The sequence below is a fragment of the Strix aluco genome, chromosome 1, assembly GCF_031877795.1.
Source record: "Strix aluco isolate bStrAlu1 chromosome 1, bStrAlu1.hap1, whole genome shotgun sequence".
Classification (NCBI taxonomy): domain Eukaryota; kingdom Metazoa; phylum Chordata; class Aves; order Strigiformes; family Strigidae; genus Strix; species Strix aluco.
Genome location: NC_133931.1, coordinates 36,815,587 through 37,103,944, shown reverse-complemented (window position 1 = coordinate 37,103,944; position 288,358 = coordinate 36,815,587). Strand labels below are relative to the sequence as shown.

At 39.8% G+C, this 288,358-nt stretch overlaps 2 protein-coding genes across 2 annotated transcripts; one reads left to right on the top strand and one right to left on the bottom strand.

Moving 5' to 3' along the window:
• Window positions 1-130,278: 130,278 nt before the first annotated feature.
• SULF1 (sulfatase 1) lies at window positions 130,279-195,805 on the top strand. The gene is made up of 18 exons (XM_074847227.1): window positions 130,279-130,471; window positions 136,135-136,374; window positions 148,202-148,353; window positions 150,395-150,564; window positions 161,242-161,392; window positions 162,398-162,573; window positions 163,136-163,264; window positions 163,530-163,586; window positions 164,591-164,720; window positions 178,033-178,243; window positions 181,122-181,368; window positions 183,133-183,229; window positions 183,315-183,409; window positions 183,833-183,898; window positions 184,380-184,552; window positions 186,833-186,975; window positions 187,080-187,203; window positions 193,196-195,805. Exons 1-18 carry the CDS (start codon window positions 130,300-130,302, stop codon window positions 194,017-194,019), a joined length of 3,357 nt encoding a protein of 1,118 aa, XP_074703328.1. The 5' UTR covers window positions 130,279-130,299; the 3' UTR covers window positions 194,020-195,805.
• Window positions 195,806-199,688: 3,883 nt separating this feature from the next.
• Window positions 199,689-280,718, bottom strand: SLCO5A1 (solute carrier organic anion transporter family member 5A1). The gene is made up of 9 exons (XM_074817658.1): window positions 279,755-280,718; window positions 249,253-249,385; window positions 242,625-242,851; window positions 234,632-234,796; window positions 229,609-229,807; window positions 216,721-216,880; window positions 212,889-213,130; window positions 209,394-209,458; window positions 199,689-208,168 (listed from the first exon to the last, which is right to left on the bottom strand). The coding sequence occupies exons 1-9, from the start codon at window positions 280,716-280,718 to the stop codon at window positions 207,723-207,725; spliced, it is 2,601 nt and encodes an 866-aa protein (XP_074673759.1). The 3' UTR covers window positions 199,689-207,722.
• Between the last annotated feature and the right edge of the window lie 7,640 nt (window positions 280,719-288,358).

The following is a 288,358-nucleotide window of genomic DNA, read 5'->3' as shown; positions in this document are numbered from 1 at the left end:
ATAAGAAGTGCAGTGCTAGCAATTTTCTTCCACACAAGTGACAGGGACAGCATTCTTTCAGCAAAGAAGAGATGGACATGTTTCACAGCATAGGCAAGATTTTGTGTTTTCCATAATGTCTGCCAAACCATTCAAAACAAAAGGAGGCAGCTGGCAAGACTTCAGAAGGAGTTTTGTGGATGAAGTAACTCAAGCTGCACTACTTTACCTGGATAAGCTCTTGGAGACCAACAAAGATAAAACATATAGCTTTTGGGTCAGCCAGGAACCTCTTTGCAAAACTACAGATGGAAAGTTGCCTGGTCATTGTAATGTAACAAGGTATTCAAAGAACAGTACATTGTCCTTTAATTTTAGATGTGCATTTTTTTTAAGAGACAAATCAAAAATATGCTTTAGATATGAGAAGAAATATCTTAGGACAAAGCAAAAGAATACATACTCTGTATGGATATTTCTTGGTATAAGGGCTTGTTATGTTTCTTGTGCATTTAATCAGCCTAAAGTTATTTTTAAGTATTGAAGTTGCTAGCTTAAAAAAGCAAGTATCTACATAATTGAGAGCAGAACTGGCCAGTTTCTTTTCCTCAATGCAAAAATTTGGCATTTAATTGTGTTCTAAGTTGAACCAAAAAGGCAACTCTGACTATTTTGAGGCAAAGCTTAGGTAGTCATTAATGGACTAAATATGCTCCCAGGGTGGTATGATGATAAAATACTTATCAGATCTGGTGACATTTAACCATATTCTATAGCTATGTAAAAGGAGAAAAATCATTAAAACTTAAAAAAAGAAAAAAAAAAAAGGTGAACTATAAATGTTTATGGCAATTTGTCAACATGGCCTGTTGTTTGTGGCAATGTCTCAGGACAAGGAGGGATTTAAAGGAAGGAACCTAAAGTATATTATTCTAGCTTCAGCAGTGGCATAGGATAGGGCATGGAACAGTTATTGACAGAAGGAACAGGTTCAGATACCAGAGGACAAAAATACTTGGGCTTTCATAAGGGCCACATAAAAAAGACTACTAAAAGCAAGGAGAAACTTACAGCTGATTGACAGGTTGAGAGAACTAATAGAAGAAATCAAAGGAAAATGGTTTGGAGCAGCAAGCAACAGGCAAAGTGATAGTTACTATTAACTTCTGGCTACCTTACAACAGCTTAAGGAAAACTCCAAGGCCAGAGAAGTTATAGTAGCAACGTACAGATGCTTATATATGCACATATGCATAATGCAAGCATACACACACACACATATATCTGCACACACATTGCTTTTTTTCCTTATTGTCACCTGTGGTAATTTCAATTCTGTTGCAGGCCTAATAATGGAAAGCCTCCTGCTACAAAGTCTGGAAACTCAGCCATCTGTAATTGATTTCTACTAGATGATATTTCAGTGGAAGAATGACAAGGTGAAGCTATAAAATCAGTTAATCTTATTTATAAATTCTGCTGTGTCATATCTGTAATCTGCAAAATCGACCCAGAAGAGCATTACAATGAAGTAACAGATCATTTTCCTGTCATAAATTAGTGCAAACTCACCCAGCACCAAATATATTACAAACTTTGTTTCATTCTTATAAAGAATTTTGTCTTTCATTATGTTATAGCTACATACCCTAAACCCACTTGGAAAAAACAGATTCACTATTTCCACCGGCTTTTTCCCTGTCAAATAGTCCCTAATTACAGCTAGAAGTTAGAAATTACTTCAACTCTTTTTAATCCCCTGACCTCATTTTATGACAGACAGGTAGGGAAAGCACGTTGAAGAGCAGCTTCTCGACCATCAGGCTGGGGAAGCATTCACATATTTCCCATGTCTCTGAGGAATAAAATAAGCAGGGATTGTAAAATGCTGTCTTAAACTTGTGTCCATACACAATGTGCTCTGCATAGTCAGCAGATTGCCCACAGCATATAAGTAAATTCTTTAGATTTAGTAAAAAATAGTGATGTTTTTGACTAGTTCCTCTGAAAAAAAAAAAATGGCATGCTGAAAAATAACCATGCAGCACTATTTATTTGATAACCTTGCTTATAGGCTCTTTTAGCACCACATAAATCCAGCAATTGCATAGAATTATTTGGCAGCATGAGTGTGAGAAGATGGCCAGGCTGGTACTGAAAAATAAAGTCTTAAGAAAGGCTTTATACAATTTATGGAAGATTGCCACGAACAGAAAACTCTACATGTCCTTTGACTAGTAGGAGAGGACAAAATGTGTCGACATACTTCGCATCTTTCCCACCAGTCTTGGAAGAGGACCAGCGGGTCTGTTTCTTTCAGTCATTCCTCAGTTCCTCCTTGTGCCCAGCCTGACAGTCTCCAATGACATAATTGGAATCCAAGAAGAGTCAACTGTTGGGGACATTGACTTGGGGGTATTTTACACTCCCTTAAATAGAGATTGAGTGCATGGACTCAATGAAAATGGAAAAATCCGCAGCTCTTACCATTTTATTCAAGCACATTTTTTCCAGGGTTGGGAGAAGCGAGAGGGTTTTAAAAGCAACGTGGCCTTCTGCCAATGCCAGAGATGTGTTTCAGAGTCACGGGATGACCTAGTATGATACTGGGAAGTATTTGGTGAAGCTCACAGGACTGTACTACAGCAGGTGCTATGGTTGGGAGGCAAGAGTGACAGACAAGAGGATTTGCACATGTAAGCCTAATCGGAATTGGAGATTTGCTGTTATTCATCAGCAGCCTGTCAATGTTAAGGTAGGAAAAAAAAAGTCATATGAGCTATTTTCACCCAGCAGTGTGGGATGTCCTCTGGAGTGATCTTGGAACAGGTCAAAATTCATATAAAACTGTCACAATTATCTTATTAACTTCTAGCCAAAAACTTCCACATAAAAAACTAAAGATGAAAGTATACACATCTTCAGAAGAGAAGACTCACAGATCAAGGGCAGATGCTTTGCACACATTAATGTTACTTTATTATGCTTTAATCAGCATTATATTATGTTTACTGGAAAAATCATATAAATATGTCTGAAAGGCTTTCAAAAGATGTTTGCCCTTTAGTTTTAGAAAGTGAAGAAAGTTTAGGACTATTTTCATGAAGGGGGAAAGATTAGAATGTCTAAGGGCGGCTTGGACCCTTTCAAATGGGTGCCTTTTTATCCATGCTGAACTTTTTACAAAGCATTGCTGTGATCACACTTTCCCAATGGGGATGATGGCTCATACTGGATATATTCTAAACATCTCTAGCCTTTTTCTGTATGCTGTCCCCAAAATTAAGGGGTCCACTGAAGTACATCAGTGATGTAGGTAGAAAATCAAGCACCTAGCTGTGTGTGACACTGATAGTCAAGGCAATGTCATGCATAAATATTGTGTTAATGATTGTGTGTGTGTTGTATATGTGAGTAAATGTTCTTCAGAAAGGTTTAGCTTACTGAGGGACAATGTTCCCTCCAAAGTCCTGTAAGTCAGGAAAAAGCTGCAACTCAGCCTCTCTCCCAAGTTATCAGAGGAAAACCATGTCTGTGGTAGCTGGGGCAAGAGAATATTTCTTTGTTTTACAACCAGTGTTTGCTAAAGTATATTGGTTCCCAGTATGGGGAAATTTTTCTGTCTTAATTTTGGACAGCATTACTTTATTTTACTGCTATAAAAGTCCAACCTTCACGAAAAAAATATTGCTCAGTACTTATAGCAACAAGTCTACCAATAAGCCTGATACAGGCAAAAGTTTTCAGTGAGAGAGTGACTATTGTAACTTTGATCTCCACTGGAGACTCTAAAAACAAACTCCTCAGATTTCAAATTTACTGGCAGTCTGGCACATCACTGCCATAAACACTAGGACAAAGAAAAAAGATTTTTTTATATGTCTGTATATAGAAGGATATTAATTAGAAATAATGAGTTGAGACTGCCTGCAGAGCAGCTGTGGTTCTTTAAATGATTATTGTCTTCCAATGGCTGAAATAAAATATCAAGACTGGTGGAGATTTGCAATTGGAAAAGCTATATAAGCTATTAATAAAAGGAAATCAACTGTAAAAACATATTTGCTAAACATTTCTGGATTCTATAGTGCAGCTGTACGCTGAATTTCTTAGTAAAACATCTATCCTCATCACTGGTATAACTTCACAGAAGTAATGTACGTGCAGTTTACTTGGTGAAGATTAGAGTTCTCTCTTCTGAAGCTGGAGAATGTCTTCGTATTTTCTATAAAGCTAAACTAAACAATATCAACCCCTGTAATGTTTTTGAAGAGATTCATTAAGCAGTGGCCGGCCTTGTACTTTACCAAAGGATTTTCCCAAAGGTGATATGAAGGTGACCAGGACAAAATAGCTTTATAAAGTAAATGTGTTTTAATCATTCAAAATTTTGCTTAGACTAAACAAAATCATCTGAAAAGATGTAATTTTGGGCAAGCTATTGTATTTCTACAAAATTTGAGCAAGACCCACAATGGTGCCTTAGAAATAAAAGCATAAACAATGTTAACAGCGTGAGTGCCCAACACTGTGGGTGTGCGGGTGGTGGGCAGGGCAGGTATGGGGAGCACCACTCTGGGCAGGGTGGAAGCCAGGGGAGAGCACAGCCCTGTGGAGGCTTTCCCTGACCCGCCAGGGGATGCCCAGAGCCCTCTCCAGCCCAGTCGTGCTTCTCTGGGAGAAGCTTTCTCCTTGTTTTTGTCTTCCCCATCAGGCCAGACCGCAGGGAGATGAGTCCGCCAGCTCCTTCCTCAGCCTCCCCAGCGGGTTTGAAGAAAGCCTGTGACATGTGGCAGTGTGGGTCCCTGCTGGGGATGTTGTGTGTTTTGTGTGCTGAATTGGGCCTGTTCCAGCATGCAGTTGTTGTATGTTTCTTAAGGAAATTCCCAAGTAAAACACACGAACATAAAAAAAAAGCAATGATGTTAGCTTGTTGCTACTAATTGCCAAACTGAAAATGAGCTTAAAATAATGCTTATTGTGGGGACAAGAGAGTAGATGGGAAGGAGAGGGAGCACTGAGGGAATTTTAAAGAATTGGAGGAATTCATCTTCATTGTGGAGGAAATGAAATGCTTCTCCTTTTTCTTTTTTGTTTGGTTTGTTTGTTTATTCTTTTCCCAGTAAGTCACCAACAGATATTTTATGAAGTCAGCCACAGCTCAACACTCTGTTGGAAAATATTTTCGTTTCAGAGTGGATAAAACATTAGGAGTGCAGTAAACATTTTAAACTTAGAACTGCGACAGATACAGTAAATCACATGTTGTTTGCGTGTTGGAGCAGGAATCCCTGGAGCTGCCCTCTCCACAACAAGTTCACCTTGGGACAGTTCCCCAGAGCATCTTCAGCTTTTGCAAGGCGCCTTTTATGGTTCATTGCATTTTCCCTCTGACACATAGATTGCAGTACTGGCTGATGGGTAAAGCTGGCCAGATTTTAGGCACCTGACTTGTGTCAGAGAGAGGAGGTGAGTAAAAGTGAGGTGCCTGGGTTCTTCGACAGATAGTGGAAACAACAGGCAGATCCAAGTGTGACCCTTTCCCTCCAGGTCAAGTTCTGAAGGTGGTTTTCTCTCTGATGGTTATATGGGGAACCTGTGCCCTAACACAGGCACTGCAGTTTGGTGTCGTCACTCAAGTGACATCTATCCCGGCTTTTGTGACTCAGTGCCCTTTTCCTCTGTGGACAGTGGTTATTATTGTTGGTGCACTGACTATCTCCCAGTCTGACAGCTGTCAGCCAGAGGACACCAGTCAGCTGGAGAGAGCTGTAGCTGTCACATTTCTAGATGGTAAATAGAATTAAAAGAAGTTGAAAACTCCCATTCCTGTCTGTTTATGGTTTGTTTTTTGGAGTGGGCTTTTTTCTTTGTTACTTCTCAGCTGAGTTCATAAACTCAGTTATTGTAGCTATTACAGAAATGTTAGCTGGTTACTGTTGGGAGGGGAGGTGTCCCTCAGTCTGTATGGGAGGGATGTGGTCTCCTTTAAGATGTGGTTCACAGAATGGAAAAGTTTGTGTAAAGGGAGTTGTCTCTATTCTGCTCTTTTTTGAACAGGTGCCCACATTACAAACACCACCACAATTGGCAGTATTAGCAGAGAGGTTAACAAATTGGCTGATCCCAGATTTTCTTTCCAAATATCCTTGTACTCTGAAATGTAGCAGTCCTCATCAGTGAGAATAGCTCAGTAAGATGATGGCCTGCCTGCACTGTCACCTCTTCTCTATGTGAAAGAGTTTTAGTATTTTATACTTTTTATGCTTTATTATGCTTAATTTTCTATATTAGAAGCCTTTATGTAGGTTAAAAGATATCTTCTTCCTTAAATTCTTTTCATATCTTTTTGCATTTTGGCTCATAATAATTAAGACCTGTTTACAGAGGGACATCTCATCACCAAGTTTTAAATGACCTTTCCAAATTCGCCCATAAACTAAGATTGTGTCACACCATGGGGAGAGGGGGAAGAAGGAACAGTTCTGTGACAAAGCCAATTTAATACAGCCATATCTGTGTAAAGCAGAGACTGGCAGGAGTAAGCACCTCAGAGCCTAAGCTTGTTAGTTAATTAAGTTATTAGCAAACTTTTAAAGCAAGCTGTACACTCAGGAAATGAAATGGCTGTAAAAGAATAGCAGGAGAGTGATCTTGTTTCTTTCCACAATTCAAACAAATTACGGGCTCCTTTTACTGATGTGAAACTGGAAGCTTCATTCCGGTTTGCTTTCAGCGTGAAAAGCATTAATTCTAACCTAGAATTGCTGCCTTCATTAAGTTGAGCATAATATTTGTACAATTTGTTTTGAAACTAGTTACTATTTAAATGCATATAAACATACTGGTATGAGGGTGCTATTCAGTAGATCCCTGAGTGGTTTACAGACTGGAAAAAAAGTCTCATCTAACTTTCCTGGATAGTTGATCACAAATATGATAGTATTTTCTGATCATTCAGAGTGCATCCACTGCTAGTGGAACATCTTTATACACACTAATAGCTAGTGCTAATGCCATATGTACCTAATGCAGTATTGCTTTACTTGCTTGCTTGCCAGAGACAGACATGTCAGAACTGTGAAGGCCTTTTGTCTTCACATTTTCCTTACTCCAACTAAATTCTGCTCTAATCTTGTTCTAATTCCACACCTGTTGGTACACATGGAATTCAGTGGTGTTTTGGGGTTGATGGTGTCCTCCTCTGTATTTTTTTCAGCAAGCACAGCCAGTGGTGTCACACAGATGACACTGCAGCTAGAAAGAGATAAGCATGGGGAATGGAAAAGCTGCTGTCTCAGAACCACTGGTATGATGTTTTCTAAAGAGAAATGAACTGTCAGAAATTTGTCAAGTGTCAGCTCTAGCTCCTGTTGTAGGTATTACCTTTCCTGCTCTTCTGGTGGTGTCCAGATCTGTGTTGGACTTTTAGATTCAGTAATAATAAAATGTCTTTCCTGTTCTCCTAAAGGCCAGGCACCACTGCCATTTTCTATACAGAGATGTATTTCTCGTCAAGTTAAATTATTGCAACTCATTCTGTAACAGTTATGGAAGGTAGAGACAAAACAACTAATTACAGAAGATAGAGCTAGTACATGAGCTTAGGGTGAACACTCCCATGGTAGTACTTTGAAGGTTTTCCTTTCTATTGCTTCCTTAAGCAATACTTCCATTGCTTGTATGACATGGTAAATATCTCACAGGCTTTACTGAATTTTATTTTTCAATTTTTAGGAGAATTCAAATAAAATATGTATCCGCTCTTTTAAAAAACCCCACATATAAGAATATATTCAACTATTTTTTTTTAAAGCACAATATATACGGTTCATAAACATTGCCAAGTGTACATGATATTACAGCTCTGTGGTAAATGAAGACAGTATATTAGACATAAACACAGAGGTCACACAGCACCGGAAAGAACTGCCAGACATGGTTCTAGTCAGAGGAAGGAACCAGCTGATACTGGAAACAACTGCTGAAATCAGTATCTATCTATATACATTTCAGGCATGAGTAGCATTCAGAGTCATGTGAAAGCGGTTGATGCGATATTTTGGAGGAAAGGGCATCAAGGACAAATTAAGGTCACTTCAGACAATTTACTATGGTTTTTTTTCTTTTTTTATAAAAAGATTTGTCAGTTAAACTTAGATTACAATAAATCCAAAAATATCTTTGACAGAGTCAGAAGAGATTGGATGAGCTATACTTCCAAAATACAGATCTGGAGTCTAGTAGATGACAACCAGGGAAACAAGAAAACATAAAATTATATAACTGCAGCAAAGGTGCCAACACACCTAGGGAGGTCATAATTTAGCTGTCTGGTTTCCAAGAATACACATTTGAGTAGCACATGGCTTTTCGTTTCAAGACAGGCATCAAAGTAGCAGTTCTGATATATTAGCAGACATGCAGACTGAGGATGACAATAAATGCAGCAGTCTTTCATGAGTTGCATTTCTCAAATGTGGCACGTTGATTAATATGCTAATTAAAAATGAATGTATGGAGCAGTCTTCTCAACCCCACAGCTCCACCATCACTGTAGCTGGCAGAGCACCCCACAGTACATGCTGTTCAAACTGACAGAAGGAGTTTTTCTGGCATAGTTACACCACCTCCCTAAGTGATGTAAGTTGAGCCAATATAAGCTCTCCCCTTCTGGCAAAGCTGCGTCCACACCAGGAGTTCTGCAAACAGCAATATCTTCTGGGGACGTGATTTTTTCACACCGGGAACTGACATAGCTATGTTGGCAAAACATTATAATTTAGAACAGGCCTAGGAAAAAAACACGTTTATCACCCCATCCTCAGCCATTTGTAAGGCATTTAAAAGTCCTAAATCCTTAACTTTCTGATAATGATTATACTTTACAGACAGAAATTCTGATTTCAGTGAGAGTAACAGTGTGTTACCTTGGTTAGAAATGCACTGCTTCCTAATTCTTAGTGATTTCTATGACTAAGGTGTCTAGTAGCTTTGCTGATAGCATCTAGAGTATTTATAAAAGTATGTAAATAACCAAATACAGTTTGACTGCTCTACAGAAGCATAACACATCAAGTGACAGACTGCATCTTCTGTTGGGCTGGAATCCGACTCTCCCACCCTCAGTCGGGTTAGGCTGTAAGGATGGCATGCACAACCATGGTTCCTGGGATGACGCAACCTAACTGTGTGAGTCCTCCTTCTCAGAGTTATGGTCAGCACCTGCAATGAACCAAAAATGGGATTTTTTTCGAAAGAAAGTATTTTTCCTTTAAGTAATGTTATCAAAGTAAGTGAGGTAGCAAATTGTTTTTGCAATACAACCACAGTGACATTTGTGCAAAGCTCAGGTAGGCCTGATTTAATCAGGCACCTTCAGTCTGGAAAAAGTCCAGCCTGTTTCCTTGTAGTCTGTAGGTGTCTCTTATCACCAGTCATTCCCAGTTTCCACAGAACATCAGGATCAGGGAGGCAAATGTGAATGTTTGCATTCTCATTTCCCCTTCTGCTGCATCAAAGGTTACGACCAACTTGCTCGGGGTTACTCTCTCTCCTGCCAGCTAGATGAGATGTGGCTGGGAGGGTTGTCTAGCCCATGTCAGCCAGAAGGAGATGGGTAAGCAATAATTCACTGTTTAAACAGGCTTAACTAAGTTGGCTCATTTTAAACAGCAATTCTAGCAATAGCTCAGCCAGAAAATCAGGAGTGGGAGGGTGTGCATAACCTCTAGGAAGAGGGTGGTGACAAGTAGCTGGCTGAGGGCTGCATATGGAAACCACTTCTAGTGGCACAGCAGCAGCCAGAGAAGAAAGTATGACTACACTCATGGTTAATACTGCTGGCGGCTTGCTACTGGCTTTATCTGGATGGAAATCCTCTAGATCCCTTGCTTGAAAACTGCCTAAAAGTGTAACGATGGTCCAGGGGGTAGAATTTATAATATTCATTGGGTATCTCATATCTTTCACATGAAAAAGAGAAGGCAAGAAACTTTCTTAATCAAAAGGAATAAAGTAAGGGCAAATGTAGGCAGTATATCAAAAGGCATCTCTGCCAGTGAAATCCATCAGCCTTGAAGTAATCTCCTAAGGGAACTGAAGACATTCCCATTGCTTGGGATATTTAAAGCTAGGTTAGACAAAACACTAGGAAGTGTACAATGGGGGACAATTCAGAATCAGCAGGGAGAGGGATTAAATAGTCTTAATAAGCCTTTAACATAGATTCTGTGGTTTCAGGGCCAAGAATTCACATGTCCCCCTTCTTGTTCTCCTCCCTACAGCTGCCATAATGGGAGATTATGAAATCACTGTAAATGTGGGCAATTAACTATTCTAATAGAATTTTATAATGTAATGGTGGTTCATTATTCTTCCTCTTAGTCTCAACTAAGACTTCTCTACAGTAGTTTTAAGTTGGCTTTTAGCAGAACTATTACAGTCTTGCAGTACAGAGACTTAGTAAGATTACTTTGTGTTTCTAATGATTGGCCTGGGTTTCAGACAGTGATTTTGGTTTTAGCTTAACCTATCCTCCCCCCGCCCCCTCCAAATTTCAAAATTCCTCAGTTGTTTATCTAAAACTTCCAGGTTTTAATTCTGTGTTTAATGACTCATTATTATTTCATATCCTTCTAAATCTGTAGTCTTTTGAGAGCATAGAAGAGCCAAGGGGTTCGCTTCAGTAAAACCAGTAGGTAAAAGATGTACTTTGTGGCACAGAGACAAGTTAGTATTTATATCTCTGTTCTGTAAATGTTAGGTCACTGCTGAAGTATTCAGATCAACAATGTATTGTTTATAAACATTGTCCAAGAAGAATTTATTGTTTAACAAATACCACTATTTGCTGTGATCTCTGATAATTTTTCACATTTTCCTGGTGTGTCGATTTGATAATGTGTTCTTAAGTTCAGACGACTGCTTGAATCATGTTCACACTGGAACGGGGGGTACTTTGTTTAGTTTCACTGGGGGAAAAGCCAGAACGCTGTGGTTTAGAGATCCTACCAGTGGAGATAACTCAGTGAAACCATGCTTCATGGTGTAAGTAAAAATTACTTACGATAACTTGCAGTTGACGCCACCTTTGAAATCATTTCAGTTTATGCTCTGATGGAATTCCTATGAAGAATCACTTTCTATATGCACCTCCAAAAAGCCAAAGTCACTTTGCAAAAGAATAAGGTTTCAATAACATGTTTCATTCTGTGGTTTCTATGTGTAATTTTGCATGATAAATATTGTGCCTGTAAGTCACTGCTAGTCAGTTTCAATTGTTTGAATATTTAGCAAAATCTTTAAGTAACACATGACATTCAACTTGGGTGTAAAACGATCTTCAGATAGCTGGGAATTCATAGTTACGATAAGAATCTTATACAGAAAAATGTTGTTAAAGTCAGAAAAATGACAATTTTTAAACGCCTTTCTAGCACAGAGGTGTTTACAGTTCTGTGGAGTTACAGCTGCTAACGTGAATGATAGATGTACCAGTGAGGAAGGAATATAATGATTGAAAAATGGTCTCCATTTTCTTTTTCACAACCACATGGTGCTTACAGAGATAGATGCTGTTCTGTACCACTGTTTTCAGTGGGACTGAGCAGATTGTTACCTGCAAAACCTTTAAATGGTACACACATAAATCTAGAAGAAGCCCTCACCATAATTCCATGATCCAGGTTGAATTTTCAGTATGTAACATCATTAGAAAGAAAACTCTGTGCTTGGTAATTGATTTTTTTAATGTCTTGAGAATTAATTTTCACCAGGAAAGTTTATGGTAGCATTTTTACAGATGAAGTAAACAACTATATTATACTGTAGGAGCTGGATCCTGACATACCTATCCATCTTAAGAAGACTCATTCTTCTTAAAGCTCTTCTAATTTTAACCTAACTTTTTGGATGACAAAGCATTGTTCAAAGGTTGTGAGAAACTTATTTTATATTACTTGCCAATATTTTATTATTATTGATCTGACATACAAATAAAGGTCAGTGAATTTAGAACAAGGATGAATTTAGCATTTAAACCACATCTATAACAATATGATTACCAGCCTATTTTTCCCTTGCACCTTAAAACTCAGTATAAGTTGATATGTTGGCATGTATAGTTACTTTTGTTTTTAACTTTATACATCCTGTTCTGACAAAGAGAAAACAGAACACCTGGCTTAAAGTTATGCTAGTAAATTTAAAAGCACCAGCAAATGCTGTCTGGCACTGAAGAGGCTGGCATGGAACATCCCACATCTACTCAATTACATTATTTTCTGAGCAGTGACCACCTGCAAACTGCCTGTCTCTGCACTGTGTCAGCTCCCAGACTCTGCCTAATAACTGCTGGGAGAATTCAAGCTGGCCCAGGCTGAAAGCAATGCAAGGACTGTTCTTACATTTGTGCATACCACTGTATGCTGGTTTTTTCATGTTCAAAATTAGTTATGAGCTACCATCATGTCTTTAGGATTTGCTTTGACACATTGGATGGGAGATCACAAATACATTTAAAGCTCTTTTTTATTTATTTTGTTCTCCTGCTATTTCAAAAAAACTCTTAAAGATAAAAAAATTAAGCCAAAACACACAGGGGCTCCTTGGCAACACGCTTGATGTACAAAAAACAATTACAAAGAGGCATACAGTGATAACCTCTGCCTTATTCCTGTTCAGGTAAGTGACAACACTGCAGATGAGTTGATAGAAACTTTTTTTTTTTAATATAAATAGGCTGTTCTGTTTCTGTATGTTCTCAGGCATGAGGCAGAGGATTTTTTACTTGTCTTAGTAAAATGGAAGCCGTCTTTCCCCAGATAAAATAATTGCTAGAGAATATACATCAGTGCTCAACACCAATTGGAATTATCCAAATTCTCTTTTCTGAATTCAGTGGATTTAACAAATATTGACACTTGAGAAGATATTTTATGTCTCAGTGGTATGTTTTTGCCTTAAGACCCACTGTCACCCTTGGCACCACTGTAGTCATTCAGATTTCGCGGTATCTAGGAATCCTTCCTCACCAGGAGAGACACTCCTGCCCATAGCCCTTTCCCACACCTACAGCTCACAGCTCTGGAAACAGCCCTCACTAATGTCACTATTACTGTCATGACATTGCAATGGTGTACTAATTCATTTAGAAGACATATGCTTTTGTGGTGCAAGTCAGGATGAGACCTTGAGAAAACATCTCTTCATGTTTAAAAATCTAGTGATGTGAACTTCAATGAGTTTCCAAATACCTTGTTGATTCTTATTTTGAATTAAATATAGTTGAACATTTAACTATTTGATATTGTTGTAGATGTGATAAGAAAGTATTTCTAGCTTAAAATTGTGCTGTCTGGGCTAGAATTTTCCTGAGTTTTAATATTAAAAAATGACAAGAGGAGACATAGCTTGTGTGTCTTCTAGAGAAGAGCCCTAGCATTGGCATAGCTGTATGAATCCTTGGGAATAGCCATAAGTTCAGGTGGCTCCAGGGTACAATGATGAACCTGTCCAGGCACACATAGTTTCAGTTGGATGATTTTGCTTACAAAGCTGGGATCCCAAAATATCCATCTGGAAAGCATACTGCAAGCTTAAGGAAGTATAAACAGCATTCCTGATGATTCTAGGAGAAACTGTGTAAGGAAATTTGGTAAGACTCCAACTCACGTTTGTATTTCTTTAACCCCTTTTGTTTAAAATGCTGACTGTTTGACTGAGCCAGGAAAAGAATCAGCTGGGGTATCCTAAGAAATTTCCTAGCTATTTAATCTGGATCACTCAATCATACAGCAAACCAATGACCTCAGTCAAGGAAATAAGATGATAATAATAAGTGGGTTAAATAACAAAATGAAGAAATTGGGTTTTAATCATGAAAAGCTCTCTGTAAACTTATGAAGCGTGTGGAGAGTAACTAGATGGATCATAGCTATATCTACACATGAAAGATCTTCTAACTGTATGTGCACTTAGAAGTGAGGTAATATAGTGAGGTGATAAAAAATCACCCTCAATTGCAGGGAATCTTCATCTTGAAGAAATCACCTGCAGTACCAAAATGAGTAAGGCTGCTTTGGGCATTGTGTCTTTCCTGTTAATATGACATAGCCAGCTGCTCCTGTACAGGGATTTTTGTATGACAGGACAGATTAGGTCTGCCTTGATGGGAGTATGCAAAGAACAGACCCACTCTGAGGGACTGGAAGGGTGCAGTATGCTGCTCCTACGCTTGCGTCCCTGGCTGACCTCTGGTGCACGGCTGTTCCATTTAAACACAAAGGATATTTTGTCCTGGCAGTCCTGCAAGCCTTGTCTGGGAGCTAAGAATCAACCCACTACATCTCGTGCTCTGTATTCTTATGAGTGATCATTCTGCAGCCCACACTATAATCATACTTTATTTTCAGATCATTACGATCTGCCACACTTGCACAACACAGTTATCCTCAATAAGATTTATCTCTGTAAGAAAGGTGGCCTTCAGGTAGAGTCTTCTTCCAGTGTTAGAGATGTGAGAAGATGCTAAACCTATTGTTTTATTTTATCTGTGCTGACTGTAGAATATGTAATTGAAGAACTAAAAACATTTTTTCCTCCAATTAAAAATATACAGATTTCAATACCTTAAGAACAGAATGATAGTGAGAAAGATGTCATTTTCATGTAATACATTCTTGGAGTAAGAGTCCTCTTCAAGCAAGCTGATTATCAGTTTTATTTTATTTTTGGTAAAAATTCTATGCATACAGGATAGTGTAGGATGCAATTATTATGCTTTTTATAGATTTAACACAATAAGGTATGGTAAAAAATTAATAGAAACATAGTCTGATTATGTCATCCTTTTACTGAAATAAGACTACCTTCAATACAAGTAATGAAAATATTTGTTTCACTGAAATCAGTGGGAAAATTTCTCTGAGATGTGTGTGTGTATGCAGAAACAGGCTCGAAGAGAGTTACCTGTTTGCTTTTTCTGAGAAACATTAAAATGTCAGTGTTAGCCAGCATATGCCACAGAGGTACATCTTCAGTGGCAGCTGTAGCATCATAATACCAGTACCTGAGTAACTTCTGGTAAACAAATGCCAGGCTGACAAGGAATTCTCCTAGCTTAGGTACCATGCTATATTACTAAATTATCTAACAGTCCATTTGTGCCACTCAGGAAAGGCTTCAGGCACAAGGGTGAGGATTTTGCTAGCATCACACCAGTTTGCCTCCACTCTCACTGTAGCTGAGGACAGCATTACCCATGGCTTCAGGAGATCAGGGCTCAGCAGTGCTGCTTGCAGAAATCACATCCTACAATTTGCTCCTTCAACTTATTCCAAAAGGAAAAAATGCCTTGACCTATGCATAACTTTCTTGTGCTTAATTTGCCAGCTGGTGAGTGTTACATGTTTAATTCGGGCAATGTAAATAGCAATCTTTTTAATAGTTAACATTTTCACTGACAACACAGTCACTGAGCTCAGACAGCTGATCGCTGCTGTTGTAAAGCTAAGTCCTTAAATATTATCAAACTAATACCCTTGTATGGTCACACTGGATACAGATTAGTGAAAGCCATAATCCTATTTAATTTAACACAGTCCTAGGGATTTTCCTCGCAAAGAATTTGGTCACATGCATACTGCATAATATTTTGCATAGTTCTTAAATATATGGCCCCTCTCTAGAAGCAGGGCTGTCTGCCAGTTTTAATGGCGCTTATTAAATCCCATTGTACTCCACACCACAGTCCAGATGCAGGTATCTGCTAGAAAAAACTCCATGGTTAGTAAGAATTTCTTGTGGCTCTGAGCTATGCCACAGCTCATTCTGTCAAGTCATCTGTTTCACCCTTTGGGGAGGAGGTTATCCCTCAGCAAAGTTAAGATGGTGGGGGACTACAATTAATTTTACCCACAGTGCATCCCAGCCAAGTCCCTGTCGTCTAAGAACTCAGACATGTAAAAACTGACTGTGCTTGAACTGTCACGGATTCTGGGGTCTGTGGTTAAGCAACTCACTTCTGAGTCATAGGAAAGGCCTCATTTTTATGTGCTGAGCACAGTTAAGTCCATTTGCCTTCAACATTATGTGGTATCTTTGACACAGCAGCAGATTAGACTTGTAGAATTAGGGCTACCCCATGTACAATCTTTTTCTTTTTCCTTTCTTTTTTCCCCCATGTAGAAATATTGTCTGAACGGAAAAAGGACATTTTGGCCCTCCGTCAAAGTCTCTTAGCTAACACCATTGCTTATCACGGACCAGCTGTAGATTGCAAAGACCATACGCCTGGCGTGTCACGGGTACATTGTGGACCTTGCAGGGCACATATGGGTACAGCTCTGTTGGGTGACCCTGGGCAAAGGTATGGGTGTCTAGAGGGAAGGGGATGTGCTGAAAACAGTAAGCTACATAGTCAGCTGTGTGTTCAGACAACAAATATCAAATCCCAACAGGCTGAAACCATGGGATGCTCTGTCACCTAGTCAGAAGCTTGATTTCCAAGCACAGTGTCAGTCCAACTAATCTTGCAGGTCTCTCAGTTCAACTTTATTCCTATTACACAATGTTTGGAGCATTTTATAGGCTTTCAGCATTCATTGCAGAGAAATGATGGTGAAATTTTGATCAACAGACTGCTGGGTGGTAAAGCAGCTCCAGAGAGGGAGAAATCTTCATTTTCCTGACAATTCCCAGGCATGTTGGGACAAATATGTGGCCTGCATGCTTTGCATGTGAGAGTGGCCCTGCTCTCTTTGAGAGTGCTTGGTAGATAAAAGCAGCTCAGGCACAGAAACTTCTCCACCTTCTCTAACACCATGCTGGAGGTAGAAGCCTTCCCCTCCAGGAAACAGAGAAAGTGGTTCAAGTTGATTAGGTTTCCAGGTTATTTTCAATAACTTAGGCACCACCTGAATGGCTGTTGGCTTAATACACAGAGTAATTATTAGTATTATTACTACTATTACTATTAATAATAAAATAGTCCTTCTTCCAAAAGTGCCTAAGGAACAAGCTAAGGTAAGCTTCATCTTGCTAGGTGCTCTGCAATTTTGGGCTGTCATTCAAGAACACAATAAATCCTGCTTCAGGGCTCCCACTACTGGATCAAAAGCACCAAAGCCTCATGAGCCAAAATGCTGATGCTGTATGAAATAATTCTGCAAGTTCAACTGTATTTTTAAATGTTGGTAATTTAACTTTATACTGGTTGGCTGTGTGCCAGCTTCGGTATCATCTTCCCCCCAGCCATCCAATGTTATACCAAACCAATTGCAGCCTGTTTTCTCAGCACTGGCACGGAGTCAGCATAAACCCCAGATCAGGTGCTCCCAAAGCACAGTTGTGTGACCTCTTCTGGGTCAAACCTTTATGCTCACAGATCTGGTGTTTGTTTTCATGGCAACATGGTCTCAGAAGATCTGGTGGTTTTCTCCTGAAGAGCTTGCTACCTACACAAACAAGAGACCTGTCAGAGAAGAGGTTTAATGGAAAAGTGAAGGGGATGGAAAGATGACAGGAAAACTCATTAGTCATTTTTGGAGAGTCAGTGAAGAAGGAGTGAAAGATTGTAAGGATAATACAGAAACGGAAAGGTGAGGGAGGGTGAGAGCACAGAAAAGTGGGGAGAAATAAGAAAAGGGAAGTGGATGGGGAAGCTGTTAAAAGATCTGGCTGAGGAAGAAGAGAGGGAAGAAAGAGGCAATCAGAAGGGAACTGGAAAGCCTGGGCATAACTGTGGAAAGTTGCTGTACTGTGCATACCCCTTGCTTAGGATGATTCTGCTTCTTTCCATGTTTGGCTGTAGCTTTTTGGCTTCTCCTCTCTGGGTTTCCACTGATACCTTGATGGAAGAGGACCCAGAAGGCACTCTTCTTTCTCAATAGGTACCAGAAGTATCTCACTGAGCCTCAGGAACTAACCTCTGCCACATACAAAGCTGTAGTGCCTTCTTTGATTTACTCTTTTTACTGGTGTTTGCTGGTTCTTACAAACTCTAGTCTGTTGGGGATGAGGAAGGCATAAAGGACAGTAGCTGCCTGAAGAGTTTGCTCATCACAAAAGGATGAGCTATTCTGCCTTCTGAAACTGACACCTTAGCAGAAATGCAGACCTTGATGACATTTAGCTCTCGCTAGAAATATTTACACGTACAGTTAAGACGTGTCAAATTTACTGCACTCAGTCATGCATAGCAGAGTTTGGCTTATTTACAATATGTTTTCACATGTCATACATCTTTAATCAGACTGGAGTATGGACTGGTTTAATTTTTTTTCCATTGATGGTTCCTGCATGTAGTTTAGAAGAATTATTATTGCTTTGGCTTCTCTAGTGTCACACCATGAAGAAATTATTGGCGGTAATTATTATTATGGCCTCCAGCTCCTTCAATCTGATTATAAAAGTTTGGATTAGTGACATGTGTTTTGGCTCCTGTGTCAAGATCCAACATTAGTCTTTTTTTTTTTCAATATTTCATGTGAAAACTAGAAGGCAGCGATGCATATGCATCTGTATACTGAAACCTGTTATAATAAGTAAGGTGATTCTAAATGGGTATGGTATCATCTGATATCAAGATTACCCACACTGTCATACAACTCTCTCATCTACAATACCCATCTTCTGCCTGGCTCTGGGCTTCTCTTCCCTTTCTTCTGCCCTTCCCACTTTCTGCCCCAGACTGGGGGTCATGCAGTCCCACCACTGCAGCTCCCCCCAAGGAGCAGAAAGCAGGTCTGAAAATGGACCATGCTCTTCCCTCAGCCTTCTCCTGCGTGCATTGTAGCAAATAAGCTGTCACAAATGTGACGTGTGTGGGTTGCAAAAGCAATATTTGAAGACCACACTAATACCTTGTTTTCTTTGAAGGAAAGCCCTTGTGCTGTTCCTGTTGTGATATTACTTGTGAATATCTGTGTTGGAAAAGATTAAAATGCTAAAGTCTCTATCTACTAGGGGCCACATTTTTCTGCATACTTTTTTTCTCCTGCTGACCTGCTGGTTTTTGTATAACTTCTAACGAGTTCAGGCCTGCTGTCCCTGTTTCACAAGAAAAAGTATTTTCACTTGGCATTTTTTAGTTTGTAAAATGTGTATAACCACAAAAAGTTGAGGTGATACACATCGCACAAGGAAAACGTTTCTCCTGAATCGTCCTGGTAAACTGAGGAAATGGCTTGTGGGAAAAGGGAAGGAAGAAAGAATGGATCTGGCAAACAAATCACTATATATCGACCATCATTGAAATATCTCTGATTTAGTAAAAAGAAGAGAAAGGTAGCAATCTAATTTAGAAAAGCTTCAAGGTCTTTTTGAGTCATTCTAAAAATCTGAGGTAAGTAGATCCAAAACCAAAAATCTTTTAATAAGTAAAGAATAAGTGATTTTTTATGTACGTTACAAAACACACAGAATATTACACTGCAAATAATAGCTTCTGAACTTGTGAACTAATAGTAAAATCACTAGTCATATTCTTTGGGTTTTTTCTGGTTTTGAAAATGCCTCAGTACATAAATGTTTCTCTACAAAAACAAAAGGATCTGTTTTACTGAAAATAGTAACCACAGAATCACAGAATCACAGAATTGTCTAGGTTGGAAGGGACCTTGAAGATCATCTAGTCCAACCGTTAACGTAGCACTGACAGTTCCCAACTACACCATATCCCTAAGTGCTATGTCAACCCGCCTCTTGAACACCTCCAGGGATGGGGCCTCCACCACCTCCCTGGGCAGCCCATTCCAACACCCAACCACCCATTCTGTAAAGAAATGCTCCCTAATATCCAGTCTAAACCTTCCCTGGTGCAACTTGAGGCCATTCCCTCTTGTCCTATCACTTAGTACTTGGTTAAAGAGGCTCATCCCCAGCTTTCTGCAACCTCCAAGTGAAGTATTAGTTACAATTGGTGTGAGCTGAATGCCCCATAATTTTATTTTTTTCTGAACTCTGAAACAACTTATGAAATTATATTCCTTGAAATATATGGGGATTATTTTGTATTATCTAAGTACTAATTTTACAACCCTGCTTATATTGGAAATGAAAGAGAAACTGCAAAAGGTTAAAACTGAAGAGGATCTGCAAGTCAAGAATAAGCTCAGAAGAAACTACTATGATCAGGGTAATTTGTCATTGTGAGATATATATGTATACACATACACAAACATATTCCTGTCTTCAAGATTTACATGGCTTTAGCAAAATTCCTACTGGTTTTTGAGGAACTTTTTTTATGTGATGGCCCTTTGCCTTTCCTCAGTTCCTGTGAGAGTTTTCAAATTGGTGGACCAGAGTTTGCAATTCTGTGGGCTTCCTCCCCTTGCCTCCCTCCTTCCCTCCGGGACCTGCACATTTTCTTCTAGAAAGCCTATTTTATTAAATAAATCAAGCTTAGATTCAACTGTGTATCAAAACGTGCTTGCAAAGCCAGAAGTGCTAATAAAGGAGCCTGCGGGTGTGCGGGGCAGCGATGGTGCTCTCTGGGGGGAGGGCAGGTAACAGGTCAGCCTCATGTACTGCTGTGCTGCACCACCACCACGGAGGGAGAGCACGGGGGGGAAGGAAAAGGGCTCCCTTCAACCTCTTCAGCACGTGCTACAAAGCCTGTAAAAACATCTGCTCTCTACAGATTTGAAAGGGAAAACTTTACTTTTACATAAGAATACAAATTGGGAAACATATTTCTTTACAAGCCCTTGAAAATGACTGTCACCCACCACATACATTATGTCCCTGAACTGAGCTAAATTGAAGCCAGACATATATTTCTCTTTGATGACTTCATCAAGGTATGTTTTAACTCCTCTCCCCAGTCCTTTAGCCTCTCAAAAGATACATGTGTAGATAAGGGAGCAAACCCATGCAAAGTAACAGCAGCCAAACAAGTGGTTTTAAAAAGAAAAATCCAGCTTTGTAGCTCTCTCTTCCTGCAAACAATTTCCTTCCCCAGTTATAAATTTTACCTCCTAAAAAAAAGTTCCCTGGAAGAGACAGAGGAGATGGGGAGATAAACAGAGTTTGAGTAACTCTGTGTATTCTGAAAGTAGAGATTCGAACTCAGATTTTCCAGGCATCTCTCAGATATACAGATGATCACGTAAAGCACCTTTAATTTGCTTGCTTGTGTGTCCTAGTTAGTAAAGACAGTTTTGGAATGTACACATTCTTGTCAAAGATCCAGTGGTGTTCAACTGGCTTGCTCTGTGGAGAGTTTGAGTAGTGTACAGTCGTTTGATAGTATGGTTAGTGGTAATGAGATTACTGTTACTTGGGAAATGCTTCTTATTCTCTATTACCTCTTACTGAGTGTCAAAATCAGCCTACTAGTTTATTTATATTTGGCATATACTGGCAGGTCTAAGAACCAACTTTGAAATGCTGGACCAGGCGAAAATATACCAGATACGCTCATTTGAGGTCAAACTTAGCCCTGCTTTTGCAATTGCTCCCAAAGACATCATCATTTCTTCGGAGAGAGATAAATGGTTATAATGACCCCTTATAAGATCAGGAAGACTGGATGAATCCAGAGAAAATGCACTTCCTCACCAATTCCCATCTCCATAGAAACTCTGTGACTCTGCTCTGTCTTCTGCCTATACAGATTAGGCAGCCCGGTCTTCTGTAACAGACAGTGAAGTCTGATGCCTGCATTGTCTCACAGAAGGGTATCATGAAGAGCAGAATTTAAGTATAAAAAGAGAACTTTGCCAAGTGCTTAATGTTGCCTCCCCCAACTTTCAAATTCTTCCTGTTGCTTTTCAGGTTCCTAAGAAAATTTCTCATGAGAATCATCCGTATTTGCTGCCAGGGTGCCACAAATCTGATGATGCTTTTGTCAACTATTTTTGCTTCAAAGGATGCAGTGTCATTGAAAGGCTAGTGCACACTACCCAGTATCACAATTCATGTCACTTATGCGGAAGACAGAGAATCATGAGGAGAAAACTATGGGATGCTAATTTAAACATAAAGCTTTATTTTCAAATTCATTGAATAGTTTATGCATGAATGGATGTGCTTTTTCAAGAGTTCAGATAAGCAGATAAAGATAGTATTTTTTTAATGAAGTGAAATATATGAGAGAACATATTCATTGATTATTGTCAGAAAAAGAAGACGTTATTAAACTGCAGTAGATAAACATCAGCATGTGAAGTTCTTTTGTTAATAAGAGTAAATTGATAGATTTATAGACTTTAAATTCTGGCGAGATGATCTGATTGTCTCATCAGACCTATAAATCAAAGCCATTAAATCTCACAGTATTACCTCTGAGCTGAATAGAGCTAGGCAAAACATGTTGGTAAAACAGTACATGAAGCAAAAGATGCAAATCAGCTTGACAGAAGCTTTATAGCTTTGGGTCAAATCTACCTTCCTTAAGTTCTAAAAATAAAGAGAACAACTAAAATTGAAGTGCCATTTTCCCAGGTTTTCAGCTTTGGCTAATTGTACTGTATTTTGGTTTAGCTGTGAAAATGGCATGTCTGTTTTCTTTGTTCTAGACTTAGTCAGTAACACACACATGGCAAAATCATATCCCTCAGATAAACACCCAGTTTTGACATGAGGATTTCAAACAACAAAAGTTTCTAAAATTTCTCTTGTTTCCGAAGTTGATCACCCATTCTGTATGAAAACCCAAAGTGCATGATTTATATATAAATATGTCCAGTTTCAGCATTCAACCTTTATCATACCTTCTTGACTGTTAAAGGGCCCTCTATTTTCTTCTCATAAATACTTATGCACTGTAGTCAAGTGACTCTCAATTTTCTATTTAATGGACTAAATCTGTTGAAGTATTTAAGTCTCTCCTAGTAGGGTATTTTCTATGGCTCTTGAACAAGTCTGTGACTCTGCTTTTAAGAGCTCAAATTTTTCCAATATATCTGCCTTTCTAATGAATTCATCTTTGCTATAGAGAAAAATTAAGTCATCACCAATTTTTCCTACATTTATACATTCTCAGATTATATCAGCCCTTTGGCCACAGCACTGTAGTGGAAACTTATGTTCTATTGCTTGCCTACTTTGACCCTAAATCATTTCAGAAAGGTTGCTTTTCAAGATACTACTCTAAATAAATTTCAGAATGCCATTCTAACATATGCCTTAGGCTTATAAGTCTGTAGTAGCCAAAACTCATATTAATTTTGTCTTTCAAAATATTATCTTATCCAGCAGTTGAGATCACTTTGTACATGTGCTCTGTCTTCATTAATATATGCTAACGTTTGTGTTATGTGCAAATTTTGTCTGTGTTTAAATTGTTAATTGAAACAGTAATTGGATTTAGGCTTCATGCTAATGTGACCATTCAGTTAAGATTTTTTATCAGTAGGTGTTTGAGATTTCCACTTCAGGAACAAGAAAGTTACATACTTTGATTTCTTTACACATGTATATTTAACCCCAGTACAACTGCTGCTGCTGCTGCACCTTTTTCCTCAACCCTCCTTGTCCCTCCATGAGATGTGTTCCCTATCCATGCTCTCTGATGCATTTTCTCATGTTACCCTCAGGTTCTTGTCTCCCCTGCAAACTCTTCATCTCAGCTCCATTTTCAACATAAATGCTCTTACTTTTTTCTCTTGATTGTTTTTGGGATACTTTCCCTGACCTATAGTTGAAGGTACAATATACAAATAATATTGCTGGGATGAAAGATGAAAAGTTGAGCACTGATCTCATGCTTCACCTATAAAGAATTTCCCCTCAGTCCGTAGCCCCAGTGTTGGGCAATTTATGCTGTATTGATTCCAAGGAGGAAGAATTACTGTCTGACAGCTATATGATGTCCTTTATTAACATCCAAAGTAGAGTTGGGATTTAGCTAATAAGGCTTAACTGTCTCCTTTTGCAGCTGCTGGAAGAAGTAGTCACTTTGGAGGTGCAATTAATATCAGAACTATGTCCTCTTGTCACACTTAAACACCTGAAGCACATTGTCCATAGAGGATCTGGGCCCTTGCCTGAACACCACGTGAGCAGAGTTGTAATGATTTCTCTGTCTCTGCTCTGTCATTATTTCAGCATAATCAAAATATGGAGACAGATGAGGTTTTTAATTCATTGTTCTTTTTGCATACAGGATTTTTTTCCTAAACTTTCTGTAATACTGAAATAACTAGGCAGCTCTGCAGTGTTATATGTACTAGGCACAAAATAAAGTTTCCTGAGGCAGCCGGCCCCTGACTTGATATGTCCAGTATACCCAAACCAGAGGGCACATGTAGTTGTTTCTACATATGTATGCACATACATTTCTACATATGTATGTAACAGCAGCCATTGGGCTATCCTCTGTGCTTATACATAAGATAAGAGTTTCTCTCTGAGTGACCATATAACACAGGACAATGTGACAAACTTTCTTCCTTTGTGATTTACGAACAGCACATGATAGAAATTATTACAAGGTTAATATGAATTATTAAAATAGCCTGCTTGGCTCCCTTCTCCCTCCTCTTGACTACTTAGACTTTGAACATTACAAAATGGCTCTGGCATGAGCTGTCAGAAAGCAGTACACTGTAGTCACTACTGCACACGAGGCTGTCTGCACACATTAGTAAGGAATTTACCACTACTGTTAGAAATCCTTGTTCTCTCTTTTTATTTCTGCTTAGGGATCTCTGGGGTCACTAGATGTTATCATTTAAACCCACTCATTCATTGCAGCATCCCTCTGTATGCTCAGGGAATTCACGTGAACACCAGCTTTGTTATTTCTCTTGCACAGCCATGGGTCAGCCGTGGCACTCCTTGCAGCCAACAAGAAACATGGGATTCATTACTTCTATATAAAAATACTGAGCTAGATACATAATTGTGAGCCTGCATTAGAATCACAGAATCATCAAGGTTGGAGAAGACCTTGTAGATCATCCAGTCCAACCATCAACCTGACACTGACAGTTCCCAACTACACCATATCCCTAAGAAAGTAGTATTTTCTGAATCAGTCTCATCATAAACTGCAGCTTGGTGTTTGTTGTTCCACTTTCTCCATTCCCTGTTTTGCTCCATCAAGGAATATTTAGTTTTATTTTTTTAAGAAGTACTCACAGTAATCAGGGTACCTTTATCCCTACCATACCTCTACATAGATATCATGTCAGATTATCCCTTAAATCACTGTTTTTTAAACAACAGGGGACAAACCAAAGTGCAAAAGGGAGTTAGAAGGAGCTGTCCTCCTCACAGATCTGGAACACACTCCTTCTTAGAGACAGGGGAAAAAATGGGAGGATTTGAGAGGAGGATATGGGAGTGAGGGGGGACCCTTCTGACTCAGGGTGGTTGAGCAAAATGGACATGTAACCTGAAGTAGCTATTCAAGTGTTAGTTTTATGGGTGTTTTGTTTTTTTTTTTTTCTGGTTCTATTTTCCTCCCATCACCTAACACCAAATAAATGCTAATTTTTCTTTCCTAGGACCACTTTTCCTTTACAAAAAAGGGTAAACCATGGAGGTGACACTAACGAGGGCGCAGTCTATCTCTGGGCTCTAGAGCTTATCTGAGCTAGTTTCTCTTATCGTCCTCCACGAGTAGGCTGAACCATGGTCTCCACTCGCGTCAAAACCACCACCAGAAAGAACATGGCAACCCAGACAGAACTGCAGCGGTCCAGGTTCAGGGCTGCAGTGAGTGTCTGAGACTGTCAGTCCTGTTGGAAGGCACCAGTGATAACACCTGTGTGCGCTGTGATCAGCTGGATGACCTGCTCAGCCTGGTGGCGGAACTCAAAGAAGAGGTTGAGAGATTAAGAAGTATTAGGGAGTGTGAAAGGGAACTTGATTGGTGCAGTAACACCCTAGCACCCCTAAAGCAACAGGAGCAAATGGAGGCTCCAAAGGAGGAAGGTAATCCCTCAACCTCTTGCTACCAGGCAGAAGGAGGGGACCTAAGAGATGGGGGAGGCTGGAAACAGGTCCCTGCTCGGGGAGGCAGGAAAATCCCTCTCCCGACCTCCCTCACCCTCCATGGTGTCCCTTCACAATAGATTCAGGGCCCTGGAACTTTTGAGTGAGGAAGAGAAGGAAGAAGGAAATGAGACAAACAAGGAGGAAGACCAAGGTCCACCAAGGCCGAGTCATTCTAGACCAGGTATTAAAACCAGTTCTAAAAAGAACCCCAGAAGAGTCATTGTAGTGGGTGACTCCATTCTGAGGGATACCGAAGGCCCCATATGCAGACCAGACCCCTTTCATAGGGAAGTCTGCTGCCTCCCTGGGGCCCGCATCAAGGACCTCAAGGCAAAACTCTCCACTCTAGTGAGACCCAAGGACTACTACCCTCTCCTGGTTTTTCAAGTAGGTAGTGACGACATTACTAGGAGAAGTCCTAAAGCAATTAAGAGAGATTTCAGGTCCTTGGGGAAAGTGATTAAGGGGTCAGGGGCACAAACTGTGTTCTCCTCCATCCCTTCAGTTGGGGGGAGGGATGAAAAAGAATACAGGAGAACTCAACAGATGAACTTGTGGTTCCAAGACTGGTGTTACCATCAGGGCTTTGGATTTTTCAATCATGGGTTGGTATACAGGGCACGAGACCTTTTGGCATTAGATGGAATGCACCTGTCCCAGAGGGGGAAGAGGATCTCAGGGCAGGAGTTAGCTGGGCTCATTGACAGAGCTTTAAACTAGATTTGAAGGGGGAAGGGGGGAAAACATCAGCCCATCTGAAATGCATGTATACCAATGCACACAGCATGGGTAACAAACAGGAGGAGCTTGAAACCATGATGAAACAGGAAAATTATGATGTTGTGGCTATTACAGAAACATGGTGAGATGTCTCCCATGACTGGAGTGTGCCTGTTGAGGGCTACAAGCTCTTTAGAAGGGACAGACAAGGAAGGAGAGGTGGTGGGGTGGCGCTGTATGTTAGGGACTGTTATGATTGCTTTGAGTACAAGTGTAGTGAAGACAGGATAGAGTGTCTTTGCGTGAGAATCAGGGGGAAGGTCAACAGGGCAGATGTTGCACTAGGAGTCTACTATAGGCCACCCACCCAGGACAGAGAGGTGGATGAAATATTCTATAGGTATTTAGGAGAAATTTCACGATCACTTGCCCTTGTTCTTGTGGGAGACTTTAACTTCCCAGACATCTGCTGGAAATACAACACAGCAGAGCGAGACCAGTCCCGGAGATTCCTGGAATGTGTGGGAGACAAATTCCTGACACAACTGGTGAGACAACTGACCAGAGAAGGTGCCCTGCTGGATCTCCTCTTTGTGAACAGAGAAGGACTGGTGGATGATGTGGTAGTCGGAGGACGACTAGGGCACAGCGGTCATGAAATAATAGAGTTCACTATTCTTAGAGAGGCCAGGAGAGGGTTAATCAGAACTGACATCCTGGACTTCCAAAGGGCTGACTTTGTCTTGTTTAGGCACCTGCTTGAAAGGATACCCTGGGAGACGATCCTGAAGGGTAAAGGGGTCCAGGAATGCTGGACACTCTTTAAGAAGGAAGTGTTAATGGCTCAGGAACAGGCGGTCCCCAGGTGCTGTAAGAGAAGCCGGCATCAGAGAAGACCACCCTGGCTGAACAGGGAGCTTTTGTTGCAACTCAGGGAGAAAAGGAAAGTTTACAGCCTTTGGAAGAAGGGGCTAGCCACTCACAGTGATTACAAAGAGGCTGTGAGGCTATGCAGGGCAGAAATCAGGAGGTCTAAAGCCCAGCTGGAAATTACCCTGGCTTCAGCAATCAAGGATAACAAGAAATGTTTCTATAAGTATGTGAACAGCAAAAGAAAGACCAGGGAGAGTATCCATCCCCTGCTAGATGCAGGAGGAAACATGGTAATGAGTGACGAGGAGAAGGCTGAGGTACTTAATGCCTTCTTTGCCTCAGTCTTTAATAACAAGACTAGTTGTATTGAGGGAATCCAGCCCCCTCAGCCAGATGATAGAGACTGGGAGAACGACCCCCCCTGCATTCCAGGAGGAGATAGTCAGTGACCTACTGCATCACATAGATACACACAAGTCTATGGGACCAGATGGGATACACCCGAGGGTGCTGAAGGAGCTGGCTGGGGTGCTCGCCAAGCCGCTTTCCATCATTTACCAGCAGTCCTGGCTGACCGGGGAGGTCCCGACAGATTGGAAATTGGCCAATGTGACACCCATCTATAAGAAGTGTCAGAAGGATGATACAGGAAATTACAGGCCTGTCAGCTTGACGTCGGTGCCTGGGAAGCTGATGGAGCAGCTCATCTTGAGTAACATCTCACAACACATGCGGGACAACCAGATGATCAGGCCCAGTCAGCATGGGTTTATGAAAGGCAGGTCCTGCTTGACAAACCTGATCTCCTTCTACGACAGGGTGACCTGCTTATTGGATAAGGGAAAGGCTGTGGATGTAGTTTACCTCGACTTCAGTAAGGCCTTTGACACCGTTTCCCACAGCATTCTCCTGGTGAAACTGGCTGCTCGAGGCTTGGATGATCGCACGCTTTGCTGGGTAAAAAACTGGCTGGATGGCCGGGCCCAAAGAGTTGTGGTGAATGGAGTTAAATCCAGTTGGTGGCCGGTCACGAGTGGTGTCCCCCAGGGCTTGGTTTTGGGGCCACTCCTGTTTAACATCTTTATTGATGATCTAGACGAGGAGATCGAGTGCACCCTCAGTAAGTTTGCAGATGACACCAAGCTGGGTGGGAGTGTTGATCTGCTCGAGGGTAGGGAGGCTCTGCAGAGAGACCTGGACAGGCTGGAGCGATGGGCTAAGGCCAACTGTAGGAGTTTCAATAAGGCCAAATGCCAGGTGCTGCACTTCGGCCACAACAACCCCCAGCAGCGCTACAGGCTTGGGGAGGAGTGGCTGGAGAGCTGCCAGTCAGAGAGGGACCTGGGGGTGTTGACTGACAGCCGGCTGAACATGAGCCAGCAGTGTGCCCAGGTGGCCAAGAAGGCCAATGGCATCCTGGCTTGTATCAGAAATAGCGTGGCCAGCAGGGACAGGGAAGGGATCGTCCCCTTGTACTTGGCACTGGTGAGGCCGCACCTCGATTACTGTGTTCAGTTTTGGGCCCCTCACTACAAAAAGGACATTGAATTACTCGAGCGTGTCCAGAGAAGGGCAACGAAGCTGGTGAAGGGTCTGGAGCACATGTCGTACGAGGAGCGGCTGAGGGAACTGGGGTTGTTTAGTCTGGAGAAGAGGAGGCTGAGGGGAGACCTCATCGCCCTCTACAATTACCTGAAAGGAGGTTGCAGAGAGCTGGGGATGAGTCTCTTTAACCAAGTAATGAGTGATAAGAGAAGAGGGAATGGCCTCAAGTTGCACCAGGGAAGGTTTAGACTAGATATCAGGAAGCATTTCTTTACAGAACGGGTTGTTAGGCATCGGAATGGGCTGCCCAGGGAGGTGGTGGAGTCCCCATCCCCGGAGGTGTTTAAGAGTAGGGTCGACATAGCGCTTAGGGATATGGTGTAGTTGGGAACTGTCAGTGCTAGGTTAACGGTTGGACTAGATGATCTTCAAGGTCCTTTCCAACCTAGATGATTCTGTGATTCTGTGATTCTGTGACATCACTGCTCAAATTTTCAATAAATACAGCTGATTTTTGATGGAAAATTTTGAACTGCTGAGCCTAGACTTCTGTGGGAATGTATGTAGCCATTACCACAGGGGTGGACTAGGACAGAAGGAAGAGCTGGTGATATTCTTATCCAGGTCAAAGCACATCCAAATGCCTGATATTATTCCAAGTCAGATTTAGGGAGCTTCCACTGGCAATTGAAAGTGATAGATTACATCATTTCCACACAAAATAATGTGTTATGAAAGGATTTTATTGCGAACTGCAGCACAACTCTATAAAAACTGCACTCTTCTGTCTTTTTTTTTTTCAGCAACTTGTTCTTTTTCTCCACTTTACTAGTGAAAATTCAAACAGTCTTGCTTTCCAATTTAAGATGTCTTCAAATAGTTTTTAACCTCTAGAGGAGGATCAAACAGCAACCATATATTGGCCTTTCCTCAGCTGATGCCTATCACTGCCCTTTCCTCATATTGTTCTCCAGGACAGCTTTCTAATTTGTACCTAGAGCAGGTGGTTACCAGAAGAATTCCTCTAGGGGAATCTCATCTACAGTAGTTCACCCACTTTGCTAAGAAAGCTTTTCTCAGGTACCTGTTCAAGATACTTAGAAAGAAGAAAGATTTAGTTTGAGATTGCATTTTCCATATTATTTTCAGCTTCTTTCAATTCCTGCTTTGGAGAAAATTGTCATTAAGAGCTCATAGATACATATATGATTATTATTTTTCCCAGAAAACATTTAGCACTGAGTCAGTTATGCCTTTTGAAATGTTTATCTTGAAAATGGTTGCAATGCACAACCAGAACTTTGAATATGTTACAAAAAGAGTTTCTTTTCTTTCCATGGACAATTGAAATGGAAATCCTTCTATTGACTGGTCAAGCATTTATACAATTTGTTAATGATTTTCTTAAAGGACACATTGGTGGTATTGATTTACAGCTGAGGAGAGGAAAAGGTTCATTACTCTTTTTAAATGTGAATGCCAAAAAGTTGATTGTTAAAGGTACCAGAGGCTGGCTAAACACAGCTTCTTCATGACAGGGTTTCTTGTATGTTACTTCTCCCAAAAAGACAAACTAAAAGCTCTATGCCCAATTTCCCATGTGTTTTCATTCACCCTGACAACTAGCTAAATGTGACCTTGACTTGTAAAACCATGTGTTGCCATCTGTAGCAAAAGAGCGAGAAAGGTGAAAAACTCCTTAGCATTTTTTCTCCCAAAGGAAAGGTAGGGGTATTATGTGATTTCCTCTGCCTTTGGACAATGTGGTAGGAAAATTCTATTTAATTAAAAATAAGACAGAAAGAAAAGAGGTGCGTTTGTGTTTAAGGCATGAAAAGTCAAAGTCAATGTTAAGGTATATTTTACTAGGGTAGTTATTGTGATTATTCAAACACTTTCCATTGATACTGTTTTTCTATGGAAAATAGGTTTTTAACAATTTTTTTGTGCCTCTTATAAAATTCTCTCTAACCCTCTTTTTTAAAGATTCTCAAGTTAGAATCCATTTTCCAAATCAGGTTCACTGGAACTGCTGTTCCTCTGCTGTTTCTCTTGTGTCCCATATGAACCAGGTTTGCAGCCAGATGTCACCTCCTGTGAACAATCATAGGGACCCCCAAGATTCAAATTGCCTGGGAAGAGAGGAAAAAGGAAAAGAAAAACCTTTGGGGTTTGAACCAAAGGAAATCCAAAAATGGCTTTTTTTTTTTTTTTGCCTTTTTTTTTTTTTTCCCCTTAACATTTAATTGGGAAAAGCTTTCAAGAAAATGAAAGCCAATGAAGGAGAATTTTAAGAAAGGTAAAGGGTAACTTCCCATTTTTTTCCAGAGAGCCTACTAGTTAGGTCTTTCTTCCAGAACTAGAAAGCTGTAATCAATTTTCTGATCCTCCAGAGGATTTTAACATATATGTCCCATTTTCTAGAGCAATGTCCCAGCCATCACACAGAGATGGGAGGTTCTTCAAGTAAAAGTTTTCTACCTTGCTAAAACAATTATGCTTCTCATACAGATTATTATGAGGTAAACACCCCTATGTTGTCCATATGAAATGATCCCATCCTGTATAACACAAACGAACACGCATTTCTGACTAGGTAGGAGTGACTCAGACTAGCCTTGTGTCAGAAAAGGCCTCTGCTATTCTGTTACCCAAATCTGGCCAATTTTTAAGCCTTTTCAAATTGCAACTCGGACTCTCTCAGTTGAAACTTTGTAAGCTTTTGGCAACTCTGTTTCCAAAGAATATTTTTACATTTCAGTTGGATGTGTAATTGAAATAACTGTTTTGAGCTGTTCAGACTATCAAATCTGTCTAACCATGTCTTTAAGGATTTCATGCCAGGTCCTGGCAACACAGAAAAAGAAGGTGTTGCATTTGAATGAAAAAGAAACAAGGCTTGTACAGCTGAGCAGCAACAGGAAAACTAGAAAGAGATGGCAATAGGAATTAAAGAGGGAAAGTGATTGGTTGGAAAATAATACTGCAAGAGGAATTGGAGTAGGAAGGGGATTTAGACCTAAGATAACTGGGCCTGACTGGGATGCAGGGTAGATAAGATGGTGGGGAATAGACAGAGAGGTCTGTGTATGCCCCAGCACACCTTTCTCTAGAGGACAAAAAAAGATCACAGTGCTTCCAAGCCTCACTTGTCTGCAGGCAGGACACAGCTCTTACACCCCACAACACAACTGCCGATGCTGGTATGCTCCAGCTTGTGCAGATCCCATAGCAGCAAGCAGTTTTCCATACCCACAAGTATCAGAAGTTATTGCGATGGCACTAAGCCTTTCAGCTCTGGGGATGTCTAGCACAGGTTTTGATATGAGAACAGAGGGGAAGCCTTCTATTTTCAATCAAAAGTTTCGTGAGTAAATTCCCAAGGTATTTTCTTTTTTAAATACCAGCTTGGAACAATATAATATTGCAAAGCTAAACAAAGAAAGGTGAAAAATGCCAGAAGGTAGTTTGCTTGCAAAACTTCTTTCTCTTGTGCACCATACCTTGGCACCTTGCCTACACAACCCCATCATCCAGCGATTCAGTGGGCTCATAGGGGCATCCAGGGGCAGTCACACTTACTGCATTAGCCATCCACCCCACTGAGGTGTTCTGAATTGCTCTTTGGAGGCACTTACCTCTCTTGCTTGACTATGCAGGATCTTGGTTCCCAACTGTAACGTAGATGTTTAAGTGTGAAGACATACAGATGATCTTAACTCTGCTGTTATTCCACAGGACATCATCCTCACTATATAGAAAAGCTAGACCTTTTCTGAGAAATAATCAAACCTACCTAACAAAGACACTGCTGTTTGTGAGACTCCTCTGTTTGCTAAGGGCAAATTGGATAGGAATGGCAAGAAGGGGAAAATGAACCTTGTCATTATATTTTGGGTTGCTCTGTGATTTGTGGCCATTCAATGAAGCCAAAATTTTTCAGATGGTCACTTATTTTTGGCATGTCTTTCTGGAGGGATGTGGGTGTATTTGTAGAGAAAAAAATACTCGCTCTTGGAGCTGAAGTAAACAAAGTTATTCATGTTTCGAATAGATTAAGCTCTTCTTAATGTGAAGTACTCTCAAAAATATCAGGTCCTAGTTCTTTAAATTACATGCCCAAAATACTTTTGGCCTTTTGACCTTAAGTTCCCCCTCTATGAAATGATGATAACACTTGCCTCTTGCAATGTGCCCCTGTCCTCAGAAACATGCTGTAAAAATAAATTCATTTTGTTCACAAAGCCCTTAGATACAGTATTGTGAGTAGAGCCATGAAAAAGTTCATGGGGAATTTAATAACTCTGTCTTCAGAGCAGGATATGAATTGTGTATAGTAAATAAGGCCTGCAGGCACAAATATTGTGTAGCTGCTCATTATTTGAACTCTGCCCATCCTGTGCATTGAACGAGTAGAGAGGAATGGAGAAAAAAAGCTGATTTTACTTTTTATATTTGCTTTTACTCAGACAATTTTACTTTTGATACTTCTCAGCTTCTGAAAGCTTGCCTTGCCAGCTTTCATGGACTTTTAAGATATATTTAACATGCAATTTAAAGAGTGTTCTTCAAATCAGCAGGAGGTTTGCTTTGCATGTAGCTCCCAGATTGCTCCTGGCTACATCCATGTTTTGATTCAGATCAGATTCTAGGCAGCTGAAAAGGGTCCATAAATATATCTGTTCCTCAGAGTAGGCCTTTTCACTGCTCCCCTGTCTTGATGTCAGGGAATCTCAGCTGCCGTCAGTAAGAAAACCTGTGCTGATAAGAAAACCTTATTGTACTTTTTGGCACTGAAAGTATACATAATTCCTCATAGCACTGATTGCTTAAATTAATATAAAATAGATTTTTGAAGCACTCTTTTTCATTCCCCATCATTTTTAATTTTAGTATTTAAAATTATTTTATTCACTCTGAAGTTTAATGTAAAGGTTTTTGCTTGGAGTGTTCACTTGTCTCTGAGTTACAGTGACCATTGTCCCAAAAGCAGTGCTATTCATGGTGCATCCTCTCATATGAAATAGATGAGCTATCATTCCTAAAACATAACAAAGAAATATAACAAATATGCAGAATTAATCTTTCAAAAACATAACTATAGCAAGGTGAGATGTTATTTCATGTCATTCTTTTCTACGTTCTATTTAGATAGAAATCTTTTCATTCTCCATATAGCTATAAAAATAGATGCTACTGATAAATGAGCTTGAGTATAGTCTGCTTTCAGTGGTCTTGCTTATTTTTCATCTTTTTTTGAGTAACAATCAAAGATACACTTCTCTTTGGTCCCTGGAAAGGCAGGGAGAAGCCCTCTGCAGAAATAACTAGCTGATATGATCAGGTGAATTGCCTGCCTGCCACAAGGGTGGCCAGAATGACTGGGGGTTAGCCTTGCCTGGGCTGGTGCAGAACCACAAAAGAGTCAGTCAGGTTTTACCTGTTCAAATTTGAAAAGATAGCATCCAGTAGAAGTTCTTATCCAGCTTATTCAAGTCAAGGATTGCAGCCTGGATTTCATGAAACTGTTGCATCATGTCATGCATCATCACACATGCACCTCTCTACTGAAGGCGGAGGAATTTCTGTTAAACCTAAACCCCTGCTTATTATATACCAAGCCTGCTAAAGCTAAAGAATATCTTGCTCCTGAAATCCCTTTTTCCCAGTTAGCCATTTCAGACATCTTCAGAAATAACCATCTGTATTACAGATGCTACAAGTTAAAGATCAAGTGGTAGACTTAATGCTGAATTTCACTTTTATGTTTAGAGTTGTATGACCAGGTCTCATTCTCTAGTGGATTTATATGATTCGATTTTCCTCTTAAAAATATACGAGAGAAATGCTCACAGATGCTTAAATGTAGCAGTATGAGTACACCACTATAATTAATGCCCTGGTCTACTCTCTCTTTTTTTTTATTTTCAGTGTACAAGTCCTGTGGAGTTTGCAGATTGATTCAATTGCAAAGTTAGATTCCCACTGTGATGGCAGTTTTCAAACCACTGGGCCTTTCTGCCTGTCCTGCTAGCCAAGGAACAATGGGTGCTAATTAAAACCCTGCTTAAAAGGTTCCCCTTTACTTCAGCATTTGAGGCTTTCAGGGGGCAGACAGGGGAAGGATGCCTTGTTCTGTTTATGCATATGCAAGCACTTAGTGAGCTGAGCAGCCGACTGTGGGTCGAGAAAACACTACAAAAGCCTGGTGCTTATAGGAAAGGGCTGGATTTCAACCTGATGAGGTTAGTTAACAAACTAGACTGAAGAGGGCCCAGCTGTATTTTCTTTCTAAAATTTGAGGCACATTTCAAAATAGGGCTTGCTTTTTTTATCATTTGCTTCTACTGAAATGTTCAGGTCTCTGTCTTCTTGTATTAGTGACCAGTGTTCTTAAAGTGTGAGAATAAGAACTAATAGAGTTTTCTTTACTTTTACTAATAAGATTAATATTTTAAACAACTGGGTTTGCTAATCAATTGGGCTGCCTGTGTCAAAATGTACATATGGAATGAAACTACTTTCTACACCAAGGGTTTGTTTCTTGAGCCACTAGCTTTTTTTTAAATGGAAAAGATCCCATCAGACATTTCTGTTGCACAGTGGTATAACTGAATTCTAGGAAGTATGTAAACTTCTGCCATTTTCAAGGAGGAAAAATGAGAAATGAACTATACCTTAAATCTTTATTTGCAAATGGATATAAAATTGCTCAGTAGCAGAATACGGCAGATAAAGAATTAGCTTCATTATATCAAGCAAATTCAACATGCTTTGGTCTTCAGCAAGAGCAAAGAACAGAAAACACAGCATTGCAAATAAACTCATCAATAAACCACACAGGTTTTTGTTTGATGTCATTTGTAACTGACAACTTGATCAATCTTACACTGAATAGTCCCTTAGAAATACCAGAGTAATAGGAGCGGAATCTGTCTCATGTCTTTTGTTGAATAGCAGTTCACTTGGTAGCATTCACAAACCTGTCCTAGCCTTCTTCAGCTGTTTTTCTTGTATAAAACTATCTCACCCATTGAGATAACAGAAAATATTTCATGGGACAAATTGCATGTCATTGATAGTGAATGGTAAAAATTAACAATTCACAGATAACCTCATAGTTTGACAGGTATTATTCTAAATCTTTTTTTTCAAACTCTATGAAGAATGAGTGCTTGTGCGGAACTCAGAAGTGCCTTGCAAATAACTCATCCACCAAAAAAGACTACTAATTTATCTTTTCTTCCTGTCTACAAACATTGTCTAAGAGATTAGCTGTATAGCTATTTTAATTAAAGGACAGATAAGATATTTCTCATTTTTATCTTTACAGCCATATGCTGTAATAATTAATACTGCCTAATAGAGCTACTTGCATGCTGAAGACTGCTTAAAAGACTAAAGATGTCTAGGATCAGGGCATATGGCCTTTGTTGTGAGCCACATGCACCAAGGAATAAAAGCAGCAAAGCCCAACCTCCTACTCTTACTCTGTCACTCAGTAGCCGTTCACACTGTGATTCCTGCTGCGGGGAGAAGACAACTGCTTTTTTTCTCCTTCCTTTTTCTCTTTTTTTTTTTTAGATTGTTTTAGTTCTCCATAGAAGTGAAGAGTGAGACTGTTTGGGAGAAACCTGCCTCTGCCCCTGCATTTTACTTCCCCATTTACCAAGCTGAGCAGGCAGAAAGGGAAAATTCGTAGAACAAAGGGAACAGGTCCTGATCCAGCATACCCCCGCAACCACCCTTCTCATGGGCACAGCTAAATCCATATAAATGCAAAATCAAGGTGCTTCTGACAAAACAGCAGCCCCAAGCCCAGACACACATGTTCATAGACTGGCAGGAGCTTTGCTGGTGCAATGCTCTACACAGCTATTTATCTCCGAAGAAGCATGGCTGTTGTGCATCCTCCAAGGTTTGATCCCATACCCCCACATACCACTCTGCCTCACCAGGACAAAGAAACAAGAACCACCTGAGGATCCTCTCTGTATAAGAAATACCTACAGCAGGTTCTAAGGAGCACTTCTGCAGAGATCTCTGAAGACCTCTTGAACAGGCACTTCAGAGGGTGAAGACGATGTTGGAAACACCTCAGCTAGGCTTTTACTTGCTTATTCACTGGAGCTTTTTCAGGGAGGCTGGATTGCTCAACAGTAGGAACTGTAATAACCAATCATAAAGGCTGTTGCCAGACCTCTATTAACAAAGAGTGCCTGGTCACAGGAGAAAGTGGTGATTTCTCAGTTGCTGTGGCTACAGGCAAGAATCCAAAAAAGATTAACAAAACCCTGTTAGTGGATAATCCCTGGAAAGGTACTCTAAAAAAGACTTCTCCCTCTTCTGCCAGCATCACCCAGTCTTACCTAGTGTCCTGCTTTGACAAATTGCTAATTTCAGCTAGACAGCTGGTCCACAGTCATACAAGCTTGCTGTAAAGGAGCTGTACATCTCAACACCAGGTGCTTTCTGATCTCATTGTCTCACCTGCTTATCTTCACATCTGCTGCTGCCCCTGCCACCTCAGGAAAAGGCGATGCCAGCTTAGGGCTTCATTTCTCATCAGATAAATAGATGGTTTAATTTGCCTCAGACTATCTATCTCCATTTTCCTAAAGTATCATACCATCTGTTCCTCAGCTTGATGCTAGCTAGCCAGGAGCACATAAGAAGATTTTCTCTGGAACATGTTACTGATTGCTCCTGGGAAACTAAGTCAGGGATTCCTGGGAGACTTTGACAAACTATGCCTCACTGAGGTAATGTAAAACTGGATACTGCATCTCTTCTGTCCTGTGATCTTCACAAGAATACTGTATGAGATGGTAGCAAGAAGGATTTTCACCATTTTCACAGCTATTTCATGCACAACAGTTGGGGTGTCTTATCTGGTGGGTCCCAGTTGCCAGCAGCATAACTTTATGTGATCTAAAGCTTAACTGACTCTGCACTGTACACTCCTTCACTGCTCTCTGCCAGGTATGGACAAGTCTGGCATGAACCTGAGCAGTCAGCTTCTGGGACAAACTTTCAGTCAGAGTAAAGTGGGAAGGGAGGGGTGGAGTGGAAAATTATTTCTGATTTTAGGGACAGTGTGTGCATGAAGGAATTTCATGATCTGGGATCAGGTGACTAAGCTGATGACCCAGGAAACTGCTTCTAGACAGCTGTAGTGCATAAATTTGTTTGGTGAAGGAAAATGAACCTACCATTAGCCTTGGGTGAATCCAGTCTGGTCTAGAGGATGCTTGAACTTTGCTGCATTATTGGCAGAATATTTTATTAAGATGCTGCACATGGGCTTTAAAATATTGAATTCTCACCTTTTTATGGCATTCTCCCATAAATGATAGTGTGTCTCTGATAAATAAATCTCTGTTGGCTTGAGGACAGTAGATTCAAGGTTAGTCACCAAATTCTTTTCTTCTCAAAAACCTAATTTATATAGCTGCTTAGCTTCAATCTTGAATGAAGTGTATGGGTGACACAATTAACATAGTTATATGCTAATCAATTTCTTCTTATTCCCTGTTCTATCCATTATGACTAAACTTTAATACCACCTGTGAGACTGACAGGGGGATCATGTCAGCTCCGGCACAGAAGTTGTGCTGTGCAGAACTGAGCTGGTCAAGGATCCTGTGGGATCTTTCTTTTGTCCCAGTTATCTCTGGCTTTGTGAATCCGTGTGACTGCTTAGAATGCTTGATGGCAGAAAGGTCAAGAATGCATGAAGACTTCTGGGAGCGAAGGCAGTCCTGCAGCATTTCCTAGCCCACCTCTGACAATGCCGCGCTTTACTATGTGCTCATGCATAAGCCTTGACCTAGACTCTAATGAACTAAAAATTTGTGATTACTGCAGTGCATGTTTTAACCTAGATCTGTCTAATTCAAGCTGGTGGTTAGATAACCTATCATTTAACCCAGCCTTTGCCCTCTGGTGGAACCTAGCCAGGAGTTAGACACACTGGAAGTTATTTGAAGCTGGCTTGAAAATGTCCTGAGTTTAATCCAAGGCAATCTCATTAGCCTTATTCTGGTAAGTGTAGCCCACAAGAGAGATGAGTTGCCCCTGGAGTTTCCATCCTCTCTGTTCTCAGGGAAGGATCTGAAAAAAATTCTTAAGGGTCTATATAATAATAGGAAAGTATTTATCATTATTTCACTCTCTGTTATTAGTTTTTATCTGTTGTTATGGAAGTATTCATAATTCTCAGCAATCAATATTTTGGTGGGTAATGGTGATATGTTGTGATGTGATGTATGTTGTTTATGTTTCTGATAGCCTTTGGAAGCCTGTGCCTGAACATTTTTAAGTACCCAAGAACAATTTTTATTTATTCCATGATTTTCTACAGTAATGAAGAAGAAAAGAGCTTTTGCACCAGAGCAAAACATGACACCATTTTACGGTTTCAAATATGTTTCTCAAAGTATGTGTGGATGAAACTTCCAGCAAGGAGTGACAGTATGTGGGTGGATGTTGATAAAATAGGTGAATAATTGTAATAAATTTACACTTACCACATCAATTATAAGCATCCTTTCAGTATGTTGCGAAGAAATATTTTCAAAAAGTGTGCTACTTAATTTAAATGTGATTTGAATACAGTTAAGTAGATTCAACTGGGTTTGGTAACAAAATGCAGGTGACATGCACAAAAAAGATGTAGTTAAATTGTACAGCTTGCTGACAGTGGAGATTTCACATACCCACATCTTATCCTGAATTTTATTGTTTCCTGCTCTGGGAAGCCTCAGAAAATGTATCAGAGAGTATTTTGATAATCCAAGTGCATTTATACATAATGCTGAGACAAATGCCCATGCCTATAATGTGTCTGTAGAGCTTTGCATAGTGGAAGTTTGTTCAAAAGTGACATCAGTAGAAGTTTTTACTAAAATATTTAAACCTTCTGTCTAAACCTGGTAGCAAGTGCTCAATCTGAAAAAAATCTAACTGAAAAAGAACAAAAAGCTGCTTTCTGTTCCCTGTTAGTGCTGAGGACCTTAACACTGCGCACATAGTATATAAATAAACCACTGTGATCAACACCTGAGAGCTTATAAATGTCTGAAATGTATGGTGACAATTTGCAGAACTTCTGCATTGCTCCCTCATGCCCACTTACAAACTATTTGGATAATCTGGAACCTGTTAGGCAATACCGTATACCATTGTTTGCTGGTCTCCTCTAGGCTTGCACAGTGCAATAATAAACAGCGCAAGGAATGCTTCGTTCATATAGGGGAGCAGCAGACATGCAGTTCTCTTTTGCTTTTTGTGATGCAAGTGAGCCTGATAAAATGAGTCGCAGTTGAACAGCCTTAGCCACCTGGTAAAACCATGCTTACTTTCAGCTACCAGTCTTACATTTTAGTAGTTCACTGTTTTCACCCAGATTTGCAGTATCCTTCATTCCACGTGTCTGGGTGTTTGTATTACTGTAGTTTTGTCACTCAGGGTCTGTTTGCTGCTGGAAACTAGGTCTAGAAAACTGTATACGTTGGGCTCAGTTCACCTTGACTATAACACTATGGATTCAAGCATATTTGGCAGCCAAATTCCCCTGAAGCTGTTTGCGGTGAGCAGATGGAAATTCCGAAGAGGTCTCTGGACCTCGTTCAGAACTGACCTGAATGATTGTTACTCATCAGGTGTAACTGATCATTAAAAGGCTTTTAAGTGTTTCCAAGCTGTTCCCCAATTTATCGCACAGTTTGGATGCAGAAAAAAAAAAAAAGATCGAATTCCAATTGAAGAAAAAGAACAGTAAAAAGAACAGAGAAGGTCCTGTTCACCTTCTCTCTCTGCTCGCTCCTTGCTTCTTTCCTACTCTTTTCCCCTTCTGTGCTGTTCCCCATCCATACGCCCTTCACATATCCCTCCCATCACTAATTCCTACAGTCTAAAATGCTTTTGAGTCCTATTTCAGTTCTGGTGTTCAATAGATGTGAGTCCCATTGATTTATGCCAGGGCTGAATTTTGTCCCCATAGCATACCAAATTGCTTCTGCACACACATGGAATGCCAAATCAGCGTACAGGCATAGTACTTTGTAACTACTTTATTACTCATTTACACTTGGCATGAAATTTATACCCTTATTTATGTCACTGCTGAGTCTGGACTGTTATATACATTTGATCCTGTACAAAGCTGGCTGGTTTAGAGGACTGGCAGTGGATACAACACCTATCCCTTGTAAATTATCGGCTCAAATTCTAATCAAATCGTTAAATCAAACCAACCAAACCTTCTTTCAGTGTGATGGCTGTTGTAAAAATGAGGTTGGTCTCCTCCCGGTTCCCAGTACATGTGTGTCAACACCACAGTTGTCTCTAATTAGCACCCTTGCTGGCTACGAAAGCTCCTGAGCCAAGGATTTAAGGAGGCATGGAGACTGAACTCTTTGTCTTGGCCTCAGGTCACGGCAGGTTGATGAAAAAGCAAGTCCTACTTCTGCATCAGCTATAGCTGCCTTCTATTTCCTGGGACTAGCAGCCTGGCACCTTCCACAAGCATGTTGTTTTCATAAAAAACATTTAACTCCAGTTTCATTGTATAATATAGGTTTTCTTCTCTCATTTTTAGGGAAGTTTTAGAGTTAATAGGACTTTGGTCTGAGTAGGAGTTACAGGATTTTGACCCCTCTGGGATCTTTGCCCTAGATTTCAGCTTTGGCAGGTGGAGTACTCTGTAACCAGTTGACATTTTAGTGGCTAGTTTGTGAGTCAAATATCTTGGTTTATGTTTTCCTTTTTGGTTTGGATGAGTTCATATGGGTTTCTGAAATATTTGGGAAAGTTGCATGAGGTTCATGGTGCCACTATACCTTCCTTGAGCCAAAGAAGTTGCTTTCCTCATTGAGAAATCTCACTTCAAAAGAAGTTGTGATGTTTTTTAAATTACTGTTTCAGATGGCTTTTATTTTCAAATGTCTGCATCACTCAGAAAATCTGAGTTTATCCTGGTTTGTGGTATTTCTGATTTATTTTTCCTATTTAGAAGGCTCTTTTTTTCTACATGTGTCCACTTTCTTCACACACAGACACACACACACACAAAATTGAGTGACCTCTGGTTTTATTTCAGTTTGAGGAAAGAAAATAAGAATGTAAAAAGATTCTGGATCTCAGCCATCACAATGAAAAACATCTGTTGAAGCCTTTGCAAGCATAAATTTATCTTACCATGGGCATGATTATTAATTAAAATTCAAATTCTTTTTTCTAATAAGTTATTTCAGCTTCATAATCTGAAAAGGAACAGGTAGAAACCTGTTGCACTTTGGTGTTGTTGTAAAGCAGAGATGACCAAATTTTATTCTATGCACTACCCGATGGTGGTCCAGAGAGCTGGATGATCACACAATGCTGGCTCCTTTGCTCTTTTTCTCACTGCTAAATTACATAAAATAGTTTTCTGCTGTTGTGTTTCCATGTAAGCAACCAAACAAAGTACTATGGAGGTATGGTAGAGTCCCAAATCAGAGGAGTGGCTTCTATGACTGTGAATGTGGAAGGAGGTTTGAGGCAAATCTGTAAAACTACTATTCATATTTCATCAGATCTATCATATCTGAGGAATGCAATGTCTCCAGAGTTGCAAGGACACCAAATTCCTATGGCCAAGGTTAGTTTTGGCAGTCTGGCTATGAATGCATATTACACAGTCTTGCTGGGATACCGATCTGTTTTGGGATCTGTGTTGGAGTCAGGACTTGCCCTTGCCTGAGTCATAACGGCAGATCCAAAGACTCAGAAGTGGCCAGACCTGGAAGGGTGTCAGCCCCCTTCCTGGGCTGGGTGGGGAGCCCTCAGCTTGCCGCAGAGGTCCCCATGCTCTCTACCCCCAAACACATTTTGGTGAAGAAACAAGAAAACACTCTTTCCCACAACACATGCCATCACACAGCTTTCTTCAGAGTGGAATTTTTGTATAATTGCACTGATGAAACTCCTCCCTGTGATTTATTTTCCAGGACTTCTGCAGGTTTAACAAGGAAAGGGAACTGTGGTGAATGAGTGCTCTGTGTACGTCTGTTCTAACTAAAAATGTATCTTCTACAAAAAATCCCCTCTTCATATCCCTGTGTTGGTTTTTTTTGTTTTAATCCTTCAAATACATATCTAATCTAAAGACATTAATCACCTTCCAAAGTACAGTAAATTCAACGGGTGTATTATGCTGCCTCAAACAATTAGCTAATGAATCTGGTCATGGACTTACTTAGCAATGTTTGATAGAAATTGTAAATGATGCCTGTTTTTATTGGAGTGAAGTAACATTTAAGCATAGGTAATACAGATGATAAACTTGCAACACTAGCAAACTGAAAAACACATGGGACCCGTATGTGTGCCAATTCAAATACAGCTTTATTAAATGCACCTGATTTTAAGCTACCTTTTAGTATTCCATTTAGCAGTTTAATGAGAAACAGTTATAACATAGTTGGGGTTTTTTTCTGTGTTTGGAATTCAGCAAGCCACCCGGCTGACATGCATATCGATTTAGGCAGACAGCATCAGAAAAATCCAATGAAGGCCTTTTGTAAGTAAATATAGGACATCTATGTGACCTTCTAAACCAACACATCATTTACACAGTCTGCTGAGAACATCTGAAGCAGAAGCTATCAGTGTTTCCTTAAGACCTTTCAGCATAAAGACTGTATCATGAATTAAAGAGCTCAAGCTGTTGACTACAAGGACTCTGGAATTACTAGAGAATGGTACCTAGCAGTGTCCATTCTTACTTTAACATCTGCAGCCATTGAAATGGCCACTTGCTCCTGAAGGCAGGGGAGCAGTCTATTATGGACATGTTACAGAGTCCTCTTTCAGCTGCTGTTTTGCTGAAGTGCCAGGTGCAAAAGATGTGCTCAAAAAGAGACTATAGAAGAGGGTAATGGTCACATCGATTACAAACTGATAATTGCTCACTCACTATTTTCTTGGTATTCAGCCAACTAGCTGTTTCAGCAATTATTTTCCTGTTCTTTATTTCTATTAATGGGTGCCCAATATTGGGGACTGTTTCCCTCTTTTATAACTCTAACCCACTATTGAAATCCTGGAAGTGCAGTGTATAACATTAGTTCTAGTGTGTATGATTAATGTAATCACAAGTTTAGCTCTGGAAGGAATCCACCTTGTAGTTTACATTAGCTGTTAGATGACCTAAAATTCTCCCTTCTCCCCCACCCCTGTGCAAAGAACTCATTACAGGTTTTTACTTTTCTTTTTGTTTATTCTTATGATTTTGCTAAGTTTGGTGAAAGAGCTGACTGCCTGCCGTTTTTCACATTCACAGTAACCTTATAGTTCTGAGTTCTGTTTTCAGATGCACAGGGATGATGAGGGTCACAGAGCACCATACGTCTTTGTTAACTTAGCTACTGCATCTGTGGCTGCTAATCTATATAGGTTAGAATACAACCATTCAGAAGGATATTCACAAAAAACCTGCAAGCATCTCTTTTTCTTTTTTTTTAGTGACAATTCTTCATCTTTTTTTTTTTTTTTTCCGGCTGAGATATTATGAGGAGTGACACCCTTTGTGCAAAGTAATCAAGTCATTGCTTTTTAAAGATAGGCAAATTACAATCATGCAATTTCTTTAGTTATCATTTCTTTTCTCAAGTAAGAAATCTTGGCTTACATAAGGAATTAAAGATCAAATGCAAGTTGACTGTATTTTACTTAGATTTTAAAAGATTCTGCTTTAAAAAAAAAAAGTTATAGAGAATTAAATTCCATGGCAGCATATAGCAGTTAGTAAAAGAGGTTAAAAGAAACAAAACCTGAAATTTCCCTTTCTCTGAGAAGGAGAAAGTGAACTATTTGAAGAGGCCAATTATGGAAGCTGAGATCAATATAACATTAAAAATCAGTTAGGATGAAATGCCAGACGATGACAGATTATCATATGAATTAGATATTTGCTAGAAGGAACAATTATCACAGCACCTGTTAGAAGGTTTCTGTTATTATTTCAGTACAGCAAATCTCCTCTTATCAATGAACAAAAACCTCAATAATATTGACTGAAAAAAGATGCTGGCAGATTCCCTACTGTGGTAAAGAAGTTGGGGAGCAGTGTAGCAGATAAAGTGCCCACTAAAATGTGGTAGGTTGCAGGTGGGAAGCTGAAGATGAAAGTGATCAAATTATTTTTAACAGATTTCTCTAGAATATGAGGCTACTCACAGTGTTCCACAAAGCTGGCAACATTCATCAGCCCAGAGCAGTTTTCTTTGTAGCTGCAAGAAAGCTTTGTGACAGTAGCTACATACTACCTTGAAAAGTTTTGAGATAAGGATTAGATTCAGCTAGTATATTAATATACTATACAAATCTCCAACAGCAACTGGAATAGAAAATTAGTCCCTCCCATTCAGATTAAGCAGAAATAAAAGATAGGGGTCTCTATTGTTAGTTTGTTTTTTGGGAGTGGGAATGTTGAAACTCAGGAATACACAGAATCTATGCTCTGACCTCCCTCGCTGCCAATGTATGCTAATTGTTTTATTTCTAACCTCAGAAACTCAAGGCTAGCAAATCTGGGGCAAGCTAATTGTCTAATCATGTGTTTCAATGTCATTCACCCACAAACAAAATTTGCTGTGTGAATCATTTGTCATTTTTCGTAAGCGTTATTAAATCTACTCTGTCTGTATCAGAATAAAGGATGAGTCTACCCCAAACAAAGTAAAAGGAGATCCCTTTTCAACTACAAGAAGTCTCAAATACCTGCTAGCTCTGCAGGCAAGCATCTCCCTGCCTCCCCGATGTGGTTTACTTGTTGTTCGCTGATGGGGTATTACCTGTCGCTTGCATTTTGAAGTGTTGCTTTCTGATGACAGCTCGCAAGCCTGGAAGAAACCAGCGATCATTCCTCATCCTTTCAATATGGTGCTGTACAGAAATCTCAATCTGCACTTCCCTGTGAGGAAAGTGTATACAGAAAATAAATATAAATTTTCTCATGGTTATTGTACCCAAATACGGGGCAGGGAGCACAATCCTTACCTCGGAGCTGCTCGGTGCCGGCGGACCGGGGCTGCAGGAGGGAGCCTGCACTGAGGAGCTGGGCTGCATGGCAATGCCATGGCCTGGCTGCTGCATTGTGTGAATGCCCTAATTGAGAATGCCAGGTCTCATCCATCCAGCAAAGCGTGCTGAAAGCACAGTCGCCTGCCCAGGCTCAGGGCTGTCCTACCCAGCTCCTGGCTGAGAAATGAACTGTAATCACAGCCAGACAGTATAGGGGACTGCTTGCGGTGAGTACTGTATATGACAATACGTGGGAAGGGTTTTAAGCCCCTTGTTGCAGTTACACTGAGTGTATAGGATGTTCTGTGTTCTCTCTCTTTCCTGAACTTTTAACCTCATCCTACCTCTAGCCATGCTCAAAATGACAGCCACCAAAAAGGGGGGGCGTGGGAATGCTTTCTATTCTTTTCTATGTCTAAATATGCAAATATACAAATATGCTTAAGCTGGCCATAAGCCAGCTACTGCTTTCTCTCCGGCTGAGTGACTCCATCCTCCCAGCCAAAGTGGTGGTCCCCATGAGTCAAAGGGAGATTATTTCAAGGTAAGGTACTTTATTGTAAGACAGATGCCAAAAGAAAGCAAGAAAGCACTTAAACAATTTTCATGGACAATGGTTTTACCAATGCTCTTAACTTTGAGCTAACATATGGGGTATTATGAGCTAAGTCATCCAATTGTATGTACTTACATTCTCAATAAAGAAAACCTTTTAAGGAGTATAACCTCTTAATGTTACTGAAGAAGGCTATTCACTTTCCAGTTCACTTCTTGCTGATTTGTGGATATTAAAAATGAAAAGCCAAAAATAGTTCTTAACTTTACCAGTGAGCTCCACATCAATGCATATCTGTCAGTGCTACCCACTTAGCCTGTGGTTCCTCTGCGTAACTCAACAGAGGGTCAGAGCCATTCTGACAGCTCCATAATGGGAGTAAGACGTGGTGACAGGCAGTGTTGAAGAGCCAGAGATGTTGACAGAATCTCCAAAAATCCAGTGGCCTTGAAAACCAGAACTCTGATCTTTAGAAAGACAGTAGGTTTGTCTAATGTAGGGAAGGCAATCTTGCAAGAAATGGATCTTTTAGACAGAATCAGAGTACACCTGGAGATACTGGGGTGTCTAAGCATATATGCATCCTATTTATGGGGTGCAGGACTACCCAAAGAGCACCAAAGTCACTTTGCAGCTGACTATCAAACTTTAGCCCATCATATTTTCACAACTGAGAGTTATTAAGTGGCAATCTTTTTACACTCCTCTAACAAATTCCATTAGAAAAGATTTCTAAATTAATTTTTCTCCATTTGGGATTTTCTCCTAGTAAGCATCTATGGCACTATATGGTGCATTTTAAGTGGAATAAAATTACTTCATTTAGTCCACTACTTTCTTTCCCAGAGTACCTCACAGCTTGCAAGGAAGATAACAAAAAAGATAATTGTTCTTGGTTTATATTTTGCAAGAGCAGGGGTAACTATGGCTTAGGGTTAGGTTTGGAATTTATGAATATATGCATTGTAATCTGGTATCTACAGTTTTGTTGTCTGCACTTGTGCAGTTAAATATATAATTAGGATTTTAGATGACACAGGCTTAGATTTCCTGCTTAACCACAGACTTGGTTGATCACTTAAGTTAACTGTGCACTGGCTTCCCAAATGATGTTCAGAAAAGCAGCTAGAAAGTTTTGGCATGTTGAAGAAATTTAGAAGGGAAGATTGACATAATTGCTCTCAGGTGTGCCCTTAAAAATCTATGATGTTTAGTCTAGATACCGTTATCAATCCATGGAGCCACTGTGAAATACCTAATAACTCTAGAGGGAACACTGAAAAAAACAATTTTTTTTGCTTCCTGAGCACTCAGATGATAGTCTTAGTTAGCAGCTCTTTGTTGAAATTGAGATCTTGTCTTGGTTAATGAATAAGGTATATAAAATCCAGAAGGGACATGATTCCGTCATGGTTGCTGCATCTGATGGAAACAGACCTGAAGGCATGGACTTAAGTGCAAAATTTCTCACCCCTATTAAGGGTAAAGGTCCCACACCCCCTTCACAAATCTCCCTCCTTGCCCACTCTCTGCCACGTTCTCCCACTGCTTCATTTTGGCACCACCCTCCATGAGCCAGCCCAAGTCCCCAAGCTGACAGGAAAGGCAGCAAAAGCATGGGCAATTCTCTTCTGGTTTTGGTGAGTCAAATGTCTCAGCTAATGGGCTCTGCCATAAGGCAAGTGTGGGAGGAAAGCAAGAGACAAAGAAGGAAAGAGGCAAAAAGAGACAGTGGAAAGACCAGGGCAAAGGAGAGCAAGCAGGAGGTGATGCCATCTTAGCATGTGAAACGACAGCAGGAATGTGTGCTGGAGGCAGAGAAGTACCACAACACAATGCTCTGCCCAGCTTCATTGACCTGAAAAAAAGCCTCCTAGAAAATCTGCCACTGTGCTGGGAATGCTTGTACTTTAATAATAACAACTCTTTTTTCAAAAATATGAGTAATCTGGATCTCGGACAAAGCAAAAGGAAATTTTGGTTTCTCCTGCAGACAGGATGTGGGTGTTCATTTAAGTGAGGGATATTTCTGTTTTTTAAGAATTGTATAATATGATTCATCTTGCTATATTATGGACTAAGGCAGCCATTCCTAACTTTTGTTGAAGCTACCATACTCTCCTTTTCACCTTCTGACATAAAGAGGGTCCCTGGAAGAGGCTGCAGGGGAAAACTTATGAAGAGCATACAGAAAAGTTTAAGTGTCCAGCTGACACTCCACAAGTGTGATGCAGATGTTTCACATCATATTTACATTCCACGAATGTGTATTGGATAAACAGCAACTGAAGTGTGAAGTCCCGGACAGAGGGATTATATTGATATCCTTATGGCCTAGTCACCAAATCTTAAAAATACGTATTGGTATTTCAGTTGCTATTAAAAATGCTTTGCTTATGTTCTTATACCATCAGTTATGCACAAAGTAATTCTGTGGTGGTTCTTGCCAGGCCCTGATTTTTAGCTATTAGCAAGATTTACATGCAGAGGTAAAATAGTGTGAGATCTTAAGGGTTAGATTTGACAGTTTTGGGTAAATTAGGCTAATGATCCTTCTCCATAGAGCTAGTGGGTGGAAAATCTGACTGGCTTCCACCATAATCTCCACAGAAAACTTGCTGGATCCCTTTTGCTACAAAGATATTCAGAGAGCAGTAGAGTAGTGCTAAACCACTCTCACGTCCTGCCATTTATATTGTCCATGTTGCAATCAGACATATGTACATATATTAGAGCTAGAGTTAATCTCAAATCCTGATAACAGTGAAGTACTGCTGGCAGCAACCAAAGAGGCAAAGTCCAGGTGCCTCATTGTTTCAGTAAGTACCATCCCCCTCTCATCAGTGATTTTAAACTTATTGGTATTCTGCAGTCAGACTTCTAACTGTAGTGCAGATGTAGCCTCTGATGGGCCTGTTTAAACTCCTGCTCCCACTGCCCTAGTAGCTTTTCCTTGGGGTAGTTTGCACTGCAGTGGTATCCTATCCTAGAACGCCAGCATTTGCCTGGATGCCTTTTGGATGGCACACTGTTGGGAAAGCTGGGTGACACTTCAGAGTCTCTGTAACATCTCAGGCCTAAAAATGGGTGATGAGCAGGTGCAGAGGCAGCCATGAGAAGTCACCTGTTACTCTCTGCAGAGGGAAACAGAAAGGGTACCCTGAGCCTTTTCCCATTCCCCTGAATTTGTCTATCTGGTTTAGCCATAGAAAATAACCTACAGGCAGAAGGAAAGAGGAAACTGAGTAGTTGTTACTTAGACCATGGTAGCTAGCTGATTTAGTGAAGAAAATAACATGATACATTTATTTAAACACAGTGGTAAAACACCATTATGGGACTGTAACATAAGTTGTATCATCAATATGTGAGAAAAAACACAGCTGAGATGCAGCTTTTTGGGGTCAGAGCCAAGAGAAGATTCTACATCAGTTCTCCAGTGGGGCTAGGGTGTTGCGGTGGGAGGTGGCCCTAGCTATGCTTTCCCCATTATTCAACAGCTTCACCCTGGTCAGCTGCGCCCTCTCAGCAGGGCCTGGCACTGCTGTTTGCCCTCTTCTCACACCACTCATGGACCTGTAAAGCAGAAGCTGTTTTATGGAGGTTTCCAGGGTCATAAACTTTGTTCAATAGGGTAAGCATAACTCGGTCCCTGGTACAATTTAAGAAATCTATACTTTGCAAGTTTGGTACTTGCCAAGGCAGAAAAATTCAGCTGCAAGAAAGGGTTAAACTGCAGATCATCACAGACATCTATGGCTCCAGGTCTCATTTGGAAGTGTGCAGGGCTCCCAGTGTTCAATCACATTTCCCTCAGACAAACTACCAGAGGAGGAGGAGAAGTCAGCATTTGCAAAAAATATGACTGCCTGATTTTTCTGGGACATAGGATTCATATGCTCCTTGGTGAGTTTTAAATTAGTTGGAATGTCCAACTGCTTCCTTTCATGAGAAATGTTTTCTGACAAGAGCATTGCTGACCCATCCGTCTGCAGCTAGGAACGCTTTGACTGGATACTGTTATGATGTATAGAATAGCTAATGACTCCTCTGCGTGCAGTGATCTTTTAATGAGCAGCAAGATCCTGGGAAGAATAAAATAATTCCTTCAAACCAAGAACTTAACTCACTTTGAAATTAAATCAGAAACCCCAAATGAATGTACTGACTAATCTGTATGAATGTTCTGTCTAGGATGGATGGCCAGTTGGTCTAAGCATACTTCATTAACTGTATGACAGCAAAACCTACGAAAGCTGGAGTACTTAAAATTTAAAGGGTCCAATATTTCCCAGACATTTTATTTTTTTTCCCCTGAACCTAGGTCCTTACTAATTAAGGAAGTCCAGCTTTATAGGTGGAGCGATACCAAAAAAAGTACCAATAAAATGTTTAAAGCTCTCTAAAACATTTTAATACCTTATTTCATGTGGCATATACAGACTTATGATGGTTTGTAAGGTATAAAGTTTTTTATTAGCACTCCATTGGGAAGACGGCATAACTCAATCATTGCTTTGCAACTCATTTAATGCACATCACCACGGCATTTGACTAGCATACCTATCACAAATTGAAGTCAGTAAAACATTTGACTCAGCAGCCCATTACACACACAAAGAGAGACTTAACTACAAACTAATTTAAGGAATTAGTGGTCAGTTACAAAACACAGCATAAACACACCAACTTTTCTCCAGATTATGCTATACTATTCCCAAAAGCTTCTAGGTTTCACAGTGTTTTCCCCAAAGAATATGAGGTACAAAAACTGTAAAATCAAGTGACTTGTGCTTTAACATCTTTCTATGAAAAAAATGGTAAAACTGATACAGGAGGTATAACATTCATTTTCTCCCTCTCCCTTCACCTCCTTCCTCCCTTTCCCAACATTTAGAGAGGTTCACTTCAAATAAATTAAACAGGACTAGAAAGTTCCCCTGAAAAACCCAGAGGTTGTAAGAGCTCATTTGGCCTGTCCCCAAAGTGCATGGTGATGGTGACACCACACATAATGCAGTCATTTCTCAGGTGATCATTGCTCTTGATTTCCCTCTTACACAGGAGGGTAAATGCAGAGGGAAAAGTGGGCAAATAGTAGAGCATCTATATGTGTCCAAAAGAGAAGAGAGGCTGCTCATTCTCTGTTATTCTGTATGTCATCAGCAGAGAATTGGGAGATTAATCGTGTTGTCAACTGAGAATTTCCTTTGAATTACAAAAGTCTTGCTTAAAAACCTCCTCCTGTTTATCATGGAACAAACACAGATGGCTGTAGTAAAGTGTTTTGTTGTCTTATAGGATACTGATCTTCTATAATGAACTTGGAAGTTTGATGTATGCAGCAGTGGAAAAAAAAATGCTTAACAGGAGCAGATTAAAGCCTCAGATATACAAGTGCTTGTGAAACAAGGATTTTAATTTAGATCTTCAGACATTTAAGGAGTAAAAAATGTTAGTTTCTTCTAGTAAGATGATAATACTTATTTCAAACTATTTCTACTAATATTAGCTTGGAACGGTTGTATTTATAGAAGGCACACTTTTCAAAGCTACATGTGACCGAGAAATAAAAATTTGCTTGGTTGACATTAGAACAAACAAATGAACTCCTGGAATTGTTTTCATGGAAATGTGAGAAAAGCCTGTTGGTTACATCATTTACCTGAAACCTAGAACACCAGAATAAAAATTGCTATGCTGTCCAATTTGAAACAGGGATATGAACAATAGACCAGAGAAATGTGATAACTATTGGGGCTATAAAACCCGTCTTGCTTTGGCTTGGATGTTTAATTATTTATACAAAATAGAATATTCCCAATAAGAGACTAAAAACTTGGCAACAGAGGATAAAAATGTATTATTTCTTGACATCCTTTTGAAAATCTATCTACAACTGGCTGAAGTATATATATTTGAGAACTGCAGAGTTGCAAATTCCAGTGCACTGAACATGCTTCATCCTCATACAGCTCTGATATGTCAGCTGGGTCGATTGTGTACCTTCCCAGAGCTGCGAGAGAGGTACAGGTCTCCCCTGACATTACTTGATATTTACTAGACTGGAAAAAAGATTGTGTATGAATTTAACATATTGTTTGCCATAAAACAGGAGAAGGAGGAAGAAACAACCTAACTAATATAGAAAGCTGCAGATTTTGAAAGAAGCAGGAATAAACATACAAAGCAGACATGTAGATGACTGAGATTTATAGGGGTCAATGGACACTGGCATAGTTTAGAAACGGAAGAGTGATTTTTAAAATGGAATAGTAAGAACATTCCACTCCTGACTAAGAAATAAATAACCGTCAGAGTATGTTTCTCTTCTCCATCCCTTAGTAGCTGGTCTTACTTCATTTTACTCAGGAATCTGGGAACCCAAACATGCTGTAGACTTCTGTTGGGGAACGTCAAAGTGTTGTCAGGTTTGCAATTTTCCTATTTTCAAAAAAATGGGAAAAAAAACAGATAGATGTTACCAAAACAGCTGAAACCATATAAAATCTCCAGCCAATGGCTTCAGCCAAAATGATGATAATCTGGGAAACTTCAGGATTCTCTTGTATATCCCCAGCTATAGTCTTAAACTTGTATGTGACCCATGCCTTACTAAATGACACCTTACTTTGAGAACTTCTAAGTGCTTTGAATACTTGATCATTTAATCTAAATGTTCTTTTAACTTCCTTCTTAAAAAATCATCAAAGTACAAAACATATTTCAAAGAGCAAATCCTTTATCAGCACTTAATAGCTTAGTTCTGCTGTGCATACGGAGGCAAAATCCTCATTGAATTCAGTGTCTAAGTTCAGAGAGTTCCTTTTCACTGGATCACTTTAAAAAAGTATGGAATTTCTGTCCCAGAAAGTATATGGCTCAAATTAAATTGCTACAGCAGTTAGGTTCGGGGGCTACAGCCTGGGGACTGGTAGGATTTATGACTGGGTGGGTCCATCAGAGCCATGCAATCTGGGAAGCTTAAGAATGCCAGGATAGATGTGGAAGAAAACTGGCAGCAAGGAAGGAAACATAGGTGCCATTGTGGTGACTTAGAAGTGATGCAAAGATGGCCCTGGACTTGGACTTCCAGAAAACTTCTCATTGTGCAGAAGGAATTACATGTAGTATACACTCTGTGTTGGGCTGAAGCTGTACAGAAATGCTCGCTGAAAGGTTACTGCAACTCCAGCAAGGCAAGTGTTTCCATTTACTTAGCAAAGAACAATAAGGGACCTCATCCTCCTGCCAGTTTCTGGCCCTGAAGACTGACAGGTTGTCATCCCTCTAACTAAGGGTACCAAGAGGTGCCTGGAAAGTGAAGATGTGCGTAATGTTTTCCCCAGCTGTGCTCCACCATCACGAATGTCTTGTAGGGAAGCTTGATATAGCTAGAATTTGTAATGTTTTTCAGCAGGGAGGATTTAGCTGCAGCCTACTAAGATGCTATCTTATGACTGCCTGTAGCTGCCTACTCTCCATGTCTGCTGGAAATAGCCTCTTCCCTCATTTGCTATTTAGATCTAAGTTTGTTAGAATAATGAATGGGTAATTAGTCCTAATCCAACATATTATGCCAAGCACATGGTGAAAGTGATTCAACATATTAGCCCAAGATCATGATGAAAGTGAGCTTCCCCTCCTACATGGGGCTGTGAGATGGGCAGACAAAACATGGACCCACTGTAGTTTCTCCCTGCAGGCTGCTGCCCAAGGCAGCTGCCTGTGCTGTCAGCTCTCTGCCTTCGCCCCGCAAATTCCTGGGTGGAGGAGGCAGTTTCATCTCTCTTTCAGGGCAGTAACTCCTAGATAGATTCCCCCGCAGGTCTTTGCTTAGACAGTAGCTCTGGGTTTCAAGTGCATTTCACTCAGCCAATTATATTTAACACCATGATATGAAAGCTGTGGTTACAATATGAGGACAGATATTCACCATCATGGTAAACAGTGGAGAGCAATTTATAAAGAGAATCAATTCAATTAACAGGTAAATAAAACTAATCATATGTATAATCTTCTAAGTATTATAATCATTATTAACCTCCTCTTCCTTCTGTATATTATAAAATTTTTCTGAAAATAAATTTGCATGTGATCCTTTGTATTTACTAGAATGTGAGACTAATACAAATGTCTGTCTACATGTTATTGTTCATGTAACATACATGATACGTGTCTTTATTTCTGAAAACTTGTGTTTATTTTATAACTCTTCCCAAATGACTCTATTTGGAAGCACTGCTTTCATAAAGACCACATCTCATTTTTGGTTCTTCTTTAATACCCAAGTTAAAGGACTATTTGGGGAAGACAGTAAAGACTTGCAGTCAGATGGATTAACCAGGATCTTAACGGTAAATTGCCTTTGGAGTTGGCAACATCTTGTGCTCTACAGCAGAAAACTCTGAGGAAGCTTTTCCACAGCAGAAACAATATCAGCTGTGAATTAGTACAACGGGTACTTCCAAAGTTATATAATTATTTTGTGATATGTTTGCCTTTTTGGCTAATGGTTGGAGTCTTTTTGTTTGTTTGCTTGAACTGATCATGGCAGTGCTTTTGTTAAAATTAACTGTGGACTGAGGATTGTGCTGCACAATACGGCTCCTATCTTCATGCATGGTTTCCCGAGTCTGAGCACGTGTTTTCAGGCATGGAACTGGCTGTCCTTACATTATTAAGGCATTGACATGAATATCCCTGGAGGAGCAAGGAAAAGCTTAAACACTGAAATGAGGCTTGGGGCTGAAAGTTCTTGTCTCATTCATTTATTTGCTGGTGGGGTGTGTGTGTGTGGTACAAGGGAAATTTAATAAATACTGCAAGTCAGAGACTGTATGTGAATCTAGGTATTCACACACAGAGAAATCTTTTTATACTTTCAGTATGAGCTTACTGTTGAATCAGAGGTTAGAGATGAACATTATTCATTGGTGGCAAAAGACATCTACCTCTATTTAAGAAAACATATGTATCTACTATCTTGCTTGAAAGCTCAAAGAATTGAATTCTCTGTGTAGGTCACAGGTCACTTCTGTGTCTGCTATAATGCTTCTGGATGTCCTCTCATACCCTATCACAGGCCCTGTTCTGTCCTCAACCCTCACTACTCACATTGCCATAAAACTGTTATAGGAAAACTCTTCACATTCCAATGACCTCTGGGTTAATTAAAAAAAAAAAAAAAAAATTCCCAAGGCCTTTCTAAATTTATATAGTTCAAAATGAACTAACAATCATGTGTATCACGTTCTTCCCAGCTTCCTCTGATCTGAATGCAGTATAAAGCACAGAATAAAGCAGAATCTGAGACTGGCTGAAGCAAGACTCATAGAAAGGGTCACTTGTGTTCTTCGTGACATGAGGAGATGGTATTTCCATGTTAGTGAGTTCCAGTGGAGCATTACTTCAGCTCAGAAAACAGGTATGTAGCACCTTGCCATTTCGTCTCCTGTGTCAGCCTCCAGTGCTGCTCCTGATTCTGCTAGGGAACTGAGAAGCTTTCTTCCTGGTGGATTCCTGATGCAAAATTGACCAGTCCCCTCTTAGTCTTCTGTTGTAATTAACTAAGCAGATAGAGTTCCTTAAGTTTCCCCCTGCAAGCTGTTTTCTCTGATCCTTGATTTACTTGTTCAAATTTTTCTGTATATAAATGTCCTTTGTAAAAAGCTCATCTTCCAGACACTTACCTGAATTTTACTATAATTAGTAATATTCATGAGTGGGTGTTTTAAACTCAGTGGTTTTGAGTATTTCATGCTCTGGGTGCTCAACTTGAGAGGTCAGAAGGGGCCTGGAGCTTATGGAAACACATGCTTCTCCTTTTGAAAGATCTAAAACTTATTTACATACAGATCACTGAAACACGGTTACCTCTGGTACTGACAACAACAAAGAAAAAGTCACATAGACAATGAAAGACTGGGGAAGAAACCAAAGTTTTGGATATATATATATATATGAGGGCAAGTAACAGGTCCTATTAAAAGATCCTATGGTACTTTTCATATTCACTGAGACAAGACCTTATTTTTTTAAGCCTGCATCTGAATGACCCAAACACAGTAATCATGGATGCGTGTAATTTTTTTCCCCTCCTCCTGCTTGATCCCAAATTTAAATCATAATGCTGAACTCATGACGTCACTCTCAATCATTTCCACATGGCTTCACTTGTAGGATCAAAAAAAAGGTGAAGTTCTCTTGTGTCAGCAGAAAGCTGATTTGGGAGATGGCAAGATAATTCAATGAAATTTCTAGTAATGACAGGAAGACTTCAAAGAAGCCTGCAGGTAAAGTACCATTCTTTTTCAGTAAATACTTGTTCTGCCTCAAATTTACCACACTGGTAGATGTTCAGTTTTAAAGGGGACTGTGCCAGTAAGGAGATCTCAAGTCTTCAGATGCTCCAGTTCCTTTAGAAAATCTTACCTGAATTTAAAATTCATAGGCTAATTGCAGAAAATAAACCTCAGTGACAAACAGGGTAAGATAACAGCGCATTGGGTTGCCCAGCTTCATATTTCCATTTTCTCTGGTACGTTAGTTTTCTAAAGATGGCGTTTTAGCTCCGATCGAATGGAAGGGCAAAGGTTACTGAATGTGAGGCTGTGGCTGCTGGAAAAGAGAACAACCGCTACAATGGTGGGGAAAGGCAGGCCACCAGTGCTAAGCACGGAGAGATGTGGGAAACTGGCAAGTAGGAAGAGGATGTCATTTTCTGAGAAATGAGGAAATGAGCTCTGTGTTCAAACATTTCTATTTATGGTATAAGAATTGCAAATATCGCAGGAGATATCTGATATTGAAATGAGGAAATATGTGTCAGGTCTTTTAGTTTTAAGCCTTTGTCTTTGCATGGGCTGCTTTTGTTCAAGGAAGCAACAATGGAAAAGAAGGGATTTGATTAAAAAAAAAAAAAAAAAGGCTCAACATTTCCTAAACTATTTTTCCTGTGCCCCTCTCTCAAGTGAACTCTACCATTCATGACCCTTCTCTCCCTCCCCCTTTCCTCCTCAACTCATCCAGCATCCAGCATTCAGGATTACAGCTGCTCATCTCAGTTTGCAGCCCTGCCAGTATCTCTGGTACCAACACCGCTCCCCCCCCCCCCCCCCCCCCCCCCCCCAAACCCCCGCCCTTCCTTCCCAGAGGATGAGTCCTACTTTGGGAACTGCTGTTTCCACTGGATTTCAGTTCCTGGCAACCTATCTGTAAAATACTTTGACCAAAAGGGAGCTGTTCCCCAGAGACTGCGATGCTAATTCTGCTGTGTGGTGCTGGTGTGAATTCAGAGTAAATCTCCTGGCCGTACACCAGCGTTGTCCTGCTGGGCTTGTCCCTAAATGTGTAAAATGAGAAAACCTCTACAATGCATTTTTCAAGTGCAACACTTCACTCTTCTGCCCCGAGGTTAGCTGCACTGTTTGGTTAGCAAAATGTCTCTGAGCTCATTTTATTCTGCTGCAGCCCAAAAACCTTCTCCCTCTTCTGCTAATAGCCTTTATTAATTCAAATACTTTGCTTTCAAGTTTCATTAGTTCTATGTTTTAAGGAAGAAATCAAACATTACTTGGGGATGAGGGAAACACAGTTTTCATTGCTCTTTCTGGAAATGTACAGGCATAAACTGTGTAACTTCTATGCCGGGGTCTTTCCCAGTGCTAGTTCTCATCTCCGCTTTTCAGTTACACTGGTGGCTCACCAGAGCCACTGATTCACTTGCCTGAGTGGCTGCACATCTCCTGGAAGCCATTTGCTCATCCCTTAAAAAGTGGAGGCAACAGCAATGCTCAGTGCTATTTGTTTATCTAGCCACATATAGTTTTAAAGGCTCATTATAGCCATTTGACTTTGAAACTTCTTGGCACCATAATACCAGATAATTAAAACAAATAGACGATTTCGTGGAATTTCTGCTCTTTTGTTCAAACGTTTCTGAGTTACTCAATCATCTCCTCTCTAAACCAGTGTATCCTTCTCCCAGTGTCTGTTTATTATTTCAAGGCTAAAGCATATGCATCTAAAACAAGGAAAACAATAGTGAGATGCTTTGGGGACAGTATGGAAGTGAAGGGAAACAATAAGAAGTTGTGATCTCAGTGGTAATGCTAGACATAAGGCGCTCACCTGGCCCACGCTCATTGACCCTGAGGGAGGGACACCACCGTGACACAGCACTCTATGTCCAAGACCCATTTATCTTCCCTGCCTTTCACCAAAGTTTGGAGAAATTGCTAGGTGTCACCATGGTCCTAGGGCACCTCACATGTTTCCCCTTTGTGACATTAGGAAAATTTAGATTATATAGGGAGATATTTTTTTTGCCTGAAATGCAAGAGCTGCTGCCAGTCACCAGAGATAATTCTATCATGAACAAAATATGTCGTGGTTCCAGCCCTATGCACACGAGAGGTTTTTCTGCCTCTCTCTCTCCCGCAGTGACATTTGCTGTGGGTAGTGGCTGAAGTCCCTGTGCCCAGCCCACGCTGGCTGCACGCAGGCTGCTGCCCTGCGCCAGAGCCAACCGCTCTGCCCGGCAGAGGATGCAAAGCATCTCCGCAGGGACATCGGAGAGGACGTCCATCACAGTTCCTGTCAGGCCTGCACTTGAGCTTGTGTGAGATGTAGGTGACTGCTAAATTTGTTTCCGAGGCTGCTTGCAATATAAAAAAAGACATGACAGAATTGCACAGAAATACGATCTGATGTAAAACCACAGCAGTTTTCTACTTTTTAGAAGGGTTTTGTAATGTGTTTTAAATGGCCAGCTGGCTTTGTCTGCAATTTCTAATCCTTCAATGTCCTTAACTGGTGTCCTTGATACTCTACATTAGCTAATATTTTTAGAAGATTTTAATTTTTATTTTCGATTATGCAATGGATATGTCACTGGATATTTTTCATGTCAGTATGATTAAAATCTTAATCCCCTCAGAGAAATTTGCAATGATTTAAACCACTGTTAGAATTCAGCTTTAAGATTTAGGAGAGCAAAAAGCCAAATAAATTTAGGAGGCAGCAATTTTTCCAAAAGGTTTTTTCACTCTCATAAAACACTGGGACAGATTCTTTGCAGAGATGCAAGTGCTATACAGATACGGGGGGATGTCTTCTGCATTCATAAAACTGGGGTGCCCTAGGAGTGGGGTTCGAGGCCAGCAGAGGGTTTCTATGACATCAAAGCAGTGGTGTTCCCTGACCTGGAGCTGGGAACAATTGAGACACTGCATGCGTATGTTTAGAAAGAGTCAGAGTGGTCCAGATCTCACCCTGTGGACAAGACCTGAGGCTTAATTTGGCATGGAAAGAACTCTCAGCAGTGACTGCTGCTTTGGCAAAATTATCAGAATTAAACACCAACCAAACAGTCTTCAGAAAACCTGGTATACGAAGGGCCTTGCCTGGGAGGTCTGTAATATCATTCTCCTTGTAGAAACAAAGAACCTCAGAAAATATAATCTCTGTGTAAAAAAGATGAAATTACCTAACCAATAAATTATGTTCATAAAAACATTTTTTCTGTCAAACATTATATCAGCTTTCTCCACATTTTTCAATATATTCCTGACTTTTCACCAATCAATATGCAGTGGAAGTTATATATGTTCATATCTTGTACTAATAACTATTGAGCTGTATTTATTAAACATTTTTAATTTGTCTAGGTGAGGTTCAAATTTAGGCCTATGTTTCTCAAACGCATTCTTGATATCACTTTTTTTAATATGTACTGTATCGTACAATCTGTATCAGAACACTTTCCAGGGAATTTCTATAGTCTAAACAAAGGTCTTTGTGATTATTAATATTCAAAATATAAAAAGATGCTCTGTTCTTTTTGCAGATTTTTTTAATTCTCCTGAGAGAGATTTTGAAATTTCAGAGTCACAAAGGGCTTTCAAGTATATGGAAGCCAGATTTCTCCTTGGAAATGTACAGATAGTTATTTTCAAATCTGACGGGCCTGTGAAGAGTGTTTGGATTGTTAGAATGAATTGTTGTTATACATACAGGTGCTAAGTGTTACTACGTCAAAGCGTAAGTGCAGGAAATGAGATCACCCAAAGGTACCACAGGCACTGCAATATTAAGAACGGAGTACTGCAACCGTATTTATCTCCTGGTTTCAAATCTCCCCCTGTTAAAACCACTCATTAACTATTCTGTTGAATGCTGTGAAGGAGACCAGGCTGGGGTGGAGGGGTACAATGAATTTGGACTGAGTTTTCAATTAAAATCCACAGTCTGTTCTGTTTCTGATAATCTCTAAATTCTTTTGAAGAAATGATCATTATAACTGTGTTTAATCTGTTTTCAAAACAGTCTGTGAAATAGCCATTGTGTATGCACCTTCTGTTTTTATAACTTCTGTGCTTTGATATTGTAATTGATGCAAGTGGGTGCAATTAAATCTTTATTTGGAAACTTGCACCAAAGCAAGTCATTCAGAAAAAAAGCCACCAATGTGCTTTGACTCTAGATTCTCACACATATTTGCACTTACAATCAAAGCTTTTGTTCTGTTAAACTAACAAGGGCTGTTTAGCATAAGAAAGAGTTAACACAAGCTGCCTTACGTTGTGCTAATTTCAGGAATAGCACTCAAATGGGAAAAAATCTGCAGGAAACTATGCTGTCCCAATAAAAATGACTAATTTTTACTTTAATAAGTAACTCACCACAAGTGAAAAGGTTTATTGTCAAAATGACCAATGATATGCCAACAATTAGTGTCATTCAATGATCAAATACTTCTCTCTTGATTTTCTTAAGTGAAAGAAAGATCACAAGAGAGCAGATCAGATCTTTAGCTCAAACTACTTCTAAAATAGTCAACAGACTCCACTACTTTCGCTTGGGCTTTTACACCAGCACATGAGACAGGCAGGGATCAAGAACTGCAATTAGCTCCGACGTGTGGTTTGTTAACATGTCTTTACTATTAGTGCTGTGACACAACTATTGATCAGCTATCACGCTACTACACATGATTCAGGTACTGCTGTCTTAAAACTTAGCCGTGGATTCATTTGCATGAAAGGATATTTTGTAGAAGGATAAGTGCAATTCATTTCAGTGAAACTATCTGTCTGCTCCATCCCACTGCAGGGCCAGGCTGTAAAAGCACAAAGCTTAGTGCAAGCTCTCAGCTCTTTCTGGAAAGACTATAGGTAAAAAGCTTTTTTTTTTTTTTTGCTCAGAGATTCTCAACTACAAGGGCAAAACTTAACATAAAAGATGTTGTGCATATATATATATTTTTAAATATTTATATATATTTATATTATATTATAAAATATAATCTCTTTTTCTTCTCAGAAAGTTCGGGTAGACCATCTTACCACCTATGAAGCAAAGTCATGATAGCACATAATGGGTGTAGTCAGGTTTAAAGACCCTTACAGCAGGTTTAAAAACCTCTATATCCATTTATCCGGAAAATACCATCCTGACCTTCTTGAGACCCAAAGAAGATGACTTCAAAAGGGCACTCTTTGTCAGAATACATCTCCAGCACAAGCCAAGGCTATTTATGGAGTTACCGGGTCAGGTTATCTTCCTGACAGGAAAGTTCAGCCTCCTCATGGGTCTCAAACAATATGGAAGAGACAATAACTTCAGCCTAAGTCTGTCAGTGTGAGGAAATCAAACTCAGCTCTGCTGAAAACTTCTTTATTGTCGATGAGACCGGTTTAAATAGCACCTGGGCTAGTGCCTAAAAAAAGTTCTTGTTTCCTGATGATTGCCTCTTGAGGTAATTCGACATCTCAGGGACAGGTCTCATCTTCTGTAGTAGGACGATTGCCCATTAGTTTTGGTCCCTAGTGCCGTTTGTCAGTAGATGATGGTTGTAAAGCTTCTCCAGTCTGACTCACATGGAGTTTGTGTGAGTTTCAAAATTTAATTTTAAGATCAGCTTAAGCCCATTTAAGATGAGACAGTCTCTGAAAGAAGACATATTTTCTTCTTTCTCTCCTTCGGCTGTATATTTCTGTGCATTTTCTTGTGTCAGTCCTAGCATTTTCATAGCTTTATTGTCTGATTAAACCTGACTGAAAATTAGCCATTTAAAAAAAAAAAAAAAAAAAAAAGTGGTCGCTAATGTTTATGTGAAGGAGTCAACAGGAACAAGAACCAGGAGAAGCAGAGGAAGGGAAAATGATGGATTGTCGCTTCCAGTGGTTTTGCTGGATATGAACCTGCCCTCTGAAGCTGCATCATCTGCAGTTGGAGTGCAGCTCCTAGCTGCCTCTGTAGAGCTGAGTGTTGGACTGCATGTCAGACCACAGCCCTTACCACAATTCTTTTGCAAATTCTGATTTTTCAGTGTAAAAGTGACTCTCTGATAGCATTCTGTTTGAAGAAAATGTTAGAAAGGCCTTGGATTTATTAAAGTGTGAAATGAAAAGAAATTTCAAAACTAGTTGCAAAATGGCATTTCTGTCCTTTTTTTAGAACCGTGTGTACAGCCTTGGGAAGAGAATGAGCCAACTATAAAAAATATTCTGAATTCTTAGGACTGTACAGAAGTAAGAATGGTTCTGCCTTTTATACTAATCTAACTAACCAGGTTCTACCTTCCCAATGATCAATACCAGAATGAAAGAAGAGGGAAAATATTTTTCCCTCCCTTCAACTATATGTGGAATTCAAATAAAAACAAAATGAACCAGCCAGGCAAATATTACAACTTCCTGCTCCAGTCCTTTTAAAATTCAACTTCACTGACAGAAGCTTGGAAAAGATTCAGTGCCCTACATTGCCACTGAGAGTAAATAATAATTATATTTGCCATAAGAGGAGGTTTTCGGTAAGTGTCAGCCTAAGGACAGCAGATGGGACTATCTGTTGGGAGTTTTCCTTTGTTGCTGTAGTAGGTTTTGCTTGGACAGAGAGCAAAGTGAGAGAGGAGAGGAGAGGAGAGGAGAGGAGAGGAGAGGAGAGGAGAGGAGAGGAGAGGAGAGGAGAGGAGAGGAGAGGAGAGGAGAGGAGAGGAGAGGAGAGGAGAGGAGAGGAGAGGAGAGGAGAGGAGAGGAGAGGAGAGGAGAGGAGAGGAGAGGAGAGGAGAGGAGAGGAGAGGAGAGGAGAGGAGAGGAGAGGAGAGGAGAGGAGAGGAGAGGAGAGGAGAGGAGAGGAGAGGAGAGGAGAGGAGAGGAGAGGAGAGGAGAGGAGAGGAGAGGAGAGGAGAGGAGAGGAGAGGAGAGAGACTCAAGCCCACGGTGGCATCAGGAACAGCAAACACTTTTCCAGCCAGACTATTTTGCCGCTTTCAGTCCTACCCTCTCCTCTGTCCCTTCCCCTTTAGCGGTCACTGTCTGGGAAGCGCCTAAGGACTTCCTAAGTAGAGTCAGGAATTGTGACTGCTGTGTTAAAGGGCAGTGGGGAAAGTGGTGAGTACTGAGAGTGAAAGAGGGAAGCCATGAGGGTGAGGAACAAGATCCTCCTGTGCCACAAAAGTTGAAGAGAAAGTGCAAGGAGGGGCAGAAATGACATCTCTCTTCTCTTTATCACTGAAGACTCCCATCAACACCAGTAGAGGATCTGCACCTGTTCCTGGGACTTTTTACACATCCAGAGGGATTGTTCAGACCTGCAAAGTAATCATGATGTCTTCCAGCAACTCTCCACCCCATGTTAACAGTTCCCTCTTGGCTTTTTCAATAATACATTTCAATTTTTACTCTGTCCTCACTTTTCAGTTTTCTCTACAATGAATTCGTTTTAATGACACAAGATATGAGCCATAGATGTTTTCAGGAGACAAACTAGAGGTTTTGATAGTAAAGTGAGGATATTCTGGGCTTTTGGCACCTAGAAAGGGAATGACAAGTGGTTTGGGTTGGTGAAATAAGCATATTAACTTTCTTTTTTTCTTTTTTTTTCTTAAAGTAGCTGGCTACATTTGAATTGTTATCTGAAAGTCATGTTTGAAAACATACTTTTTTATTATGCTTGTATTAGTTTTTCAATCTATGTTGTCCTTAGTTTAGGCCTAGCAACAAGAATTTAGATGTAGAATTACATACATATAATCCTATACATACATATATTTTATATATGCATATGTATTTAATTCTACATATCAACATTATTTATACATGTCTACACATAGTTTTTTAGGGATGGATATTGGCATTTAAGTCATTCCTGTGTGTAGGAGAAGGTACTAGTGGCACCCAAGACAATGCTAGGAAAACTTGGCTCCAGTAGACACATTCTCCCATGCAATGAATACTGCCTTATCATTCTTCTGGTGACTTGGGACTGTGTTATGACTTTAGTATGTTCTTACCTTAGGTGTTACAACTATGTCAAGGTCAAGAGAGCCTTGAGTGAGTCTGCCAGTTATTATGGCTGCATTAGGCTACCCGTCTACTTGTAGGTGCTTACGTTAGGTGCCAATTTCCTTGAGGTTAATTGTCTTAGCAGGTGCAACTCTGAAGTTAATTATATGTGAGGCAAGCTAAGCATATTGGCCTGTTTTCTCAGTGAGAACAGAAGAAGTGAGACTGAAAGGTCCCTGCTATCATATAAAATTTGCTTTACAGAGGTCCTGCAACATGTTTGGTCTTTCTGCTCCCAAATATTCTCATCACTATGTCTGAGATGAGATCGCAAAGGGGTTAAATGAAATATTTTCCTAAAGTGTTATGGGATTTGCTGATGCTTTGTTGTTATAAAAATAAGAGGGCTACAGGGGCTGTTGCTTCCTTGACTCTCTAGGAAAAAATGAATCTGTATGTTAAACTATGTGTATTCCCACGCTCTGTCCAGAACAACATCATGAACATAGTTGTTTTTTTAGGCAAGTAGTACCTTGACTATGTGTAATATTAGAGACATACTCAAAGGGGGAAAGGGTAAGATTGAACCTTCATAATAAAAATTTTGCTGATTTTGATGAGTTTAACCTAGGAGTCATTCAAGTCCTTCATTCTTTATCATTGCAATTTTTTCAGGCTGAAAGTTTTGAGTAAGGGCAAAGATGTGAATTATGTAAGAGGGAGGGACTTAAAGATGACCATTGGTCATTGGTTTACTAATAATTAACATTAAAAGCTATGAGACATTCTGGCTTCTAAATTTTTGGCATTTTTTCAATTTTTGTTAAGTATTGGATGGTTTACCTCAAATTTTTTCAGTAATGAAATTGAAAGCTGTCCAAAAATGCGAAGTCAGCACAAGTTCTGAGAGCATATTGCTCGCTGAGTTCTCACACTTTAAAGCCTTATAGACTCCATATATACTCTCCCCTTAGCGCTTTCCCTACTGCTGAGCATGGGATCACCTATCTTGTACTGACTGGTTAAGTCTGTTGATTTTCCTGCCTTTATTTGCCCCTATTTTCCAACTGTCTGGTGTGTTGAGCTCTGCCCAGACTCACTGATCACTTGTTTACTGTGCTGGAGTTGAAACTCTTGGCCAACTGGCAGCTGAGAAGGGAAGAACCCCAGCTTCTCAGTGCATTAAATCGTCATATTAGGCTCTAGCTTGGAAAAACTTTTGCTGGCTTTGTTATCTTTTTCCCTAAGCATGACATGACAAATACACGGAGTTTTCATTTGTTGTGTTTTTTCTTCTTTTTTATTTTGAAATATTAAAAAAAAAAAAAAAAAAGTTTAGCTATGACAAATCTAACAAGCTCTCCTGCTAGGGTGAGAAATGTCTTTTTGTCATTATTGCAGTGGCCTTGTTTGGTACTGAATTACTATGCAACCACTAATAAGGGAGATATCTTAGAAGAAACAGTAACTGAGGAGAATGAGTATTTTGGGATGTAAGTGAAGCAACATAAATTTGGGACTGACAATCATTGCAACCATTAACCTTATTCTGGGGGCAAGTGATAGTGATGACAACAATCTGACAAATTGTAAAGCCCTGTGATGTCAATTATGTCAGTCAATTATGAACTTTTGTCTGTCTCACCTGCACTCTATCCTCTGTTCTAGTTACCCCTCAGGGGAACTATTTTTAGCATTGCAGACCTGAGATAAATTGTAGTTGTATATAACTTCCATACTATCTGATTCTGTTGCAGGGAAGATGGAAGAGGGTACAAGAGCTTCCTTTAAAAATTGAAAGCTAGATTTTTCCACCCCACAACAGCTATGCGCAGGCAGGCAATCATGAGTCTGGAACTGCACCCTTAATGCATTTCTAAAGCAGTCCTTTTGTACCTAGCATATGCATGGATTCATGCTGAGAGAGTACATGCATATGCCCATATACATTATCCCAGAAAATATGGAAATTGTTCTGGGACACCTGAGATAGCATCCATGCTTCTAGGACACAAAATCCTGAATTTTCCTGTACTTGTGCTGTATGTAACTCACTGAATCTTTCAGTATTTTTTGCACATTAACCTTATCGTATTTTTACACAGAATAATCACTGTTGGAATATTATGTTCAAATGAATGGGTTTGAATAGGCACAGTGAGGAGAAAGCTATTTGGTTGCATGTGCTACAATTTATCTATTTCTTCTTCCTCTGGTCAGGTTTTAGAAGAGCTGATCTTTAACTGTGCCACTCAAATCTCTCTAAGTTTGGTAGGTGCACTCTGAGAGCCCAATGAAGCAATTCAGAGGACTGAAGTGAAGGAATGCCTGACTCCTGAATCTTGCTTGGGCTTGGGAATGGGCTTTCAGCATGGGGGAATGCGCAGAGGTACCAGGGGAACACTTTTAAAAGACCACGTGTCTGTGGAATTTAGGTGACTCCAGGTTAGGAAACAGCTGAACAGAGTTTTGCACAGAATATACTTCAGGATTTAGCACCCAAATTTTACATGAGCCCGTGTCTGACTTTGGAATGCCTACATATGGAGAAAAATAAAATTAACTGCTGACTTCAGTAGCAGCTGCTATATACTCAATACTTTTGATCAGACCATTTTTACTTAGATTCCTGAATACGGATTTATGAGCCAACCTTTAAAAATCTTGGCTAAAGTTCTTGAAAGGAATTCATCTCTCTTATACTACCCATGATGAAGCCCAAAAACTACCAACGGCTAAATTCTTTAAGAAAGAAAGAACATCTGTACCACTCTAAATCATAAGTACACTAGGCTTGGCACCCTCCAGTAGTGGAAAATAGTAGGTGCTTGGGGCAAAGTGTAAGAATAGGACAAGCACAGAATGATACTTGTCCAGGATCTTTTCCAGGCAGTTCAGGGATTCCCCATACCAGAAGATCTGTATTTGTATTCAATTGCTATGAGTAAATATTTTTTTTCCATGAACTTGCCCAAACACTTGAATACATGTAATTTTTTTCATCCACTGCATCCTGCATCAAGGAGTTCCAAGTCTTTACTCTGCTCCTTATGAAGAAGCATATCTTTCTATGCTTCTTTGAACCTGTTATTTGGTTCAATATTAAATCATCAATATATCACCAAGGCTCAACACGAGCCTCTGCATGTATACATTTTAGGCTAGAATTTGACCGTGGACTTGTCTGTGGATTTATGGTTGTGTTATAGAACCTCTCCTGTTCCTATATAAACTCTTCAAAACTAATTGAATCCAGGGTAGACTTATAATAATTCAAGGAAATAAAAAAGCAGATTCTGTTCATATTGGCAGGAGATAGACTGATATTGCTGCAGGAACCATGAAAAATCCCCTTTAATTACTTTTGAGAGCTGAAAATGCCAGAGCTGAGAATTACATGAGGTTCTTGAGCAGAAGTGCACGTGTGTGAATGTGTACATATGTCCACACAGACACAAAAAACTGCCAAGGCCATCTGTGCTGGAGGAAAGGTGATGAGTTTAGTCTAGGCAATGCTGAGTGAAGCTCAGTGCCCTGGCTTAAAGTCGCTGCTGGCTACCATGGAAACTAATTGGAGCTAATAAGTAAGGGACATGTTAACTGTGGGAACAAAACAGGAGTGACTATTTCTCGGTATCACAATTACCTACAATTAATCTTGCATATTAGGATTGTCTTGAGTTACTTGCATAAAGCATTACTCACTTTGTTACAAGACTTATCTGAGTGGGGTCAGTCTGACCTTAGCAGGAGTTCACGGATTTGAGAGTCAACTTGAGAACCTGTTTTATGATGCATTATTTTAACAGTATTTCAGGTACAGCTCTTCCAGTGCAGCTTTCATTTCAGCCTTTAAAACCTAAACTCTTTGCAGATGGCAGCCTGGATAGAGGAGAAGCAGTGGAAAAGTCTGTTATAAACTGTCACAGCAAACTAAATCTGGCTGTAGCCATAAGAGCAGCAGTTAGATCATCCCACAACATCAGCAGTAGCTTTTATGTGAAAACATGATCATGTGCAATGTTTGAGGGCTATTGCTAACACTGGTTTTGGAGATGAAAGTTTGTATTTCAAGTTGTTGAAGAGTCTTTGAAGATAAGTGTGTATGTGCATGTGTCTCTGTGTACAAAACACACAATTAGGGGTCCTTTGTGTCAATTTTACACTATTTTGACTTGACAGTCATCAGCAGAGACATCCCTGACTTATGCAGGCATAAAAAGTAACAGAACTGGGCCTGTACATCATATGAATGCTCAGTATCTTGTTTATGTACATTTATACATGGATATAATACACAGTATTGTGTAAACATACACACAACACAAAATAATTGTACTGCACATAACTGTCATTCATGTTGGTTAGAAGTATCTAGAGGATGAACTTTGCAGAGTTTGCATCTCATCTGACCAATATCAAATACAGCAGTTGTGAACTGAGCTGCAATTTAGACAATGAGTCAGTACACAGGATGATACAGCACATTTTTTTTGGCTTTTTGATATTCCACATCTCTGATCACTATACATTCTTAATGCAGAGTTACTAATACAATAGTTATAGAAGTATAGCTAAAGACAATGCAAATGAGATTAATAATGTCTCCAGGGCTTTCCAAGTGTGTAAGGTTATCCAGCCTGTTTACAGACCACAGTCTGCAAGAATAAAACCAAATCAAATCAAACCCTTGCCCTGAAGACATAATTGGCAATGTTAAGAATGTTACAATCCCCCAGGGACAGTAGTTGCATCCCTACTTCACCACATATTATTGTCAAAAATATTGTTTAGTTATTTACTTATCTGGAATTAGCAGATTAGGATGTAGTGTTTTAGTGAATACCCAACATCTGTGAAAGCAGTTTCATATTAATAGGCTGAAACAGACACTATATCATCACTTTTGGGAAGAATTTGAGCAAATGCAATTGTGACTACAGTATCTTCTTCTTTTTCCTTTCTCCTCCAGGTCAGCTCTGATAACAGCTAAAAGAGCATGAACCACAGCTCCTTAATCTCACTTTTTATTAAGTACTCACTTTGCCACTAGTGATTCAGAAATAGCCTTGCATAAGGTATTAAAGAACAAGTAAGCCAAATCAACATTTCAAGACTCTCATATGGCTTTCATATAGCTGGGTAGAGTGTGTCTTTTTGCAATTGCAAAACTTTCTTCAAGCTGGATGTTAACACTTTCAGAGTGCCAAAACGACGTTCCTCCCTTTCAGTTCAAAGAAAGCACAACATCTGTCATAATGTGAAATGTAGATTTAATGCAAGTGTCAGGTCAGGCACTTGGTAATGAGGTAAAACCCCCTGAGATTTTAAGTTTCTCTTCCACGCTATCCTATTACAGGGAGGGGAAAGGAAAGAACTCTTTCTTTGGCACTTAGCAGCTTTTCTGCGTCCCTTATCTCTCCTTCCCGGACATCTTCTGTAAATTAGTGTATTTTTCCTGGCAGCGTCCCTGAGAGGGAGGAAGGTGTGATAATGCTTGCTTTGTGGCCGAGAGAAACTGAGGTACAGACTAGACACAGTCCAGACCTGCCGAGGCACTGCCCGGAGCCCCCATTTGGAGCGGGGGAGGGGGGGGGGAAGGGGGGGGGAAGGGGGGGGGGCGGGTCCCGAGGGAAAGGACAGCGAGCCTTAAACTCTTGGGTCTTGGGCTGCATCCCACAGGAGGGGCCGGGGGGCCGCGGCGTGGCGGAGGCGGTGGGGAAGGGGGGAAGCAACAGGCTGGTAGCACCCGTTCCCGGGGCGGCGGGGAAGGGGAGGAGGCGGCGCGGGGACTCGGCGCTGAGCCCGGTGCGGGGAGGCCGGTGCAGGGAGGCCGGTGCGGGGCCGGTGCGGGGAGGCCGCTGCGGGCCCGGGGCGCGGCGCGGCGGCCGGAGCTGTCACAACAACCCGGTGGTGGCGGAGTGGCTGCAGCGGCCACGGCGCGGGCGGCGAGCGTGGAGCTGGGCACGCCCGGCCACCGCCACCGAGGCCGGGGAAGCGCAGGCGCCTGGGAAGGACCCGCAGATAGCTGTGCCGAAGCAGAAACATTTGCCCTTCGGAGCTCCCCTCTTCTCCCCGCCTCGCTCCCCGGTCTCCCCGCTGCCTCTCTCCGCCGTTCCCCCAGGAAAGCTGGAGGCAGCCGCGGGGGAATTGCGGCAGGGTAAGGAGTTGGGGATTCGGGACGCAAATGTCACATTGCAGTGCAAACGACTCCCACATCAGCGCTTTATCAGGATCCCAAACTGCATCTTTTAACTATTTTAAGAAAAGCGTCTCTAGGAGGAGATTGCCCTCAATAGACCCGCCATAAAAAAAAAATATTTTAGTGTTGCTCTTGTGCTTCTGTGCATCCCACTGTGAGGGGGTCCCAGTGGTCCCTTGGGAATACAAGGAGTTGTGAGAAGTAACACAACTGGCCACCAGACTAATCCACTCCCTCTACCTTCCCGCTAGTACCTCCCCCTTCTGCTCTTTTTTTCAATAGCAGCCCTTTCGCAAAATCTCAGGTTACTTTGCTAAAGAGTTCTCAGCCCTATAGTTTCTGCCCTTGTCTCTGCCTCCAGCTCCTTAAGAGCCACCCAGCCCCAGCGATTGGATTGGGCAGCCCGTCTTGACACACCACGGTGCTGAGTGCTTGAGGACGTGTTTCAACAGATGGTTGGGGTTAGTGTGTGTCATCACACTCGAGTGGGGATTAGGGGAGAGAGGCAGCCTTGCTGGAGCTGTGTGGTCTTCCCCAAGTGTGAGCTGCAAGCAAAAGAAGAACTACCTAGCTTTGGGGGAGAAGAGGGAGGAATCGTTTCCAGCAGCTCAGAGGGAAAAATAAAACCCCACACTTTGTTCAGGTAAAGTAAAAGGCACCTCATGCCTCTTTTTTTTTTTTTTTTTTCTCCTTCATGGTTTTCCGAGGAATGCTAGCACAGCACACTTGTCAAAGCCAGTTGCTGCTGCCTTATCAATGCTGCTATTGTACGGCTGACAGATAACAGCGAGCGTAGCCTGATGCTTGGCTGTCTTCACGGAGCTAACACTCTTAACGCAGCCAAGGTGACGCTTTTGAAGGTGTGGATGAGAAAACCCCTTCCGGAGCGGTGTCTCTTGGCAGGGCGGGTGCCCCGCTCGCCCTCTCGCAGGCACCGCTCTCCCCTCCCGCACACACGTGCCGCGCCGAGCCCGCCGGTCCCGGGGAAGCGGCCGCCGGATGCCGCTTGTTTCTGTGTAAAAGCCTCCGGGCTCCAATAGATCCGTCGAAACGGCGTGGTCGGGCGCGGGAAGGAACCGCGGCGGACTATTTCCCAGGTTCTGAGGAGGATGCTTGAGCAGCGTGCAGCCTGTCTGGGGCTCAGCTGGGAGGCAAACCAGAGTGGTTTGAAAGTGCAGCTGAGATGTCTGTAAAGTTTGAAGACTCCTTTATAGAGACCTGGCTGGGCTGCTGCTGATCGGTATCGAGATGGTTTGGCTTACACATGGGCTTAGAGTTAAGAGAAAATCAGGAAAGTGGGGAAAGGCAGGGTACAATGTAGTGCTGCTCTTGCAGCTGCAGCAGAGCAGATGGATGTAATTCATTTGCAGATCTGTTTGTGAAAGTTTTACAAGTCATTGAAAACTAAGTAGCATCACTATAATGGATCATTAAAGTCTCGCTTTATTTATAGATTCTAAACTAGCAATCTGAAGTGTTAATTAAAAGTAAGCAAAAATTTATGTTTAGGCAGAAATGTAATTAGAAATTAGTTATGAAAGTAGTCTGCTATCATTTTCATTTAATTCTGCTATTAAGTTTATTGATGTCTCGAGTGTGGCAAGCCCAGCAAATTAACTAAGAAATCAGAAATGTTATCACTAATTACAGTATGTTAGATTATCAGAGGATTAAGATGTTCTCATTGTCTTACTCTAAATGATCCAGTTGAAGAAACTGGAGGATGGGTTATTTTCCTTTTTTTTTAAAAAAAAAAATAAAAGATTTATTGTATATATATATATACACTGTCTTCCTGTGCAGAGTTACAAAACGATTTCTTTCGCACTATAACAGATCTTCACACTAACTCTCACATACCTGTGGTGCTTATGAATTATTGGCCTCCTACTTGTGAAAGAAATCTAACACTGTCCTCACCCTTTACAGGTGAGATATTCTATAAATAATACTGTATATAATGTGTTCTGAAATAAGATCTGTTTAGTAGGCTGAGCAAGGGGATTTATAGCTGGTGCTTTGTGATTTTGGCATTTAACTGTGTAACGATGCCCATAAACCTATGTTTCAGGTTGCACATATATTTTTGCCTCAAAGCAACTTTTTTTGTTAACTTTTTTTTTTTTTTTTTTTTTTTGAGCAGGCTGTTTGGCCCCTTTACAGGTTGTTCTCAACTTGTTTTTTCAAACATACTCTTCAGTAAGAATGTGTCCTCAGAAGTGACCCACAGCAATTTGAAACAGAGAATTAGCTAAATCCCTCATAGCACTGCATGACCAGACTGGGACATATGTGACAAAATTTGCCCATTTTGATTTTTCTCTCAGCCCACTCTTTCTCATTGTAAGAGGTGATGGAAACTTCTACAAGCTTAAAAATGAAAAACAAAACCAAAGGAAACCATCACTATGACTCTATGTTAAAGCCTTGTATATTGGATTTCTCCTCTTCCCTCTTCCCAGTGCGTCTGTGAGAAGCCCAATAAGACAGTTTTGGTGCACAGAGGTCTAGTCTTCCAGCAAAGCTAAGGTGCAGCACTGTGATTTGCAGAGTCTGCTGCTGTCACAGCCTAACTGAAACGCATCCCTCTCTGTGGGCATTGTCAGATCACAGATCAGATGAGCCATAAGAAAACACATTTTTCAAGAAAGTGCATAGCTAACTACACATGCCCAGCTTGTTGTTTTACTAGGAAAAAAACGAGTTTCTCTAGCACTGCCAGAAAATCTTGCTGAGAAACTAGGAACAGCAAATCATGTTTTTCCTTCCTTTATAATGATGGGCCTGTTTAAAAGACAATGCCCACGGGGCAGTCCAGCTTCTTGTCAAAATGTAATCTACTGTTCCAGATGGTAAACATTCAAAGACATATTTATGGTGACTTCTACATACCTTCCTTTGACATTGGCTTTTTTTTCCCTGAGAGCACTTGTACTGGGTACACACATGAAGTTCCCATTAGCATCCCAGCAGCTGTAAAAGTGTTCAGAACTCACAAAGATGTTCCTCACAGTGAGATAAAAATAATCTGAGGAAAAGATCTGAGATCAGTAAATCCACGATACACTCAAGGTGAAAAATTCCAGAGGTACAAAAAGATCCATAAACTGCTGCATGAAAGCTGTAATACATTTTTGTTGCGGCTAATTCATCTTTGCTTGATATGGAATGCTGAACATACCAGGCATGTCTGTACTATCAACTGTGTTTGTGATGTGAGAGAATCTGCGCTGCACAAAAGCTGGTGGGTTTCTTTTTCCCGCAGCTAGTGAAGACTAGGTGGTATAGTGATTGTCTTCATAGAGTTGTTTTCAAAGTGCCACGGTTTTTTTTTCTCCTTGCTGCTCCAAGCAGTGAGACATAGCCCAGGAAAATGTTTTCCAGACAGAATGTATTCTGCCCTGAATTGTCTTAATTATGTGTCAGTTTATTGCTTGTCAGGGGCTTCCTCTTCTTAGCACTTTATAATCGAGGTGGGTGAGCTTGTTCCATCATAATATGTAACTTCAATTTCTGCTGCTTGGCATATCTCCTTGGCCTTTCATTGATTTTTTTCTCCATTTCAGAAGAAAAAAAAATTAATTATGACTGGTGTAATTTCACATTGCAAAAAAACCCCTTGGTGAATTTCCAAATGGCATGTAAATACATCTTTAAAAAGTAGGCTAAATGAGAGGTCATTAGGGAAGAAAAATGCATGCAGGAATCCAGAAGTATCCTAGAGATGGCAAGTATCGGTGTGAAAATTATTGTAACAGCTCTCATTCCAGTCAGGAACTGGACAGTTCTAAAAGCAGTTTATTAAAAATGTTGTGATTCTGGGGACAGTGTTTCCAAATGTGGAAGCCATTATAGAACCCACACTCAGTGGAAGTTAGACAGCTATGGAAAAAGATTTTGGGTAAGATTTGCAAATTCTGTTCTGACTAGATCACTTTATTGCAGACTATTTTGACAGTTTGCAGTTTATTATCTAGCTTTGTTTAAATTACGTACTGCACTCGATGCTATATGTTTGTTCATTCAGGATCAGGAGTTCGAGCCTTGTGTAATGTCAGGACTCATTCTTACCCAGGCGAGCCTGGACACTTGTCGCAGATGTCATGGGAGTCGTGGGTTCCATGATTTCCTTAGCTTTAGAAAGGGCTTTGGGGGATTTGTGTTTGAGTGGGAAGGCAGACTGATGCGATAACAATTGAGAAAGCTCCTTTCTGAGTGCCTTGAGAGCTGCAGTGTTCAACAGAGAACAAGGGTCCCGTGACAACTCTGCGGTGACACAGAAAGAATCCAATTAGTGGCCACTCCTGCTGTTGATACTAGATCTCTCCTAAAAAATTTCCACCATTACCACCCTCATTGTAATCCCATCCACGACACCGATAATGGGATCAAGAGTGTGTTTTTAGAATGCCTGTTTAAATTTTAACTGCTGTCTTAGGAGATTTTGAGGATATTAAATTAGAAGGCACTGAATAGCACAGCTCACAAGAGAGCTACGTGACACACGTGTCACCCAGCAGTTGTCTTTCTCATACCAGATTTTCCTAACATCTCCATCACAGGTAGAGTTGCTGTAAGAGGGGCTGTGTGTACATAGTGATTAATCCATGGAGTTGTGTCTGTCCCTGCACTGCAATTACCTGTAGACCTTGTCCTTACGCAGCTAACGTGTATGGAAAGCAATGGGAGAAGGGAGTGGGAGGTGATACAGTCCCCTTTGCTGTGCCCCAGTAGTGGCAGCAAGTCAGACTGCTTCTCCCTTTAACAGGTCCTAAATCATCATTCTGCCTTCCCAGCTGGACCAGCAACATAATATTCCCTCCCGCCCCCTCTTTTTTTTTTGTCTTTCACTTTTCTTACTCCAACACTAATTCACCATCTCCATGTGATCAGAGCACAGTAACTCTACTGTTGTTCTTACCAAGCAGTGCACGTTCAACGCTGTCGTGTCCTTGTAGAGGACACTCTAAAGTGGAAAGTCTCAGGGCCTTCACCAGTGTCACCTCAGAATGCAACACAGTAATCTATGAATTACCAAACCAGACACTTTTTAGCTGAATTATTTTAGCATATTTCAGATCAGTCAGTAGACTCCTTTTGAGTCCCCCTGTAAAATCTTTGGTTTAGTATTGCTTGTCCATGCTCAAAATTTATTAATTGGTGAGATTAATTAGTTTTTAATTTTTGATGTCTTAAGACTTTTCTGAGAAAACTAATAGCTGTTTCATCTTCTGGTTTATGCATTGCACACAGCAGATTTGGTATCAGTGATTTCCCAGAACTTTAATTCCCACTTTCAGAATCTGCTTAAAAGGTTTGATAAGCCTTTGTTACTGTGTGTGCTCTATTAATCCTGGAACTCTGAGTCTTCCCAGCTTTAACCATCACTGGTGATTTGGTTACAGTGAAACTTTTTTGTAATAGTTGACCTTTTCACCCAAGATTTTCTCATGACTTCCTTAAAATATTGTTTAGATTTATTTTATAGCAAAACTTAACTGACAATTGACTATAATTCTACATTGTAATTTTTATAGCTCCCTGCAAAGTTGATAATATTGCTGGAACTCCAGACAAAAAATACTCCTTTTCATAATTTTTATCACAGGCTAGTGTGACGATACCACCATTATATTCTGGAAGATTTCTGGATGTGGTACCATGCTATTGAAATCCAAACTGTAGATCAGTGCTAGATTATCCACAGAATACTTCATGGAGTTTCTAAATGGAAGCAAAACATGCAAGTCAATCATTTTATGTTCTAAAAAAATCTCTCCTGATGCTGTCTGAGTGTAATTATGGCACTGCATGTTGCCCTTTCTCTATGATGTGACTCTAATCCATTTTAGCAAGCAGAGGAGCTGCTCCACAGCAGCTGTATTTTTGTGCTGCTTCACAGAAGGTGAATTCTGTTTGGAAAGTCCACAGAGAAGATGGGGAAGCCTTTGGCACTAGAGTTCTGGAGAATAAATGTAACAGGGAGCTGAACATAGGGATTGTTTTTCTCAAAAGCATCCATAAAAACAGAACAGTGGTCTGTTCCAGTATTGTAATTGCAATGTGCCAAGATGTTCATTATTCTAGCCTGTGCACTGTTTTGTCTGTTTTCACTTAAAAACAGAAAAATGTGTTACCAAGCCCATAAATGTCTGCAGAACTGCCAACTCTCCTGACTTTTATCAGTAGTCTCATGATATTTAGCCTCCTTTGTAAAGCTTCAAGTGTTAGAGTCAAGATATAACGTGAGAAGTTCAGATCTCTCCCTTCTGTTTTTTAAACTTAATATTGCTGGTTGCTGAGGAAATTACTTGCATGCAGCTCCAGAAACATGAAGGTAACTAACAGAAATCCCAAATCTCACTGTGTAAATGCATGCAGACTTTGTGAATAAGGTGGGTTTGTGTATGTCATACCTGACAATTAAAAAACCAATTTTTTTCTGAGTTTTACCATAATCAACTCCCCCAAAATTTCTGATCATTTATCTGATAACTCCCATTTTGTTAAAGAGGTTTTATTGCAACAGAGGGTGAAGTTTCTTGACTGCTCTCAGCCAGTGGAATAGCTTGCTGCCCTGGAGAACCCCATCCTTGATCCTCCCATCCTCTGCCTCCACCACTGTGTTCCCATCTCCTCCCTCGTGCCAGGTTTGGCTCTTGGCTCACCTCCTGGCATGCTGAATGAGCTCACCAGAGCAGTGGGAAGCTGTGCTGGCTGCCTGCCTAGTGAGGTGGTTCAGCTCAGCAAGTGGACAGAGGGTCCACATGGTGCAAGGGAAGCAGCTGGAGCTGGTGGCTTAGGGTGAGAGGGAGAAACGTCCCACGCCTTTAGGAGAATGTGAGCTCTAAGACCATTCAACTACCTGGTGATGACAGTCACCCTGTGAACACTCTGTGTGTTTACAGGAGAAGGTATGATAACAGACATGTGTGACTGTGCCAGTGTCACCATGAGCAGAAGGCTAAATGTACACTTTTAACAAAAGCCTATCCTTTTTTATGGAGAAGACTGCTGCAGTGTCACTCGGAATATGGAAAGGCCCCGCTTACTGTTTCTGACTTTTTAAATCAACAAATAGGCTTTGGAGAGAGGCGAATAAGAAGTGTGTGGAGAAAAGAGGAAAGAAACACAAGTGCCTGCTGAGTTGCTGCTTTAAAAAGGTGAATGAGATTCTGAGGGTGGGATCCAGTTTTCATAGCCAAGGCACCTGAGGTGCCCCTGGGTCTTAAACATATATACAGCAGCTACCTAAAGGCATGTTCTCTCTGATCAATGAAGAGTCCCTCTGAATGCCTCCAGGCATTGCAGTTAGACAGGCAGGATTTCCTCTTGGAAACCTTCAAAGGCACCTGTGTCTTTCAGTTGCACATGTAGGGATGGAGCTTACCCACTTGCTTCACAAGGATTGCTAAGAAGCTTAAGCTGAAGGCACTTGATATCGTTTTGAGTTTCTTGGTTGGCCCACAGATGAGCAATGCTATGGATAAACACTGTCTGTATTTGAACAGCTGTGATGTAATTCCTACACAGCTCTTTAAGGTGTCTCCTATACTTTTCACAGAAGAAAGCATGAAGCAGGTCTTTCATTTGAACAGCAGGAGCTGTGATTTACTTGAGGAGACTAAGATGCTCATTTTAGATTAAATGTGATTGTGGTACTGGCTGTAGAAATGGAACACTGTACTTCTCCAAAGTGTCATCCGTTTCAGTGCTGGGTTATGTTGACAAGAAAAATGTGTAGCCTTTTCTTTGTCAATTACATAAGTCACAGGAACATGTTTTAAAAATCACCCACTGTTGTTACTTGAAGGAATGTCTCAAAGGCCTGTGGGGCAGATAAAGCTTAGGGGTATCAGAAGTGTTATTGGTGCCTGCAAGCACTAAAAGTATAGTGAGGAATAATGGATGGTCTTACAGGGGTATGATGTTGGACAAAGAATGGAAGAAAGACAGAATTGTAAAAGATTCAGTACTCGTGTTTCTGGATTTAGCTATGCTAAATCTTTTGAGGATTATCTCCCACTGACTTGGCTGCCTCAGGGCATGCCAGTCACAAACTAGAGAACAGTACTGCAATAATAAACTGAACATGTTGTAAAATCAGCACAGGATACCTTTTAGCTATCGCTTTTTCCAGGGACTGCGAGAATACTAATAGGAGATTTTAGAATAATATTTGGGTTATGATATCTTGGTATCAATAAAGAAGTATGCATTAAGCCCACCTTTGTAGTAATTTTTAGCAGAGATTCCCTTGGTGTCATTCCCCATCATTTTATTGAAGAAAATAGCTATAATACCTGAATTCCTGAATGTGTCCCTAGTAAAGAACATGTGAATTTATGTTGTTGTGATCTATTTTACATCTAGAGCCAATTTATGAACTAGGGCTGTAATGCTATCTGCTTGGCCACCATTGTGTAGGATTTAGGGAGACTGTTAGCATAGTTAGGCCAATAAAATGTTTTGAAGTTAACCCAAGTTTATCTGCCAGGCATTCCAGTAGATTCTTTTATCTCTATATTGGTAGAGGGTCAGCATTTCCTATCTCGCTGGAAACTTCAGTCCATTGCTGGTATATAGGCTCACAGAGGAAAGCTTCCTGTGCTCTACTGCTCTGCAACTCAACTTCTAAGTGCAAAAGGTCGCTGAGTTAGTTTCTTGGTTTCCTTTGCTTGGTGTGGAGAACTCCTCTAAAGCATGGATCCTCTGAAGTGAGGAATGGTAAAATGAAGAGACTTTGAGGGTTGCATGGTCAGGGATCACTCAGCTTCTCAAAAAAATAATAGTTCAACATAGAAACATGAGCAGCCGCAAAGAGGTATTGGAACAGGTACATCCCTTTGGGTCTTTTCCATCTTACGCAGCTCACGTTCAATTTTCCGTTTCACTAAATTGCTCTGCAAAGTTTTCTTCTCCACAAATTTTGTACTTTTTTGCACCTCTGCAACTTCTGCAATGTTTGAGATGCAGTACCTCAAGATGCAGTATCTCAAGACTATATCTCAAGAAATAGGTCTGTTTTACAGATATTTGTTGTGGTCTTGGGTACCACAGGTACTTTTAAGATAAAAAAGAAGTCTATCAAATCCTGTGAATCCTTTAGAGTGAAGAATAGTTGCCAGCATGGACTAGAAAAGCCAGGTAAAAGAAGGTCATGGCTAGCTAGAACTGACGTCCATACTGTTTTGGACAAGTGACATTGTGCAACCATATCCTGACCTTGTCCATTTTGAGGAACCCTGTCTACCTTTTGTGTAAGGTGGAGAATTCACTGCTCTTTCTGGCAGCTGGACAGCATGAGCCGTGAGAAGACCATGCGTGCTTTGTTCATTGCTTTTTTTGTGCACCATGTAAGAATCCTTGATTGTTGTCAGAAACCCACAGGGTTATTGGAGAGAATCATGTGCCGAGGAGCTTGAACGCATCCCTGGTGGTGAGCAAGCTCTGTGGTCATACTCAGTCGTATACCTACCATACTGTTGACTTTCTGTTGGTTCTCCCTTTGGGTACTGGTTCAAAGGTGCTTTGAATAAAGCTGTTTTCTACATACACTGCACTGCTTGCTGAGGTCATTGACATGAGCATCAGCAGCTCCAGTTGGAATGAGTGATGCTACTGCTGTGACCTGTCTCCTTCACTCCTCTGTGGCACATTCCAAATGGAGTGCATGCACACACACCAGGACTCCAGTGCAAAATCCAGTCAGAGCAACTTTTTTAATTTGTCACAAGAACATTTGTCCTTCAGTCAGAGACAGTTCAGATAATGAGCAACAGTGATTTAGCCATTCTACATTTGCTGCACTAATACAGCTGTATACTGAACTGTGACACCAGTGCTACCATGACAGTGGAAAAGAGACACAGACATGTGGAGCATCAGTGTGTTGAATCCTGTAGCTATTTGAACTATTCACTGTTTTTTTACTATACAACTACCTATAGCTGCCAGAACTTCCACTTTTCCCCTGTCTGCAATAGAAGAGCATGCTGGGCTTTTCAATTTGGAACTGATCTCAGTAATGCATGTATTCATGGGTCTGGGGTTTTTTTGAAGTCATACCTTACTGTCAAACAACTCATCTTTAGAAAAAGATTGAGAATAGTTTAGGTGAGAGCCTAACACAGGGCAGAGCAGGTCTCAAAGAATGCCTCACCCCTCTCTTCCAGACACCTTGCTGACTCACATCTGGTGTGAAGTGAGGAGTCCGCATCTGAGCCCTTATCTTCAAAGCTCTGTGTGGGCCACCCTCATTGTTTGAAGAAGCTCTTTGCTCCGCTTCATCATGAATCATTGGTGTCTACATTTAATAGGAACAATGTTACTGAACAATGCAGGATGAAAATTCAGGTGAGCAATAAACTGCCATGGTGACACTATAGATACAAGCATCACAAATGAGTCTGAGTCAATAGGCAACTTCTAAAACAGAGTAGCAGTCTGAATCATGGCTGATAGATCTCCTAAGGAATGTAGACTGGATCTGATGACTGAAGGATGGAAAGAAAATACATTCTCTCCATCTCTCAGTGATGTTTCAGTGTGCTTCTTGCATATATCTATTGATCCATCCACATATCAGTCTGCTCAAAGGTATACTTACCTTTTCTTCCAGGAGAAATCCTGAGCATGGTATTGCACAACCAAACATTTCTAGGGCATTTACCATGTATCAAATTCTATTGTCCAATATCTACAGTTGCTGTAATGGACATGGGGAGGTAGCAGTGACAAAGAGGAGTTAATCTGTTTTCTCAGCAGTTTGGAAGTGACATATCTGGAGACATTCATTTCAGTCTTACTCTTTTGTATTGCTGGAAGAAAATTCTTTCTTCCTTAGAAGCCTCATGTAAAACAAAAATTTACTTTGGTAAAGACACATATGCCCTGGGAACTGTTCAGCTTAAAGTACACGTACATGGAAGTACATGGGATGAAAGATTACCTTGCGCACCACGTATTATATAATTTGCAAAGGCTAAAGGTAGTATTTCTCTTTCCCTGTTTCTTATGTGTCCTTCATATTTTCCCCCATTTTGTATACAGCACATGAACTGTTTTCCATTTATGTTTTTATCTTTTGATTTTTGTACTTTAAGATCTTGTGTTCAATGCTGTCAGGAAACTTTTAAATGAAAGTGTGGAATGATGTGGAATAGTTCTAATGAAAGCTGAAAGAATGTGAACTTAATCTTTTTCATAGGAAGTTTTGTTCTGTTCTGTCCTGTGCCCTGCTTAAACACATTGGCCTTTTTTGACCTTTTTCTTGATGAAGGTTAAGCGGGAAATATCTTGACTGCAGCCTTTCCATCTTAACCAGAAACTTTCCATAGTTCATGTTTATTTTTCCTGCTATGGTCATTCATCTTTCATGAATCAAAAATTGTTAAACTGGATTATCAGAGAGAAATTAATAGCTTGTGGCAATGATGATGAAGTGTCAAGCTTTCCTTTCTCATGTCTCCAGCTCTATTTTGCTAGTGATGATTTTGCCAGCCCTCTTGCTAGAGATTAAGTAATCTCAGGGGCAAATCACCGCTTGGTTAATAAGTTTCTCCCAAGCAAGTTCTTTATTGGCATTAAGAACAAATGTAAAGAATTCCTACATTTGCAATTTATGGGCATTGCTTCTGCAAAAACCTAGAAATGTTGTCATGTTTTCCATCTCTATCTGGGCATCTTTTGTGCCTACTGTAACATACACAGAGTGAGATAGAATGCTCTCAGCCTAGTGAGGGGGGCTATTGCCTGTCCTTGCTGTGCTGCCTTCAGAATACTTTGGCAGTCTCCTGTAAAAGAGTTTCAGAGAGAGCAGGATCTATGTCCTCAGGACACTGTTGTTTTTAATGGAAAGGCTGTTGTGTTCTTCAGTTGCCATACTCTTGCGAGGAGAAGAGCTAAGTCTGAACCTCTCTCTTGCCTTCAGTCCCAGCAGTACCCGTTACAGAATTTTGTAGTTTGGGATGTCTCCATTTGTTATGCCACAGCAAATTGTGCTCCATGGAGCTTTGTTATGAGAGACACCACAATGTGCAGAGCAGTATGAAAGCTGATTGTGTAGCACAGGGAAAGAACAAGCCATTCTTTAACCTCAAATTTCATTTTGGTTTAGTTCTCAATTTAATTGAGCCACTTCTTTCCCCACAAAATACAATCACATGACTAGCACTGTGTTCTTCCATAAATAATCTGAATAGGGATGTTCAAGTCAGTTCTTTATCCCCCTGTCAAGAACAAAGAAAGTTACCTTTCCCTGTGAAGAGAAGACACTCTCAACCAGGCTTCTCACAAACAGTAAAAATTTCATATAATCACAGAATGATCACAGGAAAATTCAGGTTGGAAGAAACCTCAGGTCGTCTCAGGTCCTGCTCAAACTAGGCTCAGCTATGAGATTAGATCCAGTTGCTCAGGGCTTTATCTATTTGGATCTTGAAAACCCCAGAAGATGGAGAGTGCAATAGTGTTTTGGGTAACTTGTTTTGCTACTTGACTCTTTCCCTTCACAGGGAAGAAGCTTGCTTTTATTTATATCCAGTCTGACTCTCTTTTTTTTCAGTTTATGCCCATTATCTCTTGCACTTCAGCCATGGACTGCTGTCTCCTGACAGAGCCTGGCTCTGTCTACTTTATAACCTCATTACAGGTACTGGACAGTTGCTGACAGGTCCCCTCAAATCCGACTCATCTCCAAGCTGAGCAAGTCAATTACCACAGGTTTTCACTGCATGGCAGGTGCTCCATCCCTCCATTCCAGCTTGTAATTTGTTCCTGATATATGCAGTTGTTCTTAACTCACCTTTAAATAGCTCTTCCAGTCACAGGGAGCTGCAGGATGAATATTTCTCCAAAATATATTCACGTGGGATGGTCCTCTTTCTGGTTTTGGCCAGGTCTGTCACAATAGACATCTTTAAGAAGATCTCCTTCATAGAATCTCTTTCAAATTCAATGGGTTTCTGAAGCCCAGCTAAACAGGGTGTTGAAGACTACTATCTAAAACATATAAGCTAAAACCATGTAAGACTTTTATTTCGAGTTTAGGCTTTATTTTCAGTTATGGGTTTTTATTGCCTGTTTCAGAAGTTTGAGAGGACTTTGACTGAACTTTGAGTCCTGAAATAGATCCATTTCAAACAACTGCAGCCCATAGTCTGAAGTCCTGAAAACAACGTGTAAAATTTTGCTTCTCTTATCATCAGTAATATTGTTTCCAGTTCCTTACTGCTCTTTAACAGCACTGGAAATGCTGCCTTCCCTCATCTTTATGTTGATTGAAGTTCCTCTTGTAACTTCATTGTCAATTCTCAGTAGTGGTGGTTCTCATGTGTCTCTGTAACTTTAGAACTGCTAATTAAAACAATCTAATTTTAGTTCAACACACATATTTTATTGATGTGTGCATTGTCTTATAAAGTTATTTTAAAATTCTATTTGTTGCCATATAAGAAGTTAACGAACAGAGCTGAAATTTATGAACTTAAAACATAAAAAACCCAAAGGCACCCTTGTTTAGTAATTATTTTGGATAATTTAATTTCCCAGTCAGCCTGTCTGATTTCTACCTGAGTTTGCTCATACCTGCCTTCTTAAAAAGCTCCCTGCAGTCTGAGCTTAAGAACTTTGTGAATGGCACTGAACATTCAATTCATTCAATGCCAAGCATTGAATTTGGAACACATCACTTCTACCAACCTCTGTTAGTATTCTATGAAACATAATTTTAGTTTCTCCTGTTATAGTTTTGGGGCAAAATATCTGAATCACTTTTTTAGTGAGAAGGTTTTTTGGCATGTAAGACAGGAGATCAACTGCTGACTTGTACATTATGCAAGTGATGTGACGACCTGCACCATTCAGAGAGTTCTTGAATATTTAGAATGGAATACATATTTCCTGAAGCTCAGTCCACATCTGAGCTATCTTTGTCAGAGTTTCACAGTGTAAGGAAATAAAGAGAAAGGAACTTTCATGAATTTTTATAGGGTTGCAGTAAAGGGGAAAACTTGTTTCTGATACTTGTTTATAAGGTTTAACATTGAAAATACTCAAAATAACCTAAATTTCAGTAACATTTACTTCTTAAAACCTAGTTAGTGTCCTGCTAGTTTTGATCTTTTCACTGAACTGAGTTGCTAGCAAGCATGGTCTGATTCAGTTTTTATCCAACCTTCTTCACTATCCATTATCTTGTAGCTTCTCATAGGTAGCAAATGTGTGATAGCAGTCATCACCACAAACCTGTAAATATCTCTGAAACTAATGGCTCATCTAGAATGGCATTTATGGACTTTTAAAATCAGTGCAAACTCACTTGTACAGATGCATTGAAACTGGTTCAGCATTTCTCAAATAAATGTAACATTGGACCCGCACCAGCTTTGCAGCTGTGTGGTAAAGGTACTCCTGTAGATCAGACATGTGTGTGACCACTCTCATCTGGAGGATGTTTCTAATTTCTTTGGTAATGCTTTTTCAACCACAAGAAATTTGACCATATAATGGATGAGCATCTCTAGAACCTCCTCAAGAGAATGAGTTGTCTATTCCTGAGCAGGGTAATTTAGACACCCAAGCTCTGAGAATAGAAAGGTTTCCTTCTTGCTAACTAGTTAGGTCTACTCTTTGTTTAACATGGCAATAGGTCTGAAATGCAGTCTTGGACTCCTCACTCGCAGCTTGAAGCCTCAACACAGATCTTTATTCTGCAGTGATCCATGATCTCTGATGCCTTGTAGTGATTTCATAATCACTCCTCACAACTGTTGCTCCATTAATCTCGTGGAGATTAGAGGTCCCATTGCAAATAAAGCTGATTGTACTCCATAGCATCTCCTCACTACTCCAATCCATAGCTCTGCATGTTGATGTAAATTGAAGTAGCCATTTTTAAATGGTAGTTAATATGCCAGGCTATAAACAAGAAGCACTGGGGATCTCTCCCATCAGGACAGACCTCCTATTCTGCTGTCTCTCTTAGAAAGTGAGTTACCTTGGCCAGAGGTGGGGGTATAGAAAATGGAACAGCTGGGGAAGAACTAGCTTCTTAATTTAACTGAGTATGAATTTCCAAAATCATGCATCAGGGCCTTGAGTTTTACTGGTGTCTTGATATTGTGCTATCCTGTATACCGTGGTTTTAAGGGAAGACTGCTGATACCAATTTTCTGGCTTTTACACTTCAGGAAAAGTTAACAATATACAATAAAAAAGCTGAATGAAAGAAAGTAGACCCAAGTTTTTAAAGATTAAAATAGCTTTTATAACTAAGAGCTTTCACAGTCCTTCATATCACCAGAGAAACTCAAAAGATATATGTTTTTAAAAAATCTCCTTGGAGGAGGAGACTTAATGTAGCTGAAGCTTGACTCTAATCTAATTTAGATTTTGTAGTAGGACATGGAAAAAAATTGTGTTAGTAAGAACTAGTTCCACCATCATGTTTTAATAAGGGAAGTGAATGTTTGTTCTGTGTGTTTGTGTGTGTGTGTGCACGGTAGGCACAACAACAGATGTAAATCCCTGTATCCCTAGCGTTAGAATTTTTAACTTAGTTTTCGCTCTTTTGGACATATTTTACTTCGGGAATTGGTCATTTTTCAGTTCGTGATAAGGACTTCCGTTGGTATAACAAATTACACAAGTACAAGAGAAGCAGTGCAAACTATAGCTCCCAGCCAATACGTGAGTTCTTTTCCCTCCTTCTTTAATCTAGCTATACAATATGGTAATATAAGATTTAAACAGAAGAGGGGTTTTTCTCCTGAGAAAAAAAATTTACTAGCATTCTGTATTATATAATGTTCTGAAGATGCAAAATGTCTCTGGTTAGACTGACAAGTCACCTTTCTGACTGATAAAAATAAATTCCAACTGATTACTAAAGCAGAGTTGCTTAAGGATAATGGTGTTATAGATACAAATTCATCTCATAATTCCTTTAACCTCAGTAAACATATTGCAAATGTTTAGTGTCTATTGTGGTAACATAAAGCAGAAGTCTTAATTAGTCTAAACAAAACAAATACATAGGAGAGGTTTTGAGTGTGTTTCTAATTTCAGAAAAATTTCTCATAGATTTGCCTTATTCTTTTTTTTTATTCACATCTTGAATCAGACATGAGCAAATATGTTTGTATGTGTGTGTTTTCCCCAAAGCACAGAGAAGAATGTTGTGTGAGAATTATCTTTTCCATTCACAGTCATGCTGCTATTTGGTCACATTTCAATCCACTGGAAGGAAAAAAGAAGGTAGGGGGAATTGAAAGCACAACAGAACTGCTTAAATGAGTTCAAACTTCAATGGTGCTGCAACCCTTAACAGAAGGCAGAGCTCAGCTGTGTCTGTGGAATGGTTCCACATTTCTCAAAAAAAAAAATTTAAAAAACCAATGACATTAACATGATAACACAAAAGATTTATTACTTAGAATTATTTTAATTTCTTTTTCAAGCAAATTTGTGGTTTCTCGAAATCAGAGAGGCAGTTTCCAGCAAGTAGCCTTCCTTGCCTCCTTCCTTGCATTCACATGTTTCACTTTCCTAAATTGCTCCTTAAACATTTAAATTAAGGTCATCTTGCTTTTTGATTCATTAATTTTAGTGACATTGTTCTTTATGTTCAGAAAGCGATAAGGAGTAGTCAGGTTTCAAGTCACAGTGACTTTGTTATTTTAAGCACTGAAATGTAGGAAAAGCCTTCTTTATTAAACCCCTGAGTTATTTTTTTTCTGAAGCAACCTTGTCTGTAGTTTGTGTTTCTTGCAAAACAAAAGGTTGCTGAAAAAACAAATCTGCCAGAATAGTAAGGCAAAGAGACTTGCTGATATTTTATCAACTAAGAAAGCACACACATAACTGGGAGCTCATTAACCCTCAAGTCACATCTAAAAAATTTCCTGATGCACCTCCCCCTTCATGTATTTTGAGCATCAGTTAACTTTTTTAGTCTATTTTGGGGCTGCTAGAGTCTCCTAAATACCTAAACTGAGATAGATATCCTTTTAAATGCAAATTATTTGTTTTCTTCTTCCACAATCGCATAGCAGAAACACAGGAATACACAGTGAGGATTTAGAACAGTTTGTATAAAAGTCTTTTTTGAGGAATAAGTGCCTGTCAGGTTCAGTCTATTTCAAGAAGATTCTTCCACCTTTTAGCTGTTTCTAATATCAGTCATATTTGCTTCCACTTTCCTCAGTAGTTCCACTGGAACAAAGACAATGGGAATATCTCCCGAGCCTATACATCTATTCAGTATCTGTACACTTACCAAATCAAACCTTTTGGTTAAATCAAAGTAGGAAAAATTGAAAGTTAAATGTAAAGTGGATTGCTATGTCAGAGCTGAATTTAATCTTTTCTCTTATTTTAGAATATTTATTATATTTTTACTGCCTACTACTTTGGCTTTATTGTATTTTCATTTCATTTAATGGTCAAATTATTAATTCAGCTTTCTACTTGTAATTTAGAAAGCAGAATTTGCCCTTTGATCTTTTGAAGTGTAAGAATTGTGTCCAGTTTTGTCACTAGCTAGTTAGCTAAGCAGGCTTGAATCCTATAGCCAGTGCATTTTTACAACATAGCAAAATAGATTGATGTGTCAAGCTAACACATTTTTCCAAATGGAGGATTAAATACTATGCCATTTTTTAGTCATATCCACCAAAACCATGGTGAAAAATTAAATGTGCAGAATCTGTTGTCTCAGGAAAGAAAAGATGTATATAGATTAGTTTAATTTAAGGGTTTTGCTCATGACTGTTAAAAGCAGTATTTCACACTTCAAAAAGGTGATACCAGGAAGTTTTCTTCTACACTGTTTCACAAAGAAATGGGGAGCAGGGGTCATTTTATGACTGGTGCTGAATTGCCCCTTACATGTCCAGTATATTGATGATGGAAGTTCTTTTAGCAAAGAATCTTTAGCAGTAAGTGACAGAAACCCTTTAGAAATTAGTCTACTGAGATAATCCCATTTAGTTATGAATATCTAGAAGCATATGAGATCAGTTTTAACCGTCACTGTTTTGTAAATAGAAATAGATGTTGTATTGATCTGCATAGGTTGATCCATTGGTTTTTTAAACAATAGATGTTTCCATTGTTATGGCAATGCTGCTGAACAAGTGATGAAATCAGTAATGTTCGTAAGTTGCTGGCATTTGCTGCCTTTTTACTACTCTGTCTTCTGAATCTATTATGATCAAGGCTAGACAGCATGATAACAGTGCCAGGCAGTGGGAGAGCTCTGTCTGTTCTGGAGCTCCCTTATGTGTCAATAATGGAGATGCAGTTCTGAGAAATATTAGGATATATCCTTACTCAGAAATACTTCTTACAGTGTCTACTGAAGGCAATGAGAAATACAAGGCCAGAGGAGAATCAAACACTTACCTAAATTGTGGTTGCTCAGACTGCTCTGCAATCATTCCTATAGATCATAGAATTACAGAATGGTTTGGGTTGGAAGGGACCTTAAAGATCACCTAGTTCCAACCCCCTGCCATGGGCAGGGACACCTTCCACTAGACCAGGTTTCTCACAGCCCCGTCCAACCTGGCCTTGAACACTTCCAGGGAGGGGGCAGCCACAACTTCTCTGGGCAACCTGTTCCAGTGTCTCACCACCCTCACAGTAAAGAATTTCTTCTTTATATCTAATCTATATCTACCCTCTTTCAGTTTAAAGCCATTACCCCCTGTCCTATCACTACACTCCCTGATAAAAGTCCCTCCCCACCTTTCCTGTAGGCCCCCTTTAAGCACTGGAAGGCCACTATAAGGTCTCCCTGGAGCCTTCTCTTCTCTAAACTGAACAACCCCAACTCTCTCAACCTGTCCTCATAAGGCAGGTGCTTCAGCCCCTGATCATCTTCGTGGCCTCCTCTGGACCCACTCGAGCAGGTCCATGTCCTTCTTATGTTGGGGACCCCAGAGCTGGACACAGTACTCCAGGTGGGGTCTCACAAGAGCAAAGTAGAGGGGGAGAATCACTTTCCTCGATCTGCTGGCCACACTTCTTTTGATGCAGCCCAGGATATGGTTGGCTTTCTGAGCTGCGAGTGCACATTCCTGGCTCATATTCCGTTTTCCACCCACTAATACTCCCAAGTCCTTCTCCACAGGGTTGCTCTCAATCCACCCATCACCAAGCCTGTATTTGTGCATGGGATTGCCCTAACTGACGTGCAGGACCTTGCACTTGGCCTTGTTGAACTTCATGAGTTTCACACAGGCCCACCTCTCAAGCCTGTCAAGGTCCCTCTGATGGCATCTCTTCCCTCCAGCAAGTCAACTGCACCACACAGCTTGGTGTCATCGACAAACTTTTTGAGGGTGCACTCAATCCCACTGTCCATGTCGCCAACAAAGGTGTTAAACAGTACCAGTCCCAATACCAACCCCTGAAGAATGTAGGTGATACAGACAAAAAATATTGGAGAAGTGGAATTGGATTCTCTTTTTCATTTATTGGCATTTGTGAAGAGATAGCCACCAAAATGTTTTTCACCCTTCTGTTTTCAGTGAGTTACAACTGCAATTATCTTGCATTTGTAACTTGTGTATAGAATGTTTAAACGCTATAAATGCAAAAGCACTTTATACACACAGGAATCACTGAGTTCACCACTGGAATAAAGTTGTTTCTGAGTGAGATGGGAAGCTGCTGCATAAGGACATTCTTTATACAACGTTGCTCTGAGAAAGTAATGAAGATCTCTCTGGCTGAGTATGTAGAAAGATGTGGGTCTATTATTTTCCTGTTTTCTGACAGACCTCCTTTCTGGCATGAAACGGAGTACGTAAATTCAAGACTGACTCAGAGATGGAGTGAATCACACACAACACTCCCCACAGTCCCTTGGGTTTTCCTTAGAGGCTTTGTGACTGTGTTTCTTTTGTGAACTTAAATAAGATTATTGAAGCCCCAGGACATGGTAACAGTCATGTATTACCACTTCTGAAATGATTCAGGAAACTCTATCACCAATATGCCCCCAGTATGGAAAAAGTCCTGCACATAGTAAACCCTCCTATGTTTTATTGGTTATCTGTGTTATAGAGGAAGGATTTCTCTCACTGTCACACATACACCTACAGTCCCTCAAATTCCCAGACAGTACACCATCCAGCAGTATCTAAACACCTGTTATTCAAAGGCAGAACAGTAAATACTAATCTTGCAATACAGCATGCTGTAAGCCTTTCTCATTGTGGGATGCTGTTAGGCCTCCATCTGTACCACAGGTTGGAAATGTGTTGTGGCAAGGTTCCTGACTAAGACTGTATTCAGAGTTTAAGTAGTAAATGGTGCACAGAATCCTGAAGAAGAAAAATGAAAGAAAGAATTAAAATGAAAATGCTCCTGTGTTTTCTTTAAACACAGGAGCATTTGAAAAAAAAAAAAAAAAAAAAAAAGGGTCCTTTTTCCATAGAATAAAATTATGGCATAACATTCTCTAATGTTAAGTCATAATGAACACGTTTGTGCACCTACTGGAAAGTATTGTATTTTCATATGTTCATGAATGTGGAAAACAGGGATCTGGAAACTTTGACAATGGTAGCTACCATCTCCATGTGTCTTTTTCTGCTCTGTAATGCCCACTAAAGTAAATGGAAAGATTCCTTTAGATTCCAGTGCTATTGGATTTATTCTTCTATATATCGTCCAATGGCTTATTTCATCATCACTCTGCTTCATCATCTGATATTTCTACCCTTTCTGATATGTAGATAAAGAGGTTCCTAAAGCCAATGTTTCACTCCAGTCGGTGCTGTGATTCTTGATTTCGCCTTATTGCATGTACTTGAAACTAGCATCTTAAGCGCAGTGGTGAGCAAGAAGGAAGAGGTAAAAAAATCATGGATCTCTTGCAATGAAATAAGGAGATATTTTAAACGGAAAAAAAGAGCTTTTGTTGTACGCATACAGTCAGCTTACTGATCATGAACAGGGATTATTTGAGGATAGTTTTTTAAGGATCTTCCCTGTGTCTGATTTGCTGTTGTAAACATTTTTCTCTTCATTAGCTTTTCATCTTGATAATTTGTTTTCTTTATTTTCTTTGCTTGGCCATTTTGCATTCTTGGCCATTAGAAAACGCTTTCCTTCCAAAAGTTCTTTGCCCAATTTGTTTCCCATAACAACAACAATAATAGGAAAAAAATACTCTTTTTTATAGCAAGTTAGGGGCCAAAATCCATCCTTTGGTACTTCCATGCAGTCACCCTTTCAGTGGGATTTGCACTCATGTAGCTGAAGCTAAAAAGCTGACCTGTACATCACAGCCCACCCCTCAACATAACTACAAGTGACTGTAACAAAATGTAGTAAGACTTCATTTATGTTTCAAAACTGAGGGAATAATTTGACTAATCATCTGAGTTTGCATACATATTCCTTCTTCACATCCTGTGGTACTGTGACTGATAGCTAATCTTTCATTGCATTATGTGCTTGAGACCTGGTCTAGTTGATACAGTAAGTGGAAAAACCATGTCAGCTGTGACTTCTTGGCCTTTCATTATATCACAGATTTTGCTGGGGGGAAAATGGCTGTAACACTACTGTGCATTCAACCAACTCCTGTGGGAAGCAGCCTGGTGCACTTACCCATCCATAGCACTGATCACCTAGGAGTTATTGCACTCAGAAGGTCAGCAGGGTGTTGCTGACTCCTGTGATGTGGTCAAAGCAGGTCTTATGTGGCCATTGGGACAGATAAGTTGTGTTGAGTGTGACTGACTATGAAAGTGCTTTTTTTAATTCCTAGCCTCTTGGCCCAAGCAATATACATGTCCAAGAGTGCTGAGAGTATCCAGAGAGAAAGGCAAGTGTTCATTAGTCCCCCATAACTTTATGTGACATTAATCGTGAGCAAAAATGTTCAATGGTAGCTAGTGAGGATGACAAAGAAACCCTCAGTCTGATTATCCCAGCTATTACAGCACTGCTAAAAAATTGGATATCGATCAACAAAAAATACATTATTAAAATCTGGAGAGACCAATGTCTCAAAGAAAGAGAGTCAAAACCATGTATTAGGTAATACAATAATAGTATTATTTTTCACATCTCCAATTATTTCATATCTATGTATTTTTGTTGTACCTTAAGAGTGTTCAATCTAGATTCTGGACTTAAATTTTCAAGGTGAAATCCCAGAAGACCTATTGGATTTCACAGCCCCTACCAACTTGAAAACCTAACAGCACATTGGTTTGGAAGCAGGCTTAACTGAACTTACTGTATGGAATCTAAATAAGTCTTGCTGGATTTCTGCTTTGCACCTGCAGAAGCAGCGTTAGAGAGCTACTGCCCTCTGTAGATACTGTACATTATCGGTATAACCTTCTCAAGAAAAGAATTAAAGAAGGTAGAGAACTGTTGATAAATGAAGAAAATTGCAGTAGCAATGTACTTTGCTGTAACCCTTCCCTGCAGAAAGTAGAGACGATGGTCCCAGTTAGGTTTAAGGGACAGCTCAAAAAAGCATTACTCTATGCAATGTCTTTCTTATGGTGCTGGGATATTCCTAGAAATAATGTATAGATAAACACAAGTGATTTGGGGGGGGGGGGGGGGGGGTGTTCTTTAAAAATATTTTTAAATTTACTGATTAGAAATTGTTATAACTTTCTATTGGTTTATTTATTGCAGCAAGAAAAAATGAACTGAGGAAGAGTGGAAAAATAATGACAATATTCCTTTCTTGCGTAAGACAGAGGTAAGATATAGAGAACCATAGTATTGCAAGTATTATAGCATAATAATAACTATGAGGTAATTTGTTAAGTTCCCAAATAGTGGAAGCTTTTTATTTAAACTTCTTCAGACCTTCACAGTCTTGGCTGCCTAAAAGCTGGTGATTTAAAAGTCACAATACCTTCTGATTAACTGAGACAATGAGTTCACTGCTAGGCACTGTATATGCCACTGTATTGACCTGTTCTGCATTAGAGAAGCAAAAGTTACACTTCATTTTGTAGCATCATATTAGGGGTATTTCAGGTTCCTTGATTTACACTGTCTCCATTTTGGGATTGTTGAAGGGAAGGTTCATTCTTTCTTTTTTTTTTTTTTTCTCCTCTCACTCCATTCCCTCAAAGCTACATATTCCCCAGTTTTTCCTGGGATTTCTCTTTTTTTTGGTTCCAGGTACCCAGCTGTGCATGAAATAATGCTCCCCATATGTGTTCATTGTTCCCGTTGTTGGTGTCTGTGTAAGTCACCAGTTTTCCTAATAAGGTTGGGTTTGACCTTTCAGAAGTTCTCAAACGAAGAATCTAACGGCCTTCATTATCCTCCAAACAGATAGACTTCCTTGCCACTGCTATAAAACAGCTGTAAGAAACAGTAAAGCGTGCTTGTTCCAAAATCAAAGTCAAGCCCCAGAGCAGTTCAAGAGTGCGTAAGCATTAGGCAGCCAGGCGTTGGCTGGCCCTTCCAGAAGGGTGGTGAGCCAGATGGAGAGAGAAGGGGAGCAGACAGACTGACAGAGAGACCTCACAACAGAAGCCTAAAGCCTGGAGAGAGGCCCTTTTCACTGATGGGCTGGCTCAGGCAGGAAAACCCTATTGGTGGTTTTAGTGCCCCCATGTCCAAGGCAAGTGCCCCCATGATGTACGTGCTAACTGCTGGGGTGGTGGCCCACAGTTCTGCTCCTTTTTTCTGACAGCACTGGCAGTGGTGTGACAACACAGGGAGCCAGATGACAGAGCTGACCCATCTGAAAACTAACCTGCTTGCTGGTTTGCTGGTATGTTTTTGGCTGGCAGGATTAATACTTGCTCAGATTAGTTCTTTCACCTGGCTCCCCTCAACACCAGGAGCATGTGTGCTGACACATGCTGGAGAGATGTACCACCAGGACGAGAGGGGAAAGTCATGTCTCTAGTGTCAGAAGCTTGTGACTAGTTGAGGCTAAGGGAATGTGAAGCTACAGCTCATGTCAACAAAATATTTCCTGTGTTCATGAAAATAAATGAAACAGAGCACTTTTTCTGTCAGTGAAACTTTCTCCTGACTGGAGTCACCTATGAGATCTTTCATCTTAAAAGTAGCTCAGGTCAGAAGAAGAGAAAATAGATATGAACTGATCGGTTCTTGTCAAAGAAATAAGAGGAGTGAGGAATTTAGATTAATATAGCAGATACTGCTAGTTACATTTCAGTTGCATAAAGACAAAATGGACTTGTATGCGTTAATTTATACTTGATTTAATTTCCTCATTTTAGAAAAGAATAAATGCATGAACAGTTATGAAAGCCAAGCCAAGTATCTCCAAAACTGAAAATTCTATTAAAATGTTACAAATATTCTCAGAAAATATCCTGACAAATTACAGAACTTAGTGATGGACATATAGCTATTTGAACCATCCGTTAGAATCTGAGGCTGGAGATGTAAAAATTTTGTTAGCCAAACAGTAAGATTATACTTAACTTGAAGATACACGTTTCTATAAAATCTGATGGAGCTTTCCCACAGGAAATACAAAAGGAAAGCACTTTCATTTGATTTTGACAGCTAAATAAAATATAGTTTATAATTTCTGTACAGTCATTTTACAAGAGCAGAATTTTCTTTTTTTTTTTCTCATGTAGAAGAACATCTGCCATAAGTTTTCTCAGTTGTATTAAGGCACTGAAAAAGGAAGTACACATTGATAGGTACTTTAATAATGAACAAAACACAGGAAGTCAGGATCTTTAAAAATTAATGTATGGTCTGTAACATTTCAATTATTCTAACTATGACTGCTTGCTGACTTGTAAACAAGATAATTAGACATGGATAAACTTTGTTCTACAGACTGAATCAGAAAAGTAAATAGGAATGAATTTTAGTTTTGCAAATTCTAAATCCAGTATTAACACCACTTGTGTTACAACTAAAATGTGTGATTCCTAGCAGTTATAAGTATTAATGTGCTTACCCCTTTTTTGCAGATTTTGCTTATAATAAATTCACTGAGCAAGACATACAGACTTCTGTCCAATGCTATGAAAATTAACCAAGGCATATTAACTGCAGGAAATCTTCAAAGGTACAAAAATAAAATGCTTATTCAGTAATTAATTAAACCAAACAAGCCATCAGCATGTGCTACATAGCCTAAGTATTATGTCAGGTCAATAATTAAGCTGTAGTAAGTCTTCTGGAGGTTCTATTCTGCCAAACTTTAAAGGCTCAAGACTAACCCAAGGACCCTTAACATTCTAGTGAGCCAGTAAATGATTACACAGATAGCTTCTCAATCCAAAATTTGCTAGTATTAACTTTCTATTTTTTAAGACATCCAGAAATTGTATGTTTTGTGGTTGTTGAATAATATCCTGTGAACAAAATGTATGCCTTTCTTGAGCCTATGAAAAGGAACACTTCATAGGCTTGAGTTATGTCAAGATAAAAGTACACTTTTCCTGCAGGGAAAGATATACATTAAGCAAAAAGTAATGGTTTGGAATTTTCCCTTGTTTATGTGTACACGACGATTATGAAAACTTGAAGTTAATCTCACTGTATGCAGCTGGTCACGGTAACGAAAAGCACTATGCAAGCTGTCTTCTGTGATTCTGCCAAAGCAATTCCAAAAGATCTGCACTAGTTATGTGCTTTCAAGGCCTGGCTGACTTTTAGGTGGAATTAGGAGGTCACAGCAAGTTGTGTGGTGACCTTGTGATGTGGGAATTATGGCACTAGGCTGAGTATCAAATCATACATCTCAATTTAACAAATAAAAATATAAAGCCACATGACAGAGAACAGAGCAGGAAGCTTGAAATGATCCGAGATTCATTTTTTCCCTCATCTGTATTATTTTCTGTCACTTCATTTACATAAAATATTTCTGGTTAAACAATTTGCAAATGTATGTGATTTAATAGCAGGTATATGTGTGGCAGAGGTAAATTTGGATTTAAAATTAAGACATTACAAGCACTGAAAGACAGCTGGTATACATCAAGTTTATTTCACATGCAAGTCTTTACATGGAGTTTTGTTTGGAACCAGTTACTATTTGACATGTTAGCTCATAGTTTATTTTAATTACAGAATATTTAAATCACCAGATCTTCAGATAATGTTTTGTAACAATTAGAATTAATGTAAGATTATTCAATCTGTTTTGTTTTCTCTCCAGATGTATGGCTGTATATTGGTCCCATATAAAGCACATATTGTTTCCTTGAATACAGCATATCGGGATATCCAAGCTGTCCTATTCCACTGATCTAGTCATTATCTCCAGTTCCATCTTAACGTTCTCTCCCAACTTTATCTAATTTTTTACAAGGTTTATCTATATTTTTCCTAGGTTTCTCTTAAGGAGATTAACTAGAGTAGGGCCAAGAAAATGCATGCCTTAGATTTCCACAGAAGTGTAAATTATGAAGTAATATGATTTAGATGAGTGATCTTGCTTTTGTTGAAGAGAATGAATTGGATTATTATTTGCAGTACTTTCCTGTTCTATTCAATGAAATGACAAGTGATCATTTTGGTGATGTTACCAGCCTACCAAAGGCAGGAAGAACACATAATCTTATGAGGGACTTCATATTGGAAGATTTCCAAGCAAATTCTGCAGATCCAAAGGTTAATTTTTTTTTTTTTTTTTTTTCAAAAAGCTTGGACATTATCTAACCTGAAACTTTAGAGATTCGCTCTTCATTGACTACATCATCTGCTGTTGTAGAGAGCTTTCACAAGAAAAATTTATAAACATACTTTTTTCTCTACAGATTTAGGGTCATGGTATCTCATACAATGAAACTATAACTGTGAAGTATGCATAAATGTAATTGATATTTGTCAGTATTAGGAATGCCTTCAAAATATTTATTATAAAATAAAGTGTTATCACTTGCACCATGGATAAAATAGTTGGAAAGTTCCAAGAAAAATGAAAACGTGGCTTTTCGACCTGAAGCTTAAAAATCATGTCTCTTATGTATATAATCTATTAATGACACTCCCAGTGCAAAGACTTTCCTGGCACATTATCCACTGACATTCCAAAAGCCAACTTCAGTTAATTAAGTTGAATACAACCTAAACCTTAGGGTCAGGTTTTTTAGAAATGTAGTTTCATTACTGCACACATGTATCCCAATCCCAGTTCCAAACAGGATTTTGGATCCCAGTTTATTTTTGGGAAGTGTAACAGCTGGAAAAAACTTTTAGCTTCATCTGAAATTAGCATGATCTTGAAACAAGAACTGGAGAGGCTTGCATGATGGCATTTCAGGTTACAAGGCTTAGGAGGGTGAATCTGCATGAGGGATTGATAGGCCAGGAGTACTAGGCAGACCAGTGGTATCTCCAAGCAAGAAACCTGGGTGGATGGTCAGATGGGTCTCATAAGAATAACTTGGAAAATTGCAACAGGCAGTAGATTGTTAGGAGAGGCTGGGAAGCTGAGGAACAGAGACATACAGCAAGTGCAAATAACATTTTTTTACAGTTCATTGCATCATTCTTCATTTTACTGTATGCACAATGAGGGCACAGTCACTGGTCTATCAGAAGAGGGTATTGCTGAGGTCCTGCTAGAAGGTGTACAGCAGAACTATGATATTTCTATGGGGTTCCTCCTCTGCGCTGTGATATTTCATTGACAGGATGCAGTCAAATCATGTTGAATCTGTAATCAGACAGCCTTTCTCTAGCCAGGATCTTGTCAAGTGTTTTCATCTCTTTGTCTAGAGGCTTTTTCTTTCTCTCCTGTTAAAAGGTCACAAGGAAATACCTACCAAAACTACGGAAGTCTCATGGGAAAAATCCTCTAACAGAGAGGTACATGTCTGTGTTGCATACGCATACACGTTTCAACAAGCACCAACAGAAAGATTATCTGCTAAGAAGCATGTGCTAAACTATTTGCTTCTGCATCCCTCCCAAGTGATCTCTGGCATCAGTGACCTTAGTTCTATCTCATTAGTATATTCCACTTTTGGAAACACAACTGATTCATTCTCAACTCTTTTTTCCTCTCAAGCTGTCAAGTTTCTCAATTTGGAAAAGAGGATTACGTAGAAGGGGATTATGAGCTGAAAGATAAGGGGTTTTCCCCCTAAATGCATTAGGGTAAATGGCTTTTAACCACAATAGGTATAGTTGATAAAATGAGATATTTCAAGGACACACAACTTTGGCCCTTCATTTCCTCTCTATTTTGTGACTTTCTCGCCCACAGCACATTTCTGATCTGGCCTGGTAAATGAGTGCCCTTTCCATTTGGTTTTCCTTTCCACCACCCTCTCACACATAAACCTTTTCTATGTTTTTCTATATGCACCATTGATTAAGATCCAGAGGGAGTTTTTTACAGCCTGTCAATACAGTAGAAAATCTGTGATCTTGGAGTTTTCCTCTTAGAAACTGTGAAAGTGAAGATTCTGGGATTCACTTTTAGTATATCCATAACACACCACATGTCACTTATACAAAGCAACAGGCACTTGTTTGCCTTTGTGGCTGCTCATCACTATTAAATTAGTTCACACCAGTAGAGCTCCAAAGAGGAATTATGAGGTTTTTCTCCTTCGTTTCCTCCTGTTACTTAGTGGAAGGGGTTCTCAGCTGCGGATTAGGTTTCTTCATTGGTTTTCTTACTGGCATGTTTCTCCACACTGCATGTCTTAATGAGGAACAGCAATTTGGTGGGCAGTATTCTGAGAGTATGCTCAGGAAGAGACAGGCAAGAGAAAAATAGATCCCAAAAACTTCTTTCCCAGCCTGCACCAAACTGAAGGCAGGAACTTTTGTATAAGTGTACTCTTAAGATTTCAAGATCAAGATTTCAAAATGCCAGTCTCTGGAAGTATTTAAGAACTTTTTCCCACATTTAGGTGGTGTTTTTTTCTTGTAAGAGCGAAGTCACTTCCTTCCTATCCAGTATCAGTTATATTACCATGCCTGAGTGGAGAATTAGTGCTATGTAAGGACATCAGAACAAGATACACATAATGTGATAAAAATACTTTCAATATTTCATGTAAGGAATGTTTTTAAAGTGCATTTTGTGAAAGCATTGTATGTGTCATTATTTCCTCTACCCCTTCCAAATATTTCCATTCAGATGGATCTTTAAGAAGAATGGAGATTTTTTTCAGCCACACACTTCTACTGCCAGTAACTTGATCCAGCAGTATCTCACTGTTTTTCTTGCAAAAATGCAAAATGTCTTTATTAGGAAGTACACCTATAGCATCATTAAGATTGTAATGATATAGTCGGGGAATGGAAAAAAACGAATACTAGAAAGAAATCTCTTTTCTGGCTTTATGTATTAAGACTAGAATGACAAAAGAAAACAGCTAAAGCAAAACCATAGAAACAAACAGAACTGCCTAATGTGACATCAGTAGTGAGATACAGTAATATTAAAACTGTTAATGCTTTTTGAGTGAAGTATATGGCTAAGATTAACATTTCTTCACAGAGGACTTTTTTGGTCCTCTAATAAAAAATGACATATCTACAACTGCTTAAATCTACTTACAGTGAGAAAAGCACTTGGACATGTGTTTATATATGTATATGTGCTATTGACATAGCAATGAAGCAGCTTACTTACTCAGGGCCAAGAAACACTAATGGGAAAACTTTCCAGCATTTGTTGTTGCCTTGCAGATTTACAGATCTAAGACAACATTTCTTTGCTCATTGTTGCCTGAAATTGTAATCATTTTCCCCACCGCCTCCTCAATCTGTTCCCAGAAGGAAGAAGAAAATGGACTATTATCTGTGTCACATGAAGGCCTGGTAGGTTTTGGTCTTGACAAGCAACCAGTTTATATACTAGTGAAGTGCGGGCTCTCACCTAAAGAAAGGATGAGTGTGTAGATATTACTTCTAGGGAAGAATTCAACCATGTTTTATACTTTATTCTCCATGTGGAAGAAAAATGCATGGGTTTCCAGCCACTTTTGCAGTTCTTAATATATAGGAATGTGTACAGACAAGAGATGAGGTGTACATGAGAGATTCTCTAAGTAAGTCTTTACCCCTTCTCATCTCCTTTGGTGTTACACTGCAGTGAGAAAGCTGGTGCACCAGTTAGTTGAGTAACCTGGTATTTAGAGGAATTTAGTCTCATGTCCTTGCTCCAGTCAAGACTTTCTGTATGACAGCGCTACAGTCAGTGCCACAGGGAAAACATTGCTTCACCATTTCACAGGAGAGCTGAGGAAATAGACACGCTTAAGATTACAGCGTTCTTGGATAATGCAGTAATGGGATGCTCATAAATGACATAGAGAAATCACAGACTTCATGGCTCAGCAGCTGCGTATCACACAGTGGGCATGTTTATCTCTAGAAACTGATCCTGGAAGCTGCAGGCCATGCTGGTTCCCACTGGAGGTGTTCTCAGACAGACCCCATTGTGATCAGGTCCAGAGCTCCTATGGGATTTTGAAATCCTGTGAGATGTAAATTAAGATGACTAAGGCAATAAAATATAACCACTGATTAACAAAGCAGGTCTTTATAGCCATTAATTATATATATATAAATAGTCAGAGACATGACTGAGTGATGATGTTCAACCATGCAACTAATTGAAAGCAAATAAAGATATGATGACCCAGTAATTGTAACTGAAATGAAAACATTCTTCACCAGCATTTTTAGATTCTTATACACACATTAACTTTTTCTTTCAGGTAGGAGGCCTTCCCCAGAACTTTTCATAGTTTAAATAGTACCAAATTAAACCATCATGTACACTATGTCCCTGAATATTTAAAACTATGCATAACTATTGAAATAATACAGAATACCATAAGGCAACAGAAGAACACAGTTTTTCTATGGAAACTTGGACTTTGAGTTTAGGTTGTGATTTAGATAAATTTGTAAATATCCCAACTAGTGGCTGTTATACCATGGAACTGGTGAACTGTGTTTTCAGGGCCTCATGCTTAGGTTACACTTAATGTTCTAGAGAGATTATATTCTGTGATGCTCAGAACCAATGTAGTGTATGGCCTTTACACCTCAAGGTACTCAGCTGGATCATGATGAATTTTGGGGTGGTGGTGGTGATTTTTATCTTTAATTTCCCTTCTAGTTGCTACCAAGTGCTGTTGTACTTCTGAATGCATGGTCTGATTCTCAGGCACACTGAAATTTTCTGCTGGGTTTCTGCTGAAAGACTTTTCTCCCAGTCTGAATATTGTATCATACACACGGCACAGGCTAGGATAAAAATAGAGGTGATACAGAGGTGAAGGTGAAGCATGATGCTGAAATACAACAGCAACAAAGAGATCTTTAACTGTTAACTCCAAGGATATTAACTGGAATAGATGGCATGGAGATCCTTACAGGTGTTTGTTGGGAAAAAAGGTGATGAGAGAGACCTGAGTGGATCCATCTCATTCCAGGAATATTTCAAAGGTAGAGCTGTTCTATTTGGGCTTTCAGACTTCTGAAAAATTTGTGATGATTTTTATTAATGTGCAACTCTCTCATAAGACAGTATCATGACATTCCCACCTCTTCTGTGGTTCATGGTTACAGTGAATGTATTAAAGTTATACAGCTTCTGCTGTCTAGCAAGCAATTTTACAACCAACTTCTATCTTATAAATCACTAGTACTAAAGGTATATAGGTTACATTAAACATATTCCTTTAGCAAAGATTTGCTGGCTGCAAATTTCTGATGCCCTATATAGAGTTACTTATTAGATTATCACCATTACAACATCTGAACAAGCCATTTACCTCTGGAAGACTTGCCCCACTGTATCTGACAGGAATGTAGTTAACTATTGAGTTAATACACAAGGTGACATAAGGACCTGTTTACTTTTTTAACATTATTAGCCAGAAAGAGATAATAGGGAAAAAAAACCTAAACTTTTCTTTTTTTGCTGTCAGATTAGTTCTGAAGTTTGTTAGTCATTAAGCAAATATTGCTGATTAAGAAGGTGTCATTTTGCAAGCTGAATTTTCAGTACAGGACAACAGTTTTTGTGCATTCTTGATTGGTGCACTGAATAGCAACAAAATACTTCCATAGATCAGAGTTTTAAAATGCAAACTTGAAATGTGTGCGCCTTCTAACAATAGAAAAGATTTCTGGCTCTTATGTTTCACTGACTTTTTTTTGTTTTGTTTTGCAGACTTATGTCTTTTCTATAAGCATAAAGAAAGAAATACATTTTCAAGTAGCACTGTTACTTCACTGTATGAAGAAAATAAGAGGGATCATTACACCCATCATTGAAATGCAGCCATTTCAGGGGTATGGAATATTATTGGTGCTAGCACACTAAACAAGAGTTTAATGAGGAGTAGAATAATATGTGCTGTTAAAACTGCAGAGAAAAAGTAAGCAAGATAGAATGCAGCTACTTGATTAAAATATTTTGTATATGTCTTAGAGATGTTTATTTTAAATAATGGGTATTTTCTTTAGCTGTGTGAACTCAAACGCTGTTTCTATAAAGGGAGATATTTGACCTGCTTCAAGCTGTAAAAGAAGATTTGTGATTCTCCTAAGTCCACATGCCCTAGATTAATGTTAGTGTCAAACTGATTCTATGTTAAGCTCATTTAATGTACCTCTGGGCTATAAGATGTTACCTTGCCAGCAGCAAAGGTCACATGTTTTCAGGTATTGACAGTGCAAGTAATGACAAGTTGTTTCTGTGGTTGAGTGGATCAGAGTCTTTTTAGCATTCATTCAATGAATTTGGCAAACTGTAGCCCCTGCCCAAGAGGGCTATGTGCCTTTGAGCACACAGCAGAGGGAATTATTAAACCTCCAGCTCTGAAATCTATAGCTTCATTTAGTTCAGATCTCCCAAAGGAATTTTTATGCCTTTAGCTAAATAGCAAACAATTTTGAAGCTGACTTTACCTAGGTAGCAAATTTCTTCTTGATCATAAAGCGAAATGGAATCTTTTATATATTTATTGGGTTTTAAGGACATTTTTTGTTTAAATATATTTAGGTGCAGTAGGTCAAACTAGCCTTACAACTGCAGTTATAAAAAACAAAGGCCTCTGTGAAAGTTTGCAACCATTGGTCCTAAGGAAGGAAGACCAATCAAATAGCTGAAACTCAGAAGCAGAGCTGAAGTGCTGTTTTCCTGGCTCTTTCCTGGGTTGTTGAGTGATGAAGCAAGTCATGTAACAATACCAAAATTTACACACGTTGTGAATCATCTTTAATAGGTAATCAGAAAATGCATTAAGCCACTCAGATGGGAGCCTGACAGTTCCCTAACAGTCACAAACTACACATGGCTTCTTCTGTACATCTTACTGGGGAAGAATGCTTAGAGAAAAGTTTTGTTCTCTAAGGAAAAAGGCAATGAAGGGAGTTAAGGTTATGATGCTCTGGGAATAGAATTTGGTAAGCTTATCAGACACCTACTATCTTTGTGGTAGATTTTTTTCTCCTAGACTGGAATCTGAGCAAGGGGAAATTAAAACAGCTTATAGGGGATGGCAAAGGAATGGATACCCTAGATATCTGCGTCTTGCACAAACGCAGAAACCTAGGTCAGGGCTACAGTCAAGCTTCTCTGAGAAGCAGCTACTTGGAGCCTGAAATCATGTCCTCAGCCTCAGTGCTTGCTCCTAGACTGTTTATACATTATCCAAAAATTGTCATTTGATAAAGAGCAGAAAGGTCTCAAGAATGCCAGCAGTCCATCCCCACATCAAGTGATCTAACTGGCAGAACCAAGACCCTCTTCTCCTCCCCAGCATATGGATCTTGCCTGGAGCCACTTTCCTGGGAGAGGTAGACTGAACATTTTGTCACCATTGCCTGGTGACTGAGGAACTGTCCTGTGACTGGAGTTGGAGCCCAGACATCATCAGGATGGCTTGAATCTCAGACTTCCAGTTTCCTGGTGGATCCCCAACATCTCATGAATTTTTCATGGCTAATGTGTGCCTCACAAAATGGGGTCCTTTGGAGACTTATGCCATTTTGCATCTCCCAAAAGGCTTTAGCTAAAAGGCAGGATTTTAGACAGTTAATGCAACAAAGACAGGGTGACAACTGAACAGACCCAGAAGCCTAGCATTAGGTCTCCAAATCTTAAACTGTGCAGCATGATAGGTATGGATTATTTTAATTGCTCTTCTAAAGTTAAGCTCCTAAATTTCTCTGAAAGGGCACTGATGTGATTTGTTGCATGCTTGCTGAAAAGTACATTGGTTCATGCTATAGTAACCCAAGTGTTATTAGAGATGTTTCATTTGTTCACATATGTGTCACAGTTCCCATAGGTGACCATGCAGGGGTTTAACTGATCCTGATTAGCTTAATCAGTACAGACTTGTGCATGAACATGTCTTTCTCACATCTGTGCCATTTGTTTACTGTCTCACTTCTCCCTTTCCTTTTGTCACATTTTTCCTTATCAAAGTTTCCCTAACATTAAACACTTCCCTGAACCTTTTCTTTTTCATTCTCTTCCCAGTTGCCTTTTTATCTTTGTAGAAAGCTGTGGAAGACGTAAAAATGGCAGATGGAAGATGAGACTAAATGATCTGAAAATGCAATATAGTTTGCCCCCAAGCTCTTCACAGAAAAATTTGGGATGTGGACAGCTTCCTTAGCATGCTTAGCACAGCTGAGCAGAGGAAGGAGAACAGGACACTGTTGAGTATGATGGTATATTAGGCTTCAGGAGAAAATAAAAAGGAATTAGAGAGCAAAATTGTGCCAGGCTTTCCCTCACAGTAGCACTGCATACTCAGGCACAGATTTCCTAAAGCATAAGGAAAAGCAGTAAGCGAATATTTTTAGTCTTGCAAGTGAAGTCTTAACGTCAGTGTCACTTTCCAAAGGCAACAGTATTATATTGGCTGATATTGTTAAAATTCAGGATTATAACTGATGCTTCTGAACACATCTATTTTTTTTCCTCCCAGCTGCAGATTATAAAACAGTAATATGCTTTCCCTACCCTTATGAGAAAACAAGTGTACTGAGTTTTAAATGCATGTATAAGGAAAATAATGTGTGTGTGTGCGTATGCTTGTAGGTAGATATAGATCAAGACATAGATATAATCTCTAGTCTTGTTTGTTGTGGTGATCGTTGGCTCCCCAGACACAATCTGGGATATCATGAAAATTTAAGAAACCCTCCCCAGTGTGACTCTTTCATCCTCTTCCTCTTTCTCTGTACTTTTTGTAGTTGTACAATAGTTGTATCATTAAGTACAACTCGAAGGAACATCTCCAGGGATCTTTTAGTCCATGTATATACAGTATGTTGATTATATCCCAAAACTCTTCCAAATTTGTACTTTTTGATGTATTTTCAGTAGAAGGGGTTAGGCAATAACTCAGAAATGACCTAGGTATCTCATCTAATGGGTGGGATTCAGAGACCTAGATGTAGGTGTTAGTGTGTGACTATCTGGTCAATAGCATTTGAGGGGGATCAAGTGCACCCTCAGTAAGTTTGCAGATGACACCAAGTTGGGTGGGAGTGTTGATCTGCTCAAGGGTAGGGAGGGTCTACAGAGGGATCTGGACCGGCTGGAGTGACAGGCTAAGGCCAACTGTAGGAGTTTCAATAAGGCCAAATGCCGGGTGCTGCACTTCGGCCACAACAACCCCCAGCAGTGCTACAGGCTTGGGGAGGAGTGGCTGGAGAGCTGCCAGTCAGAGAGGGACCTGGGGGTGTTGATTGACAGCCGGCTGAACATGAGCCAGCAGTGTGCCCAGGTGGCCAAGAAGGCCAATGGCATCCTGGCTTGTATCAGAAATAGCGTGGCCAGCAGAGACAGGGAAGGGATCTTACCCCTGTACTCGGCACTGGTGAGGCCGCACCTCGATTATTGTGTTCAGTTTTGGGCCCCTCACTACAAAAAGGACATTGAATTACTCAAGCGTGTCCAGAGAAGGGCAACGAAGCTGGTGAAGGGTCTGGAGCACATGTCGTACGAGGAGCGGCTGAGGGAACTGGGGTTGTTTAGTCTGGAGAAGAGGAGGCTGAGGGGAGACCTCATCGCCCTCTACAACTACCTGAAAGGAGGTTTCAGAGAGCTGGGGATGAGTCTCTTTAACCAAGTAATAAGCGATAGAACAAGAGGGAATGGCCTCAAGTTGCACCAGGGAAGGTTTAGACTGGATATTAGGAAGCATTTCTTTACAGAACGGGTTAGGCATTGGAATGGGCTGCCCAGGGAGGTGGTGGAGTCCCCATCCCCAGAGGTGTTTAAGAGTAGGGTCGACATAGCGCTGAGGGATATGGTGTAGTTGGGAACTGTTAATGATGGGTTGATGGTTGGACTGGATGATCTTCAAGGTCTTTTCCAACCTAGATGATTCTGTGATTCTGTGAGTCGATACAGCCAGTGGGGCTTGGAGAGCCGCACCTGGACAGCCGAATAGTTTCCAGGTTCCCCTAACTGTACAGACTGGATTCCCCTCTGACTGTTGTGGGAGTGAAGACACTTACCTCATGTAGTCACACCAACCTTTTGAGAATTAAATCTAGGTGTCTTCAATGTGGAGGTGAATCTCATCCAGTGTAATTATTTAATTAGATGCAGATGTATGTGCAAAGTAAAGACAGTGATTGGATTAAAGCTACTGTGATTTTAACATGAATAAATTCCAGCCTATTCTGTTATGTGGCCCTCAGGGGTAATTAAAATCCAGTGTATGGCTAACCTACTTTTATATGCATTTACCTATCACAAGAGGGATATATATGCCTGTATTCATGAGGCAAGTAACTCTAGAGTATCTTTCTCATGATTAAGATATTCAGGGTCCTCAGTAAGCATTTAGTAATGCTAATTCCTTATAAGCATTACATAAGTCAATTACACTTATTCATTTCCAATGAAAATACTAAAACCAGAAGTTAGAAAGCTAGTCCTGTAGACTCCGAACAATTCCAAGTAATGGTTAGTACTGTAAAGAAAGAGCACTCATCACCTTCAGAAGTTGTTTAGCACTAAGCAGGGTAGAGTCCTCAGGGGCACATTCATACCTCTAGAGAGGCTCAGCCTAAGACCTAAGAAGCACTGACAAGTCATCAAAAATAGACCCAAAGTGATTCATAGATTTTTGTGCTTGATCCTGTGCATGAAGGTGAATCTGGCTATAAGTAATAAAATTCCTTCCTTTAAATAATAAGATTCAGTCCTATTTTTCTGTGCAAAAGAAGTTGCTGACAGCCTAGAAATAAAGAAGGTTTTGAATTTCTTTTAGACTCAGAGCTCTTAAATTCTTCTGTCTCAGCACTGCCTCACTGGATATGTTGGTTGTGCACCTATTCCGAAGCAGGATACAGTTGGAACTTGATTATCCATGTGTTGCAGATTATTCATGCCACAGATATTAGCTGAAGTTCAGAGCCACATGAATGTGGCTACACAGCTTCCAGGAGCATCTCAACTCCATAATCAGTACAACTGCTTTTACATTACACAGAGCTGGAGTTAATAAGACCATATGAATTTTATCTGTCTCCATGGTAAGCCAGTTCCCTGGGAAACACAGAGGTTCTCAATGGTGTCAACCTGTCTCCAGCTGGGTTTTATTAATTTGGGCTCAATGCTGCTCTGCCAAACCCATAGTAGAGCTGGCATTGATGGCAACCCTGAGGCTGGCAGGTGAAAAAGAGTGGGAGGAGTGAAGCAGTTGCTTCTGCACCATGGTCCATTTTTCTAGAAAAGGAGTTTGTGGTTCATTAGTGGAGGAACAGTGCCACAAGATTTTAGATAACTTCTTCAGTTGTGGGTTTTTTTTTTAATTTTAACTAATGTGCCTTTCTGAAGTGTCAGGAGGAGTTGCATTGTCCCGTGTTCAGAGTGGTCCATGTATTCAAAAACCCACCCTGAATATCTATAGATGGAGTGGTTTTTAGTGCTTATTTAGGTTAGATGTTTTTAAGTTGTCAATAAGAGATTGATTTTAAGGATGTGTATTCATCTCTAAACTGTACTTCACATCAGGAGACTCTAATGCATCAATCCTAGACTAACACCAGCACTATGACCTGGGCAGCTCTTGAAAGCCTGTGGCATGAAATAGCACTCCAACATTGATTCTTTCAGTTTCTTCAAATGTTTAACATTCTATGAGCATGTACTTTCTTCACATAACAGTGACACACATAGGTTCTAGAGTAATCTTGAAAGCCTAGCCTCAGATTTATTAAAACCTTAGTGGTTTATGATGGCTGTGAAAGCTGCTGCAGTTTAAGCATGCTGTTTCCATACCTGATTGAGGCACTTCCAAATGAAGCTGTTCTTAGCTGCCCTTGATTTTGCCTTGCCAAAATCAGAGAATTCTGGAAAATAAATTTTTGGGATATTCCCCCAGTTTCTTTATGATTGTATATTAATTTCTTCATTTTTACTTTGCTTTTCAAAAGTCCTATTTCAGGTAGTGGAGCTTCTGAAACTATAAAGTTAGATTGTGTATAAATGAAATTCAGAAACCTCAAACTTGCTGTTAGACAATGGAAAACTGATATCCATAGACAAGACTGAAACATAATTAGGAAAAACTTAACAACAAAAACCTCTTAATTGTCCTGAAGTAAAGGTTTCTACAGGCTGAAAATGTTTTTAATTTCTATAGCAAGTTAAAATCAAGAACTTTCTCAAAAATATTAATTAATTAAGCCTCGCAATTTGAAAGGTAAATATAAGTTATACTGGGATGGTTCTGTTTATCATTAGAATACAGTCTGATCCGTCTGTGATTGATGTTTGACAGCATATACCCCTTTGACCCAGATGATAACAATCACATACAACAAGTATTTCTAGATTGTAATGGTAGACAAGATTCTAACCAAAACTTCCTAAATGCTTAATGTGAACAGTGGCAAAATTAAGACACTGCCTAAGTTGAGAATGACACTAAAGTCAAAGTGACAAAGGTTTTGATAGTGGATTTTTATCCAAGAGGAATAGTGTCACTGTTTTTATAACAGAAAGCCTAAAAAAGCTTTTGTGGTCTCCACTGTTATTTTCACCTTTAAGGACCTAACTTAAGGGCAGTTCAGCATACTTAGATTTCACATGGCAGACCTGTGACGTGTCCCTTGCCTGCTGCCAATGCTCCCCTACCTGGGGAGCTCCCTTCAGTTCACGTTAATGGATTTTCAGTGCACCTGAGTGAAAGTCTTTCAGCTGCTTCTATGGCTGCTTCCTACTGTGCTTGTCAAATCTATCTGAATTGTACCAAAGTTAACAGGGCTAAAACCAGAGCAGTAACTACGAATTAAGAAGCTGATAATATCAGTGTGGCCAAATGTACTAATCACAAAACAAAACAGTAAAATTTCAGTGCTTGAATGGTAGCTTGTTTGATATACTATACCAGTTCTTGTATTTTACATGCTCAGTTGAAGATCGAAGAAATGTCTCTTTTTCATGGGATGATTCAGTTCATTCATACCATAGCCATAGGCAAAATTCTTCAGCACACTGTATTTTGCTGTGAGAATATTAATGTTCTGAACTCAAGCTCAAATGTTTAGTTATTTCAGCTATTTGAACAAACCAATTGCTTAACATTTCAAGTCATTTTTTAACAAAGTCCATTTCTATACAAAAATGTTCCTAGTTAATTCTTTGCTAAGCTTACCACATTGAACTCTTGAACACCCAAGGAGTAGGTGAAGTAACATGAAAGTACGGTAAAAACACATTACTATATTTACCATAAGCAATTTAACTGTATAGGAGGCGTCCAAGGAACTTAAGGCAATTATGTGATGCAAATCTCTAGTAGCAATACCAATGTTCCCAACCTTACCAGCACACAGTAAGAAGACAGCAGGTCTTTCTGTTTTCTGAGAGAAGAAACAACTCTTCTGCCTGTCTCCCTCTTCTCTCCTTCTGCCATATCAAAATGAGTACAAGAACAGGATCTTTATTGTGAGGTAGTGCATGGTGAGGGAAGTCTCTCACGCAGGAGGGACATGCCAGCTCATGTCTTGGTAAGGAGGGCCGCAGAGATGGCAAGGGCTGAAATTTCAGCTTCCTATGGTTCTGTGACGCCTTAGATGGGTCCTCACCCTTACAGAGGTAAGATTAGTTTATTGTCAAGAAGAGAAACATAGAATTACAAACTTGTAATTCTATTGAAATGAAAACTGTGCTTCAGAAACATGTAGCTGGCTTGGCTCAGTACATAGGAGTGTTCTCTCCTACTCTCTATCTTTAAAGGAGACACTGGGGAGCATGGATTAAATTATTTAATTAAATCAATTAACTAATTACATTAAAGCAGTAAATTGGATAAAATTATTCAGTTTTGCTTTACAATATTGTGAAGGTAAATTCCCTGCACAGCTTCACACATAAAGTAGGAAAGAGTCTTACTTAATGGGATTTGGCCACAGGAGTTGTGCAAAGAATCAGAGCCAGAAATAGCAGTCAGAAAGAAATAATACTTCAGACAAAGTGGAGCAGTATTCCCTGACAGTTCTGCCAAATTTGTTGATTTATTTTAATGATTTTTTAAAGCACTGAATGATACTTTGTTTTAGTGGAGGTAACCTGCCCAAGCTAGCAGGCTACATGACACTGAAGTCATGTTTTGATTAACATCAAGATTCCTACATGCCTAAATCAATTCATTGTGCAAAGGTACAAGAGCCAAAAAAAGTAATACTCAGAATTAATGATGTTTGGTCATCCATTCTTAGGTGAGGCTGGAAACACAGATGAGTGTGGTGCCCTTCCCATTGCATGTCATCAGAACTCTGTCTTCCTCAGCCCTGAAGAGAACATATTTTTAACATTGCCAACTCTCTCTGCTTTATCAGACATCTCATTTTTGGCATCGTATGATTCTAGGAAAACTTATCTCTCATTTGGATGAAAAAAAAATATTCTTTAAGACAGGATTGCCAAAAAAACTTTCAAAATGCACAACCACAGAGGCTATGAAGCCAAAAGATAAGTAACACGAACACAGCATTTATTATTTTTTAAAATATCATTATTTTGGAAAGCTTCTTGATTTATCTTGGGGGTTTGACTCGTACCTTTTTTATTTAATGCTTGCTGTTGGCAGGAGTAGAGTCTCTTTATTCTTCAGTGGTTCCCCTGATTTCTGCTGTTCAGTAACTTGAACATCTCTGTCATTTTCGTCTGTACGGATTGCCCTCTTTCTTTAATGCTACTGCTACTATTGAAATAAGTGAGAGTGTTGTCAATAACTTCAGAATGGAGCTTAACAAAAATATCTTTTGGGATATTTAGGCAGAGTCCACCAGACTGTTTCAGACTGGACCTATTGTGCAGCATGGTTAAATCATTGTTATTCTTTTATTCCCTCTGTATAAATATACAGCAGTATAAAAATCTTTTTGATGTCCAGGACAGTGTATGGCATCACAGGAGAACTAAGCAGGTCTTCTAAGCGGATTAAATAAAACCAACAAGAGTCACAGGAGGGAAGGGAGGAGGGAAAACACTTGCTTGCCTGATCTGAGATGTTTGCAAAAGCTGCAGCAATTCTCCACCAGTTAAGGACTGAAGTTTCCCTGGTGGACTGATGACCTTTGATGTGATAATTGCTGGTTTTCCTGAAACTCCGAAAGAGAGCATGTATAGTATGGTTAGAAGAAAAAGGGATAAATATTAATGAAGCATTGGATTTTCATTCAGAAACAGCAGGAGCCAAGCAGTTAAACGCTCCTTTTCATCCCATGAAGCAGGATAGAAACTAAGATCCCTATAATATTTGCCACATAACTTACCTTAATCTCTGAGCAGTTTTACAGAATGTTGTGTATCTCTACGGGCAAGAACTTATTCTGTTGTTGAAAAGAGTATTCATTCTGTTAGGTTTTCCATGTTTTGACATTGTCATATAAAAAAATGTAAATGTTATTTTAAGTATTATGTTTTTACCTCCAATGTAACACATACATACTTGTAAATGTATTAATTTTTAATATGGCAGCCTTAGAAGTTTTATTCTTCAGGTCAGGCTGGGTAAGGTGCTACAGTACAGGAAAAATGAAAGTATTATCCTTCTTCTGTTGTGATCCACATGAAAGCTTCTACCCTTTACCTGAATCCAAGTGGATCCTAAGTTACTACATTTCAGCATCCTCTTGCACATAGTTCACCACAATCTGCAGAGAATAACAAGTAAATGTGCTATAGTTAGCATGCAGTTTGCTTACCCTTTCACAAGCTGAATGAAAAAAAAGTGTTCGCAGAGCAAAACAGGGACAACATAGCCCATTGCTTACTGCAAAGACTTTTTCCTTTTTTTTTGTAATAGAGATGCAAGTGTTTTATTTACCTGGTAAAGTTACTTTCTTCTGGAGTTAGTTGTTGCTTTATTTAGTACGTGAAAAGATACTTAGATTTTGCCAAAAGGCTTACCATCTCCAGTCAGATGTTAATTTGCGTGTCTGTCATGGCTCGGAGAAGATTAAGTATTAGCCTTTCTTCTAGCATGTCAGCTGTATTGTGTTGTTATCTTGAAGTATTTTAAAGCCAAATAAAATTGAGATTTTCAGACTGATTAGCTGGTGTGACTGCAAAGACATTTTTGTATTCAAGAAATGTCTTTGTTATAGCAGCCATCATATCTGACCTGCTCCCTAGGTCAATAAAGATGAAGGGCTCTTGGTCTGTTGCAGAAGGAACTCATTGTGGCCCATGACTGGGCTGGCTTTCATATGCGTACACTTACTGCCAACCTAGCAACATACATGTTCTCTTCAAATATTGCATCAAATGAGACATACTGTTTCTCTGGAAAATATCCTTGTAAAGCTGACTGAAATGGGAGGTTAAATATCAAAGGCCTAACACAAAGAAAGGGAATTATCAAACAACTAGACTATTCTGTGATTTACATGGGTTATTTTGCTGATGATTAAGTAAAGAAAAACCTGCTGAGATGAACAGTAAGCAATTACACATTGAGGAAACTCTCATATTTATTGCCTTATTAGCAGTATTCATAGACTGAGAGACCCTCCACAGGGTCATCACTTGTTAATTCCTTATAGACAACAGCTTTGATGTGCTTACATTCATTTTCTTGGATGAAGGGAAAGGGCAGGAAATATTCACTGAATGAATAACCAGTAGGCATCAGTGAAAAAATGTGGAATTCAGGAAACATTTGTAAATAAAGAAGGCTGCATGCTTATTAATGGCCATATTCCATTTTCAACTGTCAACATCCTTTCCTAGAAGAATTAATAAGGTTAATAAGAATAATATGTTAATCATAACCACTGATTATTGCAAGATACAGAATAATTCCCAAAAGTGAGATACTTCATTGTCAGTACAGCTGACAAGAGGAGTAATAGTTGGCTGTGGAAGTAGAGAAAATTTTGATTACTAGACCTTAAAAGTTTCCTTTTACTGAACTTTCAGTGAGTTACATGTATGGAAAAGACTTGAGAAAATGATACTTAACAAACATTTTTACTAGAATAGTAATTCCTGGTTCCTCTCATCTATAATGTGGCTTCCTTTCTGGTAAGGAACTCCACCTCTAGGCTGACAGTTAATTTAAGCACCTTTCATGCTGCTAGGTCAGGGGAAAGGTGCTTGAGCAAAAATTAGGTTCAGATGTCAATTGGTATTGTTAGATAGATTCAAAAACAATTCTAATAATGGAGGATAGAACAGAACATCTATCTTACCTGTGTCTGTGCCAGTAATGAACCAAAACATCAACGGATGGTGACTACTGTTCAAATGCCAGCAAGTGCTATTCCTTGAGGCACAAGCATGTTGTGAGGACTTTTCTTCTGTGAGAGCACAGAGTGTAGCAACCTGTGAACAAAGTATCAGGATAAACAATAGCCTGACCATGGTTCATCTACTGACACAACTGTGCTAACTTACAGTTCTTCAAGACGTGCTGCACTTGCTGCAATGGATGACATGCCCAGTTAGCAGATGACGCATCTGCCATGATAGTCCATGACACAGCAGCAAGTAAGATGTCATATTTTAGTCCCCACTGGTATTGTCATTACTGAAGTCTAACGCCCTGTAGATTATGCAATTTAAATGCCCTCTGTCTTCAAAGAGAGAGAAAGGCATGGTGTTGAAGAGCATTTTAATGTAAAATGTCTGCAGTTGCATATCTGTATATGGCAGAGAACCGTAACACAAATGAAGACTGTAACATGAATCCATCTGAAAATTTTGTATTAGTAAATAAGTAAATACCAGTAAATCTTATCCAGTTCCCTTACCTAGTTCCTAATGTAACACACAACATATATTACAGAAGAAATACAGTGTGTCTTATATTCCTACAGTATAGAGCAGTACATGAAACCATGACTTTATTTTGAACATTGATCCAAATATGACATTGTTGGCTTATTATTTCTCTTAATAATTTCTGAATAGCATGTGATCAGTTTACAAGTAAAAAGATGAACTAAGTGTAAGACAACTCAAATGCAAAGTTGATGAATGGAAGCAAGTCAGGAATACATCTTCAAGGAGGTTTACCTGGATGATCATTAAAGATCCAAGCTCACAGTCCAGTCTAACTTGACATGTCATCATCCATAATAAATTACAGAATGGTGTTGGCTTTGGAAAGTCGTTCTGGCATAACATCCTCAGTAGTAATATCATCGAGTATTAAGGGAGGCCTTGTACTTAAGACTTGTCATTTAATATTGTAAGGATGTATGATCTGCACTATGTCTTTCATTAAAGGTAGAGCTGGCCAGAGGATGACAGTTTAGCTTTCAAGAATTCAGATTTTTTTCATTTCACACTGCAAGGAAAACAAAAGCCTTCCAGTGTTTTTTGTTCTTTCCACAGCATGAAATTGAATTGATATTTATTTTCAGGTTGAAAAATTAAGGTTTTCCATCTGGGCCTCAAGTCTGGGAGTAAGCGGAAAGCTTAGCCTGGGCTCAGAGTAGTCAAGCTGATCCTTCTCTGTTTTAGTTTCAGTGCTATTTCAGTAATATCAGTGATAACCACTATCTAATTCTTTGCACAGCGAATCAAGGAACTTAGATAAAAGACGTTATGTAAGAAAACATTAAAAAGTACTGGAAGTGTTATTATATCCAACATATAGTTTACAAAGAGAGAATGACACATTAAAAAATTTTCCAGAGGTCCTATTCAACAGGATATTTCCATAACATAAGGAGTAGTTTTTCAGTCATAAGCCTTAGGCAGGTATTAGATGATAACTTGTGACATTCATCACACTGTCTAGGAGATGCATATGATTCACACTAGTCAATCAGCTGCCTTGGTTTTAAGCAATTTCACGCTAAAAAGAAAATGTATTAGCAAAAGCTCTTTGCTATTCAGTTATGGTTATTTGCTTCCTAAAATTGCCTTCCCACTGTGTCCTCACCTGTAAGCTAAAACCTGTATCATTTGGCTGTTAACGGTTGATTTATATTTTGTATAGGCTGCTGAACTGAATGTTAAACCATAGAAGATAAGATAATTTATAAGTAAACCCCTTTTTATCACACTGATAAAGGTGATGATTTGTGACATACTCCATTCTACTGTATTACAATTTTTGTTTGTTTGTTGTTCACACCCTTCCCCACAGAATAGCCAATTCTGTAGATCTTTCCGCAACAATGTCCTGGTGAAATGTACTTGTCCATTGCAACTTTTAGGGCAACTTTTCTGCAGTTATAGATAATGGGTTTTGATTCTCATTCAGCTGGATAGATAACTTTTCAGTCATTTACAACTGATGCTGTTGCTGCCCATGTGTGTCATGGTCATGAGGCACCGCTGGCCCTGCTTGCCCCTGCCCACCCCCTGGGGCCTTCACCTCCCTGCCCATGGCACAGGACCCCATTTCAGCCCCCTGGGCTCCCCCTGGCCCTGCCAGGCCATGGGCCCATGTCTCAGCCCGGCCTGGGCCTGTCCCGGTCCCCAAGGAAGTGCCCAGTGCCTGGAGCTGGGGCTGCCCCGGTGTCCCCGGTGCTCCGCACCTGGCTGGGGGGTGTGACAGGACAAGCTGCCAGACCCTGCCCAGCCACTCCTGGCCACGGCCCGCAGGGCCCATGCTGTGCCCTGAAATTGTGGTTATAGGTGTTACTTGAAACACAGGAGGATTTCATTTGTCGATACATAAAAATTACATTAGCAAACGTAGGAAACACATGCCAATGCTCAGACATTTCGCTATATCTCTTTCCCAGCTCTACTCCATGAAAAGCTGAATATGTAACTCAATATTGTAATAAAGAGAAAATCATGCAAAGAAATGTGTAAGAGTTTTACAAATAGTTGCAATGTTAAGATAAATGCCTGTGACCAGGGGTCAACAGAGTTTTAAATGTAGAAGACAATGGAAACATAATCCAGTGCCATTTGATACTTTAGCATAATGCATTTTTCATTTCAGATCCTTTCTTTCTTTTTATACCCTGAAATGTTTGGTATATTTTTGTCCAAATTTTAACATGTCTATAATTTAAAGATACTTTACCAGCTAGGGAAGAGATAAGTTTCTAGGAGCTTTCAGTAAAATGTAAAAACAAGAAGGTGGGGTAACCTGAGCAGGTAACTCAGCAGTGGATTATGCTATGTGCTAGATGGGTGCTGTGATCCCCATCCTGCAGGTCTGGGGAGGGGATTTAGGGCATATCATCTGCCTGAAACCACTCTGCTTTTAAAGGAGGTACTAAGGACAGTTAGGAATTTTATAGAAGTCCATTACAAAATTGAATAAAAGAACAGAGATAGGAAAATGTTGTGTTTTCAGGGTATTCTCCTTTATGTAGCTTGGAAGTCTTTTGCACTGCCTCTCTGTTTAACATGACCGCCACAGTTAGTATTTTTTCCAAACAGTGTTCATGCTTTTCTTTAAGCACAAGTTACAGTTTCCAGATATGGATCAGGACAGTACACGTGAATAACAGAACATTTTCAGTCTGTAAGTTTTTCTATGTTAACATTCAGTGTTGAGTTCTTCTGCCATAAAGGAAAATGTTTGGGCAAAAAGCAGGGAGAGATTATGCCACGAACCTCCTTGTAGAGTTTTTCAGAATCTTCTGTCCAAGAGACATTTGCTTGTCACTGCAAGGCATGAAAAGCACCTCTCATTTTGGAGGGGAGTTATCTGGAGGCTGGTTTCTTAGACTAACAAACCTGTGACCCTCAGTCTCAAAGAGTATCTATTACTAAAAGCTTATGATCAGAGCTGCCTACACAAGTAACCCTTACTATGGGGAAGATTCTGTGGAACAAATGCAAGTTAGTAACTTCATTCCTACTACAGAAAAACTCTGGGAAATACATTAATCATTGTGATGTTGATAGATCATAATGATATCTTCAAGAATAATCTGGGGTTTTTTTATAGATTTTAAGATATTAAGAAGTAAAAATAATTTGTCAAATTTAAAACATGCAGGGCTGGCTGTGATTAGCTTTTTTTTCCAGAAGACTTTTCCTATAAAACTGTTTTTTTATAGTATAAATCTTCCATTAAAATTCTTAAGTTAATTCTAGAAACAAAGACATTTTGCAAACACAATGCCATTGTAAATAGAGGTTTTGGAAAATTATCATTATTCACCGTCTGCAGCTCTGTGTTTAGAGTTTTGCAGTCTTCTAAGAAATTAATAAGAAGCCTGAATGATATTTTCAGGAACAATTGGAACTTGTTGACAGTGCTAAAAATTTGAAATTCCATATTTTAAAGCAATAACTGTTTCACATAGTGAGACAGAGGATGTAGCATTTAAACTGCCTGCATTTAGACTTTAAAATCAGTCATATGGGACAGAAGGGGTCCCTCTGGAAAAATATTCATTTAACTCCTGATAAATTACTCATTTTTGCTTGTTTATTTAAAGGATAGCATACACAGGAATGTATTCATGGCAGATGAATTAGCTCCTATATTATGAGTGTGCAGTGTGGTTAGTGTGAAACGTTTACACCACCCAGCTCATCAGAAACCAGTCAGATCATTTGTTTCATTCCAGCTGTGCTCTTTACATTTACATGGGGCCTGGGACAGAAGGGATTTCAAATCTCCCTTTTCTCATATATAAAGTTGCACTTCTGTTCCAAATCCTGACTGTTTTAATCACTCAGTTTTATTAACAAAAAAATCCCCAAATGATGTCTAAATCAGTTTTTATTTCTGCTGAAGCAATGACCATTGAAATGGTTGGAAGACTTCTCCCCAGTTCAAAGGACTTTGGTCAGCCTGTAACTATAGCAAAACCAGCTTTTTTAATGACAGTATTCATTTCTGGCCCTCAGAATAACACAAAAAAAATCAGAAATAATCAGAAATAGAAAAAAATGTGTTTTCAGTCAATTCAACTCTGAAAATCTTCACTGATTCATTCACTTTACAAGTGGAACACTGTGAAATTTTTGTTTCACTTAGTTCAGCTCACTTCTTCCTCTTTAAACAAGAACAATACCTCTAAACAAATATTAAAATGTATTTGACTTAGCATCTAACAGCTCTGGGTCCCAAATACGGGAAAGACTTCAGCAAACTGGGATGAGTTCAGCAGATGGCCATCAAGATGTTTAGGGGTTGGAGCTTTTGCCCTGTGTAAGGAGGCAGTGGGAGCTGGGTTGTTCAGCGTGGAGCAGAGACAGTTCAATCTAACAGCAGCCCCCCAGTGCTTACTGGAAGGTCACTGAGAAGATAGAGTCCCATTCCTGACAGTCATGCGTGACAGGAGGACAAGAGCCAATGGACATAAATTCAAATAAAAGAGGTTCAGACTGGATATAAAGAAAAACAGGTTTCACCCTCAGGACAGTCAAGCAGTGGAACAGGGCCCCAGAGAATTTGGGTAGTGTCTATCCTGGGGGTTTTCAAAGTCTGACTTGGTAAAACCCTGAGCAGCCTGGTCTGACCTCACAGCTGAGCCTGCTAAGGATAAAGTGGATTCTCTATATGTTGGTCTAAGCATTCCTGAATTGGGTCATTGATGCAGTTTATGAGACACCTTTCATATAAGAACATCTCATCTGCATTTAGGAAAAAAACATCCAGTAAAGCAAGCATTGATGGTTTCCCCACAATAATCACTGTAAACTGGGATGCCTTTCAAATTCCTATCTGCACAAAATGAAGAAAAGCACTACAGTTCTGTCCTTTACCTTTCTATCTCTTCTCTGTTATCTGTGAGTAATTTCCAATACATCTTGGTCTTCCCATTCCTGATCCATTCTGTATTATTCAGAAGCTTCTACCCAATGATTACCAATTTCCATTTCTGCCTTCCATCTCTGTGCATAGCAGAGTCAGGTGCTGGGACATAAGGTGGACCGTCTGCTCCATCACTGCTAGAGAAAATAATTTAGTATGTGCCTTGTCAGGCATCTTAGTACAATCTTGGGTCATGATCAAGTTTACAGTTAACTCTTTGTAAAGATATATATATATATCATTTATAAATATTATATCCAGTCATGTCTCTTCATTGCTAAATAGGAACTTTTCTAAATAAGAAGTGCATTGGAAATAAAAATATGTGTGCTTGAATATATTCAGCTTTGTCTTCCATGCTTTAAAACTGCTCTCTCATCTACAGAAGCCAGATCTGTGAAATTGAAAGTACCTGTATGTGCGTGTGAAAGATGAAAAAGTCTTTTTGCAGGCACTTTCACTTGAAAAATGAAGGCGCATTTATATGTGCTACCCTTTCAAAAAATGTTTTCTGAGGTAAAGTTATTCACAAAATAATTTCAACAAGTCATCCTTGAGTGTCTTAGATCAGACAGAAGATTATTTTCAAACACCTCTTTGAGAACAGATTTCCAGAATTCGGTCTGAGAGAATTGGTATTCTTTGGACAGATAAGCTGTATATGGTGTATTCTGTCCTTGAACAGGCAAGTGAATCTAATTTCAGGATTTTTTGGTAGGAATACTAATTTTCAGATGAAATTCAGTATCCAGATGCTTCATATATTTTGGACTTTCCTCATGTGCCACTGGTGGTTAGCTTTTTTTCAAAGATTCAGCAAAGATCTTAAAACATCCTTGCACCAGGGATGTATTGAAGAGCCTGCAGGAGGTTTTTTTAAGGAGCTGAGCAGTCCTGTTGAATCCAGCAAACATATTTATTTTGCATAGCAGTACACATGTACCAGGGTCTAAGTGAGGAATTATACACCTGATTTGGCAGTAAAATCCATCAGTGATATTCCTTGTTCATATTTGCTGCCATTCCCATGCAAAACTTTTTCACCTGGTAGGACGTGGCCATGTAGAGATGACTTTCTGAGTTTCCCCATTGTGGGTCAGCTACAGATCACTCTGGGAATTCCCCCCAGGCGTACGCAGGTGTGTGCTAGAGTGGGGACTGTGGGGCAGCAAGGTGATGGGAGACAAGGGGACGGGATGGATTACTGTGATAGCAGACACAAGTGCCTCGCGTTCCTGGGCTGAGACTGTACATTGTGCCCCCCCAGGGAACGCAGTGTGGGGAACACCAGGGGCCTCCTGATTACAAAGGTGATTAAAAAATAGATAGCAGGGGTGATGTGCTTCTCAGCAGTGCCTCAAGTCAGTGCAACTTCCTTGCTGACTAGTCTTTATGGAAAAGGATATGAAGCATCTGGTTTTTGTAACATTGTTTTCTTGGTCTGACTGTATACTATTATTAGTAGGCTGGTTTCTCTATAGTACAGGTTTGTCAGGGAGGAACTTGCTTAAAAACACATTTCTTGGTCTGTCAAGGAGCTTTTACATGTATATCAGTGAAGGTGAAATTTATACTGTGCCAGGAATGGAAAAGCTGCTTGACAAAGAGAAGCAACCTAGTAAAGAAGATCGTGTTTTAAAAATGGTACTCAGGACCTGATCCATTGAGTCTATTTTAGTAGTCCTATTAAATTCAGTTTGAATGTATTGAGAGTAAAACTTATTTTAGTATAATGTGATTACTCAAAAAAAACCCCAAACCCCAACTTGGTCTTCAGACCTGGAAGTGAAAGAGAAAGTCAACAGACACCTTAGGCAGTCTGTAGTGGATCTACATTCATATAAGCACACTCACCATTCATGTAAGTGTACAAAGTACTGATGCTATGAATAAGTTCACTTTCTGCACTGTAGTGTAATAGAGTAAGTTTTTCAAAAGCATTTACAGGAACTGCCTGACTCTCCTGGTTAGCCAGGGGATGGCACTATCTAAATTCCTGTGATGTTTGTGAGAAGTCCATCCTTCTGTGTTATAGCTACAAGTACATCTGAGATCCTCTCCTGGGAGTACAGGCACTCTATCTGTTTACAAACATACGCTTACATAGATTCATACTGTCAATTTCTTATGCTTCAGCCCTTACATAGACTCCTCTGGTCCCCATGAGCTCCTGTCGCTTCCTCCATGCAGTCACAGAGAACAGCTATGCATTAGGCTCAGCTTCCACCCAAGACCACCAACCCACGTGATGGCACAACCTATCTTAACCTCTCCCTGTGATAATGGAGGTGTATACATTACCATGAGAAAAGGGGCATGTTCTCTGTCTTCTCCTATATATGTAGATCCACAGATATTCTGTGCTAAAGATGCTGTATTCATATTCAAGTTAATCAAATCCATTTATTTAGGAAAACAAACTGTTTATCAAATAAAAAATCAAAAATCCCTCTTTCAAAGAGAGTTGCAGACCATTGAGGGGAATAAACATATATAGGAAGGAAGCTTTTTAAACTGAAAGAGTTCTCTATCTAAAGGAAACACGAAAAGCTATGATCTTTCACAGTTTCTGAAGCTGGTGGACTTAAATGGGAACTTAAAGAAATGTGCAAACTGTGTCACTGTTGTTCACCTCTGTGATATGATCTCACAACTCAAGACTACTTACTGGATCACTGAATCATCAGTGTGTTATTGTACAGTATGTTTTCATAATGCCTCACACTGCTGAAGTGAGCAGGGATACAGCAAAGATATGTGGTTTTAAAATGGAATTTTAAAATTGCCTGAAATTCCTTCATACACAGAGTTTACTCTTTGTATTTGAAAAACACTTGGAGTCTTTTAGCAATTATTTTACCCGGTAGCTGGAAAACCACTTTCTTTAAAGATAAAAAAAATCTGATATCAGAAGCCTGTTTGGAGCCTAGTGCACATCTAATTATCTTTCTCAGTCTTAATTATTTAGCAAGTGCTAATAAACTGCACATATCATGACACTCATGTTTAATAAGCATATAAATTTAATTGATTTTTTTTCCCTCTCTTTGAAGACTAACAGACACGGAATTCAATCACAAGGCAATGGCATTATAACTTCCAATATAACATCAGGTTTTAATAAGCCTCCTGTTTGCTGCACACATGTGCTTAAGGCTGCCTGGAAACCAAATCAGTAGAGAAAAGGGATTACTTTAGATTACTTTGAAATGTGCATTGTTTGAAATGGCCTCTGGTGACCAGCTTTCATGAATGGCTGATTTTACTTGTGGGGCACGTCATCTGGCTCAATTATACCAGGCTCCTTTGTATGACAAGTGCACTTCTTGGCTGTGTTGAAATATGAAATTCTAAAACAAAGTAAATCAGATGGTGAGAAATAAATTTAAGTAACTGTATATTATCAGAAGTTTGTAGCTTAGCAGTAGGCACTCTTTTTACTGAAAAATATGCTGGAATTTTCTTTTAAAACTTTCACTGATTTGAAGTTAATATAAAAATATTATTTTTAATCTTCTTTAATGTTTTTTTCAACTATGTTAACAGCATTACAATCAAAGACATATTTTCCTTTTCTCAAAGACAGATCATTTCTTCCACAGTTATGTATTTTTTAAATGTTATTGGAGTTTGTTGGTTTACTCTGACATATGAAGTGTTGGAAACTTTTACCTACTAAGAATATCCTTTAACCTGTACAAAGTTATAAAAGTGGCTTAGCAAGTGTACATTATACTTTCAAGTCACTGCAGGCTTTTTCCTTTCCTGTCTGTAACTGTTTGCAAAATTACAATGTAAAAACGTAATATAAGGTTATGATTCTCCCTGCCTGCAATTACTTGAAATTATAGTTACTTTAAATTAATCTAGCCTGAGGCACTGATGATACATCATTATAATACACAGATTACATTTGGAGGGTGAGCAGATAACTGATTGATTAATAAAGTGTGTTGGAAATCCAGTAGGTAATGATTAGATTAGACCCAGATAGGAACTACATTCTTTGTGTTCACTGTAAATCCTATACTTTACAACTAAGATTAGGGGATTAACCTTTAAGAAGAGATGGTAGGTCTTGCTTTTTCCTCACTTCTGCTGTACTGTAAATGTGTTTCCCATGGCTGCAGTCTTGATATTCCCACAGGAAACTGACCCGCAGATTTATGCAGTCATGCCTGGTAGTCTGAGATTGCAGTGTTTGCCTTTTAAATACAAGATAGAAGTGTAAAATGTGAGGAGAGCATTAACATTACTACACTTAAAACAGTCATCCATCAACTGCTTCTTCCACTTAAGTGCTTCACTGTATTAGTGAAATTGAGAGTCGTTGTTGTTGTAGGGTGTTATAACCCTCTAGTCATCAAGGCAATGTGATTTAAGGAGAGATTTAAGACTTCTGAACCACTAGGTTGCTTTGGTACAGATGAACATCTTGCCTCCCTGACCTTTTATTATTTAACTTAAATCTGTCTGCATAATCTTCATGAAATTACTAATCTCATGAAATTACTAATTTTGTTGGGTGTCTAACCACACACCTGTTATGATTCATAGCTTACACTATGTAAGGCTTTAAGAGGTCTATCCATCCTTTGACATAAACATCAAAGATTCACAGAAACTGTATGCATGTTGCTGAGAAAATCCCTTTCATTCCCTCTCACCCTGGAGTTTCCATGTATGCAAAATATTTTTTAGTACAGCAGCATTGCTAGGTGGACATATTTCGCTTTAAAAGAAAGAACAGAAAATGTTAGGCATAAACTACTAAATCTGACCTTTGCAGGGACACTGGTGGGTGAAGCCACCTCCAGTTAACACAATGCCAATGAATGACAGAGATTTCTGGCACTATAGGCAGACTGGCAGGTTTTTGAAATGCTGCTGACCAGGTGCCCACCAATGTGACCAACCTCCAAGGTCATACTGCAAATTACAAAATGCTGTCAATAGCAGAATCCCTACTCTGCTTTTTATGAATGATGAGAATTCTTCTTGTTGTCCTTTGTCTTTTCACATTTCTTATGGAGAGTCTGATTTTAAGGAAACAGAGAACACTGGAGTCATATTCCTGTAAAAAACAACATCAAGGTTAAAACAGTCAAGTCAGCAAAACATAGATAAAATACATAGCAAGATAATGCTCCTCTGCTTTGGGGTGAGGAAGGAAAGATCATTTTCTTCTGGTGACTGATATCTGAGATTTTGCTTGTTTGAGAGGTTTTATCCATTTGTTTATCAGATAAACCTGTAAGAAGAAATTATCCAAGATGATTTTTTGCATAAAGGAAATGAGGCAATTTATCACTTGTAATGACAAGGACTTCTGCTTCTTTTCCATGCTTTTTATATATTTTTGTGCAAGTTCCTAGCACTTGTCAGCAAATCTCAAAAATGTCCTAAGTAACAAAATGTTTGTTTGTGGACTATAGATTAATTACATACAACTATGTCAATTTTCGGGGACAGGGAAATCTAAGTACAGAGAAATAATCAGTAGGATACTGGATAGTAATGAGGGACAAAGTATTTAACCACAATATTGCTACTGCATTAGGACTCTCTTGATTTGGGATCATTGTGGTGCTTTACCTTCTTAATTCACTGGGCACATTTATTACTAATATCAGGGGAGCAGAAACCGGAATTCTGATTCTCAAGCTCCAAAATCACAGTCCACATTATTATTATTATTATTATTATTATTATTATTATTATTATTATTATTATTATTACTGATGTTTCCTTTATTGGTGAGAGTTAATCCATTTCTATTTCTAAGGAAAGGCCACTAGAAAGCAGGCCTTGACCTATGACTTTGGATGATATGCTGTCATCACTGCTCATGCTCGAAAGAAAACACCAACACTTTGGTGCAGAGAAGACAAAGTTTTTTGCCCTTTGTTATCACTTTGTCATGAATTACTGATCTGGGGCAATGCATAGCCCATAGTATTGGGGATCGACATATGTCCAGTATCCTTACTAGTTATCCTCACATTTGATTTCAGATTTACAAACAAGAAAGACATTTTTTCAGATAAGCCAGATTCCCTAAGCAAGGATATGTGGAAGACACATTTGTAGAATATTAAATATGTAGAAGTCTACACATCTTTAAAGCTTACAATGGAGACTACTAGTAGATAATCAGCGCCCTGTTTCATATACAAAGTGCATGATTCTGGACAGATTTTTATTGGCCAAACATGAAACGGCACTCTAAGTGAACATAGTGGAAAATGTGGACATGAAAACAAAGTGGATTTTTAAAGGGAAAATGCTCTTTTTTTGAAAACTGGCTGTCTTTTGTTGTGTCCCAAATTAAGCACTTTCAGCCAATGCACTGAAAATCTTAAACATTTCTTGGCCAAAATTAATATAAAACCTATGAATGGTTTCAAAAGATACTATTCTACTTTTTGCTTTTTTCCTAGTTACCGAATGATATTCTCATGAGAGACCTACAAATAAAGTCCTCCTAGTTTTTATGCCACATCACATGAAGTGGCACTGTAGCCCTTCTTCACAGTGCCCTGCCAATGTAATTCAAGTTTCACAGGTAATTAATTCTCCATGCCAACGAGTGCTTGAACTGCCTGTTATAATACTAGCAGCATAGAACCAACTAAAGATCCAAGTTTTCAGATGTTATCCCTTGAAGGGTGAGTACAAACTATGAATTTGTGCTCTTGTGGAAAAAAAAAGAATGACTGAAAAAAAAATTATATCCAGATGAGGAAAAATAGTTTCTTTGGCTTTCTCTGGTTTCAGTTATTTACTGACTACATTTCAGTTGTCGTAGGTATGTTCTATAACAAAAATATAATTTAAATTTCCCAAATAGCGTATATAGAAGTTATCATAAGCACTTGTTTACTTGGCTAGAGAGAAGCATTTTATAGTATTGTCTTGATTTCTGAACACTGCACAAAAACTTATTTCCCCAAGTGAATTTGAAAAGGTCCCTTTTAGGATTTCTCCCATTTTCGTCTATTTCTCAAGACAAATTACAGTGTCTGTAGGGGCATTTGTAGACTACCAGCCAGTATCCAACACAAACATTGCAGCCTTGTCTTCCCTATCAAGCCTGTATTTTGACAGTTTTCTTTACTTCTTTTCCTTCTAGGACTGGAAAACAGGCTGTAAAAGGACAAGTTGTCAAAGATCAGCTTTTAATAAAGATTTGTCATATGCAAAACTGAAATAGTTATGAGCAACAAAAGATGGTATTACTGTGTTCTTGTGCAAGAGCCATTCAATGAAACTTGGATAATTAATTTTATATGTGTAGATCAGTCCTGATATTTTCCTTTATCCATCAAGGGGAAAAAATAGAGTTGGAAAAGAAACCCTTTATGCTGTTTTTCCTAGAAAAGACTTGCCTAACGTGGCCCTAACTTGCTAAAGCAAAAGAATTTTTTAAAACTAACTAATATATCCCAGAGAGGATGAAATCAAGAATACTTGTTAACGTTCATTTAGATTAGTGTAAATTTTATTAGCACTGAGGTGTAATTGTCAGGAGCTTGCATTTTCGTGCTGTGGGGGGATTATTCAAACACGTTGATGCCAATGTTTGCTCAGTGCAGTCAGGATGACTGCACTTTCTGGGTCAACATTGTCTGAAAAAGTTTGCTGTACGGTACAACTGAGGTAAGAAACTAAACACTGAGTCTTACTTCATGTAGCCTTTTGTGCTTTGTGAGGTGAGTCAAAGTTTTGCTATTTAAAGATCAGACATTTAGAGAAATTGTATTTCTGCTTTTGCATCAAGACCATGTGGTGTCTGGTGTCTGTAAGAAGGGTGACTTCTCCGGTAACCCTGGCCTTCGGGGCTTTTGTCACCTTTTATGTGACTTAGAACAAATACATGGAAATTGAACTATTTTTAAAATTAAGTCCAGACTAATTATAGACTTCCTGTCTACTTATCTGAATGTTGTGTAATCACCAAAATGGCGTTTAACATTAAATGCCGATCCCCTGTATTGGCTTTTCAGTGTTCTAATGTTAGTCGGAGGCTGGATTGTTTGCTGGTGCAGAGACAATGAAAGACAAGATTTCTCTGCAACAGACACTTAGATTTTCCTTTTAAAGACGTTCACACTCTTCTGGTGTAATTACAGCCTGCCAGAGTGAAGAGCATGAAACTGTTTAGCTTGTGAAGCTTAAAATAAAAGGTGTATGTGAAAACAAGAACACGATCCTTTTTCTAGCAGTCCAGCACCAAGTCCCATCCCCTCCCTCTCCTATGGCTTCTTCCCCTGAAATTTAGAGCACCTTCCTATTAACGCATTTCTAGGTGAGTGATGGGGCCCTTTTTGTCTTCTGTGTTGCTCTCATTAAATTATTTCTGCTTTTTAATCTGTTTGTAGTTAATGTTGCATGTCTCAATATGAAGTCCCAGGTGTGGGTGCACAGACCATCTTGCGAATTATGCTCCAGTCTAATTATATAATGTGCACCCCAGTACCCATATAGGCTTCCCCTTGGGCAGACGTCTTGAATGCTCTTGGGCTTGGGTGGTTTTGTGGGGGTTTTTTATTGACCAATGTCTCCTTGCTTTATCCATAGTCCCAAAATAAAAACAGAAGGAATGTATGTGACAGGTCAATACCCTGGAGGGAGCAGGCACGACTCTGCGGTTTCTTTCCCATCCCCTTCCTTTTTGCCCTCAGAATATCCCCTCCCTTCCCTTGTGTAACAGGATGGTTTTTCAGAGCTTCAGTCAGTAATGCCAAAAATGTTAAAGTGTAAGTGGTTACCCATTCCTCCTCGGGCCAATCAGTCATTTTCAGTCACAGGTTTAAATCTGCTGCAGCAAAGCCAAGCCTCTGTGCTTGCATCAGGTCTTACAAAAGCAAGGCTGTTTGACTGACAGGCACGGAGAAGGGTTCTGATAACGTACTGAGCCAAGTCTGGAGTATCAAGGACAAGGCTGTGCCAGAGGTACTGTGCATTATGGATGAGGCACTCAGGTCCATCGCTGATTGATTGAGGGACAGTTACGCTCTTTCACAATGCTGGGTAAGATCATCTGGACTGTCACTTAATATGAGCTTTCTTGTGGATGGGAAGATGACTTTTCATGTAGTGATCCAATGCAGATTGCAAATGACAGCCATGCTCTCCCCTCTGCTTTGCAAGGGTTTAGTCGCTCATGCAGGTGAGTTAACCTAAAATAGCTTTATCGCTTGCCAGGTGCCATATGCTGGAATTAACTCTTATTCTCAGAACATCAGACTGACTATAAATGCTGGAAAAGCACCTGCATTTGGTGACATGAGATATATGTCCTTTATCTCTAGCAGCCAAAGTGCCAGATAACCACTGTGTAGGTATGGTATTAAATTAAGTAGGGGAGCTGGGGGAAATGCAAAATTTTTCTACTCTTCTTTCAGGACAGAGAAAGAAGCTGTAACGAACAGTTCTGGAGACTTTGAGGCACAGCCACAGTACTGAGGTCTTTGACTGACAAGCCTTCTGCTTTCTTCTTCTTACAGGGCTCCTCCTACAGATGTTCTGAGCAAGTCTGCATCCCAGCAATTTTTTACTGCGCCCAGGTACTGAATGTAAGGAACAAACTGCATAAAAAGAAGCGTGGGGTGTAGGAGAAGCAGCACTGTGAGGAGTATACCAGAAGTCATGCCTATACAAAATGCAGGCAGTGGCATGACTTCAAGCAAAAATTATTTGAGAAAACATAGTTGCAGAATGACCGAGTTTATTCTTAGAAAATGACAGAATAAAGCTCTTACTCAACAATATGACTTATAATCATGTTAAATGGTATGTGTCAGGCTTGACTTCCCTAAGTGTCATCCTTTCACTGTGTAACTGGAAGTTTATTTATTGCTTGAACAGAATTTCTTTTCCTCCCTACAGGTCTTGAAAACTAGAGCTCAGGCACTTCTGGATCAGTCTTTCCATTGAAATACTGGAACTACTATGAAGTCTTCTTGGTTTGCACTCATCTTGGCAGTGCTCAGTACTGAATTGCTAACAGGTCACTGTTCCACCATCAAGTCCCCGAGGTTCAGAGGACGTGTGCAGCAGGAGCGAAAAAATATCAGACCAAATATCATCCTTGTACTCACAGATGATCAAGATGTGGAACTAGGTGAGAAATAATTTATTTGCTATTTCGTTTCATCACATGTCTTTCAGTAATTTCTGCCAAGCAGAAAGTACTTTAAATTCAGAGAAGGTACTGATCCTGGAACAATATCAGAATGTGGGACGAGTTTGGAAAATGAGTTAACAAATATTATTTAATAGCATTCATCACATTTAATTACAGACTTTAGGAAATATATGCTTATCAAAATCTGCCATGGAAGGCTTTTATCACCACCGTAAAAATATTTAATATTACATGCAAGGACATACAGGTAAAAAACTGGCATCAAAAGCCCTTCTTCAATTTGTGACTTTCTGCAGCACTTAAAAATTTGAGCCTTATGAGGTTAACCTTTCCCTCAGTGCTGTATAAGTGAGTATCTATATTCTCCACATATTTGTAACATGCATGTATGTCATCTGACATGTTTGTGCACACAGACAAACTGGTCTGGTTTCAGGACATAAGCCTAATATTTCTATGAATTATTAAATTGTTTAAAATCCATCTGCTTTAAAACTGTGCTATATGTATAAAAATAGGGTAGTTTTGCTTTCACAAGTATACTAAATATCTGAGTACACCCTGGACATACCAGCCAGAAGTGATTTTCACATATTTTTCTTAGGGTGGAAAAAGTTAAAACACTTGGATGATGTTCCAGGAGGCCTTTGAATGTTTTCCATTAAGTAAGTTAGAAAGATATTAATGGTAGTTATGCATATAACTGATTTTTTGGTTCACTGCCCAAAGTGAAAAATCAAGGAGAGAAAGAGGATCATTTTAGGTTACCCCCAAGCAAATATTTTAGTTTTGGGGGTGGGAGGTAAGATCAAAAAGGTGAAAAATTGGCAAATCAATTTGAAATGAAATCTTGCATTCTTAGTGTTTTTTAATGAAAGACATGTTTTTAATAAAAGTATAGTGAATTTCTAAACAAAATGCCATATGACATTGAAAAATCAAAATGCTTCATTCCAGAAAACTTATAAAAATTGTACATTTGTTCTAAAATCACATACTTTAAGTCAGAAAGTTGTAGACAAAAAGTGGTCTAGATCTGAAAGCAATTCTTTAGTTGATAGCATTTTTGTATTTGTCATGATGCAATAACAATTTACACAGTCCTTCAGGGTTACAAGAACATAATTAATAAACTATATTTCATGACTAAGAGTTAGTGCTTTTATGGAGCAGAGCTCCAAGACCAGGACTTTAGATCTGAGCACATCTTATCTTTTTTATTTTTCACTCTTTCAAATGTTTGCTCTGTTTAACCATGCTGCATAATGAATGGCTGTTCCCTGTTCTATTTTTGGCCTAAAATATAATTATTACAATAGGAATTAATTTCTTCTTGATAGAATCATTCTGAAAATTTCATTAAAAGTGTCAAGTCATATCTTCCTTTTCTGTGGTCCAAAAGAGCCTACTTTCTCCAGGGCACTGGGGAAGATAGGTCAGCAGACATGTGTCTCTGAACAACGTTACCGACTTGCTGTCTTCAGTCTTATGAGAGGGTTTGAAAGTGGTGAAAGAGGAGGAAGGATGTGGCAAGCCACTTAGTTCATATTGTGGAGCTCCTCTCTTTGAAAGCTGCTCTGGATGTTTGCAGGGCACTCTGGCTCCTATTAGCAGTCAGCTGAGGAATAGCCTGGATGTGTGTGCATTCCTACTGCATTAAATGAAGACACAGGTTTCCCCATTTCATAGATCACTTCACAGGAAACAGGATTCAGCCCCAAGACTTACTGTACTGTATTATTTGCACTTCTGCTAATAAATCATTCCGCTTATTTGTAAAGTAAAGCCATATTGTTTTCCATGTGTGAATTATCCCCTTGCCCTTCAGTGATTCCTGAGAAAAGTCTCAAGTTTCCCAAAGGTCAATGGGAAGTAACACTTTCTGCCACAAACAGAATAAAACTTAGGCACTGATATCCAAAAATCATAAGACTGAAAGTCTCTCAATATGGATTATTTGTTATTGTATCCCCAGCATGAATATTTCTAAAAGCTGTTTTAAAAAGCTGCTTTAACATAAAAGCATATAAGGTACATTATAGACTTCAATCAAGAAGGATCTGTCTTCAGAGCATGTATAAGCATTGAACCAAAATAGTCAGCTGCCTGAATGCAAATGATATACAGGGGAGTTATCCAAAGTAAAATTTACAAGAGGCAGGGAGCTTGCATTTAGTTAGTGCTCAAAACATAGGAACATGCACATCTTCCTATCAATCTGCACCATCCTCCTGAGTTTTGCATTCTGAATGCAAAGAAGTTCGGCAGAGCTGTTGTCTCATTCAACTTACCAGATAAAACCCACAAATTGCTCCACAACTCCAGTCAGTTCCTATCTATGCTGGGAGGAATGTGTCACAGAGGAAGAATATCACAGATCAGCTGGTGGATGGCAACTTAAGCTGTGTGAAGCAGCCTGGCCCACAGCTGTTGAAGAAACTCAGCAAATACTTGGGCCCAGAACCTGGGAAATGACTAGTTAAATTGTGCTTCTGTGCACTTTCTTTCCCCCGCCAAGATCCTGAGGGTAGAGAAATAACTGCCCAACACTGAGGCAAATGGGCATCTTGCTCAAGGCAGAGGACCAGCTCCCAGAACCCACAACTTCCCAGAACTACTGCCCCCCCTGGAGCCAACATACTGCTGCTCTTCAGGGCAGTGGTCCGAGCTCTCACTGGGGTCAGGTCTGTGCTCTGTTTGGGCATGAGTACAGGTGTTTCCAACTTTTTGCTCACGTTTTAGTCTCTTCCCCTGTCCTCCAGATTCTCTATCACTTGCACACATCAGTAACTCAAACCATGATCCCCCAAAATCACTCTTATAATCCTCACTGTAACTAATATCTTGCATAATGTCAGAAAGGAGTCAAAACTAATGAATATGTTGGTAGTTCCAGTGTTTCTAACTCAGAGGCCTTTGAGATGTCAGAGAAGTGGGAAAAGGTTAAAAAAGGAAAGGGAAAAATCCATTTGAGACAATTCTTTTTTTCTGTACCCTTGTTTACAGCCTAATGCATTAGCCAGTGAAATCCATATAAACCATCCACTGAGTACAGCACTGGGTGAAGAGATTACAGCATCATCTGGATACATCAGATCAGACATAATTTGCCTGGTTTGCTTTCCATCTTCACTAGAACTAAAGCACTAAAAAACATGAGCTGAAAAAGTGTGGATATGTGCTGAGATCTGAGAAAGTCCATCACCTTCCTGGGGCCTTGCGTACAACTCATAAAGACAAGGTGGCTCTGGCTATCCCTTTGTAGAGATGCCCACCTGTGATACACCTGGATGAAAATGCATAGCAACTTCAAGACTTGCTATGAAACCTTGGTTACTAAACATATTTCTTGATATATGAGAATAGACTGAGAACTGACACTGAATTTCTTGCCTGACAAAACTTGCTAACTTCTTTGTCCAAAGTGGCTGTTCCTGGTTATCTGGTTTCCCCTCAGGTTCTCCTGAGGGTCACGTAAAGCACGAGTGTCCTGCTGTCAGACAGCACCTGAGTACGTGTGCCCTGAAGACTCTAGGCCAGATGGTAAAGAGCACAAGCTGTGAGGAGAGCCACAGACAGCAAAGGATTATAACTTATATCAGCAAGTTTTATCTCCTACTTGTGTTTTGTTTTCCAAATGAGGAAGTCTCACCTGCTTTGAAGTGTCTATTCCAGAATTTCCAGAGGGGCTAAATCTATTATCAGTGTCAGTAAGTGCATACCTGGAGGAAAAACTTACTCATAAACAGCAGGTTTGCAAGAGCAGAGGGCTGACCAAGCAGAGGAATGAGGAAGTGCTCTAACAGCTATTCATTTATAATGTAAAGAGGCATGAAAGTGCACATCAGCTCTGCTGCTGTTACAGTGCATTAGTGTACCTGAACAGAGCACTTTCTGAGGACCTCGAAGCACTTTACAGCTGAGCTCTCAGTAATAAACTGTGACATTTCAAAAACAGGAGAGCTATGGCAAAACCAAAACCAAACAAGACAAATACTAAAAAGAAAAATTCTGCCTAGGTTCCGAGATAAAGGCATGTAGAACAAGGATGATCTCTCATTTGACTTTTACTCAATAACTCAGTGAAACGCTCCCACTCATACAAATGGAGACCTTTTGTGTTCAGGGACCTCTCAGTTACTCTCCTACTTCTCTATATCTCTAAACACATGGGGTTTGTCTGTGTTGAGTTTAGGAAAGCATGAACACAGATGCTCTGCATTTAGAAGAGTCCAAAATGATGGTGACTTATATGCAGGGTATTAAATGTATCCTTAAAGACACAGACATTGGCACTGCACGAGGAAATGCTGAAAAACTAACTGCCTCTTCCTTTTTTTAACCAAATAATTTTGATGCAAAAGATTTCATATTCAGCACTCACTCTTTAGCCCAAAAAGCAAAACAGAGTACGCTTAACTTTAACTAGTAAGATAATTTGTGAGATTTTAATGTTTACACCTAAAGTTGAGCCTCCGTGGCAGTTTTGTGGTTTTACAGTCATGTCTTGCATTGTTTTAAAACTGTGTTTTTATTTGATTTTCAAGTGACCCAAAGAAAACCACCAAGTAAAACTTATCGTATCAGTGGAATCAATGGATTTAAACCTGCAACTGTCAACTGTGCAAAATTAATTGTAAAACCAATAAAAAAAAAAAAAAAAGAGAATTCCAGAAACCTCTTTTTACCACCAAAACTCTGCAAGTACTACAATTCACAACCCTGTTTCCTGGGCACATACTGACATATCCACTGTTCACCCTCACCCCTCAATCTCTGCTCTGTCACGTAACAGAAAGAGCAAAGTTTGACAGCTGTCAGCAAACACTGACAGACCCTATCAGGAGCTTCTCAGTCTTTCTGCAGTCAGAAATTTGCAAGCCTTGCCTGTCTCACTTTGTTGTTCATGAAGATGTTTTGAAGGATGCAAAAAATGTTTTTGTTCTTTAAACTGGATCAGTGTAATTTCTTGAGAAAGGTGCTGAATTTTGCCAATATTTTTTGCATACAAATTTATCCCCAAAAGCTGATTTTGAGCACAGTGCTTTATTATCGGAGTCAAACATGCTGATCCTATGTCCACAGAAACTTTCCTCTAGAAAAATTGTTACTGAACTCTCTCTCCTCTCCCATCTCTCACTCCCTCCTCTACTTCCTTCCTCTCTCTTCCTCCCTCTTTCTCTCTCTCTGACAAATCTCTCTCTGATCTTAGCTGATAAAATTGAAAGAATTGTAAGAGATTCATTGGTAATGTCAGCATTTTACGTATTTTACTGGCACATTGACTAATGATGCAGTCTGTGTAACATACTGTTTTCCTACAGCCATGTTTGAAGAACTATTGACCTATAAATTTGATACAGTTCTAATGCTTTAACATTGTATTTCTAGATTAGTCTGTATTTTAACTTCTTGAAGTCTGAGAAAAAACTCAGTATTTCTGGAATCCTGAAAAATATTTTTGGTTATATAATAAAAATCTTATCTTTTCTCCTAACATTACCTAAACTACAGAGTAGAACAGATGGATATCCAAAGGCAAGCTAATCACTGATACTTTACTTTTAATAACATAATAGCAGCCAATATATTCTAACTAATTTTTTCAGCACAGTGATGATCAGTACCTCTTATTTCAGGGTCCTTGCAAGTGATGAATAAAACCAGAAGGATTATGGAGAATGGAGGGGCCACTTTTATCAATGCATTTGTAACCACCCCAATGTGCTGCCCATCGCGTTCCTCCATGTTAACTGGGAAGTATGTGCACAACCACAACATATACACCAACAACGAAAACTGCTCTTCTCCCTCATGGCAGGCTACTCATGAGCCACGTACCTTCGCCGTGTATCTCAATAACACTGGCTATAGAACAGGTAAGAGACAAATCAACAGTAGTTCTTTGTTTAAAGTGAAGATGACAGATATTCAGCAATGGGTCTCAAATCACTGCTTAAAATGAAGCAACTGTTGTCCCAAATTGGGTTTACAGAGCAGAGGTTTAGTGTTATGGAGAGGGAGGGTAGCACTGCCTGCTGGTCCAGATCCACAGCTAATGACCATGTAAAGAAACTCACTTGTAATGGAACAGCATATTTTCACATTTGGATGTCCCAGGTGGGAAATAAGCTGTTGGGTAGTTACACCTAGTGCAAAAGAGGTGCATTTTAGTGGCATTGTGGGTCTGAACTGGCTGTTCCAGACATGATTATGGTCAGTATTATGGCCTGCTTGTGGACAGCTGCTAACAGTTATGGAAGAAGATGTCAGGGCCAGGTGGAGACTGGTGCCAAAGACCTCACAGGAGCAAAGTGCCTGTCATGAGAGTGAAACAAGGTGAATGGTATAATTTAAACTTTGCCATGGGGCAATATTTCATTTGCATTTTCTGAAAAGGAATAGAAACATGCCTTTAAGAAGGATTGTTTTGCTGTGCACCAGTAAGATTTGATAGTTTTCTTGTAAATTCCTGGTGGTTTTCTGTAGTCAGGAGATCCCTTTCCTGTCTACAAAGAACTCTTCTTATTCCTCTCGTCTGTGCTTCAGCTTGATGTAAAACCTGATTCATTTCTGCATCACCTATGCCCTAAGATTCAATCTGTAGACCCGTTAGGCTCCAGACTGACTTCCCCTTCGCAAGGTACAGGAGTTTTGTGAGGTCATCAGAGTGTAATTTGTCCGGAAGCATTGTTCGACTACAAAGACTCCCCTTTACAGGACCAACTAGGGGCACAGATCTCGGTGCCAGCTGCGTTCTTTACAATGTAATTGACAGCAAAGAAATCTGTCTCTATCAGTGGCTTAGGCACAAGAACGGATGGCTTTCAAAACATATAGCAGGCAAATGCCTCCATGCTGTCTGCTAGTCCTAATTCTCTTAATGCTGCTACATCGATTGCCTCAGATTTATCTGCCTGTTTGCCATCTTTTCTTCACAGACAGCTCGCTCTTTTTTCTTCTGTCTCTCTGCATCTGTAGTTCTGGAGACCTTCTGCATCCTGTATAAAAAGCAAAAGCAGACAAATATTTAACTTCTTTGGACCTGGTGTTGGCTCTGACACATGCGCTGAATAGTACTTCAGTCTCTATTGGTTTCAGTGAAGTTGCCATGTGAGTACAGTGCTGCTAAACCTGAGTAAGGGTCAACATCAAGTCTTTGGAGGAAAAAAAGAGGGGAGAGAGAATTGACAATCACTGCTAGAAAAGGTGCTGAGTTTGCCCTAAAATATAAGCTTTGTCTCATGGCTTATGTCTCTGAAATCCTTTCTACTTGATCTGTGGCTGCTTCATGTGGGACCTGGCTTTCCTGCTCTTAAAAAATTTAGTATCTTATTGACTTGTCATCTAATATTTGCACAACTAAATGCCTCATGCGTAAACTGGATAGCTCTGTCACTAGCTTTCTCTGCCCTTCTGGGGGTAAACACTCTTGCTTTGGGTATTTCTTCTTCACTGCCTTGTATTATGAAGGCATGCAGAGATGTCTACTAAATGCAGACTTGGCCCTATTAAATGAAAAGGAAAAAGGGGCCAAAAGAAAAGGAAAAAAATCCCTTTCTAAAGGCAGGCAGATAGAACATCAGTCCTAAAACTGTCAGGGGTAGGTGAGTTTTAGCAAGGGGCAGAAAGGAGAAAACGGAAATGGAAACAAATGAATATACTTGTATAAAACTCCAATTCTGACCAAGGTACATTGTTTGACCCTGTAATAAAATGACTCCAAAGAATTTATCCATTTACTCTTTGTAAGATGAGCCTACCTTCTAATTACCCCATAATTATTTTTTCAAGTGGCAGCTTAATTAACAGTAGATCTTACAATACATTTTTCAAGAACAGTGTTGCCTCATTAAAGTCATCAAAAGTCCACTAACCAACTAATAATCTACACTTCCTAGATAGAGAGTTTAGTAAAATCGTAATGACTCAGGAATACCTGGGAGTCAAGAATAACTGAGGGTGAAAAAAGAGTGGTTACATGACACATAGACGAGTTGTGACTCTGTGCTGATATTGCAGATGCTGCAGGTATCTATCCTGTGCATTTCTACATGTTTTGAGAGGAAATCAATATCGTCTTCAACGGGAAACTGAGGCAGAGAAAGATAAGTGAGTGACCCAAGGCCACTCACAGTTTTGCGACAGTCCTGATAAGGTATTGGTCCAGAGAGCTCAAGTGCAGATGAGGCAATGTGCAATACCTCCAACCTGGTTCTCTGTTTCAAATGATGAGGATTTAGCTCTCACTTTTTGCATAGCATCAAATTATTATATAAGCTGGTGGAAATAAAGGAGTGGAGGATTTTTTATATAATGTCCTTAGTTCTTTTCACTCCAAATAGTTTCCAACATCTATGAAGCATCCATTGTCTAAACTTGCCACAGCCTTAACTAAACCCTCTATACTGCAACTGATCACATGTGGGTGAACTGCTTATGAGGGGAGTCCTGCTGAAGTCGCAAGTACTCCATGCAAGCACAGCAGACCATTTAAAGAGAGGTCTGAAATGTGCTCTAATAAACTGCGGTCATAATTAGAGCCCACTGGGAAAATCTGGCAAATAAGAAAATGGTTTTTTCTTTCCTTTTTCTATTTTACTCTTCTACTCCTGTTCTACTCTGATGTAACCTAATGGAGACGTTGCATTTCATGGGAACATCCCTTTTTGAAGATTATACTAAATCACAGGCAGGAACTGTGCTGACTGTTAACAGGGCAGACAATATTGAGAAACAACACTGCCAAACCAAAATCGCTTTTGCTTCTAATTATAATTTTAAAAAATCCCAGAACAATTAAGGCTGTTTCAATGTTTACAGTTTCCCTTACTCACAAGCTGTATGTTCATGCAACAATGAGTCAACTGCACAGCTTCCTCGTTGCTGAAAGTCCACAAAACTGGTAATGTTAAACTAGAATTTGTAGGAAATAACAGGGAAGACACAGTAAATAGAAAGAGAAAACAAAGCAACTCTGGAGAGCTTCAGAGAGATGAGACATTTGCTTTAATTACATAAGCTCCAGCTGCTCATATGGGAGGAAAAAGTGTCACTCTGTAATCACTTTCAAATTTTGTGGAAATTGTGAGAAAAGCTTGAGAAGTTTTCATCTCATAGTTTTTAATGTCAGTAGACATTCCTTCAGCTATTCAGATTCAGGAATTTTATCCTTAAGAGTATCAGATGCCCACGTTAGAGATTGTGCTTTGTGCTTTCCAAGTATTGACTGGTTATTTGCTGTTCTTTCAGGCCTCCCTGCAGTACTGTTGAAGACTTTTACTTTCTTTACCTTCTACGGTTCTGTCCCAGCCCTACAGCACGTAGCCTTGCCTCTCAGATATGCCCTTCTGTGCTGTCAGTTCACACTGCCATTCACCTACACAAACATGAAAGAAAACTCCAGGAGTGCACTACCTCAACCTTGACTTTCTCTAGTAGGAAAAGAAGATTGTGCTACATCTTAATAACCGAGCAGTAGCAAGCATTATCTTAGTATTTTAGAAGACAGAGCCATGACAGCAGCAAGCCAGTATCTGGGACACAGAAGTACAACAATCATTTTATTATTAAATAGTGTGTCATACTTTTTATACTGCAGGATTTTACATTTTAACCAGCTGAAGTTTCATCCCTTTGCAAGTAGGAAAAGTAAGTTTAAGATTCTCGCCCTCACTTAACATGCATATGCATTAAGAGCCCTCCCTACTTAGTGTTACTCTGTAGAAATACTACCTTCCAATCCTGCCTCTTCTTAGCCCTCCACAGCCAGCCTAACTGTGCTGGAGAGAACAGGAGTCTGCCCTGACTCAGCAACTGCTGACAGCCTCACAGCAACATGGCAAACTCAGGACTAGGCTCTCCCCTTATGGAATCCCACCTGAAAGAATAGAGATCACCAAATTAGGCAATTATTTGCTTACATTTTTTAGAATTGTCTTTGGGAAGATGTATTTCCCAATATTTTATTTCTTGTTCAGAAGTATCAACTGATCAGAGTAACATTCAGGATTCATGTATGCAAGTGTCCTAATGGCATTCTCAGCCTTTCATGGGACAAAAATGGTAACATAGCAAAGTTATGCAACTTGAACGTGTCTTCTTAAATGCTTGCATTTGTAAAACTCAAAACTCAAAAAGTGACTGGACATTACAAAGTCACTATATGGTATGTTTTGACATTAGTCACAGACTTCTGTGTAGTGAGGAACAGAAATGGTCACTTGCTTGATATCTAGTTAATATGTTCAACAGTTCATGTCAGCCTCTGATGCGTGTCAATTGACATCTGTCATTTACGGGTACATTTCTTAGTGTAGTGACCAGAGAACTAATAAAATGCCAAGATGACAAGAGGCTGAAAGCTAAGGAGTATTTAAACTGTGCACCATTCCCTTCTGACACACAGGGAGGAGTTAATCTTTCATAAAGGGAACAAAAGCTATGCCTCCTGTAGGTGTGGGTAGACAATATGTTTCCTCTGGAGGCAAAGCCAGTGTGTTTCCTGTTCACAACCTTGCCATACAATTCGCTGCCAGCACATGTTACTTTTAATCGGCATCATTTCAGTGACCTAATTTGTATCCTGCCTCATGCACCCCTTCAAAACAGAGAGGGTGACAGAATATGATACAGGGGTGGAAATGAGTGAGCAGGGAATGAGTCTTGGTTTTCAGAATATTTCTACAGTGAAAATAAAGAAAAAGAGAGAGACCTCCAAGCATTCAGGTTTTTTCTTAATTGGTATAAAAGAGGCTGAAGAGCATCAAACATAATTTAACTTGTAAATATTTTAAATAATTAAAAATATGCATCACTTTTCAGAATAAAATTGCACTTTCAGTCAAACCAAGAAATGTACAAATAAAAGTGACATATGCTGTATATGTTCAAATAGTCCACAAAAAGTGAAATGCAAAAGAGGGGGAAACCTGAAAAGGGTAACATGCACTATTTTCTAGTTTTATGGTATCATGTGAAGTGAAACTTTTTTTGGTGTCTGTCCAGGACCTCATCAAAAACCACAGCATGTCTGCTTATTTATGCTTAAACCAGAATTCTGTGCTATTAAATATTGCACAGAAAACTGAACAGTAAAATACTTTTAGCAAGTTTATGCGTTCAAGTGCTTCATCTAAGAAAATCTGGATAGAACATTGTCTGTGCAACTATTTCATATCTCTTGTTCATGTGGCCAAATGATAGTTTTTAACTACATAATAGCATATCTCTTTTTTGGAGGGTCAAATTTCCTTGGTTTAAAAAGATAGACCAGTTCTATCAAGTGACATGATGCTGACATCCACATCAAGGACTGGGGTGTCACTGCAAAACTCTACTGCTTTCTTACTGAGTTACTAAGCAGAGTGGGTTTTTATCACATATAGAGGGACTGAGGGTGCAGCTGTAGGTTTTCAGATGTCTGCTGAAAGAAAGGTACCAGTGATACTCAGGAGTCCTTTCAGGCATTGTTGTGTCCTCCCCACTGTCCAAAAGCACTTCTAGCTTCCTTCATCCTATCCCGTTAAGCGAAGCAGTCTCCACTCTTCAGTTTTCTCATCCCAGTCTTCTGGCCCTGCAAGACCTCACCTTGGCCTCTGCTCTGAGCCTTGTCCCCCAGCCTGTCTGTCCTCAAGTCCTTCCCACCTTCATTCCCCTCCTGAGTCTGGTCAGTCCTTGACAGACAGGTCCTCTTCCCACCACTTACTGTTAGAGATCTCCTTTCTCAGCCTGATTAGCAAATCTGCTTCTCCCACCCCCCTTGACTTGTCAGTCAGTTTCTTTCTCCCTTCTGCACTCACTGTCCAGTTTCTTGGTTGACACTACCAGTCCTGGGCCCCCAAGACCCCACTGCTCCCCCCCCCCCTCCACCTCAGCTCCTGTGTTGGATCTCCTGAAGTTCCCCAAACTACTTGTCCTTGTGTGGTCACCACCTGCCCTCTGCATTTCAATCAGCTTTCTCCCTTCTACTGACACCACTCCCAGGTGGACAGGAAATAAAGTCACAAGATGCCCAGATCTCCAGCACATGCAAACTGTAGATTTTTTTTCAAAACTGGGCAAACTTTGGACAGATTTTCACCAGGATGATAAAAGATGCCTTCTTGACAGAGAGTCCATCATGTCTTTGACAGCATTTGTGCTCTTAGTGCAGAGCATGGAAGTGCTATCAAATGAAAGCTAATTTTTTTCAGATGTTAAACATAATTCCTTTTCCATTACCGCAGTTCTCAAAGATGGCTACTGTTCGGGCTAAGAAGTTTCAAAAAATTCAGCCTGAGGCAGACATCCAGTGTGGAAAATTTCAGTCCAAGTATAAGGAGGTTATAAGCAACTGAAAACAGGGACTTATAATGAGAAGTGTCAGACAACATCAATACTGGAAAGTGCTACCAGCTTGGCCCATAATACAAGCTTTGTTAAAGACATCACCCAGGCTAATGATTGCTATATCAAGTTATAGGCTAATGCCTTTTGCAACTGCTGAGTTATAAAATCTTTAATGCTCTTTTTGGTTACAATGGTAAACCTGGCAGCAACTGGGAAAGACCCACAAAGCTGGAGAAAAAGTAGAAAACCTGAGGTTTTCTGCTGTGGTTAAGTTACAAGACTGGGAACTGTGAAATCTGAATAATATTCTTGGCAATGCCACAGGCTTCCTGCGTGACTTAGGTCTAGCTGAAGGTTAACCTCTTGGTGCCTCAGTTTCCTCACTGCATTTTTGAGACAGTGCTTATTTCATTTCCTAGGCAGTGCTGGCATATTGAACTGGCTCTCTGCACTTTAATGACGTGATACACTAATCCTCTGTAATTTTTCAACAGAAGGGAAAAATCAAACTTCTTGGGTTTAAATCTATTGCTTGCATAATGGGAATAAAGCAAGGGGGAATTTACTGGAATAATCCGGAAGTTGCAGTTTTGTTGGGCTCTGTCCCCAGAAGCACAGAATCACTGTGTGTCAGCCCTGAAATGTCATATAAACAGTACTTCGCAACTCCTGTAAATGGTTTCCTGACTTTGTTAAAGGAAGTGGGCTGTCTACTTAAAGCTCTTGTCTGGGTCACGGTGACTAAACCTTACGGTAGCATGCCTTTTTAAAAGTTTGGGCTTGTTTTAAATCGGAAACATTCCCATAAGCCTCAACAAATAACAAGGGTGTAGAACATAATATAAGTCCTTTGATCTGCAGAAGTGCAGAGATGTCTCACCTGTAGATGTAGCCCAATTCACCTGTACGCTAATCCACTAGTGCTGACAAGAGTTAGGGGACTAATTCTGTTGTGTAATACTGTAAACGTTAGTCATAAATGCTTTTAGAAAATACTGTGAAAAAAAGTACTGGGAATTATGAGATTTTGAACTACATTCAGCTATAAATATCCTGGCTTCAAACTCCAGAGATCCCCTGGGTCAAATTCTCCTTGTCTTGCACCCATTGCATCCCCCTGGATCTCTTAGTTCAATTCAGGAATCATTAGCTAATTGCTAAAGGAAAAACAAAAACTTGTATTAAGGCATCTATTCAAGTTAGGTACCAAACATGTATATTCTGCAGCCACTCCTGAGACACATAGATGTCTTTATAGCTGTTCACCATGCCATGTGTTGTTGTTTGCATAAACTAAATTGAACATACTCATAGAATACAATTATTCTGATATACTAAGCTACTCTACGTGTGATTACAAAATAACAATGTGTCCTGGGAACAGTTAGCAAAACTGTCAGAATGCAGATAAAAACTGTCTTATTAAAATGCTAAAATCGGCATTTATCTTTCCTGTTATCCCTGTGAGGGCTGTTACACACAATAATGAAAAGATGTCCCTTGAAATGGCATTATGTTTTAATGAGGCTTTTACCCATTGAGTCATAATCTCCATTTTATTAATTACAAGCAGAAACTCTGTAACTGTTGTATAGAAGCAGCTCCTAAAGCTGAGCATTTCCAGTCAGTACTCAGACTTGGGAAATTCAGCAAGTGTTGGGCTATAGCTAAACTGAGAATGTGGATTGACTCTACAAGCCAAGCATGTGAAGATACAGCAAGAACATTTGCACATCACAGTGTCAGCTCCTGGCCAGTTCCATGACATATTCCATAATGCTTTAACTGTTTACAATCCTCTGGTTAACAAAAAGCAACTAGGACACCCATCATGATTACTTGCTGATTATTATTTGGCCCCATGGACAATACTGTGCTTTTCTTTTACTCTGGACCTGCCTTCATTCAGAGTGTGAGGAGCCAGACAGTAACTGCTGGTGCTAGGCTCTAGCTCTGACTCACTTGCACTATCCTATACTCAGTGGTACTCAGAAAACCCCATGGTGAAAGGACTGAACTCTTGTGTTTCAGTAAAAACCTGGTTTTTCCCTTCATCTGTCTAATTATTCCTATCCTCCTGAGCTTTTGACCAACAAACCACTCTTGGTTAAAGCAATTTGGCAAATGTGATCCATTATCACAGCTACCGCTGCTTCTACCATTATTCAGGGCTTTGCTATACATTTGATATGGGAAATGCTTTATTCTACAACAGGGGGAAACATTTATTTCTGCAAACTGTCACTCAAGGAGCTGCTTAAAACTTGACAGCTCTGAGATTATTTTTATGATAAATACTAAATCATTGCCAACACAAAGGTGAATGGTTCAAGCTGTCAATCCAGTCTCATAACATGCACCAAAATATGGGGTTCACGGGGCCAATGGGGGTGCTAAAAAAACATTATTAAAGTTAGAAAATTAAGTAATCTAAAGCAAGGAAATTCCAAGATGAATTGGCCACCATCAGCTCCAAGCCTCCCTTTCCTCTTCTAAGTTCAGTTTATCTTTTCTCATCCTTATGACCCAGATAGTTTCATCTCTACATTTTGTGCTGGTGGCTTTCTCTCAGGTAATGCCTGAATATCAAAAAGGAGAGAAAGGAACTGACTGTTTTAGTGCCAAAACTGAAACTGTGGGGACTTTCTCAGGTCCATAAACGAACACTCTATGGTTACATTAAACTTAGAAGCTGCAGTAACTCTTTCCTGATCATCTCTCTGCTACAGTTTTTCAGAGTTTGGCCATTTTGAGACACATTTTCATAGTCACCTCTGTTATTTACCAAGGCACTACATCAAAACCTACAGACACTAGAACTTCTTAGAGAAAAGCTTGCCAATGATTTTTCAAATGGGCAAACCCATTTATTTTTCCCTAGCCTTTTTCTTGGAAATTGACGAGCTGTTTGGCTAAAATGTTCCATAGAGCAAAATGCAGCCTGAGTCAGATAGCATGGAAACTATCATCACTAATGATTGAAGTTTGGCAACACCATAAATAGCAGAGTTCAGCTCTCAGTATTAGTTAATCTTAATTATAGGTGGGGCTATCAAACCATCCTACATGATAAATTGCCATAACTTCCACTTCATAGCTTAAAAGCCTCTGATCTTTGTGGGAGGCAGGCTGGCAGCAGTCCTTTACAGATGAGCACAACACGAGGACATTCCCCAAGGTCACTCAGTAGCTGCTGATGGATCTGGGGTGGTATTCAGGAGGGCTGACATCAAATCTCCCCTATAACCACAGACTGTCCTTGATTTTGCTTGGATTGGTAATACTTCCTCTCTCTCGGTCACATCACTCTCCCATACTTATCTTCACTGTTGTCTCTCTCTGAATTCTCTTCCTCTTCTACTTTTTCCTTGGCTTTCCTTCCCACAGTATTTCAGTCTTTACCCTTACACTTTCCCTGGACACCTGACTCTCTGAGAGTTTAATCCAGTTTGGCTGCCTTAGAGGAAAGGTATGGTTTCCATTCCAGGAGGCAATAGTGCTGGGCACGTCTTTGCTCCCCACAGTCACCCTCTTCACATCAAGCTTCTTGACTTCTGGTTGGCCTCAGGAGAAAAAAGGAGAAAGGCTGGGTTGCTTTCTCGACAGCTGTGGGAGGAAGAGTTGGAAGCCTGGTCTAGTGTCTGTAGGACTTGTTTATATGTCACATTCCACATGGTATAGGAAAGTATCATATATGACTGTAATCTCTGGTTAGTGACATTTGGCAGTTATATGATTTGATTGCACTATTTTTCTGTTGCCTCAGGCAAGTCTTAATTATAAACATTTTGATTTTTCCACCAGTTTTCCCAAGAAGTTCACCATGCACACATCAAACAGATCTGAATTACTTAAGCCCTTACACAAATGTGCTTTTTTGGTTAGATTGAATGTGTCTAGGTTGAATGTGAGGTTTTCTAATGTGACTTCATTTCCTAGTAGAAAACAAGTACAGGAGTTTGGCTTCTGTCCCAAAGCCCAGCCCAGGAAGTGTTGCTGGGCAGCAGCTCTCTGTAGGCAGGCCTGGCTGGCCAAGCCAGGGCCATGCATCGTGAGGATGCAGTGAGGTGGGCAGCTACCGCCCAGAAGAGCTCTGTCCCTGGGAAGGGAGAGGTCTCTGTCATTCCTTCCTCTTCAGGGGTGTCTTATTTTGTGAGCACTGGGACTACCACTGTATTGACTGCTGGGGACACGGATGACAGAACCGCTGGCACAGGTGACCCTCCAGGGGCTTGTAAACCTCAAGAAAATTAAAAATGCAAACAGTGAAGTTACTCAGACACCCTAGTAACTTGCTGGGACTGAGCTGAAGCTAATAAATCCCTAAAACCACAAGTTTCAGACCCAGTCAGGTGTTTTGTCACCACACTTCACAGGCAGTAGAAAAGCAGGGCAGAGCCTTCCAAACTGACTTTTTTATCCAGGCCAATGACCACATACAAGCAGCTAAAGAGCTTCCATACCCATCTGTCCCTAGAAGCAATGTGGCTGCATTTACCAGGGCGACATGCCAGTGTTAATCCTCCTTCCCAAGGCCCATTGGCTGGCTTTTGGTGTCTATGTATCTTTGCTATAAGTGTTTCACAACTCCCAGATAGCTGGGAGCCCACTGCATGGTAAGATTGCTTTTCTTTTTACTTCCTTCCAGAGGAATTGGCAGGAGTACCTGCAAACCCCCCTGGGCCTGACGACAAAGGCTGAAAGTTTCAGTCTGAGTGGGTTCTGACTTGTCACCTGGAGCCAATGGAAAAATATACACTTAGTTTGGCAGGCCAGGTGGAGATACTTGACTTCCAAGTCTTTGTCTCTTCATTAGTTTTGCCTTAGAGAAGCTGTGGCAGCAAATCAGGGTGGGGATTGCTTCTTGTTCTACCAAACATGGCCCAGCGGTGTGGAGATCTGGACTTCCCAGACCTTTTATCAAACCAGCAAACATAGCCAGGTTGCCAGGCTCAAACTTTCAAAAACCAGAAGCTAGGCTCAAAAACATCACAGGACCTGCTTAAAATCACAGGGTGCTTCTCAGATGTTTCCTCTGGGCACTGAGTTCTTATTCCATTTTCAAGTGGAAACCAAGAGAAACATACTCATTCTAAAAAAAACCTGAAAATATTTCACATGAGCACTAGATTCCAAAAGATTAAGAAGAAAACCTAAAGTCACAAAGGTCTTCAGCTCTCATAAAAACTCTGGAAATAACTTATTTTAATTTCAAAACCCTCTAAGGTATAAAAGGATTTTTGATAAGCAACTCTGACCCATTCTAACACATTTTATCTTCATTCATGCATGCTTTTGACTCTGACTAAAAGACTTGGATTGCAAAGCCTCATGTGTGTGTGTGTGTGTTCTTTTTTTTTTTTTTTACCTTCACAGCTTTTTTTGGGAAATACCTCAATGAATACAATGGCAGCTACATCCCTCCCGGGTGGAGAGAGTGGGTTGGATTAGTGAAGAACTCTCGCTTCTATAATTACACCATTTCTCGCAATGGTAACAAAGAGAAGCATGGATTTGATTATGCAAAGGTATTTTCCAGATATATAAATTCCGCATCATTAATCCATATAAAAATAACTTTCAGATAATTAATTAACCAGATAATTAATTAATTAACCAACTACAACCAAGAAATTGAGGTGTCATTTTCTCTCCAGGGCATTGCAGATCAATTTCTACGTTAGAATATTGCCCAACAGAAGAAAGTATCCAAGGGCTCTTCAGTGCCGCCTGGTGATTTCTTGCTCTATCCCTCCCTCCCTCTCTCTACTGGAAAGGGATGATTCTGTGGCAGAAGCAAATAGTAACTAAAGGCCTTTCCCCAAAATAATTGTGGCCCTTGCACTACTGAACTTTCAAGTTAGCTGACTGTTGTCAGTTATTACCCACATAAGAAACCTTAGTTAAGGCTTTTTTCCATTATGCAGTGCACAGCAAAAAAGGCTGTGCGCCTGTGGTGTCAGACTCCGGATATGACTACGAGAAGAGATAAGCGCGAGAACACGGGCGTTGGAAAACTTCAGAGCTTGTTTGTGCTCTTGACAAAGTTTGGAAAGTATGCCAAGGTGACCTGCCCACTGCCGTGAAGTTTCTCAGAAAAGCTAAGGAGCATAGATCGCAGACTTTCCAGCCTGCAGAAAGCAATCTGGAATTTCCTCAGAATGTAGCTCACGGAAGATGATACAGATGTTGCAGCTGTGGTTTCTGACCCATGTAATGAGATTTTATTGGAAGCTCACTATGCCTGTTTCTGATTTCCCCACCCGTAGAAATTACATGATACTGATTATATATTTTTATAGAGTAAAAATAAAGAAAATAAAGAATATAGGTTAGTTATACATTCCTTACACACCCTGCGTATGTAGCTAGAATAAATAGGGAAATAGGAGGGGAATGGATGCTTTGGGAGAGCAGTCATACAGGCCTTTAACTTGAACAGACCACAAACCCAGAAATTATCATAACCCTGGTGCCTCGTGCTCATTACCTGTTTTGGAAACCAAAAGGTCACTCGCTGTGTCTTCCACATCCTTGAAGGGACTGTAGCAGCCAGAGATACCGAATGTACTCCTAGTGTGCTACAGGAGAGGGGAAGGGGCAGGGGGGACAGGGAGCAGGCAAGCGAGGAGGTCACAGCTGGTTGACTTGTCCTAGCATGGACATGCGACACAGACCTTGTCCCTCAGGCTCTGCTTTTGCAGCTGTTCGGGGCCTTGAATCCACAACATATGATTAGTCATGCCTAGAAGTGCTTGAAATTACAAACATTGTCTCAGCACTTTCTCAATGAAGCTCACACTAGACCTCCAGGCCAACAGTGAATACTCCAAGGTGGCAGGTGGTTTAATTTAAGTTTTCATCTTTTTTTCTTAGTTCCATTTCCTCCCTTCCCCTTGTAGGCTTCCAGTTGCCACCTTGGCTGTGGGTTAAGCCAGTTTATTAGTGAGTCACAACCTTAATCTCAGCAGCTGCACTGCTTAAAGTTGCACAATTAAATGAACAGAGCCTGCAGGAATTCAACTGCTCCCTGCATTCACATTTGCAATTTCTTTGATAAAGGTTTTTGTGATCTGTTGCCTGTTGTAGCTTTCTTCCACTTTGTACATATGTAAAAGTATACTCTGAACAAAGAGGATGCAAGAAATATTTATGTAAACAGGAAACCAACATAAGAGTCAATGATCTCTTGCAGTTAGGAGCCATTACCTTGTGAAAGTGTTTTATCAGTGAAATTCAAGAAACATATATTTGTCAGTGTAGTCTGTCATTTTAAATGTTACTTAGCATTATATTACAAAATCTAGTAATCATATTTACTTAATGCCTTCTCTTGTATCTGATTTGCAAAATACTGTCTCATTTTATGTGGCATCGCCTGTTTAAGAAAGTAATTACTGCTCAGTTTCCCCTATGCTCCCTCAAATCATACAGCTCTTTGATGGTATGTTTTTACTTCCTGATCTGAGCTTTAATGAGGACTTGAAAATAACATAATAACATGATAGTATGTGATCTAATTAATCATGCACTTTGTAACTTTTGCTTTGTGTTAATCGTATGTTCCAGGACTACTTCACAGACCTAATCACTAATGAGAGCATTAATTACTTCAGAATGTCTAAGAGGATATATCCCCATAGGCCCATAATGATGGTCATCAGCCACGCTGCGCCCCATGGCCCCGAGGATTCGGCACCACAGTTCTCAGAGCTCTACCCCAACGCTTCACAGCATATGTAAGTCAAAATCACACCCTGTCAGACCCACTCCTTGTATCTGCTTCTTGTGAGGTATTTGTTTACGGAGACATTGTAGGGATAGAGAATTCAAATACAAGAAACCCACAGTAAGTGGTGAATGTTTGCTTGTTTCTTTTGCCATGCTAGCTCCTTTCTGGGAGGAGAGTGACAGCTCTGACCATTATTAAAACAGAGAGAAGCTCTTTTCCTCCTGGGAAGTTGTGGGAGATTAAAAGGTCAGTATTTGGTTTTGCAAGGGCAGCTTCTTACAATACCCTGAAAATATGTAGACACAGGTCAGGATCTGTTGGAAAGATATTACTTCCTTCGTCTTGCTCTAAGATATGTGCTTCCTGGGCTCTAACTAACTGAATGCAGTGAGAGTAAAAACAGCCTTTGGTAGGTTTTGAGTGCACCAGATTTGTTTATAGACTAGATACTGGCAGATTCCCAAAATATCCTATTAGACTGCATTTTTAAATAACATGCTTAATCTTTTTTCTTGATTACGCTATAACTAAAAAAAGAACCCTTCACTTTGTTTCTAGGACTGAAGCCAATTAAAAATCTGATGATAGTCCTGGATTCCACATCTTGCTTTATACCTTGAATATTCTGGGTACTTTTCCTCATAGTGAAGTGTTATTGAATCTTTTCATTGCCCTTGTCTTTACCATGGGCGTGTAGACCACTCTTTCCATTTGTGCTCAAACAATGTCTTTGCACCTCTTTCCATGCAGAAGAAAACTTAATGAATTATTTTAGCTAGATTGTACATTGATTTGGCTTCTGAAAACAAGGAGGAATCAGCTTCATCCCACAGTGGAAAGCTCACTGGTTTACAAACTGCGTTTTGGAAACTCTGCAGTAGCTCACATGCAGAGATATTTTCTGTAGTTACATTAACTACCTTAAAACTGGAAGGAGTAGCAGTTACCGCATAAACTGCATGCATAAACTGATGACTAGTTGGGGCCAGAAAAAGATTTGCTGTTCATGGCACATAGTTAAATATTTGTTAGTTTGTATTTTTTTATCCTCTTATTGGCTCTTATTGGCTGCTACTTTCTAGATACCTTCCCTGACCTTACATTCTTAACTATATATTTCTTATGCTATATTTTCAACAATCCCACATTTCTGAGACTAGACTTGCAAGTGATACAAACCAGTCAACAATGTTTCATAGTTATTTAGATATTCAGGGTAATTTCTACCTGTATAAGGAATTGATATTTTAGTTTGTATTGAAATTGGTTCTCAAGTAATCATCCTGAAGAATTATTATCACGTTTTCATGTCCTAAAGGTAAAATAAGATAGACATGAACACATAAAACCTGTCATACTGGGTTGTATGAATTTTCTAACTCAGCGTCCTGAATTATGCGCTCCAGCAGAAAGCAACAAGGAACGCCTAGAGGGGGGAAAAAAAACCACAAAACCCAAGATAAATTCTTTTTCCCTCTTTTTTCAGCTTCTGAAAATCACCAGTTTAGGTGAAGCACCCAGGCCACTGTGCCCCATTCTCTCTGCATCAGTCTGATCACTTTCTGAACCATGCTGGCAGCCCCATCATCTTGTGGCAACAAGTTCCACAGTGTCACCCCATGCATCGGGGACAAAGGACTACCTTTTCTTTCCTTCTAAACCTGGAGCTTGCTCATGCCAGTGGTGTCCCCTACTTCCCTTCCTGTGAGGAATAATGAATAGTCACTACATCAAACTAAATGGACCTCTCCCTTGTCTTCTTTCAATCACCCCTTTTCATAGCAAGAGAGTTCTATCTATTTGTTCTCACTCTGTTCAACAGATTGCTTCCCATTTAGTGGCACAGATTGCCTGGCCTCAGGCAAGCCATCCTGTTTGCTGGGGGACTATCCATCATACAGGAGGGGAGGATTCAAACTGTTTCCGCTTAGCTGTGGGGACCGTGTCTGGAAGAAAAGCACTGAATCATTGTATCTCACCCTACCTCTCCCCAGGTCAAATCAACTCATTTTAGGCTCCATGCTCACTGTCTTCTGATAAAAGAGTGCTTGTAGGAACTTGCACTGGTTTATCATGCTCCTGACACTTACTACTGCTTGGTGTTTTCAGCCTACTTGCTTTCTAACTTGTGTTGCTAAAACCAATGAGTCAGTCTCCAAAATTTTAACCATCTTTCCACCTTATATATGTTGCATGTCACCTGCAAAGATCAAGCGAATATCCTAGTTATCTGTTTGCAGGCTTAGTTTCATTTGAGTACTTGTGTAAATTAATTTTCCTTTGCATGGACTGCTGGGGTCTTGCTCTGCTAGGCTACTTGTGAAATAGCCCAGAATATGAGACTCAGCTGTGCTTCTTCTTGTCTTCTGGTGTTGTTGATTTCTTGGCAACCTTCTTGAAAAGTGTTTTTTCTCTAGTGACCTCAAGAGATCCTTGCTGGGTTGTTATGTCTTTCTTACTGCACTGACTGCATGTGTTAGAGTTCAGTCTGCAGACTAAGAAATGAGACAAATTGAAGATAAACTGCCAATTTGGGTGGCTGAGGCCTCCAAATAACTGATTTCTCTAGTAAAAATATTAGCAACATGCTCTAAAATGTATAAGAAGTTCAGTTCTCACAGAAATATTTGGTGCTCCCTGTTTTCACAGAACAAGAACAATAAAATCCCTCCTGCCAAGGTTTGTGTAATTTGAACATTTAACCCTTAGGTATTCTTCCTTGGTGGTCAAGCACCATTTGAATCTCTTTCTTTCTGACCTTGGGTGACAGCCATCTGACCTTGGATTTTGTTTTTAAAAATGTAGTTGCTATATCATGTTACTGTAACGCCTACCTCCAACAAAGAAGGGAAATCAGGTCAAAAGCTGCTTGCTGGCTTTACAAACTGAGATGGAAGGTTATACCTACAAACCAAGGATTAAGATAGCCTGTCAACCACATGTGAGGGGAAGTTTTGCTTAAAAGGACAGCAGCTGAAGCAGACCCTTAAATTACCTGACATTTCTTTGCTGGTAAAGTGCCTGTCGTTTGATTGAAATACACGCTTCATACATTAAAAAAAAAAAAAAAAACAAAAAACCAAAACACCCTAAAAACCAAAAGTTTGTTTAGAAGTTTTCCACTTGCACATATGAAGAGGGGAGTGACTATGACAGGAAATGCTCCAGTTCAGGGAGAGTTCTGCCCTCAAATGTGAGTGTATGTTGGTCTCATTTCCCCACTTAACATGGAAAGAAGAAAATCGAATGCAGCAACGAAGTCCATAAGGTTTATGAAAAACCCATCAGAGCCAAAAAGAAAAAGAAAAATTACATACCATCATTACCTTACAGTCCTGTCCTCCTTAGCACAAACAGCCTGCTGGAGTGGCATGAAAAGTCTTACAAGGACAAGAAATGTAATAATGCATTCACTGTTTAATCATTAATTTTAAGAGATCCTTGTTAATTGTCATTAGCTCCAGTTTAACATGAAACACAGACTACATTGTACTGCAATCAGCAGACACTCTCTATTGTTTTTAAGCATCCACTCTCCCTCCCACTCTCCCACCTCTCCTCTCCTTAAAATATGTCTTATTTCTGACACCTAAAAATATTTCTGAAAGTTTATGCTGGCTGCTATCACCATAATGAGTGATATGTTTTCTGAAAATAAATCATACTAATGCATGTACTCTAGCTATGCCCAGAAGTTATTTCTGTGGAAGAAAATGGGACTGGAGAAGATGTACTAGAAGAAAGCAATACATAGGTCTTTGCTGTGGTAATGAACATCATCTGTCAGGGAGTGAGGCTGCTAGACCTTTGGAAATGTTGTTAAATATGAAGTTATGACACAAGAGATGGCTCTCTAGGTGTCCCTGGCAGCCGTTACAGGGGAATCTTGTTCCATCAGACAGCTGAGGAGGAAAGCTCTGACTCAAAGGATGTTCTAATGAAAGCCTGAATTCTCAGTTATGCTCAGGGCCTCTGGCACTTTAACTTCCCTTTACCTTCCAGTAGGAACCAGCCTTAGGGGAACTGTGAATCAGACCTAAGCTGTTTATAAGCTGTGAAGTAAACAAACATTAGAAGCAAAAATCTGCGGGAGGCAGGTTTACTGAAGAATGTAAAAAATGGAAATCTGAAACACTGCTGGCTGTGCTGAGTTAAAGATCCTTGGGCTGGCAGTAGGACTGACAACTAGATTTTATGATTACCTGGAAGCAATTCTTTTGCCAGGATAAATATCTTAGAAGGAGCAACTAGAAATGGTATCTGGGAAGAGATTGGAAAGCTTCCCAAAGTAATGTGAGAAAAGGTAGATGATATGAAAGGCTGAATGACCGGGTCTGGCAGTAGCGGTGTCTTTGCAGTAGTGAAGCATGAAGAGCAATGTTATTACACCTCTGGATTCCCAGAACAGTCTTAACTGTGAATTTGGGGTGTCAGATGACTGCATTCAGGGTGCCTCTAGTCACTGAGGCTGAGTCTCAAACATCTGCCAGTTATGACGGTATTTCTTGTAATGTGGACACTTACCCATTAGTGTGGGATCATACATCTGCATCAGTAATAAATCTTGACATGTCATTGTGTCTTATCACTGCTGGCCTGAGGCCTGCTTAGACTCCTGACTTAGAGATAAATGATTAAAATCACCACACACATCATTGCAAGTGTGACTTTAAACAGAACTAGAAGAAATAGTGTAATACAGGAATGTGGTAAGATTTTAGTTACCCAATTATCTTCTGCAACAGCAACAAATTATTCTTCCTAAAATAAAAAGGTGCTACATTTAATGGGTAACAACTTTTTTTTTCTTCTTTATTCAGAAATATAGTTGTGTTACACTTCAGGAGTGAAACTTTCATACCTCACATCCCCAGATATATAGATATCCCTGGGTTTAAGATTCCCCTTTTAAAAGGCAGTGAAATTAGACCCAGAATGGTGAAATTCAACTTCACTTTAATATTGACCATGCCACTGGTCATGTTTTTCTGAATTTTCATTTTGTCCAGAACCTACGCTTCCTGCTTTCCAAGAACAGTGTCTAAGCCTGGAAGTCTACTTTCCCTGGAAACAAAGGATTTGCTTCCATTGTTTATTTACACTTTTTCTGAAGAAACATGACCACTGATGCAATGTTTGCTAATCATATTTCAAAGAATAATATAGGTGTTAATTCTGTACAAAAACTATTCATTTTTCACAATGATTTTTCCATAGATATTATTTTAAAATGTTGTTGACTTTTATTTTTATGAAACAAAAATGTTCCTGGGGCATATAAGTACTGTATTATTTTCACTGACTGGAAGACTCCCAATCCAAACAGAAGATTAGCCAAACACTTTTGGGATAAAAACCCCTAAGAACTTTATGGAATTATTCAAAACCAACATTTTTAGGCAGCATTTTTGTGAACATAATTTTCTTTTGTTGAATAGAAACAGGAGGGAATTGGGACATTGTAAATAGAGGCAAATGCAGATCTTTAGTATGAGCAATTGAACAAATGTTTGTAAATATGTTTGTTTCTTTCCACTTTAACCCATCTGTAACAGACATGTATATATTTAGATCAAATTTTTAGAAAACAAATGTTAATTTAAAGCTGCACTGAATTCTGGGAGCTCTTAAAACATGCTGTACTCTGCTTTATTTCTTTTCCACACAGACACCACAACTGTGTAAACAGCATTAGCCAAGCTGAATCTCCCATTCTTTTCTTAACCTGTAAAATATCTTTTTGTAATAACGATTTGCAGAAGGGCTGTATTCCATTTGTTTCATTGAATATCACACAAAAAGCAGTTCAGTTGCTAGTAGAAGTAATTCATTTCTGAACAATCTGCTATTGGAGGACCCCATTTCAATAGGTCCTCAAGTAGGAGCATCTGTTGTTTTAGATTGTTGAGCTTTTTATTTCTTGTCTAACTTAAAGTTATTGTGGTACCTTAGAAGTCAAATAAGATGCATTATTTTGAAATTCAGATTTAAAGGTACAAATATAGTAAATACATTGTCAGTAAGAGTAATTAAAGTGTGTGATATGAAATGCTGATTGTTCATGTAACTGAAGGTTATTGAAGCCTTTTGGATTCAGGACACAAAGCTGGATGCTAATATAATTCCTTTCTTCTCAACATAACCTTAAGTATCTATTTGCACCAATGCTTGCAGGTAAATAAATGATAGATTTCATGGTGAATCTTTTTTTAAAGAGAAAATTGCACTACTGCTTATAGATATTTACTCCTTCCATAACCTATAGAACACTTTATTATCACCACTGTGGGCTTTCCTGTTGCAGTTTTAACAGGTGATAGACAGTGAATGCAATTTCCATGATGTAGCGTATACAAACAATGCACATTGATGCGGAGACATTAGCTGCTAACAGAACCCAGTTCACGAGTCATTCCTTTCTTGAGGAGACTGTAATCTAAAACCAGAGATGGCTAATACTGCTTTACTTTTGCAGGTTTTGCAATTGTGCACATAAAATCGGATGATTTCTCTGTAAATTTATTCACATAGATGAATGATTACGAAATCTCAGGGTAAATAATTGTTCTCATTCTGACAATGTGTGTATGGAAATGTGCCTGACTGGCTTCAGTGTTTGTTATTGTTTATTTGGGATTTTTTTGTTAGTTAAACTGGGGGTATGAATTTGAAATTTTATGAACCTGACATCTTCCAGTGTCCTGCCCAGTGACAGAACAGACTTATGGAGTACCAACAAGTCTCTGTGTAGTAAGTTCTGCACAGTATGTGTTGGACAACTGTAAGTGAGCCACTGAGCGATCTAGATTTGTCCAAGCTAGTATAGCTTATAAGAATGACAAATACTATAGCTTTTTAGTAGAGTAATCATTTGCTCTCTCAATCCTTACCCTCTCTACAGGTTTAATATATATGTAGTATGTTGCTGGTCATTTTAGAACAGACCTACATGAAGGGGAGCACTTTTTCATGTTATCTATTTTTGTAACATGTAAAATGAACTCGCAGTCAGCCTCCGGGCACACATTCAGAAGTTTAAGTGCTTTGCTATTTGTGATCAACTAGCGAGAATGACCTTGAAATAAGAAACTGCTCCTTACTGCACTCTGGGGCAGGATCTGAGCTGTTCAGGGGCAGTCCAGCAAAGACTGACAGGCAGTTGAGCATAGCTCCTTGCCAGACTTAGAGGTCATGGACAACCTGAAAATAATGAGGTTCCTGGCACTGTCTGCTGATCATGGATCAACAAACATGCTCAAGACAAGATAGCCTCCATGGCTGAGAAGAGGTAATAGAAGACACGGTACGTTTCTTCAGTCTTATATTCCCAGTGCTAAGAGGAATCAAGGAAATGTAGATGTTGGTGTTACTTTACAGCAGGACTTGTGAATACAGAGCAAAGCCATTCCCAAAAAATGAAAGAATACAAACAGTGACAGACTGTGCCATGATGACTTTCAGGGGCTTATAACAGCTGAATATTTAGTTAATATCTCCTACTGCTTCAAGAAAAATTATTGTGAGAAAGAGTTATCACTGACAGGGAAGACATCTGTCTACTTGGAAAGGTGTTCAGAAATCAGCAATATTCTCCCCAGAATTCACCTCTGTTGCATTTGTTTGGGGATTTTTTACCCAAAAAAAACATAGACAGATCTGAGGGCAATGTCAGGTCTTGTGTCTGGCAAGCAGTGCCGTTCTGGTGGATTTCTGCAAGACACAACAAAGAGGGGTTGTACAATTGTGGGGTTGTGCAACAGACAAGTTGTGGGGTTTTTTGATTCCTTTCTGTCTCTTCCCTAGTACCCTTTCTCCTCGCTTTAGACCCCCATTTCACATTTCCCCATCAGCCACTGGCAGTGGATATTTCACAGAAGGTCCTGTTCCCTGAATTGTCTGGGAGGAAAATTCTGCTCACTCTCTGCCTACTGAGTTTCTCACCCAGAAAATTCAAAATGCATTCAGAAAGTGTCTGTGAAAGGTTTTAACCATCCTGCTAAACCCTTGAGTGCTGCTTTTAAAGACTATCCATTATGTGGAGAAGGCTTCTGACAATGGCCTGGGAACATGAGACCTGAGCCTGTTTCAGCAGCTGGCTCTCCTTCCTGGCACAGCAGCAGGCTGTCACGGCGCTGCCGGCTGAGTACGGCTCACGGCCACCTCATCCCTCCATGGCAGGGACACTCAGGAGTCCCCTAAAAAAAAAAGTAGGCTTTTGCTGGAAAATGCTGATTAATCAAAACTGAGCTCTTTCATGGGAAAACATCTTGTTTGACAATCTTCCAAAGAAACAGAGGAAAGTTTGCACTGGAAGTATCCTTCTTTTCTGTCAATGTGCCTAATACCTGATAGGTGACCAAACCTCCTAAGAATTGCTTCTTCAGGGTCTAGGGCTCCATCTGCTAGGGCTGCTGGCTATAGAACAACCTAGAGGGCTGTACTCCTGGGCTCAATTTCATTAATTTTGTGGTAGTATAAACATTCTTTTTAAAAATCAGAGTTCAATCATGGGAAATGGCAAATATTTTGACTTTTCAACCTGAAATAAAACAATTTCCATCAGAAGAGGAATTCTAGTTTGTTTAGTTTTGCTTAGCAGGGAGCTAACCTTTCCATACTTCCAAATCTCAATCAAAGGTTCACAAATCCTGTGATATTATTGTCTCACTTCTGTTTTCCCTTGATGCTAATGGTTACGTAGGTTAGTCAAAACTAGCTGTAGGTACTAGAGACATACGTACTTCTCAAATTCTACCTAAATTCTCAAAAATGGTCTCAGATTAAAATGTGGACTCCATTAATTTCTTGCAGTTGACTATCAGTCTATTATGTTGTCTATTCAGCCTCAGAATATATAGTTATAAGTTATACGTATGATAGACGATACAGTAAAATCAACAGCTTTCACCATTCTTTGGTCACATACAGCCATGTCAAGAAAAATGAAAGCTAAATGAAGGACTGGTCAAAGGTGTAACTTTAAGTTATTGGTATACAATGTTCTGATATTGTTCAGTACTACCTCTTACAAAAGGACAAAAGGACAAATACACATAAACATTTCTGTGGGGAAAATGTACCTTTGGGTAATGCACATATTAAAAACATCAGTATCTAAACAGCAAATTAATATTGAATTGCATTTTTGTTACAAACTGAAAAGAAAACCATAGGAATCAAACTAATCCAATCATACAACAGCATTTTTTCATTTTCTATTTACATGTATTTTTCAAAGGTAATGCTGCAATACATGTATCATGTTCTGCAGTGTATTAGAAACCGTGAAAAATAAAACCCAAAGAACTTCATCAAGATGACAAAGTCTAGATTCTGCAAGTGATAGAGACGAAAACTGCTCATACATAGGTGAAACCATTATGGGACATGGATTTTGTTTGGTTTCTCTTCACCTTTTAGTTATCATACACGTTAGGCATAAAAACAGGATTGATGGATAGCTTTTGTACCATGCATATTTGTACAACAAGTTTACTTGCTGTATTTTTTCAGTACCTCTCCTTCAGAGGTGATTATTTGTTAACATGTTCTTGTTTCTTATACAATATCTTTCAAAATTTCACTGTCTGTGGATAGAACATCTCTCTTAAATCTTTCCTCTGATGTTTGTGCAAACTCCTAATGCATCATTCTTTGCTTTAGTAGGACTCTGTGCCATACTTTTTCTTAGTACTCGTATCGATAGCAGTATTAGTTCAATATTGTTGTCATAGTTCATGTTATGCTGGTAATTCACTGTGCTTTGCATTCACACTGAAAAAATAACACCTCAATAGTATTTAGTGTATAAATAAATGTTGTTTTCATATGGGTGGAATTTGCACGTCTACCACAGGCGTCACTGGTGTCTGGCTCAGATGATGACCAAGGACAAGTGGTGGAGATTGAACATGAGTCTGGAGTCAACAGCACTGGCTGCAGCACTTTCGCAGCTCTCTCCTTCAAGGCAACAACATAGCTTCCTATCAGAGCTGACCCTGCACCAGGCAACCAGCCCCAGAGGGATTGCAGTCAGGGTCCTGTCAATGCCTGCACTCACCTTTAGTGATGGGAAGGGGTAAAACGTCAGTGCTTTCGCTCCTTGGGACATCTTAAAAGCTGGTAACACTAGTGTTACTGTTTTTAACTTAGTACTGACTACTAAATTTCTTTATCCCACAGGAAAATATCTTTCTTGTGAGTTTCATTTAACTTGTGCTAATATAAAGGTAATTTCCCCACTGGAAGCATCAGGGCAATTTACCTTAATACTATGGGAAGTACTCATCACTGATCTCTGAATTTCTTCATTTTTCTGCTTATCTTTATGGGATGCTTCATTCAGATAAGCATTTTTAATGGTTAGATTCTTTTGAGAAATAGTTTTGCCATATCCCAAATATTAACCTGGATCTGGTAGTGGTCTTTGAGCCTGAAAGAAAGCTCAGAAAGCAAGTGGTTAAAAAAGTTGAGGAAGTGATATATGAACCAATGAAGCTCGGAAGCCACTGAAGTGATGTTTATTGATATTTGACACTAGAAATACCAGCTACCACATGGAATATGTGATTTAACTTTTTGTTGGCTATTCCTGTGTTAGAGAAGTTCCCACCTTCCTCGTTCCCACCTTCCTCCAATGCTTGCAATGCTGCACAACTTTTCAGATCCTTTCTTTTCCTCCCAGCACTCCCAGCTATAACTATGCACCAAACATGGATAAGCACTGGATCATGCAGTACACGGGGCCCATGCTGCCTATCCACATGGAGTTTACAAACGTCTTGCAGCGCAAAAGACTTCAGACCCTGATGTCAGTTGATGACTCTATGGAAAGAGTGAGTTCAAGAAACTACTGCGAATACAATCTTATTAGTCGGTAACAAAATTAAGTTAATTCCTTCTTTACCTTCACCAACCACAGCCTGGAGAAAGCCTTTGGACTACAAAGAATTACTCCACATATACCCAGTAGAAATGAACTCTGCTTTTCTGCAACATAGTGCCAAGATCCTTGTCCACTTCTTTTAATTGTTGCTTGAATAAACTGATTATCTTTTTTAAAAGGAAAAGTCACTGGGCCTAATATAAAGCCTGGTATTAACCAAAGTTGCATCACCTGCATGTCCACATGGATAGAGACAGGTGTGCACATGACAACTTCTATTCATTTCACACACTCCCTTCACAGTTCATCCTTCAACTGAAATCTGGGAATTGACAAATCTCAGCAACTCAGGTGTCAGTCTGCTAGTGTTTGCAGAAGTTAGGCAATGCAGTGTACAGCTAATTATAGGTAACATGATACATGAACTATTAGGTGTACTTTGCATGACTTTTTGTTCAAAAATCAAGCACCATGACCAAATATCTTCCCCAAGAGAGATTTCTTTAAACTTTAATAAAAATTTACAGCCTTTTCCCAAGCCCACAACTGTAAGGAATGAGAAAGTTGTAGACTAACACAGTAAATCAAATCTGAGTACCATTTGCCATAAAGCTGTAGCAGACTTTTTTCCCAAGCTGTGTTTGAGTACACAATGACTTTTGGACATACTAATGCAAGTACATTAGTAGTACCATATTTTGCTTTTTAATTTTCTGGACCTGTTTAATTTTCCCCTATGTCAAATGTGAAATTTAACTTGTAAGTTGAATTTTTTGGCAGCACAGTAAAGATGACATGTAAAAATGTCCATCCCTAGAATGTCTGTTTCAACAACCTCATTGATATCATGTATGATTCTGTGAACTTAAAGGAGTAAAATGATGGTTATACATGATTATGCACAAAACATGTTTTGCTACATTTAATTCAGAGTTTTTCCTATGCTGTGTTGCAGTTATACCAAATGCTTGCAGAGATGGGAGAGCTGGAGAATACCTACGTTATTTACACTGCTGACCATGGTTACCATATTGGGCAGTTCGGACTGGTCAAGGGGAAGTCAATGCCATATGACTTTGATATTCGAGTTCCTTTCTTTATTCGTGGTCCAAGTGTAGAGCCAGGATCAGTGTACGTTCTCTTACGTCTCTAGCACAGCTGTTGAACCTACTATAAAATGTTTCTAAGAGCATGTAATTTTCACCCTGTCTAGTTTCATTTCATAAAGGATATGCTACTATTGCAGAGCAATGTGTCTTATGAAGAGGCACATCTTTCATTTTCCATGTTATTAAGTTATAATGGAGATGAGAAAATTGTATAATGCATAGTCCTGTAGGGTTAAGCTTTGGGCTTTGCTTTTAAAAAGTAGGTGCTCATCTTTACTGTTCACCTTCTGGCTTAGCAGAATGGATGGCATCATGCCCTCATTGTCAATGACATAAGAGTAATGTGGCTACTGCACCGCCTTGTTTTATTGGGCTTAGTTTTTTCTTTGTGATGACAGTCTGCGGTACTGGCCTGCTGTTCTGAGGTGTAGACTTCAAAGAGGATTTTCTGAATTTAGCACTTCTGTAGAGCTTTACATCTTCAAAGCCCCTGATAAACATTAATTACCATTCTATTTCCAAGAGAATGTGAAGACTTACATATCAAACACATGACAACTATGACCTTTTCTGTTGATTTGCAGAGTGCCTCAGATAGTTCTGAATATAGATCTTGCTCCAACAATTCTGGATATAGCAGGACTTGACACACCTCCAGATATGGATGGCAAATCTGTCCTAAAGCTTCTGGACTTGGAGAGACCAGGAAACAGGTGGGTCCTAGCATTTTTTTTAGCCAGTTCAGAAGCAAACACTTAAGTAAATCAACAACTAAGTGGAAAAAGAGCTCATTTTCACAGAAAAAGAGCTGTGTCATGCCAATGACCACAACTTTCACATTTGAAGAGTCTTTTAAATAGCACATCTATAAAATTGAAGGTATATATAAGTGGAGAGGTGTTTTTTCAAAAATAAATTGTTAACACTAGCAGTGCTATACATAGGTGCCAGCAGTAAATATTATTATTTTTCTTTCAGGTTTCGAACAAACAAGAAGACCAAAATTTGGCGTGACACATTTCTGGTGGAAAGAGGGTAATTATTAGGGGTGAGAGAGTTTTGGGAGAGCCTGTCTGCTGGGAACACTCTCTTGTACATGCTTTCCTTTCTGCTCCCTCCTCTTCCTTTTTATGGTTAGAGAAGTAATAAATTTCAGAAGCAAACTTACAGGCCTGACGTGTTTCCTAGTTTCCCACCACTGGCTTTGCAAGCTGCTGTGCTCCCAAATCCCTACCTCTGAAGAAATTTTAAAGCATACTTTTCTGGTGACTCTCCTAGCCTGTACCTCCTCTTTCTCTAACATTGTACTTGTGCCCACTTATGTCATCATGACTCATTTTCTCACCAAATGTCTGTTTCAAATCCAGCTGTGCAGAATCCTCTTATCAAATGATTTTTTATTTTCCATCATATATCAAAATCATTCTTCATTTTTGTTCTAGCTAACAAAAGACTTATGTGCAAATGAGATTTATGACTATAACTGCTCCTCCTTTTACTGATACCTTTCTACACCCTCTCACATTGCCAGTTACTGCAGTGAAAATTTTCTCTGGGTAAAAACTTTGCAGCAATTTCCTCGTGGCACTTTAGAGCTTTACAGATTATGGAAATCTTGTGTGATGTAGTATAAAACAGTGCATATAAGACACATTATAACATATAAGATACAGCCAAACTAGTGCTGGAGGAGTATGGAAGCCCTGTAGTGTCTTCAGATGGGCTTTTCAGACAGGAGAGTACTGCTTCAGTGTGTTTTGCTTTGTGAAAGAACATACATTTATGTATGAATGGTGCTGAACTGTATCAGTTAAATGTATTTCAGCAAGCCTTATTTCTCTTTGGGCAATTTCCAGCAAATCACCTGGGCCTTTTTTTAAATACATGACCTACATTGAAGGTCAGTAACAGAAATGTGAGGATTTTTTTTCCCTGAGAAAACATTAAATCTTCAAGTAGCTTTGCTTTTCCAGTTAAATTCATAATCTCCAGAGTTTAGTAGAATGTATCTAAAATATTCAACTTTATTTTTTTTAAAGCAAATTTCTACGCAAGAAGGAGGAGCCCAACAAAAACACTCAGCAGTCTAATCAACTACCAAAATATGAGAGAGTAAAAGAATTATGCCAACAAGCAAGATACCAGACAGCTTGTGAACAACCAGGACAGGTAAGCCACAAAAAACTGCAGTCTTTTACGTGCCCCAGGGAAATATCTATTTTTCACTATGTGTCAAAAAAATTTGAAAAATATGTCATTTGGAAGATATTTAGAAGACCATTGCTGAATATCTTCAGAGCAAAGAAAACGAGACACAAATTGCTCTAAACAGTCAAATTTAAGGAGTTTGTGGGTTGGTCCTTTGTTTGCTGTCTCAGTACAGGGTTTATGGTGAAACTCCCATGCTCAAATATAACATGAAATGACTACTTTTTCTTTGCTTCAGTGTATTGCTAAATAAGCAGGATAAGTCAGTGATAAATATGAATAAGCAAGAGAACCTTTTTGAGCAGCAAAAGTTTGCACTCACTGGATTGATTCAGAATTACTGAAGCAAAGTGGTTAGTCCTACAGTTACACATGATTTTGTTTATTGGGATGAACAACTGGACAACACACTTGGTAATCATCATGCTTCATTATTTATTGAAACACCTTTAATAGAAGGGACCCCTTCTCAGAAACACTTGCTGTTTAAGGTCACTGTAAGGATTAAGACAGTGATACTCATACCCAAGCATTATTTTTCCTTCTTGTAACCTTAATGATCTCAGTATAATGCCTGACTGACACAAATGTCTAGTTGCCTGCTCATAAAACCAGTTACTGCACCCCTGACTAGTATGTTTACATCTACAGCTCTGTAATGTGTATACAGGCAAGGAGCTAAATTAAGAAAAAGTGAGTCTGGCCCCAGATTCTCTTCAAACCATTCTGAATTAATGCTATACCCATGGTAACATATGAAGATGAATTTACTGGGAAGACGCAACAGGGTGCTGTATGACTTCTCACAAGCACCACCTCCAACCAGGCACATGCTGGGGGCCCCAGGCAGCAGCTCACGCCTGCCTTGCTGTCCTCCCCCTCCATCCCTGTCCCCACACACCTCTCTGGAGGAGTGTGAGGTGATTTGTCCCAGGCAGACATTTGCGCCTTTCCCTCAGATGTTTGCTCAGACCACCGCAGCCAGTCGTAGGCCCAGTACTGAAATATTGGTAAACTGTTTTGCACGGGGGCATAAAGCCTTCGCTGTGCTCTGCTTCCATCTGCAGCCACCCATGGCGCTTCGCCCAGGGCAGGTAGATCTCTGCACAGCAAACTGGATGGTGCTGGGGAGAACTCACTCACTTAGAGAAATGTTCCATCCCTACCTTTCCCCTTCTTGTTCATTAGAGCGTAACATTACAGTAAATCTCAGTTAATCCCTGATTGGACTGGAATATGTTTTGGCTGGCACATCCTTGCTCATGTCCTCTGCCACAGCTCTCACCTCACACATGCTCCTTAAACGCAGCCACTTTTGAAGGGATATACACAATATCACAGTCTCACCCAAGGGCAAAGTTTTCAGGAGTTCAAACACTGCCATTGTAAACAGAGATTAAATTTGAAAAACTGAACATTTTTATAAAAATCTAAAGGAGATCAATGGAGTCATTTAGACTGTTAGACGCTAAAATGTTTAGTTTTAAAATACCAAAATATTTTCTTTGCAATTATTTCTTATATTTATTACCTCTTATGCCAAAATCCAGGTTTGGAATAACTTTACTTTTCCACATGTGAATAGAAAAGGTTAAGTGTCTTGACCAGATATCACACCTGAAGCAGTAGGAAACACTGCTCACAGCCCTGTTCCCAGCCCACTGTGGTAGACTTGTCTTTCCATCCCATAATGGTGAATCCGTTTGATCAAAGTGGGAAGGGGGAAGGCCTTGAGTCAGCAAAGAGCTTACAAGAGCAATGGTGTTTTGTTTGACAGCAGCTCTCCCACCTACAAACTCCCATCGAGGTCCTTTAAATACAGAAGATGTGTTGGCTCCACAGAGCTCAGCAGCCATCCCTCATGGCTGAAGGAAGGACAGGGTTGAACTGACCTTTTTAAAACCAATTTTCAGGCCTAGGTATTGGTGTACATAAATCATTTTCTTAAACAAAGAGACCAAAGTTGTCCCTGATACTTCTAACATCCCAAAGGCTTCCTGCAGGGATGCTGGAGTTAAATGTGCCTACAGAAACCTCCCGTCAGACAGAGCATCACAAGGAGTGGTAACGCATCCCCTGGGCTCATTCAGCCCATGGTGTATGGACCCATTTCTCCTGCCCCATTCACTCCTGTGCCAGCCCTGAGAATTTAAAGAGCAACACTGGAATAACATGAACTTCAGTGAGGCACTGCAGTGTGAAATAAGTGTCTGCTGGATTTTTTCCATGCAGAAAAGTTCTTAAAGAAAACTAAAAGTTAATAGGCCAAATAATTTTACTTTAGCCCAGATGGTTTTCAATATGCAATATGAGGCATCATAGTTTAATATGAAGTTCCTCCAGCAGATTTGCCGTAGTCATTTTGCACCTCTTGGAAGAGAGAAAGAGGAAATATTGTTATGCAGGTCTTAACTTTGTTTTCTCTTTTGAGATTAGTATTTTTAATTTCAATTACATAGGTGTATACATATAAAAAAAATTCATTTTAATTATGATGGTTTATAATACTTCCTACATTTACCCTAATCAGTTGCAGTTAAAATTGCCTTAAATTAAAATCGCCTTCACAGAATGAGTGACTGCTGACAGATTTTTAAATACTGAAATTACTGGTCTGCTGCTAAATGTCTGGAACTAAGAACAAGTATTTGGGGAATTAATACACCAATTACTGTCTAGTACATTTAGAGCTTGTTCTTCATTTTAATTTACTTTAATCAGTATCTAGTTCATTTGAAATGAAGAACACAATTGGAGGTTGAAAAGGAAGAAAATTTGGTTTTCTTATATTAAAATGAGTTGTGATTCTGTTACCTTCTAGTTCCAAAATCTCGAAGGATGTAGTACTCAGGGAAATAATTGCTTCAGCTTATTTTCTATTTAATAAGTAACCTCTAAATAAAAAAAAGAAAAAAAGAAAAAAGAAAAAATAAAGAATCTATCATAGTAAAGACTTTTTTTAATTAAAAGTTTCAAAATTTAATTTTTTTCTATGTATGTTCAATGTCTATCCAAAAGTAAGTAAACCTAAAAAATGGAAAAAAAAGAAAATATTTAACCACTGCATAATTGCTATAATTATTCCATACTTTAAGTTCTAAATTACTATTTACCAAAAAGAGATGGAAAATTTAGATTATAGATTACATTTAACTGCAAATCATCAAGACTTTGGGGTTCAAAATTTTTTTTTATTCATTAAAAAAATAGTTATAAAATGCATATACAAAATTGAGTTAAACTACTTTCACTGTGATTTTTTTAGTTTAAATTTTTTAGCACCATTGACAGATTGCATCACTTTCATTGTAGAGCACCCTCTCCTTGCTTTTTGTTCAAAATGCCCTTTATGGGAGGACAGTTTCCAAAAGTTCACTCACCTCCTTGAGAACACATCAGAAATGAGATGTGCACCACTGCATGGATACATTCACTTTTGAGTTATACGCAGGCAGTCATTAACTTGGATCAGCAGCGAGCCCTCATGGAGGAGAGGACAACGCCTGCTGAGCTGCGTTCACAAGAGCACAGCTAAAACAGGTCATGGGAAGGGAGTACTTGCCTCTCCTTGGTGCTTGGGGGCTGCAGCTGGAGTGCTGCATTTGGGCTGGGACCTCCATTAACAGAGGGACTTTGGTAAATTGGAGCAAGTCAGTTGGAGGACCCCAGGGATGGGAAGGAAGTACTGAGGAGGGGCAGAGGTTTGTTTAGCCAGGAGAACAGAAGACAAAGGGGGAATCTAATTGCTTCCTTCAACTACCTAATGGCTAATTAGAGAGAAAACAGAGCCAGGCACTTCTTGGAGGTGCACAGCAAAACGGCTATCAGCAACAGGCAAGTTGCAGCAAGGGAAAGTCTGACAAGGTGTGTGGAAAAAAGTGTTACCATAAGAGTGATTAAGCACTGGAGCCCAAAGAGGCTGTGAAAGGTCCATCTAGGGATACTCTCAAAACATAATACTGTAGTTCCTACTTTGAGGAGGAGGTTGGACTAAATGAGCTCCACATGTTCCTTCCAGCAATAGCACATGCTCTTATTTTTTTGCTTGCTTAATACCTGGACTTGAGGATTTCATGCTTTCTTCCTCCTCCTCAGCTTCATAACTTGGGAAGTGTTGTTAATCTTGTCCATCTTGTGAGTTATGAGTCGCCTGCCCATATTGTATTTGGATACAGGCTAGATTTCAGCTCCCGCCCTGACCCAGCTGTTGACCAACAGCACAGTCGGTCCCATCACACTCAGGCCAGGTTCACTCCCCCTGCAAAGGAAGCAGCAGCAGGGTGGGCTCTCTGCTCAGTTTTGGGGCTTGGGGCAGAGTAGAAGTTTCCTTTGTGGTCCCTCTTTCACATCCCAGAGAGCGCTCAAGAAATTATGATGGGAACGGAAGTTTCCTTTGTAGTTTGTATGCCAAATTTGTCACCAGTTTATGTGGTGAAACTTACTGAGGTCACCTGATTGAGCCCAGTTGGTTTAGTAGTGACTATTGATGGGTTCTAGCACTTAAATGGTTTGCAGGGGCTTTTTTTATATTTCATTTATATGTATTTCCCCTCCTAGCTTCTGTAATAGGATACACAGTATAGAAATATCTATTCATCTGCAGCATTGCTACCCCTGTTGTTGTTTCGAAATGGGAAACAATTGGTGCAAACTTTGAACTTAAACTTTGTTAATTTGCAATAGAACAGAAATAGTAGCATGTGATCAAATGTTTCTCTAAATTAATGCAACCTTATCATCACACAAATCTCTTCTCAGATTTCCACTGAAATAACCTAAGATGAGAATATATGTTAGTTCAGCAGGTTTTAGAGGCAAGCTGCTCTTAAATCCTCTGGCAGGTTATTTTTGTTGAACTGACTCCATCTTCTCACCCATGAAATTCTTCTGGATACTTAGCAAATATCAAATAAAAGCATGTTAACTGTGTTTTCATTTATACTTTTTCTTTCTTTCTTCCCTTACCTAAACGTGTAATTAATAAGTTGAGTTAATTCATAAGTATTTATTCTTTTTCTCTCTACCAGTCTGAGTCATAGGAATTTTCCTGAGGCATAATTTAGACTTCTGGGCCTTAACTCTGTTTCCCAGATAGCAGTTACCTTTTGAGGTCTGTTGACTGATAGGCTGGGTGTCTCCAGTGTACTGTTCAATATATTATTTATAATCAATATCAAACCCATAACCAAACATGCGTTTTTATCCTCTTACAAATATTACACAAACCACAATCTTTTCAGGGGAAAAAAAAAAAAAAAAAAAAAAGCCACCATCCCAAAATGACGACTGTGAAGCTTTGTGTTTAAAATTTCAGCTCTTAGGTTGGATGACTCAGCAGTCAAACCCAGACACAGGTCTGTTTATTTTATGGGCATAGATCTCCTACCATCTGCTTGGAACTACCTGTCAGGTTGTGAACAGCAAAGGTCTGAAACTTGTAAAGATCTGTGGTCTGTTGCCAGCTCCAATGTGCACTGAGAGTGGGCAGAATGGAAAAATGCATCATGCTGCCCGTGTTTGTACACATGCATGCCCATGAACTCAAACTGAGCTAGACATGCCGTAGCCGCTAACCTACCTTGTGCTATTTTTTCATGCACTTTAGCTTTAGAGATGCAGAATATTGTGTTTCCTCCTGAGAAAATGTATCCTGAAACTGCCCTAAAGACATAATGTTCTGTTTGGAGAATACGTCTGAAGACCGTACAGTGAAATTTTAGTTAGATTAGGTCTCAGTGTATTTTACAGCTATTTAAGGCTTTACAGGTAGTCACTGGAGACATGCTGTTGAATCCAAGCATCAGCTCTGTGGTAAATGTGCAAAATTCTTCTGGCTCTGATCCAAAGAGCATGTTATATAATCTGTACATACCTCTTATTTCTCATGTATCCTTTGCTATTTAAAAATCTAGCATAAGAATTTAATTTTATTGTTAATATTCATATTTATCACATTATCATATCAGCATTCAGTCGAAAGCACATATATTTGTAATACTAAAAGAACACTTGCCATCAATCAGCTTACAGATAATACTGTAAAGGAAATTAGAATGGGGCTTATTAGCTGTAGTCTGGTTTGGCTCAAGTATCTATGTTCTCATAAAATAAACATCACAGACCATACATTTGTAAAGGTCAGCTTTATGACCAGCTGTGGAGTATGAATAAAAACACATAAGCTGGTAAGAGCCAGCCAGAAGTGTCAGATGGCTGGCCAGCCACTGACAGCCAGACCCCAAGCACCCACTAAAACCCAACTAAAATTATGATATGGCATATAAATATCATTCATGGATCCTCCCGGTTTCAGAACAACCTCCGGACTTGAAGGAGTCAAAAGGCACTGGTGATCAACCTGTTTTACCAGAACATCAATTCAAAGCTGGTTCTTCTTCATCATCTGCCCACTGATACCACCTTTTCTTAGTCATAATTCAGCAGAGCATCTATACACAGAATTAACTGGAAGCACATGTGTTTGGGACCAGTCATGTGCTTAAAACTAAGCACATATTTCAGTGCTTTTGTGAATAGTTCTTGCAGCTATTGCTCGCTTTAGACCCTGCAGTCATCCCTCATAGTTGACAGAAACAAGCCTGCAATTTAGTTGCTCAAGAATTCACAGGAATTTCCAGAAATTATGATATCCCTTATTAAAATACCACTCTGTTTATGGTTAAAACCAAATATGAAGATAAGTTCCTTTATCTCTACAAATAATCCTTCAAAGCATGGTATTTCATATTTCAGCCTAAATATTTCACATTTCAGCCTAAATATTTAAGTTTCCTATTAAACAGAGGACAGCTCTTTTCAGATTTGACAGTTCTTCAAATTTAAGCAATTTTTAATCTGAAGTACCAGCTCTACTTTAGATAAAATCCAGATATATTCCAGTCTGGGAAGATCACTGGTTTTGCTGGTTTCATCTCTTTCAATGCACGGCTATGTTCAGCATTTTTACCACCATCTTATCAATCTTGTCTACCAGAAAGACTTTTTGGTAGAATGGCACCTTAAAAAGCAATTTTATGTACCAAAAATGTTTAGACAGAAAGCACAGATTATGCAAGAATCATTTTTAGCACTTTCTGTAGTACTCCTTTCAGGTTCTATTTTTGAGGAGTTTCCATTTTAAAGTATCCAGTGAAATATAGTGTAAACTAGATCCTCTGCAAATTAAATATATATGACCCAATAGTAACATTATTATCAGTATTGCTATTAATAACTAAATTTATCCTTTTCATTGGCTCCTATTTGCACCTGAGAATGGATGTTTACTGGATAATAGCAGAAGTCTGTTGATGCTGAGTTGTAACTATGGACAAGCTAATAGATTTGGTAGAGAATGCTATGGAGGTGAAATGTTTGATGTCCTGACTTAAGTCCTACACTTCCAGAGCTGACGATGCAGTACATGCATTTTTTATAAACTGGAGAACTGCTATAACTGTGACACTTAAAATCAATCTTGTCTATACGTCAAGAATGCAAAATTATGCAGTCTGTACATTTCCTAGGCTGATTTCTATTTCTTCATTGCTTAAAAGCTGTGAAGTAGCTCAAAACTGGCAATTTTCATATAGTTATTTCTGTTACGCAGTGATTAATTTCTTCATTCTTTTTTTCCTCCAGTTCTGTCCCTGTGCATTTAATTGAATGTATTTCTAAAGTCTGTTATGCATTTCCCCCTATATTACATCAGTTCCTACAGGACAAATTGCTTCCCTATCTGTTGAACTACTGACCATTGCACTTTTAGGAACACTTTCTCAGCGGGGTAAGGCTGTATATAAATAACCATCTTTGAATATATTCACGTCAGTAGACTCTGGAGCTGTGCATGATTCAATAGAAGGTGGTCCAGTTATGAGGGAGTGATGCAAAAATTGGGATCTGCCCTTATGGGCAATGTCAACACAGTTCTAAAATGAAGGAGAAGATTTTTGTTCCACAAAAATGCAACAATTCCAAATTCCCTGAGCGAACCTGGCACACCATCCCTGTTAAACAGCTGCACTCATGTGCAATGTTCAAATACTGCTGAGATGTAACAACACAGATTAATATTTCCAGGAGCATTTAGGAGCCTCGGTCAGGACCAGGGTTCATGACTGCTCTGCGGGAATGCCTGGAGGACATAGCCTTAGCCCATAAACATTTCTCAGTATTCAGGTCCAGTTCAGCAGAAATAAACTGCTGCTGCTCTGTGCTATTTACCATAGCAAACTAATTACAGAGCACTTTTCAGTGTGCTCTGTGACATGGCCTGTTTGAATGGCACAGAGAAAGTAAAACTAGGACTCAGTTCTTACTGCAGTAGCACAGCCCTAAACCAGACTCCCTTACTAGTATTATCACATCAGCTGCCCTGACACTCACTCAGACCTGGTTACTGCTAATAGAGAAAAATGGTACACACATACACAGCCCATGGTGGTATCTTCATCTAAACTGTTTTCAAATTTAGATCATACCTTTCGAAACAGGGAAAAAGGGAAATGAGATCTTGAGGACATGTTTAAATTCATGAAGTCTTCCTTTTCATGCCTTATCTTAACATTCCCTACGCTGAGGAATAGTCAGTCATATTACGAAAATTAAAAAGCACCTGTAAAAATATTGTCGCTCTGTTATAGTTCCAGTTGCATGTTTTTCAGAGTTTCATAGTTTTGTGATAAAATCTGACAAGATATTTAACACTGAAGTGTCTACTGCAAACACAGGGTAATTATGTTTCATAGAAACCCTTAGCTTGCCTATTGTTAAGACACCTTTCATGAATTGTCTAATTAATTTCCCCTCTATGTAAGGGGGCAGCAACTCTCTCAAAGCTGTCACAGTCTATTAACTAAACAAAGTTGATTTGAAATCCTGCTTAAGTAGATATTCACCGTGCAGCACATCACAATGATTCATGCTGAATGTATATTTTTATACCTTAATTATATTCAGTAATGAAATAGACTTACTACATTTTAAGGCTTGTGGCACAAACTGATTAATACCAGGAAATTGAGACCCAAAGTAGTTATGAAGTCATTTGCCATTGTCTTGCTCATGTAGCTCTAAATGCAACTGGAGCAGTGCCAGTAGCAACACAAAGCAAAGCCACCAAGTACAAACAATACCCTTTTAACCAGCCCATTTGCTCCCCTTTGCCTTTGAAATGACTTTGTAAGGGCAAACTTCTACCCCCAGAAGAAAATGCATCATGCCAATGACATCATCCAAGGAAAAGCTCTGGCAGCAGTCCTGCTGCACTCTGGTGCTTGCCTCCCTACCGAGGAGCAGGCACATGTACTTATGTGTTTAAACTTCAGGTTTGGCAGAGATTAAAGCAGCTCGAGCTTCTGAATGATGAATAGAATAGAATAGAATAGAATAGAATAGAATAGAATAGAATAGAATAGAATAGAATAGAATAGAATAGAATAGAATAGAATAGAATAGAACAGAATAATAGTTCAGTTGAAAGGGACCTACAATGATCATTCAGTCTAATTGCCTGACCACTTCAGGGTTGACCAGAAGTTAAAGCATGTTATTAAGGGCATTGTCTAAATGACTCTTAAACACTGGCAGGCTTGGGACATTGACCACCTCCTTAGGAGACTGTTCCAGTGTTTGACCACTCTCTTGATAAAGAAATACTTCCTAACATCAAGTCTGAACCTCTCCTGGTGCAGTTTTGAACCATTCCCATGTGTCCTATCACTGGCTCCCAGGGAGATCAGCACCTCTGTCTCCACTTCCCCTCATCAGGAAGCTGTAGAGAGTAACAAGGTCACCCCTCAGCCTCTTTTTCCCCAAACTAGGCACTCCCAAAGTCTTTAGCAGCCTCTCATAGGATGCTCTTTCCTTTTTTGCCTTTACCTCTCCCAAGCTGCCTCTGCAATTTGCTGCCAGGGTCAGGGAGGACTCTGGGAAGAGCCATCAGCCAGCACAGGCAGAGCCAGCCAGGGCCCCAAGCACGTGTGCAGAACAGACCCTGCTTAGTTAGGAGTGGCTGTAAACCAGCAAAACCCCTCACAGCAGGATAGTTCCACCAGCTTTTAGGTGGGGGTTTTCAGAACTTTGTTGGTGTGGGGGTATTAAGGATCTCCTTCCACGTTTGCTTCCCCTCTGAAGTTAAATTGAGGCAGAAGGAAAACTGGAGGTGAGGAGCTGAGGTGAGAGAGAAATAGCTGCTGGAGGGTAGGTGATGAAATGAGATGAAAGAAGGAAAGGATGAGTCAATGACAGGGAAAAAGGCTGACACAGGTTGAGTTTCACAACATGACTGAAATGATATAACAGCTTGTTGCAGCCAAATGGTAGGGTCCTGCTTTTTCTCTACTATTAGTTTTGTTTTTTTAATTCTGAGTTAGTCCTCTTTTCTCCTACTGAGGAGAGGATAAATCAGTGCAGGGGTTCCTAAATCAGCATGCAGCCAGAAGCTAGAACTATCCCGTATTCCTATGGCAACAGTGAATTGTTAGATCAGCTTAGGTGTCTTGTGAAACAGCACCATGAGAAGGAAGATAAACATGGGGAAAATAAGAAAACAAATTAAAATTCAATGAAGACATATTTAGTTTGTGTATGTGCCAAAGTTTTTTAATTGATGGAGAAATGGGGACCCAAAACACAAATCTAATAGTCCTGGATTTCAAAGAATCGTTAGCTATTCATAGCAGGAAGAAAGGTAGGAAACGGGGGAGGGAAAGGGGCAGTGCATCAGTCAGAATCTTCTTTTATGTGCATTAATGCATTTTATAGATCTAAAGACGAGCAGAAGGACCATTAGGACTTACTGCATAATGCCTGCTCAGTGCCCAATTACACTGGCATGGGCAGGGATTCAGGAAAGTTAGTCTAAAAATTCCATCTTAGAACTCTGAAGCATCTTTATAATAACACTTTTTAAAGTAAAAGTCAAAAAAAAAAAGAGGAACTGAATCACATTTAATCCCTGTTTTAAATAGAGAACTATTATTGGCTTGTACTAGACACAGAGAGTCTTGTTTCAATGTTAGTCATAATACTATTAAAAATTATCTAAATGACTATTGAAGACACTCCTGGAACCTCTTGCTATAATTAATGTTAGACAAAGAGAATACTTATTTTACTTTAAAATGGTCCTTTTGAGACTCATTAAAAATTAGTGTCATATGTTTATAAATGTAACATGTACCAAATAAACACAGGAAATATAGTGGTGCAGCTAGTTCTTATCCTGTAACAATCTTCTCTTGCTGCAGTAGGAACAGTCCACATGCTATTGCAGAATAAAATCTTGCAAAGCGTTATAGCTCTTGGACCCCTTTACTTGTAGAAAGTCACCTTGTCACTTGTAGGTGTATGTTTACACTGAAAGTCTGGGCACAAGTGTAATTTCTCAGGCAACCATAAGACCTGTGCAAGTCTATGGCTTACAGTGGTTTAAACACATGGTTTACAGTTCTGGGATCAGAGTCACACCAATCCGCAGGCAAGGTCGCTGAGAATGGGATCCATCTTTTAGCTCAGCCCAAGTGTTAGGCCAAAGAATGCTCTCACGGCCCTGTGGTTCAGAGCCACATCAGCTGATTTCTCAGGTTATCAGGTCAGCAAATCTACCTGAGGCTTAGTTTTCTTTCTTCACTCTTCAGTCAGCTTGACAGCACCCCCAAAACAATCCAGAGCAGCCATTAGTTAATGGAAGACACTTGCTCTGATATTAGCGTCCATTTCAAAAATTGGGGAGTCCATTAGGACCAGCATCTAGGTGTCTTGCTATTATTAATGAGCCAAGAGAAAGATACACTATTCAGTCATAGGAACCAAAAAAGGACACATTATAGGGAAACTTAGCTGAAACTGCAACTAAAAGGTCCCGTTTATCAATAACATTATTGAGTTTTGTTCTCTACACTATCCAGCCAAACTTAATTACTTTGTATGCAAACTCTGGTCATTGTGGTTTTAGATGCACAAGTAAACAAAACTCACCGCATAACAGTCATTTATAGTTGTATTAAAATTATAAATAAACATAGCTATTTCTAGTTGTCCCTATTGTTAATCAGACTACAACTGACTTAAAATCTTCACAGGCTTCTTAGCTTGTGTAGGGTGTTACAAGTGCCATATAAATCAAGCTTTGGGCATGGGCAAAGGAGTTCTGATCTGTCAGCACCTACCCATATTTTTAAAAAAAAACATTTAGCATTTTTAAGACAATTTGGTGTGGAAAGGAAAAAGTCCCACTTTCTTTTTAATTTGAAAAGTGAAGATAGTGGGATCCACTGGAAAAATCCACCTGGAATCTTCCATCTGGTTCAGTGATGTTGATAATCAAGTCAGACAGATATTGTGCAGACAAGCTGGAAAAAACTCTGTTTCCTCTCATTCTCCCGCACTTGTTCTGATATTCAGCATGTGTACAATGCCTTTTACAGGTACTCCTTCCAGACTGCACCTTTTTCTGCCAAGTCTGATACAAATCTCAGGACTTAGGTATCCAAAGGAGTTTATCCAAGTGAATTTATTTGTTTACTGTCCTAAGGTTCTTCCCCTCCCTTGCACCTGCTGGGTGTAGGGAGGCTGGCTGGATGTATTGAGCTTTCAGGCTTCTCCCTTGTCATGTAAAATGTAGAGACAACAATGTTTGCAGGTCTGAGTGGCATGGTTTGCAGGGCCATGTCTTAGGGTGCAGGTCTTACCTCTGGCCACTAGTAAGGAAATAAATTACATGTTGTTAGTGATTTATGTATTTTTCTATAAATCATATCCACAACTTGTCCTTCTCTTTCCAAGGAACCCTACAACTGAACTAGTTCTTCATTTGTGGGGATTTTTTTATTTTCCGTGGAATCATGTTAGAAATTCCAAGTCACAGAACAAAGAAAAAAAGTTTGTTTTTTCAAAGAAAAAAAAAGAGTTGGTGAAAACAGCCCTGACAGCTGTACTCTGTGGCTCAGTAAATTAAGACTTTTTACTTGCTCCTTTCAGGGATGTGTTTAGTCTAGATACTCTTGATTTATATATCTTTTTTGGCTGGGTTGGGTTTTTTTATGCAGATTTGCAGTGATTTCATTCAAGCTTATATTTGCCTAGCATGAGAGAGATGTTGAGAAGAATGTGAGTGAATTTAGTCCCTAAAATGTTTCCCTTCTCAGTTTGTTACTTAAGAGACTGCTTAATTTTTAGAGAAATTTGCGTGATTATTTGACAATCCACCTGAAAGTAGCAGGGCTTTGGAAGGCTGCTGGGAATTCATCTTCATTTCTCTCTCTCACAGAAGTGGCAGTGCACAGAGGATGCTTCTGGCAAACTTCGAATTCACAAGTGTAAAGTATCTAGTGACATACTTGCCATCAGAAAAAGGACCCGCAGCATACACTCCCGGGGATACAGCGGTAAAGACTGCAACTGTGGAGACACTGATTACCGAAACAGCAGGACCCAAAGAAAAAATCAAAGACAGTCCTTGAGAAACCCTAATGCACAAAGTAAGTGTTAGCTGATCTCTTGAACTCTGCAGCAAAGAGGAGGGGGGAAACGGCCAGCAGAGGGTTGGCTTACCAGTGTTCTCTTGCTTTCACCACCGTGTCTGATGAATACAACTGTAATTGGCAGTCGGGTTCTACATAATTGCCTCTGTAATAGCAATAATAATAACAGCAATATTTATCCTTTGGATCACAGTGAGGAACAATCTTTAGGCTGGTGGTGGTGACGGTGACGGTGGCGGTGATGACGATGCTCTGGTGCCACCTATCGCGCTGCTCGGACGTGACAGCCCGGTGGCATCTGCGGATCAATCCGTGCCGCTGTTTGCTAAAATGGCCAACGCAAGTGTTTTCTTGCATCGTTAACACTGAATTCACATGCCGTTTGGTGATATCGCAAAGCCATCTTTTACATGAGGCACTGCAGCGCTGTGACTGAAATGCTGCTCGGCTGGGACTTCCCGGCGAGTCAGTACCGGCATCCCCGCAGGGACACGAGTGAGATTGCAGTGTCCTCTAGTGGAGCGTGGGCTGAAGGGAATGTACAAGAGAGGTTTAGAACCAGCAGTACTTGGATTTGTTTCTGCTAATGACCTCTACAAAAGAAGCCTGTTTAAAGAAGCCGTTATTTTAAATGGAACAAGTTATTTTCTTCTATCTGCCCGGTGATGGAAGTGAGGTTCTGTAGCTATAGTAATACAAGCAGACCCAGATTTCAGGCTTTGCTCAAGAGTAGGCTTTATCCTCCCACTCTCCATCTAGAATACTAGGGGAATGAAATAAAGATGGTCTTTAAAACAGGAAGATGGTGAAGTCACATGAGAAACTCAAAAGTTAGAAGATGCTGCACAGATGTCTACAAAATAAGAAAATAATGTCAATATAATTCAAAATATTTCCTGATCTAAAGCCTCCCCCACTCTGGATGTGAACAAAAATCCCCGGTATTCTTTGTATATTCAACCACAATATTGTCTCTCTTGAGTTGTCTCATTGTTCAGACTAAATGCTCCTTAAATTTCTTCCATTTGTTTAGTGTGATCTAAAGAACTTCACAGTGTGTACAGGCAGGCCTCTGCTGAAAAGTCACAGCTGAAAATGTCACAGAGTGCCAGGGTGATTCTCAGACTGGGGAATGTTCCCCCAAGTGATATGTTCAAGGGGAAATACCTGCCATGTACCTTGAACAGAGATGGTGTTGCTGGGGCACCAGCAAGGGCTGAAAGGGGATTGCGACTGGGGGAAGTGGCTTGAGGAGAGAAAGTGGGGAAAAGCTGGAAGACATCTGAAGGACACATCAGAAAAAGTCTGTTTCTTATGCTTTTCTCCTTTACAACATTCTTACACCTTTTCCCTCTTCCTCCTCCTCCAAATCTGCCTTAGCACTCCTCTGAGTAGAGCAGGGAAAGACTCATGATGATGAGACATTGTTAAGGACATGACTAGTTCAGGCATCAGTTTTTAGATGATGCTTGGATAAGATGCTTATATATTCCACTCTTTCAGTCACTTGATTAATAAGTAGTATTATCAGAGGCTGTTAAAATGCCAGAAACCGTCCCATCTGACCCTATGAATCTTTCTGCATTATTTTATTAGAGAGTAATATGGTTATAAATCAGAAAGATGCTTTGAAACTAGGGGTTTTCTCTTCAGGAAGATGAATGTCTTCATTGACTTGACTGGGAAGCCCTTTTTCACCTGGCAGGCAACTGCTGAAACAGTTTAGGACAGGGTGGTTTGAATGAAGAGTTGAATGAGGCTCACTGTCTGCACTTCTAAAAGATTCTTGAAGAAGGTTCAATGTGAGTCCCTCAAATACATTAACATAAAACCTGCAGTGGAACTGATGCTACCGGCCAAAGGCAGTACTTTCTTACAGCTCCCATTTTCTTCCGCTGCGTGAATTATTATTTAACTGTTAGGTGACAAAGGTGTGCTCAGCATAGATGTAACAAATGGAAATGCCCTACAAGTGATTTTTTCAAGTTGAATTATGTATTTCTAGGACTCTGTGTGTGTATGGTTTTGCTAGACAGAACATGCTTTGGTGTGGTATTGACTGTGGGTTTTAACAGCTTCATTTGGGACAAGTGCATTTAACAAAAGAAGTAAAAAGTGTAAGGTCTTCCTGAGCCCAAATAGGGGTATTCTTGTACAGAACATTAAAAACCATCAAAGAGTTAATTGTCTTAGTTAATCTGACTCATATATACAGTACCTAAAAGAGATGTAACCTTACTAAGTTCAGAGTTTTCAATGGTTAAAAGTGACACAATAAATCTCACTGTATCTCTACAATGCAGCAAGTTTTTGGTGCACATAAATACAGATTATGTGTGTGTTGAAGTATATATAGATACATATACATTGATATATGATGGATTCTTGCCCTTTTAATGCCACCTTTAAAAAAGAAAAGGTGTTATCCTTTTAAAAAGTCATTTTTATTCTAAAGCATAAGTCAAACTTATGTCACAAGACAATTTACAGGTGGTGACTTTGTTTCACAGTATTGAGTGGTTTTATTTTGTAAAGTAGTTTCTAATCCTGTGGTCTCTGATTTTTTGAGTGTCTCTTTCAAGATATCTGATTTCTGAGACACTGATTTTATTTGGAGATATAGATACTAACTGTGGCATAAGGTCAGACTAGCATGAAATGCAAACCTTAAAGCAATTGAAATTTCACGTTACTCATGAAAGTGTGGGCCCCGATGTATCAAAAAATCATGAAGTAAGTTTCTCTAAAGCCACAGGAAAAAATAAGCTAGTTTTACTGAACAGCATTCTTGCTCTTTACAATATGGTTTTTGTTCATGGCATGAGTCATGTAGGTACGTATATGCAACTGGGAATGTTTCTTTCTTCTGCTTCAGAATACAAACCCCGATTTGTTCACACTCGCCAAACCCGGTCCTTGTCTGTGGAATTTGAAGGTGAAATATATGACATAAATCTGGAAGAGGAAGAACTACAGGTCTTAAAGACCAAAAGTATCACCAAGCGTCACAATACTGAAAATGAGGAAGAAGCAGAGGAAATCAATGGTGCTCCTGGTGACACGATGATCGCTGATGGCACTGACGCTATAGGTCAACCCAACTCTGTCAGAGTGACGCACAAGTACAATTGCTTTTTCTGTGGTTTTTTTCTTAAAATGAAATCTTCTTCATTTTCTAATTGTATTATCTCCATTTTTTATGATTTTATAGTTATAATATTTAAGAACTCAAAAGTATTGTAGATTTTAGATAAACCCGAGTTGTATTTGTTAGTAGATAGAATAATTTAACTTTACTATGTGTATTTACAGGGAGGCATCTAGTTCATATTTTTTTTCTGAGGGGGAGTAGGCATCTCCAGAGAGAGATTCATCCCCCATATAGAAACATGCATCTTATGATGGATTAATCACCATGTGAAGCTGACACTCCTGCTGTTCTTTATGAAGTCTAGGGTACCGGTTTAGCATAGAGGCCTAAATTTGAGACGACTGAAATCCAACTCTAAATGAGGACAGTTTAGATCAGTTACATCATCTTTCTTAATGCTTAGTTGTTAGCAGCCACTAACGTCAGCTAAGATACATTAGACCTGTTTATCCCTGAAGAGACCTGCAATCATTTTTCCATCCTGGAAGATGCTTACATATCAATTTTTAGCCCTACACTAAGTCTGAATGAAAAGGCTAAAATCTCAAAATATTTTTCAGTTTAAAAAAGCTAATATGATTGATCTGAAGAGCCAGGCAGATGCAGGCAACAAAAGTCTTCTATTTTGTCCTTTTTATTGTGTTTAAAATGTAAATAGCATTTCTCTCTTTTATTTTCTTTTTTTTTTTAAACATCAAGGAAAACATAAAAGTTAATTTTGAATAAGTAGAAATTATCCATTTTTTACATTGATAATTTTCAACCATGGCATTAATATAGCCTTAAATAGCTTTCTGGAAAAGTTATTATTTCTCCATAAAGTGTTTTGATTTTTACTGAGTACAGTATTGCTTTCAGAATTCTTTGAGTGAAGAAAAAAACCTAATGGGATAACATGGGAAGAGATAAACATCTAAATCTTCCTTTCTGCTATTCTTCTCAAAAATTAAAAGAAAGGTTCTGGTGAAGCAGGACCCTAGAGAGGTTGTGTCTATAAAATTGGAATATTTCCATAATTAAGGAATTTCTTTTTGTCAACATGGAGACTTTGAAAGCCCAGCCTGTAGTCTGCTGGATTTTCTATCCCAGTCCACTTCCTTGGCCTCCCATGTGCTATTTTTTTTCTTGGTAGAGCTGTTTTTTCAAACACTAGTATGATTTTTTTTTTGCCATTGCCCCGCAACAGAGTGTCCTGTTGGCTTTTTTTAACCACTTATTTGAACTCTTTGTTCTAACTTTCATTCTTATTGATCTTTATTGATTATATTGGTCTTTAGTCCACTATGTTCCGTTCCTGACTGTTTTGCATACTTGGAAGATGGCACATATTTATCTGGCAAGAGGAATATGTTTCTCAGCAGCTGGTGGTTAAATAAGAAATGGCACATTTGGTTAACCAGAGGCTTTAAATTCTGAACAGAGTTTTATTTCAGTTTCAATTTCATTTCTGATTGGATTAAGATTTTTCAAGATGACATTGCCATTGTATTTTTGATTAGCAGGCCCAGAGCACCTGTCATGGACGAGGATTTTTTTATGATCATTTTGCAGAGAAAACAGATTGAAGCAACTATTGATATTATTAAGTCAACATGAGAAGATCCTGTAGACTTTATTTATTTCTTAATAGAGTATAACAAAGAATTGATTTGGAATGTTAGAAGAAAGCAGAGAAATGGGTAGGCAATTGGGAAACCACTGACCTTTTTCCTATTTGTTAAACTCATGTCTACAGATGCTTTATTCTTCCAAATGACACTATTCACTGTGAGAGGGAGCTGTACCAATCTGCCAGAGCCTGGAAGGACCACAAGGCTTACATTGATAAGGAGGTAAGAAGTATCTTAAAATCTGAGTGAAGTCATTGACCTGCTACCTTTTCAAAGAATAATTAGGACTTGGAAATACTCTCTGCAGATTGAAGCTCTCCAAGACAAAATTAAGAATTTGAGGGAAGTTAGAGGACACCTAAAAAGAAGAAAACCGGATGAATGTGATTGTAGTAAACAGAGGTAAGAGAGATGGCATTCAACACTGAAAGCTGCAATGCTTGCTAAGGCTTACATATTTTCCAAGCTTTTTGAGATGGAAAAGAAAGAATATAAGCTTTATTGATAGTTATAACCACTGTAGGTACTCATTTTAGTTAGATCCATTTTAAGAGTAGAAGATACTGTGAATCAAAAGAAGATGAATGTTAAAATTTTGCAATTAAATATGTTTGTATTCTACTGACATATTTGAACCCAGCTGTGGTTTTGCTATAATCTAGCATAGGATCACTCACACACATATATAGTTTCTTTAAATGAAGTGAAAATTATAAGTCATTCTGTGTAATTCCTTAAGAAAATGTCAAAGATGGCATGTTTCTGATTTGGTTTTGTGTTGAAAATGGTTTCATGACTTGATAATTCCTAATAATATTTCTGTAGCTATTACAACAAAGAGAAAGGGGTAAAGGCCCAAGAGAAACTCAAGAGCCATCTTCATCCCTTCAAGTAAGATTGTTATTATCCTCTTACTCTCTCAGCTGGCTTTTTGGTGACTGGAGAAATATAATTGTTTGGGGTTTTTTTAGTGGAGAGGGGAAGGGACGAGGCAAAGGAAAGAAAAAGTCACACTTAGCAAGCTCTCACAAGAAACCTCCAGTAGTTTTGGACAGACTTGTGAAAGTTTATGGATAATATTTTTAAAACCTATTGATAGAAAATGGATTAAATTAATAATTTCAGAAGCTGATTGACCTCACAATTGTTAAAACGATCCAGTTAAACCTAAATACAACAGTGCATCATTTCGCAGGCTTACTGAAAAGAACACCTTGTAATAACAGCTGGGGTGGAAGCTGAGCTAGAAGAAGGGCATATTCTCATCCTCTCCTCTTTAAAAAAGCCAGAAAGATGTAAAACTTGATAGTGCTGTTGTTAACCAATTAGAGACTGTTCTCTGTCAGTCATGCCCAACTTTCTCTCTGAACAGAGAAGCAGCACAGGAAGTGGATGGCAAACTTCAGCTGTTCAAAGAGAACCGGAGAAGGAAGAAAGAAAGGAAGGGGAAAAAGCGCCAGAAGAAAGGAGACGAGTGTAGCCTTCCTGGTCTGACATGTTTTACCCATGACAACAACCACTGGCAAACAGCACCGTTCTGGAACTGTAAGTCTGATGTCCACATGCAGATGTGATCTAGGTTATTCTGGTGTGTCACAGAGTTTGCACTTCATGAAATCAGAGCATTATTTTGAAGAACTGGCACTTAGTAATGCTGCTGCTGCCATTATTCTGAAGTATGAAAGAAGAATGTCACTTAAGTATGCTTGCAATTTTTGCACTTCTTATTTATATGAAATTAGCACAAGAGGCTCAATGTTAAACACTACAGAAATAAAGTCTAAAACATAGACTTTTGTAACGAGCCACTGAGATTTGTGTTAATTTCTTGGAGATCAAAATGACAAAATATTTCATAGGAATTTTAATTGGGTTTCTGGTTATTAGTAATAACCTTATTCTTCCAATTGTCACAAATCCTTTTTGGGACTTGACTTTTAATGTTGTCACAAAATTCAGCACGTAAAAGGTCTACTTTAATTTTATCATTTTGATTTCAAAGTGTATCATAAACAACTTACCATATTGTGAAGAAAATAAAGATAGTTTCCCTTGTGATTTATTCCCATTATTCTCATGTTTTATATTCTAAAAGAATTTTAAAATCACAACTGTGGAATGCTCGCTTGGTGTATAAGAACAAAATATTATAGCTAGAGAATATTTTAAGATCCTTCACACTTCAGGGTATATAGATAACTATCCTATTGAGACATGCTTCAACATTTCTTGGTATTCAGCATTAACAAAACAGCACTTTCTCATCTTTGGTGGTGGAGGAAGAAAAGTGATTTAAAACTTTACTTTCAAAAACTTCAAGATCAAATGATTATTAAGTTACAACGTATTTGGCTCCAAGCAGAAAATTTGCTAAGAGGAATTTTTCATTTGGAGAAAGATGTTGTCTCCTAGTGATAATCTTCTCTGATTGTACTAGGACTTCTGCTAATACAGTTTTTACATTTTAAGATGTTCCTAAAGTAGTCATAGGCATGATTTTTGTTTCAAAGACAATTATTAGATTGGCTTATTACTTTTTAACTGTGGAGTACCGAATGGTTATGAAAAGCATTCTCTTATTTCTGTGCATTCTGGCAATGCTCCAGCAACAGTCACGGGGTAAAAAAATGTCCTTTTGATGCAGTCCATAACTTAAAGAAGACATAATGTATTATAATACTATTATTATTTATATTAAGTTTGTTCAAAACATTGATACTGTTACAACTAGTCACAGTACTAATAACAAATCTAAATAAAAATCTAAGGCAATATTAATATTTTATTGTTGGAATCAAAGAGATGTTCTTCTACAGAAAAAACTTAGTTGGCAGCTTGAAAAGAGTTATCTTTCTTACAACCTTTTCTGCTGACAGGACAAGATTATAGACAAGATATGCCCAGGTCTCCTTGATGGCTGCTCCCACCCTGTGACACCTGCATCCAGGTGTCTTCATGCTCTAGGTTTCCCCAGGTTGAAAAGTGAAAACAAGGTGTAATCCAGTTACACTGCTTGAGACTGTCCTACAAAGGCCTGACTGAATGCTTCAATTTCCCTCGTATTTGTGTATTAAATAAACAAAATGAGGGATTGCAGTTCAAAATAATAAAGTGGTTATCTTAGGAAAACTCAAGCCAGTAAGGGAGAACTACTTATAATGAGGCATAGGATTATCTATTGGTCTTCCTTCCCACCTTGCTTTTTCCATCTTTCCTGCATTCAGGGTGCTAGCCAAGCTCCCTGAGTGCAAACCCATCTCTTCATTGTCTAATCTCTCTCACTTGCCTCATTCCCGTACCCTGCCTCACGCTTTCTTGACTGCTGTGTCATTTCCATCTCACTTATCGTACCAACTAGCAATCTGGCCTTCCTCTGTAGTGTTTACACTTCTGTAATTTTCTCTTGTACTTGTGTCTCAGAGGCTCTACCAGGCTAAGGTTACTTGCTGTTGGGGGAAATAGTATCCTTCTACGTTATAAGCAGTTCCAATGAATCTTCTTGCATACAGATCTCAAGGGTCAGGATTTATGCTGTTCTTTTGTAAAGTCTGTATTCTGCTCAATCCCAATAAACCACATATAACTCAGAACAGAATATGCCTTATTAATTATAGTATTCACTATCTTTTGCTTTCTTTAACTGTATGTTTGTGAAAATTATGTTAGCAACTTATTCTGTTTTAGATGAGAATAACATTATTCAAATAGATTTTTTTTTTAAGATTGATCTAGAATTTAAGTACATGAAGATCTATAGAAGTTTCACCAGTAGAAGAAACAGATTGTTTCCCACCGAAAACTAATAACTTGTTTCTTTAATTACAGTGGGCTCTTTCTGTGCTTGCACAAGCTCAAATAACAATACTTACTGGTGTTTGCGAACAGTTAATGACACCCACAATTTCCTCTTTTGTGAGTTTGCAACTGGATTCTTGGAATATTTTGATATGAACACTGATCCCTATCAGGTAACCCCCTTTTCCTGTTACAAAATGTTGTTCACCAGACTCCTCCAGGGTTTATTTATTTCTGTTAACAAGTATTTTTTCCCCTCTATTCCTCTTTTTCTCAGCTGACGAACACAGTGCACACAGTGGAAAGAGGCATTTTGAATCAATTACACATACAGCTAATGGAACTGCGAAGCTGTCAAGGTTATAAGCAGTGCAATCCGAGGCCGAAGGGACTTGAAACAGGTACAAAAAAATAGGAGTGTTTATTTCCATTTTATTCTTTTTTTTTTCAACTAATTAAGCACTAATTGTATCCATGAAGTGTCACTCTCTTAAGTGTTGCTCTGAATAGTTTGGAATGATCCACATACACCATTCTGCATAACTGCATGACCAGAAACCTTCTTTGCAAGTTTGCACAGGTTATTCTAGACAGATATTGATGGCAAACAACATTTGACAGAAACTCTGGAGAAAGATTATCATGTTATTTGCACTAAGCAATAACAAGCATATACAGATTGTTCATAGTCATAACTCTTTTCTCTGTTGTAGGTTTTACTTGGCTATTTTTTGCCTCCCAGTAGCAGATGAGGTGTCAAATCCTGTGTTTATCTCGACTGCTGTCTGTCTATATGAACAACCTCAGACTCCACACCATAACTGAGACTTAACATTGCAAACTTCTAATCAGCAGTAGTCCCCTCCATTTTTGAGGAGAGCAGTATTTCTTTACAACAGTATCTGAGTAGAAAATTAGCTGGTATTTATACTTTGTAACTCTGGAATTCATTACACTTAAATTTGGTTGATCGAGTATTGTGATTTTTTTACAGGAATATTCCTTTCTACATAATTTCTGGTGATGCATCTTTGTATCTCTTTCTTCAGCTACAAGCATTTCTCTTTTTTACAATATTTAATTGTTTGGGGGTTTTATCATTTTTGAAAAACTGTGGTTTTTCAGTTCTTTTATATAAAACTTCCAGGAAATCTTTGTCGGACTGCAACTCTGTCTTTATTTAACACAGTACATTTCTTTTTAGGAATTAGATGCTGTGCATGGAAAACTACATTGTGAATGGTTTTACAAGTTCTAAACACTAACAAAAGTTACTCTTGTATTTTCCTATATCAGGAAATAAAGATGGAGGAAGCTATGATCCACACAGGTATCCACACTTTTTTATTCTCCTCAGCAGCTTCTTTCCAAATAATTGCATGACTCCAGTCCATTTCAACTAATGTCTGTATCCTGCCATGTTGCACACAGCATAGCTTTTGATGCATGCATTTTCTAACTACTTTACACTGAACTTGGCCATTGTTTTTTAGATCTACCATTCTGCATTTAACGTAGCTTGTTGTCATAGCAAGATTTCACAGAGTTCATATTCCATGCCTGTATTTCTTAGGTGTTTACATAGGGAAAATGACACAAAAAGAATAATTTCTTTTGGGTTGTTTTCCTGTTGTTGGGTTGATTTTGAATGGGTTGGGGTTTTTTTCTCTTTCTATTTAAGAATTCTGTACAGCTGCTTTTTAAACATAAACAAAATGTGCTTAAAGATATGTGTATCCAAAAAGCCTAACCAAATCTATGGAAGTAAAGTAAAACCTTCTCACTGGCTTTGGGAAGTGTTGGCAGATGCTGCTTTAAGCAAAAGTAGTGCTCAGTGTGAGCTGCATGTGCTCTGAAGCCAGCAGGAGACGGGTCAATATAAATATGGCAGAAAAATGAAGCTCCTTTGGGCAGGGGGGCAATCACACACGCATGATCAAATCACACACGCATGAAACAAAATTTCTTCAAAATATTGTAATATTTGAATGGAGGAAGGGCACTACGTCAGGTTTTTTATACCTGCTTGCACCTGAGGAATACACGAAAAACTGATGTTTGCAAGTATACTTATTGTACCTACATGATTATCATGCAGAGCCCAGTTCCTCCGGCTGGAGAAACCAGTCAAACATAAAGAAAAAGCCTGAAGAGACTGAAAAACCTCAGGTCTTAACAGTACTGCACTTGCTGTTCATTGAGTGATACTCGTACTCAGGGTACAAAACAGATTAAAGTCTGTCAAATGTCATATTTAGTCTTGATATCTTCTCGTGGTATATCAGTTTTACACATTTTCTTCTCTGTGCACTTTGGTGGATTAGCTCCTAATATACATTGTTTACCTGAGATGTAAACTGGGTCCAAGGAGTATACAAGTCTATATAAAACTTTTTTTCACAGTGTCTTCTGAAAAGAACCTTGTAATTAGTTCCCAACAGCCAGGGAACAATTAAGATAATGTATTTCAATGTTTTATAGATCTCTAATTTAAGCAGCTGATTTTTTTCTTGCAGCCAATTTTGTGTTTTCCCACTTGAGTAGTTTTGAGATCTAGGAAAATGATAAGCTTTCGTTTGGTTATATCCCAGTTGTTTGCATTGCTCATTATAGCCTCATGGGAATTGGTTACTACAATGATAGAAAGTAATCCCTGTAATTATGCTTTTAAGTCTTTCATTAGAAAACGTCCTTGTAAGCATTCCTCATTTTAACTACAGATCTGACAGAAATGGCATTTTTGAATTGTAGGGTTGCAGGAAATAGTAGAGCACACAGGATTAATCTTTAAATTATATCTTGCTACATTGTTTAGTAATGAAAACCTTTTAACTTCTGATACAAAGTCAATAAACATTATGCTACCGGGATAAATAGCTGGTATAGTATAACACAAGTGGTATTGCTCTGTGGCATGACATTCTAAACACACAGTTACTCAATATACACAGATGCCTGGGTTCAACATTTTGGTTCAAGCCCCATCTTAGTGGAAATTAGTTTTCTTTTCTAAATAAAAAAAAAAAAAAATTAATGAACAACAGCCATTTGTCAGGAATCATTAACACAATCTCTTAGAGGATCCTTTTCTTGATGCCTGCAGAGAAACCAGCAGAATGAGAGCGGGAAAGCTCTGTGCTGCTAAGTCACCTGCACTACCCCTTAGGCTTCCTTCAGATCAGTAGTTTCTCCACTCAGACCTGTTTCCCATTCAAAATGTCCTGAGTTAGTACAGTGTTACAGGTGTTACAAGTACAATATTGAGACAACAGGCCTGTATGGAAACAGCCAGTATAGTCCTATTTGCTTAAAACATGGGAAGAGAGCGTCAACAGGGAAGAACTCATGTCACCTGTGCCCTTTGATGGACAAAACAACTCTGCAGACATGATTGATAACAGGATGTGGGAATTGCACACTCCTCTCTGCTCTCCTGCTTGTCTGAGGTTTTTCAAAGCCACCAAGGAGATGATTGTACCTACTTGTCTTTAGTCTCAGTGGAGATATATTCAGATCCATTATTAGTTGTGAGACATCATAGCCACAGATGGCATCATGGGACTCTGGGGTATGATAATTGGAGAGTGAAGCTTAGCTAATGCTTGATTTTTAAAAATCAGAAGATGTTTTACTGTGAACAGTTGGCAACAATTTTTCTCTGTTTTGGGTCTATGACACAGTTGGGTGATTCCAAAATATTGATTGAGGAAACCACTGCCATGCTGTTACTCAAATGCAACTCATCTTCACTTTCCCATTTCACACCTGTATGTAATGAGATTTCTTACAGGGGAAAACCTTTTCTTTCCTCTCTTCTTCTTACTGTATGCTTTGCTTTCAGTGGGAAACTTTTCATTCCTACTACTAAACTGTGGAATTAAGCTGTGAGGTGACTCACTCAGTCAACCAACACACAGCCAGCTCTAGGATCTTAAGACTTTGCTTTCCTATTTATTTAACATGCATGAATACAAGTTACCTCTGTCCCATGTGTTTAAACAAGTTTGGTTTTTTCTGCTTGATGTGAAGATCATTGAACAATTCTCAGTGCCTTCCCAGCTGTGAAACTCCTCTGAGATTGCAGAAACAGTGCCACATTTAGAGGGGAAAAAATAGATTCAGCATGGACGACCACATAGGTCTGACTCAGCCTTTGAGCTATTTTGTAGGAATACAGCAAACTCCTTGCTGATCTCACTTCTCTGCAGCACAGCTCCCTTTACCCGCTGCTGAGGCTGATGGGAACCTTGCTCCTCATCACTGGCCCCCAGACCTCCTCACTGGTCACCCTGACATTCAGGCTTGCCCAGCTCAACCCCCTGTCCCACTGCCTGGGACAGACAGCAGAGGGTCCTCTGGGCCCAAAGGCACCTTTGAAACTATCAGTACAAATACAAACAGAGCAAAATTTAAATGTTGTTGCATTTGCAGTGTGGTTAATATCTTAGAGGGTTTGGTGACTAATCTCAGAAATTAATCCCTTCATGTGATGTTTTCTAGGGCCCTTTATATCTCTAAGTGCTGGAATAGTAAGCCTTTTTTTTCCTGAAATCTCTGTGGTGTTTAATTTTTTTTTGTTTCAGGAAACAGATTATCCATAAGTTGTCTTATAAAGATGGCTCTTGTGTGGCCATGCCATGATTTCATTTCTCTTGTCTACTTCAAGAAAAGAAAGAAGACGCTCTGTCATAGCTGTCCCATTGGATCCAAAATCTTGTGTTGCCTCCTATGATAGGGAGTTTGCCAACTGTCTGCAAAAAAATATCTCTAGAACTTGCTTTAAAAAAATAAGATATTTAAATTTTACTTTGTATTTACAGCACTCGTATTAAGTGAAGAAATATCAATTAAGATCAAAGATTCAGGTTTTTCCAAGTAACAAAAGTGGTCTTCCTTTGGTACAGTATAAGGTTCTTCATCATAATAAAATCATAAGTTTTTTTTCTGACCATAATGGTATTTTTCCGACTTTCCATATGATGGACTAAATAGTAGAGAAAATCTTTCCACTGTGAAATCCCAAGCTAATAAAGAAGCAAAGAATATAAGCTATGATAGATACAAGTTTTATCTTCTGTTTTACTTGAACAGTGAGAGAGGCCAAGTTAAAATGCAAACTAATTAATGGAGCTGCCAAGAACCCACTGTAGGGATTAAGGGCTCAATAGAAATAAATATTTGTGCTGAGTTCACGCTGTTGGACTATAGCCACTTGTACTTCCAAGGTCATTACTACTAGTCTACTTGCCTGTACAATTTTCAGAAGGAGAAGTCATCTGAGTGAACTAATTACTAAACATTGCCTACATCATCATTTGTAAGGACAAATTTGCCCCTTTCCCTGACAGGCTTTTGCATCACCTAATTAGTTTTGACTTGTAGTCCACTTTCTTGTTAAAATCTTTGGACTGAACACAGTCTGTGCAGGGAATTAAATGAAATAGTGGTGGTCAGTGTTACTTGTCAAAATAAAATTTCACACTACATTTGATAATCTGTGTCACTATAGTAGCTGGAGTGACTTTTAAAAATCTTTTGGAAATGGGTTTGCCTCGTGTCTTCGGTTTTTCTGTCTGTGATCAATATATAATGCAGCTCCATTGCTACTTATAGACTCATACGTATGCCCTTTATTCAAACTTATTATTTGATAAAGTTGTTAGACATTTTCATTCAAAGAAAGAAAACCTCTAGGAGGTTCTATATCTATGTATATTTTAACACTATTTTACAAAGTGGTGCAGTCCTATAAATTAATTCACACCAAGTTTTTACAGCTTTTCTCTCTCCTAATTGCTCCATGTAAATTAAAATGAGCATTTACAAAGTAAATAAAACACTATCTTTGGCTATCATTTATTAAATAAAATGTGGCTGGTTGGTTTGTAGACCATATGTCTCTAGCTACCAAGACACCAAATTCCTGTGGGTATTGTTGAAGTTCAGTTCACTAACGGCTTTCAGAGTTAATCCCATCTTTCATACTTAACTATTGTTCGTTTATTCCATATTTTGGTGAAGTGTTCAGGAAAGGTGAATGGATGATTTGTGTATTGAAGCACCTTTCCTGCCTTGAAATATCAGAGGAAAGATTTATCTCTGACTTGTCACAAAGCCCCATTAGATCAGATTTTGCTCTTTTTTACTCAGTCCAAGGATGTAGCAGAAGACGGGGAGTTTTTTGCTGTGTGTTCAGCAGAAGCTGTGAACACACCTACCCGAGCCCAGAATCCCTGATATGATGACAGAAGATGTGGAGCATCTTACATTTTGAGCTACATACATTATGAATAGCGGTGCTTTCAAGCAAATTGGAGTAGAAACATACGTGGAAGCTTTGCTTGCACTTTTAAGCTGGTGTTCACCATTAGGCTTTATTCTTTCTTTCAACAGAGGACAGTTATGGGATGGATGGGAAGGCTAACCTGCCCAGTTTCACTGGAGACATCAACTGGCAAGGACTGGAAGACTTGTACAGTGTGAATGAAAGTGTATATGAATACAGATACAACTATAGACTTAGTCTGGCTGACTGGACTAATTACTTGAAGGATGTAGATAGAATGTTTGCACTGCTGAACAGTTACTACCAGCAAAATAAAACAGACAAGGATAACACTGCTCAAAGTGACGGGGACAGGGACGAATCATCTACATCATTTACCTTGGTGGAAATTACTTCTGCTGAAGAATCGAGCGGCCTGCCTGCAGGAGAGCTGCAGCTTATTGTGCCAACGGACTTTGCCGCCCTCACTTTGAGCACAGTGAATTTAAGTCAGGAGAGGAAACTTGAATTAAACAATGATATTCCTGAGAAAAGTAGTTTGAATGATGCACACTGGAGAAATAATCATCAAGCTGAAAAATGGATGGAGGATAAAGAATCAGACCGTTTTGATATGGACTTCAGTGGAAATGGTTTGATAGAGTTGGAGTCCCGACATAGTTTCATGCTACAACCCATCAGTATTCCTCAAAAAGACACTCATCAGGACAGTGATGCTGTGAAAGATATATTTGAAGATCAAATATATCTTCCTGTGAGGTCTGATGAACCCCTTGTTCATCAAGGTGTAAACGTATCCATTAGGGATCCATCTATTGGTACCCAGAAAACAGGAACTTCCTTAAAAAAAAAGGAACAGAGGCTTGCAGGGGAAACTTCACAAATCCTAAACATAGAAGGCAGTGCCTCTGCTCCACTCTCCTTGGATTAGATCAAGTTGTAAACCATTAAATAATTTCTCCTTTTTCTTATTAGCAAACTAATAAAGGTAATAATGACAACTGACATTCCATGTTTATTGTAGATACGTTTTGCAGCTAAATTGAGCCCAGCTCAGTATTTGTCTATGTGCATTTGTTTTATTCACACGCACATATTTTCACAGTAATTCTCCCCAATGGAAAACAAAATTTTCAGCTTTTGAAGAAAAGAAAACAGTGTTAACTTTCAAATGTAGTAGCACATTCTCCAAAAGCTAAAAATTATTTCTTTGAAGAGGATGTTCAAGTTACTGTCTCTATTTCCAAATGATCCCAGCATGAATGAATGTTTCAGTCCACCTAAACTGTCTGCATAATGTCTTTTTCATAAATTATTTTAACCACTGGAAATTCCTAATGTCATGCTTTTGAGTAAAATGCACTTTTAAAATCTGTATGCCATACCATTTATGAATCTAATACCTTACATGTCCTTAGTTTGCTCATTGTCTCATGTAATTGTGAAACCAATAAATAGATTGACAGGAAAGAGGTAATCAGTATGGATTGTGGAAACAGACACTTTGAATATTATTTTAGCAAAAATATTGCATGTTTTTGTTACTTTGATTTAATTAAATTTACTCTCAGAAAGGTATGGCTAATGATTGTTAACTGTAGGAGGATTTCTTTAAATTGGATTGGATTGTTTCCCTATATGTTGATATTGTCAGTATTAAAAATCCATGAGGTATTTTGCCTTTTTTTTTTTTTTTTATGATACTGGTAGAAAGGTTTACATCAATACATATATGCCTTTGTCACCACATCTGATTTTTATTATCCTGAACAGTATCTTGAAAGCATTATTATAATTTTGAGACTTAAATTCTTCTTGTTTTGAACAGGCATTAAAGGGAATGATAAAATCATGTTAGATTTACATTATTTTAGCTACCAAAGGCACATGAGATAAAAAACAGTAGTTTAGATAATTTTTGTTCTTGTATTCTAAATTTTTTCTTGAACTTTACCAAACATTAAATTTTATAAAGTATAATACAAAAATGACTTTGAAAATCTGTATTACTCGAAATTTAATATCTTCCCTTGCTTTTTTATAAATTTCTAAATAATTAGCACAATAACAGAAGAGAATTACCTCAAACAGATGTAATTCCACAGTGTCCAATTCACGGGTGTGTTTCCTATCTGTTACATGTTATTTAGTGTAGTGAGTATTTTTTGGCTATTGCAAGCACTGCAGGTTAAACTTACATTCATTGCGTTGTATTTTAAGTTGAAACTTTTTAAAAAGGAGATTCTTTTAGTAGGAATTTTAATAATTTTAAGAAGCAGTCTTTTTGATGGACTCTGTACATATGTTAAAATTACTAGCTCTATCTGATGTATGTGTCATGGGCTGATTGATAGAAAAACATATTTATGGTCATGAATGATGCTATTTGTACATAGGTTTTAAGTTACTAGGATACAGACTGTGTTTTTAAATCTTGTATAATAATTCTGTGATACTTTTATAGAACAATTCTGGCTTCGGGAAAGTCTAGAAGCAATATTTCTTGAAATAAAAAGTGTTTTACTTTACCTGCTTCAGAGAAGTCCAGATGATCCAGTTTTCATACTAATTAAGATTTATTTTAAAAATATGTTAATAGTTTCAGTTTTAAGAATCCATCCACATTTAAAGCAATGGGTAACTAAATAACACACTACATTCTGTAGGTTATAAATTATTCCTGGAGATTGTGAACAATATATATTTTTTGTTTAAGACATGCTGTGATTTTTTTTGTTTTTAATTGCCAATTCATCCGATCCTTTCTTCCTTGAAGTCAATGCACTGAGCTGCACAACCAGCGGTTCCCAGAAGTAAAGCAACGTTACACGGTGCCATGCCTTGCTTTGCCGCTTTCCCTCCTCCCTGCAGAGCTCTCCCTGTGACAGCAAAGCGCAGCAGGCTGGACGTGCAGGGCTTAATGACAGCAGACCACAGATCTCTAAGATCTCTAGTCAGAAGGACTGTCTCCTTGCACAAGAGTTGTCACAAAAGGGAATTTAGGTTTCAAGGTAAACTCTCTCTTACTTGCACTCTATGTTTCTTTGGTGGTCTGTGAATAAGATTAGCTTCATAAGCTAAAATCAACCTCTGAAGCTATGCCTCATGAATCTTCTTTCTTCTACACAGTCCTTGGACAATGATGCTCCTGCAGACATGAAGTTACAGGTGATGTTTGTGGGAACCAGGAAAGGGGATCAACCTAAGTAGTCAAAAAGCAGTCGTTGCAATGCTAGATAGACCCCTGAGAGATGTCTACCTCTAGAAAGCACACTGGCAAACATAGGATGTATTTCAAAACAGGGTGCAGAGCAGGCTGAGCCAGCAAGTTTGGGAGGACTTTAAGGACAAAGGCAAGTTGAAGCAAGGTCCCGTACAACTACCACTCATACCTTTGTGCAGGGAATTATCCAGCATCAACCATGTGCCCTTCATTCTTTGAAAGTATACTTTGAAAGAACCCAGGCAAGATGCTTTCTTCTTTCTTATTGCTTGGGTAGAGCTAGAGAAGGGAATGGTGCAACAGTGTGGTCCACCCATTGACCCCACTTCTCCTTCCTCCTTACATGAGAGCTTAAAGTATTCACTCAAGAAATTGAAGAGATCACATCTTCCTCAGTATGAAGGTGGACAACCTTCCTTCTTCCAGGACAGTGCCAAGTCTTCTGAACTATCAGAAGCTTAGATAGTGCCCTATCTTCTAAACTAGGTGAGAGCCTTTTTTGCAGCCCTTTTATAGGAGTATGGAGGGAAAAAAATATAAAAGACACTAGGAGGTACACAGAACAATGAGCTCCGATCCTTGCCCTCTGGAAACATGCCTAAAATATAAAACCAGACCAAATGAAAGAGGCCAAAAGCTGTCATATCCCTAAGTAAGTGTCCTAAGCAGTGTGTTGCTATCCCAATACATTTTGCATTTCTTTCTGTGCAGTACTTCTTGTCCTGTAGCTGAAGCAGTCGAGTCCATGAGCAGTGCATGGTGTGACTATCAGGAAGCTCTTACAGGAAATGGGCAGTTGCAGACTCAGGAAGAAAACAAATGCCTAAATCTGACTTCATCGGCTCCTTACAGCAGGCAAGGGGAGGGCCAAGAATGGGACCTTTCCAGCTTTTTCTGATCTGCAAAATAGTGGTAGGTGTGTGTAATTTGAAAGGTGGCACATAGTTATTTACTTTCTGAAGAGGGCCTGGAGCTGGACAGGAATAACTTTAGGGCTTGCACATCTTTGAGAGGTGCCAACATTGTGCAAAATGTTTCTTCTGGGATTTAAAAGAAGGTAGCCAGTACTGCCCTCACACCCTTGGACTGTGTGAGACACTTTCTGAGAACTCCTACCAGCTGAAAGCCCTCAAGAAAAGCAAAGATGAGTAATGCTTCATTTCCAGAACTTCAGATATGATTTAGTTGCTGTTATGGGGAGGTAGATCCTGTTGTTGCTGAGGTGTTAATGCACACAAACGGCTATAAAAAAATATTTGACTCATTCTGGAGGTCAGCCACCTCTAGGTTTACCTGGCAGTGAATGAAGGTTTTTTCAGAATGCAGGTCTGGGCATAGACCACCCCCCCTCTCCCCACCAAAACCCCTTTAGATGCCTGCAGCTGTCTACATTGGAAGTCACACAAGCACAGTGGGAGAGGATCTCTGTGTAGAACAGTCAGGGCTGAGAAGCCAAGAGCTGCAACAGCCCTGTTCAGGGAGGATCTGCTCAGGACTAGTCTTGAGGCCTGAGCACCCAAGGATGGCTGGTGCCCACTAGGTGTGATGCTGTAATAAAACTTCCTCCTTTAGTTTCAGCAAAAAACAATCCAGTTTGTATGCTCTGACACCATTTTTCAGTGAGAACTGATGTGCAGTAAGTGGAGTACAAGCCAGAGAGTAATTTCAAAAATTTATGTCTCACCTGAAGGGATGCAATCACAACCTGAGCCACCCCAGGAGCTGCCTGGGGTAATTTTACTCCCGCTCTGGCAGCAGATGTCAGTGCAAAGCCACACAACGGTGACTCTCCTTGGCCCCTGCACCACCCTGATGTGCTTCCAACACCTGCCAAGGTAGCTCATTTATTTGGTTTTCGACTATCAATGATACTCTTGATGTGCTAGAAAGTTACTGATGATAATTTCATCCACAACACATTTCTTGGTTTAACAGTTCTACTCTTGGACACTGGTGACATTCAGAGGGATCTTCAAGATGCTTTTTGTGTCATGATCTGTATTGGAAATGAAAACAAGTAAGTCTTACTTTGAACTTGGAAGTTGGAGAGGACTTGGACTGCTTAGATTTCTCTGCTGTCCATGAAACAGTAGCTCCTCCCTGGTTGTGCACATTGGGTGAAGCTGGACTGCTGTCTGAGGGCTTGAGTCTGGCAGGTGCTGTGCACACCTCTGCAGTTTCTGTCCATGATCTGAAACTAAATGCACTTAGACACCTCAGGAAGACAAGCCATGTCCTGAATCAAAGTGAATTCAGCTGCCTCATGGCAGCAAAGTTTTGTTTGGTCATTGCTGGTGTGTGGGGGCTCGTAGTATTAACAGTACACCAGGCAGTGAGGAGGTTTCATAGAAACAAACCACAGCTCATCCATTCACGAAATATGCACTACACATCAAAACACTTTGAGTATAAAGGCTCAATAATGAAACATGGCTAGAAAAATACATTCAACCTGCTGTTCTTTTGGTCTTGAAAGACCAGGCTGGCTTGGGACAGAATTTCCGTCCATGGATACACCTACACTTTTAAACTAAAGTGAGTCCAGACAGTAGAAAACCTAGCTTCAAACGCAAATTGTATGAACAAGGTCACATCCACACTGCTAGACCAGGCTGGCCCCATGCACATTATGCAGCACTTAGCGCTGGGTCTCCCCTTGGCTTTGAGCTGATGTTGCTGTGGACCCAGAATACAATTTCCATTTGTTTTCATTTTTAAATGTCTGTGGTAATACAAGGCCTGTGTTGCAACCACTAGAGCTCTTATGGCATGGTACTGTGGTGTGTGCTGCAGCCCCTGCAGTGTTGCATGAGGACACAGGGGTCCCTGACACACACAGCCTGTGGTGTTGGGTGGCTGCAGGAATGGGGGAACCAAACCTGGATCAGCCACTTCTGACATGTGGGAGCTCTCTGTGGTATAGCCCTTCCCCACAAACCACATGGAGGTAGTCTGTTGATGTGGTCCAAATCAGAGCCAGGGAGTGAGCTAAGAACTAAGCAGTACGGACATCAGGAGTCCAGTCCTTGGGTTCATGCCCTGGCCCTCTTTCATTAAGCAGGTAGATGCACACAGACTTGTACCCTATGTATTTTTTCCAACTGTCCAATATCTATTTCAAACAAATTTGTATATCTTAGCATACAACTAATATCAATCAAATTTAGTGCTAGAGGAAATGGTGAAATTTTACAGTTTATTTCTACATAATCAATACTTAGTTGTGATTCAGTGGTCACTGAATTCAGTGGAAAGATTTGGTTTTGTCAGACTACACACTGAAAGACCAAACACTTCATCATCTGATCCAGAATGACTGTAGTTATCCACATACCTTTTTTACCACTTTCATTTTTTTGTCAGAAATAAACCACACATGATATGCTATTTTTTATTTTCAAATATCAAGTATTCAAGAGTTTGTTTTGTAAACACATGTTTACAACAGATGCTGACAATAGATTTCATTAATTGATGTGTTACACAGGTTTAAAATTATTCTAAGCTCTGCTGAGAAATAAATATCAATTAAAAAACCCCACAGAGGAGCCTAAAGTATGCAAAACAAACCGCATAAACCATTAGCCTCTTTTTACCACAGCACAGCACCCACACAGTCATACGGTCAGACATACTCTACAAATTTCCTTAATACTCTACACATCTGCTTAATAATGAGTTTTTTAAAAACTAAACAATTACAGGCAGTGTGCCCACTCCATGCTCCTAATATACTACCCCGACTGTTGCTGTTCTGCTTAACTAATTTGGTAGAGGTATGCACTGCAGCCAAGGGCAAAACTCCTGTTTGCTCAGTTGGGGAAAAGAACAGCTCTTCTTTGAGGAAAGCCTTCACTCAAACATGAAGCTCACTGACTCCCAGTTTTTTTCTTTTTTTTGTGTGGGGTTTTTTTTTTTTTGTACAGAAACTTAGTTTAGGATGTTTTTGTACATTTTCTTTGTTTTGAAATTTCCATGTTTTCAAACATGGAATTTGTACAAGAGGTAAAATTTCTGACCTATCAGTTGTAGGTGTACCTCTTAGTGCTATATAGGATACAGCTGCCTCCTCTGCATGAGCAGTCAAGGCACAACACAAAATAATTACCTTTCAGAATTCAAAATGGAAGGGAAAAATTTTGTCTTCAAGACTTTAAAACCAAAACCCTCTGTTTTATACCATAGCTCACTTTAAAGTTGACCAGGTTCTGCCTTTTTCCATTGCTAAAGGTAGAATTTGCTCTTACTCTACCCCTCTCTTTCTGGTTTTCCATAGAAGAACATTAATATTTCAGATCTGAATCCTCAATTTAATACAAACGCTTACAAACATTTGGTTAAGGCGTCCCAGAATTTAGCCCAGTGTTTCTTGTCACTATAACAGAATTTATTTTCAGCCTCTGTTTAAGCAAAGTCACTTGCTACAGCAGGATGAATACATCCTACATGAGATTTCTGTGGTCTGTATAGCTTTTACCTTTACTGTTAGCGCTGGGTGAAATCCTACACTGCCTCCTGAAATGACTTTCCCACAGAAGAGCTAGGTAGGAGTTGGCCCACCAGGAATTACAAACACTGTCTTTGCTGGAGCAGTCCAGACTTTAAGAACAAAAACACATGAAGTTGCATCATTGACATGCCTTGAATATGTCATTTAAGTCATAGTGAATACATCATAAAATACTTCAGTACCTATTAGCACCACAGTGTTGTTTAGTCATTTGTCCAAAGATTATCAAGCTATCTCACCCTTCCTCAAGGTGAACAAAGTTTTGGATGCTTTTTGTAGCCCTTCATGAATCCCACAGCTTTTCACCTATTCTATATCATGAACAAAATGTTGTTACAGAATAACATTGTGACAACTGGTCTGAGATAGAAAAAATAAAAAAATACAGTACACACAATGGATAACATAATAATTAGATGAGTAGAATGGAACCTGAATAAATAAAGATCTATTTCATAACACTTGAAACCAAGAAAAGATTGGATCTATGAACTTGCAGAGCTACATCGGTGTTTAAAAGGCTGTATTAAGACAAAAGAAAATAGTTTATCTGAAGGACTGGAGGGGGGTTTGCTAAAAACTAGTTATTGACTGTAGTTAATGTAATAGGTACAGCTATGGGATATGGATAGTGTTAGCTTTCATGTTTAATTTATGTGATATATTCTGTGGAAAGGATAGGGAATATTTCCTTCCTGAGGACCAGGTAGGCTTTCAAACCTTTGGCCACATAGTAACAAGTACTGGTGATAGTGTAAAGAAGATGAATCATGTGAACCCTGGCCATATGCTGAAGGCCCCACATCTCTATTCTGCAACAATGTTTACATGTAACCTTGTTGAAATTTTTTTTTTGTAAAACAAGATGTTATAAGAGAAAAAGAAAGCCCTAATTCTATACCAAAGAATGAATCTACCACCATGATGGTGACTGTCCATCTTCTCAGCACTCTAAAGAATAAACATGTCTATAAAAGCAAGTCCACTATGTGAAGAACCTGAAATGTGTTGATACAGATTTAATCTACAAGGGGCAAACACTCTGTCCAAAGCAATGCCGATTCAGATTGTAGTCCAGATAAATCTCCATTACCAGGTGTTTTAAGCCCCTGAAAAGCAACCACAGTTAGATGGCTTCAGCTGGGGGAACAGAGAAACTGCAGCATGCAGCATGGCATCTCCTATGACATTATAAAAGACACATTATTGAGAAAACAGAAAAAGATAAACTTGCTTAGGATATATTTTGTCTTTGATCTCTGAAAACAGTAGTAGTAACCAGTGAACAGAGTATAAAAACTAAACAAACACTTAATATCACTTACTTCATGCATGCTTGCTAAAGCACCAGCTTGTTAACATCCAACCCAAGGTACTGGCCCAGTTCTTCAGCCTCATCATTGGACTGATGAGGCTGATAATCTGGCTCCAAAATAGCAGTAAGACACTTTGGACCTATTTATTATCAGTTTTATATCAATATAACACCATGAAGAGCTGTGGCATCACACACACAGGAAGTGTAGTAAGGCAGCAATTAATTCAGGCATTTGGGGGAAAAATCGCAAGAACAGTTCAGAAGGTGCTGACCCCTCTCCCAGCCATGCTGTCTGGAGTTACATAGAGCAGGCAGTGCTCTGCTCCATTTGTACAGGATAATGAAAATGTATCATCTGAACCTTTAGGTCCAAATTCTGTGAAAGGGCACAATTCAAACCTACAGCATTACTAGAGCAATGTCATTGGCTTTAAGGTCAGAAGGATGCCCTTATTTAATCTATCTCCCCACATAACACAGATTTTCTGAGATTCATAAAATAAGTGAATGGCAGGAAGAGCTAGAATGTATCTTTGAGCATGTCCACTGTGGAATCGCTGGACAACAACGAACATGTTGTGAGCAATCCAGACCAAGGGGCCTCACTGTAACAAGCTGCAGCTGTGTTCAAGGACATAAGCAAGGCCGAGACAGCCTGAGAAACTATATTCCTGGCCAAAAGATAAAGAAGTTGGACTGTCGAAAACAAGGGGTCTACCTGGGGGGAGAGCAGCACGTGAACACCACACTGGGACCAATCATAGAGGGCAAAAGGGCGCGTGAACAAGTAGCTTTAGCCATTTAGCAATAAGATAGTGGCACGTGAAGCTTTGTGATAGTGTATAAATTGCTGTGTAGCCTTTAATAAAGTGGCATCAACTTGATCACATTGATCGTCTAAGTTGTGTCCGGGACTTCCACGTCGGCAGTCCACAAAATATTTTGATTTTGAATTCTATTTGAAAATGAAAGCTTTCCTCCATTGCCAGATATATAAGTAGTCACATGTGAATGTCACAGGAGAGTACTTGAGTGCTATTTTGTGCTGTTCTGGTTGCAATGATCACTGAATCCATGGGGAAAAAAGCTCAGCATGGAAATTGTTCTTTGGGTGAATGAACTCTTTTTTGAATGCAGATGGGATTCAGTCCAATACTTACACACATGCATTATTTTTAAGTGCATTACTTAAGTATATAAATTTAAGTGTTCTGTTGGATCAGAGCCATCATGAATTAATAGTTAATGCTATGAATTAATAAGCTATATTTAAAAAAAAAAACATATATTTTTTTTAAACACTACACTCAAGTGATTGTAACTAATTTAGGGCCTTTCAAACTCACATTTCTAACACCTAGGAGATTTGTGCCCCTACTTCACTTAGAGAACAGCAAGTTCTGAGGAACTGCATGTTACTACATGCACTGTTAGAGACACAATGGCTGGTCAAAGAACTGAAAGTTTCCAATTAAATAGAAATTGCACCATAATATTCAACAAGTGTCTTGCAGCTGCTCACACTATACTGAAAGGATATAAAATGGCACCAGTTCCAAATTATACCATATTATATCCAGTATGCTTATAAGGAAGAAGGAAGACCAAAACCACAGGGCTTTTGCCTTGAACTGGAAATTGGGAGAGTCCCACTTTCCAGATATCCCAGCCCCCAAGAAGTCTATGAACCATCTCCTGAGGGTGCTATACTCATAAGCACTCAGAGCCATGACTACACCCTTTCTGAAGTTTTTCCCTTTCTGAGGAAACAAGGATGAATGGGAGGCTAAGCAGGGATGATTACCTGTTCAGTCAAGTCCATATACTGGGGCTACTTCTCCTTTCATGTCCCTCACTCTAAATCAGGGATATGTGGTGTAAGAGGAAATTAGTCTGTCCTTGTGATGGCATGATGGCACTTTGAACTTACAGTTAATCACCAACTGTCGTTCCTCCATATTATCCGTGGCTGGTTAACTGCAGGTGGCTGACTTGGGGATGCTACCAATAGCAGCCTGTGGGTGAGCAGGACCCCTGCTTTACCTTTTCTTGTACTCGCTGCTATTCAGCCTTTAGTGTTTGGGGGTAGAGAGGGAAAGTGGGAGAAATTACAAGTTAATGGAATTTTATATTCTACGGTCAAAGGATTCCACAGCAGGAAGACAGCATGGCCACCCTCACTGGGTGATAGATAAAGCTCCTTTTTTCTTCTTGTGAGTTGGTTTAGCACCACACATCGATCATGGCTACTGCTAGGGATGCACACAATTTCTCTGGCGATTCTGCTTCCTTCAGCAGTGACAACCTCAAGAAATAGTGTTTGTTCAGCAGGTCTTAGTCCATATCTCAGCCAGTGTTGACAATATTGGAATTGACTTCTCTAGGAAGTTAATGTGTTTCCCCTGCATGCCTTTATTGGCTTACTTTAGACTGTTACAGCTTACTCACAATAAAGCCTCCTTCAGGAATCAATCAAAAACTGGCCAGAGTTTGGGTTTTCTTTCTTTCAGAGGATGCTGATTTAATTAAGTGATTTTGTAGAAATATGTTCATATTGTCAAAATTATCTGTATCAAAAAATAGTAACGATTTTTTGTTGTTTTCCATATAATTTTGAAAGAAAAATTAAAAGCTATTGAAAGTATGTAAACAAGGCTTTTTCAGTATTTCCAAAGTGAACATCTTTCCCTCTACATTCCAGTTTCTCAAACATTTCAAAAAATGAATGTTTTTAGAAGTGTGTCAGGATTTCCTAAAAAGCAGGTGGTCTCCATTCCAACAAGCTCTGAATTCCCTTGAAATCAGCTTAGAAGTGGCAGCAGTTGCAGATGTGTCTCTTCTATCACTCTCATTCTCTGCCATCAGTGTCAGCTCCTGACAACCCTACAAGCCTAATCCGCTCTCCCTTGTTATTCACATGGAACAGAAGCACACAGGAGGCATGAAATAGAATAGATCAGGATAGATGATTCATCTCCAGTCTTTTACAATTCCCTAAATGCTCTGTTTCTGAGGTATTTGAAAAGATTGTCGCTCTTCACCTCACCCCGTGGTGATTAAAATGGGTGAATTATTAAAATGGATGGGCAATGGGCTGCAATTACACTTTGTCCTACTACTTTGCCTCAATTTTTGCCATGGCAGGAATTTCTTAGCGCAAGAAGCATTTGAGACTGAAGTAAAAGGAGACTTTTTTGTTATCTATTCTGATCTCCCGTGGCAAAAAAAAAATAAACCCAGTACCTCTGAACCAAGGAAATTTATTCCTTGGGATGAGAAACGTGGAAGCTAACATCTCAGGTGGCACATGTTGACTGAGGATGTATTATACCTGGTGGCTGCACAAGGGTAAAAAGTAATTTTCAGGCTTGACCCCAAAAAGCTCAATTATTAGTATGTACAGAATAGCAGGAAGTTATTAAAATGGTATTTCACTACAGTGTAGTTTGGGGTAGAAGCATCTGAGTTTGCAGACAGAGAGAGTGGGAATCATTACAAGCCACATAAAGGGACTGAGACGTTCTGAAAAAAGTAGCCACCATCTCAAGCAGGGGAACCAGCCCTGTGGGTAGTCCCATGTGCTGGTCAAAAAGAGACAGACATGAGGAAAGGCAGCCAGCAAAGGAGGAGAGGGAAATCTACTCCTCTCAGGACAACTCAAGGATGCCAAGGAGAGTACTGCCTTTAATTTCAAGGACTTAGCTCCTTATAATGTTTGATCAACTTACATATTATAAATTAAAAATTAAACCAGGAATAAGTCTGTTCAAACATATGTAGAAGTTCTGCTCTTTCCTATTTATTTTCACACAAGCTCTCTACATGGCAAAATCCAAACCTGACTATCACTGAGTCCTCTTAAAAGAGTGCTTTTAATTTCCTAAACTTCAAAGACTTTCCCTGCAGGGCAAAATATAGCTTTGACTTCCTAGTGTCCACCTGAAATCATTCTCTGCCCTTTGAGACATCATTAGTATATCGTAAGCATGGCACTACAAAGCCTCCAGAGCAAGAAATGAAATGCCAAGTACATTTGATTAGAAAGTCTCAGTATCTCCTGGGGAGAAAACACACTACAGTAATTTGGAATAAGCAAAGGCCACATCACATCCTGTGAGTTCACACTTGCAGACAATTTCTATTCTTAGCTCTTCCCCTGGAAGGACAAAGGAGAGACGACTCATTCTTTGCCTTCACAGAAGCTTTCAATGAAGTTGAGAAAAGAAAAGGCAACCACATTTGGGACAAGCCATACAACTAGGGTGTCCAGGCCTGCTCCACCAGCCTGCCCAGCACTGGGCAGTGGGAGAGGCAAAGTGGGGCAGAAATGAGAGGGACCCGGCATCTGAGCTGGCACCCCCTCCCCAGCTGTCCTCAGTGGCGGGGACCACAGCATCCCGGCGGTGCCAGGAGTGGAGGGGAGGGGACAGCCTCGTACCAGGCACCACTGCTTGCAGCCCACTTAAAGTGTCTCTCTGCTCACTCCTGCAGCAGGCAGCAAGCAGCGCCAGCCCGAAGCCCAGGTCATCGCATGCTGCGAGGGGCCTACCAAGTCCCAGGCAGCCACACATGAAATGAGGCCATCAGCTCTGCCTCGAGATTTCTTCACTGAAGCTGCACTAGACTGGAACACATTTCTGAAGGACAGCCAAGCTCTTCCTATCAAGCTATAACTGGTTATTTTCTTCTTCAGGAAATGTATGAATTTGACACTAGTAATGGCCACCACAAATAACATTCAGAAATATGCACATATCTGCTCTTGTATGTGTGTATGATTCCTATGTCTTAATGTTATTATAAATTAATACCGAAGTTTTTTACTCCAAGCATTATACTTTCCTAGCCTGTGTACTTTGTGAAGAATAACTACATCCCATCAAATGAAAAATTAATGCACATTTTGACAGGATAAAGAAATTACAACTCAACATTTGCAAACATTACCCGATGCATAATTTTTGTATGGCTTAACATGTTATTAACAGTACTTTAAACCTTATGTTCTTTTTTAATTTAATGCTTATGTCTGAAAATAGCCCCTTTGAAATTCAGTTGCAGTAATGTCTTTAAAACAAACTTTAAACTTATTTTGCTGCACAATTATTCGAATAAGTTGCATAGTTTAAACAAGTTCAGTTGTGCTTTGTAGCAGAACTCACAGTAATTACTCATCTCTTAAAAATACAATTTACAGATGTGAAGTTGATGATACATTTAAGCATTTTTGTGACGTCTAGACATCAACGATATGAGTTTTTGTCACACTTTCACTGACTTCTGCTGTTTATAATACCTCAACCTTACATTGATATTAGGTCAGAGCATGGACATTTAATGGACACATCTGAAATAATTACAAACACAATTTTTTAAAACTCCATTGTCGGGAGGGGAGAAATAAGAACTTGGGTTGGTTTGAGGTATCCAGCCCTCAAGAACATGCTATGGTTGTTTGCATTAAGCTTTGTTGGTTTTATCACATGTTACATTTAGATTAAAAATAGAAGGCACAGGTGTTTTACAAGGCGCCGTAATTAAGTCAACCAACAAAACTAAATATTACATTACCAAGCCAGGGGTCTATATCTCAGCAGTGACTTCTTCCAATGCATTTTCATTTGGGGAATTTATTGCTTCTGAAAAAGGGCCGGGGTATGTCTGCGCTACGCAGTTCATTCCTTGTGCCACACTGATGTCTCCTCGGGAGCTGAAAGTAGGGCAGGACCTAGTCCGTGCATAGTTTTGTTGGGGTCCAGCTTGGCCAACCATCTCACTCACAGTGTTCACCGGCGAAGCCCTCCATCTCCGTCTCTGAAGTTGTTCTTCTTTACACTTAATGGAATACCAGGCCAGGAAAATAAAAAAGAATCCCACAAACTTGAGAGCAGCTGCCAACCCAAAGTAGACAAAACGAAACGAGGTGACATCGTATTCCCAACAAGATCCCTGTACGCCACAATCTTGTTGCCAAAGCATGCACGTGGTGTCAATAACAGCCCCAAAATAAATTGGAGTGGGAATGTAAGCTGAAATAAAAATAGCAACAGAAATAATATGTGTTATCATATAGTGGAAAACTTCTAAAGAAACTATATGCCTTAGCCAAACAGTGTAGGTCAATAATTTTTGAGATTTCTACGCTACTGTTTCACATGAAATGTAAAACATGGAAAACTAGTCAGTTGATCTTCCCACCAACACTACTTCTCCCACACATGAAATGTTCCACAAATGGGAAAGAATTCAAGCAAAGACGACAATGCAGCAGCACCTTAAAACAAGTACAGCTTCAATCTGTCATCCCCAAACAGCTCTTCTTGAACTACATGTCCCCCAAAAGAAAATCTAATGTTGCTCTCGGGAAATAAAATACAGGAGAGGAACAAAATATGTTGTTATCTCCAGAGTGTTCCTTGCTGCACATACATTGCCCATGAGCTGGGAAAGAGCAAGATTTGCCCCTCTAGATTAAGGAGAAAAAGCCCCAAAACCACAAAATTTTTCTCTTACTGAAGATGGATGGAAGTGGTGAGACCACTAAAATTGTAAATTTTCTTTTGAATAGATCTTCCTCAGAAACAGACTTTAACTTCAAAGGCTGATAAAAATGCAGCCAGCCCACTGAATGCTCCTGCTTTCTCCAGAAATACAACACCTTTAAGACAAGTCAGAAATGTCCTTCCTCAAAGAAAAGTTCCAGATGCAGCTACACAGGCTTCTCTTGTCCTCTTAGAATAGTCCTTGCTTGCTGTAGTCATATGTTTCATAGTAGCTGAACACCTGGAGCGTTCTTTATAGGCAGGATTTTAGAAGTTCAAGAGATTGAAAGAAACTTTGTGGAATAAAGACTTTTAACATATACCCTTTTTGCTTCAATTTGAATTAGACATTAAGTAGCAATTGCTTCTTACTTTAAAAATGCAAAGAGATATTGCTATTGCTGAAAGCAATAAAAATCTGTTTCTAGAAAAGAAAATATCCTTATAAAATAATGTTTAGTAACTATTAATTTTTAAATAAAATTTGAAACTGTAAAAATATCTCTTTCTGGGACAAAAAAGTTGTTCTAGAAAGTAAAAAAAAATTAAATACGTTCTGAGCTACAACATTTTCAGAAGGTATTAATTTTGGGTTTCTAATACAATTAGTCATGCAATTAATATCAGATTTATGGAATTTTGGTACTTTTATGGTATATTTAAGCAGAACATGGTGAGCCTTTACGGAATGCTGGGCAACTGTAAGACTTACCAAGAGTTCGTAATAAAACAAACTGCATTCCTAGTGCAAATGGCCGCTCCCCATCTTCCACAGACCTAGTAGGCGAAAAGAAAACTCCTCTGAAGAAACAGTCATAACAGATAAACATTACGGTATGTTTCGGCTCGCTCTACCTCCTAGCTTTTTTCTGAGACAAAAAAAATCTTTCTCTAAATTTCTTCCATTTAGCTTCTAATATTGTTAACTCTTATTGTTAGGAAAAAATATAGCAAGGCCCTCCTGTCCCTGTTTTATCAAAATCTCAATCATGTTTTTTAACCTTTCTTTACCTGTATAAGGCCTGTAGAATTTGATTCAAACCCATTAAGGAAATTTAGAGAATCCATCGAAAAGGTTTATGGCTTCTCATGTTGGTTTCCTGTTATTTCATATAATGTCTTACTTTATTTTTTTTAGCTTTTTCAGATAAATTAGAATTAATGGAGAATTAAGTTGCTGAAAACTGAACTCATCTTCTGATTTAACAGTTCTCTGCGTAGTATAAGCACTTTGGAGCTACTTCAGGAAAAATATCAGCAGAAACATCCAAACAGCCTCTTTAAACACTGTTCCTTTTCAATACAAGTAATACAAGATTTCTTCCATTGATTTCAAAGGAAAAATGTCAAGCTTTCAAAAGATTAAACACAAAGTAATGACATTCCACAATGCAACTACAATTCTAGTAAACTGCAACTTTTCTTCTGATTTAAAAAATACTTGAAAATCTTAACCTAAAGGTCTGAAATTAAGATAGGCAGCTTCTAATTACATTGTAATATAAGATAAAAACACACGAAAAGACTGCAGTCAAAGGAGTGCAGCTGTAAAAACAAGGTTTTGAAGTCAAGCACTCAGAAACTGAGAAATTGGAGAACCAACTTGGGCCATAATCTTGGACTGATGCACTGTGCAGAATATGTGGTTTGGGACAGTGGGTGTCACTGTTCCTGTGTGTGTGACGTCTTTTTTTTTACTGAACATTACAAAATCCTGCTGGAGATGTCCCTTATGCACCTCATTATTGTGCGGCTCACTGCAACATTAATGTTCACTGATTGTAGTTTGCCTTTGCACAACTGCAGTGCAACGACGAGGTTTTTTTATTATTATTATTATTATACAGGTGGAAAACCTGGAGACAGAAGGAATAAGGTCAGAAGTCTCTGAATTATAACAGCACTATACAGTAGTTAAGCTGCACACAGTAGTTGAGCTAAGGTTGCATGAGCAAGTGGAAGTCTGATGTCCCCACTCTTGAATGCTTGGCTTCACAGTCCTAACAATGATCCTTGCCATTTGTAGATTTTTTTAAAAGAAAACTGGAAGACAAATTCCACCATATGACATGGCACAGTCCTCCACATGCCAGCAACAAGTGCCTGCATACACCTCAGCCACCTGAGCTGAGAAAATGACAGCAAGAGAGTGCTCATTCTTGCGGGGGATGAGACATAGATGCCTGCCAGGGGGTTTCAGAGCTGTGCTCACGGTTGAGCCTAAGGATAGCAAAGTCAAGTCCTGATCTGCCTCAGTTTCTAAAGCTCCATGACCTATTACAAAGATTTGCCATTCTTATTTTTATAAGGGACTAACTGTCAGCAGCAGCAGATCAGTAGTCTCAGAATATCAGAGGGAAGATATAAAGATCAAGAGAAAATCCCACTTGGTTGGGAGGACCATTCTTGCAGAAACAAAAGGCCCAAAACTGGTTTAAAAAAGCTCAATTTGGAGGGAGATTTTTCACAAAACCAGGTGTAAAGGTGTCGCTATGTTAGCAATTAAAGCAGCTCAAAAGAAGCAGACGTATATAGCTAAAGAGCTCATGCTGAGGACTTGACATCTACACCACAAGCATTTCAAGTTTTGTAGGGATTTACTTCAGATCAGCTCTAAGCTGGTCCCAGTGACTGAATGCCCATTTGCATCTGGATGTGAGCTTCTGAAGAGCATCTCAAACACTGCAATATGCTTCCTAGAGAGGTGGTCAATGCCCCATGCCTGTCAGTGTTTGGACAATGCCCTTAATAACAGGCTTTCATTTCTGGTCAGCCCTGAAGCAGTCTGGCAGTTGGAGCAGACAATCATTGTAGGTCCCTTCCAACTCAACTCCTCTTCTCTTCCCTTCTCTTCTCTTCTCTTCTCTTCTCTTCTCTTCTCTTCTCTTCTCTTCTCTTCTCTTCTCTTCTCTTCTCTTCTCTTCTCTTCTCTTCTCTTCTCTTCTCTTCTCTTCTCTTCTCTTCTCTTCTCTTCTCTTCCCTTCCCTTCCCTTCCCTTCCCTTCCCTTCCCTTCCCTTCCCTTCCCTTCCCTTCCCTTCCCTTCCCTTCCCTTCCCTTCCCTTCCCTTCCCTTCCCTTCCCTTCCCTTCCCTTCCCTTCCCTCCTCTCCTCTCCTCTCCTCTCCTCTCCTCTCCTCTCCTCTCCTCTCCTCTCCTCTCCTCTCCTCTCCTCTCCTCTCCTCTCCTCTCCTCTCCTCTCCTCTCCTCTCCTCTCCTCTCCTCTCCTCTCCTCTCCTCTCCTCTCCTCTCCTCTCCTCTCCTCTCCTCTCCTCTCCTCTCCTCTCCTCTCCTCTCCTCTCTTCCAGCTCACCTCTGTCCGCAAGGAACTTACTTCTTGAACTCTGAGAGCTCTTCAGCTTCAGATTCCAAACCAAATCAACATCTTTGCACCACTCTCTTTGTTCCTCTGTTACAGGTGTGTTTATAAATCCTAGTAAATAATTATCTTTTTCCTCTAATTCTTTCTCCTCCTCTTTTAACAACAGCAACATATATTATACAAATACAAATTTATTTTAGCAGTAGACTATATTTTCTTTCAGCTCACTTTTCTTTAAAAAATCAAACTGATCACTTACAGAAGCTGTATTTTAAAAGGACAAAGATGTGATAATGTTTATCACACCAGATGGCAAAGATGGGAAAAGCCAATCCAAAAACCTGAATGCTTTTTTTCAAATGGACAAATAAATGTCAATACCTTTCCCTACAACTGTGTTGTTCTCTATCCTTAAATGACCACAGTGACAACAACACTACTACAGTACAGGTTCAAAATTCTTGTGAAGAAAAAAAGGGAAGACTCAAAACCAGGCATGTGGCAGGAATGAACCATTTTAAGAAAGAGAAAAGGATAATTTTAAATACTAACTTTTTTCATTTGCATTTGAAAATCCAAACCATTGCTCTAAGAAGGTTGAAAAATTTCTTCAGGAGTAATCCTTTTCCTACACGATGCTTTTACTTGTTCTTTCGTTATAGCACCTGGAAACTGCTGGGCACTTCATGCATTCTGAAGTGGATTATCGTGTCACATACTCTAAACACAAGCAAGTTCCACCCTATTCATGTCAGCCCTATTCTATTCATCTTTTAAGGATACATAAGCTTGAAGGAGCTTGGCTGCATTGCCCCAGCCTCTTGTGACACAGGCACTGGTGATAGCAGGCACAGGAAAAATACTTAAAAAAACATAACTGAGCTCTCACCTGAGTGTCACTATGATTGCTGATGGTTGGGCGCAGGCTGTTATAAGGGTAACAATGAAGAGAAATATCAGGAACGGGATAAGCGTGTTGCAGGTTCGATCACACTTCCCAGAAACAGCATAGCCGTTCTCATTCAGATAGGTTTTAACAATAACCAGCCGGAGCTGACTGCGCTGGCCCACCGTCGGCGGAGTGATCACCTGGCGACTCTGGACACAGGCACATTCTGTGTAATTTCTTACCTGGGGACAACAAAAAAGAACATTTCCACATGAAAAACTGCTGCGAGAAAGACATTGAACAGAGACGTGGTATGACCGTCCCACAGTACTTCTCAATCAGGAATCTTCTGTCTCTAGCATCATTACACCAAGTACAAGCAAAGTTACCACTCCAAGTATTTTTAAAGCTGGCCAGAACTCTCTATGATGAGACTGCCTTTCCTTGCTTTTTTTAGGCTGAGTTTAAAAAAATTCTGGAATATTTTTGGAAAATTCTGCCGAAACAATTCAATCACTTCTGACAGGGAGACTGGAGAAAAAGGTTATTTTTATTGTATTACAAAAACTGTGAGGAAACACTCTTTAAGCAGCACTGACAATGCCATATTCTGGAATTTGGCAGGCTGTTGACTTTCATATTCAGAAGGTGTATTCTGTCATCTCAGTGGAAGTCTACCCAGATTTGGCTAAAGAGCCACAAGCTGCACTTCACACTTGAAGCCCAGGACCTTCCAGCCTGATGTGGGTGTGGGGTGTGGATGGGATGTGGAAAGGAGCAAAACCCGAGAATAAGCGGAAAGCAGAGACTTAAACAGTGAGACTGGAGGACATGAGGGATTCCTGAATGGACAAAGAAGCTGAAATTAGGATGAAGAGACTGAATAAAGAATTGGCATTTCACAGGCACAAGTGACTGTCCATTTGAACAAGGTAAGGACAAGCTAGATAAGAAATAGCTTCCTATCACATTTATTCTACTACTGGTTTCAACTAATCTAATGGCAAAGGGGTGTGCAGCAGATCAGAATACACCGGCGCTAGAGAAGAAACAGGTCAGGACCCATGTGATGATACAGGAAGGTTTTGGTTTCAATGTTTGCCTTCATAAAACCTAGGACCACACATGCACAGAAGCCACATTACAAGACCATCTTAAGGTTGCAAATTTAAGCACTTGGGACATCAGGAAATATCCAAATTATGGTTGCTTGTCAACTCTAATGCATACCTTTTTATGTGTTTGTGCTATGACGTGGCCTCACATTTTCTTCCCATGCGATTTAGCTGAGCATCTAATAGTATATCAATTTATCCAGTAATTTACCTCCCATTTTTAAAATGTGGCTCCAGGTATTTTTTTCTTCACACTAAACATATTCCACTACAAAGACAGAATGGCTCACATTTCATATGGATTTTTCTATCACACTCACCACTATAGCTTAACTCTTTCAAAAGGGAGTAATTTATCTTCAAAACAGTTATGAGGCACTGATGTTGTTATCTCTATTTTGTAGCTAAGTAACTAAAATAGATCAAAAGTTTCACAAATGTGGGTGACTAATTTGAGACAATTGGGATCATTTTTTTCAGAACATTTTCCGTTATATACAACTTAATATATTCTAAACATAGTTTTCATGCCTTCAGATACAGATTTAGTCACTCGGTGCTTCTATAAATGGCACTTCTGGTTATTGTTCATGTCCATCATCCAGAATATGAAGAATACAAGATTGATGATCAACTGGGAGAAGTTTTGTTTAAGTGACTTGCCCAACATCATTTAGGAATGAAGGCATTGACAGAATCCAGCTTCCTAAGGCAGGACTCCACTCTCTAATATCACATGAGTATCTGCTTTCTTCCTACAGTCCCTCACCTTAATCTTCCTATTGCTTCCAAATGAAAATGCCAAATAGGCATCCTACAGAAAACAGTCATCTTTACTACACAATCTTGGTTCATCACCAGAGAAACCAAGTCTGTGTACTAAATGAGACAGACATGACACAACAGAAAAGCTAGAGTATAAGAATATATATATAAAACAGGTATGAACTGGCATCCTTTTCTCCTACTTCCAGTTTTAAAATGGTTGATTTTGAAAACACTGTATGGTATAAACTTAAATCCAAATGTCATAGGTTAGCAACATTTCGTGTGTTACACAGTGGCACAAGTTTACATTTGTTGTTTTTAAAAGTACCCTACACAAAGCATTATTTAATGAAGAAATGCATTTTCCTACCAATGTCGGCCCTATTCTATTCACCATTAGCTACCGAGTTAAAACTTCAGGCCATGAAGGATCTTTTCTTAAATCATAAGAGGAGATAGCATATTTCAAAATCTGTAGTGAAGAGCACATACTCCCAAAGTACCTCCCTACTAAATGAATTAATGTGCCTGTATCAGATGAAATGTAGCAAAGATCAAATCTATGTCTCAATCCAGCAAAGTACAAATAAGATTTATATAGACACTGAAAGTTAGCCACAGGCCTACATCACAGGCTTTTCCAACTGGGTCAAAGCAATCTTTTACTACAAAACAGCAAGATACTCTTAAAAAAACTATAAAGGAAACTAGTCTGCTCTCAGTGGCATCTATGTATGAACCTGCATTTTCAGACCATTATCCAGTCAACCTGAGAAAGCACAGCACTGGACCTAACATCCTCCTGTATCACAGACTGGCTCAGGACTGCAAATCATGAGACTGATACATTATAAATAAGCTTTCTGGAAAGCACAATCAAGTCCTGAGAAAATCAATGTTTACATTACTTCCTGTCTTTCTTAATTATCCTTTTTTAAAGGACAGTGGTGTAACAGAAGAAATTTGAGTTTGTTTTTTGTATGAAACGAGCACGACCATAATGCTCTGTTGCTATTTAGGTCAGAGTCTACTTTTCAACTATTTTCATGTGCCCAGTCCTGGAAACTGCCAAATTTCCATGGTGTGATTTTACCAGCAGGACACCCTTTCCAAGTCCAGCATAGCTGGAAGACTCGGCTGTAACAGGCAATGTATTTCCAAGAAAGAAAGTGGATTATTAACATTCTTTAAGTTCTGGTTACTTGAGTTCAATGACAATCTCTTCATTTAGCCTGGAAGAGGTTTAGAGAAAGCTTCTGAGAATGGCCAAACTATTTTACAAGAACAGAATACCTGGGCAGTCTTAACCTAGCCATACAAATAAAACACCTATCAATATATTGGTGAAAGTGCAACAGATACTTAGCAAAATGACAAGGCTGACACAACCACCAATGACTTTAAACAGACCATAACTAAGTTTAAGCAGGAGTTTAAAACACTTCCAACTACCTGAAAAGTTCTTCCTTCCATTCAGACAGGGAGCCAAAAAAAACCCCAGAACTGCTCTTAAGAGTAACACTGATGAGCTTGTGGAAAGACAGTGTTAGATGGCTGCCTATGTTAGCAGAAAACTGAATTAGATGACACTGACTCAAGGTCCCATCTCCAAGCCCGACAGGAACACCAGACACGCAGGCCACTGCCATCAGGGACTTCAGAGTCTGCACTGGAAACCACCCCTCCCTACCCCATGGCACTTGTTTGGAGGATTCACTTGGTACAAAAGAACATGTGCATCAAAATTGTATGTAACGGAAAGGAAGGGGGGTGGGACCATGCAATAGCAGCATTACGAGCCTTTCAAAACATGGAAAGACTCACACAGCAGCTTCTCTGAAGCTTAGAGGGGGGATGCTTGTGCTAGAAACAGCAGTTGTCCATCTGCATCAGTCCCGAGGGCTTACTCATAGGTTGTATGTGGGTGGGTGGGTGGGTGAAGCACTTACCCCTGTGCTATGGTTTCCACCATTGATGCAGCCAGCTAGGCAAGGATTAAAATACGTTATTCCATCTGATCCACAGACAGGCTCGTATTCATGAATCTTACATCCACAGTTAACATTACAGCTCCCAGTCAGATTCCTGTGGGCCATGGCAAGAGTGGGACTGAAGAAAGGAGAAAGAACATACTAGTAGAGCAAGCACAGATATCCTCTGTTCAGAGGTAGAAAACATCCTACTCATTAACTCTGGAACTGAGAGTTGATTATCAGAGAGAGACTGCTAGATTATACACATGATTTAAACAATATAGAACACTCAAGGCATCCCTGCCATCAACTGAAAACACAATAAAAAAATAACATTTAAAACTCACATCTTACTTGCTTAGGTAATAGTTGTATTTCTCCCATTTTTTCCCTTTAAGAGTTAAGACACCACTATTTTATATGTCTCTCTAAAGCTGCAGCAATTTGTTGTTGATTGCTAGTGAAGGACTCAATGTAAGCATTATGTGAACTAATAGGCATCTCTTCCCCACATACCAACAACCGTTCAGAAAACTTAATGGTTGTATTATTTATATGTATATGTGAAATCTACAGAATGCTCTCTAGATCTGGAGGAGTGCTGTGCTTTTAATAAATGTCTGTAGAAGAACCACTATTCTGCTTCCCTGGACCATTCCCCAAAATCTTGCCAAAGCCCAACTTTCTAGGTCCTCCCCAGAAGGGTCTGCCGGTATGCTCAGAAAGAACTCAAGGGAATTTCAAAGCTGAAGCACACGCACACATCAAAAAGCAGGCTTTTCATTATCAAACACTGCTGCTCTGAACAGGTGGTTGAACAGATCTCAACTGCCACAGCAAGGAACTTTATCAACTCTTCACTGGCAAGTGCCATGCCAGCCTGAGCACGTCCTCACCATGGGATGAATGTGCAAAGGGACTCCAACCAAGATAGCAGCTCATGGCACTCATCTGAGCTCAGTGACTCATGTAACAAGGCCTGAATGAAGCACTGCACTAAGACAGCTACAAGTCTCTCCTGATTCACCCTCTCCTCCCGCTAACACCTCTGTATGGCACATCTGGGCCCTGTCTAGAGAGAGCAGGTCACTCAGAAGCAGTTTTGGTCCCCACAAATGGCACTGCCCTGGGTGCTGGGAGTCCCAAAGTAAGACAAACTCCTAAAACAGAACCAACACCTGATATCCTGAGCTGCCAAGGGGCAGCCAGTACAAACCACTGAGTGCCAGTGTGCAACTCATGGCTGGAACTGAGATTTCATAAACACATAATCCCACTGTCACTCTATTTTACTATATCAGTTGTACCATTGTAGCTCAATCCAGAAGTGACAAATGCCTTAGTAATAGCAGTGTCCATATCTGTAAAATCAGAGTCTTCATCAGAATATGATAGGGGAAAAAAACCCCACTGATCAAATGGTGGTTTTTGCTACCAGTAGAAAGAAATCAATGCTGGTTACAACTGACTACCAGCTGTGACCATCACAGTTTTTGACTCAGGTTGACTAAGTCACACAGTCACCAAATTATCCAGCTCCCATCTTAGATACCATATCACTTCAGCCCTGCCCAAAAGAATTCTCAGGTCACTTAAAAATGCCCAGCTTTGGGCACAAACCCTGGAGGAGACACTCAGCTACTCACTGAGCTGAAGGAAAGCCCAAGGTGACTGGACTTTTGACATTCCTGGTAGAGTAAGGGCTTGAGTACAAAACAAAGGAGGAAGAGCGATAACAGGTACAAAGGCAACCTCACTGAAAGAAAAGAATAGTAAAAGCCCCTACATAACTGTATATACACATCCTGATTATAGAGAAACAGAGGGAGTTAGAATGAAAGTGTTAAAGAAAGAAAATATGGACACTAGTTTGTTTAAAATCAGACTGGCATAATTGGACCCACTGTATACAGAGCTAATATCAGAGGATGTAAGTTGTCAAATCTCCATTATCTAGAAGCTCCTCATTAATGAGGAAGTAGTTGATGATCATATCATATTTTTCTGACAAATAACTGGTCTGAAAACCCATTTACTTTTAGTCAGCATATTTTCTTGAAAACCTCAGACTAGTTTTTAAAGAGCTGCTATACTAGCTTTGGCCCTTTCAGTTAATGGGATTGCTTAGATGAGTTTTATAGCATTGGTTTTTTTCCTTGGCTGGCTAAAAGCTAATTGAAAACTTATTTTTGTACGCGTAAACTTTTAGAAACACATGAAAATGGCTGTTGAGACCACGGTTGTCTCTTCACCAGTATCCTGTCTCTAACAGTAGCCATAAGAAGATGACTAGAGAAGAGCAAGAACAGGGCAAGTAATTTCCCCCAGAGTATTCTCTCAGACACTAATGAGTCTCAGTCCAAAATATTTTCTAAGCCTGATGTGGCTTTTTCATTAATAAGCCTGAACTTGTTTTTCCCTGTACTTCTCCCATTGAGATTAGATTTTTTGCATCTACAATACCTAACAGCAAGGAATTTTTAACAGCCCACAGCCTGTTATACAAGCTGTTGTTTGTTTTAAACCTGGCTCTTACTATAGTGCTTTATCTGACAACCCCTACTTCTACTACTTTGCTTGTAAACTCTGAACACATGAAGGCTCCTGAAAAAATAAACTTAAGGGGTTCCTATGGCCAACATGAAAATATTTGCAAGCCCTAGTGAAATCTTGTAGTTCCAATTAAATAATCTAATATTAACTAATCTAAACTAATCACATCTAGTATTACCTGAAGGCATTATGCCGGAAGTTACCTGATAGTATAGGCATAAAGTATCACCTTTTATCCATGCTATTACTGAACATGCTAGCTCAGGTACCAAAAAGAAAATAACTGTTCCGCTTAGATATATATGCAGACATACCTTGAAATGTAAGTTATTTTCTGCTGTCTTCATGCAGCCAAATTATAACAAGCATGAACTTTTAAATGGCCCATATTATATTTATACTTATTTTTACTACACTTGGCCATGCTCTCTATCTTGTTTCAGGCTGATAAATTAATTTAATAAGTGGAAAAGCGAGAGTCTGCAGTGCGGTTTATTGCTGGTTCAATTTTCTGCATCTCATTTGGAATTTCATCTGGGTTTAAAATACTGCCAGCAACATGAATGCATTAAGGCAATGGAAAAGTTGCCTGAATGACCTTATTCATACCAATTTATTTCCAAGTGATACAGTTAGCGGAGGCTAGGGACCCTAGCTCTTATTTCCTAAATACTTTTCTGTCTAAAGAAATCACAGTTCCTGAATTCTGCACCTGCGCTCCCTTTACCACATAAGGTGATTCCAAGTCACTGAAAACTGAAAAGCAGCTGATATCAACATTTTCACCTGAAGCTTCTCCTGTTACTTAGGAAAACCTCCATTTTATTATGTTACTTTCTGTCATAGATGCACTCTAGGCTTGTAAGTGCTAATTTGTGTCTTAAAGTACCCAAATGTTAGGGACTGCAATATACAGTACTGCAATGTGCAAGTTTTTCAGAATATAGAGGGCCAGTTTCAAGCCACTTATTTTATGGGCTTTAATTTGCAATACCTAAACCTGAAAGTTTTTAGTCCTTCCATGTACCAAAGTCAGAAAGGCAGGTTCTGTAAGGAATCAAGACAGCTGGCACTTCTGAAGATCTCCAGAAATTCAGGACATTGGAAGTGAGGGCCTGACCTCCCTTCAATGACTTTCTGACTGGTACTCTGGCTAGGGAAGGTGAGACAGAAGCTGAAAGTGATGGCAAGACCAGATCAGAATTGGGTCTAGAGACATCAGAAACAGACTCAGTCCACAACAGCTCTTAGCAGTGATGGAGCTGACCTTGGACTCAGCCAGCTGAACTTCTTAACTCAGGTGACCAAGCTCCTAGAAGTAGGGGGTTGCAATCTGCACCCTGACACCGTACAGAATACCGGTGCCCACTACAGACAGCTCAGTGAGTTCCTACACATGGAGCAAAAAGCTGTGCCTTTGTGCTGATAGCCCTCTTGAGACAGATCACATTTCATGGATTTATAACAGATCTCTTCTGAAGTGGAGGAGGAATCTTCCTCTTCTTCACCAGCTCTACAGTTGCCTGAGGCGGGAACACTGGGGTTCCAGGTCCTCCTCAAATTGAAGGGGTTCAAACCTACATCTCATTGATGGATGTTCTTATCAGCAAGCTCCAGAATGGCATTTCTTTCCATCCTTTCTGCTGTAGCTGAACGTGATCTCAGGCCTGTCCATGTCTCCTCATCAACAACTCTTTACTGTTATATCTACAAACAAAACCTGGAGCAGTAACCAGGACTGAAGCCATTTCTTCCAAGGCATATCTCCTTTCAGAAGGTTTTTAAGTTAGGTTTCTCTCTTGCTTACTCTTTTTCCTTCTTCTGCATCTCTACACATTTCTCCTTTTTCCTCCTTTCTCTTCCTTTGTATCCACCATCAATTTTTGCAGCCGTGATGGTGGTCTTGGGGACATCAGGAGTTCAGGGTCAGATTCTCTCTGACTAAATTGCTGGATAAAGGCTACCACATAGAAGGCGAGCAGCTTTTGTAGCAACCGATTTATTGACTTCCCAGCAAAACCACACTGTCAGGCAGTTCTTATTTCCTTCACAGTAACTTAAACACAGTGGCCAATGCTAATAAAGTGGGTATCAGCAGGAAACACAAACACACCCCTTATGGATCTGGACATATTTCAAATGCTCCCTTCTCATCTTTGAGTCACAGCAGGTTAAACATCGGCACTTACCTGGCTCCCTAAAACCACACGAGTTTGTGCTTTGTCACTGGGAGAACTCTGGCCAAAATACACACAATAGCTTATTTCACTTCAGTAATCCTTGAGAATAGGTAACTATACTAATCTCTGAGATTGAAGAGTACAAAATATGCTTAATCTGGGTTTTGGAAAGAATTCACATATTTCAAACATGTCCCAAAGTTCTTCTTCAGTCAATGCACTCCCCTACTTTCTCCACAGTGGTCACAATGGCAGAGATCTAGTTTAGGTCAGAAGACAGGGCCATGTAGTCTGTCATTTGCATGTTTTTCTGACTCTTCATAGCTAGAGTGCATGGTAGCTAAACAGTGAAGAAAGTTGGTGCTTTGAGAACACAGTTTTGAATAATTATTTTTCTTGTGGGTTTTATTACAGTGGTACCAGAACCCTTTGGTGTGCCATTAGCTTAGTTTGAAAGGTTACTCTGAATACTCCATATGTCACCTTTCACCAGTGTTTCACAGACTGTAAGATGCTGCAGCTCGTGGCTGTAGTCACTCTGGCCTCAATCCAGAGGGGCACAGCTTCTGGATCCTCTCTGAAGACGTTGGATCTGCCTAGCTCCACGACACAATGCTGTCCTTCCTTCCTCTTCCTGCCTGATACTTTTAAACTAGCTGACAGTTTTTTCACAAATAGAAGAAAAAGTGTCCTTCATTGCATCATTTATCCAGTAGTTCACTGATGAGATATAAAAACCCAGTTCCAAAGAATATTGAAGCAATCCATGCAAGGTTGAATGTGATAAAGAGGAGAGGTTGCACGAGCAAAATATAAAGGCCTCTTCCAGAGACTAGAATATACGTATGAAAATCCCCAACTTCAGGAGAAGACTGTGCCCTTTGTCTTCTCACACCTGAGTGGTAAGTGGAGCTATAGACAGCATCCTATTTCTGCTTGAGGTCCGTGTGCAGTCCAGGCAGTCCAAATCTCTGAGAACAAATGCCAGTATGACCCCTGCAGAATCTCCAAAACCAGATAGAGCTAAGTACTGAGCAGTGTTGCGGCATGAGTATTTGTACATGCACTGTAAGCAAAAATTTTGCCTTGGGAATTATGTTGGTATGCACAACCTCTCCACACCGGGCACTGCAGCGTAATATTGAATTAACTGTGCTGCCTTGTTTGCCCTGCTCTCACTACTGCTCAATGGCCACTGCTGTTTAAAACTAGCTCAAGTATCCCTGCTCTAAGCAGATCAGTAGATATCCAGGGAATTTTAGCACCTCCTCAGCCAGGCAGGAGCTGAACCGGAATCTGGACTGGGTTTGTGGCTGCATCCTCAAGATTCTGTACACATGCTCACAGACTGTCATGGCTGCAGAGTCCCATGAGGGCTGCTGTTTGCTTGGCTTCACACCTGTAATGCGTGGGCAGGACCACTGTAAAGGTAAACAGTTGGCATCAGACTTACTTCTTCCCAGCTACCCCACAGACCACAGGGGATGTTCTTCTGCTCCCGTCTTCTACATCCGACTAGATCAGAGGCTCAGCTTGGGAGCCACTCTACACCCAGCGACCATCACCCGTGTCGTCCGTCTCCTCACCTCCTGTCGTTAGTGACACTAAGCAGTACGACTGCTGCTTAGTGGTTTCCACTTGACTCATTTTTAACGTATTTATACACCACTATTTGATTTTGCTGAATATGCTTGTCTTTCCAGCTGGGCACTTCTGCAGCCGATCAAATGTTACTAATTAGCTCTTAAATATTTATTGACCATCTATTGATCACACAAATCAGGTTCACAAATTTAGCTCTTGGAGCTACTTTACAATTTATGGTCTAGTTGGATGTTAACCAAAGCCTTTCTGAGTGTTTTCTTTCTTGCGCCACAAACAAACAAGGCACAGTTTTAGAAACAAGTTGCAGCTTGAGCAGGAAATTAAATATCCAGGGCTGATATTGGTTCTGTCGCCTTCTCAGCTATCAGCTGAAACTTGTTATTATATCACACTGGATTCCAGAAAGCAATATGCAGCAACACGCCATATAGCAACAGGCAGACTTTTCCAGTAATCTCTCAACAGAACCTTTTCTCTGATGGAAAACACCAAATCATCAAAACATTCCTCAGGAACATACTGATTTCAGCAGCACAGTGACAGAAGTTTCTCACACCAACAGGAGAGACAGCATTTTTGGAGTTTCACAAGCTCCTCAGCAGCCTGCTGAGCTGGATGTCCCAGATGCCTGAATACTTGGGTTAAGCAGGGACTCCCCAGCCTGCCTGGGAGACACTCATGCCCACATCTTGGCTGCCAGCAGGGCTCTGCCACCCTGCATACAGACAGGTCCAAGGACAGCCCAGGCTGCTGGGAAAGGCACAGCTCAGGTTCCCCTCTTATCCCCTCCATCACCTAAAACCCTTCTAAGCAGCAGATGGGTGGTGGTGTTCCACAGGCAGGAGAGCCCGCACCCTGGCTCCCTCTGCTTTCATAGCTAACTCACTTCAGCTGTGCTGCTGAACATTACCGTGACACAGAGGTTAGGAAATCAGCTTAAAAATAAAGGCAAATGAAATCAGGCATGCAAGAAATGAGAAGCATGAAACTGGAAACTGAACTGAGACCACTGTGATAATTTAATCTCAGGGGCATTTTTTTGTTTGCCCCAGAAGAAGCCTTAAGTTTACAGATACGCAAAGCAAATATGCTCAAATTAATAACAAGCTACTGCAAGCTGCGTCTCTCCAGCTTTCATACCTCAGCAAATCACTGTAAGGTTTATTTGGGAGATTTTTTTTGTTGTTTACAGCAAATGCCTTGCACACAAAGAGATTTTTTTTTCATCCTTTCAAGAACATGTGATACACAAAATCACCTATTAACTCTGTTTTCAAAAGCTCATTATCAGACAGTTGTAAAAGGTTCATGCTTTCATCTTTATTACCTTCACTGTTTACTCATTGTTCACTCCTCTGTCAATGATGGGAAACTAATGAAAGATGAAGGAATTCAGATGCTGGGGACATGAAATCTCTACTGACACATATCTGTGTAACCCCATTTTCATCACATGTGATCCACCATATAGCACATATTGTAACAGATTTCTGTGAACATAGGGGATCATTTTTTCTTGAAGGTATGTATTTTTTCAGCAGTAAGCTGAACCAAAGTACTCTACTAACCCTGCCTTCTGACACTGGGAGGCTGCCTACTCACCACAAAGGAAAACAGAGCACTGATCCCTGAATTACTGCACAGAACATCACAGATTTACCTGCATCCATCAGGAAGAGCAGGCTCTTACAGAAATTGCACCAAAGCTACTAAGTCCTGCTCGTGAGCTAGCCTGTGGGAAAAGCAGCTTAGTTTCAATGCACCCACTGCTGTAGACACACAGGATGTCTGAGGATCAGCCGTCCCGCTTGCTTCAGTGGGTGCAGGTGCTGTCAGCTTGCAGCGCTGCTTGTGCCTGAGCTGCCAAGGACACATGTCATGCAGGAGCACACTAACTGAAACTAGCCCCGAATGACAGCGTTTCCTGAACTATTCTTTCAATTACAAACAATGATGCCGCTCTTTTCATTAATAAGATTCAACTGTAAGTTTGTTAAATGTGTGTGCTGAGACAAAACCCAAAATCCCACCTGACAAATTCCATTTGTTCACTTCTCAGGGGGACTGTTCTGTGTCTCCATGACACAATGTTGGTAAAGCTATTAAAGAGGAGACATGTATTAGATGTGACTAAAGATAAAAGGGACTCAGTTCCTAATATTTTGTTTTCTAAATCCTGTTCTCCTCTCCAAATATTAGTCTGCGGAAGGCTTGTGGTATAAGAGTAAAGTAAGAAATGGGAAAGTATAAGGTAAGATTTATTGCCTGGAGTTTTTAGAGCTGTGACCTGTTATTTCAGACACCCAGCCTTGGACTGAAATTTCATTATGCTGGCAGTCAATTCACATATATTGGAAAAAAAGGTGGACCTTCTTTCCCATGAGGCTACAATCTAAATGAAATGCAGTTTAGAATAAATCAAAAACCAGTGCCTGACTATATTTTGGTAACATCTAAACAAAGAATTGTTTTGCACATGTTTTATTCATATTTATTTAGATCACTGTAGTAACCTACAGGACCAAGGAAACACAAAGGAAAGGAGATAACCCCTCACCACATAATTTCTATAATCTTAATACTGGGCTACATAATAAAAAGGATTATTTTAACTTGTTAGCAGCATTTTTGGTTTGGTATTGAAGGACATTCTGGATGGCAGAGATCTGCAGTCTCCTTGTTGGCAAGCAGCTGGAATCACAGCAATGATGCAATTTTTGTGTAGCTGTCAAACAAGGGACCCTCTCACTGTGTTAGCTGGATTCCTTCTTTGTTGTTATTGTTCTGATCCAATTAGTCACTGCTTTCAAGTTAAGTGATCCAACTGGCTGATTGGACTGAAAGAGATACAAGAATAACAGAAACCCAAACTGGTTGTACAAGAGGAAGAATAGAATTTATTTCTTTTTACGTGAAGTGCCTCAATAAGTCAACTGCATGCTTTAACTAAACCTTAATTGCACCAAAACAACAGAAAACAATCAAAAGGGTCTGTTTTGATTCATCACATACCAGAAATGTGAGAGATGGAACGGAACTAATCCAAGAATCTGTCACTATGAGTAAGCTCCCCATGGAGACTGTTTAACTGCCTTATACCACAAAACATGGAGAAGACGTGTCTACAAACAACCAAGGCAGCTGCTATTTCCCCTTTGTTCAGCATTGGTGAGGCCACACTTGCAGTGCTGGATCCAGATCTGGGCTCCCCAGTAAAAGAGAGACATGGACATACTGCAGAGTCCAGCGAAGGGCCACTAAGGTGCTGAAGAGACTGGAGCATCTCTCCTCTGAGGAAAGGCTGAGAGAGCTGGCACTGTTCAGCCTGGAGAAGAGTAGGCTCAGGAGGGAATCTCCTCAATATATATAAATACCTGAAGGATGCAAAGAGGATGGCACCAGGCTCTTTGAAGTGGTGCCTGGTGACAGGACCAGAGGCAGTGGGCACAAACTGAAACACAGGAGGTTCACTCTGAATGTCAGGAAACACTTTTTCACTGTGAGGGTGACTGAGCACTGGCACAGGTTGCCCAGGGAGGTTGTGGAGCTTCCCTCCTTGGAGATTTTAAAAGCTGTCTGGACAAGGAGAAAATTCACTGATTCAGGACTTCCCATTTGGATGCTGGTTATGGTGCAAGAGAAGGGATGTCGTATCATGGTTTGACATAAGGCTCCTTACGCTGTGTTCAAATATCAAATGTGCCTTCAGAGACAAGGCTGGGGCACGGAAAAACAGGTTCTAAAATGCTGAGATGTATAATACAGAGGTGCCCTTGACCTTCCTAATAACAGAACTGCTGATGACACACCAGCAATGACAAAACTGCTTGTGCCCAAAATAAAACAGCAGAAAATCCTTGCAAATGTATTCTAATGCCTCCAGGTCCTATCCACTTCCTCGCAGCTGGTACAGTTAGAAAAATACTGAGTTATGAAACATATTAAATTATGAAATATCATTGCCTACTTTGCTGAGTACTGGTATACACATATATCTATGTTAACTAAAACCCAGCTTATCCTTCTCCTCTGTACTGGTTTATGGGTTTGTCTATCAATGGAAAAAACCTACCTTTTAAATGTAAAAGAAAAGTACAGTAGAAGTGAACATGTTTGTCCAGAGAAGATTCTCCTGCAGTGTATGTCTACACTCCCCAATGCAGCTGAGGTCTCTGGGCTGCTGCTAGCACAGGTAGCTCAGACATCAGACCCAGCACAGCCATGTTAAGGTAGTGTTATCATGCAAGACATTTAGGCTGAACCAAGTAGCTGTACTGCTTCTCCTATCCAATCTAGCCTTTTGAACTGGCTTTGATGTCCATATGCTGCACTGCATTGGAACTAGGGAATAAAGTATGTGTTTTATTAAACCTCAAAATGAAACCATGTTTTTTTGTTACATGAACAATAACATTCTTTGATGTCCGAGTTAAGGAGTTGCCTGCTAAGGAAATGATTTGAAGCTATCAAATGACTGACCATGAGGATTAAGAGAATGCTTATCATGTCAGATATTCAAGATTAATTTATGTGTAGTGCTGCTTTTTTATTGCCATTTTGATAATAAATTTAGATTTGATCACTGCATTAAAAAAATCATACAGGGCTGGCACTGCAAACTCCTGAACCATGCTTTATAACATGCTGGTAATTCTCAATTTCTGATGACAATATAGTCTAAGCATACTGATCTTTATATTGATTTCAAAGAGTTGATATACCTCAACACTTCTGAGAATTTTGCCATTACCATCTCTCACCTCTTTTCTCCATAAGAACAATTAGATGAAGGTGGTAAAGAAGTAAGGCTACTGCAGATTTTCGGAACAGCTGTGAATAGGTGCCTATTACAATTCATGCTACATATTTACTGCAAATGGTATTATTTACTGAAAAAAAAATTATATACTCTTACAATTCCGGTGTGAAGGGTATGTGTTATGTAGCAATAGTTTACCTTGTCTTCAATTTAGCAATAGTTTTAAATAGCACTTTTTCACAAAGAGAAAACTACAGCCTTCTCATTAGCTAGGCAGGGACATTCTGACTTGCCACAGAGTTCAATTAATTTCTATCTGAAATTTATGTTTTAATTCCTAATAATTTTCATTTCTTCATCTATGCCCACAGGCTGCCACAAACATCAATAGAAGGTGGACAATCAAAGCATTCCACACCCTTCTCATCTCCATTCTCTGCTTCTTCAGTCCACTATACTCAGACAAGGATATATCACCATGCTACTCCCTTCTATAGTCAGCCCCTCAGTACCAAGCTTTAACTCTAGGTATTAAGAATATAAAGGAGTAAACCAGCTTTTCATCAGCTCGTGACTTTCAGTTGCTGGTTTTCCTTGCTCTAAGATTAGGGTTTGACAGCAATGTAGTAACACCCAGCAACATGCAATGCAAAATAATGTCTTTGTTTTTCGCTTGGCTTGCTCACTGCCTCACTGTAGGGTTTTTCCCCCCATTTGATCATCTCTTTTCATGCTCCACACTTCTACACTCTCCTCCAAACCTCAAAAGATTAAGAGTCCAGAGCTGAGCCTTAAAAGCAAGATATTCAAATGGATCTGATACCCATCACCTGGCCATAAATAAAAGGCAGACATTGTCTCAGATTTGAGAGAAGACAGAAGTTGTCTCAGAAGCAAAGAGAAAAATATTGCTTCAGATAAGTTTGCACTCTTCAAACACTCTGTTCTTGTGTTTAAGCTACATGAAGAAGACAATTTTGGGCAAAAGCTAATGAACAAAATAAGAAAGAAAATAAAAGCTCATGATCAGGTTTCTGAGGAATTACCTTTCAGTGAAACACTTTCTCACAACTTTTACCAAACTCTCTTCCTTCCAAATATCCCTTAAGAAATGCCCTTCCATGAATTTCCTAATGTCACAGACTAAATCTCTCACTCCCAATATCTTCCTACATCCACACTTTCTTTTTCATGGCAGACTTCTTCATTCTCAATATAACTTTAAGGGTTATGATCTTGCTGCTGTCTTGATAATGACCCAGCAAGTGCTGGAGGGCATTCATACAACTAGTAAGGGGTCCAGAAGCAGCACACACCGCTAATGTCAGTAGCACATGCCCAAGTAATTCCTCACAAATAGGGACTGTAGACTTAAGACACTATTACGATGATAATAAACAAAACTACTTAGAAATAATCTTTATAATCCCTTTAATATTTTCACAATTTTCATGAGCAGAAAATATTCTGAAGCAGCAACTAAATTCTGAGCGATCTACAGAGGATACTATTCTTATTTTCCTGTAAAGATCACTGAAGTCTGTTTTAATGCATTTTCCCATCCCCTGAAAAGGTGAGTTATTACATAAGTGTCATTATAAACTAGATGTAAAACCAAAGTAGCATGTGTTTATATCACAATACTCACCTAATTCTCATTTGAACATGTGGCTTCTTCAGTACATCAGCCATCAGCATTTTTTTAATTTCTTTATCAGGCTTATTGGAAAAAGCTGGTTTTGCCACAGATGATTACAAGATACTTACCCAGTTGTGTAAGGTATATTTATTCCCCCTAGATTAATGCTTTCACATCCAACAATGAAGAGAGTTGAAAAGCACAGCAGAGATACACCACTGCAGATCATAGCCAATTTTGCAGACTCTCTTGCACCCAGTTTCAGTTTTTTTATAATGTAGCCGCCTAGGACAATACCAACACCAGCACTTGGCACAATAATCACACCTGCCAGGAAGAAATTCAAACAACATTTAAACAGGACCCATAGAAATTGTATAAAACATAAATATTGGTTTCATTCCCTAATTAGATGACTGCAAATGCTGCACTAAGATCTCCATTGTCTGATTCTCTGCTGGCAAACTGAGTCAGAATTTTCAAACCTCTGGAGTGTTGTCAAAGAATTAATAAAAGCCTCCTTATGATATTACCAGCAGCCAAAGCACTATAAGAGAACTATTGTATTTACAGCAGAAACATTGCTTTGTATTTATTTTAGAATGAGGAGAAGGGCTATGTATTTCTTCAGTTTAACTACTGAAAATTTGAAGAAATCCAGATTTGGACACAATTTTTCCTCTTCCTACTCTCATGATTAATTCCAGTGAAGCACAAATGCTAACCTCAGGAAGGACCCCAGAATCCTGCCCACCTGGGAGTGCACACATGAGGCTGGCTGCAAATTCTACCTTCCGGATACTTTACTCAAGCTGAATAGCACTTCCCTACATCAGCACCCTGATTCACCTCAGCACAGTCACGTGGAGCAAACAATCAAACATGATTAAAGAAATTAAGATACCAGAATTAATATTAGGGTAAATTTAAGACACAAAAGACATGCCTATGAAATTTCTGTTGCTCTGCTGTTGCAGTTATAAGGTGGTAGTTCATCATCACAGCACCAGGCTGTCCTCGCTTGTCAGGGCCTGAGGTGATGTTAAGCCAACAAATGTCTTGCACTTCTTTGCTTCCCTTGGCTTTTGCTTCTCACTGACATGTGAGAAGGTCTTTAAATTAGGTCTTTGCTAATAAAGATGCATTCCACATAAATATGGAATTTGAACAACTTTTGGCAGCTGTATCTACAGAGAAGGAGCTAAACTTTATAATCCAAAATCTTAAAGATGTTGGTCAGCTTTTTAAAGAAGCCTGTAAGACTACCACCTGCAAATATCTTTAATATTATTGCAAAGCATTCTCATTCCCTGCTTATTTGTCTAAAGGTGAAGAGGACGTTATATTTATCAAAATGTTGAGATTGTGAAAGTAAAAGGAAGAGCTAAAAATAGTTGCTGCCTTAATTAGACTGCTATCATCAACAGCATTATAAAACAAAATGTCATTTCATGAGGAAGATTCTTAATAATAACTCTTCACAGAATCAAAACTAGTCTTTCTGCTAAGAGCAGAAATTAAATGTGTAAGTCCTTCTAAGAGAATTAAATTATTTTCATAAAGCTCAAAGCTGCTATCTCTCTCGAGCTGTTATAGCTCTCATTTCAATGACTGAATATGAATGAAGGAAAGAAATAATGCAAATCCTTTCACTTGCACTGAAAATGTTCTCTCTGGGTGAAAACAGTAACTCAGCCATCTGAGTCAATCAGGCATGCCCTGCTTTACAAAATCTATGTCAGAGAAGCCCACAACCACACTGAAGGCAGACTGGGATCACTTGCAGTGCCTTCTAAAACACCCCTGTCAGGTGAACCAAATTCCACGGACCAAATCTGTGGCTATATGAACTAAGGATATAGCCTAAGGTAAGGGCTTACTGTCAATAAATTAACCTCAGTATTTTATTATTCTTCCTTTCACCATATAGCTTAACTTCAAGTTCTTAACCTCTTCTGGACCTGAATTTACCTCTTCTTTCTTATTCTCTTGAAGGCATGGATACTGGAAAAGTCTTTCACTAGAACTAAGACTCTGTGTGTCTCTGTCTGGTACCTTGTCAAAACTAAGCATGTGAACATTTTGCTGGGCATCAGGTTAGTGGTTCTTCCATTAGCAAGTTATACTGTGTTGCTGTTTTCATCCATCCTCTGCCACACCATGAAGATCAGAACATTAAAAATGAGGAGAAGAACATGAGCAAATTGCCTGCCAAGGCTTGCTCTCAATGAGGAGAATGGAAAGGCAAAGGAAAGCCTACACAGAAGAAATATAAAGACAAATTCCTCCATGCAAATTGGAGCTGGGGATGGAAAAACTCTCTCTGGGAGAAACTGGAAGGGCAGGAGCAGATTTCACTGTTTTTGGTGAAGGCACAAGAGAGAAGCACTCATTCCCTTCAACATGTTAGGAAGCCTGACAGGTTCTTTTCCCCTAAGCACAAACTCTCCATCCTTATGCCCCTCTCCTTCCACAGGGGACATGAAATCAGAAGTGATGTACTGCCAAAGAAACACAGCTACTACAGTGCACTTCCATATAAGCTTCCAGGGCAAAGAAAAGCATGTACATCTAATCAGGACATGCATTCTTATTTTTCAAAGGCATTTAGAGGAGTAAAGCTTAAGATCTGATACTAAGCTGTTGCACTGCACTCTCCTTCATTTTATAATGACAGTTTGGCTTACAGGAATTGTGTGTGTGTTAAATACACTCCAGGGTAAAGTGCTCTGAGGCAATATTGGCTTCCAGTCAGCAATTTCCAAGCTTTGTCCTTTTTGCTGTTGTCAGGATTCTGCAGCACTTGAGGCTTTCCACAGCAGCAAAAGATGATCTTAACAGCTACTAATAGTTTGGGAACAGAAAACTGCAGTATCTGCTAAGCAGGCTACACTTCCAAAGGGAATACTACCATGGAGATTTTCAAACCAATTCTGTCTGGGATACATGTTATACCTTTTCTAAATCTAAAGGTAGATCCAATGTTTCTGTAACCATTTTAGAAGAAGTTACCCAAACAGTGCTTTATAATACACAGTGTGCAGTTCTTCCAATTACAAATTATTTGAATTGTTACTCTCTTTTTCACAAGTAGATCTGCTAGCAAAGCACCTGAAATTTTTACCTGGACTTGTCTAAGATCTACCTGTATCCTAAAGTCAAAGTTCTTTCTTTTTTTTTTGGACTTATATAGCCTGGAGGCCAAATGCCACCTGCTCTGCATGTGGAAAACAAAACTTCAAGCAAGACAAGACTGCAGCACAAGCTGCACATGTTCAGTACATGAAGTTTGGCACATGGCATTTTTGCTGATGATTAATGCCAGGTTTGTTTAAAAACAGAAAGAAATTAGCTGCTTATGAATTGAGACGGAAAATGACCAATAAAAACTTTACATCAGTCACATGAACAGATTCAGCAAGCACATGTACTCAGCTGGCAATATATACATATGAAGTATAGCTGTAATAATATAAATAACATGTAAGTCCTCCTTTTGCTAACCAGAATTTTGTAAACTGGACATGTCTTTTACTAGATTAGCCAGTAGCAATCTAGTACAAAATCTCAAAGTTTCCTTTTCCCATTTTTCCTACAAAAAGAATTTATAAAATAGGTAATAATTGTTGACTTTAATACTAAGTTTAGGAGTTGGGGTTCTGGAAGCAGTGCTCATAGCCTGAGATATTTCCTCATCTTCTTCTGGTTCATTGTAACAGTCTTTATCATGTACTTTATAACAGGAAAACAACAGATATTAATAGCTTCACACTCTGAACAGGGTCACATAATTTTTTCCTTTTTTAATGTACTGGCTGTTGAATATTTTGTCTGGCAAGAATGTTTCTGGTTTATCCTAAGAAGGAAGCAAGTTATGGAGTGGCAATCCCATCAAGACTTATCACAGTAAAACTCCTATGCATGTGTAGCTATCCTAAGCTTCAGACAGCATCACGGTCCCATCAATCAATATTTCCTCCTTGTACACAGAACACAGGGATTTCATGCCCTGAAGAAAATCTCATCCCAGCAAGCTCTCAACTAGAAGTCACCACAGGGTGCTTGTCTGAAGTTTCCCCTCCGCACTCTAGAAAGACTCCTTGTGTTTCTTCCAGCCACTGCAGGTGACAAATGATTCCCATGTGAGGTCTCTGCATCTTCTCTCTTTCTTCTGCTACTTTTTATCATTTCCTTGACTGACGCCCCTGAGCAACTTCACTCCATACTTCACCCCTGTTCCCACAACTCACACCCCACTCCATCACTCCTTCCCAGGTGCAATATCTGGTAGTATGGGGGAGAAAAGAGATAACCTGCCCAGAAATTTGCAGCTATTCTACATGGGAAGCACTATGGAGAAGTCAAAAAGATGCTTATAAAGACAAGTGTCTTTGATGCAGCTAGGAGAGAAGGGAGATGATCTGCGTGACATGGGCCCCAATTCTGCACAACATTTTGGCCCCTTTCCCTATGGAAGTTCTCATCTTTCCCTCCTGCAGAGCTGTAAGAAGCTTAAAATTTTGTGGTTTATAGTTCTGTTAGAAGTTGGACTTGGCTGTACGATGGTGCAGCAGCAGGGGAAGTGATATACATGCAAAAAAGGGGTCTCAGACAGGTGAGGGAGGATTTGGGGAGCTCTCCTGACCAGACTTATTGTGCACTCAGTGTTAATAAGTAAATAAGGAGAAAACCACCAGCCTGAAGGGGAGACAACTGAAGGATGGGACAGAAAAACAACCCGTCACTGGGGAAAAAAGAAAGATGAGGATATTTTAAAGATCAAAGAGGAAGCAAAATTCACAGAAAATAAGAACAACTTTAAAAGACCTTTTAAGGTGCACGAATTACAGTAATGCCTATAGGTTTTCTAACTTGGTTTTGTTGCTTTTTTCCCCCTTGAAGACCATTAACATATCAGAAAAAGTCTGTCTAAGCTTATGTAAAAAACCCCAGGCATTTAACAGTATAAATGGGTTCATATTTTACTAAACACATAGAGCAAACATCAAAAAACAGCCTGAATATCTAACCAAATGCACAAAACTGGATCCAACCACCTGTTCTAACAAGTACGTTTTTGGTTCATTCCTACACTGATTCATTTCATTAAAGAACACCAACCCTTGCAAGGTTACACTACGCTACACTTACCAGTGTAGATGCTGGCATTGGAAGCTGGGATGCCAAACTGTGACTCGATGAACTTGGGAATGAAGGTAATAAAAGCTGTGACAATGGCACTCTCAGCTGTGTATGACAAACTCACAAAAAGGAATGTCATGTTGCTTAAGATCCTGACAGCTGCTCTTGGAAGCTCTATAAAATGACAAAAATGACAAACGAATGTTACAAATAATAAGCGAGAAACAAAAGCAAACTGAAACAAAACAAATTGATTTTCTTTGAGATGGACTGGCAATAATGGCTTGCTAGCATCTGGCTACATTTGCTAAGCGGAAGGGAGAGTGCATTTTTGGGATTGCAGTCTTTGCTGTCTGCTCTTACCCTATCTCACTGCATTGCCCTGGGGCTGCAGTCCCACTTTTCACAAACACAACTGAGGTCTGTTTTAACAAAACCATCTGAAGAAACAGGCTCTACATAGTAACTCTATAAAGGAAAGAAAAACAGCTATAAAATGTAGTGATTTTGGAATTATTCTGATGTCTTATTTTGAAATTTTCCATGAGATAACACATATCACACTGCTGAACCAACAGTAGAGTTTTGCACCCCACAGGAGGAAAACAGATCACATGCTCCCCCTGTAACTCTCTGCTTCAAGGACCACGCTTGGAAAGCTGGGATAATACTATAATTTGGAAAGCAAACCAAAAGATTTTTAATTAAACATTTTTCTATACGATTTTAAACTATTTACAATAGATGCAAAGCATACTGAAAAAATTATGTCAATGATATCAATGAATCTCAATATATCTTAGATACAACTCATTTAATATTCTCAGAAGGGATAAAACAATCAGTTAAAAATGAGAACACATCATTAACTTAAATTGAAAAAGCATTCATAGATGTTGCAATTATCCTCAAATCAAACATCAAAAGCCCATGAAATTCAGCACTTTAGTTAAAAGAAACACTTAAATACTTTTAATTCAGACCTGTAGTGACATCAAATTATCATCACAAGATGATAATAACTCTATTCAAGACTTAATTTTTTCAGATTAGATGGCATGATTTTAAATGTGTTTTTTTTCCTTGAGGCTTCTACTGAGATCAGATCTTCTGTTCAAGTATTATATCTAACCTACTATGGTCTGGGCTTTTTCATTTGCTTTTCACTTCATACAGAAATTGAACACTGCTTGAATCAAAGCCCATCGAATTCAATGACAAGAGCACAACATGTTGAGTAAGAACTCCTGGGTGAGAATTTTATTGATGTTAAAGGCTGTCAAGTCAAAAATCTGTCTCACTTTCTCCGCTGACTCCAGTAGGTTATCTGTATAAAAGCAAACAGAATTTAGACTCTTGTCATGTTAAAACTTGTCAGGCTGCAAATTAGCACCTAAGTTGTCTGACTGCATCCACTCTTAGCTTATGGCAGTCATCAAAATTTATACTGAATTCATTATGAGTACAGGGTTTATAATTTTAATGTAGTCAAATGCTTTCTTGCTGCCTCTATGAAGAAACATATTAAATGTTAAGTACAAAATTTGGTGGAAATAAGTAATAAATTAATCATATTAAGAAGCACTCATATATTTGAATCTTAATGTTTTCTACCACCTACAGTTTTTCTTAAAAAAACGATGTGGCACTGTTTGCAATAGAAGAACAGAAAGAAAGAAGATAACAGGAGTATGAGACAATATAATATCAACATGAATATATGGAAACTGTAATGCAACTGTACACCTTCAGAAACTACATTACAGAGGCAAGTACAAAGATGAAATAGCATCGGTATTTATTGGCAAATATACTGCATGTTTAATATACAGCTGATCAAAATTTATCTCGTTCAAAAAGAAATGAAAGAGAGAAAAAATGAAAGATCTACAATACAATCAGATGTCAGCCCTCAAACCTCATCAGCTTTAGCTTTGTGTCTACTTTTGGGTTGGCTTGTGTTGGGTTCACTGACGGGGGATTAAGATGCAAAGAGAAACCAAAGGGCAAGAGCCAAGATTCTCGAACCCAGCTTTTGCATCATATGCAGTTTAAGAAAACGGCTGCCATAAGGCTGCAGCCAGGCAGCTGTAGCAGGATTTTCCTGGGGACAAGGTGCAGGATTGAGTGTTTCTCCCCCTGCAAAGAACCAAGAGGTTAGGACTGTGCTGCTGCAGCTGTGGAAAAGGAGCTCGGAAACAGAAAGAGGGGGTGCCAGGTTCAGTCCTGCTGGAAACAGCTATCTGGTGACAGCTGCTCACCTGTGCTGAAAACATGTGGAGGAAAATAATAAGATAGTAACTTTCAGAAGACTGGACATCACAGAGAGAAATATCATTTTGTCAGGTTGATGAACTAAGTGCTCTTTGTAGAAACGAACTGGAAGTACTTGGCCAAGAGTCGAGTCCAAGATCTTTGCATTATTTTAAAGGGCCTGGTCCAAATATCATAAAACCTGGTAAAACTGAGCTTCAGGAAAATGACTGATTCAGAATTTTTGATCTAAAGATACTGAAGAACTAATTAAGTGAAGAACTAATTAGGTAAAGAACTGCAGAGCTAATGAACATTTTGCTCTGGTGTTCATATATAGAGCTGTACTTTCTGTTGACTCCTACTTGCATCTCATCTGAGCACTCAGTCTAAAGGTCATTATTAATTTCAACACTAATTAGTATTCTGAAATTGGATTTCTACCGATAAACAGATAAAACTCAGCGTCTTGGGATAAGCACAAGTTCTCTTACACCCATGTGAAGGATTCTTCAGGGAACAGCTCTGCTGATTTCTGTAATTTTTGGCATGAAATAAACCAGATTATTCCTGCATGCTGCACTAATACATACTGCCTGAAGCAGTTGAGTGTTGAAGTTCTTTGTGATTTATAAAGAGCAACTGTCTGACATACAAGGAAAAGTTGCTATATAGTAAGAAATTTGCAAATAAAAATACCTATTCAGAATTAGGTCTTCCCTGATTTCCTCCTATGATAATAGTCAAATCCTGTGTGACAGACTCTCTATTACACTTCTAAATTTGAAAACTTGTAATAAAAAGGCACTATAAGTATCTCATATCTTTCAACCACAGAAATTCTAGTAAAAAGCAAGAATGCTAAAAACTTTAAGGATCCTTTGTAGTACATAATCAATCATGCATTTAAAACATTTCAATGTCATATTATTTTTGTGTGACTAGCCATAGGCCTAGGCTTTGATTTCAAGGTCATTGTTAAACCTGCCAGGTTCTGAATTTTGGGATGTCTTCAAAAACATCTCTTGCTTTTGCAAGTGAGCATCAGAAAAAAACCAATGAGAACTTGCAGTTTCCCCTATTCTGTCATTTGAACAAATACATCTCTATTGATTACATTCTTAAAACTTCTTTTCTTGGCATCTTTCTTTTTTTTATTTTTTAATAACCTAATATGTAACTAAGAGTAAATTGAAATCTGCCTTGCTGGACTGGTTTGCCAGTCTACTGGCAATTTTCTTCCCTTCATGGTCTTTGACAATATTTTTTTCCCCAGTCAGTATTTGTTTCCTTTCACTGGTATGCTGGACCAGTCCTTGATTCATGGTAAGGGAAAAGCATAAGAAAAATCTGCAAGCAATACAAATATTTGTAAATACTGCTCTAAGCAAAACTCTTAAAGCTCTAGAAACAATTTCAATAAAAACCCAAATAATTCTGACTTCACCTCCTTTTTCATCATTTAATATATTTTCTCTTATCCCTGTTGCTGTGCATCTAGCCTAAGGCAAACTAGGGGAATAAACCATCCCAGTCTACAGCACTGTCCTCTTTTATTCCATCAGCTGGTAGGAGTGACACAGATATTAGCTGAAGGACCTCCTCTCTGCTGGTGCTCCAAGCCTGGACAGCTCTATCCAAGTCTGCAGCTTTGAAGGACACTGTCTCCACACTGAGGTCTCAGGGGCAGCTTCTGCTCTCATGCAGTACAAAGCAGAGCCATGATTTGAGAATTTCTGATTTGTTTATCAGAATGGAAACGAGCATTTTCAGTCAAACACAACTACTTCAAATATATCTTGCATGAAGCCAATCACTAAATTCTAGAATAATATTTTGCCATGTATTTCATTTCATTATCTACTCACATACCATTTAAACAACCTCATTCAGGTCGATTCCTCAAGCATTTTGAGGACATGCCTTAAGTACCTGGGTGGCGGCCAGATTGTTCAACAGCCCCTAATATCCCACCAAGAGTAGGGAGGTTCAGAGTGAGTTTGATCTGATTATTACTTTTGTTAATTTGATTTAGAGCAGCTCCTCGAGGCTCCAGCTAACACTACTCATCACTGCACGGGGCCATGCCAACCTCTTCTATTTTGAGCTCTTCAAGATGGCCTAAGAAAGGGTGAGGGGGGAGCGACTCGCTCAAGGTCAGTGGCACAGAAGGATCTCCAGCCCACAGTCTGCTGAACTCTGACATTTACAGTGCTCACCAGGCGCCCCCACACACAGACCACTGTCTCCACCTCCTCTTCTGACCTCTGCCAACTAATCATTGGGTACTGCGGAAACTCCAATCCAGATCCTTAGGCAAGCACTGCAGTGGGCTTACGCTACAATCACAAGCCCCTCAGGAGTTTCTTTTACCTTTGCTGATGCCCTGACAGGCATTATTATCCTGTTTCCATCCCTGGCAGGAACTGACTGGGAAGGGCATTCGACAGCTGATAGACATGAAAAGGCAGACAGGAATATTCCACATTTAAGAAAGGGCTGTGCACAGGGACAAAACTCAAAACATTAAAAAAAACCCCAAAGACTACAAAATACATGTAATGAATGAACACCCTTCATATTAGATCAGTACATTTTAGGTATTATATACATTTGCTTTCTTTACACTTCCCCTTTATTCAATTGCACAGTTTCATTATAGTGGTAAAGAGGGACTCCAGATACAATTTCCATAGTACAAAACCCTAAGGGTACCAATGTAATAAATTAAAACAGTGGTTTTGTCTGCTCAGGTTCATGGTTTATCTGCATGTATAGGATTGAACCGTGGCTTCTTCATTATAAATCTCCTCTAGCTCATGTTATCTACACTACCTCTGTTTCTCCCAATAAACTATATCAAATTTTCTTCCTCCTGTGACCTATTTAATGTTTTATTTAATACTTTTGATACCTGCCTCAGAAGCATTTTCCCTCTCATACTTTTTAGAATAAGAAAAGACTGAATTCCAAGCCCTTGCATCTTGTAACATGAGAAAAAGCAAAGAGATATCTGTATTTTTATCTGATCTCAGCTCTTTCATGGGCCAAAATAAAGCTCAGGTCACTGAAGTTGAAGGCTGCTTGCAGATGGAGCCAGTTTTGGTTTATTTCTTCAGCCTCTACTGTCAGCCATTGCAGGAAAAAAGACCCGGCCCTCTCCCATCATGCCTTCTTGATTCCTTTTCATTCATCTAGAGAACTAACTTACATGAAATTAGGACAAGTTACAGCAGGACAAGAATCATTTTGCCGGGCTTCCCAGGTAAGACAACATCTTATCAGAACATCAAAATAAACAGTTTTTTTCTGAGACTTTCTTTACCAAAGCAGCATGGATTTTAAGATTTAAAGGCACTGACCTCTGGCATGGTAGACTACGAAATCACTGGTATTTATTAGTACAGAACAGAAGACGTGACCTACTAAATCATCAGTCTCATGGCTACTGCCTAAGTGGAGTTTCTGCCCATGGTGCTATAAAAAGATGAAGTCCTGAAATTCAATGGGAAGTATAAAATGTACATTGCCTCTCAGAAGAAGCAATGCTAAATGACTTAGACACATGCAATCCTTTTTTCCTTCCCATTATAAACAAAATGACCTCAACTGAGAAGCTTGAGGCATGATCTCATTCCATAAAGCCCACTTAAACTTGAAAAATAATTAAATGATAGTGCATTCCTGCTGCAGGCCCTCTTTGCTAGGGTAAATGACACCTAATGGGAAAGCTATTATCAGCTTAGAGCAAAATACTTTTCTCTGCGTTATCTTGACTTGCTTGGTATCCTTCTGACATGTGGAATACAATGCTGCTTTTCACTGTTCCATGTGGTGAAGTTTCTCCTCTAGAGAAAATGAAAAGTTTTGTATATGAAAAGCTCTAATTTGGTAGCTCCATTAATATATTAATATAAGATTTTGTAGAAGGTATGGTACACTTTTAGGCAGATACATATCAAAGAAACACATGTTAAAATGACGTATACAGAAGTTTTCATTTCTGTGAAAAAAAGTACTAGGAAACAATCTCCTAAGAGAATACTTGTTTTCTGTGTATCTGCTGTGCCTGTAGTGACACAACATGACCTGGAAGGTGAAATCATGTACAGAAACAGAGAACCAGTATCAGCAAACTCATCCAAATGCAGAATCTGTCTGAACACCTCTATCTTTTCCAGGCACACCTACAGGATGAAGCAGTCCCTCTGCTGTGGCACTGCCCGCAATGATTAGGAAGGAGCCCAGCAAAGACTGAACTCCCCTTTTCCACTTCCCTAAGTTAGTGAGAAAACATTGACAGAAATAGCCCAGAACTACTTTTACTAATCAAACGCCAGTAGGTTTGAAAGCCAAAAAAACCCCACACCTAGCTTTATGGATTTAGGAGAAAACATGTATGGGGACCCAAAAATATGGGGAATAGAGTCTTCAAAGAAGGAAGCTAACATACTTTTCTTGCTTCTCCACCGCTTTTTTATCGACTTTGCAAACAAAGGGAGAACATGGTTCTGAAAGATCTGATAGTGCAGGTTTACCTTGCTTGCTCTGTGACTTGATTAAGATGCTGATTTGTAAGCTAATAAAATCACCATAAGCAAATTCTGGTCTCCTGTTTTTTCTTTATTTCCACAGAAATTAACAGTAACTTTAGGTACTCTGAGAGTACAGGTGTAAATGCAATGTAGAGCAAATCAATACGCATATGTGGGCAAACACTACTTAGAATTAGACTGGTTTTGCTAAGCCTTGCCTACTCAATATAAAGAGTGATCATAAACGTGTCATTAAAAAATCTGCCAATCATTATATCCTGGACTGATATCCAATGAAAAAGTAACACTAATGTTCATGTCAACAAACAAACACTTAAAGTTTTGAGTTCAAATTACCTCTAACGGTACAAATGACATTTCATGGCTTCTAGTCCCATTGCATTCATTAGGCTATCACAAAATGGAACAACCAGCATTCATATCATAAATCCAAGGAGGACACGACAGCATTAAGACACATTCATTCTTGTCCTATACTATTCAATATTATGACACTGTTAAGCCTATATTGTCAACTCCAAATGTATATGCTGCACATAAATTATTTTTTAACAACGCTGCCCTTCTTCCCACAGCATTTTATCAATGATTACTACTTACTGTAAAATTTCACATTAACAATTTACTTTCTAGAGAAAATAAAAATCTCTACTCCTTGTCAATCTTTCGATCTTTTAGTTTCAAAATTAGCACAGGTTTCATTTGTCCTAGTCTTCTGAAGATAAATAGCTTGCAGTACAAAATAGTCAGGAAAGGCATATGAAACAACTAAGCTTTCTCAATTAACTTACCCAAATGCATGAATGCAATTGAACTAACATGCTAGAATTCTTTTTACTTGTTTCATTTATACTTTAGAACAGTACTTTATTCTATGAAGGATAGCTTAAACCAAGTATGACAGTTATAAACTGTAAGGTATACAAATATATCTGGTAATAGAGGTCCTATAACTATAGGAAACAGGCTACCTGTTTTTTACAGGTGCACATTAAACACTTCAATAATTTAAGTAAATGGATGTCTTACACTCATCACTGCATTTTGTAAGGACAACCATCTATTAAATCTTAATAGCAGAATGTAATATTAAATACAGGATGTCAAAACTCTGCCTTCAATTACACTCATATGATCCTAGATGACCCTGTATACAAAATCTAAAGCATTTAAAAATTAAAAACAAACTTCACCTTTAACATTCTTTCCAAATCCCATAGAGGCAGGAACTGCACTGTCTGCTTGCATTTTGCTATTTGTTTTCTCTTTCATCACTTCATCATCACTTGAAACATCATCAGAGTTCATCTTCTTTTTCTTTTTCTTTTTTTTATGTCGAGGAGGGAGCTTTTTTGGAAAGGTAAACATGGGAAATATAACAAGGAGCATTGCAATGGCACAAAGGAGAAATCCACTCCACCTAATGCCAGGAGACAGGAACAGAAATGAAAGTAAATGCATTACATGAAATAAAAAAAACGAAGTGATTATTACAGGCTGTACTGGCTGGACATATATTTTGCAAAATATGGAACACTGACATTAAGAGTAAAGGACTGGAGTGGGGGAGAGCCTTCACTGCACTAATACACTTAATTAGAAAATGTTTCTGTTGGCTTGTATACTGATAAAGTCATTTATCCAGAACCCATCAAATATTATGAAATAGTGCCACCTTTGAGTTACCATAAATTTTCACTTTTGATAATTATTCAGTACCGAGTGCTAAGAAGTAGATACTAACTTTTACTTTGCCTTTCTTGGATAACTCCCAGTAAAGCAATACAGTATTCTTCTGGAGAACATGAAAAAAGTTATCCATAGCACAAGAAGATAAAATGTCCAGATGGATACATCAGGGCTAAATCTGCTCTGTTTTCCAGTGCCTACCTCTCACTGTCCTGACTGTCCAATTCTCTCCCCTCCCAAAGAAGACCTCCCAAAGCCTGATTGCAAACAACTGATGTGTTGCAGTTCATGCCAGGGTTTATGTCTAAAACTTTCCAGTTCTGTTCTGTGACCACAACCTGAAATATCCCTTCACAGAGAATTTTCTCTTCTCTCCCCGTGTCTTATATGAACGGGATATAAACAACCCTGCAATGATCCCTTGGCTCACACGGAATGACTTGGGACATATCCACACAGAGGGCAATGTATGGGATGACAGAAAAGTGCCCTTCAGACTGCAGGCATACAGTTATCCTCCCTGAGGCCAAGAAACTTAAAGAACTTTACCACAGCACCATACAAGGGCAAAAGGGCCTTACTTAGAAAGTATTGTAGAGTTAACCTTCTGCAGTCAGAAGGCTGATAGTAAAGTATCACATAACAGAATTTCTCCTTTAAGTTCATCTCGCAGTGAAAGACTACAGGGAAACATGGATAAACTCGCACTGATGTTCCCATAAAGAAGGATGACCTCAGAATTCATCCAAAGACTTCTTCCCATGTACTGAAAGTACAATTCTCACTATATACTAATGTAATTGTACTGGGTTTACGCAGCAAGGTTTTGGTAGGGGGGTGGGGGCTGCAGGGGTGCTTCTGTGAGATGATACCATGAGCTGCCTCCATGTCGGACAGAGCCAGCTCCAGACAGCTCCAAGCCAGACCCACTACTGTCCATCAGTGATGCTGGTGGCACCTCTGTGGTAACTTATTTAAGAAAGGGTAAAAAACACTGCACAGCAGCTGTGTGAGGGGAGTGAGAAAATGTGAGATAAACAGCCCTGCAGACACCAAGATAAGAGAAGAAGGAGGGGGAGGAGGAGCTCCAGGCGCTGCAGCAGGAAGTCCCCTGCAGGCGCAGGAAAAGACCATGTAATGCAGGTTGTTCCCCTGCAGCCCATGGATGACCACGGTAAAGCAGATATCCACCTGCAGCCTGTTGTGAACCCACAGTGGAGCAGGCTCATGGCAGGAACTGCAGCCTGTGGAGAGGAGCCCACACAGGAGCAGGCTTTCTGGCAGGACCTGTGACCCATGGGGGACCCACACTGGAGCAGTCTGTTCCTGAAGGACTGCACCCTGTGGAAAGGACCCATGCTGGAGCAGTTAATGAAAGACTGTCTCCCATGGGAGACACCCCACGCTGAAGCAGGGGAAGAGTGTGAGGAGGAAGGAGCGGCAGAGACAAAGTGTATTGAACTGACCAGAACTCCCATTCCCCGTCCCCCTGCACTACTTGGGAGGAGGAGGTAGAACAGTCAGGAGTGAAGTTGAGCCTTGGAAGAAGGGAGGGGTGGGCGGAAAGTGTTTGTCGTTTTGTTTTTAATACTTACTATCCTACTCTTATTAATTGACAATAAATCAAATTAATTTCCCTAAGTCAAGTCTGTTTTGCCCATGATGGTAATTAGTGAGTTCTCCCTGTCCTTATCTCGACCCACAAGCTTTTTGTCATATTTTCTCCTGCTGTTCAGCTGAGGCAGGAGGGAGTGAGAGAGCAGTTGGGTGGGCAACGGGCAGCCAGCCAAGGTCAACCCACCCCACCCTCCCCCCCCCAACCTACACTAGTGTTTGGAAGTTTCAGTGAAATTAATCACGTTACTGCAATATCAAACCATGACAATGGAAAATGGAAGCTCTTTGCTTTCAAATCACAGCTTACAGAACAATCTTTTTGTGCATCCTTTACGCTTAAAAAAGGAAGCTACAACAGGAACATACTAATTATATATTTGTTCAAACTTTAAAGATTTAAAAGTATTGAGTAGACAGGATTACCTGCACAAGAAACAAAACCATTTTAACTCATATTGTAATGCAAAAACATTGCAAATTGCATTTTTAAATGAAGAAAAATTCATATGCATGTATAATGGTTTGTGTGGTAAATGGTTATGCAAAGGCAAACACCAAACAAACAGCCATGTGTTACACCTTTTTTGTTAGAAAGATTAAGTGGGAAGCTTTTGTGAGGCAAATCTAAGTGACTGAAAGTTTTGACTAGTTTTGATATTATGTAAACAGGAAATCCTCTATTCATTCATTTTAGCTGATAACACACATGGATTAGAAACCAGACTTTTAGGAGGATTAGTCAGCACTATCAGACTGGGAATAAATCAGTCGACTGTATAAAAATGTAGTAGCATCCTGTTCAGGATCTCAAAGGCAGAAGCTGAAAAGGTACTGATCAAAGAACCAATCTGTGGTAATAATAGGCAGAAACCTGAAACCATCCACTCAGTGGGAAACAGCAAAGAAGACAGGGCCTGTGATATAGCATGAGATGAAATTCAAATCCTAAGGGACCATTATGGCAGCATACCGAGTGCTGGAAATGTCACAAATTCAGCACTGGATGCAACTATCAGCAACATCTACACTTCATATTTTCTTGCAGAAATATCAAAGAACTAGGAAACAGACAAAAGGTGATATCAAAAATAATAAAAAAACCTACAATGGGAAATAAGAGGTCAGAACCAGGATCTGTATTAATTTAAAAGCCCTTGATTTTCTGTCTTCTAAAGTCAAAGAAAATATGCAGGAGAATACCTCAAAGGCATCAGCACAAGCCCTAGGACCTCAAATAAAAGCAATTAAAGCTAAGGAAGGACTAGACAGTGCTGGAGCAATTCCTTTAAACTTCTTGTGTGGAATGCCGATGAAAGACTATATGGGAAGATCCAAGTATTAAACAGATTCAGAACTAGGCAAACACTCAGAAAAGTGTCAGCAAAAGAAAATTTTATTCAAAGCACCTGGCAGACTGCCAAGGGCTACTCCACAACTAATGAGATCCTATAGCACATTAACAGTTCTCAAAGACAACAACATGATGGATGATTTCTAACAGATATCCCTACAGTTACCACATTTGAATAAAAAGCATAAAAAAAAGAATAAAAATTTGATGGGCTGGCATAAACAGCTGGCCTGTAATTTAGCCCAGAGCACCTACAGAAAGCCCAGATGTCCAAAACTCAGGAGCACAAACCCAAGTTCTGTGAAACTCAAGGAAGAATCAGATCAGAAATAACCCTGAGAAATAACCACTTACTTTGTTTATCAGGTTTCACAAGAGATAAACCAAGTTACCTGTCCTGCATATATGCAATATACCTCTTAGAATGGAACAGCTTAAGTAAAAAATAGGCTTTACTGCAATTTTTGTTGCCATATATCATAGTTCTTGTACTTACTATTTTGTCTGTAATCATTACTTCCCTTAATAATGGAATTTTTTCACAGGGTCCCTGCAATAAGTTAAGTTAGAAACCTTACAGCTATAATAAAGGAAAGATGGGAATCAAAGACACTAATTCACTTTAAAGGAGACAAGGCTGACAAACTCAAATATGACTGCCCATTAACTTATCTCAACTGCACCTTACTTTTAAAAAGCGTGTCAGCTGAATTAAGTGCTAGACTACTCTTATATTTCAAATTGTTAGATTACATAAATAAAAATAAACTTGGCTATGCAGCACTTCCCTGCAAGGAGAAAATGTCATGGTCCCAGAAAATAGATTTCATTGGAATGAAAGTCTACACTTCCAGATCTCTCTGCAACTGGGCAGTCAGTGAGTAGCGAGGGACAAAGGACCAATCCTCACAGCATGAGTCTTCGTTTTAATAGATTAAAGCTTCAGAAAGAGAAACGAGAATGAGGCGCAGATGCTATGAAAACCACTAAACTTTTATGAGAGGCCATCACAGATTGTGAAAGAAATTATCAGAGATCAGATAGCAAGGTATTTCTCTCTTTAGAAATTAAAGAGAGAAGAAATTGAGAGAGCCAAAAATTAGAGTAATACAAGGACCAGGAACACCCTTCAGGGAAAGCCAGACTCCACAGATATAATCAACATGATGGAAGAAGGAAACTTTGAATGACTTCTACTTTTCTATGCTGGCTAGAATACGACTCGCCTTCTGAGATCCTATGACAGCTTATTTCCTGCTCTTGGCTTCAATCATATTTGCATCACCTCTGCTGGCATCCCCACGCAAAGTTGAAATCACCAAGATATCATTCAGGTGACATTAAACCTTGGAGATACATAAAATCTATTTATCAATTTGACATAAAATCTGAATGCACAAACAAGGGTCTTTTCCCTATTTTGCTTGCAAGGTCTGGTACAGTAGATGTTCTTAAAGCCTGCCCACAGAAATGGTTGTAATAGGTGACTTCTCACCACTTTTGCCATGGAGCTCTGTGGTTACAGCATTCCACTGGTACTGGGCATCCATCCCTGCCACTCACTCTTGTTATTCATGAGCAAGGACAGACATTTTTTTGTCCAATCTCTTACGCATTTGGCTATGACAACTTTGCACGTATATCCAAGCTAGCTTTAAAGGAGCTGTAGTGAATGTCCATCGGCTGCCGGCACAGAGCCTGGTGCAAATGGTCCAAGAAGCAACAAATTGATGTGTCTCTCCTGCTTTGGTTATTTTACCTTCACCAGAGCTGTTTAAGCTAAAATCCACACAGGTATGCCCCCATGATAAGACAATTTTATCAGTGATTGCATTATAGATAAAGTCAAAAGCTTACCCCACATTCGTATAGGCCCACTGATTTCTGTTTAAAAGTACTGATCAGATGCTGATTACCAGTTCTGACATGTCCTTAATAACACATGAAACATAAGAATTTTATGAAGAATGTATAATATTTTGCTTTGATTTCAAATCTTTTATTCAAGGATAGTCAAAGCAAGTTTTTGACACTGCAGCACATTCACAGGACTAGTCTTTTCTGTGAATACACATGAGTGCACAGAGTCATTAACCTCAAGGTCACAGGTTAACTGAGCACTCAGGTTTGCCTTTCTCTCTCTGAAAATTTGGCTAGACAGTCCTGTACAGCAATGCTCTTGGATAAGTAAGACAAATGAAGCAGGACTAAATCTTCAAAATTTTAAGAACACTCCAAACAGATAATTTTTCACATCAAACTGCCAGGAGAGATCATTGCAGGACAAATAGAAATGGATACAGTCTGATTACGATGGTGCAGTGATAAACACTAACCCAGTGCACAAGACCTGACACTGCACCCTACACCTACAAAGTAGAGGTCTCCTCCTGGAATAATGAACTTAAGCCTTTTCTAGACTTGCACAAAAATTTCAAGGCAGATTTATGAATTATCTGAGAAAAGCCAGTTAAAGCCTCCTCAAGACCTGCTTCCTCAAAGAGGTATTTTCCAAGGAGGCCCAAAAAGCTGCCCAAAGAAACCAGCTAATGATTATGGCCATTACATCTCAGCACCATTGGAAGCCTACTATTAACTAGAGAATTATGTGACGTTTTTCATCATCTGCAGCCTAAACATGAGCCATCACCCTGAGAAACAAGACTGGAAAGGCCATGTTCTGACCCCATTCTATCTCCTTCTACTAGACCAGGGTAAATGAAGTCTACCATTTCTCATCCGGGCAGCAGAGCTCAGTGTTTTATGCTGCCTGCTTTGGAAAACCAAAGAAGGGATTAACCCACCTTTCACCAGGAAGGGCTCGGCCCTGGGCACCAGCGATCCTTGATGGCCTCCTGCAACACAGCTATTCTGTCCTGCCACCCCTGTACCAAATGCTGTCAGTCAGCACCTACAGTGCTCAGAGCCAGTCCTGGAGCAGCCAAAACCAGCAGGTTTTCCACCCAACCTGCCCATGCGCTTCTGAGAAAGTGTTTCCCTCTCTGTCAGAGGCTATTGTGTAGTACTCAACAGAAACCTCCTCTTCCTTGGCCTCCTTCTACAAACTTAAAGTAGCCCTCAAGGGATGTGATTGCCCAACCTGTCTCATTTTCCTACCAGCAATTCAGAGAGTATTACTGTTTTGAAAAATGGTTGACCCTTACCAGTTTCCAATGAATCGGGGATCACTCTGGTCAATATAAACAGTTGTCCTAGGATCAACATAGAAACCAATAAGAAGTCCTCCTAGTAAGTATCCAGCTGCAGGACCAAGTGCTCCCATTACGTACATGATAGCTGAGGAAATAAAAGTTCAGAGTCATATGTCAATAAAATAATGTTTCATTAGTTATTTAGCCACACAATCCAAAAGTAAAAGATGCCCTTAAAGCAGGGAGTTTCATACCCCAAAACTTGCAAAGGCCTTTTTTGCAATCTTCAAAGGCAGCAACTTCTACATAAGTAACATTGATAAGAAAATTACTGCTTTCTGTACTTTTTCAGTCAAATCATGGATGGAAGTATATATATTACTCAGTATTTTGGATGGAAACCATACTTGACTTTGACAGTATTTTTCATATTTGATAACATTTCCATTGAATCAAAACAAAATTTAATACATAAATAGAAAAAATATAACTAATGGTAAGCAAACAGAAAAGCAAAGGATAAAAATTGTGTAAGATACCAAAGAACAAAGTGCAGCATTCCAGCTTAGTTACCATCAGACTAATACTAGATTTAGAAAAAACATAAAAGTTAAGAAACAAAGATACAACTGGACCTGGGACCCAGGAAATCTTTCTGCATGTCCCAGTAGAGGTATAGCTGTAAAACACCAGCAGGAGCAGACAGAACTCAGTTCCTGCTGAGCAGAACTGAGTTCTGAGATTTAGGAATTTTGGTCTCATTTCCAGGTTTTGAAAGGTGGATAATTTAAAGGGTGTCATATGTATTGCCTTTAAATCTTACCAATTCCACTCCTTTCCTCTTCTACTTCTGCAAATCCCAAACTGATTTTTGAATTAAGCCAAGGTCAGTTATCACAACTTTATATGACCTTGACCACACCATCAAGACCATAGCCAACTTCCAAAGACTTTTCTCTTATTCCCCTGCTCCATCCCTTTCCTGCCTTAATGCATCCTGCAGTACTCATCCCTTCTAGGATGCTTCTGCCCTGCTTCCCATACCACCTAGCTGTAAGCACAAAAGGCAAGAGGGGTGGTAAGGGTCTCTGTTATCCACTCACATGCCTGGTACGACCAAAACCCAAGCCCCAGCTGCACAACACCACTTGCTGCAGACCCACTGTGTAGCACATGAAAAAGCAACTGATTATCTAACTCTCTGAAAACATCATCTTCACCGCAAAATCTATCTCCACATGGTTTCTGTGGACCAGTCACTCTCCATGTGAGTATGTCCAGTATGCGGACTCCATCCTTTTTGGTCCCATCCACAATCAGACATGTTGTGTCCTAGACTGCAGCAGCTGAGGAAGCATAACTGAGTTGTTAGAGCTTGGGTTTCTGCGTTACCAGTTATATAGTAAATTATATCTCACGGACAAAATAAACAAAAATAAATCACTAAATCTGCCTGCTTAAACCTAAATAACTTGTATATTTTCATCTTATGTTCTGAAAGAAGAGAAAGAAGAAAGAGAACATTCTCACGAGTAAAAAGGGGCTGCTAACTGACAGCTATATTGCAGGGGGAAAAAAAAATCACAGAAGCTACCACAAAAGGTAAACTGCCTATACTAAAAAATGCTTCCAGACTACAGATTGATTAAACAGATTTATCACTTTTAAGTTACCCTTTCTTAAACACATTTTCAGTTTTTGAAACTGTAATTTCAAATAATTAGATTTTGCTGAAGACCTTTCTGCATAATGGTTTCCAGAACTGTGTTCACTATTTAAATTTATTCCAGCCATGTTCCCTTCTGGATTGATTGTAAACAATTCTCTGTATGCCTAAAATGCTCCATCAGACAATGTAAGACTGCTCCTTAGCAGTAAGTGGTTAGATAAACCCCATAGTAACTGTTATTTGCAAAATTCACATCATGAGGAGGAGAAAAAAAAACCAAACTCCACCCACTATAATAAATTTTGTTCAATAAATGTTTACTTGGAAAATTGATTCACACAACTACAGCAAACACCAGCCTCTAAAAAGTTTACACAGGAAACACAAAGGGAGTAAAAGAGAGACCTAATCCATTCATTTCAGTATTCAGTTTTTCTCCATCAGCAGAAACACTGTAAAGATAAAAATAACAGTGCACACTGTGCTCTGTTAAAGGAGGGAATGTCAACCATTTCAGAAGCATTTTAAAGTTACTGTGCGCTGTTCAGGCTTCAAGATTTTTTTTAATATAACTTACAGGCAACATGTAACTTTCTGGACCTTTCAGAAAACAGAGAGCCCCCACGTGCCTGGTCCAGGGCAGGAGGAAACCTGTGAGCACACAAGTTCTACGATTGCCATTTTAAGACACTACGCAGCATCTTCCTCAGCACCTAGTAATGGCCACTATCAGAAACCAGACACCAAGTGCAATAAACTGATTTGGCCTTCTAAATAGGACTAAAGATAGAGCATGGCAAGTAAAAGATTTTGATATTTCAAAATGAGGTACTTGGAACAAATCTACCCTAAACCTCCAAACCTTGCTGTGTAAGTGAAGGGAGAGCCATCTCCAAGAAGTCACCCTTGCTCCAGGGTCCCGGATGAGTGAAATTCTGGTCACAGCCCTCAGAGCTATGCACCCCAATGTCCAGGAATAAAGGGGTTCCTGATTCCCAAACAGGACGCCAAGAGTACAGGATGACTAAACTGGAAACAGATTCAATCAGGACATCATCAAAACTGAACCCACTTCACATATAAAAAATTCTGAGGAGAACTGTTCCAAAATTTCTTCCACTTAGGTCAGTAGAAGGTGTCCAGCTTCTGGATGAAAAACGTTCTGAAACATGAGGATGACATAGGAGCACCTTCCTTTCAGCCTACTACCTGTCATTTCAGTAAGCTCTTCTTGGTCCTCCATCTAAGTGCCATGATCTGGGATCCCAACCTAGGAAGTCGCACTGATTCAACAGCTGAGAAGTTTCAACAGAATTAACAAACATTTTTATCAGGGGACATGCTGGAGTACTGTGATGCAGAAGCAGGCCACACAGTATCCAGATGAGTTTTTAAATTGCACTTAAGGAAATCGAGGATTTGCCTTTTACCCTCCTAGCCATAACTTTGACTGGTGCTTAGATTTGCAAGTTGCCTTCAAATTTCTTAAACCATAAAAACCTATACTATAAAATAGCAGTACTATCTTCTTTCCCTTGATAAAATAGAGATGATGTACATTCTACAAGTTATAGCTCTACTCCAAACAATAAATCTTCGAAAGATAAAATGAGAAAACTATTGTTAATATAGATATATGGGCTACAACACTCATCTGATTCTCTTCTGATTGGTTTTCACTGAAATTAAAAATTGTACCTCTCAGAGTTACTGCATTAGCCATGCATGTTCAATGCTGGCAAGTCCCTGAGTACATTTCTCTGGAAATGTGGGTCTCTCTAGGAAAAAGCATCTGCAAGTCACCCACACTCCTAGATGAATTAGAGCCATCTGAGAACTACTCATGACATTCAACACAACCAGCTCAGACTGGACCTTGCAAAAGTTTTTCCCCAGAAGCCTGTTGCAGCTTGCTGCTGCTGTGAGGTAGGATCTTAAGTCTTCAAACCAAAGCACAGGTTAGTCTACTAAAATTACATGGTATTTAAACAAGACCATTTCAAAGACCAAAGACCTTGCAGATTCTTTAAAGTTTCCCTTTTCTCTGAAGAACTCAGTGTGGGGAGGAGTTTGCATTAGCAAGCATACCTTTTCCTCTGGGTGCACCTTCCCTTCGGTGACAAGGAATAGCCTTTCCCAGACGTCCTAAATCAGGTCTTTCAGATCATCATTCTACCTCTGACATAGACTAGATAAGTAAAAATATCCTGGTTCAGACACAGTTAGTTAGGTGCCCATTTTCCCCCATGATATCCAGCCACGGTTATTTTAATTCCTTTTAAGTTTTGTGCCTGAGAAGCTTCTCTACCTCACCGAATATGCCCTCAGCATGGAGTATTATCTCAGGCACAACACACTAGCAAGGCTGTCTAGTTTTGAAACTGCAGATGGCTACAGCTAGCCAGGCTTAGCCACAAACATCCATCACAGAGAAGATGTTGGATGGGAGAGAGAAAGGGAGTCAAAGAAACAGTAACTGAATTACACATGGAATTTACCTACCAAAATGAAATAAGATTTAAGCAATGTCATTCTTTTCCACTGAAAAATTTTATGCTGGGACAAGTTGCAATGAATGCTGTCATTTTGACAACATTTGACAAAATGATATTGTCTATTTCTTCTATTCATAGGAGATTCTTCTTCAACAGAAGAAAGTTTTACATAGACACAATTCCAGCAAAGTCTCTATGACTACAGTGAGATGGACTGAATCCTCTAGGGGTCCAAAAATTCATGTTCACATCACATGCATGAAATAACTTTGTTGCCAAAGATTTTATTTTTGTAATCTACCCACACTATAAAAATATACTGAGACAGAGGTCACAAAAATACTTTTAATGTCCTTTTCCTCCTTTAATCACACCAAATGACAACTTCAATACATTTTACATATGGGAATATGTAACATATGTCCCTATGGCATCCTCAAAAGCATACAATGTTAATGCTCCAACTGTGCCTTTTTATATTAGTAATGCTAGTACCAGTTAAAGTTGCAAACATCATACTGTGCCTAGATGAACAGAAAGTACACAACATTAGTGGGCTACAACAGGCTGTCTGGCTTCTGGGTTCTAAAAAAAACCACTTTCATTTAAAATGTAAAAACAAAGACATATATTGCTCAGTCCCTCTCATCTCCTCTGTGTGCACACATATGTCACCACACAGAATTTATCACTGGATAAGGAAGAACATTTCTGAAAGACCCCATTGTTCAAATCTTGGCAGCACCTCACCATAGTACAACTGTTCACTTCATACATGTGTAAGGCAAGCAGAATTTGACCTTTATTCTATTTACAATGAAAGTTCAGAATTTGTAAAATCCTGCAAAAGCTACAGTGTGCACTCTGGAGGTTTTACAGACAGACACACACACACACACACACACATATATGTATTTATGCATGTTTTTTCCTGTCAGGATAGTATGGCGATTTTAGTAGATTTTGCAGGATACTTTTTAGTGACATAGAAACATAGTCTTTTTGCACCCGTAGATTTCAAATTTTTACTCCAAAAACTTAACTGTCATTAGCATAGGGTATTGATTGGGAAAGAGATACAAAAGATAAAATGAATCCCCCACAATCATGGAGTAGAGTGGGAAGTCCAGGAGTATAATTTACTTCATCGAAGCAATAACCCGGTGTCCCATCTGCTGAACAACACTCATCATCCTGAAAGAACAGCACAAGGGAGAATAACTGAAAACATCCATGTGAATTTGCAAGAAAAGTCCCATGTTTATAGGTTACCTGTCTATAACTTGAGGTGTGAGCTTTACCAGACATGGCAAGATGAAACTTATATAAATCTGACTGTGTCTCTCTGTGTCAGAAAATGTAGGAGACTACAGAAAAAAAAAAAAAGATAGTCATGGGGTTACCACCTGGGATTTTGCAAGCAAAAGAATCATCACCATGCTATGGTACCTGAGCATCCTCCCTAGTCCTGCTGGCAGCACATCTCCTTGGAAAGCTGAGCTATGGTGTTACTGGAGAATAAGCAGTGGGATATTTCTCTAGGGTACAGAGCAGGTTTTAATTTCCACAGAGGACAAAGCTGGAAGGCAGAGGTTTCAATGGGGAATATGTCTCAGCTCTCCCCTATTCCTCTCATGTCCCAGCACCATGATGAGGTAGCAAGGGACAAGCATAAAGCAGCTTCCACAGAAACACTGCTCCCATTCATAAGGGCGTATTCACCCACACAGAAGCTACCCAAAACAACATAAGGTTTAACCACTCTTTTAAGCCTGAGGACACAAAACTGAGAGGACTTGTGAGCAGAAGCCAAGCAGACTTCTCAAAAGCTTTTAAGTCAGGAAGTCAGTTCACTTCCTTCTTTTCTTCATGAACACACAACCAAGACTATCTATACATGCTTTAGGATTTTTTCTTTAATGTGGTTATTTGCTCAGGAAAAAACAATGCTTTGAGCATTATTGCAGTTCAGATAACAATGTACAGATCAAATCTTTAAATCATTTCCTTTCAAAATTTATTAGCGTTGCCATGACTTTAGAAGTCTCTCAGATCCAGTGCTCCACTCCAAACAATAGATAGAGCAACAAAACTACTCCAGTAGCCTCCCTTGATCTTTGTATATAATATATTTGTCACTATTTTCACAGGCAGATTCTACAGATCTTGGAGACAAATTTATAGAGAAGCATAATCAAAGCAAAATTTTACATGCCTACCATGCAAACTGAATGGTCCAGCTTACCACTCCATTAAAAAATGCTGAAAGTTAAATTAAATACAAATAGGTCCAGTGACTTGCCAATGCCAGATGAAAAGCATTACATTTTTACTTTTCTCTTAGATATTTATTACTGAGATATCATTTGTGTCAAAACAGATATCATTCCCTGGCTTAAACAGCTAAACTGCTTTAGGCTTTGTATTCTCCATTTGTGGTTATATTCTAAAACACTACAACCATTTTCACAGGACCGAATTCTAACATCACCAAATAAAGGAGGAAAACAAGCCCAAACAAAACAAGGTAAATAGGCTGCCTATCCGAAAGTGTACTTCTCACATACACTGTCACTGCAACGCTGCTCCAAGTCACTTGCTTTGCTGTGGAGTCACGGTGCCTACAAATCAATTCATCTTAAATCAAAATTTCACAGACTTGGCACTTGTCTTTAGGTTACACTATCAACAGGTGTGTGCATCCAATCCAAAATCTGAATCTGAAATCAAAGAAGAAAGGCTTGCACTTGTACCGTGTTATTTCGGCCTTAGAGATACTTCTCTTAAGAAAAAAATGCCCCAAGAAAAACTACCCCAGTGCTTAAAAGGGAGTCTTTATTTCTTTATTCCTAAAACCTGAGAACTGTGGAAGTAGAAACCCAAGGGGCAACTGGAAACTGTCCCATTCTTTAGTCTTGTTTGGAAGCAAATACTACTTGGGTCTTTTCTTCAAAACCTATCTTTTCTCTCTTTATATTCACCTATAAATAAACATTTGCTGATAATGTTACCAAGCATGACTTGTGGTTAGTAGGCAAATATGAAAAGAAAGACACATCTGCTGTTAGAGTTTAGTGAAAATAGCTGCAATTTCTGTGTGCAGTTTCTATATCAGCGTGGTTAACTGAATTTAGACACCTTGCATGAGGAATTTCTTAGACTGGATAATTAAGCAAATCAGGCTTTATCAGCTTTATCAGTTCTTAAACCAATTCTAAGGCAAGAACCTTCTGGTGATGGTATTCTAAAAGCACATACAGCTATAACCGACTTCAAGCCTATGGAAAGTCCCCACTGATGTGAATGGTTCACACAATCAAAAATAAACTTGTCTATACTTGCATGATCAGGACCTACAACAGAAAACAAAGATGCTCTGAGATTCTTTCCATGGACTAAGAGGCACTGGTTCCCTAAACAGATTTTTTTTTTAAAACAGAAGTGTCAACAACTACTTAAATGCATGAATAAGAGAGCAATCAAAACTGTCTTTCTTAAACCTTCAAGGTGTTTTTCCACATGTAGGGAATTTTGATTTGATTTGGAAATGCGCGGTTATTGAAATTTAGCTGTCAGACAGATGCACACGCTATTTGTGCTGAACGCAGTGAGAATGTCCAAAGATGCACCAAAAGGCAAAACTTTGCTATTGGTTATTTTTTCCGGAAATCAGTTATCAAAAAAGCTCCACATCTTACCTTCAGGTTTTTCAAGCTTAGTATGTTGCATTATAAACATAAAACAACTTAACTATCTCAAAAGGGTCACTATCTGTGAGTTCCTAAATCCTGACTTTTCAGAAGAGCATGTTTCTTAAAGATGTTTTCTTTTGTGAATACCTTTAACTAAGGGAACTAGGCAAAGACATTGACCATTCATGTAAATACCTACTGAGTGACTCCTCGGTTCCTTCTGAATTCTTGATCTGTCAGCATCCCAAAGTTACCTTCAGTTAAATGTCATAAAAGCAATGTTCATTTCCATACAGAAAATGACCTTCTGTATATAACTACTAACCTAAACCCTAAGCAAACTATTACTCCAAATTATTTTAAAAGCCTTTACCATCCCAAATCCAAGAAACAACTAGTTAGATAATTTCACTGTCCTACTTCCCATTCATTCAAACAATGAAAGCTAAATCCACAGTAGTGAATTTATCATGCACATTAGCAGGATCCTTTAAGTCAGTGGGGCTACTCTCATGAGGCAGGCAAGATTTGGCACTTCTGTCCTATTACTCAGTGATGTTCCTAATAAGAGGACACTGAAGCTGTTGGCTGTCTTGAAGAGATACTGTAGCAGCCTCTTACTCACAAGTCATTCTTTCCATTAAGTCATGTCAAATGGGAATATCTCTGCCTTTTAATTGCTTGGCTTTGTTTTTTTTAATGGTTTGGCAGTTGAGGCTACACATACACATTTAATTTTCATTAGGGACTATCCCCAGGCACGTGCTTATAGACTCTGTTGATCCCAACTTCTTAAAAGTAATTCTCATTTCTTTAGTATTACTTCTAACTAAACTAGAGTGAGGCTGTGTTGTTCATTTGCATCTCATCCCCTTTACTTTAGGTTATCATAACTGAAAAATATCAAGCTGTGAAAGCTAGAATTTGGCCTGCAGGCAGACCTCACCGGGTAGATCACAAATAAGCAAATGAAATAAAGAGTCTGAAGTAATTTTAAATCCAGTGAATTTAAAAGTTCACTGAGAAAACCCAGGTCCATAGCTACAAGACCAGCAGAACTAGCCAGAAGAGTATTTCAGAATATTTGTATCTGTCCTAGTTTTAGATCACGTTCAGGCAAAAGGAGACAAGAATATATTGTTCAGGTCCTCTTGTTCCTTTGAGCTGGGAGAATGCACTCACTGTTGGAGGAAAAGCAGAGAAGAGCCTGGTGAGATTTACCAGGCACAGGACCAGATGTTAGAGTCTGCCATCACGCACCATGGGAAGAACCAGGAGTGAGTATCAATTCCTTAGCAAAGTCTATGTACATTAAATATCTGGGCTTTACTGGCTATTGTGCACAAACCAAGTAATGGCACACATAAATATCTCATTTTCAGAGGCAGATTTGACACACATTTTGCATACTTCATCATTATCCAAAACCAGATCATTTGTGCCTAGGAAAAAAACTGTGAGGAAGAAACAGAGACAGACCAAATATCTACTGAAAGGGAAAGTTAGGTTTTGATAGTCAAAGAATTTCTGTAAGTATTCACTTTTCCTTTGTGCCACCAGCAAGACAACAGAACAAAGTAGAGAGGGAAATTATTTCAATCATGTTCTCTCAGAATTAATTTCCTTTCAAAAATTGGTTTCTGCCTAGGAGGTACGGGTTAATTATTGAAAATGTTGGTGATTGTTTTTCCCTTGACTACCTCTCCCTAATAGACTGCAAAGAAGGGCAAGCCAAATAGCATTTCTTCTTGTTTTCTTTGTAAATTACACTTACATTTTCATCTTTCAACTGAAACAACAGGAATTACAGTTCATTACTCATATCTGACAGAAAATCTGCCTGTAAGCAAAAGCACATTATTCCAGTAATTTGCGGATGACCGTGTTAGTTTTCTTAACATCTATTGTGTTGCTAAAGAAGTTATTTTTCTACATTCAAAAAGGCTGAAAGCTGCAATATCCTTAATTAAAAAAAAATTAAATAATAATTGGTAAAGTGAAATAGAGCTGCATAGCCATATCTGAAACCATGTTGAAAATACTACTATAGGTCAAAGAGTCTGCAAAACATTTCCATCCATGTGTAATGGTTATAAATATATATAATACAAATATATACTATATATAAATATAAGAGCGGAGGCTATTTATTTTGGCTATAGGACAACACTACCAGTTTACGAAAACCTCCAAAGTTTCAAAATTTCTTTATTCTCACAGAAACAAACATTGTTTGGGCATCTTCATGAAATTGGAATTAGGCTGAAATGTTTGTTTCTGGAAAACACCTGAGCTTTGAGTTCTGGGTAGGGGTCTCTCCTTCTCTGCATGTCCAAAGAGGGATCATACAATAGACATGAGAATTCATTGAACTCCATGTTCTGCTTGGAGGCAGCACAGTCTTTTGCTGCAGCACCAAAATAACTTTCTTCACCATTTAAGCACAGTCTCCTTATCAACAACAGATGGATGATGAGAACAACAGGCTTTCCCTGTCTTCTCCACCACTGCCCACAACCACAAAGCTTTTGGTTTTGATGCAACAGCAAAACGTTCTTAATGGCTCTAATCATAACTTCTAATAGAATTAGGGCAGGAGAAGTAAAACCACCTAAAAAGAAACAGTGCTTAGGCAGTTCTTTGACAGCCATGTCTAGATAGACGGGTCTTAGATCTTAGATGCATATTATCTAAAGAACAGGTCTTGCAGGGAACCCAGGCCATGACAACGCTGATCACATGGCCTTAGTATCAGCAAAGCAGAAGAAACTTCCATACATCTCTGTGGCAACATCAAATACCAGAACCTCTGTGAGCTTCTCTGTGAGTTTCTGGGCCCTGACTTGGATTTGCTGAACTAAAAGATTCCTGGCATTTAATACCTTGAATTAAAGAAGAAACAAAATATGGTTTGGTTTGGTTTGATCTATGTATGTTGAGTAAATATAACTTGATTTTGCTAATCTGTATTCCTACATAAAGGTCAAAATAATGCAATGTAAGTTAAATATTTCAATCTTATAAAAATAAATCTTCATTTCTACATAAAAAAATATTAAATCAATATATTAAAAAAAAAGAGATTTAATTGAATCATAATTTGCCAGAGCAAAACCATCAGAACATCTTTATCAGTGCTACTAAATGGCATAGGTTAAATACCAACTGTGGCACTGAAGAAGTAATTACCCGTACAAAAGGTTCTCCTTAATGGTAATATTATAATTACATTTGTCTTTTTAATATATAAATTGTCACAGGGATTTAGGGCTCCATTTGCAACACACTCCCAGTCACAGTAAGATGTTTTAATATATTAATAAAATGTATGAGTATTACTAACTTTCAGTGTTAGCATTTCCAAGAGAAGATTATTTATATTACAGGGATCCTTCCAAGATATTTCAAAACATCATAGGTGATTGATTTATAAAAACTAAAAAATTTAAAATCAACTACAATTACTTTCACTGATTAGGTAATTTAATTATTCAGCTGACATGTTTTGGGGAAAATTGGCCAATAACCTTTTATTAAGTCTGCAATTGTTTTAAATAAAGACTGTGCATTCTGTTTCTTTCTCTCTGTGAGTAGAATTAGGCATGACAGGTTTGTTTCTCAACTACTTAGATTAGCAGATTACTAAACATATTATTATTCTCCAATAGTATAAGATGCTTTCACATTTAGGAGACAGACATGGAAAATGTGGTGGCTAGAGGCTACATACAAATGACTTTCAGCCAACTTTAGGCACACTTTCATAGCAGTAACTTTTTTAACAGGATAATTAACTATATTATATTCCTAGAGATGTGGCAGACTCTCTGTAACTGTGAGTGGTTCATTTTAAGCTAAATGGTTTTATATAAATAGAGCTTTGCATAAGGATAACACTATAATGAAATCCGATTCAACACAGATGTCAGAGTAAATGAACAGTCCTTTCTGGCCCAATAAAGCATTAAATTATCCCACAAGTTCTCTTTTTGTTTCTAACACAGTAGAACTTGCAGAAACAGACATCATCCTTTGCAAAGAAGGATGCCAAGAGACAAGAAACCTCTTCACCTTTCCTTCCTGGCCATACTGCCTCAAGACATTTCCTTACCCAGATAAGGGAAGGACCAGAGCTGACCCCATGCCCTTTATGTATTTTACCAGTGTATCAGTTGAGCATTTAGCAGAGGTAGCCCCAGAACAGGTGACCTCAGTACCCCTTGCGGCAGCCAGGGCACCTCCAAGGCTGTTCTGAGCCACCCTGGGGCATCCCTCTCTGCCCAGCTGACTCCAAGAGCACCAAAAAGCAAGAATGCCCGAGAAAAACAGGAGCTGGCACTGACGCCTGAACACATAGAAACTTCTCAGCCAGGTTTAGGAAATAAGGTATTAAGTACCAATGAAAATAAAATATATTTCATTACTTGGATTTTGCTTACTCAAGTGATTCAGTGACCTTTTTCTTCTAGTATCTCTGTCCATTTGCATCCCTTCTCACAGGGAACATGGTTTTGGTTATTTAATTAGGAAGATTCAACTGGAAGATTACATTTGTGTACACAATCTGCAGACTATCACAGCTTTCAATCAGTTTACCACAAGCAAGTTACTTGTTTTTGTGTTTCCAAAGAAAATTAAATTTGAGCCCTAAATCCCTCTGAAATTCATTAAAAGTCAGATCCCTTGACTTCCTTGGGCTCCTTGGGAAACCTTAACCTCAGTTATTAAATTATTCTGACAGAGAGAGAGATTGACAGGGAGGTCCTCAAAGAATGATACTGGAGTTGCTTGGAATAACCATAGTTGCAAGTGTTACCAGTGGTCTCTGCTGCTGTCAGAGCTTTTCCAAGTCTAATGAAAATTGATCTGGCATCTTTCTACTCTATGGGAGTTTTTTACAACATGTGACAGAAGAGAGATGTCTTCACACTGCTGGACCCTTAACTACATTTTCAGATTCATACAGATAAATTTGACAACAGAAAAAATGGAAGCATGCAGCTCATAGGCAGAGAAAAAGACTAAAGAAGTTAATCACCAAAAAATGTAAATATCTAGTACTCCTTCAAGGAGCAAGTATAAAGCATGCAATACATTTCTATATTGCATGTTATACTTAACTGCAATAGTAATCCATTGTGCTGTTAATTTTAACAAACTATATTGTCATGAGATTAATTTATGACAGTATAGATTGAGTTCCAATACAGAACTCACAAACATTTATTAAACATATATAACTTGAAGATGTGGTGTAAACAGTTTTGTCTCTTGTAAAGCAACTAAAGTTATAATGTGAAAGTTAAAATATTCAGATGTGAGAATACTAGCAATAAAACTCCTAATTTTTCAATTACTGTTTAACTCATACTTCCCTCTAATAAACTCCATAAATAAAAACACAATCTACAATAAAACATTTGCCTTAAGAACAAAAATGTCACTGGTTATCACATTCTCTTGAACTGAAAATGTTATGTAAATTATTTATAAGTTAATAGAACATGCTTAGATCCGTACTTTTGTATCATTACATAGATGATTACATTTGACACATTCCTATCCTTAATCTAAACTGCATGTCTATAATAAATTTTAAAAAACACCCAAAGATTACAAGTCTATTTCTGCCATCAGTGCTGACACTACACACTCAGACCACAAATGGCTCAGACAAAACAGAACAAGTTAAAAAAAGGGTCTCTGCAGAACTTCTGAGAAATGCAGACCTTCATCTACTGTAACCTCTTATGCAGCTGAAGTTCTTCAGCTGTTTTATAAAATATATCATGGTAACACTCATGCACAGAATACAGCAATCAAACATCACACAGTAAATTCAACTTTGAGATACCTCTTGATGTAATTTCCTCCTCTTCTCAATCAAGCAGCTCATCTATTGCAACACTGAGATCACCATGTTATACTGGAGTGACACATCCTTGTCTAGAGGCTGATTCTAGCCCCCAAAACTGTGTAAACACGTCACGCTTGTCAAACACATCACAGCTGCTCCATTTGGGCTCCCAAAGAGCATGGCTACTACTACTTTGCTCACTGCTTTGTAAGTACTTTGCAGAGATTTTCTAAGCTGGAGACGTACTTACAGAACCAAGACTGTTGCTGGATCAAGCACAGTTAAATCGCCATCTGCTAACTTGTATAATAAACCACTCAGGGAAATGTTTCTTTCAAAACAGACAAATGATAGGAACACAGCATTATGCTTTTCAAACACTGAAACTGTTGGGAAAAACTTAGCAACTAAAAGATCAAAATACTGCAGTGACAACACCAGCAGAGATATGGCAGCAGAGTCACACACTTGTTCTTAGCAAACATAGCTGAATAGCCAAACTAAAATGTTACTTCTCAGTTTCACACGTGAAACAATCTGTAGAAAACTCTTAACAAGTATGCGTCTCCTTTTCCAGAGGAGGAACAATTCAGAGGTACCACCCCCAGGCTCTTATCTTCAGGATATTTAGCACACAGCTGATGGACACTGCCTTCCTAGCCCTTTTTGTGAATCCATCCTTTCATTTCAGTTGTATCTTTCTAAGGATCCAGAAAGAAAATCTTTCTTTTAACACAGTATTCTATTATTTTATTTAGTTTTTTGGTTGCATATAATCACAGAAAATATGTAATGCTTCAATCATAGAAGAACTGGCTCAGGAGATGAGCTAAAAAATAAACATAGGCCTAAAAAAGAAAGCAAAAAGTAAAAAGCTTAGACTACACTATGTTCTCTTTTACATTGATATGATACAGAAAAAAATCCACAGAAATGTCTTCAGATTGTCACAGGTTTTCAGACTGAAACAAAATTAGAAAACGGCTTTCTCTCCTTATTGCCCAGTTTCAGGAATATCCTGTAGACTGTTGAAAAATAGGAGCACTGATTTGGGGAACAACTATTTACCACGTAGTTATTCAGTAAGCTCACCCAAGTCATACATTTCATTATGCCGTCTTTACTGTTGATACTTTATTCCGCTCAACAAAAGAAAAATAGAAAGCTTTCATTTCTGTAGAGATTTTTGTGCTAGGAAACAAACATTTGCAACAATTCTAAAATATCGTAGTTATTACTATTGAATGGTCTGCTTAATTTCCTCTCCAAAGTCCTCCACCAGTATGGTGCGGCTGCACAGCCTTCCCAGAGGTCCTCCTGACAGTCACCCACACAATGGTTCTCCTGTGCCTCAGGCTGTGCCTGTCATCATGTAATTAATATAACTTCAGATATCTACATTGGGAAGGATGCAAAGGAGAGCCAAACAATCAAGTTTTAATCTTAAAGAATGGAAGCTATTCCCCCTCCTGCATTTCAAATAACTAAATAAATAAAATAAAACCAAGCCAAAAGCACATGCATAAATGTTCACAGCTAGTCCTGTGACACTGGAGATACTGATCTCTGCAGAGACCCGTCAACGTTGTTTATGAGAGAAAAGAGAAAAACCAAGCTTGAAAATGAGTCCTTCCCCACTGGTGGGGTTTGACAGAGGCTCCCTTTGGCAGAGGGGTGTGTGGTGTCCTGCCTTGTGCCTTCACACAACTTTACCAGCTAACACTTCTGCAGCACCACCTACTCCCACTTATTGCCATTTCTAAAAAATATAATACATTATTTTCTCTATCTTCCTATTTTATTAATTTTTAAATTAAAATTATTTGAGCTTCCGTTGTAAGAATAATATCTTTGGAATCAAAAGAAATACCTTATTAGGCTGTAACATCCATCTCCCCATGTGCTACATCTAATCTCAAAGGTTATTCTAAACTTTTTTTTTTTTTTTTCCTGATTGGATTCATCATTACAGTACCTGAAAGCAGTTTACGGTATGGACACTTCAGCATGAACTTAATTTTTCCTGGTTTTCAGAAATGAAAAGGTAAGGATGAAATGAGGTAAGGGAAGACAAGGTGAGTTTGTCAGCATCCTGGGGAGATGTCCGCTTGTCTGTGCAAGATGCTGGGGACAGACTTTTTAGTAGGGCCTGTTGTGATAGGACAAGGGGTAATGGTTTTAAACTAAAAGAGGGTAGATTTAGACTAGATACAAGGAAGAAATTTTTTACAATGAGGATGGTGAAACACTGGAACAGGTTGCCCAGAGAGGTGGTAGATGCCCCATCCCTGGAAACATTCAAGGTCAGGTTGGATGGGGCTTTGAGCAACCTGGTCTAGTTAAAGATGTCCCTGCTCACTGCAGGGTGGTTGGACTAGATGACCTTTAAAGGCCCCTTCCATCCCAAACTACTCTATGATTCTATGAGAAAGATTCGTATTGCAGAGAAAAGGAATGTGTCTACTATGCGGGGTGATCAAGTCCTTATCATCTTTTTTTCATTTATCATTTTATCATTTATTTTCAATATCCAGTATCTCATAAAACCAAATAGGTTTTATATTTAGCTGCTATTCTCCATAAGCACCACATTCATGAATAATGTATTACTATAAATTACAATATTACCTTGCAAATTTGTATACACAAGTGTGTAAGAAGCATATAAATGGATAATATACTATTACCTACAGTGTGGGAACTTCAAACATTCACAATAATATAGGGAAAAAACAGGCACAGAAAATATTCCACTGAAAGATGTGCAATGAGGACATCACCATTCCAAATATGATATTAAAGAAAAATCCTGTCTTCCAAAACACTTTTTAGTATTCAACTAAACACCCCTCATTTCACGCAAGTGTATGACTGAAGGAGTGAAAGTTTCAGACAGTTGTTAAAAAACCAGATGTTTGTTGCAGCTGCCTCTCTTCAGGCTGCCAAAGAAACAACCGCAGGCAGCCCACGGTTCAGCCACTGCGTGTGGCTTCAACCACACATCTGTGGGCTGCTGCCCCAGGTGCTCCTGAGAGTCACCTGCTCCCCAGGTGCCCTGGCTGTCCCCCTCCTTCCCACAAGGACCAGCAGCCATGGGCAAGCTAGGGGAGGGAGCAGACCTGGGATGAACCAGGCCCTGCCAGCGGTGGCAAGGGAGTTTTCTGTCAGAGCAGCAGGAGGTCTGATCCACGCTGTAATCACAAAATCCTTGAACCCAGTGCCAGGGAAGTGGCAGCAGCACACACCCTCAGCAAAGGGAAAGGAGCGGTGCAGCAGAAGACCTCCCTCCAGGCGGCACGCCATGCTGGCATGAAAACATATCTGCCAGCTGACAAAAACTAAGGGACAGCCTTCAGGGAAGGGTAACGTGTCCAGATCCAATTCAAGTTAACACTAACCTTTTTTTTTGCATTATATTAACAGCAAATCGATGCTATTAAGGATATTCAGAAGCCCGTAAATCAGAATTCAACTCCTTATGTTCATTTAACAGACCTGTAAGTTATTACCACGGTGCTAACAACGTCCAGCTGGAGAGTTCCATATGACTAAAGAAACAAAGTTCTATATACTCAAAACCCCATCAAAACAGGAAAATCTAAATGCTTTTATTCAGCTTTTTTCTTCTGACATAAGTAATCATTAAATGTTGTAACTCTAATCCAGTACTTTTGATTTATTCCTTGGAGAAAGTATAGACTGATTACCTTGATATGTAACTCTTGGACCATACAATAATGTGCAATAAGAATACTTTAATCACACAATAGCTGCAAAATCTGAATATAGGTAGTAACAGGCAATCAGCATAATACAATAATATATTAAATGCAATGTGATATGAAAGCTTGCTCCCAAAATGGAACAATAAAGCTGTTTGTATAGATAATTGCTGATAGAAGAGGTGACATAGGGTTACCTAAGCACAATCTCTAAACAAAACTGAAGTCTGTGGATGGCCCCTTACAGTTACCCAAATTGTCTGTGATTACGAGTATGCCTCAAGCTGGATTTACTCAAACAAGTAAATCATCACAGAGATCATCCTTTTATTAATGCGCACTGCTGAAACCCATCAGGGAAACATTTACAAAATGTCAAAACAGGTAAGCCACAGAGCTGGTATTCTCAGTGGGAGGAAATGGAAAAATTCGTACTCTCCAGCCTACTGGAGTCTAAATATGTCTTGAACAGTGTACTGGACAAAAACAGGCACAAGAGGAGTTACACAGAGAGTGGTCTTCAAAGCTTGTATTTTCCACCCAAGAATGAATGGAAGTTGAAAAGAATAATAAGAACTGGAATTAAAAAGTAAAAATGTATCTTAAAATGTCAAGCTATGCAAATAAGTAAGTATACACTGATGGATAAACATTTTTCCATCAAAAGAACTTTTGCCATTAAAGTCAGATTAATAAAAATGATACCTGTTCCCAAGCTGGTTTCACAATGGAAAAGAATCCCTGTTTTATTTTTCCCTAATTGGTTTGGTGACCGGAGAAATGTTTAATAAAAGACATGCATTTTCATTATTTCAGATTACTTGAATAAATGTGGTATAAAAATCCCAAGATTACTTGTTATCTGTTTAAAAACGAAAAAGCTTTACAGATCTCATCTGCTCCCATTCAGTATTAGGTGTACCTCTTCAGCTTCAGGGGAATATGAATGTGCCATAGTTAGTTGTGATTTATTAACTTTTCTGGAAAGCTTTTCTGAATCTAATGCTCATTAGATGCCAGACTTGAGAACCACAAGACCAAGGCAGCAGTAACCTATCATGACTCTGGCCTCCATAAACACAAAAGCATTAGTATTAATTAAATGCCTCCAGACCTTCATTTCTGCTCTGACTGTGCTTCTGTAGAGCTAATTGCTTCTCTCCTCCAGCACACGCTTAGCGTGCCTGCCTTGCTGCATAGCAGCCAACTTCATGTTTTCTAAATGGGATGAACAGCCTGCAGATAGAAGCTCTGATTGCTTCAGATCTTTCCAGGGTGCCTTGTAAGACAGTTGAAACGTTTTATGCAGACTAAGTGATCTTACAGTTTTCCTTCATCTGAATTTTTCATATTAGGAAATGAGCTGAGTTGTAAAACTCAAAATCTCTGTGGCCTTTTTAAAGCAAGTACATCAATTAGAAAGATGAATAGAAAGGTCTTGATTGCAGCTGACATTACAACTGTGAAACATTAACATTTGCAGCTGGACGGTATGACAGTTAATATAAAGATTAAGAAGTACTAAAGAATCTAGGAGATACAAATGACAAATATGTTTATCAAAAAACCAGCTCTGAACTGATGACACTGACTTGTGCTCTATTATTACTTGCTTCACAATCCCACGTAAGAGGATTACTGTCTATTTTGGCACTATGTGTAACAACAGTATACAGCACATCACCAAGGGGTTGTACAGAGGCTGCTATCATCACACCCACACATATATTCTTCAAGTCAGATCTCCCACATCAGAAAACCACCAGCTGTCAGTTCCCTGAGCTCCACACCATTTTGTTACTCAAGAAAATGAGGGCGGGAAAGCAAAAAAGTCAAGAAAGTCTTTTGTTTTCAATTTAACAGGAGTGCAATACAGCCTAAATTAAGGGGAGGAATTTTATTATTTTTCAGTAACCATGCTGCTCCTCACACTCTGGATCCTGATTCAGTTGAAAAGCAGAAGACAGCAAACCTAAGAGCATCCAGGGACTCTGTGACACAGTCACACGGTTTATGCTACCGTCTCTTCAAATGCTATGCTACTACTTCCTCTAATATCTCCAGACAGGTCATGCAAACTGGCATTAATGCAGCACTGGAAGAGTTGCTTAGCCCAGTAGTTGTACTTTGGAGAAATCCTAATGCTCAGACCACTAAATAACTGATCTGAGCATTTTTTAAACTAGATAAGGGAGAATCACTACATTTCTAATACACTACACCATTATTTTCTGGTCAGGCACAATCCAAACAAAAAGTAGCTGGCTCATAGTGTAGGATGCCTATCTGCTAATATAAACCTCATGGCTACCAAACTCTTCTACCACGACCATTCAGTACTCTTCTCACTGTCTGGACCAGTTAAATCTTCTCCTTCTACAAGAAAGTGGTCAACCTTGACCCAACAGTAAAATATTTCAGTATGCCAACTTGAGCAAACAGATGCGATATCTCACATACCCTGAAACTGTGACATATGATAGATCCCTTCTTCTGTATGTATAATACTCCAGACAGGTATAAATACACAGTATGACCCTGAGAATTGAAACACAGGGTTTTCTTGAAAGCATTGCACTGCATCAGATCCACGGTAAGCTCTTCTTTTTGTAGGGTTTAAATTTGGAGTGTGGGGATGCAGGGGAGGATGAAGAGGCAAATAAGGATGAAGGGAAGTTAATTAGAGATCTATCGGATTATAAACAGCTCACTTTTACCTTATCCAAATACATAAAATATTACTACTTATCCAAAGGAGTAATAGCTGCTCTAATGACATCAGTGTAGGAACTCTTAAAATTATATTAGTTCATATATTCCTCTGTTTTTCTCTGGTAAATTGAATTTCTTATCCTTATTGTAGGCTGAGAAGGCACACACGTACCCAAGGCTTCTGACTCACCAGGTTTAAAAGTTTTTTTCAACTCCTTTCACATTAGCTGGCCTGGCAAATACTAGTCAATCAGTTTTACCTCACTTCTCATAGAAGGCTGATCTTCTTTTAATTATCACAAAAGCATGGGTGCAGTAGCCTTACCCACTCTTTTTATTTTGCCTTTCAAGGCAAAATGCCTCCCTACTTTCTGTCTGTGTCCTACTTGCTTCTGAGTCTCCAAAGCTAGTGCAATTACCCATAAACTCAATAAGCATAATAAATGTCCACATCTAAGCAAAAAATCAATTGCTAACAAATATCAAGTAAGCAAAAGCTAATGAGGAAAGGCCTTTTTTTATACTTCTGCATAGGTTTAGTCGCAGAGGTACTCTTTTATAAGCGCTAACCTTCCCTCTCCCATAGCTTCTGGAGAAGCAATGGGAGTAAACAAATGGACACTATTGCCCACTTGGCTTCTGCAGCCAAAGGAATTCACACCAGCCAGCTGTATCTTTGCCATTATTATCACTGTGCCATTAAAATATTCAGTCACTGAGGTCAATGCATATAGGGCTTCCACATACCAAAAGAGCGCAATTGAGAGTACAGCTTCAAGCATCAATTCAGTCCTCAGCTATGCTTTTGAAAAATTATTTACAGTATGGCATTACATTACAGTGATGTAGTGCTGAGTTCAGAGCCCTTTTACTCTCTTTGTGTAACAGGACTAATATTCCTCCAGTAACACAAGGCAGGTGTGGTAACAAACACCTACTTTTTTCAGACAACCCCAAAATCCCACTTCCTTCCTTCAGTCATGCTATTAGCAGCAGAAATAGTTTTTTGAAATTCCTATTTTAGGCCAATTACATAACATACCAGATAAATGCCTGAATTTGTGTGCATCAGCGCTACCATATTGCAGACTCAAAAGCTCATGTGTTGTCTATATTCCCCCAAATCTCCCTAGGGATACCCTCACTATTTCTGTCACTAGACAGCTGTATTAAACCAAGTTGATATAAATTGCCCATCATGTTTACAGAAATTATAGACTTTAATATTATGTAGTGGTCTTCTGTGAATTTTTTAGTTTTTGAGATGGGAGGGTTATTACTGAAGCTCTTTGCACTTCACAAAGTTACACTCTCGATTAAACCTCTTTTTCATTCACTGGGATGAAGTAACAAACGGAAACGTAAATTCAGATTAAAAATCACAAAGTGGCAAACCATTTTGTATTATTTTTTTAACTCCAGCTATTGAAATGGCAGGGATCAATGAACAGCATGGAGAGGCACGTTGGGCAAAAGCAGGAAACGCTGGGCTGGGGGAAAGAAAAGTGTGGGCAGAAACAAAGCTTCTCTATTCTCTCCATCTCCAGGGGCTTTCCTGGACTCCACAGACGCTTCCAACAGCATCTTCAGCCCTTCCCATGGCCACCACCTGGAAGAGACCCCAGCAGGTGCCCCCTGGCCCAGAGCCCTCCTGGCTCTTCCCCCCACCACCTTGGACCACACCAAAGAGGCACTGCCAGTCCCACGCTGCTGGCACTAAACCTCCCCTTCTCCTTCACCTTTCCTGGTTTTTCTTCAGCTGAAAAATCCCACCTAAGAAGCACCCTCAGGGTATTCTGCTCATGAATTTCACGTGGTTTTGACCTCTGAGCCTGTGAGCTGATTCCTTTGGGACCTTTGATGGAAAAGGTAGTGTTTTCAGTTGTCTTACACATAGCAAAATCTACTGAGTCAACAGCTCAGCTGAATACAGCAATTTCTCTTTAAGTACAGGGAAAGCTTAATACACAGCAAAGTCAGATAATATCTTACAGAATATTTCCTTCAGATATTTTTAGACACAAATAAGGCTTGCTTGACACATTCTGTTTGAGTAATTGCAGGTTAGCAGCCACCACAGCATGCTCACAACTATTTCCCCATCTACATTGGTTTATCTACAAAAACACATGACTTAAAATTACTTCTGGGGAGGTCAGGTATTCAGATTTCAATCTAACCAGGGACTGAAAAAAAGAGGAGGTGGGAACCAAGGTGTGATTGAGAGCACTCAGCTTCAGGAGCACACAAGCACCTTGGTGTGTCTACATGCCACCTGAAGTCAACCACTGTGAAAAAATCTGTGACAAATACTGGAGTAAACTACAATTTTAGTATGAAATGGCAAATAAGAAGATATCAGAAAATACACTCAGCTAATATATGGATTATCTGAAATATTCTGACTCTAGACGATAGCTTAATTAATCCAGAAAGGAAAAGATACAACCACAGGAGAATCCATCCAGGATCTACTTTTTATCACTTAGAAGCAGCTGACTGAAAACAGACAGATAAATGTGGAAAGTAGTTGCTAATTTACAAAAGCTTACTAAATTCAAACAAGTGAAGAGTTGGTAGTTGGTTTCAGAGCAGCACCGGATTTTAAGAAAATCAGTGCTGAGACACTCTTGAGGCTTTCATCTAATCCTGTAAGCACCAAAGATAAAAGGCACAGAGGGTAACCGTCAGACTGAGGTCCTACTGTGCATGGCGCAATGCAAAGGAAGTATTAACATCAATATATGCAAGAAAAAAAAATAAGAGCATCCAAAAAATATCTTGGCAAGCTAACAAAAAGAAAGCAAGCTGCTGAAAAGGAATCTGTATTGAAAATGGAGACGAGAAACAAAGAGGACCAGCACAGGAGCATATGATTAGTGGACAAGCAGTACTGCTTTGCAAATACTTCACATGATACAGTTTCTGTTTATTTTCTTTGAATAATTTTCGTATCCACTTGTTCAAATTACAAGTAAAAATATACATTTTTTTTCCAATTGCATCTCCTCCAAACTCACCATAAAACGTAATTCATACAAGAGTACAATGTTTTTCACTGGTGTGCTTTGTCTTTGTTGCCAAGTAAGTTGTTTACCTACATAAGAATTAGTGCTTTCAGATTAGACTATTGGGTCTAATGGCAGCATAAAATAGCACTTGAGTTTCTGTGTTCACACTTTCCAATATCTCAGGTAACAACAAATTCCCTGTGGCAGAAGAGAAGGGAAGAGGAAAGATCCGGGTTTGTTAGTTCTCCCATTAACATCATGCAGTGTGTCTGAATTTCTGGCCTTGTGACAGCACAACAGATGCCCAAACTCCCAACTGTTCAGCAGCAAAGCAGGACACAGCCCATACTTCTCTGTGCTGCCGGACACTAACATATTCTTTCCCATCATGGGAAATGTCCTATTTTTTTGGGGCACTTGGAAGGAGTTGGGGTACAGATCTGGCTGACTTAAGTGACTTTAGCTTGTACGCATGCTACAGACTTGTCTGCTGTCATAACTTTGCTAGCTCCAGCCCATGTGCCCAGATAATCCAACTGAGCCATGGTAAAAGTACCACAACACTTGAATGAAAGCATGAACGCCAGGACTCTGAAGGCCAACAGAGCTGTTTGCTCCTTGCACAGAGCCCTCACTTCTAGAGGTTCCCCAGGGAAAACATTCCCTCTTCCGACTGTGCTGCTTCAGCACCTTCAGATTACAGCCCTAACAACTCCCAGCATTCCCCATAGCTGCTGAGGAGGGTTGCAGAGACACCCTTGGACTTGGAGTTGATATTCTGACAGCTCTGGCAAAGATTCACGGGAAGGCAGGCCATCAGCTTGCCCTGCCCTCAGAGTCCACGTGGCACCATCCCATCCATCAGCAACGTGAGACAGAGCTAACACCTACTTTGACCCCTACAGTCAACAGAGGCAACAACTGCCAGAGGGGACCAGTTGAGGTATGTGCCATTTTCGCATGGTAACTTCTCAACTGTTCTCAAAAGAAACGGGAAAGGCATGTAGAAACAACAACAAAGGAAACTGAGTTCATGCTTCCCAAGTAACAAGGGTTTTAAAAGTGCTATCAGGGTGAAAAAGACTTAAAATGGGATTAAAAAGAGCATGAGACTAAAGAGGCTAATATGACTGAGTTACTTTTCTGCTCTTTTAAAATCCATTCACCTACTTTAAAAATCAGAATTTTTAAATTCTGACCTTCAGGATGAAACAGCAGGTCAAGCCTCATTTATATAATTGCTTGTGTTCCCTGCACAGCCAAGACAGATACCTATGTATCGTTGATGGCAGACAGAAATCCAGTCTCCTCTCTTTTGACTGCATAAGCACTTTCACAGCAATTAAGTCCTCCCAGGTGAGGCAGCCACTGAGTGAAAGTTAAGGGGAAATGCATGAAACACAAAGCATCTCTAATCCACTTGCAACAGGAGTAGTTACAGTGACCCTTTACAAAATAGTCAGTGTATCCAGTAGACAGCTAAAGTTTCCAGCCCCAGGGTAATCAGACACTAGATCCCAAGCCTTCAGTTCCTGGGAGAAGGTACAAACAAGCTGTTACTTAAAGGCCACTTTCACGTCTAAGTTTCCAAGCTTCTCCTGGGACCGCGGCAGGTTCAGACACTTGTTTGTCCAAACCAGCCCTGCAGCAGAGCTCGCCAGGCAGAAAACTTGAGAGAAAAGGCTGCCCCCACCTTTCATTGAATTCATTGTATGCACACACTGCTTACATGGACACAGAACCCCACCTCTCTAAATGCCTAAGAAAATGATATCTAGGATTATTCTATGGAAAAAAAAAAAGTATCAGTCCACCTATAAAGCAGGAGACTAAAGTAGAGAACAAAAGTAAAATTTATCTATTTCCTCAGCTATAGAAAGGGACAATAAAACTGCATAATGCTATTTTAAATAATTATTAGGAACCGTGCCTGCTGCCTGATCAGCATTTTAACAAAAAAGATGTTACAGAAATGCCAGAGAAGCATAATACTGAACCCTTTAAGTGCTAAATCATCTGTGTGGGAAAAGAGTATAATCTATAGCCACAGACCCGCAGTCACTTCACCTGCATCCCAAGATGCTCTCCACACCCAGCTGAGAGCACCATGTGCTCAGCCTGCAGCCAGCTCTGCCCAGCTGAGTGTGCAAACAAAGCAAGCACATGTTGGTACAAAAGACTGCTGATGGGCCAAGTCTTAGTGTTAGCCTATGGATACATCAAGATGTGGCTTTCACTCAGATAAAACTAAAATCCTGTATTTGACGAATAAGCTCAGCACGCTGCTCTTTTACAACGGAAGTACAGCAGGCAATAAAAAATGCTGGTTAACGTTTTTCCCAATTTCAGCTTCAATGCCCTTTTGCTTCAATTTTTGAGTCATAAAATCCTGACTCCTCATGGGCATGTTGTAAAAATAAATGTACTATGTCTGTAGGGTTTACCAACTACAGGGATCAATGCTGAGAATACCCTGTAGGAAACTAGCCTTTTCAGATATTGGGTAGCAGGAAGCATATTCAATGTAAACCACAAGTGGTCATAGGCTGAATGATGACAATAAAATGAAATGCTGGTCAGCTGTTTCACTGCTTCCAGACGGTCCCTCCTGTTCAGCCAGAAAGTTGATCCTGCTTTAGAAAACCTCAGTGATCTTGCAGCATCCCAATGCCCTCAGCAGGCTTCATCTCCTGTCCTCCAGTGGCATCTGTAACCCCAGAAGCGGCCAGACCAAAACGAATCAATCAAAGCAGCACAAAAATCCTGTGCTTCCCATGCCAGCATCCAGGCAACGGCACGTTATGGAGGCTCAGCCTGTTCGGCAGCTGGACTCTGCCCCAGGGGTTTCTAAATGGATTATGTGAAGCTACTCCTCCTGCCCGCTCCTTCCAGGTGGGATATGGATATCGGGGCAGATTTAACTAGAAATACAATAAATAAAATCAACATATATACACATATACATATATATACATATATACAGGCTTCAGCAAAGTCTGTAAAAGACATGAGGGGTACATGGGGCATCCAGCTATAAAACAGTGCTAAGAAGGTGATTTCCAAGCAGAATACAGTCACAGTGAAATGGTTTACCTAATGCTAGAAACAGCAACCCACAAATGATCCTCATGAAAACAAAGCCGGAGTCCAAAATATTTTTGAAACTAGCCTAAAGATTTATTCATTTTTCAGGTTAGGAAAGGATTTTACTTCCCTGAGTCTCAAGCCATTATCTGTACCAACCCCATTCACACAGGTTTATCCAATTTTCCACCCCTTATCTCATAAAAGCTTTATCTTTGCATTTTGCAATTACAGTTTGTTCCCGAAACTATGGAGAGTCTGCATGAACTTAAATTGACTTAGACCCTTTCCTCAAATCATATCCTAACCAGCCTACAGCATTCTGGAAACTGAAATAATACATCCTTAGCACAATGACTAATTCATCCACTAGTCATTTTTGGGGGTACTGGTGAAAGCCATTTCTGAACACTAAAATATTTTCATTAATGCAATATTTCTGTAAAACCCAATATTGCCTTTCTATGTGTGACTTTTCAAAGTAAATTCTTCTTTTATTACAATACCCACTTGCAAAAGAAGCTAAACATTTTAAAATTATTCAGGCACTGTAATGCCACTATTGAAACTTCTCTTTCCAAGTGCCACAGATAATTTTAAGGAACTGCTTCTAGAATTCACGATACGATCACAAGGTAAACTCACATTCAAGACAAACTATTGAATCCCTACAAAAAAACCCACGGTGTTTAGAAAAAAACATACTGTGTTTTAAGTGCTGGAACTGGACAAGTAGCAGAAACACCATCAAGAGTACAAAACAAGACTCGTGAAGTCAAATTCAAATTAAATGGCAATTAATTTAATTAATTAAAAGGAGAACCTGCACACATTGGGCAGCTGACAACAGACATGCTACGTTACAGCTGAACACAGAAGGGAGAGACTTTAGGAGAGGACAAAGACAACTTAGTGATTACTCATTTTTTGTGGAAAGCGTGTAACTTCCATTTTGGATTATCTGTGATTAAGGGAGAGGGTTCTTGTATTTCCTAGGCACCTGTTACAATCACGACTTATTTCCAAGCCTGACATCATACATTTTCTCAAAGTTAGTATCGGGGCATCAAAGTATCGCCAGTTTTAAGGGGCAGGAGGACCCGGAGGTGGCACTGCCTTCACAAGGAAGAAACATCCCGCAGAAGAGTGAGCTCGAACATTGCTATGCAGGCAGCCCAAATACACATCCCTGCTTGGCACCTTTGTCCTACTAAAAATGACATACCACCTTGTAAACTGGCACCATGCCACCCTGACAGATGGACTTAAGTGTAGGCAGCCAAGAGACTATGTATAAGCATCAAATATGCTTTCTGAGAGCAGGACTTCCAGCCAGGAATGTTAAAACAGCTGTCCACATTGAGCCTGCATGCCTACACTTAAGAGGATATGCTATTGCCACTCGAGCCCTGAGCTGGATTAACTTGGAAAATAAATAAAATAGCTTCCACAGCCACATAAGGTAAGTTTTTGCAGAATCAGGATTACTGATACTCAGGGGGGCTTTACTGACCTACTATTCGTGGGCACACTCATGGGGTTGAAGAGGTCTTCAATTCTGCAGCTCGGTGGAACTTTTATCATGTACATGCTTGTAAACAAATGTTTCCCATCTGAACACAACTTTATATATGTTACTTTTCTTTGGGAAAAAAAAAAATGCACTGCAGTATCAGCATGATCACAAACATGTTAGTGACCTTCCACTTTGTGTTAGAGGATACTTCTTTTTTAAATTAACTGCCCTCACTCAGACACCTGTATGTGTATGACTGGGATCTGCTTCACCGGGCTTTCTTCCCCTTTCAAAACTTCAACTCTCATGGCCCATTCCAAGGCTTTTTGTTAGCTCATGCCTACATGCATACATACATTTTACATTTTGATATCATTTGCATAGCTTGCCCCAGTAATAAAATCATACTGCCTTGAGAAACGGGCATTGCATAACACAGGATGTGTGGTGGCTGGCCTGCAGAGACATGCCCTGGCCACCTCTATCCCATCCCTGAGCCCAGCTGGGCTGCCCACTGCCCACAAATCCCTCTCCTCCTCGAGGACATGAAACATTCCAAACCACCGAGAAGCTCCAAAAAAACATGTTTGCTCACATCTATGTGCCAAACAATACTCTTTTTCTTTTTTCCCACAGAACTCAAATTTTACTCCTGTCCCTCAAAAAGTCATTGGCCTAAGCCTAAAGTGAGGTAACTATTCAAAACTGAACAAGTTAAAAGTTTCCTCAGAATTTCACACTATTTAAAAAAGGTAATACCAAGATTTCCAATGACAAGCAACATTGCTTCTAGCCCTGGGTAGCTTAAAGACTGAAAGGAGGTGATGGTATGTTTTACTCGATGTTTAAACATGCTTTGTGTTCATTTTAATTCTTCTCCCTGTGGACACAATCAGATCGTGGACATAAATTTTTCATGTACACTGTACCTCATTTTTACTGTTCTGAATCACTACACATGAACTTCAACTCTATGAGGGTACTCCCAGTATAGATCAAAGCTGCCTTCAGTGCCTGACGTGTACAGGGTCACATACAGTCTTCCAACAGCTGCTGGTGTCTTTTACCTTTGTTAACTTTAAGGCTGATCTTTGCCACAATTAAAAGTTACCTGAGTCACTTAATTACACTAGAAGCACTTCAGTAGTAGACATCGTTCCTCCTGCACAGTAAGGATTTCCAACCACTGACCTTGCTTTCTCCTTTAGTGAAGAATTCTTCCTCCTCTCGCACCATTCATCTCTTTTACCCTTCATTCCTCACCTACAGCCTTTCCATTACCTTTTTTTCCGTGTTTTTGAGGACTGTATGAAATCATGTATTTGCAAAAGTTTTGGCCCTCCTCTGCTGCTCTAAACTACAATTACTAACCTCAGCAACAAGATGGTTTGCCTTTTCATACTGCCAATAAAGTTGATTCTAGGTTAATCTAAATTTCCTTACCACTTAACCTTTCTCAGAGGGGAGGAAAAGCGGGGAAAACACTTTGTCAAGTATTTCATCAGGCAGACTAGCCATGCTGTGAAAACAGTAGAAAAAACACAGACAATACCTCTCTCTCCTTCAGAAAACCAACAGTGCCTCAGGCTTTCCCAAGACACCGCATATAGACTGTGCATGGTTTCAAAGCGGTTCAGGGAAGTCAAATCACTAAAGAACAGGTCAAAAGGAATAAAAAGACTGATCCAGATCACTACTTTTGCTTAATAAACTAATTACACACACACACCCTGAGTGTATTCCTTTCATGTATGTCTCTTTTACATGGAATTATTATCTCCACAGTTATCATAAAGCCCAAGTAAATTAAACTGCAAATGGTAATGCTAAGCATCCAGCTCCCTCAGCCCTGTAAGTGACTCTCCTTATTTGAAAAGAATTTGAAGGAGTGCGTGAGGTTCACTCTTGCAGAATCCTGTAAGGTACTAAAGCAAAGCCAGAGAACAGTCAATCCTCTTACGCATTACACAAACTACCAAAAATGTATGATGTTCATTATTGTTTCCAAAAAGTTTAGTACCCAGCTATCTGAGAAACCCTTCTCCCATCGTAAAAATAACTACCAGGAAGACCAGTCTGTACCTGCTGAAAGCCAGGTGCCAGATCGGACTCTCATTTTGTTGCATCCCTTGAGCTCCCGTAACTGAGCTCTTAAGCCTGAAGGCTTTACTTACTGTTTTATCAATGTTTTTTTTAACTCTGAGTTGCAAGATGATTTACCAATGCCAGCCAAAATTCATTGCTAGTTAAAGATAAATGAATGCTGGAAAAGCAAAATGAAGCATGCCAAAATCTCTCAAAGTGCTTATAAAACATTAACATTATAGACAGAGACTCTGGGCTAAAGGCATGCTGACCAAAATTTAGAAATATGTAGCTCCTGTATTAGCAAAAAGAAACTTGAAGGGGCACAGCAAACTTTAACATTGCTGTCTGAAAGAGTCACCAGCTAATGCCAAGAGCTGGAAAGCGTTAGGGAAGCCGACCTGCCCTGCTGACCCGTTCCCCATGCGGGAGGGTGTGAGTACACCCGCTTTTACGCACTCTAGGTTACCTTCACCTGTTACTGCTGTGCGCCACTCCACAGAATGTTTTAAAATAGGAAAACACGGCAATTTTACTTCAAAAGTTCACTTCAGAAGGGAAGCTTAGCACAGATGTTGTTCAGGAGGAACAGGGCAGTAGTACCTGTAACTGGTCCCTCAGGGAGATCTGGGGTTCAGCCTTCCAAGCACCCTGGTACTTAGATGCCTTACCTAGGTAAAGCGAGGCGTTTTCTTTCTTGACATTATCGTCTAAGTAGGTTGGTCCCAAGGTATAGATGGGTGTCGAGCCCATGCCAATGAGGATTTGGGCACAAATGAATAAAGCTACATAGAGAGAGTGGTCGTTTCCACCGGAGTCCTTGACACAGGCCGGCGAGTCCCACTGCTCTTTGGCGGTGCCATTGCCAGTCACGCACAAGCCCTCGTTACTGACGGAGGAGTTCAATTCCTGGATCTGGTACGGCGGGGAGATGAAATGAGGTAAGGAGAAGAGCGCGGCCCCCAGGGCGATGAAAAACCCCCCCACGGCCAGCCAGAGCGGCCTCCGTCCGCGCCCCCCGAAGTAGCTGATGAAGACCACCACCACCAGGCTCCCGATGTCGAAGCAGCTGACCAGCAGCCCCGACTCCGAGCTCTTGAGACTGTATCTCCGCTCGATGGTGGTGATGACGCTGCTCAGGTAGCCGGAGACCATGAGGGACTGGATGAAGGTCAGGAAGCACATGCACACCAAGAAGAACCGCGAGTCCGCCAGCACGGCCCGCAGGCACGCTCTGCCCGGCGGGCCCGCCAGCAGCACCGGCGCCGGCGGCGGCGGCAGCGGGGGGCCCGGTGACACCCCTCGGGCGGGCGCCGCCGGCCGGCCGCGCTCCGGCCTCCGGGGGAAGCTCCCGCCGCCGGCGGTGGCGGCGGGGGGCCGGGCAGCCCCGGCGGCGGCGCCCCCGCCCCGTCCGTCCTGGGCAGCCGCCGCCGCGCCGGGGCTCGCCGGGGCCCCGCCGCCGCCCCCCCCGGCCGCCAGGGGGGAGCCGAGCGCGGCCCCGCGGCCCCGCGGCGCCGCCCCGCCGAGCGCGGGCAGGCTGCGGCACCGCGGCGCCTCCGCCCGGCCCCCCCCCGCCGCCGCCGCCGGCCGCTCCGCCCCGGGGCGCCGCTGCGCCGGGGTCCCCGCCGAGGCCATGCTGGGTCCGGCCGCGGCCTCAGAGGAGCCCGGCCGGCTCCATCGCCGCCGTGCGTCGAGCGCGCTGAGGGGCCCGGCGGGAGCGCAGCATATCGGGGAGGGGAGGAGGGAGGGGAGGGGGTGGCCCTAGCCGCGGCCGCCGGCCGCCCCGCCGCACGTGTCAGCCAAAGTCCTTTGTGGCTCCATCCTCCCTCCGTCTGGCTCAAGGGGCCGCCCGCCCGCCCGCCGGGGCTCCCCCGCTGCCGGCGGCTCCCGCTGCCCGCCGCCGCCGCATGCCCGCCGCGCCCCGCTCAGCAGCCGCCCGCCGGGGCCCCGCGGCCAGCCCGCCCGCCGCGGGGGAGCGCCGCCCGCCGCCGCCGCCGCCGCCGCCGCTGCTGCCGCTCCGCCGCCCGCATCCTCCTCTCTCCGCGCCGCCGCCGCCGGTGGCACCCTCCGGGGGTGGGGGAGTGGGGGTGTGCTGCCGATCTGCGGAGCGGAGAGCAAGCACGGCAAGTCAGCGGCGCCGGCCCCAGCGCCCCCCTCCCCGCCGCCCCGGCCCCTGCCCGCCCGACCCCGCGGTCTGCCTTGAGCTCCGGGGAGCGCCCGCCGCCCCCACGGAGGCGGGGGGGGGGGGGGGGGGCGGCAGGGAAGAGGGGGGCGGGAGCGCCCCGAGGACCGCGTCCTTGGGGACAGCACATGGATTTTACATAAGAGCAGGGGGCGGACAGACACGTCCGTGGGCCTCGGCCAGAGCGCGACCCTTCTATTTGGCGCCGGATGCGACAGCCAAAGGTCGCCGTGCCAAGCCTTTTATTTTCCAGCCTAAAAATAAACACGCTGAAATAAACACTCCGCTACAACTCGGCGGCCCGGGGAGCGGCAGCGGGCGGAGGAGAGGGGAACAAAGCCGATGCCCGAGCAGCGGCGGCGGGCACCCCGGGAGCCGGCACTCCGCGGTCGACCTCGCCGCCCCAGCTCGCCCGGGTGCCCCCCGTGCCCGCGGACACGCGGGACCGCCGAGCGACGAGTGATGCCCAGCCCTGCCCACTCCGGCAGCGAAAACACGCGTTGTGCCTCCTTTGTCCGCTTTTGTCTCCCCGCCGCCGCCTGCTCGGGCGGGCGGGGGAGGTAGCGGCAGCTCGGGCAACCGCGCCCCAGCGGCGGCTCTCCCCCCACCCCCGGGGGGTGGGCAGCGGGCAAGGCGAGGGAGCCGGCGGGGCGCACCGGGCTCCCTCCTCCCGCCCGCCCGCCGCCGAGAAGAAAGACAGGGCTACTCACCGTGACTGCGGCGCGGGGGGGGGCGGCCGGGGGAGGCAGCCGGGCCCTGCGCCCCCGCCGCGCCTGTCACCCAACGCCCGGTCCCCCTCGGCCGCCTCCGCCTCCCCGGGCGGCGCGGCGGAGCGCAGGCGCGACCGACACCGCCCGCGGGCCGGGCCGGGCCGGGCCGGTCCCCCACGGCCCCTCCGATCTTCCCTCTCCGCCGAGCTGGGAGCGGTTCCCGGGGCCCCCGCGACCGGCACCGACAGGGCAGAGCGGCAGCCCGCGATAAACCCCAGTTACATCCCCTGGCAAGAGCCCCGGGAGCGCCGGCGGCGGGGCAGGCTGGGGGGGGGGGCTGCCCGGTGCCTTTGGTCCCCTCTGGAGCCGCCGAGTGCTACGACGTCGCGGCCGTGGCTGCGGGAGTCAGCGGAGCGCCCCGCGACCTCTGGGCACGGTTGTCGGCCCCAGGAGGCATTTAGGGTGCTCCGTGGTGTTGCATCTAGTTGTGTAAAAAGTAATGAAATACTGGGAAGACGAGACCTCAATTACAGCGTCTGCTGAAAAGTGAAAAGAAAGTACAAAGGGATTTTCTTTTTTTTTTTTTTTTCCCCAGGAAAATAGAAAGCCAGGCCACCTGATGATGCATTTTGTCCAGGGTCTTATCGTCAGTGATGTAAAACATCTCCAAAAGTGGGAATCATGCACAAAACCTAGGAAAAGTAGTTTGGAGTTTACTCATAGAGTTTCCTCTAAATCCCCTTCTCTCAGTTTGTGTAGTGTCTTGAATTGCACTGTTTAGATTTCCTCTCAAGTCTGTTTTTAAAGCCCTAGTACTAAGTCGAGATAGTCCTGCAAGTTACATTTGTTGTGGTTTGATAGAGGGGGAACTGAAGAGGTATTCCTCTTTTTGCCCTTATTTTTAGCATAAAATAATGCTAAGGAATACACCAAAAAAACATAATAGCCTACACATTTCTGAATAGCTAGTGCTGTTCTGGCAGGATAGAGGATTTACCTTTGATTTTTTCCCCTTATTTAAAAAAAAAAAAAAAGACCTGTTTTAGACTGACTCACCATATTTGTTTACTTATTTATAATCTTGATCAATAAGAGTTTCACAGGGTACCATTTTCAATTTTTATCAACTTGTGCTTGATACCTCTTTGCGCTTGCTTAGAACTCAAACAGCTCAAACTCAACACAGCCAAAACAATACTTTTTTTTTTTCATAGGGTTTCACCACATTTCTCCTGTTGATAAGGTACCCCAAGTTCAATGGTTGTCTAGGCCTGTAGCTTTAGAATTCTCTTCCATTCAGACAAGTTTCTCAAGTCCTTGAAAAACTCATCTCAATGATTCTTTCAACATAAGGTCCCTAACATGGTTTCTTCTATCTCATCATCCCACAGCTTATTTTTACTGCAGTTCCTCTCTTCCTTTCATTCCCCTTCCTCTTTCAGCCCCTCACAGCCACGGCTTCCTTCACACCAGCTCTGGCTCTCAACTCAGCCCTCGGTAAGCTGATTCAGCTCCCTGAGGCAGCAGGAAACCAATCCAAAGAAAAAAAAACATTTTTTGCTGCTTTTATAAGCTGGATCACTTCACCAAGGATGGGAGCACAAGAGCTTGCAAAAAAAAAGGGAAGGAAGAGTGGAGGTCCATGAGGAAAGAGGAATAGAGGATAGCCCATTTCAACAAGGATGAGCTCTTATTTCAACTCAGTCATCTCACTGAGCCATCCCTGAGAACATATGTATAATTCAGCTGGTAAGCAGTAACCCATTAAACTTCAGTAACTCCATTGTGCTTGAACTAGTGTATGAAGCAATAACTGCAGTTTGTAAGCTTTCTGGATCATGTATTTATACATCAGCTTTGGGATCTTGTTCTGTGACCAGGATTCCTAGCCATATTGTATAAAACCATCAAGAATTTTCATGAGATCACAGAATAACGGTAGATATCACAAAAGTATTCTCCAGTCCCATGGGAATGTAGCATTCACAGCAGCTGCAAACAACACAGCCTGCAAACAAGTACAATTTCAATTCTTCCTGCAGTGGCAAACCCATCAAGAGATGAAATTGTCCTTAGGACCAGGTGAAGGTGTTTGCTTTAGGAAGTTACTCCAGCTGACTACAGCTGCCAAAATGCCTGACTTCCTTGCTTACTTTTGGCTCTGAATACTTAAATAACGGGTTATCTGAGCAAAGAGAGTATTTATAGTCTGCAGTGGGTATGAGCAGCCAGTGCCAAGTGATGAATGGGAAATCAATATTACTTTCTTCACTTGACAGGTTGATTACAGAAGGGGCAATGATGGTACCCAAGTTCACAATAAAATATAAATGTATAAGACTTATTATGCAAACTTTCTGCTTTTAAAGTTTCACCATAGTGAATTTAAAATATACAGTATCCCTCAAGCACAAAGCAATCAGTGTTTGAGAATGGTCTGTTTATGGCTACAGCTGCAAAAGAACATAGTTCCTATTTTGATAGATTAAGGACATGGGCTGACATCCTACTTTTGATTTATCTGTGTTAGTGAAAGACATTAAGTCAGGACTAGTGGGAGACAGGCCCTTCATCTTAACAGTGGTGCCTAAGTTCCCAGCTGACAACCTCCCTCCCACGTGGACTGCTCCTGCCGTGGTGGTGAGCACTCACACAGTGCTTTTGGCTGCTGTTCTTTGAGGGACATGACCTCTTGGCAGAGAGATGGCAACCATCGGTGGGGGGGAAAAGCAGTACCTTAACTCAGGCTGACTTAGTCTCATGAGCTGTATCAGTTCCTGAAGAGAAGGTAGAAGAGCTACAAAGACACCGTCCTTTTAAGGTCACACTTTAATCATGACAGATTTGCGGATTTACATGTGCTTGCTCATCCAAGGAGCTGCTGATGCCCAACAGGGTGTCTCAGCCTGGTCTATTCCAGGCCATGAAGAGAGGGAAGAACTCAGCTGAAGGGTGGCGTGAGTTGATGGATCTGCTTTTCCTTCAGTATTTCACGTTTCCAGCCAGGTTTTCCACTCAATGCTATGCCACTAATGTAATAAATCAACACACTTGTCTTCCTTCCCCTTTTTCCTAACACTGCTGCCATTTTTGGGCAACATCTGCTCTTCATTCCCAGCCCAATATTAATAAAGCAATAAGCAAAACAGGATGTGCATTAGGAGGCTAATGGGCTTTAGGTCCTCCTGAAGAGTGAGTACTGGGAAGCATAAAGCGAGAGGACATGTAACTTCCCTCCTCAGGGACTCTCACCAAGCTAGTGTCCTAATGAACTCCCGAGGGCAGCTCACTGCTGGAAGAGAGCAGCTCATTATTTTTATTTGGGATGTCAGAGAGCACACTTATAACAGCAGATCCTAAACTAAAGAGCTCATTTAGTACAAGAAATGAGCTTAACCACACTCAGATATTGTTCAAACCTTAAGGTTTGTCGGTCTCCAGAGAAGAGCTACCTACAGTTTCATGAATGAAATAAAGAAACCATGAATTCCAGGGAGGTGCAAAGCAATAGGGGAAAGGAAGAAGAGAAAGATAGTCTCAGAAATAATGGTTAAACTAAGGGGTGACAGCTATCAGCATTAAAACTATACATGCCAGAGAAGAAAGGGCTACCTTTTCTCACTGAGGTCATTCCTCTACATTATAGTCTGCCCTGCGGCATGCCCTCCCATCCAGGGAGGAGCCCCACGGTCCGCAGCGGGGCCAGGGCAGTGGGAGCGGTAGGTTCAGTTGGCTGTCCAGTGATCATTGGACACAGACAGTTGATGAGTTGGGCTTCTGTCAGTGCAGGGGGCCCGGTCAGATGCAGCAGGTGGTAAGGCTTCCTGCAAAGGGTAGTGCAGGGAAGGCTCTGACATGCCTTGCGCATCGCAGGGCTGAATCTGGCACCATGCCTATAAACTTGGGCTCCCCTTTGAGTGCCTAGTAGCAGGATAAAGCCCATTCCACCTATACTAGTCATAGTGATGGTTCTGTAGGGCTTACTGTTTTATTTTAGAAGATGCCAAGTCTCAGGAGGTAAATTATAGTGAATCTACTTGAGATAATTTTAACAGTTGTGTTCAAAATTAGACTTTCCTTCTCAAGCAAGAGCCCAGTGTTTAAGTGTGTTTGAAAAAGCTAGTCGAGCATTTTAAAAATGGACTGAGTCTCAATTATTTAGGTCTATCTCTTAAGCAAGTACACACAGAAAAGCTCTTATTTTGAAAAATAAAATTAAATGTAAAAAGTCTCAGTTGTTTTTATGCAGAAGGAGTATAAGAATAAAATAAAATTAAATAAAAAACTAGAAGAGAAAGCATAGAAGACACAAGGAGGAACTAAAACATGTTTTCTTTTTCTACATACCATTAACCTCTGGAAATCATATTGATAAATGCTAAGTGACAAACTAGGAGGCAGGGACTCTAATTCCCAGTCCTGCAACATGTCAGACTGTGCTAGGAATTTGTCTAGTGGGGCAGAGGGAAGGGGGAGGGTGCAAGAAGCTTTCAGAGTCAGCACAGGACCTCTATATGAGCAGTCTCTCAGGTCTGAGGAGAGCCGTGAGGGCTTCCCTCATCCCTGTGCTGAGGAGAGGAGCAGGCCCTTTCCTTTGCTCTGGAGCCCCTTACTCAGGCGCGGCAGGGTGCCGAGGCTTTGGACAGCTTTGAGCCACATCTCAATCCACAGTGCAGTGCTGCAAGTGCTGCACTCTAGCCCCAAGCAAGGAATATCTAAAGGCTAATCCACCAGCTAATCATCAAAGGTATGTTTTTTCCAAGTTATTTACAAGTAAGATATACCAGATTATTAAGTACCAGGATACTTTGTTAGAAATGTATGCAAGGCTGTGGTAGCCTAGCAGCAATAAGATGAGATATGGTATGAATGCAAAGACACGTTTAGTGCCTATAATTGTTTCCTAAGACCTATACCTCTGGTTTTAAGGCTTTTTTTTCCTGCTGCCACAGCAGTATCAGGCATTAAGGAGACATGAGCGACTCACACAGTCCACATGGGAGAGGAAGAAGGGAGCTGTACTGTGCATTTCTATGCCATTTGATTCTTTATGTTCACATTTTTTCCCTGCAAGTCCCAGTTCCTCTACTACACCCTGCTTTTAAAATGATATAAGCATTCATCTGAAACCATGGAAGCATCGTTTGAACCCAGGATCAAAGCCATGAACAAAGACTAAACCAGATTTCCCTCTCACTCTCATGCACAGAGATCTTGTTTCTCAGCATCTGCCGCTTTATTTCAATGTCACCTTTCAGCAGCCTTTTGGCAAGAATTCTGTATTCATGTATAAGCTAATGCATTTATATTTGGTTAATATATGCATTATGACCTTAACCATCCTTAAATATTATTCTTCTCTCTACACTTACATGCCTTTAAGTATGCTAGTTTTAAATGTTAAGTGACAAAGTCAAAATACTTTGAAATAACAATTTGAATCTGTTTGAATTCTTTGCCCATATCCAAATTCAAAATTCTGTATTAAAATAGATCATTTGCTCATTGTTTTCCCCCCCCACCTGATCATTAGTTTGTCTCAGGGGAAGAGTACTGGCAAAATCACAGAATATCAGTGCCACAATACAAGAAACATGGAAGAATGCCACCAAGTAAAAATATCATCTCCAAAAGTCAGTACTCAGGAACATAAAAATGTCTGGGAACTCCTGGGTTATCAAACTCTGATCCCAGTTGCTCTGACACAATAGGCTTTTAGTCTACTGTGGGCCACAGTGTGGCCTGACCATAAACATCACTAACCGCAAAACGTAGAGGTTTTAGTACAAAACACCAAAAAACCCACAAAATCTGTAATGCACCATTGAACAGAGAGCAAGAAAAAAATCAATTTCATTGCCAGCTTCTAAGTAAATGATGTGTCTAGAGGTAGACACATCAAATACATCTTTCTGGACCATGCCAGTGTCTGAATTGGTGCTCCAAGTTGTCACCCCAGCCAGTCACCTCAGATGGGAGTCAGCAACGTGCCACCTGGAATCAGAACTTGTGCCTTCACACAAAGGGAAAGGGCATTTCTCCAGGGAAAGTGCATGTCATTCAGAACCAATAAATTTAAATAAAATCATGAGCAAGTTTAATTGGTGAGTAGGAATAAAGTAATTGAACATTGATGAATATAGAGAAAGGTAGCACAAAATGAGAGTAACACAAGATGAGAATAGGCTCTCATGAAACACATTGCCATCTAAAATGTGATTTAACATAATCAGTTTGGTAAATCTGAGAATATTAACAATGTTCTTCAATTGCCAGTACAGAAGCTATCTTCTGTCTGTTTCAATGGACCTGAAAAGGGAGAAAAGTGCTGAAATTAGGAGAATTATACTCTATAATAGGCTGCTCCTATCTGTCTATATATA

Coding starts and splice junctions, on each gene's coding strand:
- SULF1 (XM_074847227.1), top strand. CDS start 130,300: ATGAAGTCTTCTTGGTTTGCACTCATCTTGGCAGTGCTCAGTACTGAA. Junction 148,354..150,394: donor ATGGATTTGATTATGCAAAG/GTATTTTCCAGA, acceptor CGTATGTTCCAG/GACTACTTCACAGACCTAAT. Junction 183,230..183,314: donor AGGCTTACATTGATAAGGAG/GTAAGAAGTATC, acceptor TACTCTCTGCAG/ATTGAAGCTCTCCAAGACAA.
- SLCO5A1 (XM_074817658.1), bottom strand. CDS start 280,718: ATGGCCTCGGCGGGGACCCCGGCGCAGCGGCGCCCCGGGGCGGAGCGG. Junction 234,797..242,624: donor ATTTGGAAAGAATGTTAAAG/GTGAAGTTTGTT, acceptor GTCATTTTATAG/AGCTTCCAAGAGCAGCTGTC. Junction 216,881..229,608: donor AATATACCTTACACAACTGG/GTAAGTATCTTG, acceptor TCCTTTCTTCAG/TCCCACTCTTGCCATGGCCC.